This window comes from Musca domestica, unplaced genomic scaffold, assembly GCF_030504385.1.
Source record: "Musca domestica strain aabys unplaced genomic scaffold, Musca_domestica.polishedcontigs.V.1.1 1, whole genome shotgun sequence".
NCBI lineage: Eukaryota > Metazoa > Arthropoda > Insecta > Diptera > Muscidae > Musca > Musca domestica.
Genome location: NW_026712114.1, coordinates 27,675,905 through 27,919,592, shown reverse-complemented (window position 1 = coordinate 27,919,592; position 243,688 = coordinate 27,675,905). Strand labels below are relative to the sequence as shown.

At 34.1% G+C, this 243,688-nt stretch overlaps 3 protein-coding genes, 3 long non-coding RNA genes and 3 other non-coding genes across 9 annotated transcripts; 3 read left to right on the top strand and 6 right to left on the bottom strand.

The window, feature by feature from the left end:
- The first annotated feature begins 45,665 nt into the window (after positions 1-45,665).
- LOC101889736 (four-domain proteases inhibitor) lies at positions 45,666-46,185 on the top strand. The gene is made up of 2 exons (XM_005175865.4): positions 45,666-45,978; positions 46,042-46,185. The coding sequence occupies exons 1-2, from the start codon at positions 45,795-45,797 to the stop codon at positions 46,083-46,085; spliced, it is 228 nt and encodes a 75-aa protein (XP_005175922.1). The 5' UTR covers positions 45,666-45,794; the 3' UTR covers positions 46,086-46,185.
- A 32,695-nt stretch (positions 46,186-78,880) lies between these two features.
- LOC101892428 (peroxidase) lies at positions 78,881-235,707 on the top strand. Its single transcript, XM_020038381.2, has 10 exons — positions 78,881-79,873; positions 158,479-158,652; positions 186,926-187,008; positions 189,996-190,086; positions 229,144-229,532; positions 229,594-229,767; positions 233,527-234,457; positions 234,522-234,800; positions 234,866-234,962; positions 235,029-235,707. The coding sequence occupies exons 1-10, from the start codon at positions 79,863-79,865 to the stop codon at positions 235,077-235,079; spliced, it is 2,280 nt and encodes a 759-aa protein (XP_019893940.1). The 5' UTR covers positions 78,881-79,862; the 3' UTR covers positions 235,080-235,707.
- On the bottom strand, positions 183,255-186,585 carry LOC101890745 (bifunctional arginine demethylase and lysyl-hydroxylase psr-1). Its single transcript, XM_005175868.4, has 5 exons — positions 186,321-186,585; positions 184,168-184,359; positions 183,718-184,053; positions 183,510-183,639; positions 183,255-183,437 (listed from the first exon to the last, which is right to left on the bottom strand). Exons 1-5 carry the CDS (start codon positions 186,525-186,527, stop codon positions 183,352-183,354), a joined length of 951 nt encoding a protein of 316 aa, XP_005175925.2. The 5' UTR covers positions 186,528-186,585; the 3' UTR covers positions 183,255-183,351.
- Positions 200,569-201,307, top strand: LOC131802008 (uncharacterized). The gene is made up of 2 exons (XR_009342004.1): positions 200,569-200,962; positions 201,033-201,307. It is a non-coding gene; the product is annotated as an uncharacterized LOC131802008 (long non-coding RNA).
- Positions 203,499-203,999, bottom strand: LOC105262081 (uncharacterized). Its single transcript, XR_009342005.1, has 2 exons — positions 203,738-203,999; positions 203,499-203,675 (listed from the first exon to the last, which is right to left on the bottom strand). It is a non-coding gene; the product is annotated as an uncharacterized LOC105262081 (transcript).
- LOC131802014 (uncharacterized) lies at positions 207,526-208,743 on the bottom strand. The gene is made up of 2 exons (XR_009342006.1): positions 207,730-208,743; positions 207,526-207,672 (listed from the first exon to the last, which is right to left on the bottom strand). It is a non-coding gene; the product is annotated as an uncharacterized LOC131802014 (long non-coding RNA).
- Positions 211,914-212,490, bottom strand: LOC131802006 (uncharacterized). The gene is made up of 2 exons (XR_009342002.1): positions 212,132-212,490; positions 211,914-212,067 (listed from the first exon to the last, which is right to left on the bottom strand). It is a non-coding gene; the product is annotated as an uncharacterized LOC131802006 (long non-coding RNA).
- LOC101890073 (uncharacterized) lies at positions 216,440-217,037 on the bottom strand. The gene is made up of 2 exons (XR_009342001.1): positions 216,560-217,037; positions 216,440-216,489 (listed from the first exon to the last, which is right to left on the bottom strand). It is a non-coding gene; the product is annotated as an uncharacterized LOC101890073 (transcript).
- On the bottom strand, positions 217,128-217,710 carry LOC101889905 (uncharacterized). The gene is made up of 2 exons (XR_009342007.1): positions 217,353-217,710; positions 217,128-217,283 (listed from the first exon to the last, which is right to left on the bottom strand). It is a non-coding gene; the product is annotated as an uncharacterized LOC101889905 (transcript).
- Positions 235,708-243,688: the final 7,981 nt, after the last annotated feature.

The following is a 243,688-nucleotide window of genomic DNA, read 5'->3' as shown; positions in this document are numbered from 1 at the left end:
AAAACTCAATATTTAAGGAGTTATGGCCATTTTAAAATATTAAGAAATTCATGCCTTAAAAAGTGATCACAAATAATAGCTAAAAACGCCGAAAACTCAATATTTAAGGAGTTATGGCCATTTTAAAATATTAAGAAATTCATGCCTTAAAAGTGATCACAAATAATAGCTAAAAACGCCGAAAACTCAATATTTAAGGAGTTATGGCCATTTTAAAATATTAAGAAATTCATACCTTAAAAAGTGATCACAAATAATAGCTAAAACGCCGAAAACTCAATATTTAAGGAGTTATGGCCATTTTAAAATATTAAGAAATTCATGCCTTAAAAAGTGATCACAAATAATAGCTAAAAACGCCGAAAACTCAATATTTAAGGAGTTATGGCCATTTTAAAATATTAAGAAATTCATGCCTTAAAAAGTGATCACAAATAATAGCTAAAACGCCGAAAACTCAATATTTAAGGAGTTATGGCCATTTTAAAATATTAAGAAATTCATGCCTTAAAAAGTGATCACAAATAATAGCTAAAAACGCCGAAAACTCAATATTTAAGGAGTTATGGCCATTTTAAAATATTAAGAAATTCATGCCTTAAAAAGTGATCACAAATAATAGCTAAAACGCCGAAAACTCAATATTTAAGGAGTTATGGCCATTTTAAAATATTAAGAAATTCATGCCTTAAAAAGTGATCACAAATAATAGCTAAAAACGCCGAAAACTCAATATTTAAGGAGTTATGGCCATTTTAAAATATTAAGAAATTCATGCCTTAAAAAGTGATCACAAATAATAGCTAAAACGCCGAAAACTCAATATTTAAGGAGTTATGGCCATTTTAAAATATTAAGAAATTCATGCCTTAAAAAGTGATCACAAATAATAGCTAAAAACGCCGAAAACTCAATATTTAAGGAGTTATGGCCATTTTAAAATATTAAGAAATTCATGCCTTAAAAAGTGATCACAAATAATAGCTAAAAACGCCGAAAACTCAATATTTAAGGAGTTATGGCCATTTTAAAATATTAAGAAATTCATGCCTTAAAAAGTGATCACAAATAATAGCTAAAAACGCCGAAAACTCAATATTTAAGGAGTTATGGCCATTTTAAAATATTAAGAAATTCATGCCTTAAAAAGTGATCACAAATAATAGCTAAAACGCCGAAAACTCAATATTTAAGGAGTTATGGCCATTTTAAAATATTAAGAAATTCATGCCTTAAAAGTGATCACAAATAATAGCTAAAACGCCGAAAACTCAATATTTAAGGAGTTATGGCCATTTTAAAATATTAAGAAATTCATGCCTTAAAAAGTGATCACAAATAATAGCTAAAAACGCCGAAAACTCAATATTTAAGGAGTTATGGCCATTTTAAAATATTAAGAAATTCATGCCTTAAAAAGTGATCACAAATAATAGCTAAAAACGCCGAAAACTCAATATTTAAGGAGTTATGGCCATTTTAAAATATTAAGAAATTCATGCCTTAAAAAGTGATCACAAATAATAGCTAAAAACGCCGAAAACTCAATATTTAAGGAGTTATGGCCATTTTAAAATATTAAGAAATTCATGCCTTAAAAAGTGATCACAAATAATAGCTAAAAACGCCGAAAACTCAATATTTAAGGAGTTATGGCCATTTTAAAATATTAAGAAATTCATGCCTTAAAAAGTGATCACAAATAATAGCTAAAAACGCCGAAAACTCAATATTTAAGGAGTTATGGCCATTTTAAAATATTAAGAAATTCATGCCTTAAAAGTGATCACAAATAATAGCTAAAAACGCCGAAAACTCAATATTTAAGGAGTTATGGCCATTTTAAAATATTAAGAAATTCATGCCTTAAAAAGTGATCACAAATAATAGCTAAAAACGCCGAAAACTCAATATTTAAGGAGTTATGGCCATTTTAAAATATTAAGAAATTCATGCCTTAAAAAGTGATCACAAATAATAGCTAAAAACGCCGAAAACTCAATATTTAAGGAGTTATGGCCATTTTAAAATATTAAGAAATTCATGCCTTAAAAGTGATCACAAATAATAGCTAAAAACGCCGAAAACTCAATATTTAAGGAGTTATAACCATTTTAAAATATTAAGAAATTCATGCCTTAAAAAGTGATCACAAATAATAGCTAAAAACGCCGAAAACTCAATATTTAAGGAGTTATGGCCATTTTAAAATATAAGAAATTCGTGCCTTAAAAAGTGATCACAAATAATAGCTAAAAACGCCGAAAACTCAATATTTAAGGAGTTATGGCCATTTTAAAATATTAAGAAATTCATGCCTTAAAAAGTGATCACAAATAATAGCTAAAAACGCCCGAAAACTCAATATTTAAGGAGTTATGGCCATTTTAAAATATCTTAAAAAGTGATCACAAATAATAGCTAAAAACGCCGAAAACTCAATATTTAAGAAGTTAAGGCCATTTTAAAATATTAAGAAATTCATGCCTTAAAAGTGATCACAAATAATAGCTAAAACGCCGAAAACTCAATATTTAAGGAGTTATGGCCATTTTAAAATATTAAGAAATTCATGCCTTAAAAAGTGATCACAAATAATAGCTAAAACGCCGAAAACTCAATATTTAAGGAGTTATGGCCATTTTAAAATATTAAGAATTCATGCCTTAAAAAGTGATCACAAATAATAGCTAAAAACGCCGAAAACTCAATATTTAAGGAGTTATGGCCATTTTAAATATTAAGAAATTCATGCCTTAAAAAGTGATCACAAATAATAGCTAAAAACGCCGAAAACTCAATATTTAAGGAGTTATAACCATTTTAAAATATTGAGAAATTCATGCCTTAAAAAGTGATCACAAATATAAGCTAAAACGCCGAAAACTCAATATTAAGGAGTTATGGCCATTTTAAAATATTAAGAAATTCATGCCTTAAAAGTGATCACACATAATAGCTAAAAACGCCGAAAACTCAATATTTAAGGAGTTATGGCCATTTTAAAATATTAAGAAATTCATGCCTTAAAAAGTGATCACAAATAATAGCTAAAAACGCCGAAACTCAATATTTAAGGAGTTATGGCCATTTTAAAATATTAAGAAATTCATGCCTTAAAAAGTGATCACAAATAATAGCTAAAACGCCGAAAACTCAATATTTAAGGAGTTATGACCATTTTAAAATATTAAGAAATTCATGCCTTAAAAGTGATCACAAATAATAGCTAAAAACGGCGAAAACTCAATATTTAAGGAGTTATGGCCATTTTAAAATATTAAGAAATTCATGCCTTAAAAAGTGATCACAAATAATAGCTAAAAACGCCGAAAACTCAATATTTAAGGAGATATAACCATTTTAAAATATTGAGAAATTCATGCCTTAAAAAGTGATCACAAATATAAGCTAAAACGCCGAAAACTCAATATTTAAGGAGTTATGGCCATTTTAAAATATTAAGAAATTCATACCTTAAAAAGTGATCACAAATAATAGCTAAAAACGCCGAAAACTCAATATTTAAGAAATTCATGCCTTAAAAAGTGATCACAAATAATAGCTAAAAACGCCGAAAACTCAATATTTAAGGAGTTATGGCAATTTTAAAATATTAAGAAATTCATGCCTTAAAAGTGATCACAAATAATAGCTAAAAACGCCGAAAACTCAATATTTAAGGAGTTATGGTCATTTTAAAATATTAAGAAATTCATGCCTTAAAAAGTGATCACAAATAATAGCTAAAAACGCCGAAACTCAATATTTAAGGAGTTATGGCCATTTTAAAATATTAAGAAATTCATGCCTTAAAAAGTGATCACAAATAATAGCTAAAAACGACGAAAACTCAATATTAAGGAGTTATGGCAATTTTAAAATATTAAGAAATTCATGCCTTAAAAAGTGATCACAAATAATAGCTAAAAACGCCGAAAACTCAATATTTAAGGAGTTATGGTCATTTTAAAATATTAAGAAATTCATGCCTTAAAAAGTGATCACAAATAATAGCTAAAAACGCCGAAAACTCAATATTTAAGGAGTTATGGCCATTTTAAAATATTAAGAAATTCATGCCTTAAAAAGTGATCACAAATAATAGCTAAAAACGCCGAAAACTCAATATTTAAGGAGTTATGGCCATTTTAAAATATTAAGAAATTCATGCCTTAAAAAGTGATCACAAATAATAGCTAAAAACGCCGAAAACTCAATATTTAAGGAGTTATGACCATTTTAAAATATTAAGAATTCATGCCTTAAAAAGTGATCACAAATAATAGCTAAAAACGCCGAAAACTCAATGTTTAAGGAGTTATGGCCATTCTAAAATATTAAGAAATTCATGCCTTAAAAAGTGATCACAAATAATAGCTAAAACGCCGAAAACTCAATATTTAAGGAGTTATGGCCATTTTAAAATATTAAGAAATTCATGCCTTAAAAAGTGATCACAAATAATAGCTAAAAACGCCGAAAACTCAATATTTAAGGAGTTATGGCCATTTTAAAATATTAAGAAATTCATGCCTTAAAAAGTGATCACAAATAATAGCTAAAAACGCCGAAAACTCAATATTTAAGAAATTCATGGCTTAAAAAATGATCACAAATAATAGCTAAAAACGCCGAAAACTCAATATTTAAGGAGTTATAGCCATTTTAAAATATTAAGAAATTCTTGCCTTAAAAAGTGACCACAAATAATAGCTAAAAACGCCGAAAACTCAATATTTAAGGAGTTATGGCCATTTTAAAATATTAAGAAATTCATGCCTTAAAAAGTGATCACAAATAATGGCTAAAAACGCCGAAAACTCAATATTTAAGGAGTTATGGCCATTTTAAAATATTAAGAAATTCATGGCTTAAAAAGTGATCACAAATAATAGCTAAAAATGCCGAAAACTCAATAGTTAAGGAGTTATGGCCATTTTAAAATATTAAGAAAATCATTCCTTAAAAAGTGATCACAAAATAGCTATAAACAGAAATAGCATGCCTTAAGAAGTGATCACAAATAATAGCTAAAAACGCCGAAAACTCAATATTTAAGGAGTTATGGCCATTTTAAAATATTAAAAAATTTATGCCTTAAAAAGTGATCACAAATAATAGCTTAAAACGCCGAAAACTCAATATTTAAGGAGTTATGGCCATTTTAAAATATTAAGAAATTCATGCTCTAAAAAGTGATCACAAATAATAGCTAAAAACGCCGAAAACTCAATATTTAAGGAGTTATGGTCATTTTAAAATATTAAGAAATTCATGCCTTAAAAAGTGATCACAAATAAAGCTAAAAACGCCGAAAACTCAATATTTAAGGAGTTATAACCATTTTAAAATATTAAGAAATTCATGCCTTAAAAAGTGATCACAAATAATAGCTAAAAACGCCGAAAACTCAATATTTAAGGAGTTATGGTCATTTTAAAATATTAAGAAATTCATGCCTTAAAAAGTGATCACAAATAATAGCTAAAAACGCCGAAAACTCAACATTTAAGGAGTTATGGCCATTTTACAATATTAAGAAATTCATACCTTAAAAAGTGATCACAAATAATAGCTAAAAACGCCGAAAACTCAATATTTAAGGAGTTATGGCCATTTTAAAATATTAAGAAATTCATGGCTTAAAAAATGATCACAAATAATAGCTAAAAACGCCGAAAACTCAATATTTAAGGAGTTATAGCCATTTTAAAATATTAAGAAATTCTTGCCTTAAAAAGTGATCACAAATAATAGCTAAAAACGCCGAAAACTCAATATTTAAGGAGTTATGGCCATTTTAAAATATTAAGAAATTCATGCCTTAAAAAGTGATCACAAATAATAGCTAAAAATGCCGAAAACTCAATAGTTAAGGAGTTATGGCCATTTTAAAATATTAAGAAAATCATGCCTTCAAAAGTGATCACAAAATAGCTATAAACAGAAATAGCATGCCTTAAGAAGTGATCACAAATAATAGCTAAAAACGCCGAAAACTCAATATTTAAGGAGTTATGGCCATTTTAAAATATTAAAAAATTTATGCTCTAAAAAGTGATCACAAATAATAGCTAAAAACGCTGAAAACTCAATATTTAAGGAGTTATGGCCATTTTAAAATATCAAGAAATTCATCCCTCAAAAAGTGATCACAAATAATAGCTAAAAACGCCGAAAACTCAATATTTAAGGAGTTATAACCATTTTAAAATATTAAGAAATTCATGCCTTAAAAAGTGATCACAAATAATAGCTAAAAACACCGAAAACTCAATATTTAAGGAGTTATGGCCATTTTAAAATATTAAAAAATTCATGCCTTAAAAAGTGATCACAAATAATAGCTAAAAACGCCGAAAACTCAATATTTAAGGAGTTATGACCATTTTAAAATATTAAGAAATTCATGCCTTAAAAAGTGATCACAAATAATAGCTAAGAACGCCGAAAACTCAATGTTTAAGGAGTTATGGCCATTCTAAAATATTAAGAAATTCATGCCTTAAAAAGTGATCACAAATAATAGCTAAAAACGCCGAAAACTCAATATTTAAGGAGTTATGGCCAATTTAAAATATTAAGAAAATCATGCCTTAAAAAGTGATCACAAATAATAGCTAAAAACGCCGAAAACTCAATATTTAAGGAGTTATGGCCATTTTAAAATATTAAGAAATTCATGCCTTAAAAAGTGATCACAAATAATAGCTAAAAACGCCGAAAACTCAATATTTAAGGAGTTATGGCCATTTTAAAATATTAAGAAATTCATGGCTTAAAAAATGATCACAAATAATAGCTAAAAACGCCGAAAGCTCAATATTTAAGGAGTTGTAGCCATTTTAAAATATTAAGAAATTCTTGCCTTAAAAAGTGATCACAAATAATAGCTAAAAACGCCGAAAACTCAATATTTAAGGAGTTATGGCCATTTTAAAATATTAAGAAATTCATGCCTTAAAAAGTGATCACAAATAATAGCTAAAAATGCCGAAAACTCAATAGTTAAGGAGTTATGGCCATTTTAAAATATTAAAAAATTTATGCCTTAAAAAGTGATCACAAATAATAGCTAAAAACGCCGAAAACTTAATATTTAAGGAGTTATGGCCATTTTAAAATATTAAGAAATTCATGCTCTAAAAAGTGATCACAAATAATAGCTAAAAACGCCGAAAACTCAATATTTAAGGAGTTATGGCCATTTTAAAATATTAAGAAATTCATGCCATAAAAAGTGATCACAAATAATGGCTAAAAACGCCGAAAAGTCAATATTTAAGGAGTTATGGCCATTTTAAAATATTAAGAAATTCATCCCTTAAAAAGTGATCACAAATAATAAATAAAAACGCCGAAAACTCAATATTTAAGGAGTTATGGCCATTTTAAAATATTAAGAAATTCATGCCTTAAAAAGTGATCACAAATAATAGCTAAAAACGCCGAAAACTCAATATTTAAGGAGTTATGGCCATTTTAAAATATTAAGAAATTCATGCCTTAAAAAGTGATCACAAATAATAGCTAAAAACGCCGAAAACTCAATATTTAAGGAGTTATGGCCATTTTAAAATATTAAGAAATTCATGCCTTAAAAAATGATCACAAATAATAGATAAAAACGCCGAAAACTCAATATTTAAGGAGTTATGGCCATTTTAAAATATTAAAAAATTCATGCCTTAAAAAGTGATCACTAATAATAGCTAAAAACTCCAAAAACTCAATATTTAAGGAGTTATGGCCATTTTAAAATATTAAGAAATTCATGCCATAAAAAGTGATCACAAATAATGGCTAAAAACGCCGAAAAGTCAATATTTAAGGAGTTATGGCCATTTTAAAATATTAAGAAATTCATCCCTTAAAAAGTGATCACAAATAATAAATAAAAACGTCGAAAACTCAATAGTTAAGGAGTTATGGCCATTGTATAATGTTAAGAAAATCATGCCTTAAAAAGTGATCACAAAAATAGCTATAAACAAAAATAGCATGCCTTAAGAAGTGATCACAAATAATAGCTAAAAATGCCGAAAACTCAATATTTAAGGAGTTATGGCCATTTTAAAATATTAAGAAATTCATGCTTTAAAAAGTGATCACAAATAATAGCTAAAAACGCCGAAAACTCAATATTTAAGGAGTTATGGCCATTTTAAAATATTAAGAAATTCATGCCTTAAAAAGTGATCACAAATAATAGCTAAAAACGCCGAAAACTCAATATTTAAGGAGTTATAACCACTTTAAAATATTAAGAAATTCATGCCTTAAAAAGTGATCACAAATAATAGCTAAAAACGCCGAAAACCCAATATTTAAGGAGTTATGGCCATTTTAAAATATTAAGAAATTCATGCCTTAAAAAGTGATCACAAATAATAGCTAAAAACGCCGAAAACTCAATAGTTAAGGAGTAATGACCATTTTAAAATATTAAGAAATTCATGCCTTAAAAAGTGATCACAAATAATAGCTAAAAACGCCGAAAACTCAATATTTAAGGAGTTATGGCCATTTTAAAATATTAAGAAATTCATGCCCTAAAAAGTGATCACAAATAATAGCTAAAAACGCCGAAAACTCAATATTTAAGGAGTTATAACCATATTAAAATATTAAGAAATTCATGCCTTAAAAAGTGATCACAAATATAAGCTAAAAACGCCGAAAACTCAATATTTAAGGAGTTATGGCCATTTTAAAATATTAAAAATTCATGCCTTAAAAGTGATCACAAATAATAGCTAAAAACGCCGAAAACTCAATATTTAAGGAGTTATGGCCATTTTAAAATATTAAGGAATTCATGCCTTAAAAAGTGATCACAAATAATAGCTAAAAACGCCGAAAACTCAATATTTAAGGAGTTATAACCATTTTAAAATATTAAGAAATTCATGCCTTAAAAAGTGATCACAAATATAAGCTAAAAACGCCGAAAACTCAATATTTAAGGAGTTATGGCCATTTTAAAATATTAAGAAATTCATGCCTTAAAAAGTGATCACAAATAATAGCTAAAAACCCCGAAAACTCAATATTTAAAGAGTTATGGCCATTTTAAAATATTAAGAAATTCATGCCTTAAAAAGTGATCACAAATAATAGCTAAAAACACCGAAAACTCAATATTTAAGGAGTTATGGCCATTTTAAGATATTAAGAAATTCATGCCTTAAAAAGTGATCACAAATAATAGCTAAAACTTAAACTTAATATTTAAGGAGTTATAATCATTTTAAAATATTAAGAAATTCATGCCTTAAAAAGTGATCACAAATAATAGCTAAAACGACGAAAACTCAATATTTAAGGAGTTATGGCCATTTTAAAATATTAAGAAATTCATGCCATAAAAAGTGATCACAAATAATAGCTAAAAACGCCGAAAACTCAATATTTAAGGAGTTATGGCCATTTTAAAATATTAAGAAATTCATGCCTTAAAAAGTGATCACAAATAATAGCTAAAAACGCCGAAAACTCAATATTTAAGGAGTTATAACCACTTTAAAATATTAAGAAATTCATGCCTTAAAAAGTGATCACAAATAATAGCTAAAAACGCCGAAAACCCAATATTTAAGGAGTTATGGCCATTTTAAAATATTAAGAAATTCATGCCTCAAAAAGTGATCACAAATAATAGCTAAAACGCCGAAAACTCAATAGTTAAGGAGTAATGACCATTTTAAAATATTAAGAAATTCATGCCTTAAAAAGTGATCACAAATAATAGCTAAAAACGCCGAAAACTCAATATTTAAGGAGTTATGGCCATTTTAAAATATTAAGAAATTCATGCCCTAAAAAGTGATCACAAATAATAGCTAAAAACGCCGAAAACTCAATATTTAAGGAGTTATAACCATATTAAAATATTAAGAAATTCATGCCTTAAAAAGTGATCACAAATATAAGCTAAAAACGCCGAAAACTCAATATTTAAGGAGTTATGGCCATTTTAAAATATTAAAAAATTCATGCCTTAAAAAGTGATCACAAATAATAGCTAAAACTTAAACTTAATATTTAAGGAGTTATAATCATTTTAAAATATTAAGAAATTCATGCCTTAAAAAGTGATCACAAATAATAGCTAAAAACGACGAAAACTCAATATTTAAGGAGTTATGGCCATTTTAAAATATTAAGAAATTCATGCCTTAAAAAGTGATCACAAATAATAGCTAAAAACGCCGAAAACTCAATATTTAAGGAGTTATGGCCATTTTAAAATATTAAGAAATTCATGCCTTAAAAAGTGATCACAAATAATAGCTAAAAACGCCGAAAACTCAATATTTAAGGAGTTATGACCATTTTAAAATATTAAGAAATTCATGCCTTAAAAAGTGATCACAAATAATAGCCAAAAACGCCGAAAACTCAATATTTAAGGAGTTATGGCCATTTTAAAATATTAAGAAATTCATGCCTTAAAAAGTGATCACAAATAATAGCTAAAAACGCCGAAAACTCAATATTTAAGGAGTCATAACCATTTTAAAATATTAAGAAATTCATGCCTTAAAAAGTGATCACAAATATAAGCTAAAAACGCCGAAAACTCAATATTTAAGGTGTTATGGCCATTTTAAAATATTAAGAAATTCATGCCTTAAAAAGTGATCACAAATAATAGCTAAAAACGCTGAAAACTCAATATTTAAGGAGTTATGGCCATTTTAAAATATTAAGAAATTCATGCCTTAAAAAGTGATCACAAATAATAGATAAAAACGCCGAAAACTCAATATTTAAGGAGTTATGGCCATTTTAAAATATTAAGAAATTCATGCCTTAAAAAGTGATCACAAACAATAGCTAAAAACGCCGAAAACTCAATATTTAAGGAGTTATGGCCATTTTAAAATATTAAGAAATTCATGCCTTAAAAAGTGATAACAAATAATAGCTAAAAACGCCGAAAACTCAATATTTAAGGAGTTATGGTCATTTTAAAATATTAAGAAATTCATGCCTTAAAAAGTGATCACAAATAATAGCTAAAAACGCCGAAAACTCAATATTTAAGGAGTTATGGCCATTTTAAAATATTAAGAAATTCATGCCTTAAAAAGTGATCACAAATAATAGCTAAAAACGCCGAAAACTCAATATTTAAGGAGTTATGACCATTTTAAAATATTAAGAAATTCATGCCCTAAAAAATGATCACAAATAATAGCTAAAAACGCCGAAAACTCAATATTTAAAGAGTTATGGCCATTTTAAAATATTAAGAAATTCATGCCTTAAAAAGTGATCACAAATAATAGCTAAAACTTAAACTCAATATTTAAGGAGTTATAATCATTTTAAAATATTAAGAAATTCATGCCTTAAAAAGTGATCACAAATAATAGCTAAAAACGCCGAAAACTCAATATTTAAGGAGTTATGGCCATTTTAAAATATTAAGAAATTCATGCCTTAAAAAGTGATCACAAATAATAGCTAAAAACGCCGAAAACTCAATATTTAAGGAGTTATGGCCATTTTAAAATATTAAGAAATTCATGCCTTAAAAAGTGATCACAAATAATAGCTAAAAACGCCGAAAACTCAATATTTAAGGAGTTATGACCATTTTAAAATATTAAGAAATTCATGCCTTAAAAAGTGATCACAAATAATAGCTAAAAATGCCGAAAACTCAATATTTTGGGAGTTATGGCCATTTTAAAATATTAAGAAATTCATGCCTTAAAAAGTGATCACAAATAATAGCTAAAAACGCCGAAAACTCAATATTTAAGGAGTTATGGCCATTTTAAAATATTAAGAAATTCATGCCTTAAAAAGTGATCACAAATAATAGCTAAAAACGCCGAAAACTCAATATTTAAGAAGTTATGGCCATTTTAAAATATTAAGAAATTCATGCCTTAAAAAGTGATCACAAATATAAGCTAAAAACGCCGTAAACTCAATATTTAAGGAGTTATGGCCATTTTAAAATATTAAGAAATTCATGCCTTAAAAAGTGATCACAAATAATAGATAAAAACGCCGAAAACTCAATATTTAAGGAGTTATGGCCATTTTAAAACATTAAGAAATTCATGCCTTAAAAAGTGATCACAAATAATAGATAAAAACGCCGAAAACTCAATATTTAAGGAGTTATGGCCATTTTAAAATATTAAGAAATTCATGCCTTAAAAAGTGATCACTCAACTCAATATTTAAGGAGTTATGGCCATTTTAAAATATTAAGAAATTCATCCCTTAAAAAGTGATCACAAATAATAGCTAAAAACGCCGAAAACTCAATATTTAAGGAGTTATGACCATTTTAAAATATTAAGAAATTCACGCTCTAAAAAATGATCACAAATAATACCTAAAAACGCCGAAAACTCAATATTTAATGAGTTATGGCCATTTTAAAATATTAAGAAATTCATGCCTTAAAAAGTGATCACAAATAGTAGCCAAAAACGCCGAAAACTCAATATTTAAGGTGTTATGGCCGTTTTAAAATATTAAGAAATTCATGCCTTAAAAAGTGATCACAGATAATAGCTAAAAACGCCGAAAACTCAATATTTAAGGAGTTATGGCCATTTTAAAATATTAAGAAATTCATGCCTTAAGAAGTGATCACATATAATAGCTAAAAACGCCGAAAACTCAATATTTAAGGAGTTATGGCAATTTTAAAATATTAAGAAATTCATGCCTTAAAAAGTGATCACAAATAATAGCTAAAAACGCCGAAAACTCAATATTTAATGAGTTATGACCATTTTAAAATATTAAGAAATTCATACCTTAAAAAGTGATCACAAATAATAGCTAAAAACGCCGAAAACTCAATATTTAAGGAGTTATGGCCATTTTAAAATATTAAGAAATTCATGCCTTAAAAAGTGATCACAAATAATAGCTAAAAACGCCGAAAACTCAATATTTAAGGAGTTATGGCCATTTTAAAATATTAAGAAATTCATGCCTTAAAAAGTGATCACAAATATAAGCTAAAAACGCCGAAAACTCAATATTTAAGGAGTTATGGCCATTTTAAAATATTAAGAAATTCATGCCTTAAAAAGTGATCACAAATAATAGCTAAAAACGCCGAAAACTCAATATTTAAGGAGTTATGACCATTTTAAAATATTAAGAAATTCATACCTTAAAAAGTGATCACAAATAATAGCTAAAAACGCCGAAAACTCAATATTTAAGGAGTTATGGCCATTTTAAAATATTAAGAAATTCATGCCTTAAAAAGTGATCACAAATAATAGCTAAAAACGCCGAAAACTCAATATTTAAGGAGTTATAACCATTTTAAAATATTAAGAAATTCATGCCTTAAAAAGTGATCACAACTAATAGCTAAAAACGCCGAAAACTCAATATTTAAGGAGTTATGGCCATTTTAAAATATTAAGAAATTCATGCCTTAAAAAGTGATCACAAATAATAGCTAAAAACGCCGAAAACTCAATATTTAAGGAGTTATGGCCATTTTAAAATATTAAGAAATTCATGCCTTAAAAAGTGATCACAAATAATAGATAAAAACGCCGAAAACTCAATATTTAAGGAGTTATGGCCATTTTAAAATATTAAGAAATTCATGCCTTAAAAAGTGATCACAAATAATAGCTAAAAACGCCGAAAACTCAATATTTAAGGAGTTATGGCCATTTTAAAATATTAAGAAATTCATGCCTTAAAAAGTGATCACAATTAATAGCTAAAAACGACGAAAACTCAATATTTAAGGAGTTATGGCCATTTTAAAATATTAAGAAATTCATGCCTTAAAAAGTGATCACAAATAATAGCTAAAAACGCCGAAAACTCAATATTTAAGGAGTTATGGCCATTTTAAAACATTAGGAAATTCATGCCTTAAAAAGTGATCACAAATAATAGATAAAAACGCCGAAAACTCAATATTTAAGGAGTAATGGCCATTTTAAAATATTAAGAAATTCATACCTTAAAAAGTGATCACAAATAATAGCTAAAAACGCCGAAAACTCAATATTTAAGGAGTTATGGCCATTTTAAAATATTAAGAAATTCATGCCTTAAAAAGTGATCACAAATAATAGCTAAAAACGCCGAAAACTCAATATTTAAGGAGTTATGGCAATTTTAAAATATTAAGAAATTCATGCCTTAAAAAGTGATCACAAATAATAGCTAAAAACGCCGAAAACTCAATATTTAAGGAGTTATGACCATTTTAAAATATTAAGAAATTCATACCTTAAAAAGTGATCACAAATAATAGCTAAAAACGCCGAAAACTCAATATTTAAGGAGTTATGGCCATTTTAAAATATTAAGAAATTCATGCCTTAAAAAGTGATCACAAATAATAGCTAAAAACGCCGAAAACTCAATATTTAAGGAGTTATGGCCATTTTAAAATATTAAGAAATTCATGCCTTAAAAAGTGATCACAAATATAAGCTAAAAACGCCGAAAACTCAATATTTAAGGAGTTATGGCCATTTTAAAATATTAAGAAATTCATGCCTTAAAAAGTGATCACAAATAATAGCTAAAAACGCCGAAAACTCAATATTTAAGGAGTTATGACCATTTTAAAATATTAAGAAATTCATACCTTAAAAAGTGATCACAAATAATAGCTAAAAACGCCGAAAACTCAATATTTAAGGAGTTATGGCCATTTTAAAATATTAAGAAATTCATGCCTTAAAAAGTGATCACAAATAATAGCTAAAAACGCCGAAAACTCAATATTTAAGGAGTTATAACCATTTTAAAATATTAAGAAATTCATGCCTTAAAAAGTGATCACAAATATAAGCTAAAAACGCCGAAAACTCAATATTTAAGGAGTTATGGCCATTTTAAAATATTAAGAAATTCATGCCTTAAAAAGTGATCACAAATAATAGCTAAAAACGCCGAAAACTCAATATTTAAGGAGTTATGGCCATTTTAAAATATTAAGAAATTCATGCCTTAAAAAGTGATCACAAATATAAGCTAAAAACGCCGAAAACTCAATATTTAAGGAGTTATGGCCATTTTAAAATATTAAGAAATTCATGCCTTAAAAAGTGATCACAAATAATAGCTAAAAACGCCGAAAACTCAATATTTAAGGAGTTATGACCATTTTAAAATATTAAGAAATTCATACCTTAAAAAGTGATCACAAATAATAGCTAAAAACGCCGAAAACTCAATATTTAAGGAGTTATGGCCATTTTAAAATATTAAGAAATTCATGCCTTAAAAAGTGATCACAAATAATAGCTAAAAACGCCGAAAACTCAATATTTAAGGAGTTATAACCATTTTAAAATATTAAGAAATTCATGCCTTAAAAAGTGATCACAAATATAAGCTAAAAACGCCGAAAACTCAATATTTAAGGAGTTATGGCCATTTTAAAATATTAAGAAATTCATGCCTTAAAAAGTGATCACAAATAATAGCTAAAAACGCCGAAAACTCAATATTTAAGGAGTTATGGCCATTTTAAAATATTAAGAAATTCATGCCTTAAAAAGTGATCACAAATAATATATAAAAACGCCGAAAACTCAATATTTAAGGAGTTATCGCCATTTTAAAATATTAAGAAATTCATGCCTTAAAAAGTGATCACAAATAATAGCTAAAAACGCCGAAAACTCAATATTTAAGGAGTTATGGCCATTTTAAAATATTAAGAAATTCATGCCTTAAAAAGTGATCACAATTAATAGCTAAAAACGCCGAAAACTCAATATTTAAGGAGTTATGGCCATTTTAAAATATTAAGAAATTCATGCCTTAAAAAGTGATCACAATTAATAGCTAAAAACGACGAAAACTCAATATTTAAGGAGTTATGGCCATTTTAAAACATTAGGAAATTCATCCCTTAAAAAGTGATCACAAATAATAGCTAAAAACGCCGAAAACTCAATATTTAAGGAGTTATGGCCATTTTAAAATATTAAGAAATTCATGCCTTAAAAAGTGATCACAATTAATAGCTAAAAACGACGAAAACTCAATATTTAAGGAGTTATGGCCATTTTAAAACATTAGGAAATTCATCCCTTAAAAAGTGATCACAAATAATAGCTAAAAACGCCGAAAACTCAATATTTAAGGAGTTATGACCATTTTAAAATATTAAGAAATTCATGCTCTAAAAAATGATCACAAATAATACCTAAAAACGCCGAAAACTCAATATTTAAGGAGTTATGGCCATTTTAAAATATTAAGAAATTCATGCCTTAAAAAGTGATCACAAATAATAGCTAAAAACGCCGAAAACTCAATATTTAAGGTGTTATGGTCGTTTTAAAATATTAAGAAATTCATGCCTTAAAAAGTGATCACAAATAATAGCTAAAAACGCCGAAAACTCAATATTTAAGGAGTTATGGCCATTTTAAAATATTAAGAAGTTCATGCCTTAAAAAGTGATCACATATAATAGCTAAAAACGCCGAAAACTCAATATTTAAGGAGTTATGGCAATTTTAAAATATTAAGAAATTCATGGATTAAAAAGTGATCACATATAATAGCTAAAAACGCCGAAAACTCAATATTTAATGAGTTATGGCAATTTTAAAATATTAAGAAATTCATGCCTTAAAAAGTGATCACAAATAATAGCTAAAAACGCCGAAAACTCAATATTTAAGGAGTTATGACCATTTTAAAATATTAAGAAATTCATACCTTAAAAAGTGATCACAAATAATAGCTAAAAACGCCGAAAACTCAATATTTTAGGAGTTATGGCCATTTTAAAATATTAAGAAATTCATGCCTTAAAAAGTGATCACAAATAATAGCTAAAAACGCCGAAAACTCAATATTTAAGGAGTTATAACCATTTTAAAATATTAAGAAATTCATGCCTTAAAAAGTGATCACAAATATAAGCTAAAAACGCCGAAAACTCAATATTTAAGGAGTTATGGCCATTTTAAAATATTAAGAAATTCATGCCTTAAAAAGTGATCACAAATAATAGCTAAAAACGCCGAAAACTCAATATTTAAGGAGTTATGGCCATTTTAAAATATTAAGAAATTCATGCCTTAAAAAGTGATCACAAATAATAGATAAAAACGCCGAAAACTCAATATTTAAGGAGTTATGGCCATTTTAAAATATTAAGAAATTCATGCCTTAAAAAGTGATCACAATTAATAGCTAAAAACGACGAAAACTCAATATTTAAGGAGTTATGGCCATTTTAAAATATTAAGAAATTCATGCCTTAAAAAGTGATCACAAATAATAGCTAAAAACGCCGAAAACTCAACATTTAAGGAGTTATGGCCATTTTACAATATTAAGAAATTCATACCTTAAAAAGTGATCACAAATAATATCTAAAAACGCCGAAAACTCAATATTTAAGGAGTTATGGCAATTTTAAAATATTAAGAAATTCATGCCTTAAGGAATTGTGGCCATTTTAAAATATTAAGAAATTCATGCCTTAAAAAGTGATCACAAATAATAGCTAAAAACGCCGAAAACTCAATATTTAAGGAGTTATGGCCATTTTAAAATATTAAGAAATTCATGCCTTAAAAAGTGATCACAAATAATAGCTAAAAACGCCGAAAACTCAATATTTAAGGAGTTATGGCCATTTTAAAATATTGAGAAATTCATGCCTTAAAAAGTGATCACAATTAATAGCTAAAAACGACGAAAACTCAATATTTAAGGAGTTATGGCCATTTTAAAATATTAAGAAATTCATGCCTTAAAAAGTGATCACAAATAATAGCTAAAAACGCCGAAAACTCAATATTTAATGAGTTATGGCCATTTTAAAATATTAAGAAATTCATGCCTTAAAAAGTGATCACAACTAATAGCTAAAAACGCCGAAAACTCAATATTTAAGGAGTTATGGCCATTTTAAAATATTAAGAAATTCATGCCTTAAAAAGTGATCACAAATAATAGCTAAAAACGCCGAAAACTCAATATTTAAGGAGTTATGGCCATTTTAAAATATTAAGAAATTCATGCCTTAAAAAGTGATCACAAATAGTAGCTAAAAACGCCGAAAACTCAATATTTAAGGTGTTATGGCCGTTTTAAAATATTAAGAAATTCATGCCTTAAAAAGTGATCACAAATAATAGCTAAAAACGCCGAAAACTCAATATTTAAGGAGTTATGGCCATTTTAAAATATTAAGAAATTCATGCCTTAAAAAGTGATCACATATAATAGCTAAAAACGCCGAAAACTCAATATTTAAGGAGTTATGGCAATTTTAAAATATTAAGAAATTCATGCCTTAAAAAGTGATCACAAATAAAAAGTGATCACAAAAAATAGCTAAAAACGCCGAAAACTCAATATTTAAGGAGTTATGGCCATTTTAAAATATTAAGAAATTCATGCCTTAAAAAGTGATCACAAATAATAGCTAAAAACGCCGAAAACTCAATATTTAAGGAGTTATGGCCATTTTAAAATATTAAGAAATTCATGCCTTAAAAAGTGATCACAAATATAAGCTAAAAACGCCGAAAACTCAATATTTAAGGAGTTATGGCCATTTTAAAATATTAAGAAATTCATGCCTTGAGGAATTGTGGCCATTTTAAAATATTAAGAAATTCATGCCTTAAAAAGTGATCACAAATAATAGCTAAAAACGCCGAAAACTCAATATTTAAGGAGTTATGGTCATTTTAAAATATTTAAGAATTCATGCCTTAAAAAGTGATCACAAATAATAGCTAAAAACGCCGAAAACTGAATATTTAAGGAGTTATGGCCATTTTAAAATATTAAGAAATTCATGCCTTAAAAAGTGATCACAAATAATAGCTAAAAACGCCGAAAACTCAATATTTAAGGAGTTATGGCCATTTTAAAATATTAAGAAATTCATGCCTTAAAAAGTGATCACAAATATAAGCTAAAAACGCCGAAAACTCAATATTTAAGGAGTTATGGCCATTTTAAAATATTAAGAAATTCATGCCTTGAGGAATTGTGGCCATTTTAAAATATTAAGAAATTCATGCCTTAAAAAGTGATCACAAATAATAGCTAAAAACGCCGAAAACTCAATATTTAAGGAGTTATGGCCATTTTAAATATTAAGAAATTCATGCCTTAAAAAGTGATCCCAAATAATAGCTAAAAACGCCGAAAACTCAATATTTAAGGAGTTATGGCCATTTTAAAATATTAAGAAATTCATGCCTTAAAAAGTGATCACAAATAATAGCTAAAAACGCCGAAAACTCAATATTTAAGGAGTTATGGCCATTTTAAAATATTGAGAAATTCATGCCTTAAAAAGTGATCACAAATAATATCTAAAAACGACGAAAACTCAATATTTAAGGAGTTATGGCCATTTTAAAATATTAAGAAATTCATGCCTTAAAAAGTGATCACAAATAATAGCTAAAAACGCCGAAAACTCAATATTTAAGGAGTTATGGCCATTTTAAAATATTAAGAAATTCATGCCTTAAAAAGTGATCACAAATAATAGCTAAAAACGCCGAAAACTCAATATTTAAGGAGTTATGGCCATTCTAAAATATTAAGAAATTCATGCCTTAAAAAGTGATCACAAATAGTAGCTAAAAACGCCGAAAACTCAATATTTAAGGTGTTATGGCCGTTTTAAAATATTAAGAAATTCATGCCTTAAAAAGTGATCACAAATAATAGCTAAAAACGCCGAAAACTCAATATTTAAGGAGTTATGGCCATTTTAAAATATTAAGAAATTCATACCTTAAAAAGTGATCACAAATAATAGCTAAAAACGCCGAAAACTCAATATTTAAGGAGTTATGGCCATTTTAAAATATTAAGAAATTCATGCCTTAAAAAGTGATCACAAATAATAGCTAAAAACGCCGAAAACTCAACATTTAAGGAGTTATGGCCATTTTACAATATTAAGAAATTCATACCTTAAAAAGTGATCACAAATAATAGCTAAAAACGCCGAAAACTCAATATTTAATGAGTTATGGCCATTTTAAAATATTAAGAAATTCATGCCTTAAAAAGTGATCACAACTAATAGCTAAAAACGCCGAAAACTCAATATTTAAGGAGTTATGGCCATTTTAAAATATTAAGAAATTCATGCCTTAAAAAGTGATCACAAATAATAGCTAAAAACGCCGAAAACTCAATATTTAAGGAGTTATGGCCATTTTAAAATATTAAGAAATTCATGCCTTAAAAAGTGATCACAAATAGTAGCTAAAAACGCCGAAAACTCAATATTTAAGGTGTTATGGCCATTTTAAAATATTAAGAAATTCATGCCTTAAAAAGTGATCACATATAATAGCTAAAAACGCCGAAAACTCAATATTTAAGGAATTATGGCCATTTTAAAATATTTAAGAATTCATGCCTTAAAAAGTGATCACAAATAATAGCTAAAAACGCCGAAAACTGAATATTTAAGGAGTTATGGCCATTTTAAAATATTAAGAAATTCATGCCTTAAAAAGTGATCACAAATAAAAAGTGATCACAAAAAATAGCTAAAAACGCCGAAAACTCAATATTTAAGGAGTTATGGCCATTTTAAAATATTAAGAAATTCATGCCTTAAAAAGTGATCACAAATAATAGCTAAAAACGCCGAAAACTCAATATTTAAGGAATTATGGCCATTTTAAAATATTTAAGAATTCATGCCTTAAAAAGTGATCACAAATAATAGCTAAAAACGCCGAAAACTGAATATTTAAGGAGTTATGGCCATTTTAAAATATTAAGAAATTCATGCCTTAAAAAGTGATCACAAATAATAGCTAAAAACGCCGAAAACTCAATATTTAAGGAGTTATGGCCATTTTAAAATATTAAGAAATTCATGCCTTAAGGAATTGTGGCCATTTTAAAATATTAAGAAATTCATGCCTTAAAAAGTGATCACAAATAATAGCTAAAAACGCCGAAAACTCAATATTTAAGGAGTTATGGCCATTTTAAAATATTAAGAAATTCATGCCTTAAAAAGTGATCACAAATAATAGCTAAAAACGCCGAAAACTCAATATTTAAGGAGTTATGGCCATTTTAAAATATTAAGAAATTCATGCCTTAAAAAGTGATCACAAATAATAGCTAAAAACGCCGAAAACTCAATATTTAAGGAGTTATGGCCATTTTAAAATATTGAGAAATTCATGCCTTAAAAAGTGATCACAATTAATAGCTAAAAACGACGAAAACTCAATATTTAAGGAGTTATGGCCATTTTAAAATATTAAGAAATTCATGCCTTAAAAAGTGATCACAAATAATAGTTAAAAACGCCGAAAACTGAATATTTAAGGAGTTATGGCCATTTTAAAATATTAAGAAATTCATGCCTTAAAAAGTGATCACAAATAATAGCTAAAAACGCCGAAAACTCAATATTTAAGGAGTTATGGCCATTTTAAAATATTAAGAAATTCATGCCTTAAAAAGTGATCACAAATAGTAGCTAAAAACGCCGAAAACTCAATATTTAAGGTGTTATGGCCGTTTTAAAATATTAAGAAATTCATGCCTTAAAAAGTGATCACAAATAATAGCTAAAAACGCCGAAAACTCAATATTTAAGGAGTTATGGCCATTTTAAAATATTAAGAAATTCATACCTTAAAAAGTGATCACAAATAATAGCTAAAAACGCCGAAAACTCAATATTTAAGGAGTTATGGCCATTTTAAAATATTAAGAAATTCATGCCTTAAAAAGTGATCACAAATAATAGCTAAAAACGCCGAAAACTCAACATTTAAGGAGTTATGGCCATTTTACAATATTAAGAAATTCATACCTTAAAAAGTGATCACAAATAATAGCTAAAAACGCCGAAAACTCAATATTTAATGAGTTATGGCCATTTTAAAATATTAAGAAATTCATGCCTTAAAAAGTGATCACAACTAATAGCTAAAAACGCCGAAAACTCAATATTTAAGGAGTTATGGCCATTTTAAAATATTAAGAAATTCATGCCTTAAAAAGTGATCACAAATAATAGCTAAAAACGCCGAAAACTCAATATTTAAGGAGTTATGGCCATTTTAAAATATTAAGAAATTCATGCCTTAAAAAGTGATCACAAATAGTAGCTAAAAACGCCGAAAACTCAATATTTAAGGTGTTATGGCCGTTTTAAAATATTAAGAAATTCATGCCTTAAAAAGTGATCACAAATAATAGCTAAAAACGCCGAAAACTCAATATTTAAGGAGTTATGGCCATTTTAAAATATTAAGAAATTCATGCCTTAAAAAGTGATCACATATAATAGCTAAAAACGCCGAAAACTCAATATTTAAGGAGTTATGGCAATTTTAAAATATTAAGAAATTCATGCCTTAAAAAGTGATCACAAATAAAAAGTGATCACAAAAAATAGCTAAAAACGCCGAAAACTCAATATTTAAGGAGTTATGGCCATTTTAAAATATTAAGAAATTCATGCCTTAAAAAGTGATCACAAATAATAGGTAAAAACGCCGAAAACTCAATATTTAAGGAGTTGTGGCCATTTTAAAATATTAAGAAATTCATGCCTTAAAAAGTGATCACAAATAATAGCTAAAAACGCCGAAAACTCAATATTTAAGGAGTTATGGCCATTTTAAAATATTTAAGAATTCATGCCTTAAAAAGTGATCACAAATAATAGTTAAAAACGCCGAAAACTGAATATTTAAGGAGTTATGGCCATTTTAAAATATTAAGAAATTCATGCCTTAACCAGTAAGGAAAGCTCAAAAGTCGGGCGGGGCCGACTATATGATACCCTACACCACTATGCATATTTAGTAGAGCTCTCGTAAAAAGGTTTATACAGGGCATTTCAGAGCTCTATGAGATATTTGGTACAAAATCAAAATCTATCTAATTCTATCGTGCATTTTACGAACTATAGCTATCTCTGAACCGGGTTTCTTCAAATTTTACGTATTAGCTTCTAGACTGGTGATTTGGGCTGATATTGACCATTTAGTGCACATTTAACCCGAAATCGGATGAAGATATATATGAGAGCTATATCCAAATCTGAACCGATTTCGATAAAATTTAAAACAGCTATTCCTGTGCTCCATCTAATACCTGGTACCAAATATCACGGTTGTGGAGTGAATATTACGAATGTATGGGACTAAAACACTAAATCGGATGAAACATATATATGGTTGCTATATCTATATCTGAACCGATTTTCACTAAATTTGATATACTTGCTTCTAGGCTGAATTTGGTCCGATGTACTAAAATTCAGTCCATTTGGATTTATATCGGCCATTTGGTGCACAATTAACCCGAAATCGGATGAAGATATATATGGGAGCTATATCCAAATCTGAACCGATTTCGATAAAATTACAAACAGCTATTTCTGGGCTGTATTTTATATCTGGTACCAAATATCATTCTTGTGGAGTGCATATTACGAATGTGAGAGGCTTAAACACCAAATCGGATAAAACATATATATGGGAGCTATAGCTGTTTCTGAACCGATTTTCTCCAAATTTGATACACTTGCTTCTAGGCCGAACTCGGTTGGGTGTGCCAAAATTCAGGTAATTTGGACTGATAGTGGACATTAGGTGCACATTTAACCCGAAATCGGATGAAGATATATATGGGAGATATAGCTGTTTCTGAACCGATTTTCTCCAAATTTGTTGTATTAGCTTTAAGGCTAATCTCGGTCACATGTGCCAAAATTCGGGCCATTTGGGCTGATATTGGCCATTTGGTGGTCAATTAACCCGAAATCGGATGGAGATATATATGGGAGCTATATCCAAATCTGAACCGATTTCGATAAAATTTAAAACAGCTATTTCTGTGCTCCATCTAATACCTGGTACCAAATATCACGGTTGTGGAGTGCATAGTAGGAATGTGAGGGACTTAAAGATCAAATCGGATGAAAGATATATATGGTAGCTATAGCCATATCTGAACCGATTTTCTCCAAATTTGATATACTTGCTTCTAGGCCAAACTCGGTTGGGTGTGCCAAAATTCGGGCCATTTGGGCTGATATTGGCCATTTGGTGGTCAATTAACCCGAAATCGGATGAAGATATATATGGGAGCTATATCCAAATCTGAACCGATTTCGATAAAATTTAAAACAGCTATTTCTGTGCTCCATCTAATACCTGGTACCAAATATCACGGTTGTGGAGTGCATAGTAGGAATGTTAGGGACTTAAAGATCAAATCGGATGAAAGATATATATGGGAGCTATAGCTATATCTGAACCGATTTTCTCCAAATTTGATATACTTGCTTCTAGGCCGAACTCGGTTGGGTGTGCCAAAATTCAGGTAATTTGGACTGATAGTGGACATTTGGTGCACATTTAACCCGAAATCGGATGAAGATATATATGGGAGCTATATCTAAATTTGATCCGATTCTCACCAATTTCAATAGGGTTCGTCCTTGGGCCAAAAAAATATTGTTTGGAAAATTTCATCTCAATCGGATAATAAATGCGACCTGCATTTTGTTCACAAGAATACATGGACAGACGGACGGACGGACGGACGGACGGACGGACGGACGGACGGACGGACGGACGGACGGACGGACAGACGGACGGACATGCATAAATCGACTCAGAAAGTGATTCTATGAAGGTTCTCAAAAGTAACTATGGGTCTAACTCGTTTCCTTCTCCATGTTACAAACAAATGCACAAAGACATAATACCCTTACCACTATGTGGTGTAGGGTATAAAAAGTGATCACAAATAATAGCTAAAAACGCCGAAAACTCAATATTTAAGGAGTTATGGCCATTTTAAAATATTAAGAAATTCATGCCTTAAAAAGTGATCACAAATATAAGCTAAAAACGCCGAAAACTCAATATTTAAGGAGTTATGGCCATTTTAAAATATTAAGAAATTCATGCCTTAAAAAGTGATCACAAATAATAGCTAAAAACGCCGAAAACTCAATATTTAAGGAGTTATGGCCATTTTAAAATATTAAGAAATTCATGCCTTAAAAAGTGATCACAAATATAAGCTAAAAACGCCGAAAACTCAATATTTAAGGAGTTATGGCCATTTTAAAATATTAAGAAATTCATGCCTTAAGGAATTGTGGCCATTTTAAAATATTAAGAAATTCATGCCTTAAAAAGTGATCACAAATAATAGCTAAAAACGCCGAAAACTCAATATTTAAGGAGTTATGGCCATTTTAAAATATTAAGAAATTCATGCCTTAAAAAGTGATCACAAATAATAGCTAAAAACGCCGAAAACTCAATATTTAAGGAGTTATGGCCATTTTAAAATATTAAGAAATTCATGCCTTAAAAAGTGATCACAAATAATAGCTAAAAACGCCGAAAACTCAATATTTAAGGAGTTATGGCCATTTTAAAATATTGAGAAATTCATTCCTTAAAAAGTGATCACAATTAATAGCTAAAAACGACGAAAACTCAATATTTAAGGAGTTATGGCCATTTTAAAATATTAAGAAATTCATGCCTTAAAAAGTGATCACAAATAATAGCTAAAAACGCCGAAAACTCAATATTTAAGGAGTTATGGCCATTTTAAAATATTAAGAAATTCATGCCTTAAAAAGTGATCACAAATAATAGCTAAAAACGCCGAAAACTCAATAAGGAGTTATGGCCATTTTAAAATATTAAGAAATTCATACCTTAAAAAGTGATCACAAATAATAGCTAAAAACGCCGAAAACTCAATATTTAAGGAGTTATGGCCATTTTAAAATATTAAGAAATTCATGCCTTAAAAAGTGATCACAAATAATAGCTAAAAACGCCGAAAACTCAACATTTAAGGAGTTATGGCCATTTTACAATATTAAGAAATTCATACCTTAAAAAGTGATCACAAATAATAGCTAAAAAACGCCGAAAACTCAATATTTAATGAGTTATGGCCATCTTAAAATATTAAGAAATTCATGCCTTAAAAAGTGATCACAACTAATAGCTAAAAACGCCAAAAACTCAATATTTAAGGAGTTATGGCCATTTTAAAATATTAAGAAATTCATGCCTTAAAAAGTGATCACAAATAATAGCTAAAAACGCCGAAAACTCAATATTTAAGGAGTTATGGCCATTTTAAAATATTAAGAAATTCATGCCTTAAAAAGTGATCACAAATAGTAGCTAAAAACGCCGAAAACTCAATATTTAAGGTGTTATGGCCGTTTTAAAATATTAAGAAATTCATGCCTTAAAAAGTGATCACAAATAATAGCTAAAAACGCCGAAAACTCAATATTTATGGAGTTATGGCCATTTTAAAATATTAAGAAATTCATGCCTTAAAAAGTGATCACATATAATAGCTAAAAACGCCGAAAACTCAATATTTAAGGAGTTATGGCCATTTTAAAATATTAAGAAATTCATGCCTTAAAAAGTGATCACAAATATAAGCTAAAAACGCCGAAAACTCAATATTTAAGGAGTTATGGCCATTTTAAAATATTAAGAAATTCATGCCTTAAAAAGTGATCACAAATAATAGCTAAAAACGCCGAAAACTCAATATTTAAGGAGTTATGGCCATTTTAAAATATTAAAAAATTCATGCCTTAAAAAGTGATCACAAAAAATAGATAAAAACGCCGAAAACTCAATATTTAAGGAGTTATGGCCATTTTAAAATATTAAGAAATTCATGCCTAAAAAAGTGATCACAAATAATAGCTAAAAACGCCGAAAACTCAATATTTAAGGAGTTATAACCATTTTAAAATATTAAGAAATTCATGCCTTAAAAAGTGATCACAAATATAAGCTAAAAACGCCGAAAACTCAATATTTAAGGAGTTATGGCCATTTTAAAATATTAAGAAATTCATGCCTTAAAAAGTGATCACAAATAATAGCTAAAAACGCCGAAAACTCAATATTTAAGGAGTTATGGCCATTTTAAAATATTAAGAAATTCATGCCTTAAAAAGTGATCACAAATAATAGATAAAAACGCCGAAAACTCAATATTTAAGGAGTTATGGCCATTTTAAAATATTAAGAAATTCATGCTTTAAAAAGTGATCACAAATAATAGCTAAAAACGCCGAAAACTCAATATTTAAGGAGTTATGGCCATTTTAAAATATTAAGAAATTCATGCCTTAAAAAGTGATCACAAATAATAGATAAAAACGCCGAAAACTCAATATTTAAGGAGTTATGGCCATTTTAAAATATTAAGAAATTCATGCCTTAAAAAGTGATCACAAATAATAGCTAAAAACGCCGAAAACTCAACATTTAAGGAGTTATGGCCATTTTACAATATTAAGAAATTCATACCTTAAAAAGTGATCACAAATAATAGCTAAAAACGCCGAAAACTTAATATTTAATGAGTTATGGCCATTTTAAAATATTAAGAAATTCATGCCTTAAAAAGTGATCACAAATAATAGCTAAAAACGCCGAAAACTCAATATTTAAGGAGTTATGGCAATTTTAAAATATTAAGAAATTCATGCCTTAAAAAGTGATCAATAATAGCTAAAAACGCCGAAAACTAAATATTTAAGGAGTTATGGCCATTTTAAAATATTAAGAAATTCATGCCTTAAAAAGTGATCACAAATAATAGCTAAAAACGCCGAAAACTCAACATTTAAGGAGTTATGGCCATTTTACAATATTAAGAAATTCATACCTTAAAAAGTGATCACAAATAATAGCTAAAAACGCCGAAAACTTAATATTTAATGAGTTATGGCCATTTTAAAATATTAAGAAATTCATGCCTTAAAAAGTGATCACAACTAATAGCTAAAAACGCCGAAAACTCAATATTTAAGGAGTTATGGCCATTTTAAAATATTAAGAAATTCATGCCTTAAAAAGTGATCACAAATAATAGCTAAAAACGCCGAAAACTCAATATTTAAGGAGTTATGGCCATTTTAAAATATTAAGAAATTCATGCCTTAAAAAGTGATCACAAATAATAGCTAAAAACGCCGAAAACTCAATATTTAAGGAGTTATTGCCATTTTAAAATATTAAGAAATTCATGCCTTAAAAAGTGATCACAAATAATAGCTAAAAACGCCGAAAACTCAATATTTAAGGAGTTATGGCAATTTTAAAATATTAAGAAATTCATGCCTTAAAAAGTGATCACAAATAATAGCTAAAAACGCCGAAAACTCAATATTTAAGGAGTTATGACCATTTTAAAATATTAAGAAATTCATGCCTTAAAAAGTGATCACAAATAATAGCTAAAAACGCCGAAAACTCAATATTTAAGGAGTTATGACCATTTTAAAATATTAAGAAACTCATGCTCTAAAAAATGATCACAAATAATACCTAAAAACGCCGAAAACTCAATATTTAATGAGTTATGGCCATTTTAAAATATTAAGAAATTCATGCCTTAAAATAATAGCTAATAATAGCTAAAAACGCCGAAAACTCAATATTTAAGGAGTTATGGCCATTTTAAAATATTAAGAAATTCATGCCTTAAAAAGTGATCACAAATAATAGCTAAAAACGCCGAAAACTCAATATTTAAGGAGTTATGGCCATTTTAAAATATTAAGAAATTCATGCCTTAAAAAGTGATCACAAATAGTAGCTAAAAACGCCGAAAACTCAATATTTAAGGTGTTATGGCCGTTTTAGAATATTAAGAAATTCATGCCTTAAAAAGTGATCACAAATAATAGCTAAAAACGCCGAAAACTCAATATTTAAGGAGTTATGGCCATTTTAAAATATTAAGAAATTCATGCCTTAAAAAGTGATCACATATAATAGCTAAAAACGCCGAAAACTCAATATTTAAGGAGTTATGGCAATTTTAAAATATTAAGAAATTCATGCCTTAAAAAGTGATCACATATAATAGCTAAAAACGCCGAAAACTCAATATTTAAGGAGTTATGGCAATTTTAAAATATTAAGAAATTCATGCCTTAAAAGGTGATCACAAATAATAGCTAAAAACGCCGAAAACTCAATATTTAAGGAGTTATGACCATTTTAAAATATTAAGAAATTCATACCTTAAAAAGTGATCACAAATAATAGCTAAAAACGCCGAAAACTCAATATTTAAGGAGTTATGGCCATTTTAAAATATTAAGAAATTCATGCCTTAAAAAGTGATCACAAATAATAGCTAAAAACGCCGAAAACTCAATATTTAAGGAGTTATAACCATTTTAAAATATTAAGAAATTCATGCCTTAAAAAGTGATCACAAATATAAGCTAAAAACGCCGAAAACTCAATATTTAAGGAGTTATGGCCATTTTAAAATATTAAGAAATTCATGCCTTAAAAAGTGATCACAAATGATAGCTAAAAACGCCGAAAACTCAATATTTAAGGAGTTATGGCCATTTTAAAATATTAAGAAATTCATGCCTTAAAAAGTGATCACAAATAATAGATAAAAACGCCGAAAACTCAATATTTAAGGAGTTATGGCCATTTTAAAATATTAAGAAATTCATGCCTTAAAAAGTGATCACAAATAATAGCTAAAAACGCCGAAAACTCAATATTTAAGGAGTTATGGCCATTTTAAAATATTAAGAAATTCATGCCTTAAAAAGTGATCACAAATAATAGATAAAAACGCCGAAAACTCAATATTTAAGGAGTTATGGCCATTTTAAAATATTAAGAAATTCATGCCTTAAGGAGTTGTGGCCATTTTAAAATATTAAGAAATTCATGCCTTAAAAAGTGATCACAAATAATAGCTAAAAACGCCGAAAACTCAATATTTAAGGAGTTATGGCCATTTTATAATATTAAGAAATTCATGCCTTAAAAAGTGATCACAAATAATAGCTAAAAACGCCGAAAACTCAATATTTAAGGAGTTATGGCCATTTTAAAATATTAAGAAATTCATGCCTTAAAAAGTGATCACAATTAATAGCTAAAAACGACGAAAACTCAATATTTAAGGAGTTATGGCCATTTTAAAATATTAAGAAATTCATGCCTTAAAAAGTGATCACAAATAATAGCTAAAAACGCCGACAACTCAATATTTAAGGAGTTATGGAGTTATATTAAGAAATTCATACCTTAAAAAGTGATCACAAATAATAGCTAAAAACGCCGAAAACTCAATATTAAGGAGTTATGGCCATTTTAAAATATTAAGAAATTCATGCCTTAAAAAGTGATCACAAATAATAGCTAAAAACGCCGAAAACTCAACATTTAAGGAGTTATGGCCATTTTACAATATTAAGAAATTCATACCTTAAAAAGTGATCACAAATAATAGCTAAAAACGCCGAAAACTCAATATTTAATGAGTTATGGCCATTTTAAAATATTAAGAAATTCATGCCTTAATTAAAAAGTGATCACAACTAATAGCTAAAAACGCCGAAAACTCAATATTTAAGGAGTTATGGCCGTTTTAAAATATTAAGAAATTCATGCCTTAAAAAGTGATCACAAATAATAGCTAAAAACGCCGAAAACTCAATATTTAAGGAGTTATGGCCATTTTAAAATATTAAGAAATTCATGCCTTAAAAAGTGATCACATATAATAGCTAAAAACGCCGAAAACTCAATATTTAAGGAGTTATGGCAATTTTAAAATATTAAGAAATTCATGCCTTAAAAAGTGATCACAAATAAAAAGTGATCACAAAAAATAGCTAAAAACGCCGAAAACTCAATATTAAGGAGTTATGGCCATTTTAAAATATTAAGAAATTCATGCCTTAAAAAGTGATCACAAATAATAGCTAAAAACGCCGAAAACTCAATATTTAAGGAGTTATGGCCATTTTAAAATATTAAGAAATTCATGCCTTAAAAAGTGATCACAAATAATAGCTAAAAACGCCGAAAACTCAATATTTAAGGAGTTATGGCCATTTTAAAATATTTAAGAATTCATGCCTTAAAAAGTGATCACAAATAATAGCTAAAAACGCCGAAAACTCAATATTTAAGGAGTTATGGCCATTTTAAAATATTAAGAAATTCATGCCTTAAAAAGTGATCACAAATAATAGCTAAAAACGCCGAAAACTCAATATTTAATGAGTTATGGCCATTTTAAAATATTAAGAAATTCATGCCTTAAAAAGTGATCACAAATAATAGCTAAAAACGCCGAAAACTCAATATTTAAGGAGTTATGGCCATTTTAAAATATTAAGAAATTCATACCATAAAAAGTGATCACAAATAATAGCTAAAAACGCCGAAAACTCAATATTTAAGGAGTTATGGCCATTTTAAAATATTAAGAAATTCATGCCTTAAAAAGTGATCACAAATAGTAGCTAAAAACGCCGAAAACTCAATATTTAAGGAGTTATTGCCATTTTAAAATATTAAGAAATTCATGCCTTAAAAAGTGATCACAAATAATAGCTAAAAACGCCGAAAACTCAATATTTAAGGAGTTATGGCCATTTTAAAATATTAAGAAATTCATGCCTTAAATCAATATTTAAGGAGTTATGGCCATTTTAAAATATTAAGAAATTCATGCCTTAAAAAGTGATCACAAATAATAGCTAAAAACGCCGAAAACTCAATATTTAAGGAGTTATTGCCATTTTAAAATATTAAGAAATTCATGCCTTAAAAAGTGATCACAAATAATAGCTAAAAACGCCGAAAACTCAATATTTAAGGAGTTATGGCCATTTTAAAATATTAAGAAATTCATGCCTTAAAAAGTGATCACAAATAATAGCTAAAAACGCCGAAAACTCAATATTTAAGGAGTTATGACCATTTTAAAATATTAAGAAATTCATGCCTTAAAAAGTGATCACAAATAATAGCTAAAAACGCCGAAAACTCAATATTTAAGGAGTTATGGCCATTTTAAAATATTAAGAAATTCATGCCTGTGATCACAAATAATAGCTAAAAACGCCGAAAACTCAATATTTAAGGAGTTATGGCCATTTTAAGATATTAAGAAATCCATGCCTTAAAAAGTGATCACAAATAATAGCTAAAAACGCCGAAAACTCAATATTTAAGGAGTTATGACCATTTTAAAATATTAAGAAATTCATGCTCTAAAAAATGATCACAAATAATACCTAAAAACGCCGAAAACTCAATATTTAATGAGTTATGGCCATTTTAAAATATTAAGAAATTCATGCCTTAAAATAATAGCTAATAATAGCTAAAAACGCCGAAAACTCAATATTTAAGGAGTTATGGCCATTTTAAAATATTAAGAAATTCATGCCTTAAAAAGTGATCACAAATAGTAGCTAAAAACGCCGAAAACTCAATATTTAAGGTGTTATGGCCGTTTTAAAATATTAAGAAATTCATGCCTTAAAAAGTGATCACAAATAATAGCTAAAAACGCCGAAAACTCAATATTTAAGGAGTTATGGCCATTTTAAAATATTAAGAAATTCATGCCTTAAAAAGTGATCACATATAATAGCTAAAAACGCCGAAAACTCAATATTTAAGGAGTTATGGCAATTTTAAAATATTAAGAAATTCATGCCTTAAAAAGTGATCACATATAATAGCTAAAAACGCCGAAAACTCAATATTTAAGGAGTTATGGCAATTTTAAAATATTAAGAAATTCATGCCTTAAAAAGTGATCACAAATAATAGCTAAAAACGCCGAAAACTCAATATTTAAGGAGTTATGTCCATTTTAAAATATTAAGAAATTCATGCCTTAAAAAGTGATCACAAATAATAGCTAAAAACGCCGAAAACTCAATATTTAAGGAGTTATGGCCATTTTAAAATATTAAGAAATTCATGCCTTAAAAAGTGATCACAATTAATAGCTAAAAACGACGAAAACTCAATATTTAAGGAGTTATGGCCATTTTAAAATATTAAGAAATTCATGCCTTAAAAAGCGATCACAAATAATAGCTAAAAACGCCGACAACTCAATATTTAAGGAGTTATGACCATTCTAAAATATTAAGAAATTCATACCTTAAAAATTGGTCACAAATAATAGCTAAAAACGCCGAAAACTCAATATTTAAGGAGTTATGGCCATTTTAAAATATTAAGAAATTCATGCCTTAAAAAGTGATCACAAATAATAGCTAAAAACGCCGAAAACTCAACATTTAAGGAGTTATGGCCATTTTACAATATTAAGAAATTCATACCTTAAAAAGTGATCACAAATAATAGCTAAAAACGCCGAAAACTTAATATTTAATGAGTTATGGCCATTTTAAAATATTAAGAAATTCATGCCTTAAAAAGTGATCACAAATAATAGCTAAAAACGCCGAAAACTCAATATTTAAGGAGTTATGGCCATTTTAAAATATTAAGAAATTCATGCCTTAAAAAGTGATCACAAATAGTAGCTAAAAACGCCGAAAACTCAATATTTAAGGAGTTATGGCCATTTTATAATATTAAGAAATTCATGCCTTAAAAAGTGATCACAAATAATAGCTAAAAACGCCGAAAACTCAATATTTAAGGAGTTATGGCCATTTTAAAATATTAAGAAATTCATGCCTTAAAAAGAGATCACAAATAATAGATAAAAACGCCGAAAACTCAATATTTAAGGAGTTATGGCCATTTTAAAATATTAAGAAATTCATGCCTTAAAAAGTGATCACAAATAATAGCTAAAAACGCCGAAAACTCAACATTTAAGGAGTTATGGCCATTTTACAATATTAAGAAATTCATACCTTAAAAAGTGATCACAAATAATAGCTAAAAACGCCGAAAACTTAATATTTAATGAGTTATGGCCATTTTAAAATATTAAGAAATTCATGCCTTAAGGAGTTGTGGCCATTTTAAAATATTAAGAAATTCATGCCTTAAAAAGTGATCACAAATAATAGCTAAAAACGCCGAAAACTCAATATTTAAGGAGTTATGGCCATTTTAAAATATTAAGAAATTCATGCCTTAAAAAGTGATCACAATTAATAGCTAAAAACGACGAAAACTCAATATTTAAGGAGTTATGGCCATTTTAAAATATTAAGAAATTCATGCCTTAAAAAGTGATCACAAATAATAGCTAAAAACGCCGACAACTCAATATTTAAGGAGTTATGGCCATTTTAAAATATTAAGAAATTCATACCTTAAAAAGTGATCACAAATAATAGCTAAAAACGCCGAAAACTCAATATTTAAGGAGTTATGGCCATTTTAAAATATTAAGAAATTCATGCCTTAAAAAGTGATCACAAATAATAGCTAAAAACGCCGAAAACTCAACATTTAAGGAGTTATGGCCATTTTACAATATTAAGAAATTCATACCTTAAAAAGTGATCACAAATAATAGCTAAAAACGCCGAAAACTTAATATTTAATGAGTTATGGCCATTTTAAAATATTAAGAAATTCATGCCTTAAAAAGTGATCACAAATAATAGCTAAAAACGCCGAAAACTCAATATTTAAGGAGTTATGGCCATTTTAAAATATTAAGAAATTCATGCCTTAAAAAGTGATCACAAATAGTAGCTAAAAACGCCGAAAACTCAATATTTAAGGAGTTATTGCCATTTTAAAATATTAAGAAATTCATGCCTTAAAAAGTGATCACAAATAATAGCTAAAAACGCCGAAAACTCAATATTTAAGGAGTTATGGCAATTTTAAAATATTAAGAAATTCATGCCTTAAAAAGTGATCAATAATAGCTAAACACGCCGAAAACTCAATATTTAAGGAGTTATGGCCATTTTAAAATATTAAGAAATTCATGCCTTAAAAAGTGATCACAAATAATAGCTAAAAACGCCGAAAACTCAACATTTAAGGAGTTATGGCCATTTTACAATATTAAGAAATTCATACCTTAAAAAGTGATCACAAATAATAGCTAAAAACGCCGAAAACTTAATATTTAATGAGTTATGGCCATTTTAAAATATTAAGAAATTCATGCCTTAAAAAGTGATCACAAATAATAGCTAAAAACGCCGAAAACTCAATATTTAAGGAGTTATTGCCATTTTAAAATATTAAGAAATTCATGCCTTAAAAACTGATCACAAATAATAGCTAAAAACGCCGAAAACTCAATATTTAAGGAGTTATGGCCATTTTAAAATATTAAGAAATCCATGCCTTAAAAAGTGATCACAAATAATAGCTAAAAACGCCGAAAACTCAATATTTAAGGAGTTATGACCATTTTAAAATATTAAGAAATTCATGCTCTAAAAAATGATCACAAATAATACCTAAAAACGCCGAAAACTCAATATTTACTGAGTTATGGCCATTTTAAAATATTAAGAAATTCATGCCTTAAAATAATATCTAATAATAGCTAAAAACGCCGAAAACTCAATATTTAAGGAGTTATGGCCATTTTAAAATATTAAGAAATTCATGCCTTAAAAAGTGATCACAAATAATAGCTAAAAACGCCGAAAACTCAATATTTAAGGAGTTATGGCCATTTTAAAATATTAAGAAATTCATGCCTTAAAAAGTGATCACAAATAGTAGCTAAAAACGCCGAAAACTCAATATTTAAGGTGTTACGGCCGTTTTAAAATATTAAGAAATTCATGCCTTAAAAAGTGATCACAAATAATAGCTAAAAACGCCGAAAACTCAATATTTAAGGAGTTATGGCCATTTTAAAATATTAAGAAATTCATGCCTTAAAAAGTGATCACATATAATAGCTAAAAACGCCGAAAACTCAATATTTAAGGAGTTATGGCAATTTTAAAATATTAAGAAATTCATGCCTTAAAAAGTGATCACATATAATAGCTAAAAACGCCGAAAACTCAATATTTAAGGAGTTATGGCCATTTTAAAATATTAAGAAATTCATGCCTTAAAAAGTGATCACAAATAATAGCTAAAAACGCCGAAAACTCAATATTTAAGGAGTTATAACCATTTTAAAATATTAAGAAATTCATGCCTTAAAAAGTGATCACAAATAATAGCTAAAAACGCCGAAAACTCAATATTTAAGGAGTTATGGCCATTTTAAAATATTAAGAAATTCATGCCTTAAAAAGTGATCACAAATAATAGCTAAAAACGCCGAAAACTCAATATTTAAGGAGTTATGGCCATTTTAAAATATTTAAGAATTCATGCCTTAAGATGTGATCACAAATAATAGCTAAAAACGCCGAAAACTCAATATTTAAGGAGTTATGGCCATTTTAAAATATTAAGAAATTCATGCCTTAAAAAGTGATCACAAATAATAGCTAAAAACGCCGAAAACTCAATATTTAAAGAGTTATGGCCATTTTAAAATATTAAGAAATTCATGCCTTAAAAAGTGATCACAAATAATAGCTAAAAACGCCGAAAACTCAATATTTAAGGAGTTATGGCCATTTTAAAATATTAAGAAATTCATACCTTAAAAAGTGATCACAAATAATAGCTAAAAACGCCGAAAACTCAATATTTAAGGAGTTATAACCATTTTAAAATATTAAGAAATTCATGCCTTAAAAAGTGATCACAAATATAAGCTAAAAACGCCGAAAACTCAATATTTAAGGAGTTATGGCCATTTTAAAATATTAAGAAATTCATGCCTTAAAAAGTGATCACAAATAATAGCTAAAAACGCCGAAAACTCAATATTTAAGGAGTTATGGCCATTTTAAAATATTAAGAAATTCATGCCTTAAAAAGTGATCACAAATAATAGATAAAAACGCCGAAAACTCAATATTTAAGGAGTTATGGCCATTTTAAAATATTAAGAAATTCATGCCTTAAGGAGTTGTGGCCATTTTAAAATATTAAGAAATTCATGCCTTAAAAAGTGATCACAAATAATAGCTAAAAACGCCGAAAACTCAATATTTAAGGAGTTATGGCCATTTTAAAATATTAAGAAATTCATGCCTTAAAAAGTGATCACAAATAATAGCTAAAAACGCCGAAAACTCAATATTTAAGGAGTTATGGCCATTTTAAAATATTAAGAAATTCATGCCTTAAAAAGTGATCACAATTAATAGCTAAAAACGACGAAAACTCAATATTTAAGGAGTTATGGCCATTTTAAAATATTAAGAAATTCATGCCTTAAAAAGTGATCACAAATAATAGCTAAAAACGCCGACAACTCAATATTTAAGGAGTTATGGCCATTTTAAAATATTAAGAAATTCATACCTTAAAAAGTGATCACAAATAATAGCTCAAAAATGCCGAAAACTCAATATTTAAGGAGTTATGGCCATTTTAAAATATTAAGAAATTCATGCCTTAAAAAGTGATCACAAATAATAGCTAAAAACGCCGAAAACTCAACATTTAAGGAGTTATGGCCATTTTACAATATTAAGAAATTCATACCTTAAAAAGTGATCACAAATAATAGCTAAAAACGCCGAAAACTCAATATTTAATGAGTTATGGCCATTTTAAAATATTAAGAAATTCATGCCTTAATTAAAAAGTGATCACAACTAATAGCTAAAAACGCCGAAAACTCAATATTTAAGGAGTTATGGCCGTTTTAAAATATTAAGAAATTCATGCCTTAAAAAGTGATCACAAATAATAGCTAAAAACGCCGAAAACTCAATATTTAAGGAGTTATGGCCATTTTAAAATATTAAGAAATTCATGCCTTAAAAAGTGATCACATATAATAGCTAAAAACGCCGCAAACTCAATATTTAAGGAGTTATGGCAATTTTAAAATATTAAGAAATTCATGCCTTAAAAAGTGATCACAAATAAAAAGTGATCATAAAAAATAGCTAAAAACGCCGAAAACTCAATATTTAAGGAGTTATGGCCATTTTAAAATATTAAGAAATTCATGCTTTAAAAAGTGATCACAAATAATAGCTAAAAACGCCGAAAACTCAATATTTAAGGAGTTATGGCCATTTTAAAATATTAAGAAATTCATGCCTTAAAAAGTGATCACAAATAATAGCTAAAAACGCCGAAAACTCAATATTTAAGGAGTTATGGCCATTTTAAAATATTTAAGAATTCATGCCTTAAGAAGTGATCACAAATAATAGCTAAAAACGCCGAAAACTCAATATTTAAGGAGTTATGGCCATTTTAAAATATTAAGAAATTCATGCCTTAAAAAGTGATCACAAATAATAGCTAAAAACGCCGAAAACTCAATATTTAAAGAGTTATGGCCATTTTAAAATATTAAGAAATTCATGCCTTAAAAAGTGATCACAAATAATAGCTAAAAACGCCGAAAACTCAATATTTAAGGAGTTATGGCCATTTTAAAATATTAAGAAATTCATACCTTAAAAAGTGATCACAAATAATAGCTAAAAACGCCGAAAACTCAATATTTAAGGAGTTATGGCCATCTTAAAATATTAAGAAATTCATGCCTTAAAAAGTGATCACAAATAATAGCTAAAAACGCCGAAAACTCAATATTTAAGGAGTTATAACCATTTTAAAATATTAAGAAATTCATGCCTTAAAAAGTGATCACAAATATAAGCTAAAAACGCCGAAAACTCAATATTTAAGGAGTTATGGCCATTTTAAAATATTAAGAAATGCATGCCTTAAAAAGTGATCACAAATAATAGCTAAAAACGCCGAAAACTCAATATTTAAGGAGTTATGGCCATTTTAAAATATTAAGAAATTCATGCCTTAAAAAGTGATCACAAATAATAGCTAAAAACGCCGAAAACTCAATATTTAAGGAGTTATGGCCATTTTAAAATATTAAAAAATTCATGCCTTAAAAAGTGATCACAAATAATAGATAAAAACGCCGAAAACTCAATATTTAAGGAGTTATGGCCATTTTAAAATATTAAGAAATTCATGCCTTAAAAAGTGATCACAAATAATAGCTAAAAACGCCGAAAACTCAATATTTATGGCCATTTTAAAATATTAAGAAATTCATGCCTTAAAAAGTGATCACAAATTATAGATAAAAACGCCGAAAATTCAATATTTATTTAATATTTAATGTTTTAAAAACGCCGAAAACTCTATATTTAAGGAGTTCTGGCCATTTTAAAAATATTTAAGAATTCATGCCTTAAGAAGTGATCACAAATAATAGCTAAAAACGCCGAAAACTCAATATTTAAGGAGTTATGGCCATTTTAAAATATTAAGAAATTCATGCCTTAAAAAGTGATCACAAATAATAGCTAAAAACGCCGAAAACTAATTATTTAAGGAGTTATGGCCATTTTAAAATATTAAGAAATTCATGCCTTAAAAAGTGATCACAAATAATAGCTAAAAACGCCGAAAACTCTATATTTAAGGAGTTATGGCCATTTTAAAATATTAAGAAATTCATGCCTTAAAAAGTGATCACAAATAATAGCTAAAAACGCCGAAAACTCTATATTTAAGGAGTTCTGGCCATTTTAAAAATATTTAAGAATTCATGCCTTAAGAAGTGATCACAAATAATAGCTAAAAACGCCGAAAACTCAATATTTAAGGAGTTATGGCCATTTTAAAATATTAAGAAATTCATACCTTAAAAAGTGATCACAAATAATAGCTAAAAACGCCGAAAACTCAATATTTAAGGAGTTATGGCCATTTTAAAATATTAAGAAATTCATGCCTTAAAAAGTGATCACAAATAATAGCTAAAAACGCCGAAAACTCAACATTTAAGGAGTTATGGCCATTTTACAATATTAAGAAACTCATACCTTAAAAAGTGATCACAAATAATAGCTAAAAACGCCGAAAACTCAATATTTAAGGAGTTATGGCCATTTTAAAATATTAAGAAATTCATGCCTTAAAAAGTGATCACAAATAATAGCTAAAAACGCCGAAAACTCAATATTTAAGGAGTTATGGCCATTTTAAAATATTAAGAAATTCATACCTTAAAAAGTGATCACAAATAATAGCTAAAAACGCCGAAAACTCAACATTTAAGGAGTTATGGCCATTTTAAAATATTAAGAAATTCATGCCTTAAAAAGTGATCACAAATAATAGCTAAAACTTCGAAAACTCAATATTTAAGGAGTTGTGGCCATTTTAAAATATTAAGAAATTCATGCCTTAAAAAGTGATCACAAATAATAGCTAAAAACGCCGAAAACTCAATATTTAAGGAGTTATGGCAATTTTAAAATATTAAGAAATTCATGCCTTAAAAAGTGATCACAAATAATAGCTGAAAACGCCGAAGACTCAATATTTAGGGAGTTATGGCCATTTTAAAATATTAAGAAATTCATGCTTTAAAAATTGATCACAAATAATAGCTGAAAACGCCGAAGACTCAATATTTAAGGAGTTATGGCCATTTTAAAATATTAAGAAATTCATCCCTTAAAAAGTTATCACAAATAATAGCTAAAAACGCCGTTATGGCCATTTTAAAATATTAAGAAATTCATGCCTTAAAAAATGATCACAAATAATAGCTAAAAACGCCGAAAACTCAATATTTAATGAGTTTTGGCCATTTTAAAATATTAAGAAATTCATGCCTTAAAAAGTGATCACAAATAATAGCTAAAAACGCTGAAAACTCAATATTTAAGGAGTTATGGCCATTTTAAAATATTAAGAAATTCATGCCTTAAAAAGTGATCACAAATAAAAAGTGATCACAAAAAATAGCTAAAAGCGCCGAAAACTCAATATTTAAGGAGTTGTGGCCATTTTAAAATATTTAAGATTTCATGCCTTGAGAAGTGATCACAAATAATAGCTAAAAACGCCGAAAACTCAATATTTAAGGAGATATGGCAATTTTAAAATATTAAGAGATTCATGCCTTAAAAAGTGATCACAAATAATAGCTAAAAACGCCGAAAACTCAATATTTAAGGAGTTATAACCATTTTAAAATATTAAGAAATTCATGCCTTAAAAAGTGATCACAAATAATAGCTAAAAACGCCGAAAACTCAATATTTAAGGAGTTATGGCCATTTTAAAATATTTAAGAATTCATGCCTTAAGAAGTGATCACAAATAATACATAAAAACGCCGAAAACTCAATATTTAAGGAGTTATGGCTATTTTAAAATGTTTAAGAATTCATGCCTTAAGAAGTGATCACAAATAGTAGCTAAAAACGCCGAAAACTCAATATTTAAGGAGTTATGGCCATTTTAAAATATTAAGAAATTCATTCCTTACAAAGTGATCACAAATAATAGCTAAAAACGCCGAAAACTCAATATTTAAAGAGTTATGGCCATTTTAAAATATTAAGAAATTCATTCCTTAAAAAGTGATCACAAATAATAGCTAAAACGCCGAAAACTCAACATTTAAGGAGTTATGGCCATTTTACAATATTAAGAAATTCATACCTTAAAAAGTGATCACAAATAATAGCTAAAAACGCCGAAAACTCAATATTTAAGGAGTTATGGCCATTTTAAAATATTAAGAAATTCATGCCTTAAAAAGTGATCACAAATAATAGCTAAAAACGCCGAAAACTCAATATTTATGGCCATTTTAAAATATTAAGAATTTCATGCCTTAAAAAATGATCACAAATAATAGCTAAAAACGCCGAAAACTCAATATTTTAGGAGTTATGACCATTTTAAAATGTTTAAGAATTCATTCCTTAAGAAGTGATCACAAATAATAGCTAAAAACGCCGAAAACTCACTATTTAAGGAGTTATGGCCATTTTAAAATATTAAGAAATTCATTCCTTAAAAAGTGATCACAAATAATAGCTAAAAACGCCGAAAACTCAATATTTAAGGAGTTATGGCCATTTCAAAATATTAAGAAATTCGTACCTTAAAAAGTGATCACAAATAATAGCTAAAAACGCCGAAAACTCAATATTTAAGGAGTTATGGCCGTTTTAAAATATTAAGAAATTTATGCCTTAAAAAGTGATCACAAATAATAGCTAAAAACGCCGAAAACTTAATATTTAAGGAGTTATGGCCGTTTTAAAGTATTAAGAAATGCATGCCTTATAAAGTGATCACAAATAATAGCTAAAACCGCCGAAAACTTAATATTTAAGGAGTTATGGCCATTTTAAAATATTTAAGAATTCATGCCTTAAGAAGTGATCACAAATAATAGCTAAAACCGCAGAAAACTTAATATTTAAGGAGTTATGGCCATTTTAAAATATTAAGAAATTCATGCCTTAAAAAGTGATCACAAATAATAGCTAAAAACGCCGAAAACTCAATATTTGAGGAGTTATGGCCATTTAAAAATATTTAAGAATTCATGCCTTAAGAAGTGATCAAATAATAGCTAAAAACGCCGAAAACTCAATATTTAAGGAGTTATGGCCATTTTAAAATATTAAGAATTTCATGCCTTAAAAAGTGATCACAAATAATAGATAAAAACGCCGAAAACTCAATATTAAAGGAGTTATGGCCGTTTTAAAATATTAAGAATTTCATGCCTTAAAAAATGATCACAAATAATAGATAAAAACGCCGAAAACTCAATATTTAAGGAGTTAAGGCCGTTTTAAAATATTAAGAAATTTGTGCCTTAAAAAGTGATCACAAATAATAGCTAAAAACGCCGAAAACTCAATATTTAAGGAGTTATGGCCGTTTTAAAGTATTAAGAAATTCATGCCTTAAGAAGTGATCACAAATAATAGCTAAAAACGCCGAAAACTCAATATTTAAGGAGTTATGGCCATTTTAAAATATTAAGAAATTCATTCCTTAAAAAGTGATCACAAATAATAGCTAAAAACGCCGAAAACTCAATATTTAAGGAGTTATGGCCATTTCAAAATATTAAGAAATTCATACCTTAAAAAGTGATCACAAATAATAGCTAAAAACACCGAAAACTCAATATTTAAGGAGTTATGGCCGTTTTAAAATATTAAGAAATTTATGCCTTAAAAAGTGATCACAAATAATAGCTAAAAACGCCGAAAACTTAATATTTAAGGAGTTATGGCCGTTTTAAAGTATTAAGAAATTCATTCCTTAAAAAGTGATCACAAATAATAGCTAAAAACGCCGAAAACTCAATATTTAAGGAGTTATGGCCATTTTAAAATATTAAGAAATTCATTCCTTAAAAAGTGATCACAAATAATAGCTAAAAACACCGAAAACTCAATATTTAAGGAGTTATGGCCATTTTAAAATACTAAGAATTTCATGCCTTAAAAAGTGATCACAAATAATAGCTAAAAACGCCGAAAACTTAATATTTAAGGAGTTATGGCCATTTTAAAATATTAAGAAATTCATGCCTTAAAAAGTGATCACAAATAATAGCTAAAAACGCCGAAAACTCAATATTTGAGGAGTTATGGCCATTTAAAAATATTTAAGAATTCATGCCTTAAGAAGTGATCACAAATAATAGCTAAAACCGCCGAAAACTTAATATTTAAGGAGTTATGGCCATTTTAAAATATTTAAGAATCCATGTCTTAAGAAGTGATCACAAATAATAGCTAAAACCGCCGAAAACTTAATATTTCAGGAGTTATGGCCATTTTAAAATATTTAAGAATCCATGTCTTAAGAAGTGATCACAAATAATAGCTAAAACCGCCGAAAACTTAATATTTCAGGAGTTATGGCCATTTTAAAATATCAAGAAATTCATGCCTTAAAAAGTGATCACAAATAATAGCTAAAAACGACGAAAACTTAATATTTAAGGAGTTATGGCCGTTTTAAAGTATTAAGAATTTCATGCCTTAAAAAATGATCACAAATAATAGCTAAAAACGCCGAAAACTCAATATTTTAGGAGTTATGGCCATTTTAAAATGTTTAAGAATTCATTCCTTAAGAAGTGATCACAAATAATAGCTAAAAACGCCGAAAACTCACTATTTAAGGAGTTATGGCCATTTTAAAATATTAAGAAATTCATTCCTTAAAAAGTGATCACAAATAATAGCTAAAAACGCCGAAAACTCAATATTTAAGGAGTTATGGCCATTTCAAAATATTAAGAAATTCATACCTTAAAAAGTGATCACAAATAATAGCTAAAAACGCCGAAAACTCAATATTTAAGGAGTTATGGCCGTTTTAAAATATTAAGAAATTTATGCCTTAAAAAGTGATCACAAATAATAGCTAAAAACGCCGAAAACTTAATATTTAAGGAGTTATGGCCGTTTTAAAGTATTAAGAAATGCATGCCTTATAAAGTGATCACAAATAATAGCTAAAACCGCCGAAAACTTAATATTTAAGGAGTTATGGCCATTTTAAAATATTTAAGAATTCATGCCTTAAGAAGTGATCACAAATAATAGCTAAAACCGCAGAAAACTTAATATTTAAGGAGTTATGGCCATTTTAAAATATTAAGAAATTCATGCCTTAAAAAGTGATCACAAATAATAGCTAAAAACGCCGAAAACTCAATATTTGAGGAGTTATGGCCATTTAAAAATATTTAAGAATTCATGCCTTAAGAAGTGATCACAAATAATAGCTAAAACCGCCGAAAACTTAATATTTAAGGAGTTATGGCCATTTTAAAATATTTAAGAATCCATGTCTTAAGAAGTGATCACAAATAATAGCTAAAACCGCCGAAAACTTAATATTTCAGGAGTTATGGCCATTTTAAAATATTTAAGAATCCATGTCTTAAGAAGTGATCACAAATAATAGCTAAAACCGCCGAAAACTTAATATTTCAGGAGTTATGGCCATTTTAAAATATCAAGAAATTCATGCCTTAAAAAGTGATCACAAATAATAGCTAAAAACGACGAAAACTTAATATTTAAGGAGTTATGGCCATTTTAAAATATTAAGAAATTCATGCCTTAAAAAGTGATCACAAATAGTAGCTAAAAACGCCGAAAACTCAATATTTAAGGAGTTATGGCCATTTTAAATTATAAAGAAATTCATGCCCTAAAAAGTAATCACAAAAAATATCTAAAAACGCCGTTTTAAAATATTAAGAAATTCATGCCTTAAAAAGTGATCACAAATAATAGCTAAAAACGCCGAAAACTCAATATTTTAGGAGTTATGGCCATTTTAAAATATTTAAGAATTCATGCCTTAAGTAGTGATCACAAATAATAGCTAAAAACGCCGAAAACTCAATATTTAAGGAGTTGTGGCCATTTTAAAATATTAAGAAATTCATGCCTTAAAAAGTGATCACAAATAATAGCTAAAAATGCCGAAAACTCAATATTTAAGGAGTTATGACCATTTTAAAATATTAAGAAATTCATGCCTTAAAAAGTGATCACAAACAATAGCTAAAATCTATAGAGATAGCTAAAATATATAAGAGATTTTTTTTTTCGTACTTACTGCTTAGTTTTTCAAAATGCTTAAGACCCTAAAATAAGAAAAAAAACGATTAAACAATTGTATATTTTTTTCAAAAATATTCAATATTTAATCGAATTATAAAATACGAAATAATTATCTTTCACATAAATTTTTCATGATCGCTAAAGCAGCAATCTTATCGCCTAGAAGTCTAAAATGTTCCTTTTCAAGTTTTCAAACAAATGTCGATTAAATTTTGTCATACTCAAAGAAACCAAATGAATTTATATTTTCAAAATAAACACATGACATTTCAAAGCCAAAAGAATTCAATATTGAAACTACTAAATAGCGGACTGTGATAACCTCAATGTTTTATTGACCCCAGCCGAGATTTGAGCAAGCATGCAATATTGAGTTGTTGTTGCTGTTGTTGGCACAAAGAAAGGTGTCTAAAAATTAGACAGTCTTGCATATTTTTCCATGCATATAATTTAGTCTAGCGAGTAGTTATCTAGAAGTTGCCATCAAATTTGGAATATCAATTGGTGAAATATGCGTTTTTTGTTTGTTGCCTTGGTTCTCTTTATGGCCATAATTTGTGTTGTGGCCAATGAAAAATGTACTCGCCGATGTGGCTATAAATATGATCCGGTATGTGGAAAAACTCCTGATGGCAAATTCATTACCTTTTCCAGTGAATGTATCATGGAGAGTGCCGCTTGTGTAACAGGGCAAAGTAGGTATCTGGGATAACGATAAATTGTATAATTAATAATAATTGTATAAAAATTTTCTTTAGACATAACTAAGGCCTATACTGGAGAGTGCACGGAAGACAACTAAAGTTTGGAAAATGTTTCCGTTTAGCATCAACAACGAAAAAACCCCATCAAACCTAAAATAAGAATCAGCATAAAAATTAATAAAAATAGTTTCAAATAAATATTGAATTTTTAATTCCCAAACCCATGAATCACATGTATTCATATTTCACGAGATTTTAATATTATTTATAGCCATCTTTGATCACTTTGTCGACCCAGTTTCGCCCGCCATTATCACTTTATATTCAAAAAAAAAAAAAAAACAAAAAAAAAATTTAGTTATTTATTACAGCCACATTTGTTGGTGTCAAATGCATAGAATTGTCATCGTCTGGCAACAATGACGTCATGATCGAGTCACGTTTTACTTTTAATTTGTTTCGAGCGACAAAGATAAGTTATGGCACGCGATCGTTTTACAATTACAGCAAAAAAATACCCTAATAAACAACAATAGACACTTTGGAAAAACAATTATTTCAACAAACGGTAGCGACAACAAACAATAGTAGAAATGTGGATGTGGGCAATGTCATGTACATTGGGATGTATCTTCAATGAAGTGATCTACTTTTTTGAATGTAATATTTCATGGGACCTGACAAGGAATAGGATTCGAATTTTATTCGAATTTCTATGTCTATAAGAGAGGAAACCAGTAAAGAAAGTCTTAAAGTCGGGCGGGGCCGATTTTATGATACCCTACACCACTTTGATAATTTAGTAGAGCTGCGCATAACAATTAAAAGTTTTATGGGAGAATTCAATCGTACACGCTATGATTATAATTTCAAGTTCAAAGGACTAAATATGCCGAAGCCGTTTAAATTCGGCCCATTTGGTGCAAAATTAATTTGAAATCGGAAAAAGATATATATGGGAGCTATATCCAAATCTCAACCGATCTCCATAAAATGTAGCAAAGAGATTTCTGAGCTGTATTTGATATATTTCCCTGAATATCGTCGTTACTGAGTGCATATTACGGTTGTGGGTAACAAATATAACAAATCGGATGAATAATATATATGGAAGCTATAGCTATATCTGAACCGATCTTCACCAAATTTAACATACTAGCTTCTAGACTCAATTCGGTCGTAAGTGCCAAATTCCATCCGATTTGGACAAATATTAGACGTTTGGTGCACAATAAATGGTAAATCGGACGAAGTTATATGTGGGAGCTATATCCAAATCTGAACCGATTTCGATTAAATTTGGCATACTTATTTTCAGGCCTAATTTGGGTGCATGTGCAAAAGTCCATACAATTCTGGCTGATATTACACGTTTGGTGCACAATAAAAGGCAAATCGGACGAAGATACATATGGGAGATATATCCAAATTTTGACCGATTATCTCCAATTTCAATAAGGTTCGTCCTTGGGCCAAACAAATGATCTGTGCAAAATTTCATCTGGATCGGGCAATAAATGCGACCTGTACTTTGTTTACAAAAATACATGGACAGACGGACGGACGGACATGCATAAATCGACTCAGAATGTGATTTTATGCAGATCATCAAAAGGAACTATGGGTCTATCTCGTTTCCTTTTGCCTGTTACAAACAAATGCACAAAGACATAATACCTTGACCACCTTGTGGTGTAGGGTATATGTGTTTGTAATTTATGGACTCGAAAACTACTGCACAGATTTTCTTGAAAATTTCCAAGTATACTACAACATTGCCTGAATGTAATTTATGCTATAGCATCAGAATCGGCATTTTATATGCACATATCTATTGATCTATTACAGAAACAGTCTCTAAAGTTGGAATGCGTAACGGAATTCGAGACAAACATGAATTTGCCAAATTATATTTAAATCGGTTCAGATTTGAATATAGCTCCCATTAATATTTTCGGCCGATTTCACTAAATTTGTTGCACCAAACACGATACGTATTTCCGATTCCAATTAAATTATTAAATTTGGTACAAAAATAAATTAATCAAATTATATTAAAATAAGTTCAGATTTGGATATAGCTCCAATGTGTATTTTCGTCCGATCTTACACAATTGATGCACCCAACGCAATATGAATGTCCGATTCCAATAAAATTCAGGCACAGAGACGAAATTTGGTACCAAACAACATTTACCAAATTATATTGAAATCGGTTGAGATCTGGGTATAGCTCCCATACACGGGGTGAGATGAAAATGCTGCAAACAACTTCAGACTGCTGTCATTTCTAAGCCACTCGTCCGACAGCTTCTAAAATTATTCCAGTTCCAGCTCATTATATTGTTTACAAGCGTACAAGAGCATTTTTGTGAAAATTTTCCAGAAAAAAAGGTATTCGTGATGGAATTCATGCATGATAGTGTGATTTCTTAATATTTGGCTGGAAAACCACAAGTGGCTATCGTTTGAGCACTCCAGCATTTAAATATAAATAAATCTTTTGTGTCTCGTACCATCGCTCGTTACCGTGATACTGGTAGCGTAGCCCGACGTCAAGGAAGTGAACCAAAGAAAACAGCAACATCAGCAGAAATTGTTCAAAAGTAATCAAGCGACTTGACCGAAACGCGCTTCTCAGTGGCCGAAAAATGGCTCGTGAACTAAACATATCGCAATATTCCATTCGGCAAATATTGAAAAATGAGCTCGGGGTAAAGCCATTGAAATTCCAAAAAGTGCAAGAACTTACACAGCAACAGAACGAAAGCAGACTCAATAGAACTAAAGAGTTGCTTCGCTTGGCCGAAAGTGTTGAACTGCCGAATTTGGGTTTCTCCGATGAGAAAACATTCGTTGTCCAGCAGTTTGTAAACAAAGAAAATGATCGTGTTTACTTGCCAAAGAGGTCAGCTGAAAATGTGCACCTTCGGGTGGCCACCAGAACTCAAGCGCCGGCCATGGTGATGGTGTGGGCCGCCATAACAGTCGATCGTCGCTCTCCGCTTGTGTTAATCGACCGTGGCATCAAAATAAATGCCAAATATTATCGCCAAAATATTCCGGAGGGTGTATTAAAGCCTTGGACACGCAAACATTTTGGCTGCAGACATTGGACTCGGACCAACAGGACTCAGCACCATCGCACTCAGCACGCGCCACACAAGAATGGTTACAAAATGAGATTCCTCGCTTCATTTCCAGTGCGCAATGGCCACCAAAATCTCGGATACCAATCCGTTGGACTATTGTGTCTGGAGTATTTTGGAAAGCAAGGTTGGCAGTAAAAAATACCAAAGGATCGCCTCAAGCAAGCGCTTCGCCGGGAATGGGCCAAAATACCGCAAAGCAACATTCGAGAAGCGTGTGACGGTTTCATTTGTCGTTTGCGGGTCATAATTCGTGCCAAAGGTGACCAGTTCGAACAAATCTAAACTTATTCTTAAATTTGATGCTATTTCCGACATTTTTTGCTCTCATTCCATAAAATTTAAAAATAAAAAATCTAAAAATTATGGCGATTGACTTTGTTGCAGTTTTTTTATCTCATCCTGTATACTTTCGACCGATTTCGTTTATTAGATGCACCAAACACGATGTGCATGTTCGATTCCAATGAAATTTGGAATGCGTGACGGGATTTGGTCAGAAAATAAATTTGTCAAATTATATTGAAATTGGTACAGATTTGGATATATCTCCCACATATGATTCCAATGAAATTCGGCACGATTCCAATGAAACTCGGCATGAGTGACTAAATTTGGTACAAAAAAAATTTGCCAAATTATATTGAAACCATACATATTTTTCTCATGTATGTTATGTACCAAACACGATATGTATGTCCGATTTCACTGAAATTCAGAATGTGTGGCGGAATTTGGTTACAATAATAAATTTGACAAATTTATTAGAAATTGGTTAAGATTTGGATATAGCTCCCATATATCTACTCGGCTGATTTCACATATTTGATGCACCAAACACGGTGTGTACCTCCAATTTTCAATGAAACGTATGGAACGTGTGACGGAATTTGGTGTAGAAGTAGATTTTGTCAAATTATATTGAAATCGGTTCAGATTGGGATATGAGTTTATTAAGAAGCATTGACCCACAACGCTTTTGCAATAGTATTAGGCTAACAGTAAAAAAACACACCACAATTTAATTGGGGATACGATTATTACGGGGAAGTATGTTGCTACCTCGAATTCACTAATTACAACAGAAAATCCACTCAACTTCAAAAGATTGCAGTTTCCTGTACGCTTGGCATTTGCTATAAAATTAAAAAATCCGAAGGACGAACCCTTCGTGTATGCGGACTAAATTTGGCATGTTCCTGATTATACCCTACAACACTATGTGTTGGGGGTATTATAAGTTTGATTGGGCCAAAAATTATGTAACACCTCGAAATATTGGTTTCCCACATAGGAAAGTATATATGGATCTTCCTATCTCGCCGAGCTGAGCCGATCTAGCTATGTATGTCCGTCCGTCCGTATGTCCGTCTGTCCATGTTAATTTGTAATCACTCTACAGGTCGCAATTATGGCCCGATCTTCACGAAATATAGAACGGAGGTGGGGCTAGGGTCAGAATAAAACTCAATTGCTTTTGGAGATGATAGCATAATATTTAGGGGTTGAAATGGACCAACAACTGAAAAAATTTTTGATTTTGCAGTTGCTCTATAGGTCGCAATTATAGACTAATCAAAGCGGAAGTTAGCACGGAGCTAGATCATATGGCTGGGCAGAAGCCTTCCAATTTTGAAGAATTAGTGGGTGAAATAGGCCACAACATTTGTGTTAAATAAAAGTCAAATTTTCCATTAAACCGCGAATATTTTTAATCCCGGCGAAATCACAAATAGACGAACAAGTCAATTCTGACCGTATATATATGGCGAAATATATACAATGTGTATATACAAAGGAATGGGATGTTAGTTAGAGTGCTTATATCTCAAGAATGGCTGGACCGATGTTGACAAATTTTGACAATTCAGAATGCACTCTTGGCATAAAAGGATAAAATGTAAAAAAGTCGCATAAAAAGATGCCAATAATGATGTTAATATAGATTTTGTAGTATTTTGTGACATTTTTTTTTATTTTTTCATATTTTTTATCGCATGCGATTTTTTTCAATTTGACTTATAATATTTTGTAATATTTTTTCACCTTACAACACAGGTTGGGGATATTATATAAGGATGACAAATATCGTCCGATCCTCACGAAAATTTCCACAAGGGTAGGGTTGGGCTCAGAAGGGCTAGGCCTATTGTTTTCAAAGATGTCCGCAATATATTAGGGGTTGAAATGGACCAACAACTAAAAATTTTCCTGATTTTGCAGCTGTTATAAAGGTCACAAATTGAAATCAAAGGACATGAAATCTCGCATAAAGTTAGAGTTTAGGACAGCGGGTACAATGGACCACTGATTTTGTGTGAAAAATGCCAGCATTACTTGCAGGCGATATCCGAAATACTCAAAAGGCGAACTTCTAGTTTTTTATGCTGATTTCGTTGAAGAATATAGCCAAATATCGTAGACAAGCAAATCATATAAATGAGTCTAAATTTGGAGATACAGAGGGGCTTCTTGCTTTTGGAGATGATTGCAAAATATTTAGGGGTTCGAATTAACAAAAAACAGAAATGTTTTTCCGATCACACAATTGAAGCCAATCGACACGCCTGTCAAGAGAGTTAAGAACATGGAAGAATTCTACCATTTTGGATGACCATAGGATTATATTTAGCTGTAAAATGGACTACAACAACTAACAGCCCGACGGAGTGCTTAAATTTTGGGCGAATGTCCCTAGTCAAAATCCTAATTTCAAAAGCGAAGTCTTCCAATATGGATTTAGACATAAGGGGGCTTCTAACATATTGTAGTGTTGTAGGATATAACATATTCGGCCCCGCACGGCTATAGCCTTTGCTTACTTGTTTTCTTTATGAATTTATTTTATTATTTTTCTTTTAAACACAAAATATTTGTGTATAAAATTTTGAATGCATATAAAATCAAAAGTGATAGAGAAGCGCACCGGGTTCAGCTAGTAGTTAATAAAATCCACGAATGTAATGAAAATATACTTCTTATACTTTCTGAAAATAAATTTAATAAAACGCAATTCAAAATATAAATATTCCTTACAACAATCTTCTGATTTGACAACCAATTACTAAATTCACGCGAGTTCCAAGTTTTTAGAAACTTGAGATAGTTTTGGTTTTCAACTATTTTCATCTTGAAACCCCTCAAAGTAAACAACCGAAAAAATTTTGTTGTACACCACTCTGAATTAATGTCACAATTTTCCCAAGGATTTCCGTTACCATTTTGTGCCAACCTAAAACTAACGAATCATTTAAGTATTTTTGCCTACTTTAGATAGGGAATTTCAATAACGTTTGTAGATTAGCATAAATCAAATGTTTGCAAATGACCCTAAACTGGAACCGAAAAAAACAAAATGACTAAACATAATGCGTTTAGTGGCAACAACAATGCAGTGGCAACAACAACAAGAATTCACCTTGCCGATAGGCCAAAAATTTAAGCAAAAAACAACTGGCTTAAATAATAACTTGAATTGGCCACTAAATTGTGAGTCTTTATTGTCACCAACACTACATCAGGTCGGTTTACAAGTTATTCAGACTCTGAAGAACATAAAAAATCGTAACATTTAATTAAGATGAAATTGTGAAATAACCTTCGCTAATATTTTGCAGAAAAAAAAAATAACTATCGTCGAATACCACGGCGACCAGCACAACACCACCAAACAATGTCAATGAGCTGGCAAAATAGCAAAGCAGCCAGCAAGACAAGTACTTTGCCGAAATGCCTACCAAAAAACCAAAAAACAAAAAAAAAACGTTACAACAAAACAAAAAACTTCAATCAAAAACAACAACAAACTATTTATTTTCAATCAATCATTCGATTCAACTGAATTGAAATTTTCGAACATAATGCGTTCACTTTTTGGCGGTCCCACAGCGTTTGTTCGGCTCATTGGGTCCGGCTGGTGGATGGTCGATTTTTTTAGGTGTTTTGCTGTTTTTTTGCCTTCTCGTGACACCTCAAAAATGCTGTATTGCAATTTTTTCGGGTGATTTTTCGTTAACGGCACTTTGGCTGAAAACAAAGCAGCAACAGCAGCGGAAAAAAAACTCCGCAAAAAAATTGTTGGAATATTTATTTAATTTGCAGCTAAAATGCTTTAATTGCCCACATTCTGAGGTGTTCGCAGCAAAGGAAAACATGTGCGCCTAAGAAAATTGTGTATTTCATTGGAAAATGTCTGCTAATTGGCCGCCGGATATAAATGCGTGTGTCGTTTTTGGTGGGAAACTAATTAATTAGGCTGTGGGTGGGGTTTCTAACTACCGTGTTCTTAAAATATCATAAAATTGATGGTTGTACACCTTATTGACCTATACATATATGATAAATGTTGACAGATTAATATCAATTACATGACTGGGTTTTAATTCCATGAATGCACGAACAAAGTGACATTGCCAGGGAATGTCTTTCATGAGTTCGCCATTGGTTTGAAATGTGGCTCTACAAAGTTCATTCTAGATTCTATAATATTGAGTCAAATGAAAGGGATTCATTCCACTTCCATTTTTAAGACCAACCGTTCGACAAGTTAAAACATTTCACTCGGTTTTACCGGCAGATATCCGTTTATTAAAAGATCTTTTGGTTTGCGCAATAATTATTCAAAATGTTGACCCTTTATCGCAGATGTACCGAAGGAGTGAGCCGATATTATTAATTTTCACATCTGACATAGAACCGATAAAAATATTGGGATTTGCAAAGTTGGCCCAGAATTGGTGGACCATTTCTTGTTCTATGCTGTAAAATATTTTTTCTTAAAATTTTGAACCATTCTGTAAGGAGTGGAGCTATATTGTCCATTTCCGAACTCAATTCCAAGTTGATTATACATAGTATTACGATGAACCAAATTTGTATCAGGTTTCTGGTTAAGAGAAATATTTAGATATAGCAAGTTGTATAGAATCGCCGACTTGTTTCGCAAGTTATGATAAATATAAGTATTGAAAATTGTGAACCTTTGTGGGTGAGGTACCAGAAGGGGTTGGCAGATATCTGTCATATTGACAACAGATTTTGAGTTAGAAAACAAGTTTTGATGTTTGAAACTTGTTTTTCAACGTTTTTAACCCAGAGATGTGCAAAATCTTAAAGGAATCGAATGTTAATTTCGCGTTTTATGAGCTTCATGGATATTCAAAATCTTGACCCTTTGTGGGGGAGATACCAGAAGGAGTGGATCGTTTTGGTTATTCAAAACTTTGACCCTTTGTGGGGGAGTTACCACAAGGAATGGTTCAATCATTGCCATCTATATATAAGGTCATAAGTCGGTTCATTCCTTCGGAACCAACTTCATGTAGGGTCACCAATTTGAATAATCAGGTTATACATGCGTCGGCAAAACCGGTTGATACTTTTAAACTTGTTTTTTTTTTACAACTTCACAAAAGTTGAAATTGTCGAAAAATCGATCGAGGTTCCCAATTTAGTTTGTAAACATCTAGTTATGCTCGTCAAATTTTTATTGATCCTACCTTATCAAGAATCGTGCATTTGTGGAAATAATTTTTAAGGACTTCCATGTCAAGAATCGTGGATTAAAAAAGAATCTAAAAACTCTCAGTTCAATAATAGTCGGTTTTATAAAATACCTATTTTATGCATTCAATGTAATTATATGCATTCAAAATTTTATACAAGAACATTTGTTGGTTAAAAAAAAAATAAAATAAAGTCACAAATTAAAAAAACAAACAAATAGTTCGGACAATCAACGCATGCATATGCCAAATTTAGTACGCATACACGAAGATGTCCTTCGGATTCATTAATTTCATAAAAAATGTCAAGAATTCGGGAAACTGCAACCTTTTAAAGTTGAGTGGCATTTGTGATGCAATTAGTGAATTCGAGGTAGCAACATACACCCCCCTTATAATCGTATCCTCAATTGAATTGTGGTGTAGTTTTTTAATGTTAGCCTAATACCATTGCAAAGGCGTTGTGGGTCAATGCTTCCTAATAAACTCATACCCCAATCTGAACCGATTTCAATATAATTTGACAAAATCTACTTTTACACCAAATTCCGTCACACGTTCCATACGTTTCATTGAAAATGGAGGTACATACCGTGTTTGGTGCATCAAATATGTGAAATCACCCGAGTATATTTATGGGAGCTATATCCAAATCTTAACCAATTTCTAAATAATTTGTCAAATATATTATTGTAACCAAGTTCCGACACACATTCTGAATTTCATTGGTGTTTGGTGCATAACACGGCCGAAATATATATTTGGGAGCTGTACCCAAACCTCAACCGATTTCAATATAATTTGGCTTGTTTTTGGTACCAATTTTCATCTCTCTGTCCGAAATTCATTGGAATCGGACACACATATCGCGTTTGGTCAAATATGTGCATTAAATATGTAAAATCGGCGGAAAATATATATGGGAGCTATACCCAAATCTGAATATAATTTGACAAATTTATTTTTGTACCAAATTTAGTCACTCATGACAAATTTCACTGTCGAGTTTGGTGCATCAAATATGTAAAATCGGCCCAAAATATATATGGGAGCTATATCCAAATCTGAACCGATTTTAATATAATTTGGGAAATTTATTTTCTAATAAAATCTCGTCGCTCATTCCAAATTGCATTGAAATCGAAAATACATATCGTGTTTGGTGCATCAAATATGTAAAATCGGCCCAAAATATATATGGGAGCTATATCCAAATCTGAACCGATTTAAATATAATTTGGCAAATTTATTTTTGTTCCATATTTCGTTACTCATTCCAAATTTAGAGACGGTATCTGTAATCGATCAATAGATATGTGCATATAAAATCAAAATTTTCGGAGGTACCTTCGATTCTGATGCTATATCTCCAGTTCCAAGTGGAACTTGAAAAATGTATATAACCTATGGTACTTTCAGGCGCTGTTGTAGTATACAAGGACATTTTCAGGAAAATCCGTTCAGCGGTTTTCGAGCCCATAAATTACAAAAAAGAACATACAAATATTTTCCTCTTTTATAAGGGTGAGATAAAAAAACTGCAACAAAGTCAAACGCCATAATTTTTATATTTTTTTCAATTTTATTGAATGAAAGCAAAAAATGTCGGAAATAGCATCAAATTTTAGAATAAGTTTAGATTTCTTCGATTGGTCACCCTTTGCACGAATTATGGCCTTCAAACGGCCAATGAAACGGTCACACGCTGCCCGAATGTTTCTCTGCGGTATTTTAGCCCATTCCCGGCGCAGCGCTTGCTTGAGGTGATCGACACTTTGGTATTTTTTAGTGCCAACCTTGCTTTCCAAAATACTCCAGACACAATAGTCTAACGAATTGGTATCCGGAGATTTTGGTGGCCATTGTGCGCTGGAAAAGAAGCGAGGAGCCTCATTTTGTAACCATTCTTGGGAGGCGCGTGCTGAGTGCGATGGTGTTGTGTCCTGTTGGAATGTCCCAGGTCTGCGGCCAAAATATTTGCGTGCCCAAGGCTTTTATACACAGTCCAGAATATTTTCGCGATAATATTCGGCATTTATTCTGATGCCATCACCGTCACCATGCCCGACGCTTGAGTTCTGTTAGCCAACCGAAGGTGCACATTTTCAGCTGACCTCTTTGCCAGTAAACACGATCATTTTGTTTGTTTACAAACTGCTGGACAACGAATGTTTTTTCATCAGAGAAAACCAAATTCGGCAGTTCACCACTTTCGGCCAAGCGAAGCAACTCTATTTTTTAAGTCTATTTTCTTTCTGTTGCTGTGTAAGTTCTTGCACTTTTTGGAATTTCAATGGCTTGACCCCGAGCTGATTTTTCAATATTTCCCGAATGGAATATTGCGATATGTTCAGCTCACGAGTAATTTTTTGGCCACTGCGCCGCGGGTTTCGATCAAGTCGCTTCTTTACTTTTCGAACCATTTCTGCTGATGTTGCTGTTTTCTTCCGTCCGTTTCCTTGACGTCGGTCTACGCTACCAGTATCAAGGTAACGAGCGATGGTATGAGACACAAACGATTTATTCACATTTGAATGCTGGAGTGCTCTAACGATAGCCACTTGTGGTTTTCCAGCAAAATATAAAGAAAATGAATTCCATCACGAATAACATTTTTTCTGGAAAACTCTCACCAAAATGCTTTTCTACGCTTGTAAACAATATAATGAGCAGGCTTAGAAATGACAGCAGTCTGAAGTTGGTAGCAGTTTTTGCATCTCACCCTGTTGATATAGAAAAATGCCTCCCATGGCCAAAACGTGGCTATTTATTACCTGCAGAATATCCTGGTTAAAATGATAGGTTGACAATCTGATTTGTAATAAAAATTGAATAATTATTTTTAACTAAATTATCTATTAATGGGATCCAAAATATTGCTGGTCGTAACTGTGAAGTTTTCATCCATTTGTATCCAATGTAGCCAGAATCTACAGTTTAATTCTCTAATCTACATGTTTCGTAAGGACATATTTTGAATGTAGGTCAACATCGTCGTTTTCATTTCTGTGCTCTTGTTTCGAAGCATTAACTAATATTTTTTTTGTATGAGCAGTGTTGGCTTATTTGTTCGGGATACCATATTATTTTATTGTTGCAAAATGGTCAGGCTGAATCCCTTTATTGTTGTTTTTATAAAAACAACGTTTGTTTATTAATGGGGAACGACGGTAATGTTTACCAGGGGGTAGGGCAGGGAATACCTATGTTTCCGAAAGAGCCACCAATTCTCATCAGTTTCCTTGTTTTTTGTCTGGGATATTCTCCCCAGAAGTTATTTTAAAAATAACTTCTATGACAAAACAAGTAAGCAAAGACTATAGTCGTGCGGGGCCAACCATGTGATACCCTACAACACTACAATATGTTCGAAGCCTCCTTATATCCAAATCCATTTTGGAAGATTTCGTTTTTGAAATAATGTCAAAGAGCCCCGCCCAGAGATTACCCTTAGTTTTTTGAACCGGAGAATTTGACCAATATTCTCCGTAGTGTTGTTAAGTAATCAAAACAATTTCACACGAAAGTTGTGTTCCATTTTACAGTCATCCAAAATGCTAGACTTCTTCCCTGTCTTTAACTCTCTACTGATGCGAAATTCCGTGTCGATTAGTTTTCAATTGCGGCCTATAGAGCGACTACAAAATTAGAAAAAATTAAATTTTCTTAGTCCATTTGCACCTCAAAATGTAAATCTTAAGAACAATAGGCTTTAATTCTGACCCTAACCCTACACCCATGCAAAATTTCGGGAGGATCGGACGATAATTGCGCTATGCATATAATACCCTCAAAACGTAGTGTTGGGGGTGTAAAAATTTAGAAAATTTACAATTCAAAATTGTAAGTCAAATTGAAAAAATCGCATGCGATAAAAAATATGACAAAAATTAAAAAAAATTCGACAAAAGATATTCACTTTTTTATTGGTACATCTTCGCGTCGATTGGTTCATAATTGTGGCCTATAGAGCAACTGCAGAATCAGGAAATTTGTCTGTTTTTGGTCCATCTCAACCGCGATAATCTCCAAAAACAATACGGTTCTATTCTGACCATAACCCCACCTCCTTTTTCAATTTCGTGAGGATCGGATCATAATTGCGACCTGTAGCTTGATTACAAATTAACATGGACAGACGGACAGACGGACGTACAGACATACATAGCTAGATCGACTCATCTCGGCGAGATAGGAACTTTCCTATGTGGGAAACCAATATTTCGAGGTGTTACATAATTTTTGGCCCAATCAAAATTATAATACTCCCAACACATAGTGTTGTAGGGTATAAATATATTAAATATAATTCAAATTTCCTTTGCTTCTCCACATTTCAATCCAACCATTAGTGATAAAAATGTGTTAATTTCCAAATAACTTTATATTCATGTTTTTTTTATAGTAGCTGCCATGAAATGAAATCCATCTACTGCATTACATTTGCAATTATCCAAATGATTATTCTCAAGCACATTTACTTGGCCACATTGCAGCCAACATAAACGCCATTATCAAATTGATTTTTTGTTTGCAAATCAACTCAAATGGTTCCCACTCTCGTAAAAAAACAACACCGGAAATTCTAACGACTCTTAATCGGATTAACACATCAACCGAGTATAAAAAATAATATTTTATAATTGTCGAGCAGTGCAGAGCAGCGTTTATTATTTTTATCTGCAACGATGTTTAGAGATTACAAGATATTTTATTCTGTTTGTTTGTTTGTTTGTTCAGTCACCTGAAACAACCACAACAACAACCACTGACGGCAAGGTAAGCGATATTGGCAAAATACTTTAAATCGTATAATTATTACACTTCAGAAGTTAATTCAAAGTTAATAAAGTATTAGTAATTTCCTGATATGCATAGCAAGAGAGTAAAAAATTATTGTTATTTATTTTCGAGATAATTTTCAGAACAAGTTCTCTAGATTTATGGGAATGCATAGCACTGCGATAATTTTACACATTGATCAATTCCCATAAATTATTTAAAAAAAATGGATTGCAATGTTAAGGAATTGCTACTGAAACATATACCATTGCCGAAAAATCGAAATGAGAAATACAAATGTTCTTATACCTGCCGTGCAACAAATTACTGAGTGCTGTCTCGTCGGACAATTGTGAAATCGCTATTGGTGGATTATTGCGCTTCGCTACCCCTTTCCATATTTTATGTATTCAACATTATATACGAATATTTGTTTGTTTAGAAAAATAAAACAAATTCCAACATTTAAAAAATTTTACTATTGTAATACTTGCATGATTAAAAGAACAAATGGCTCGCTCTAACAATGCGTTAACATGCCAGAAACAGCTGACCATGAGAAAAGTAGGAGCATACCAAATTTAGTCCGCGTACACGAAGGGTTTGTCTCTCGCATTCATTCAATTTCATAGGAAATGTTTCAAGTTTGTAATGGATACTATAGCCTACGACAGAAAATTGTGTGTGCAGGTCCACGTTTTGGTGTAGACCCCTCCCTATATTTGGTATTTCGTTGTTTTTAGCTACATTATTCACCAATTTTTTTCAAGTTTTGCATTTGAATATTTTAATGGCTTTTGTGTTCATGTGTTTATTACGTGTGTTTGAACCTCATTCTTCGCAATTTTGTTTTTCCTCAGGATTGAATGACCTAGGCGTCCTTTGTTAATCTAGTCATATGCTTTTGCACTTTATGTTGCCTATATTAAGGCTTGGACATTGTTGTTCCATGAGTATGAACTCTTGCACCTTTAGAAAGAAATTTGTCTAGAGTTGTTATTTTCCTAATATGTTAGCGTGGACACATCTTGAGCCAACCCTCACTTGGTATCATCCTATCTGTGCCTCTTGTGGTACATATTATCAACTAGTTCTAACAATGTACAGAACCATTCAGAGTTGTAAACCATGTTTTTCCTCTAGCTGTTCCCTAATATGATATATTTGTCTAATATTTTTCCGCTTATTATCTCTTCAGGATTAATTAGAAAAATATTGGAGCGTTAATGTTAAGGGAGGAAAATGCAAAAGTAATGTCATGTGTTTAAAAAAATACACGCAAAAAAACAAATATTACAGCAACTAAGTTTGGCTGGGCTGAACTTTTAATACCTCCAACATTTGGAAGGAACTTGAAAATTATCAAAAAACTTCCGGCAATTACCATTAAAATGAAAACTCCTATATGGGAACTATACGAAGACGTAAGCCTGCTTGCGAATTTTGTTGTAACAGGCTGTAGTATCCATTACCAAATTTGAAACAATTCCGGTGAATAATGCCTCTAAAATCATCAAAATACCGAATATCGGGATGTACCGTTATATGGAGGATATACGAAAACGTGAACCTACATGCGAATTTTTTTATCTTAGGATGTAGTACCAATATGAGCTTTGAATACGAAACCTGTTACAATTCCGGTGAATAATGTCGCACAAATAATAGAAATACCGAGTATTGGGAAGAGCCGTCATATGGGGGCTATACGAAGACGTGGACCTGCATAAAAAATTGTTGTCAAATTGGAGTTCATTACGAACTTCAAATACGAAATTTGAAACGATGCCGGTGAATAAAGTTGCTGAGATCATAAAAATACCCAATATCGGGAGCTACTGTTATATGGGGCTATACGAAGACATGGATCTGCATACAAAAATGTTTGTCATTCCCTCCACCATTTGGAAAGAATTAGGAAATTTTTCAGAAAAAAATGCATTAAAAACGCTCTTAAAATCTTAAAAATATCGAATATCGGAAGGTGCCGGTGCAGGTGGTTAAAATCATGAAAATACCGAATGTCGGAAGGTACCGTTATATGGGTCCTATACGACGATCTGAACCTGCATACAACATTTTTTGTCATAGGTTGTAGTACCCATTAGGATCTTCCAGTACGAAATTTAAAACAATTCCGGTGTATAATATTTCTGAAATCACCAAAATACCGAATATCGGGAGGTACCGTTGTATAGGGGTTATATGAAACCGATATGACCCATTTCCGAACTCAACCTGCCTACTGGTAAACTATGAATGTATGCAAACTTTTAGCCTTGTATCTCAATTCGTTCGAAAGATAGCGTGATTACAAGAGACAGACGGACATTTATAAAAACAAAAATAGTGGGATTATGCCTGACTATTTTGCAACAACAAAATACTATGGTATCCCAAACAAACATGCCAACACTGCTCTTTCAAAAAACCATAGAGTGAGGCCGTTATATGGGGGCTATACCAAAATGTGGACCTGTACGTACAATATTGCGCTATCGGAAGTAAAGCCCACTATAGGGCATAGGGCAAACTTAAATTTTTAGACAAATCCGTGAAAGAAAAGAGTTGCTAAAATCACAAAATACAGAATATCGGGGGGTCACGTTGAGTGGGGGCTATATGATAACGTGGACCTATATAAATAGTTCTTTTTCAGAGAGTGAAGTGCTCAGGAAGAACTGATTTTAGCCACACTGATTTTAGCCACATTTTGTGTATTTTCTGACAATTTCAATGGGAAATGTGGCTAAAATCATCGAAGTACCGAATATTGGGTGGTGCCGTTGTATTGGGGCTATACGATATCGTGGACCGATATAGCTCATCTTCGAACTTGGTCTGCCTGCAGACAAAAGACAGATCTGTGCAAAATGTTGGCTTCCTATCATAATTCGTTTAGCGTGATTACAACAGAGGGACACACGGATCGTCTTAGAATTTTCAAATGCCAAGCGTGCGGGAAACTGCAATCTTTTGAAGTTGCACTTCTGTTGTAATTGAAGACATACTAACATACTCATCCTCAAAGACATTATTGAGTAATTTTTTACTGTTAGCGCAACACCATAACCCAAGCTCAACCGATTTAAATATAATTTGATAAAATTGACTTTTACACCAAATTCCGTCACAACTTCCACATTTCGATCGAAAATATATATGGGAGCTATATCCAAATCTGAAAAGATTTCAATACAATTTGACAAATGTACGTTCGTTTTAAATTCCGTTACACATTCCAAATTGCATTGAAATTAGAGATACATGGCGGGTTTGGTGCCTCCAAATCTTAACCAATTTCAATATAATTAGGAAACAAATTTGTTAGTCAATTTCCATCCTTTTGAGGATCTTCAGAGAATCACTTGCTGAGTCGATTTATCCATGTCAGTCTGTCTGTCCGTCCGTCCATGTATTCTTGTGAAAAAAATGCAGGTCGCATTTATTATACGATTGAGATTAAATTTTGTAAACAATATTATTTTGGCCCAAAGACGAACCCTATTAAAATTGGATCGGATCGGATTTAAACATAGGTCTCATTTATCTTCAACCAATTCCGGGTTAATTGTTCACCAAATGGCCAATATAAGTCCAAATGACCTGTATTTTGGTACCGACCGAATTCAAGTAAATAAAATATGGAGAAATCCCACCGAATTCAAGTAAATCAAATTTGGAGAAAATCGGTTCAGATATAGCAATAGCTCCCATATATATGTTTCATCCGTATTGGGGTTTAAGTCCCTCACATGCGTAATATGCACTCCAGAAGAATGATCTTTGGTACCGGATATCGGATACAGCCCTGAAATACCTCTGCCAAAATGTAACTGAATCGGTTCAGATTTAGATATAGCTCCCATGTATATTTTTAACCAATATCGGGTTAATTGTGCACCAAATGGCCAATATAAGTCCAAATGACCCGTATTTTGGTACATCCCACCGAATTCAAGTAAGTCAAATTTGGAGAAAATCGGTTCAGATATAGCAATAGCTCCCATATATATGTTTCATCCGTATTGGGGTTTAAGTCCCTCACATTCGTAATATGCACTCCAGAAGAATGATCTTTGGTACCAGATATCAGATACAGCCCAGAAATACCTCCGCCAATCTGAATAATTTTTTTGTGCCTCGTACCATCGCTCGTTACCGTGATACTGTTAAGTTGCCCGACGTACAGGACGTGAACGGAAGAAAACAGCAACATCAGCAGAAATGGTTCAAAAAGTAAAGAAGTCGAAACCCACGTCGCAGTGGCCGAAAAATGGCTCGTGAGTTGAACATTTCGCAATATTCCATTCGACAAATATTGAAAAATGAACTCGGGGTAAAGCCACTGAAATTCCAAAAAGTGCAAGAACTTACACCGCAAAGAGAAAGAAAATAGACTCAAAAGAGCTAAAGAGTTACTTCGTTTGGCCGAAAGTGGTGAATTGCCGAATTTGGTTTTCTCGGATGAGAAAACTTTCGTTGTGCAGCAGTTTCAAGCGTCGGCCATGGTGTTGGTGTAGGTCGCCATAGCAGCCGATGGTCGCTCTCCGCTCGTATTAATCGACCGTGGCATCAGAATAAATGCCGAATATTATCGCAAAAATATTCTGGAGGGTGTATTAAAGCCTTGGGCACGCAAACATTTTGGCCGCAGACCTTGGACATTCCAACTGGACTCAGCACCATCGCACTAAGTACGCGCCACCCAAGAATGGTTACAAAATGAAGTTCCTCGCTTAATTCCCAGCGATGGACTATTGTGTCTGGAGTATTTTGGAAAGCAAGGTTGGCACTAAAAAATACCAAAGTGTCGATCACCTCAAGCAAGCGCTTCGCCGGGAATGGGCCAAAATACCACAGAGCAACATTTGGGCGGTGTGTGACGGTTTCATTGACCGTTTGAAGGCCATAATTCGGGCAAACGGTGACCAATTCGAACAAATCTAAACTTACTCTAAAATTTGATTCTATTCCCGACATGTTTTGCTTTCATTCAATAAAATTTAAAAAATGTAAAAATGATGTCGTTTGACTTTGTTGCAGTTTTTTTATCTCGCCCTGTATATGTTTCATCCGATATGGTGTTTAAGTCCCTCAAATTCGTAATATGAATTCGACTGCAATGATTTTTCGTACCAGATATCTTATAGAGCTCGGAAATACCTTTGGCAAATTTTATCGAGATCGGCTAAGAGGTGAATACAGCTCCCATATATATCATTAATCCGATTTCAGGTGTATTGTGTAAATAATGGCCAATATCAGCCCAAAAGGGTCTAAAATTCAGGAAGTACGTTTCCATTTTCTTGAATTCGGCTCCGATATACATTTTTTTATGTAATCCATCTCGAAGTAACTGCACTAAAGCTAAATGTTGTTAGGTAGTATGATCTACTTCAAATAAATTCTATTGTTACGGGAGCTCTACGAAGTATACATATTTGTGTCTACTAAGTATGCATAATGGTGTTAATTTTTTTCAATTTTTGTCTTATTTTTTATCGCATGCGATTTTGTCAATTTGACTTACAATTTTGAATTGCATATTTTCTAAAGTTTTCTACACCAAGCAACACTATGTTTTAAGGTATTGTATATAGTTCGCAATTATTGTCCGATTTGCACAAAATTTTGCATGACCGTAGGGTTTGGGTCAGAATTTGTTTTTAGAAATATTTAGCGGTGCAATTGGATGAAAAAAAATTAATTTTTTTTGAATTTTGCAGTTGTGAGAAGGGAGTTAAGGACAGGGAAATGGACCACATGGCTGTAAAATGGACCACAACTTTCGTGTGAAATAGTTTTGAATAACTAACAACACGACGGAGTTCGTAAATATTGGATAAATGCCCACGGTTAAAAATATAAGGGTAACATCTGGGCAGAGCTCTATGACATCAATTCAATAACGGGGTTTGGACATAGGGGGGCTTCCAACATATTGTAGTGTTGTAGGGTATCACATGGTCGGCACCGCACGACTATAGACTTTGCTTACTTGTTTATCAATTGCTCGCTTACATATTATTAGTTGACTTTGAGATTTTCATATATCTTATCTATCTTCATACAGTTATACATCGAAGGAAGTATAACTGCTAAAAGAATGCTACCAATAGTTACGTGAAAAAAATGGACATCGAAGGAAGCTCATACATATATTTTAAATTTGTTAATGCATTGGTTGTTCTACATGATTTCCATTTCTTGAGTTTATCATTAATTCACTCATTCGTCTAAAGAAAAATCATCCCTCTCTCTCTCCGATTGTCTAAAACCAGTTCCCACAGTGACGTCATAATGGAAGCCTCATACAACACTTGTTGCAGTCACATCCATGGTCTAGACTGTGGTTTAGACACCAACGCATCCATCACACAACCCATTGTTGTAGATATATATTGCAAACAGTTGAGAAAATCTAACAAATCATACAAGACGAAACACTTGGCCTAATGTCGTTGTCTTTGTGCCACTTGTCCGCATCGCGGAGAAGTTCATTTTTTCCAAAGAGTCAAGATTTAATAGCAATCAAAATTAAACCTATACAACCTGCATTAGACGAACGTCCAACCAAACACATATACACATGATTCAATAAATGTATGTTTGACTGCTTGCATGGAAGTGCACGTTGTCCAGCTGCCCGTCGTTATGCCTCACGTAGCATTAGTGGTAGTACCATGGATCATGCGGCCGGCGCGCCGTCTTCAAATGTTGCTACGCATGCGTGTTTAGTTTTTTGTTTCTCTCCTTCTTCTGTTAGACAAAAGGCAACAGCAGCAATAGCAACAACACAGGTCATAACACCAAAATGTTGGGTTCGTGAGCGTGAGTGTAGAGCTGGCACAAAATAATTCCAGTTTGAAGTGCCACAAAGCATTTGTTGTTCTAACCTCTCGTACTAAGAAAATAAATAAGAATAACGCTTGCGATTGCAAACGTTTGCAATTCGCTTGTTTGGGTTTTTGGTTTATTTAAGGTAATAGAAATGAGGATGGTGTGATAATGATGGGTTATAAAACTCACCTGTTATATTAATTAATTGTGGAAATATTGAAGAGCACAAGGGTTGACCCTAAAACCGAGTGTTTTTTCTCAATTGTGAAAATATATAATTTTTGCAAATTGCTTGAGAAAAAATAAGTAATTTCTTGGAAATCATTTTCGATAAAGATTTTATTGTTGGGTATGAGGGGGGATTGTGGTCATTAGGCAATGATAAAACATACTATTAATTGCATTTTATTCAAACTCAAACTTTAGTGGACTAAACTTCAAATGGGTATTCTCGATATTTTGGGCAAAATAGTTTTTTTTTTTTTCGCAGAAAATACCTATGTGTGTGCTCTTACAGTTCTTACGTATTCTTGTACCTGTCCCGATCAGACTGCTTAACACTTTTGAATTTTTACAAAAGAGATTTTTCAAGGTCATTTTTTAAACCAGTAAAGAAAGTCTTAAAGTCGGGCGGGGCTGACTTTATGATACCCTACACCACTTTGCTAATTAAGTAGAGCTCCACATAACAATTAAAAGTTTTTATGGGAGAATTCAATCATACACCCTATGATTATAATTATAATTTAAAATTCAAAGGACTAAATATGCCGAAGCATTTGTATCTTTTAAATCCGGAATTGTATATATGGGAGCTATATCCAAATCTGAACCGATCTCGATAAAATTTAGCAAAGATATTTCTGAGCTGTATTTGATATATTTCCCTGAATATCGTTGTTACGGAGTGCATATTACGGCTGTGGGTAACAAATACAACAAATCGGATGAACAATATATATGGGAGCTATAGCTATATCTGAACCGATCTTCACCAAATTTGGCATACTACCTTCTAGACTCAATTCGGTCGTATGTGCCAAATTCCATCCCATTTGGGCAAATATTAGAAATATTAGTGCACAATAAAAGGTAAATCGGACGAAGTTCTATATGGGAGCTATATCCAAATCTGAACCGATCTCGATAAAATTTAGCAAATGTATTTCTGAGCTGTATTTGATATATTTCCCCAAATATTGTTGTTGCATAGTGCATATTACGGCGGCGGTGGACAAAAATAACAAATCGGATGAACAATATATATGGGAGCTATAGCTATATCTGAACCGATTTCGATCAAATTTGGCATACATATTTTCAGGCCTAATTTGGGTGTATATGCAAAATTCCACACAATTCGAGCTGATATTACACCTTTGGTGCACAATAAAAGGCAAATCGGACGAAGATATATATGGGAGCTATATCTAAATTTTGACCGATTATCTCCGATTTCAATAGGGTTCGTCCTTGGGCCAAACAAAAGATCTTTGCAAAATTTCATCTGGATCGGGCAATAAATGCGACCTGTACTTTGTTTACAAAAATACATGGACAGACGGACAGACGGACGGACGGACATGCATAAATCGACTCAGAATGTGATTCTATGCAGATCATCAAAATGAACTATGGGTCTATCTCGTTTCCTTGCCTGTTACAAACAAATGCACAAAGACATAATACCCTGACCACCTTGTGGTGTAGGGTATAAAAATAGGTTTCATAAACCTTTTGAGTACATTTTGTCAAATATTTCGAAGAATTTCCAAATCAAGAATCATGGATTTGTAAAATATTTACAAGAAACTCCGGATATTTGTGAACATTTTCCAGGACATTCTGCAAACAAATCAAAAATCGGCCACGTATCGTGTTTTTTTTTATTTTTTTTTTATATTGCCCATTAGAAATTATATTTCAAGGTCTATCTGGTCAAAAAGATTAAGAAGTGTTCTAGGAAATGTCTAATGAAATGAAAATAATATACATGGTGAGATGAAAAAACTGCAACAAAGTCAAACGCCATAATTTTTACATTTTTTTAATTTTTTTGAATGAATGCAAAAATGTCGGAAATAGCATCAAATTTTAGAATAAATTTAGATTTGTTTGAATTGACACCTTTGACACGAATTATGACCTTCAAACGGCCAATGAAACCGTCACACGATGCCCGAATATTGCTCTGCGGTATTTTGGACCGTGATGCTGATAGCGTAGCTCGACGCCAAGGAAGTGGACGGAAGAAAACAGCAACATCAGCAGAAATGGTTCGAAAAGTAAAGAAGCGACTTGGTCAGAACTCGCGTCGCAGTGGCCGAAAAATGGCTCGTGAACTAAACATATCGCAATATTCTATTCGGCAAATATTGAAAAATGAGCTTGGGGTAATGCCATTGAAATTTCAAAAAGTGCAAGAACTTACACCGCAACAGAAAGAAAAAAGACTCAAAAGAGCTAAAGAGTTGCTTCGTTTGGCCGAAAGTGGTGAACTGCCGAATTTGGTTTTCTCCGATGAGAAAACATTCGTTGTCCAGCAATTTGTAAACAAACAAAATGATCGGGTTTACTTGCCAAAGAGGTCAGCTGAAAATGTGCACCTTCGGTTGATTACCAGAACTCAAGCGCCGGCCATGGTGATGATGTGGGCCTCCATAACAGTCGATGGTCGCTCTCAGATCGTATTAATCGATAATAATGGAATCAGAATAAATGCCGAATATTATCGTGAACATATTCTTGGCCGCAGACCTTGGACATTCCAACAGGACTTCATTTTTAGCGCACAATGACCACCAAAATCTAGGGTATCACATGGTCGGTCCCGCACGACTGTAGCCTTTGCTTACTTGTTTTTATATATATTCATTTAGATTTTCTTATCATACTAACCCACATACGATTTTTGCTAGACACTGGCTTTTCATATCGCTCACGCATTTCAGTTTTATGTGAATACATTCTGCAATAATAGGAAATCTCCGCTTTTTCGGTGTCTCTACCAAAACTCATTTTTTCGTTATATTTCGTATCTATGGGGTTGCTATGTTTCCATTTAGAGGTACAGTCTTGATATGGATTTTGGGCAGTATCTCAGTCGGTATGCGGTTTTTCCAATAATATTGTTATGTTATGCTATGCATTGCCGCCACCGACACCACCACCGCCACCATCAATGACAATTATTAGTACATGCCACCACCACCGCCACACATGCAATCTTTAGGAAAAAAAACTCTAGAAAAAAAGAGCACTGCAAAAATAATAGAAAAAAATTGTGTAAGACCCCAAACGATCCGCATCAGCATCGTATACAGTAGGTACCGTGAGTACACGCCGATCATATTACGACGAGCTATGATAAAACCCAGAGGCTTGCAACCCAGACAAACCAACCAACAAACCAATCTTGAACAGAAAACGCACCAAACGCAGCCCGGCCGGCTCGGCAGTAAAACAAAATTCATTGCATTGCTGTGAAGAAATGAAAACTAGAGCAAATCATAAAAATCGAAATAGTACGAGGTGGAGAGGGGAAGAGGGTTACCTAAAGAGAAACCAGCGACACAAGATAAATAATTAAATTGTAGTCATTTTCGTTGATTGTAAAAAATGACAGCTACCATAAAGTCTACGCCATGGACGGACGGACAGACAGACGGTCATAAAATAGCTGAACTCGACCAACAACAAGAATAACAAATCAGCATTGAATGGACGAATGGATTGCAAGGTGGTGCCCCAATAGAATGTCGTAGCAAACAATTTAATATAACCAGCTCGAGCATGCATGTGCACGCAGCACCGCACACTTTCAATCTAACCCACTGACCCTGTCAACAATGCCCACAGATCGAGGGGTTGTTTAGATTAGGTTTCTCTTGAAATTCTTGTCGCTGTTTTTTTTTTCTTATATTTTTATTTTGAATATCGGTGATGTATGAATTGAAATTCAAAGTTGATTTTGTTTTCCATGATCACGTTGATATGTTTTGAATATTGAATAGAAAAAAATCATGCACCATGGATTTGCATAGAATTTGAATACATCAATTATGGTGCACTTTTACTTTTTTTTTGGCTGCGTGGGAGGTTAATTTCGAAAGGCTTCCATTGGTTGGGAGGGGGTCAGTATTTGGATTGCTCCTTTATTCCATATGCAGGTGATATGAGTTCAGAATGATAGCATTATGACGGGGCTTTCGTGATTCAATTTCAAAACAGATTTGTTGTGTTGAAGTTTATTTGTTTATTTATTTTTGACTGGTGTGGTATGTATGTGGGCACCTAATTTTAAGACCAAATGTCTTCTATCTATAGTCGACCTCTAAATATACTTTCGAATAGAGGATGGGTAGAAGGGTGTGTTAAGTTTGTCATTCGTTTGTAACACCTCGAAATGTACATTTTATACCCTCCACCATACTATGGAGGGTATATTAACTTTGTCATTCCGTTTGTAACTCCTCGAAATACTCATGTCAGACCCAACAAAGTATATATATTCTTGATCAGCGTAAAATTCTAAGTCGATTTAGCGATGTCCGTCTGTCTGTTGTAATCACGCTATCTTTCGAATGAATTGAGATAGAAGGCTAGAATTATGCACACATGTTTATTTTTCCAGTAGGCAGGTTAAGTTCGTAAATGGGCCATGTAGGTCCACGTTTTCATATAGCCCCCATATAACGGTAACTCCCTATATTCGGTATTTTGATGATTTTAGCGACATTATTCACCGGAATTGTTTCAAATTTGGTATTTGAAGTTCCAAATGGATACCACACCCTAAGACAGAAAATTGTCTGTGCAGGTCCACGTCTTCGTATAGCCCCCATATAACGGTACCTTCCGATATTCGGTATTTTGATGATTTTAACGACACTATTCACGGGAATTGTTTCAAATTTGGTGCTTGAAGTTCAAAATGAATACTACACCCTAAGACAAAAAATTATCTGTGCAGGTCCACGTCTTCGTATATCCCCCATATAACGGCACCTCCATATATTCGGTATTTTGATGTTTTTAGCGACATCATTCACCGGAATTGTTTCAAAATTGGTATTTGAAGTTCGTTATGGGAACTACAGTCTGTGACAGAAAATTGTCTGTGCGGGTCCACGTCTTCGTATAGGCCCCATATATCAGTACCGCCCTATATTCGGTATTTTGACGATTTTAGGTACAATACCCACCGAAATTGTTTGAGATGTGGTATTTGAAGTTCGTAATGGATGCTACAGCCTGTGACAGAAAATTGTCTATGCTGGTCCAGGTCTTCGCACAGCTCCAATTTAACGGCACCTCCTTTTATACGATATTTCGATGATTTTAGCTACATTATTCACCGTTTATTTCAAGTTTCGAATTTGAATATGGTAATGGCCTATGACAAACAATGCCTATGTATGTCCACGTCGTATAGACCCCAATATAACGGCTATATTCGGTATTTTTAAAATTTTAACAGATTTCCAAATTCGTTGCAAATGGTGGAGGGTATTAAAAGTTCGGCCCGGCCGAACTTACTGCTTTTTAACTTGTTAGGTCTCATGAAGTATAGAAATTCTTGATCACCATAAAATTCTATTCCAATTTAGCGATGTCCGTCCGTCTTTCCGTCTGTGGAAATCACTCTAGCTACCAAACGAAATAAAGTACGTTGATACAATTTTACTCAGTTCTGCAGGACTTTTGGTATAGAAAATGGGCTATATAGGCCCACGTTTTGGTATAGCCCCCATATAACTGTTACGATAGATGTAAGGTTTGTGGTTACTTTAGTCACAATTTCAAATTTGCCGTCAATTTTCAGCATATGTTCTCATTATGTAGGAAACATCCTTGCATAGGACTGCCAATGTAGGTCCAAGCTTTGATATAGCCCCATATAACTGTATCTCCAAACATTCGGTATTTTTGTGATTTGTGTCACACTTTTCCCTGGAAATGTCTCAAATTTGACTTCGTATAGCCCCATTATAACGGTATTCGGTGTTTTGATGATTTTAGCGACTTTATTCACCGCAATCGTTTCAAATTTCGTATTTTATGTTCGTAATGATTGCGACATTATTCATTGGAATTGTATCAAATTTCGTATTTGAAGTTCGTAATAGATGACAGAAAATTGCATCTGTGACAGAAATTGCATATGCAGAGCCACGTCTTCGTATAGACCCCAATACTACGATAATTCCAAATATTCTGCATTTTTATGATTATAACCTCAGCCATATGGCTAGAGAGGGTTTATATCTTTTCATACGGTCAAAATGTGTCTAGTCGAAATGACGGTTTTAGACCCTAGGTGTCTTTGGGCCAAATCCGTTTCAGGACATTTGGAGTCAATCTAGCGATATCCGTCCGTCCGTACGCCTGTCTGTCTGGCTGGTGCGCACGATAACTATCGAAGGGAGTATCCGATTTGGTCCAAACTTGGCACATCTTATTATTTTTGTCAAACTTAGATCGGTCCTCTCCTTGTGGTACCTCCCCCACAAAAGGTCGAAATATATTTTCTGCACAGAAAGAGAAGCGATAACCCGATTTGGCTCCAATTTTGTAAATAAAAATATTTGCGTTAGTGCTAGGTCAGAAGCGAAAATGGGCAATATCGGTCCACTCGATCGAGTACCTCCCCCACAAAGGGTCTAAATTTTGAGCACTCATTGATCTCATAACACGCGAAATAAACATCCGATTCCACATCTGCATTTTTCTATCAACACAGGGTTTGTTATAAAAACGGTAGAGATCGGATCGGATTCCTTCTGGTACCTCCCGCACAAAGGTCAAAGCTTTGAATATAAAAAATGTTTATACAATCCGAAATAAGCATCAGGTTCTCTTTATATTTCAAACATACATCATATCACTGTTGTGAATGTGGGATACATCGGCCCACTCCTTCTGGTGCCTCCCCCGAACTTTTAATATCCTTCACCATTTGGTACAAATTTGGCAATTTCCAAAAAAAAAAAAATAATAATAATAATAATAAAATCCGTTAAAAATTCTGTTAATATCTTAAAAATACCGAATGCCTATACGACGACGTGGCCTGCATAGGCAACTTTTGTCATAATTTATTACAATATTTAAATGCGAAACTTGAAGAAAAATCAGTTTATAATGTAGCTAAAATCATCAAAATACCGAATATAGGGGGTACCGTTATATGGGGGCTATACGAAGACGTGGAGCTGTACAGACAATTTTCTGGCATGGGATGAAGTATCCATTACGAACTTCACATGCCTAATTTGAAACAATTCCGGTAAATAATGTCGCTAAAATCATCAAAATACCGAATATCGGGGGTACGGTATATGGGGGCTATACGAAGACGTCAACCTACATGGCTCATTTTCTGTTTTATGCTGCAGTATCTACTACGAACTTCAAATACCAAACTTTGAACGATTCCGTTAAATAATGTCGCTAAAATCATCCAAATACCGAATATTGGGGGGGGGGGGTACCGTTATATGGGGGCTATACGAAGACGTGGGCCTGCACAGATAATTTTCTGTCTTAGGCTGTAGTATCTATTACGAACTTCAAATGCCAAATTCGAAACAATTCCGGTGAATAATGTCGCTAAAATCATCAAAATACCGAATATCAGGAGGTACCGTTATATGGGGGCTATATGATAACTTGGACCTACATGGCCCATTTACGAACTTAACCTGCCTACTGGCAAAATATACACGTGTGAAAATTTTTAGCCTTCTATCTCAATTTGTTCGAAAGATAGCGTGATTACAACAGACAGACGAACAGACAGACAGACAAACGGACAGACAGACAAACGGACTTTGTTGGGTCTGACATGAATATTTCGAGGAGTAACAAACGGAATGACAAAATTAATATACCCTCCATTGTATGGTGGAGGGTATAAAAATGAAATACTTCGGTCGACTATATCCGGTAATTCACGCACATGTTATCACCTATCTCATGTAAAGTGAAGGAAGTTACCAACATAGTTCAAACCTGGTGCGTCGCAATTGTTATATTATATTAATTAAGATCCGAAACAAAATGGACAATATGTACCCATTCTTTCAAAACTCACTTTATAGAGGGTCGAGAGTTTTAATAATCATATCAAAAGTCAACAATTTTTTTAATTATCGAACACTGGCTGAGGGTGTACAGCTGTCGGCAAAACCGACCGATACTTTTTTACTTGTTTTTTTTTTTTTAATTGCCAAATTGTTGAGGGTATTCAAAGTTCGACGCGGTCGAATTTACTACTTTTTTCCTTGTTATAAATATAATACTGCTAGAGGTTTCTATAGTGAGAATGCGGGAAAGTCTCCAGTTTCCTCTTTAAGTTCAAATTATTAGCTCCTTCCCACAAAAAAAAAAATAAAAAAAATAAAAAAAAAACTCAACAGAAATCTTTTAAAGGCTTTTCTTAGATATAATGTATTTAAAGAGACTTCAATAGGTGTACTACATAGATAAAATATATTCATACGGTATTTTATAGATTGAAGACAATTTAGGGGTTTTGGTAAGAAAAAAAAGTCTTCTGAGAGACATCTATGTAAAAAATGCCTATATACGATCTTCATTGGATATAGGTTTTCTTTAGATGTAGCCCTTACTATAAATGACAGATTCTCTTTACGTTCTCTACAAATCAATCATCTTCTCATTAACAATCTTCTCTCATTCCCCAATTAACCCAAATCCATTTATCCCAATCCAGTTCCCTATATTCATCATTGAACAACATTTAGATTGCATTACCGATTTTATATTTCCTCTTGCCAGTCTGCCAGTTTATTTGGTTAACTGACAGTCTAATTTCCGCCGGAGTCTTACAAAACAACCATTGCAAAGGTATTAAGTATCTTGGGAATTACAATTGCAATTGAAATCGAATATGAGATTGATTACAATTTGAACATTATTTCGAATAAAACCACAACTATTATGAGGTGCAATGAGTTAGAGAGAATAACAAAGAAAATAAAGGTATTTTGAAGCAATGCAAAATAGATACATTAATTTTTTTAGACATGTTAAGTGCTTTTAAATTATTATACATGTGTAATGGGTTCTACATCATTGTTGTATTGGACATAACAATTTATTGAAATAAAATGTTTCTAATAAATTTCTTGTTTTTATACCCTGAAACCCTTTGAGTTGGGGATATTATAAGTTTGATTGGAACAAAAATATTTAACACCTAGGAATATTGGTCCTACACATAGGAAACTACATATGGATCTTCCTATCTCATCTAGCTAAGTCGATCTAGCTATGTATGTCCGTCCGTCTGTTTGTCAGTCTTTGGCCGTATGCAGATATATCTTTATCTACACAACAGATCTCGCGTTAGCAAAATTCGGACGCATGAAATTTGAATATATTTGGGTTCTTATTTAGCATTATTTGAGCGTTTTGATTTTCAAAAATCTTGAACTCTAAGTGGGGGAGATCAGAAGGAATGGGCCGATCTCTACCATCTTTATAACAGATCTTGTGTAAATATTGAGATGTGCCAAGTCTGAATGGAATCGGAATGGAATTTTATGAGCTTCATGGATATTCATAATTTTGACCCTTTATGGGAGATGTACCAGAAAGAGTGGACCAATATATTCCATATTACAGCAAACCCAGTGTTAACAAGTTAAAAAGCAGTAAATTTGGCCGGGGCAATTTTCAAAAAAAAAAAAAAAAATAAAATACTTAAAACATTCTGTTAAAATTTTAAAAATACCAAATATAGCCGTTATATTGGGGTCTTTACGACGTGGACCTACATAGGCATTGTTTGCCATAAGCCATTACCATATTCAAATTCGAAACTTGAAATAAACGGTGAATAATGTAGCTAAAATCATGAAAATACCGTACATAGGGAGGTACCGTTATATCGGAGCTATGCGAAGACCTGGAACTGCATAGACAATTTTTTGTCTCATGCTGAAGCTTTCATTACCAACTTCAAATACGACATCTAAAACAATTTCGGTGAGTATTGTACCTAAAATCGTCAAAATACCGAATATAGGGAGGAACTGATATATGGGGGCTATACGAAGACGTGGACCTGCACATACAATTTTTCATTTCAGGCTATAGTATCCATCACGAACTTCAAATACCAAATTGGAAACAATTCCGGTGAATAATGTAGCTAAAATCATCAAAATGACGTACCGTTATATCGGAACTGTGCGAAGACCTGGACTTGCATAGACAATTTTCTCACTACACAGACACAGGCTGTAGCATCCATTACGAACTTCAACTACCACATCTCAAACAATTTCGGTGGGTATTGTACCTAAAATCGTCAAAATACCGAATATAGGGAGGTACTGATATATGGGGCCTATACGAATTTGGCTGCAGACCTTGGACATTCCAAGAGGACTCAGCACGCGTCACCCAAGAATGGTTACAAAATGAGTTTCCTCGCTTCATTTCCAGCGCACAATGGCCACCAAAATCTCCGGATAACAATCCGTTGGACTATTGTGTCTGGAGTATTTTGGAAAGCAAGGTCGGCACTAAACAATACTAAAGTGTCGATCACCTCAAGCAAGCGCTTCGCTGGGAATGGGCCAAAATAACGCAGAGCAACATTCGGGCAGCGTGTAATGGTTTCATTGGCCGTTTGAAATCCATAATTTGTGCCATAGGTGGCCAATTCGAACAAATCTTAATTTATTTTAAAATTTGATGCTATTTCCGACATTTTTATACCCTGCACCACAAGGTGGTCAGGGTATTATGTCTTTGTGCATTTGTTTGTAACAGGTAAAAGGAAACGAGACAGACCCATAGTTCCTTTTGATGATCTGCATAGAATCACATTCTGAGTCGATATATGCATGTCCGTCCGTCCGTCCGTCTGTCCATGTATTTTTGTAAACAAAGTACAGTTCGCATTTATTGTCCTATCCAGATGAAATTTTGCACAAATCATTTGTTTGGCCCAAGGACGAACCCTATTGAAATTGGAGATAATCGATCAAAATTTAGATATAGCTCCCATATATATCTTCGTCCGATTTGCCTTTTATTGTGCAACAAACGTGTAATTTCAATCCGAATAGTATGGAATTTTGCACGTACGGTCAGCTTGGACCTGAAAATAAGTATGCCAAATTTGATCGAAATCGGTTCAGATATAGCTATAGCTACCATATATATTGTTCATCCGATTTGTTATTTTTGTCCTCCGCAGCCGTAATATGCACTCTGTAACAACAATGTGTGGGGAAATATATCAAATACAGCTCAGAAATACATTTGATAAGTTTTATCGAGATCGGTTTAGATTTGGATACAGCTCCCATATATAACTTCGTCCGATTTACCTTTGATTGTGCACCAATCGTCTAATATTTGTCCAAATTGGATGAAATTTGGCACTTACGACTGAATTGAGCCTAGAAGCTAGTATGTCAAATTTGGTGAAGATTGGTTTAGATATAACTATAGCTCCCATATATACTGTTCATCCGAATTGTTATATTCGTTACCCACAGCCGTAATATGCACTCCGTAAAAACGATATTCAGGGAAATATATCAAATGCAGCTCAGAAATATCTTTGCCAAATTTTATCGAGATCGGTTCCGATTGGGACATAGCTCCCATACATATTTTTATCCGATTTCAAATCAATATCTCATGGGTAATACAAGTCCGAATTTAAAAGATACAAATGCTTCGGCATATTTAGTCCTTTGAACTTTAAATTATAATTATAATCATAGCGTTTATGATTGAATTCTCCCATTAAAACTTTTAATTGTTATGCGCAGCTCTACTAAATTATCAAAGTGGTGTAGGGTATCATAAAGTTGGCCCCACCCAACTTTAAGACTTTCTTTATTGGTTTGCTTTCATTAATTGAAAATGAAAATAATATGTAAAAATTATGGCATTTGACTTTATTGCATTTTTTTTATCTCACCTTGTATGTCTTTGGTATTAGTCCATAAACACAAGTTTTTTACTTAAATCTTTTTCTTTTTTTTCTAATATTGTTTATTATGAAAATAATTCAAGTATTATTTAAAGATGATAAAACTCAATAATTTTCATTTCCACTCAACTTAACTGAGTATTATTTACGTAGTCGCATACGCCGACTACTTAAACGCATAAACAACACAGCATCTTATCAGCCATAACTTTGCACTCAAAGAAAATAAAAGTTAAAGCCGCGTCGCCCGGGCACACGAAAGCGTTAACGCTAACGCTTAAGGCGACAATGGCAACAAACTGGAGGCGCTGTTAACAGATTTTTTTCGGTTGGAGTTAATGCTCAAGTCCCATGCTAACTGGGCTGCGCCGTTGCGCAGTCAGACAAGCAACCAAAACAGCCAACCAACTAGTCGTTTGTAACAACGAACACGTTTTCTCAACCCCGCTGTGTGTCTGCACAAGTGAATGCGCGCTCGCACAGACACTGCAAACGTAACGCCAACTCCAAAGGTGTTTGTGTATCGGTGTGTGTGTGTGTGTGTGTTTGTGTGTGTATGTTCACCAGATTTGTTCGTTGGTTCGTTGTCCAATGTGTATTCCATATCGGTTTTTTGGATTTTCTTCAGCAGCAATTGGCCAAAGTAATCAGTTAATTGTGGGACATACAACGTAAAGGTTGTAAAGCGCGGCTAACGGTATCGAGAGCACCTTGTGTGGAATACAAAAGCAAAAGAAGTCATGTTCATGTAAATGAATTTTTCTTTCACTTGAAATGAAACGACCTTAACAAAATAATGACAAATATGGCAAAGTGAATGAACGACCAAATTATAAAAAAGAATGAATTTTAAAACGAATAAAAATCTGAGTGAATGAAAATAAAAAGAATAATCGAAAAAACCATAAAGGGAAAGTTTAACGGAAGAATATAGCAAAACAACTCAAGTGGAGTTGTTGAAAATTCTTAAAGAAAGGAAACGAAGCAAGTCAAGTGCTTACAATACCAAAAAAAAAAACGAAAATTAATTAAACCACCTCACATCAGACGTCGCAAACGTCATTGTGTGTAGAATAACAAAAAAAAAATTCTTGTGTTGTTCCGAGTTGGTGTTCTATGTGTCAGTGGTTCTTTGTTGTTAACCGGACACAGCCGACTTGTGTGACTGATGTAAACAAAAGACTTAAGACACAAACTTGAAAGTGCATTTTCCCAGTCTTGGGCGAATAATGAAATAAAAACAAAAGCAAACAAAACTACTACAACTCCATATCATTAATGTTGCTTTGCGTAATTAAGGCCATTTCGTTGTGAGTACATATTTTCTTTCGCGCGCGTTTTCCAACCCACCTCTTGAACCAAACACCGGCTATTCTGAGTGTTAATTAGTAACAGCAAAAATATATATACCCAAAACAAAGTCTTAGACTCTAACTATTGTTGCCATAATTGGATTAAATATTTCCTTTGGTGTTTATTTCCTTTTCGGATCAGTCGAAAACGTCAACGGAAACTGTAACAACAACAGCGACAGTAGCAGCAAACATTTAATCCAAGTCATTAACTGAAAAATAAACAGCCATTGCCACTTGTACCAGATTTTATTTTAACAAAATGATTTTAAGGTAAGTAATTCCCCCAATGCATGTAAGGTTGTTATGGAAAAAATCCGACAAAGCCAGCAATGGCGTAGCCATCCTAATTTTTATGGGAATATCCTGGAAATATTGATTTCATTTTAAGAAGCTCGCATACTTTCCCTTTTTCTAAATCGAAGGCAAGACAATCAAATTATCCTTTTGGACCCCCACCCACCCTTTTACACACACAGCCTTTTCCACGCCAATGCACTCACATAATTGCCTCTTGCATGGATTTTTCGTTTGTTTGTTTTTTTTTTTGTCATTTTCTCGTCAAAATGGTAACAATTAAAATTCTTAGTGTGGCTTGTCACATGAAACGTGTCTTTTAAGAAATGAGCATTACTTTGTCACAGGCCTGTTTTTCACAAAATTATCGTTGGCGGTATATGTGTTTTTTGCGAATTTTGGCATATTTTGACATGTGTCAGTTTGGAATTATTTTAAAGGCTCATTAAAAATTCCATATAGGAAATCGTGCAGCAGGAGAGTGGAAAAACACTAGTATTGGAAATGAGTATTTGTTTTCAATTTATATAAGAAGGTTTCGTAATTTTAAATCCTCTTCAATTGCAATATTAAATTACAAAATAAAGACGTTTTTATAAAATTCGAGATGATTCCTTAGCCTAGCGTTCATATACCCTTTTTTCGGAAAAAAATCGACCTAAATAGAGATCTTTTAATAAGCAATTTTCTTTTTCTATTCCTACAATAAAGATTTCTGGATTTCAGAAGACAGCAAATTAATACATTTAATCTCTGCGATGCCCCAGATTTACACCATACAAAACATTATGTTGTCTTGAATATGCTGGGCTTAACTTGGACTATAATTCAACATTTTCCACTCTTGTGGGTCAGGTACCAAAAGAAGTGGAAATATCTGGTATCTGTCCTAAATTCAATACATATCACATTGCAGCCAATTTTGTTATATATCGAACACTATATAATATAACTTTTTATACCCTACAACCCTATATAAAACTTATATAAAACCTCGACATATTGATTTCCCACATAGGAGAGTATATATGAAACTTCGAGCTGCGTCGATGTAGCTATATATGTCCGCCCACCTGTCCATAGTAATTTATAATCACGCTACAGGTCGCAATTGTGGGCCGATCCTCATGAAATTGAAAACGGAGGTGATGTTAAGGTCGGAATAGAAGCCTATTTCTGGAGATCATCTCTAAATATTTAGTTGAAATGGACCAAAAACTGAAAAATTTTTAAATTGTTCCATAGGCCACAATTACGAACCAATCGTCGCGGAAGTTCCATGGTGCTAGAGCTTAGGGCTGGGCAGAAGCCGTCCAATTTGGGTGGTGATCGGATAGTATTTAGTGGGTGAAATAGACCACAACATTTGTATTAACTAAAAGTCAAATTTTCGATTAATCCGCGAATAATATACAAAGGAAGGGGATGTTAGATAGAATGCTTATATCTCAGGAATGGCTAGACCGATTTTCACAAATTTTGTGAATTCAGAATACCCTCTTAGCATAATGGAATAAAATCAAAAAAAGGCATAAAACGATGCCAATAATGATGTTAATATAGATTTTGTAATATTTTGTGATATTTTTTCATATTTTTTATCGCATTCGATTTTTCTAATTTGACTTATAATATTGAAGTCTACATTTTGTAATATTTTTTACCTTACAACACAGGTTGGGGTTATTATGCACAGATTGCAATTATCGTTCGATCCTCACAAAAATTTTCATAAGGGTAGGGTTATGCTCAGAAGGGGCCTATTATTTTTAAAGCTGTCCGCAATATATTTAGGGGTAGAAATGGACCAACAAATAAAAATGTTCTTGATTTTGCAGTCGGGGTAGAAATGGACCAACAAATAAAAATGTTCTTGATTTTGCAGTCATTATAAAGGTTACAAATAGAAACCAAAGGACACGAAATCTCGCATGAAGTTAGAGTTTAGGACAGCGTATAGAATGGACCACTACTTTTGTGTGAAAAAAATACCAAAATTTCCAGTCTACCGAAATGCTGAAAAGAACTTACAGACGAAACCCAAAAATACACAGAAGGCGAACTTCTGGCTTTTTCCCGCAGATTTCGTTGACGAATACAACCAAATATCGTAGACAAGTAAAACATAAGATAAGTCTACATTTGGAGATACAGAGGGGTTCTTGGATTTGGAGAAGATTGCACAATATTTAGGCTTCAAATGAACTAAAAACAAAATAATTTTCCTGATCACACAATTGAAACCAGTCGACACGGAATTTAGCATGAGAAGAGAGTTAAGGACAGAGAAGAAGTTTAGCATTTTGGATGTCCATTGGATTATTTTTAGCTGTAAAATGGACCACCACAACTAACAACACGACGGAGTGCGTAAATATTAGGCAAATGTCCTTTATCAAAAAGCCAAGGGTAATATCTGGGCAGTGCTCTATCACATAATTTCAAAAGCGAAATCTTCCAAAGTAGATTTGGACATAAGGGGACTTCTATCATTTTGAAGTGTTGTAGGGTATCACATGGTCGGCCCGTACGACTATAGCATTTGTTTACGTGTTTTTAAATATTTTTCTAATCAGGAAATTTATAAGGCTACCTCAAATCTTCTTGCGAAAGCTGTGTTTTTTTAAACACTCTACAAAATCCGTTGATTTTATGAAACTTCAATAAAATACGATTTTTAACTTTTTAAAAGTCGCGTGCTTTTTGTAAAAAAAAATATTTAAAAAAGGTTTGGGGTCCCCTACGAAATTTTTGGGTTAGGTTTGAAAGAGGGGCTGATTCGCCACATATCCTTATTGCAATATTGGTATAAAGGTGTTGAAAAAGAGTTTCTATGCATTTGCAAAACTACTCCAGATCTCATTATCTGATACCAACAGAGACCTCAGCACTTGTAGTACATATTTCCAGAACCACATCTTTATTATACGCATTTCCGAAGCCACCATCTATAACAAATTTAAGGACTTCATCTCTATCCTTCCACCCAATACATACATAAATTTATAAATTTAGTACTATATATTAGATTTTGTACAATTATAGTACACATTTCCAAAAAAAAAACTTCCATATATCAATTCCAATCTTAATTCTTGTACCGAATTTCGAGTATTCAAGCATTTTAGAACTTTAAATTTCGTATATCCATCTATTCTGCAATCCATCAGTGACTCTTATTCCAAATTTTTAGCTCATTCCGTTTCTTCAATACAAAATATTCAATTTTTAGCTTCATGTTAGTACTTTACGTATACTTTTAGTATTTACTATGACTTTGCAAAAACCCCAAACCATTGACGATATTATCTAGAACTTTGCTAAAATCAGATATTGTTTTTAATATGCGTTTTTTGGGTCTATAATGACAATTATCCACCTACAAAAATCAAAACTCATTCCAAAAATTCTCATTTCAAAAAAGGCACCCCAACCATACCTAGAACATTTGGTATTCTATGTGCATACGTTTTTTTTTTGTTTGCTTTTCCTTTCTTAAAACTTTCTTCAGTCTTTCGTTCTTTTGTGTTGTTTATTTTTGTCTACCAGACGTGTGGATGTGTGTGTACGTTTCCACTCTGCCGTTATTCTAATTAGCATATTTCACATGTCTTGAAAAGTTCAATGAATTTATTTAAATAATATGTATGTGCCCACAAACATATAGAAGAAAGGGGCAGAGAGAGAGCGAGATGAGAAAGATTGGGTCAAGAAAACCACTCAAGCATAGTGACACACATATGAATTAATAAACAAAATATGTTTGTATGTGTGTGTTACAATGTTTGATATTGGATACAGGTAAACCATACATGTTCAATGTACACTGGAGAGAATTTGTTTAGGAGCAATGATATTTTTTTTTGGTATATTATATTGAGTGTGGAAATTATTTTCAAAAAAAATTGTTCAAAATAATATTCAATTGAAATATGTTAATTATTGTTATACCCTCCACCATATATACATATTAGTTCGTCATTCTGTTTGTAGCTCATCGAAACAATAATTTTAGATACAACAAAGTATATATATTCTTGATCAGCGTAAAATTCTAAGACGATTTAGCCCTGTCCGTTCATCTGACCATCTGTTGTAATCACGCTACAGTCAAAACGAATTAAGATAGGAAGCTAAAATTTTGCACAGATCGGTCTTTTGTCTGCAGGTCACCCGATTTTCGGTACTTTGATGATTTTAGCCACATTTTCAGTGGCATTGTCCACACAAGGAGTTTTTTTGTGAGTACTTTATGACCTGGGAGACAATTATCTATATCGGTCCACGATATCGTATAGCCCCCATATAACGGTACCCCAATATTCGGCATTTTGATGATTTTAGCGATATTATTCACCGGAATTGTTTCGAATTTGGGATTTGAAGTTCGTAATGGATACTACAGCCTATGACAGAAAATTGTCTGTGCAGGTCCACGTTTTCGTATAGCCCCTATATAACAGTGCCTCCATATATTCGGTAATTTTGATAAATTTAGCTACATTATTCATCGATTTTTTTTTAATTTTATTGAAAAAAAGGGCGGAAATAACATCAAATTTCAGAATAAGTTAGGATTTGTTCGAATTGGACACCTTTGGCAGGAATTGTGCCCTTCAAACGGCCAATGAAACCGTCACACGCTGCCCAAATGTTGCTCTGCGGTATTTTGGCCCATTCCCGGCAAAGCCCTTGCTTGAGGTGATCGACACTTTAGTATTTTTTAGTGCCAACCTTGCTTTCCAAAATACTCCAGACACAATAGTCTAACGGATTGGTATCCGGAGATTTTGGTGGCCATGAAGCGAGGAACCTCATTTTGTAACCATTCTTGGATGGCGTGTGCTGAGTGCGATAGTGCTGAGTCCTGTTGGAATGTCCAAGGTCTGCGGCCAAAATGTTTGCATGCCCAAGGCTTTAAAACGTCCTCCAGAATATTTTCGCGATCATATTCGACATTTATTCTGATGCCACTGTCGATTAATAAGAGCGGGGGGAGACCATCGACTGTTATGGCAGCCCACATCATCAACCGAAGCTGCACATTTTCAGCTGACCTCCTAGGCAAGTAAACACGATCATTTTGTTTGCTTACAAATTGCTGGACAACGAATGTTTTGTCATTGGAGAAAACCAAATTCGGCAGTTCACCACTTTCGGCCATGCGAAGTAACTCTTTAGCCCTTTTGAGTTTATTTTCTTTCTGTTGCACCTTTTGGAATTTCAATGGCTTTACCCCGAGCTCATTTTTCAATATTTGCCGAATGGAATATTGCGATATGTTCAGCTCACGAGCCATTTTTCAAACCAAATTTCAAACCATTTCTGTGTTGTTGCTGTTTTTTTTTTCGTCCACTATACCGAGCTACACTACCGGTATAACGGCAACGAGCGATGGTACGAGACACAAATGCTGAAGTGCTCTAATGATAGCTACTTGTGGTTTTTCTACCAAATTTAAGAAGACACACTATCACGCTTGAATTCGATCACGAATAACTTTTTTTCTGGAAAATTCTCACCAAAATGCTTTTGTACGCTTGTAAACAATATAATGAGCTGTCACTGGAATAATTTTAACAGCTGTCGGACGAGTTGCTTAGAAATGACAACAGTCTAAAGTTGGTTGCAGTATTTTCATCTCACCCTGTATAGACCCTAATGTAACGTCTTCATTCGGTATTACATTTTAACAGAATTTTTAACGGTTTTTTTTTTGAAAATGTCCAAATTCGTTTCAAATGGTGGAGGGTATGAAGCGGTAAGTACGGCCCGGCCGTACTTACAGCTTTTTAAGTTGTTTTTTTTTTTTTTGGTATTTTATATTGAGTGCTGAAATTATTTTCCAAATAAATTGTTCATAATAATATTAAAGTGAAATATGTTAATTATTTTTTTTTCGTTCTCCCCGTAACACATTTATGGGCTTTTTATAAATTCCTGAATAACACATTATTGATTTTTAGTTGTTTATTCTATTTTCCTCATGGGGAGCCTTGTCTATTTATTTACTTTTTTCTTCATATACTTTATCAAAAATGTTATGAAATTCTAGCTGGTTTCAAACACCGCTAACAAGCCAATACGAATAAATAAAACCGAAATCAAGTTAAATAAAAAAAATGTAGAAACATACATATCTACACGATCATATTGTCATTTGATATTCAGGTTGAATGCGCTTTTAATGGGTTACAAAAGTTTATGAGGAACGATATACGAACTGACTGACTGGCTGACTTACTTATCTGCTTAGCGAAGTGATATACATACAATGGTTGTGGGTTGGTCTCTGCGTTTTCTGGTTGTTGTTGTCGTTGTTGTTTTGGATTTCAATGAGATTATTGTCAAAAAAAAATTTTTAATGAAGCAAGTGCACTTTTTATTTTTTTCTGGGGTTTTTGTCAATTTTCTTGCAGTGATTTTTCTTAAATTAAATGCAATATCTGGCATTTTGTAAGAATTGTATATACAGCCATAACAAATAATAGTTATTATTATTTGTTGAATGACATTATTTTGGAATAAATCTGCAAATTGAAAAGAAAAACAAATAATTGGTTAATAGGGAAGATGTTGGCTTGTTATTTTTAATTGACAGAAATATAAAAAAATGTATATTGTATAAATATACATTCAAGTGTTAATACCACTTGAATGTATATTTATAAAGAATGGGATAAATATATAAAAAGGGCAAATAATGGGATATCTATGCTTTTACGACCTCTTATAAACAACTTCATCAATTAAATTTGGAAAATAGAAACATGGCATTAGAAACAAAAGAATATAAGTTAGTCAAAATGTTCAATATGTTGAAGATAGTTGAAAAAAAAATTTTCGTTAAAAGAGTTCCTTCTTTCTGCATCTGGATTAAATGTAACTTTCAGTAAATTTAAATGTAAAATTAAAAATCACACTATAAAAGAAGTTGTGCAGAAAAAAACTGCTGTGTACCTCAGCTCAATTAGTAATCACGCAATATGTCGCAATTTTGGCCCGATTCTCATGAAATTGAAAATGGAGATGGGTTTTTGGTCATAATAGAAGCCTCTTGCTTTTGGAGATGATCGCAGAATATTTAGTGGTTAAAATGGACCAACAACTGAAAAACGTTCTAATTTTGCAGTTGTTCTACAGGTCGCAATTATGGACCAATCGACGCGAAAGTTAGCATGGGGCTGGGGCTTAGGGCTGGGCAGAAGCCTTCCAATTTGGATGGTCAAAGGGTAATATTTAGTGGATGAATAGACCATAACATTTGTGTTAAATAAAAGTCAATTTTTTATTAAACCGCGAATATTTTTAATCCCGGCGAAATTATAAATAGACGAAAAGGTCAATTCTGACCATTACGTATATGCCGATAGTAAATATATCGGATATTCATAGTGAAATGTATACAATGTGTTTATACAAAGGAAAGGGATGTTAGCTAAAATACTTATATCTCAAGAAAGGCTGGACCGATTTTTTTTTTAAATTTTGTTAATTCAGAATACCCTATTGGCATAAAAGAATGAAATCTAAAAAAAATCGCATAAAAATATACCAATAATGATAGATTTTGTATTATTTGTTGTTATATTTCTTTACATATTTTTTATCGCTTGCGATTTTTTTTAATTCGACTTATCATTTTGAAGTGTATATTTTGTAATATTTTTCACCTTACAACACGGGTTGGGGTTATTATATACAGATTGTAATTATCGTCCTATCTTGACGAAATTTTTCATAAAGGTAGGATAAAACAGAGAAGGGTTAGGCCTATTGTTTATAAAGATGTCCGCAATATATTTAGGGGTTGAAATGGACCAACAACTAAAAATGTTCTTGATCTTGCCGCCGTGGTAATGGTCACGAATTGAAGGCAAAGGACACGAAATCTCGAAAAAAATACAAATATTTCCATTCTACTGAAGCGCTGAAAATAACTTGCAGGCTAAATCCAAAATACATAAAAGGCGAACTACTGGTTTTTATGTTGATTTCGTTGACGAATATAGCCAAATATCGTAGACAAGCAAATCATATAGACGAGTCTAAATTTAGAAATACAGAGGGGCCTTTTGCAGTTTTGGTTAAAATTTACCAAAAACAGTAAAATTCACCTGATCACAAAATTGAAACCAATCTAGTGAAAAAAGGACAGGGAAGAAGTCTAGCATTTTGGATCACCATTGGATTATATTTAGCTTAAAATGGACCACAACAACTAACAACATTGGGCAAATGCCCTGGTTAAAAGGCCAAGGGTAATATCTGAGCAATGCTCTGACATAATTTCAAAAGCGAAATCTTCAACAATGGATTTGGACAACAGAGGCTTCTAAAATATTGTAGTGTTGTAGGATATCACATTGCCGACTTCGCAGGCTTAGTCCGGCAATGTGAAAAAAGTAAGCAAAGGCTGGCTATGGTAGTGCAGGCCAACCATATCCTATAGCACTATACTATATTTTAAAATCCACTAAACCCTGTAAAAATGTTCCCTTTGGTTTTTGACTGGTAGCATGTGCCCTATATTTACGACCTCTGTCGTGCTGATAGGTATTCAAAAAAATGTTACACAAAATTTGTAGTCAATTTTAACTACTATATGTTATCTGATGTGGAAACAAAATGTGGGAAAAGGCTTTTAACCTGTCCTAAATTATAACCTCATACGAAATTCCCTGTCGATAGATCTTTACTTATAACCTGCATAGCGACTCATCTTCGAGCATCTTCAAAAATACGCTTCTATTTTGACCCTAACCTGACCTAACCCTCATGAGAAATTCCGTGAAGATCGGACGAAAAAATATACTCACATTTTTATTGCCTTTTTTTGCGATTTTTATACATTCTATTTTTTTTTTGCCAAGAGGCCAATCAGAATTTTGGAGAATTGTCGATATCTGTTCCATCGTTCTCGAGCGGTCTTATTAACATCTGCTTCCCTTATATATATTTTGCTATATACCTGATACATTGGATATCAGCATCAATGTTACTGTCAGAAGTGACATTTTCATGCATTTGTGATTCCGTCGGGGTTAAAAATATTCGGCGATTAATCGAAATGTTCGTATTATTTACATGATAGTAATGGTCAGTTTCAGCTGCTAACTATTATCAGATAACCATGCAAAATGGCAGACTTCTGTCCCACCTAAACTCTTACCCCAATTTAGTCTATAATCGTGACGTGTGGAGTAACTGAAAGGTTTGTGTTTTTCGTCCATTTGTATGCCTAAATATTTTACATGAACAGATGGAAGGTCCGAATCGGCTCGAAAGAACTATATATAACACCCTATGTGCAGGACCAATACTTCGAGGTGCTACAAACTTTTTTCCCAAGACACAGTGTTGTAGGTTATATAAAAAAACCTGTAATGACAAAGCTAATATATCCTCCATAGAATGGTGGAGGGTATAAAAGAGAAAGATGGGGGAATTTGCTCTCTCTGTTAAAGTTACTATCTGTTGTAGACTTGTAAACTTTGAAATGCCATTATACGATTCTTTTATTTTTGGATCTACTTTCACAATCAGCTGAGTTTTTTTTTGTAGTTATTGAAAAAAAAATTCTTTTGTTGCGCAGTGTAACTGTGGTTAGTTCTGTCATTAAGAATAGTACTTTGATGATTTTAGATTGTTAAGTTTTTATTCTAATCTGATTAGTATATTTAATATATATATATATATATATATATATATATATATGACTAGGTTCATCCCATGTGCATGTGCCCCGTTTCATAATGTTGAAAAGGTCTTTTTTCCTGATGTAGGGAGTAAAATGTTTGTTTAAATTTTTTTCATTCATTTTTCCATGATGCCATTACAATTTGTTTCAATACAATTCAAATTTGTTTGCCTTGTCGTGTTCGTACCACATGCCAATCCCCATATGATCTTCAATTATTTTTCCTCTTATGGAAAACATCGTTCAATTGAAAGAAAACATTCAAGAGGTTCACTCGAACATACCATTGTTGCCATATGACTTGACATATCACGGAAAACGAATGAAGACAATGATTGCTAGTTTTTTGTCTCCATTTCAAATGAGAAAAACACACCCTTTGGTAGAAAAAAAACCCACAACAGTTTCAATTTACATTTTGCGAACAATATAACCTACTTCCGTCATTGAATTTCAATAAAAAAACAACATCTTAAAATTATGCTATTGTATCTATTGCGCATCAGTTTCCCACATTTCACATAGTTGTATTGGAAATTTATTGTCGAAAATATGATATATGACCTATGAGCTACTGGTTTTTGAGGTAAATCGGCATAAATTGTTTGCTGTCAAACATAAATCACTCCAAGTGATTTAATGTCTAACGATGATGAATTTATTTTGATTTATCTGGAAATGTGGCTAATGGTATTCTCTTTTTTTTCGCTGGTTATGTAGATAGAGTCAATCATGGCTATAACGAACTCATTTGGAAGACATGATAGGTTTGTTAATAATATTTATACCCTACAACACTACTCGTATCTGTTGGGGGGGATTATAAGCTTGAATGAACCAACAATTATGTAACACCTCGAAACATTGGTTCCTACATAGGAAAGTATATATGGAACTTCCTATCTCGCAGAGAAGAGTCGATCTAGATATGTATGTCCGGCCGTACGTCTGTCCATGATAATTTGTAATTACGCTGCAAGTCGCAATTATGGCCCGATCCTCACGAGCTAGGGGCATTGGGCTAGAGCTTAGGGCTGAGAAGTCCTCCAATTTGGATGGACATCGGGTAATATTTAGTGGGTGAAATATACCATAACTTTTGTGGTAAATAAAAAAAATGTCGGAAATAGCATCAAATTTTAGAATAAGTTTCGACTTTTTTGAATTGGTTACCTTTGGCACGAATTATGGCCCTCAAACGGCCAATGAAAAACGCGTCACACGCTTCCCGAACGTTGCTCTGCGGTATTTTGGCCCATTCCCGGCGAAGCGCTTGCTTGCGGTGATCGACACTTTGCTATTTTTTAGTGCCAACATTGCGCGTGCTGAGTGCGATAATGCTGAGTCCTATTGGAATGTCCAAGGTCTGCTGACAAAATGTTTGTGTGCCCAAGACTTTAATACACCCTCCAGAATATTTTCGCGATATTATTCGCCATTTATTCTGATGCCACGGTCGATTAATAAGAGCGGAGAGCGACATTCGACTGCAATGACGGGCCACACCATCACCATGGCCGGCGCTTGAGTTCTGGTGGCCAACCGAAGGTGCACATTTTTACTGACATCTTTGGCAAGTAAACACGATCAGTTTGTTTGTTTACAAACTGCTGGACAACCAATGTTTTCTCATTGGAAAAGACCAAATTCGGCAGATCACAACTTTCACCCAAGCAAAGCAACTCTTTAGCTCTATTGAGTCTATTTTCTTTCTGTTGCGGTGTAAGTTCTTGCACTTTTTGGAATTTCAATGGCTTTACCCAGAGCTCGTTTTACAATATTTGCCGAAAGGAATATTGCGATATGATCAGCTCAGGAGCCATTTATCGGCCACTGTGACGCGGGTTTCGATCAAGTCGCTTCCTTACTTTTCGAACCATTTCTGCTGATGTTGCTGTTTTCTACCAATTCTCACCAAAATGCTTTTGTATGCTTGTAAATATTATAATGAGCTGTCGGACTATTAGCTTAGAAATGACAGCAGTCTGAAGTTGATTGCAGTTTTTTCATCTCAACCTGTATGTGCTGAGGGTATTGTATACAGGTCGAAATTATCGTCGGATCCTCACGAGATTTTGCATTGAAGCCTATTGTTTTTAAAGATGTACGTTTTGTTGTTCAAATGGACGAAAACCAGAAAAAAATCCTGATTTTGCTGTTGTTCTACAAGTCACAATTGAAAACCAATCGACACCGAATTTTACATGAGAAGAGAGTTAAGGACAGGGAAGAAGTCTAGCATTTTGACAAAAAGCTTAGGGTAATATTTGGGCGTTTCACAAACGAAATCTTCCAAAATGGATTTGGACATGAGGGGGCTTTCAAAATATTTTAGTGTTGTAGAGTATTACGTGGTCGGCCCCGCACGACTATAGCCTTTGCTAATTTGTTTCTATCTGTATTAGATAAGGTATAAAAATGGAATATCTCGACCGATTATATCTGGCACCTCACGCACATTCCATCATTTTCTAAAAATTGTCACCACATGTCTCATATAAAGTGAGGGAAGTAACCAATATTGTCCAAACTTGGCACGTCGCAATATTTATATGAAATTATTTAGGTCCGATACGAAATGTACAATATTGGCCCATTCCTTCCTAACCTACTCCACAGAGGGTCAACAATTTGAATTAATCATAACATAACAGATTATTTAAATAATCAAATATTGGCTGAGGGTATACATCTATCGGCCACTTTTTAGCTTGCTTTTTTTCTTTCGTAATGTTCTCTATAACCATGATCGACTGTATTTTGGAATTGACTTAAATGTTCGAAGAGAAAAACGTTTGTTCACACCTTAATATTCTATGATATTCTTTTGGATTTGGCTATTAGAAAACAAATGCTGTAGTTTTTCACAAAGCATAGCAAAGTGTGATGATTCAATTAACACTTTACAAAACGACGTCAGGTGTTAAGAATTATTTAAGAGAAATCGGTGGTGGAAACCACTGCATTTGGATGCCATTCAAATTTAAAGAATTATTTGAATAATACTCAACAGATGATTTTTAACATTGAACTTTGAAGAATTACACAAGAATACGTGGCTCTTGCTGTGAAAAAAATGAAAATATATTTAGCAGTATTTCAAATAGACATCCATCTGACAAGAAGTCAATTTCCGGTTTTAATGTTGACTTCAAGTCAACTTTTTTCCACAAGTTAACTGCTGTTCTCAGTTCTTGAGTACACACCGTTATTTATCCATTCGTACTTTGGTATTTGATTTCAATTTACATTGACCTCTACACTGTCCAATGTATTATTACTCTCACGAATGCTCACAAACACGCCACATTTTTTATTGGTAAACAAACCAAACTCAAAATAAAAACAAAAACAATAAAAAAGAAACTGGATTAAAAGTTCAATGACATTGATCACTTTCGTGTTGTTAAAAGTAGAACTCACGTTTTTATACTTTGTTGTAAGAATTTTTACCAGCGAACAACATGTTGTTGGGAATATTTTTCATGACCTCTTTAGGTTTGTGTACTATTAAATAGATAATCTATGTAATTCATGAAAGAGATGCGAATTATTGTATTCTCAGGACTGATTTTTTTGTAATCGGCAAGAGCCACAAGTTTTTTATAAGGAAATTTTATGTTGCAGTAATTTGTTCCGTAAAGGTCTGATATATGGCGGAATTTTGAAACATTACTAGACTATTTATAGACGTTAATATTTTTGTGAAGGGGTAAAATACAGAAAATGCTATTTAAGAGTGCAAAAAGTACTATAAGCTGAAAAAAGTTACAACATTTTTATTGGAGTTTATAAGGGCTATAAATTGGAATATTATTTGGCCTATCAGTCTCTTGCCTTTTCTATTGAAAACGGTGGAGAGACTAATTTATATTGAGATTAGATCTCTACTACCCTTAACTTCGATGAGCACAGCTTAACATGCTTATATGAAAGGCAAAACTGTTGAAACAGTGCAACACGTCGTCGTGGGCTATGTATAGATGAACCTGAACAGATGATCGGAACAGATGTCGTGGCTTACGCTAACGAAGTGGTTTTGCTGATTGAAGGGAAATTCTCGCAAACTGTTTAAGACCTTATGCATGTAGCTCAAGTTAAACTTTAATGGACTTTTCGTGAACCCATCTAAAACTGAGCTCTTACTTTTTGCAAGGGGGCGGAAAATCCCAGATTTTTCGTGTCTTCGGAAGACAAGTATCTCGGTACCGTCCTAGACCAGAAATTAAACTTAAAGAGGAATATCGAGGCGGGAGCTAAGAGGGGCTTAATCGCACTTTACTCCTGCAAAAACTCCATAGGAAAGAGCTCTGACTTAAGCCTCATATAAACAAATGGTTATACGAATCAGTCGTCCGGCCAATCCTAACCTATGGAGGGCTAGGGCGAATTGGTCACCTTTGGCACGAACTATGGCCTTCAAACGGCCAATGAAACCGTGCTGGAAATGAAGTAGGAACCTCATTTTGTAACCATTCTTGAGTGGCGCGTGCTGAATCCTGTTGGAATGTCCAAGGTTTGCGTGCCCAAGGCTTTAATACACCCTCCAGAATATTTTCGCGATAATATTCGGCATTTATTCTAATGCCACGGTTGATTAATAAGAGCGGAGAGTGATCATCGGCTGTTATGGCAGCCCTTACCATCACCATGGCTGGCGCTTGAGATCTGGTGACCAACCGAAGGTGCACATTTTCAGCTGACCTTTTTGGGTAGTAACCACGATCATTTTGTTTGTTTACAAACTGCGGGATAACAAATGTTTTCTCATCGAAGAAAACCAAATTTGGCAGTTCACCACTTTCGGCCAAGCGAAGCAACAACACTTTTGAGTCTCTTTTCTTTCTGTTGCGGTGTAAGTTTTTGCACTTTTTGTGATTTCAATGGCTTTACCCCGAGCTCATTTTCATTTGCGGATGGAATATTGCGATATCTTCAGCTCACTAGACATTTTTCGGCCACTGCTACGCGGGGTTTCGATTAAGACGCTTCATTACTTTGCGAACCATTTCTGCTGATGTTGCTATTTTCTTCCGTCCACTTCCTTGTCGTCGGGCTACGCTACCAGTATCGCGGTAACGAGCGATGGTACGAGATACAAAAGATTTATTCACATTTAAATGCTGGAGTGCTCTAACGATAGCCACTTGTGGTTTTCCCGCCAAATATAAAAAAATGACACAATCACGCTTGAATTCCATCGCGAATAACTTTTCTGGAAAATTCCAACCAAAAATATAATGAGCTGTCACTGGAATAATTTTAACAGCTGTCGGACGAGTGACTTAGAAATGACAGCTGTCTGAGGTTGGTTGCAGTTCTTTCATCTCGCCCTGTAGTGGTAAGAGTATTCTGTCTTCGTGAATTTGTTTGTAATATGGAGAAGGAAGCGAGATAGACCTATAGGTAATTGTGAGGATATTCATAGAATCACTTTCAGAGCCGATTTACGCATGTCAGTCCGTCCGTCCGTCCATGCATTCTTATGAACAAAATGCAGGTCGCATTTATTATCCGATCGAGATGAAATTTTGCAAACAATATTTGTTTGGTCCGAGGACAAACCCTATTGAAACTGGTGATAATCGGATCAGATTTAAATATAGCTCCCATATATCTTAAACAAATTTCGGGTTAATTGCTAATCTAAGTCAAATGGCATGTATTTTGGTTCATCCGACCGAATTCGCTCTAGAAGCAAGTAACTCAAATTTGGAGTAAATCGGTTCAGATATAGCAATAGCTGCCATATATATGTTTCATCTAACCGGTCTCGGAAATACCTTTGTTAAATTAAATCTTTTTAATTTGGAGGGATATGTGAGAAAATAAAGACAGGGGCTTAAAAGGATAAAGACAGGGACTTAAAATAGTTATTTCGACTAATCTAATTTTTATGTTATCTGCTAAGATTTCCTTGTAGTGGCCATTCAACACTCTCAAAGTTCCATCACCCTTAAAATAAAAAAACAACATAAAGTTTTGCCAACACATCCAATTGATGCAAACAATGATTTTTACATTTATTGTGAATCCATTAAAAGTGAAAACTATTTTCGTTTCAACAGAGATTTCCTGTCTTACTTTACTTTCCATCCGCCATGAATTCCCAAGTGGCGGATGTCGTCTCCACGTTGCTCCACAATGTCTGGCATAGCTTGAATACAAAACATATAAAAAAAAAACAAGTTTGTGACTTAAGTCTTTCGTTTTGGCCTCAATTATTTAACACTTAAAATACTCGAAAGAAAGAAATCCATTTAACAAATTAAATGCATAACAAATCAAACAGCAATTGAGTAATTTCAAAAGAATTTTGAAATTAAATGTAAGCGTTGTGTGCAAAACAAAACCTGTTGAATGGTAACTCCGGGAACAAGGTTAAAGAAATTCTCTTTCTACGAAAAAGAAAGAAATCCAGACAAGAAAAACTACTTTTACTGGCGACGACTTTTCAAGACTTTCCTTTTAGCCTTGACACATATTTATACACATGAAGCTCTATATATAAGTATAGAGACAATATGCGATGAATATAAACTAAGAGCTTATAAGAAATACAATGTGGAGGAAAAAATCTTTTTCCGTGTTGCATTCATTGCTGCATGGCAACAACAAATTGGCTGGCATAAAATCTCCCCCCCAAAAAAAGTCGACAACAAAATCAAACAACATGCAATCCAATGCTGCAATTATTTAAGACATTGCCGTGGTAAAGTAGGAAAAAACGGCTGCTTTGTTATAACATGATCTTACATAGATAGATAAAGATACCAAAATAAGTAACCCCCCAATTTGGAGGAAAATGATTGTGGCAACATTCACACACACACACACACACACACACACACACACACACACACACACACACACACACACACACACACACAAAGGCAATGTGAACAGAAAATAAACGTGAAATTGTTGACAACAGGTCTTTAACACTGCTGTAACAAGAGATCCTACTATTTGGATTTGAGATATTTCTCTTTGTGTGTGTTTGGTTTTATTTCAGTTTTCCATGGAAAATGACATTTCAACAAAACCAGACTCCTCCATAATTATATGTGGCTGCTGGTTGCATGAATTTAATATCTGGTTTTTGGTCCACATAATAGTGTTGCAGCAACAGGAACAACAAAGAAATGCTCAATGCGGCAGCAATGAAAGCCGGCATCGAACTTCACAACCGGTATTTGTGAATTTTACTTTGGGATCATCTCCATTTTTGGAGGTTGCCGTTCTCTTAATATAGCGAGGGTGACACTGAATTTTTAGTGGAAATTATTGTCTCAATGGCAATGTGTTTTGGGACACATTTTTTAGGCTGATAAAAAATCTTTCCTTGATGAAATACAGATTGAAATAAAAATCACTCAGCATTTTTAAACTTTAAAAATATATCGGGAAAGACAGAACAAAAGACAACAGAACAGCAATATGGGCTGAGATCTGCCTATAATCACTCTACAGGTCGCAATTATGACCCGTTCTTCACGAAATTTAGGATCAAGGTGGGGCTATAGTCAGGATAGAACCCTATTGCTTTTGGAGATGATGGCATAATATTTAAGTGTTGAAATGGTACATTTTGTAATATTTTTTCACCTTACAACACAGGTTGGGGTTATTATATACCGATTGCAATTATTGTCCGATCCTCACGAAAATTTTCACAAGGGTAGGGCTAGGCTCAGAAAGGTTTTCAAATATTTCCGCAATATATTGAGGGGTTGAAATGGACCAACAACTAAAAATGTTCCTGATTTTGCAGCCCTTATATAGTTCACAAATAGAAACCAAAGGACACGAAATTTCGCATGAAGTTAGAGTTAAGGAGTTAAGTGTGTACCAACATAACTTACAGATAATATCCGAAATACACAAACGGCGAACTTCTGGCTTCTTTATGCTGATTTCGTAGACGAATATAACCAAATATCGTAGACAAGCAAATCATATTGATTAGTCTAAATTTGGGATACAGAGGGGCCTCTTGCTATTGGAGATGATCGCAAAATATTTAGAGGTTCAAATGATCCAGAAACAGAAAAAAAAAATTCCTGTTCACACAATTGAAGCCAATCGTCACGCCTGCGCAGAAAGTAAAGTACAGGAAAGAATTCTTGCATCTTGGATGACCATTGGATTATATTAAGCTATAAAATGGACCACAACAGCTAACAGCACGACAGAATGCGTAAATATTGGGCAAATGTCCCTGGTCAAAATGCTAAGGGTAATATCCATTGTAAACGCTGTCCTAAAGTTGACCTTCATGCAAGATTTCGTGTCCTTTGGTTTCTATTTGTGACCTTCAAAATCAGGAAAATTTTTAGTTGTTGGTCCATTTCACCCCTAAAAATATTACAAAATGTACACTTCAATATTATAAGTCAAATTGAAAAAATCACATGCGATAAAAAACATGAAAATAAAAATTAAAATATATCACAAAATACTACAAAATATATTTTAACATCATTATTGGCATCCTTTTATGCGATTTTTTAGATTTTATACTTTTATGCCAAGAGGGTATAAAATTGACAAAATTTGTAAAAATCGGTACAGTCATTCTTGAGGTATAAGCATTCTAGCTAACATCCCCTTCCGATATATTAAGATTGAACTGTTCGTCTATTTGTGATTTCGCCGGAATTAAAAATATTCGCTTTTTAATCGAATATTTGACTTTTATTTAACACAAATTTAATGACCTATTTCACCCACTAAATATTACCCGATGGCCACCAAAATTGTGTGGCTTCTGCCCAGCCCTAAGCTCTAGCCCCATGCTAACATCCGCGTCGACAGGTCCATTTCAAACCCTAAGTATTATGCGACCACCTCCAAGAGCAATAGGCTTCTATTTTGATCATAACCCCACTCCCATTTTCAATTTCGTGAGGATCGGGCCATAAATGCGACCTGTAGCGTGATTATAAATTAAAATGGACAGACGGACAAACATAGCTAGATCGACTAAGATTGACGAGCTAAATAATGGATAAAGGCTGCACAAAAGGTTCTCGTCCGACTACAGTGGTAATGTGATATTTTTGAGTATGCATACATAATTTTGAATTCATTAGGCAATGTAATATCTTTGGTATACAATTTGAATATAAATTGTCTATTATTTCATTGAAGTAATGTATCGTTTTTCTTTTTTTTTTGCAGGTAAATTTATTACTTGTGATGCATAATATGGTAAGAAGTTTAATTAATGTATACAAATTATTGATGAGACAACAATTTTCTAACTAATTATTATAAAATTGCATGTACAAGGATGGGTTAGAAGTTGAGATCCAAATTTACTAAGTAGTATGAGACCTTATTAAGACGAGAGACATCGATATGGCTTTAGTCCAAGTCTCTAAAATTTCAAAATAAAACAAGTAAGGAAAGGTCGAAAGTCGGACGGGGCCGACTATATGATACCCTAAACCCCTATGCGTATTTAGTGGAGCTCCCCTAACAAACTAGGACTTTATGTGTAGTAGACCACCATTTGGAACGACTTTGGAAATAAAAAAATCCGTTAAAATCTTAAAAATACCGAATGTAGCCGCTAAATTAGGTTCTAAACGACACCGTGGACCTGCATAGCCAACTTTTGTCATAAGCCATTACAATATTCAAATGCGAAGCTTGAAAAAAATTTCGGTTAAAATTTTAGATAAAATCATCAAAATACCGAATATAGGGAGGTACCAAAACGTGCACCTGTTTTTACATGGCCCTTTTTCAATACCAAAAGTCCTGCATACATAATACACATTTGAGTAAAATTTTATCAACCTACTTCATTTCGTTCGGAAGCTAGAGTGATTTCCACAGACGGACGGACATCGCTAAATCGACATAGAATTTTATGCTGAAGAAGAATATACACGATTTGTAGGGCGTAAAATGTATATTTCGAGGTGTTACAAGCGGAATGACGAACTTAATATACCCTCATACTATGGTAGAGGGTATAAAAATTAAATATGAAAAAATCTATTAAATTTTGGTTGGTATTACATATATTGTGAGCAATAACCGTAAAATCGGATGAAGATGTATATCGAAATTGTATAAAAATCTGAACCGATTTCAATAAAATTTGGAAAAGATATTTTCAAGCAGTACCTGATGCCCGGTAACAAGTCAAGCCCCCAAATCAGATGAAACATATATAGAAGCTAAACTGATTTTCACCAAAATTTGAAGCACTTGCTTTTTGGGCTGAATTCCGTCGTAAGGGCCAAAATTAAGTCCATATTAGCCAAATAACCTAAAATCGGAATTAGTTATATATGGGAGCTGTATCCAAATCTGAACCGATTTTGACAAAATTGTAAACACTTATTATTAAGCTGTATCTGATATCTGGTACCAATGATTGTTGTTGTGGAGTGCATATTACGCATGTGAGGGACTTTAACACTAAATCGGATGAAACATAATGAAATATAAGTTCAAATGACCTGAATTTTGTCACATCCGACCGTATTCAGTCTAAAAGCAAGTACGTAAAATATGGTTCAGATATAGCTTCCATATTTATGTACTTGCTTTTAGACTGAATACGGTCGGATGTGCCAAAATTCAGGTCATTTGAACTTATATTGGCCATTGGTGCACAAAAAGCCTGAAATTTGTTGTAGATATATATGGGAGTTATATCTAAATTTGAACCTATTCTCGCCAATTTCAATAGCGTTCGTCTTTAGGCCCTTAAAGATTAGGTCCTTAAATTATAGTATATTTTTATCCATATAATTTGTTGGTTCTTATTTTTTCTAGTAGATTTCCCTTTTTAAACCACCCTCCCCATTAAACAAAAATATATACACAGTAACCATCACCTTAGCACTCCAACCAAAATATTTTGTAAAAAGTACAAAAAAGTTGTTCAGGAAATCATCTTCCATTCGAATATTGGCCTGATAATTTTCTTCTTTTTTTCACGAAGAGAAAAAAACCGACTGTCTCCTCTTTCTTTTATTTCACTTTGCTTCACTTTTGATACTTGGCAAAACTTCATTATCATTGTTCCATGATGATGGTGCTACTTAAGTAGCTGGGCTGACTGGCTGCCTGACTGGATGTTCATTCACCATAGACGACTGGCACTTATTCAATTGGGGCTTAGATGACTCTTTACTTTTATTTTATTTTTTGTTTTGTGCTTTTGCATTCACTTGTGAAAGGTGAGCAAGTGAGTGAGCGTAAAAGGGGGAATTGTGCTAAGGCGTTTACGCACGCCTTCAACTTGTTTTTATCTGTGCAGCAAGCCGCACGCAGCTTATGGACAAATCAGGATTAAATGGAGAAAGTAAAACTTGAAGAGACCAAAACTCAAGTGGGTACTTTGACATGACTGCTTGGGTGTTTCAGACACGTCTCTATAGAAAAAATGTCTTACCTTGTTAATTATATGGTCTGGTTTTGATTTTTTTTTTGTTATTTTGTTTTATTTGTTTAACGTCATTGTTGGTCGTGTTATAACAATATGAAGTTCAATACTATTTACAAATTGTATAATTAAATGAATTGTTCAAGACGATTTGCAAGATTTTTCAAATGCCTCGCGAAAGAAACAAACATGCGGTTGTACATGTGTATGTTTATATTCCGGTACTTTTACTTAACGAAAAAAAAACAAACAAATAAAGTAAACAAAAGACTTAAGCCACAAACTTGTTTTAATGACATCGCTCCGCATCGCAGCATAACATTGCATTGCATTATTGGACTAGGTTTATTTATAAATGAGGAAGCTTTTGTCTTACATTGAATTATTATTTTTATTGCGCTTTTTTTAATACATATTAATGAACTGTTTTTGGTTTGTTTGTTTTCTGTTTTTGAAGTGTCAATAAATATCTTGAGCGATAGATGATTTAAGACTCTTGGTGACAGGAAAACTTAGAAAAACATTTGAAATAATTTGAGAAAGTTTTGTACTTTAAAGATGCGCAAGGTTTTAAGACTTCCGGAAAAAAAAATTTTGTACGTATAAACATAAAAAATGCAGATATTGAGAAAGATGACAAATAAGTTTTTCAAAATGAATTGAAGTATTTGGGGCATAAATATCATGCAAAATATTGTGAGTATACGAACCACAAACACGTATGTAGCATATACTAATAAATAGTCTCTAAAAACACTCAGAAAGGGAAAAAAGAGCGGAAAATCATGTTTCTATACCCTACAACACTATGTGTTGGGGGTTTTATAAGTTTGATTGGGCCAAAAATTATGTAACACCTCAAAATATTGGTTTCCCTCATAGGAAAGCATATATGGATCGTCCTATCTCGCCGAGTTGAGCCGATCTAGCTTTGTATGTCCGTCCGTCTGTCTATGTTAATTTGTAATCACACTACAGGTCGCAGATATGAAATGGACCAAAATCTGAAAAATTTCCCGATTTTGCAGTTTCTATGCAGCCGCAGTTATAGACCAATCGACGCAGAAGTTAGCAAAAGGGTTAAGGCTGGGCAAAAGGCTTCCAATTTGAATGGTCATTGGGTAATATTAGTGGGTGAAATAGACCATAAAATTTGTGTTAAATAAAAGTCAAATGTTCATTAAACCGCGAATATTTTTAATCCCGGCGAAATCACAAATATACAAAAATATCAATTCTGACCGTTGCGTAGATGCTGATATTAAATATATCGGATACATATAGCGAAATATAAACAATGTGTATATACAAAGGAAAGGGATGTTAGCTAGAATGCTAATATCTCAAGAATGGCTGGACTGGCAAATTTTGTGAATTCAGAACGCCCTCTTGACATAAAAAAATAAAATCTAAAAAAAAAAATCGCTTAAAAAGATGCCTACAATGATGTTAATATAGATTTTGTCATATTTCTTTTATATTTTTTATCGCATGCGATTTTTTCAATTTGACTTATAATATTGAAGTGTAAATTTTATAATATTTTTTCACCTTACAATACAGGCTGGTGTTATCATATACAGATTGCAATTATCGTCCGATACCCACGAACAATTTCACAAGGGCAGGGTTGGGCTCAGAAGTGCTAGGCCTCTTTGTCAAAGATGTCCGCTATATAGTTAGGGGTTGAAATGGACCAACAACTAAGAATGTTCCTGATTTTGCAGCCGCTATAAAGGTCCCAAATAGAAACCAAAGGGCGAGAAATTTCCCATGAAGTTATGGTTGAATGGACCATACTTTTGTGTGAAAAAATACCAACATTTCCATTCTAACGAAACGCTGAAAATAACTTACAGACTAAGCCCAAAATACACAAAAGGCGAACTTCTGGCTTTAAGCTTTAAGCCGATTTCGTTGACGAATATAGCCAAATATCATAGACAAGCAAATCATATAGATGAGTCTAAATCTGGAGATACAGAGGGGCCTCTTCCATTTGGAGATGATTGCAACATTTTTAAGGGTTCAAATGAACCAAAAACAGAAATAATTTTCTGTTCACACAATTGAAGCCAATCGAGGGATGTTGCGTTAAATGAGGGCCGTACGAAGACGTGGATAATTTTATGTAACAGATTGTTGTGCCTATTACGAACTTTAAATAACAAATTTGAAACAATTGCAGTGAATAATGTCACTCATAATTCCGAACCTGTTTCTTGGCCAAATATACACGAGTGCAAAATTTTAGCCGTCTATCTCAATTCGTTTGAAAGAGAGCATGATTACAACAGACAAATGGCTATCGCTAAATCGACTTAGAATTTTACCCTGATCCACTATATATATATATATATATATATATATATATATATATATATATATATATATATATATATATATATATATATATATATATATATATATATATATATACTCTAATATAAGTATTTCGAGGAGTTACAAACCGAATGAGAATGATATACCCTCCGTAGAACGATGAAGTGAATAAAAGCCATAAAACGAACTGTTGCAACAAATCCAAAATATTAAGGTGGTGTTTTTAAAAAGAAGTGTCAAACATAGTTATGGCGTTATGACCGGGCCACTCCAAAATATTTAATTCTTTAAAGGTTTTGGTTCAATTTATATGGAAGTGATAATTTTTTGGAACCACCTTGCTGTTAGATATGTGTTAAAGAACAACTTATGCTCGTAACTCAATCCGTTTAAATGTACTTTTTGTTCTTTGTTTCCTGACCCATAGCGAAGAGTCTATTCCAATATTCTACGCACGATATAGATAGGGCCACATTCAAAAATTCAAAATTTTATCCACCCAGCGTCCGACCGTCAGTCCATGTTAATTTCGAAATTATGGATAGGGCCATGAAATTGAAAAGTGATGGTGGGGACAGGGTCAGAATAGAAGCCTATTGTTTTTGGAGATAATCGCAAAATATTAAGGGGTTGAAATGGACAAAAAACAGAAAAATGTCCTGATCTTGCTTTTGCGCCACAGGCTACAATTATAACCAAATCGACGCGGAATTTTGCATGTACTTAGAGTTTAGGGCTGAGCAGAAGCCTACCAATTTGAACGGGCATCGGGCAATATTTAGCTCGTAAAATAAACCATAACTTTTATGTAAAAAAAGACGAAAATTTCCACGAAACCGCGGATTTTTTAATCCCTACCAAATTACACATAAACTTATGACCTTCACAGTAATGCTGATAGCCAAGATATACGATATAGAGCAAAATAGGGGCAATATATATGTAAAAGAAATTGATCTTGACTAATTTTCACAATTCTCCTCAATACGAAATGGTCTCTTGCCAGAAAACTGTAAAATTTAAGAAAATTGCGTACAAATATTGGCAATAAAAAAGTGAATATTTTTTTTTAAATGTTTTAAATTTTTGTCATTTTTTATCGCATGCGATTTTTTCAATTTTGTATTGTATATGTTCTAAGGTTTTTTTTACACCCCGAAACACTATGTGTTGAGGGTATTATATACAGGTCGCAATTATCGTCCGATCATCACGAAATTTGCTATTGTTTTTGTAGATGTTCCTTTAGTGGTCCAAATGGGCCAAAAAAATTAAAATTTTCCAGATTTTGCCACGGAATTTTACATGAGAAAAAAGTTAAGGACAGAGAAGAAGTCTAGCATATTGTTTGGCTATTGGATTAAATTTAGCTGTAAAATGGACCACCACTTTCGTGTGAATTTGTTATGAATACCTAACAACACGAGGGAGTGCGTAAATATTGGACAAATGCCCCCGGTTCAAAGGCTAAGGGTAACATCTGGGCAGTGAAATCGTCTCAAAAACGAAATTTTCCAAAATGACTTGAACATAAGGGGGCTTCCAACATATCACATGGTCACCCGCGCACCTCTTTAGCCTTTGCTTACTTTGTTTTTAAATATCACCGACACTTGCGGTGGAATATGTCCGACATTTCATTTCACGGATAATGACAAATAACGGAATTAAGTAGAAATAATGTAATAGGCAATATTTTTCCTATCTCTTTATATTTTTCCCACACTCTATGACGGCAACAATAATTTGATATTAATTCAGGTTTGTTTCCTAAGTCTTTTGTTACTCTTTACGTCATTGCTATTTTTATGAGAATTTTTTCCATCTAGAATTGTTTAACTTTGCCTAGACCAATTTCCTTCTATTATAACCTTGCCGGTGTATAATTATCTTAATATATAATTTTCTTTTATTTAGATTTTTTTTTCAATGTTCCAAAAAATTTGCAAAAAAAAAATAAAAATTGGTCATTACTGCATTTGAAACTGTAGCAGAAGCTGGTTAGCTAGCTAGCTGTGGCAAACGAAGGAGTTCTGTCTACAACAAACCTTGCATTAAATATTTTTTGTTGGTAAATTCTCAATATTATTTGTATACAGAATCTAATCAACTGTCGTTGTCGTTGGATACATTTGTGTTCTTGTGAAATAACAATTATGGCCATGTCACGTTTTGTGATATTTTTTTTTACTTCAACTATTTTGGACTACAAAAAAAATCATATCTGAAGTGTAAACGAATTCATTACGTCAAATCGTTTTACACTGCAGCAACAGTTCGGCGAATGCATATTAAGTTCTAGGTTACACCGGCAAATGACAGACAGGCGTTCAAATGATAGTTTGAGTAAATAATTACAAAACTATAACATTTTTAAGTTTTGCCTTGTTAAGGCGAAGATCATATGTTTTATGATTTATGTGTTTGTTTTCTCTTTCGAGACGAGCTTAATGATCTGAAATTTGCAGTGAAAAGGAAAGCCAGATAGACACTATCACACACTCACCACTATGCGACGCGTTTCGCCGTTTTTAGTTTGTTTTTTCTTTTCGATATTGTGTAATAATGCTGCCCTGTAACCTGCCTACCCTACCCTTACTCCTCACTCAGCAGTATTTTGTTCTTGTCTCTTTGGTTAAGTTGTGTGGTAAGCTGGCAGTGATGTTGCCTCATTTTGTATTATTTGTGTTGAAGATATTTGAGATCATTGTTATTGGGATTCGCTTTTTTATTATATTTTGCATACCAAAATCAATGGTATTTGGAATAGTTTCATAGACTGGCGGTTTCTAAGTTTTTTTTTTTTTTTTGCTCGAATAATGTTGATGGTTTGTTTTGTTTATGGAAAACGAATGCCTACAGCATGGATTTTGTAATCCACAATGTAGGGCACTTATTTTAGTTTTATTACCAATTTTATAATTTGGTTGTATTCAAATGTGTTTCAGTCTGCAATGATGCCACACTCGTTGCTATTCAAATTGAATTTTTATGCTGCTGTCTATAAGGGTTGCCCGGTGTTAACTAAATTATTTAATTTTAAAAAAGCTATTATCAAATAATGATTGTTATTGCCCAACGTTTACACATCTTTTTTAATGGACTTAAACTTTCTATAAGATAAACATCCGGTCATTTATAATTGCACTTTTGGTAAAGTCAATTTCAAGTACAGCGATTTAGGATTTCAATATTGTGTATGATAAATTAAATGATTACGATTTTGGATTAAACTGCCAACAGTTACTAAAATTATAAAAAACTTTTCTAAAATCTTAAAAAAGAAATTAACAAGGTAGTACGAGTTTAACCTACCCACAGTAATCCAAATCGCTTTTAAGGCCTTGATTTGTTAAAACCAAATTGGGCTTAAAAAAAAAATACGGTCTTCGGAGCCATGTCTGAAGACATTCCGTGATCATCATTGATGATCACTGTAACTATCGATAGTAATATCCCATAAAATTTCCTTTAAATCTTTTTATACAGGTTTGCCCATATTCGACGGACCCTAGTTTTTTTTTAATCAAAGAAAAAAAAAATAAAAAATTGGCGGTTGGCAATGTTAATCATTTAATTTGTTCCAAGTAGATTTGTTTACATCAATTTTAGAATATGATATCTCTCAAATGGCCGCCTCTGGCGTTAATGACGTATTGTGCCCCTTTTGCTGCATTTTCCATCGTTTTTGCCAACATTTCGGCCGGAACAGCGGCTATTTCTTCACGAATGTTGTCCTTGAGCTCTTCTACGGTCCTTGGCTTGTTGACGTAAACCTTTGACTTCAAATATCCCCACAAGAAGAAGTCAGGTGGCGTCAAATCGGGCGAACGCGGTGGCCAGTCCAAATCACCACTTTTCGACATCAAACGGCCCGGAAACAAATTCTTCAGAAAATCGATTGTTATGCGACTTGTGTGCGGTGGAGCGCCGTCTTGTTGAAACCAGATCTGCCACATACGCTTTCGACGAATAATTGGCACCACAAAATTGGTCATCATGTCGCGATAACGCTCCTGATTGATGGTAACAGCATGGCCATTTTCATTTTGGAAGTAAAAAGGCCCAATGACCGTTTTCGCACTAACGCCGCACCAAACTGTGACTTTTTCGTCATGAAGAGGCACTTCTTGAATCTCCAGTGGCGTGAAAACGGCAATTTTGTTTATTTACGGTCCCATTCAATGTGAAATGGGCTTCATCGGACATGATAATTTTGTTCCAAAATTGCTCGTCATCTTCGGCCATTTCGATGACTCTTTGGGCCCATTCCAATCGACGGTGAATAATGTAGCTAAAATCATCAAAATACCGAATGTCGAGAGGTACCGTTATATTAGGAATATACGAAGACATGGACTTGCACAGACAATTTTCTGTCATAGGATGTAGTATCCATTACGAACTTCAAATATAAAATTTGAAACAATGCCGGTGAATAATGTCGCTAAACTCATCAAAGTACCGAATATAGGGAGGTACTGTTGTATGGGGGCTATATGAAGACGTGGACTTGCACAGACCATTTTCTCTCATAGGCTATAGTATCCACTACGAACTTCAAATACCAAATTTAAAATATTTCCGGTGAATAATATCGCTTAAATCATCCAAATACCGCATATCTGGAGGTACAATTATATGGGGGCTATACCATTTTCAACGCCAAAAGTCCTGCAGACATAATATACATTTGAGTAAAATTTTATCAACCTACTTCATTTCGTTCGGAAGCTAGAGTGATTTCCACAGACAGAAGGGCGGGAGGACATCGCTAAATCGATATAGAAGCCGAAAGTGGTGACCTGCCTTGGACATTCCAACAGGACTCAGCACTCGCCATCCAAGAATGGTTACAAAATGAGGCTCCTCGCTTCATTTCCAGCTCAAAATGGCCACCAAAATCTCCGAAATGATAAACTTAATATACCCTCCATACTGTGGTGCAAGAACATACACCGCAATAGAAAGAAAATAGACTCAAACGAATTAAAGAGTTGTTTCGCTTAGCCGAATGTGGTGAACTGCCGAATTTGGACCATGGACATTCCAACAGGACTTAGCACTCGCCATCCAAGAATGGTTACAAAATGAGGCTCCTCGCTTCAATTCCAGCGCACAATGGCCACCAAAATCTCCGGATACCTATCCGTTGGACTATTGGGTCTGGAGTATTTTGAAAAGCAAGGTTGGCACTATAAAATTCCAAAGTGTCGATCACATCAAGCAAGCGCTTCTCCGGGAATGGGCCACAATAACGCAGAGCAACATTCTTGCAGCGTGTGACGGTTTCATTGCCCGTTTGAAGGCCAAAACTCGTGCCAAAGGTGACTAATTCGAGCAAATCTAAACTTATTCTAAAATTTGATGCTATTTCCGACAATTCAACAAAATTAAAAAAAAATAAATAAAAAAATATGGCGTTTGACTTTGTTGCAGTTTTTTTTTTATCTCACCCTGTATATCATATGATATGGCCAAAATGTGTCCCATCGAAATAACGGTTTTAGACACTAGGTTTCTTTGGACCAAATGCGATTCAGAAAATTTGGAGTCGATCTAGTTATGTCAGCCTGTCTGTCTGACTGGTGTACACGATAAATCTCGCAGGGAGTATCCGATTTGATCTTAACTTGGTACCTCTTAATATTATTGTCAGACTTAGATCGAGTTCTGAGATAGGTAATATCGATCCACTCCTTCTGGACCGATATTGCCAATATTTTACTGCACAGATATAGAAAGGATAATACGTTTGGACCAAATCGGATACTCTCTTCGATAGTTATTGTGCGCACTAGCAAGCCAGTCAATCAGACAGACGGACGGACGAAAATCGCTAGATCGACTCCAAATGTCCTAATACGGATTTGGACCTAGGGGTTGCATCTATGCTACTATCTATGCTTTAAGAACTAACAAAATTATGTGGACCAACTTCGAATTTAATATTCAATTCTTTATTTTCATTTATTTATTTTTTTTTTTTTTTTGTTTTTCATCCGTGAGAATATTTATTGATATGTTTGAAAATTTCTAAGTTATTATTGTTATGATTTGTAAAGCTTCAATTGTTTATGCCTTCATCAAAAAATTTCACTTTTCTACTAAAAAATGTTAAATCAATTACTCATTCTTCAAATTCTAAAAGAAAACAAATCGTACATTCCATGGCGTACACTATTACAATAGATTACATTTCTCTTTTCGTTTTGACAACAAAGTACAAATGATGTCATTAACACACATGGGGTGGGATAATGGAAGGTGGCATATGCACACACACACACATATTCAAATGTCTTTTTTCAAAATCGAAAAATCGAAATTAGTAATGAACATGAATTTGGAAAAAAACTTAAAAAAATAACAAAGTACTTTTAAAGAGCGACACAAAAAGTACCTGGGACATGACTTTGATATTAATTTCCAAAAGCTATGCTTCGCTTATGTCCAATCAATGGCCATTTCATTTTTCCAAATAATGCCCTCGAAGAAAGTAAATTGTTTATGAATCAAGGCTATAGTAATAATAATACCAGAGAAAAAAAGTAAAAGTAATAAATTGTAAGGTTGCTGGTTGTTATTAACATTTGTTCGTTAAGTTATCAGTTCAATACATAATTGAAAATAATGATGGCGGTAGATTGATTTTTATTTTTTGAAACCTTAAAATTGATGAGCCATTTCAAAAGATGAATAATAAAAAGTTCGAATCAAACGTTGGAAAAAATTAACAAATGATTGGTGTACAATCAGCAAAGGAAAACTAACTATGTGTAGATAAGTAGTGATGTTCATCAATTCATATGAGGTGAAATGTTAATCGAATTTTGAAAAGGTGAAATATTATTTCAATTATGAATTATTATTTTGAAAAAAGTAAACATACTGTTTTGAATTCATACCAAATCAAATCAAGAAAACACCGTATAAAAATTAATGTTAAAATGGAAAAAATGGGCAGAAAACCTGTTAAAATCCACAGAATTTGAATGTAAAATGTACCTCGGATATTAAAAACATTAAGAACTCGCAAAATTTTGGATTATCATTGTGTACACTAAATCCACTATTTCATATTACAGCCATACAGCGATAAGCCCATAAATTTTACTTTTTTTTTTAAATTTTATTGCGTGAAAGCAAATGTCGAAAATAGCATCAAATTTTAGAATAAGTTTAGATTTGTTCGAATTGATCACCTTTGGCACGAATTATGGTCTCCAAACGACCAATGAAACCGTCACACGCTGACCGAATGTTGCTCTGCGGTATTTTGGCCCATTCCCGGCGAAGCGCTAGCTCAAGGTGATAGATACTTTGGTATTTTTTAGTGCTAACCTTGCTTTCCAAACTACTCCAAACACAATGGTCCAACGGATTGGTATCCGGAGGTTTTGGTGGCCATTGTGAGCAGGAAATGAAGCGAGGAACCTCATTTTGTAACCATTTTTGGGTGGCGCGTGCTGAATGCGATGGTGCTGAGTCCTGTTGGAATGTCCAAGGTCTGCGGCAAATATGTTTACGTACCCTCCAGAATGCTTTCGCGATTATATTCGGCATTTATTCTGATGCCACAGTCTATTAATACGAACGGAGAGCGTCTAACGACTGTTATGGCGACCCACACCACCACCATGGCCGGCGCTTGAGTTCTGGGGGCCAACCGAAGGTCAGCTGACCTCTTTGGCAAATAAACACGATCATTTTCTCTGTTTACAAACTGCTGGACAACGAATCTTTTGTCATCGAAGAAAACCAAATTCGGCAGTTCACCACTTTCGGCCAAGCGAAGCAACTCTTTACCTCTTTTGAGTCTATTTTCTTTCTGTTGCGGTGTAAGTTCTTGCACTTTTTGGATGAATAAATTTCAATGGCTGTACCCCGAGCTCAGTTTTCAATATTTGCCGAATGGCATATTGCGATATGTGCAGCTCACGAGCCAATTTTCGGCCACTGGGACGCGGGTTTCGATTACGTCGCTTCTTTACTTTTCGAACCATTTCTGCTGATGTTGCTGTTTTCTTCCGTCCATTTCCTTGACGTCGGGCTACGCTACAAGAACCACGGTAACGAGCGATGGTACGAGACACAAAAAATTTATTCACATTTAAATGCTGGAGTGCTCTAACGATAGCCACATGTGGTTTTCCAGCCAAATATAAAGAACTCGCACTATCACGCTTGAATTTCATTACGAATAATTTTTTTTTTTTGGAAAATTCTCATCAACATGATTTTGCACGCTTGTAAACAATATACGGAATACTGGGAGGTACCATTATATGGGGGCTATAAGAAGACGTGGACCTGCAAAGACAATCTTCTGTGATAGGCTGTGGTATTCATTACGAACTTCAAATACCAAATTTGAAACAATTCCGATAAATAATGTCGCTAAAATCATAAAAATTCCAAATATCGGGAGGTACCGTTATATGGGGGCTATAGACGTGGACCTACATGGCCCATTTTCAATACCAAAAGTCCTGCATACATAATATACATTTGAGTAAAATTTTATCAACCTACTTTATTTCGTTCGGAAGCTAGAGTGATTTCCACTGAAGGTCAGACGGATAGACGGACGGACATCGCTAAATCAACATAGAATTTGAGGCCATAAGGCTAAGTGTACAAAAACTTGTTGATAGGCGCCTACATTTTGGTAAAGCTCCATATGAGGATACTATTCAGGTTCAAGCATTTTCAACATTTCTAAAACATTTGTTATTCATTGTCAGCCATTAGGTGGTTTGGTGTCCAAATTCCTTACAGAGATATACACAAGTAAGCTATAGTCGTGCGGGGCCGACAATGTGATACCCTACAACACCACAATATGTTAGAAGCCCCCTTTTGTCCAAATCCATTTTGAAAGATTTCGCTTTAAAAATTATGTCACGGAGCACTACCATGTCGTGTTGTTGAATGTTGTGGTCCATTTTAGAGCTAAATAAAATCCAATGGTCATCCAAAATGCTAGAATTCTCCCCTGTCCTTACTCTCTTCTAAGGCGTGTCCTTAAATTAATTAGGCCTTAAATTGTGTGATCAGGAATTTTTTTCTTTTTTTGGTCCATTTCAACCCCTAAATATATTGCGGACATTTTTAAAAACAATACGCCAAGGCCTTTTAAGCCCATACCTACCCTTGTGAAAATGTTCATGAATATCGGACGATAATTGCAGACTGTATATAATGCCCCAATCTGTGTTGTTAGGTGAAAAAAATTACAAAATATACACTTCAATATTAAGTCGAATTGAAAAAATCGCATGCGATAAAAAATATGAAAAAATAAAAAAATGTCACAAAATAATTCAAAACCTATTTTAACAATCATTATTGAGATCTTTTTATGTGATTTTTTGGATTTTATTCTTTTATGCCAAGAGCGCATTCTGAATTGATAAAATATATCAAAGTCGGTCCAGCCATTCTTGAGATATAAGCATTCTAGCTAAAATCCCCTTCCTTTGTATATATACATTGTATATATATCTCGCTATATATAACCGATATATTTACCATCGGCATCTACGTAACGGTCAGAATTGACCTGTTCGTCTATTTGTGATTTCGCCGGTATTAAATATATTCGCGGTTTAATGGAAAATTTGTCGTTTATTTAACACAAATGTTATGGTCTATTTCAAACACTAAATATTACCCGATGACCATCAAAATAGGAAGACCTCTGCCTAGCTCAAAGCTCTAGCCCCATGCTAACTTCCGCTTCGATTTGTCTGTAATTGCGATCTGTAGATCAAATGCAAAATCAGGCAATTTTTCAGTTTTTGGTCCATTTCAACCCCTAAATATTACGCGATCATTTCCGAAAACAATAGGGTTCTATTCTGGTCCAAGCCCCACCTACATTCTAAATTTCGTGAAGATCGGGCCATAATTGCAATCTGTAGAGTGCTTACAAATTAACATGGACAGACGGACAGACGGACAGACAGACGGACGGACATACATAGCTAGATCGACTCAGCTCGGCGAGCTAGGAAGATCCCTATGCAATTTCCTATGTGGGAAACCAATATTTCGAGGTGTTACATAATTTGTGGCCCAATCAAACTTATAATACCCCCTACACATAGTGTTGTAGAGTATAACAAGTAAAAAACATTAAGTTCGACCGGGCCAAACTTTTAATACCCTCCACCTTAGGGTAAAGGAAACATAAGAAGAAATGTGACAAAAACCATTAAAATGCCGAATATCGGGAGGTACCGTTATATGGCTATACCAAATCGTGGACCTACACATGCAATGTTTTGCCAAAGGAGGTAGAATCTATTATGACCCACAAATACCAATTTTTAGACAAATCAGTGAAAAAATGTGGCAAAAACCATCAAAATACCGAATATCGGGAGGTACCGTTATATGGGGGCTATACCAAAACGTGGAGCTATAATTACAATGTTTCGCCACACGAACTAGGACCCATTATGACCCACAAATACCAATTTTTAGAAATCAGTGAAAAAATGTGGCAAAAACCATCAAAATACCGAATATGGGGGCTATATCAAATCATGGACCCATGCATGCAATGTTTCGCCACCGGAGCTGGAACCCATTATGACCAACAAATACCAATTTTCAGACAAATCCGTGAAAAAAAGGTTTCAAAAATCATCAAATTACCGAATATCGGGAGGTACCGTTATATGGGGGCTATACCAAATAATGGACCCATACATGCAATGTTTTGCCACCGGAGCTGGAAACCATTATGACCCACAAATACCAATTTTTAGACAAATCCGTGAAAAAATGTGGCAAAAAAACTAAAATACCGAATATCGGGAGGTACCTTTATATGGGGGCTATACCACAACGTGGACCTATACATGCAATGTTTTGCCACACGCTCAGGGACCCGTTATGACCTACAAATACCAATTTCCACACAAATCCGTGAAAAAATGTGGCATAAATCATTAAAATACCGAATATCGGGAGGTACCGTTATATGGGTACCATACCAGAACGTGGACCGATATATCTCATTTTCAATACCAACCATCCTAGACACAATGCAAATAGCTCTGCTAAATTTGGCGCTCTACGTCAAATAATGTGGGCTGTATCGTGATTTCAACAGACAGACAGACGGACAGACAGACAGACAGACAGACAGACAGACAGACGGACATCGTTAAATCGACTTAGAATTTTATGTTGACTATGAATATATATACTTTATGGGGTCTAAGACGAATATTTAAGGATGTTACAAACGGAATGACAAAGTTAATATACCCTCCTTTCCAAGGTGGAGGGTATAAAAATGTAGCCTATCAATGCATTTTTTTTAAAACGAATCCCTTTTCCAAAATATAAACCATTATCTGTGAATATTAATTAAAATTTACATTTCCATGTAGAAATTTCTTTCCTAATTATTATAGTTTCCCTGAAAATAAGTTAACCCATTTATAATCTCTTAATTAATATTCTGCGCAATGGGTATTTCTCACAATAAATTGAAACGTCTTGTTTAGTTTTCATTCCAATTAATCAAGAGAAAATGTTAAGTTGAACTCAGCACTAATAACACACCAAAGAAGGAAATGATGACCCACCCCTACTTATCTTCCACGATGTCCCATAATTTTCTCTTAATTTAAAAAGAAAAAAATGTATGTGAAGATACGCACTCTTACCACCATCGCACTGCTTTGATGTACAACGACAAAAACTCCACAACCTGGTAGTAAATCAAAACCTTTGGCATCATATATTTCGCTACTGTATCTAAGCATTGAATAACTTTTGACATTTCACAACCCCAAATCTCCACCTTCAATAGCAACAACAGACAATTGGTATCACCACACAATGAGATTGCCAAGTAGAAGGAGAAGTCGAAGACAAAAAAGAAGAGTTCCAATCCACTCCATTCACATGGAGCCACCAAAAATACGAAAAAAAAAAAACACCAGCGAAAAAGTGAATGTTGTAATACCAAACACTTCAATCAATCATTCATTAGATTGTTTTTTTTTTTTGCCCTGCTCTGTGCTTTTTCAAATTTTTCTTTGATTTCTTCCTCTTTTTTGGGGGGATAAGAAGAGACCCCATATTATTACTGGTACCATGCCGAAACATCTTAAATTACCGTCCAGTATTGGCAGAAAGTCAACTCAAGTGGTAACACGAAAAGTAACCGAAACAAATCATTTCACTTTTTATTCTCAGCTGATCACAGGGGTCTGACATCACATCACTTCACTTCACTTGAAATGATGACCAAATAGATTTCCTATTGTTATGTTGAACATCAATTCGTTGCAGTTTGGCACAGTGGGGGAGATGTGTGTGAAAAATATGATAAATCAGTTTTAAAGGTGATGATTTTCTAAATTTATAATCCCACCTAAAAAGTGCTTTCTCCCATCCATAGTATATTGATGGGTGAGATATGCGCTTTACAACTACAGGGTAAAATAAAAAACTGCAACAAAGTCAAACGCCATAATTTCTACATTTCATTAAAATTTTATTGAATTAAAGTAAAAAATATCAGAAATAGCATCAAATTTTAAAATAAGTTTATATTTGTTCGAATTTCCAAAATACACAATAGTCGAACGGATTGGTATACGGAGATTTTAGTGGCCATTGCGAGGAACCTCATTTTGTAACCATTTTTGGGTGGCGCGTGCTAAGTCCTGCTGGAATGTCCAAGGTCTGCAGTCAAAATGTTTGCGTACCCAAGGCTTTAATACACCCTCTAGAATATTTTCGCGAAAATATTCGGAATTTTTTGATGCCACGGTCGATAAATACGAGCGGAGAGCGACCATCGGCTGTTATGGCGGCCCCCACCATCACCATGACCGGAGCTTGAGTTCTGTTGGCCAACCGAAGGTGCACTTTTTCAGCTGACCTCTTTGGCAAGTAAACGTGATCATTTTATCGGAGAAACCCAAATTCGGCAGAACACCACTTTCGGCCAAGCGAAGCAACTCTTTTGAGTCTATTTTCATTCTGTCGCGGTGTAAATTCATGGACTTTTTGGAATTTCAATGGCTTGACCACGAGCTCATTTTTCAATATTTGTCGAATGGAATATATTCAGTTCACTAGCCATTTTTCTGCCTCTGCGATGCGGGGTTCGATCAAGTCGCTTCTTTACTTTTCGAACTATTTCTGCTGATGTTGCTGTTTTCTTTCGTCCATTTCCTTGACGTTGGGCTACGATACCAGTATCAAGGTAACGAGCGATGGTACGAGACACAACAGATGTATTCACATTTAAGTGCTGGATTGCTCTAACGATAGCCACTTGAGGTTTTCCAGCCAAATATAAAGGAATCACACTATCACGCTTGAATTCCATCACGAGTAATGTTTTTTCTGGAAAATTCTCACCAAAATGCTTTTTTGTATGCTTGAAAACAATATAATGAGCTGTCACTGGAATAATTTTAACAGCTGTCGGACGAGTGGCTTAGAAATGACAGCAGTCTGAAGTTGGTTGCAGTTTTTTCATCTCACCCTGTATATAGATATGGAATTGAAATTTACTTTTAGACCAATAAAGAAAAAGGTGAAAAGACTAAGCTTTTAAAGCAAGATAATGTTGTAAAGAGTAAAATCAGATGAAGAACAATTGGTAATATTTCTCTCGTTGATTTAACTCCCTTGCCATTCTTTGGAGCTCTTTATACCCCCAGCCATATGGCTACAGAGGGTATACATCATTTGATATGGCCAAATCGAAATAACGGTTTTAGACCCTAAGTTTCTTTAAACTTAATTCTTTACCTTTAAACCTAATTTAGTTTCGATCTAGCGTTGTCCGTCCATCTGTCTGGCTGGTGCGCACGATAACTCTCGAAGGGAGTATCCGATGTGATCCAAACTTGGTATATCGTAATATTATTGTCAAATTTAGATAGAATTCGGAGATGGACAATATCGGTCCACTCCTTCTGGTACCTCCCCCACAAAATGTCAATATTTTCAAAAAAAAAAAAAAAAAAAAAAAAATGTTCGGTTACTTAAATATATTTTGACTTGCGTTAAGATTATTCAAACTGTTGTCCCTTCATAGGAGAGGTTCTGAAGGAGTGGGCCAATTTTATATAGACTACTTTCTTCAATTTATATGAGATATTTTATATATTTTTTAAATAGTTCGTATCTTATGATTATTATTTAAAATTTCGACCCGTTGTGGGGAGGCACCAGAAGGGGTACGCAGATATATAACATCTTCACAAAAAATTTTGCGTTTGCAAAAATATTTAGATATGTGAAATTTGAAAAGAGTTGAATGCTTATTCAGCTTTCTTTGAACATTTTTTTCAAAATTTTGAATCCTTGCAGGGGAAGTATCCAAAGGACTGCACCAATACATCCCATTTTCGTATCAGATCTTGTGTTAGCAAAAACAATGGCATGTGTGAAATTTGTAGAGAACCGTGTGCTTATTTCGGATTTTATGATAGTTTTGGTTATTCAAAATTGTTACCCTTGTAGGGGAGGTACCAAAAAAAATGGTCCGATCCCTACCATCTTTATAAAAGATCTTGTGTTGATAGAAATATTGAGATTTGCAAGTCTGAATGGAACCGGATGTTAATTTCGCGTTTTATTAGCTTTATAGATATTCAAAATGTTGACCATAAGGAGTAGATCGATATATCCCATCTTCACAGCACATCTTTTGTTAGTAGAAATAATAGGATATCCGAAATATGAAGATAACTGGATGCTTATTTCGAATTTAATAATCGTTTCGGTTATTCAAAACTTTGAAAATTTGTGAAGGAGGTACCAGAAGAAATGATCCGATCTCTACCATCTTTATAACATATCTTGTGTTGATGAAAATATTGAGATTTGCCAAGTTAGAATGGAATCGGATATTAATTTCGCGTCTTATGAGCTTCATGAATATTCAGGGAGGTACAAGAAGGAGTGGACATATATATTCCATCTTCAAAACAGACCGTGGATCAATAAAAATATTGTAATGTGTGAAATTAGAAGACAATCGGACTCTTGCATCACATTTTATAAGAGTTATAATTATTCCAAATGTTAAACCTATGTGGGAGAGGTATTTGATGGAGTAGACCGATATGGTCCATTTTCGTACTTGACCTAGCACTGATGCAAATATAAGGATTTGCAAAGTGGGAACAAATTCAGATTATCGTTTCTCTTTCGGGGCAGTAAATTATTTATTTTTATACCCTCCACCATACTATGGAGGGTATATTAACTTTGTCATTCCGTTTGTAACTCCTCGAAACACTCATGTCAGACCTAACAAAGTATATATATTCTTGTTCAGCGTAAAATTCTAAGACGATTTAGCGATGTCCGTCTGTTGTAATCACGCTTTCGAATGAATTGAGATAGATGGCTAAAATTTTGCACACATGTTTAATTTTCCAGTAGGCAGGTTAAGTTCGTGAATGGGCCATGTAGGTCCAGGTCTTCGTATACCCTCCATATAACGGTACCTCCCGATATTCGGTATTTTCATGATTTTAGCGACATTATTTTTCAAATTTGGTATTTGAAGTTCGAATTGGATACTACACCCTAAGACAGAAAATTGTCTGTGCAGGTCCATGTCTTCGTATAGCCCCCATATAATTTAGGTACAATACCCACCGAAATTGTTTGAGATGTGGTGTTTGAAGTTCGTAATGGATGCTACAGCCTGTGACAGAAAATTGTCCATGCAGGTCCAGGTCTTCGCACAGCTCCGATATAACGGTACCTCCCTATATACGATATTTTGATGATTTTAGCTACATTATTCGCCGTTTATTTCAAGTTTCGAATTTGAATATTTTAATGGCTTATGACAAACAATGCCTATGTAGACCCACGTCGTATATACCTCAATATAGCGGCTATATTTGGTATTTTTAAAATTTTAACAGAATGTTTTAATGATTTTATTTTCTGAAAATTTCCAAATTCATTCCAAATGGTGGAGGGTATTTAAAGTTCGGCCCGGCCGAACTTACTACTTTTAACTTGTTTTATTTATTTTTATAGCCTCAGCCATATAGCTAGTTATATCCTTAGCCATATGGCTAGAGAGGGTATATATTATTTGATACGGCCAAAAAGTGTACATATCCTATACCTTGGCTATCATTATCACTGTACATAATGTTCAGAAGTAACTTTTTAATGTATTTGTGAGTTGTTCGGGATTAAAAATATTCGCGGTTTACCAAAAAGTTATACTTTATTTTAACAGCTAACTATTGTCCGAAGACCATACGAATTGGTAGGCTTCTGCGCAGCCCTAAACTCTAACTACATGCCAAATTCCGATAGGTTTATAATTGTGGCCTGTAGAGCAACTGCAAAATAAGGATTTTTTTTTCAGTTTTTGGTCCATTCAAACCCCTTAATATTTTGCGATCATATCCAAAACAATAGGCTTATGTTCTGACAAAACTTCGAACATTATTTATATATATCATAACCCCACCTCCATTTCGAGAGGATCAAGATATAATTGCAACCTTTAGCGTGATTACAAATTAACATGGACAGACGGACGGACGGATACACATAGCTAGGTCGACTCAGCTCGGCGAGATTGAAAGATCCATATATACATTCGTATGTGGAAAACCAATATTTCGAGGTGTTACATAATTTTTGGCCCAACAAACTTAGTGTTGTAGTGTATAAAAACTGGAGAGAAGCTATCTTCGCAGACAAAATAAAATCAACATTTTATTATCTATCTATGTATATAAAATGTATTGTTGCTCACCAATTGAGAACGGCTAGGTTGATTTGGTTGTTTGTCATTCTTACAAAAGAGATTTTTTTTTTAGAAAATCCTCCCGAAAAGTCGCGACATTTACATTTCAAATATCTCAATATCCTGCAGAAATTAAGTGTACAAATGGGATAAATCGATCCAATTTTTATACCCTCCACCATAGTATGGAGGGCATATTAAGTCCGTAATTTCGTTTATAACACCTCGAAATATACATTTTACATCCCACATATTTGGTATTTTTATGATTTCAGCGACATTATTCACCGGAAATGTTTCAAATATGGTATTTGAAGTTCGTAATAGATACTACAGTCTAAGACAGAAAATTGTCCGTGCAGCCTTCGTATAGCCCCAATATAATGGTACCTCCTTATATTCGGTAGTTTGATGACTTTAGCTACATTTTTCAAGTTTCGCATTTGAATATTGATTTTTTTTTTTTTTTTGAAAATTGCTAAATTCGTTCCAAATGGTGGGGGTTATTCAAACATCGGCCCGGCTGAACTTACCTCTTTGGAAAATATTGGCCCACACTTTCGAGTCTCTCTTCCACAAAGTACCAAGTACCATGTAATGCATCCTCAGTTGATTCACTGCATAACGTTTTCTTTTGACTCTGATCTTCTTGGAACATCAGCATTTTCTTGGTCTATTCATAACTCCTCAAGTTGTATCCAATTGATGTCAAAACATATTTAATAACTCAATTATCGCTGACTCCAACTCTAACATTTTAATTAATAATTACGTTTTTTTTCCAAATCGATTACTCTTTTATGGCTCCTTTCAAACAATACTTCAAACGAAATTAATATACGTTTTGACAACACCAATAATAATAATAATTAGAAAAAAAAATCAAATTGTTTAAACTATGAACAAATAAGAAAAAATCATACTAACAACAACAAAAAACAAAGTCAAGGAGGTTAACTTATCAATTACCAAAAACAGTCGAACACCTAGAATGGAACAACTTTGTTAAATTAAGGCATTCTCCGACGCGACGCTAAGCAGTCAGAATGGAATACTTTAAATACGGTTCAACTTCAATTGAGTCCAAACGGCAACTGAGGTTACTTCTCACACACACATGTATATAATGATACACATATACATACACATACACATATGTATGTGCATTTATTATATATGCAAAAATGCAGTTTACTTGTAGCTCTGTTACACATACATAATTATTCATTGCTAGATATTTGTGTTTTTTGAAAAGTAGTTTTCTTATAATGTTTTCCGATTTTTTTTTTTGTTTTTCTTATTATTATCTTTTGGGGTCTTTAATTTTATGTTCTTGGAACTGTCACACTCACACACACACACACCAACGAGAGGTGGTTTGTGTGGTTGCCGGTTCTTTGTGTTACGCATTTTTGTGGTCTTTTATTGATTTTCTTAATTAGGTATTTTGTTTGAAAAAAAAAATTCTGAACAAATCTAACGGCCTTAGTCTTTTGACTTTTGGTAGCAGATTGTCAAGTGTTTTCAAGTGGGCGAATAATGGGGTGGAAATTTTATGAAAATTATCTTTTAATTAAAATAGAAAATAATAATCAATGTACAGGGTGAGATGAAAAAATTGCAACCAACTACAGACTTTTGTAATTTCTAAGCCACTCGTCCGAAAGCTGTTAAAATGATTTCAGTGGCAGATAATTATATTGTTTACATGCTTACAAAAGCATTTTGGTGAGAATTTTCCAGAAAAAAAGTTATTCGTGATGGAATTCAAGTGTGATTTCGTTCTATTTCTTTATATTTGGCTGGAAAACCACAATTGGCTAACGTTAGAGCACTCCAGCATTTAAATGTGAATAAATCTTTTGTGTCTCGTACCATCGCTCGTTACCGTGATTCTTGTAGCGTAGCCCGACGTCAAGGAAGTGGGCGGAAGAAAACAGCAACATCGGAAGAAATGGTTTGAAAAGTAAAGAAGCTACTTGATCGACACCCGCGTCGCAGTGGCCGAAAAATGGTTCGTGAGCTGCACATATCGCAATATTCCATTCGGTAAACATTGAAAAATGAGCTCGGGGTAAAGCCAATGAAATTCCAAAAAGTGCAAGAACTTACACCGCATCAGAAAGAAAATAGACTCAAAACAGCTAAAGTGTTGCTTTAGCTGGTGAATTGCCGAATTTGGTTTTCTCCGATGAGAAAACATTTATTGTCCAGCAGTTTATAAACAAACAAAATGATCGGGTTTACTTGCCAAAGAGGTCAGCTGAAAATGTGCATCTTCGGTTGGCCACCAGAACTCAAGCGCCGGCCAAGGTGATGGTCTGGGCCGCCCTAACAGCCAATGGTCGCTCTCCGCTTGTATTAATCAACCGTGGCATCAGAATATATGCCGAATATTATCGCGAAAATATTCTGAAGGGTGTAAAAGCCTTGGGCACGCAAACATTTTGGCCGCAGACCTTGGACATTCCAACAGGACTCAGCACCATCGCACTCAGCACGCTCCACACAAAAATTGTTACAAAATGAGGTTCCTCGCTTTATTTGAGCGCACAATGACCACCAAAATCTCCGGATACCAATCCGTTGGACTATTGTGTCTGAAGTATTTTGGAAAGCAAGGTTGGCACTAAAAAATACCAAAGTGTTGATCACCTCAGGCAAGCGTTTCGCCGGGAATGGGCTAAAATACCACAGAGCAACATTCGGGCAGCGTGTGACGGTTTCATTCGTGCAAAAGGTGACCAATTAGAACAAATCTAAAGTTATTCTAAAATTTAATGCTATTTCCGACATTTTTTGCTTTCACGCAATAAAATTAAAAAAAAATTAAAAATTATGGTGTTTGACTTTGTTGCAGTTTTTTTATCTCACCCTGTATTTCATTTCTAATTAAAAAAATAAAAAAAGTAAATTATTATTTTTTTCTTCAGTATGCTACCCACCACCCTAACGTAGGCTTTATTGTAGCGAAATGTGTAAATATTTTGTTAAATTTAAAAATTACACTTGATTTACTTGATTCTTCTACCCGTCATACTCCATTCATTTTGGTATTTCATACCAATTTATATGGTTGATTAAGTGCATATTCTGCAAGGTCACTACGCTCTGTGCCGTTCGGCTCTTGTTTGTTTTGGTCTGCTATTTCTTGGTCTCCATGTGAGTATGTGTGTGTGTGTGTATTTGAGTTTGCATTCATGTGAGTGTTTGTGGAATGTGCAGTGCTTGGGTCTTAAGTCTTTTGTTTTTTTGGAAAACAAATCGTCCTCGAAATCAGTATCATTTTATGAAATACCATAAACCCTAAAGTGGTATTAATAAATTAAAAAGGCTGGTAATTTTTCACAAAAATAGAAACTAGAATTTGAACTTTGATACATTTAATAAATATTAATACATTTTATTTGGAATATAAAACTAATTGTTTTATTGTTTTTTTTTTTTTTCAGGTAAATATCCTATAATCAATAAAAATGGAAAAATCTCAAAGATTGTAAGTTGCAGCGCAGTAGTGATAAATTGTACCTCGACCTTGATTTAAAATAACTGATTGAATTTGCGCAACAAAAAAAAAAACTCTAAAAAGAGTAAGCAAAGGCTATAGGCGTGCGGGGCCGACCATGTGTTGCCCTACAACACTACAATATGGTAGAAGTCCCTTTTGAGGAAATCAATTTTGGAAGAATTCGCTTTCGAAATTATGTCACAGCGCACTTCGTTGTGCTGTTAGTTACAGTTAAATATAATCGAATCCAACCCATTAAAATCATGCGATCATCTCCAAAAGCAAAAGGCCCAAATTCCAAATTCTCTAAATTTAGACACATCTATATTTGGCAATACTCGTTAACGAAATCAGCATTAAAAAGCCAGAAGTTCTCTATTCGTGTTTTTCTTTTTTTTTTTTGATTTCGCCTGTAAGTTATTCTCAGCATTTCGGCAGAATGGTCCATTCTACTCGCTGTCCTGAACTCTAACTTCATGCGAGATTTCGTGTCCTTTGGTTTCTATTTGCGACATTTATAACGGCTGCAAAATCAGGAACATTTTTAGTTGTTGGTCCATTTCAACTAAGTATATTACGGACATTTTTAAAAACAATAGACCTAGCCCTTCTGAGCCTAATCCTACCTAATGAAAATTTTCGTAAGGATCGGACGATAATTGCAATCTGTATATAGTCACCCCAACCTGTGTTGTAAGGTGAAAAAAATATTACAAAACAAGTTAAAAAGCAGTAAATTTGTCCGGGCCAAACTATCCACCATTTGGAACGAATTTAGAAATTTTCAAAAAAAAAAAAATCCGTTAAAAATTATGTTTAAATGGTAAAAATACCGAATGTAGCCATTATATTGGGGTCTCTACGACGTGAATCTGCATAAGCTTTGTTTGTCATAAACCATTACCATATTCATGTTCGAAACTTGAAATAAACGCTGAATAATGTAGCTAAAATCATCAAAATACCGTATATAGGATGTACCGTTATATCGGAGCTATACGAAGACCTGGACCTGCATAGATAATTTTCTGTCACAGGCTGTAACATCCATTACGAACTTCAAATACGACATCTAAACGAATTTTGGTGAGTATTGTACTTAAAATACCGAATATAGGAATGTACTGATTTATTGGGCCTATACGAAGACCTGGACCCGCATACACAATTTTCTGTCATAAGCTGTAGTATCCTTTACGAATTTCAAATAACAAATTTGAAACAATTCCGGTGAATAATGTCGCTAAAATCATCAAAATACCGAATATCGGGAGGTACCGTGGACCTATACGAAGACGTGGACCTGCACAGACAATTTTATGCTTAGGCGGTAGTATCCATTTTGAACTTCAAATACGAAATTTGAAACATTTCTGGTGAATAATGTCGCTAAAATCATCAAAATACCGCAGATCTGGAGGTACCGTTTTATGGGGCTATATGAAAACGTGGACCTACATGGCCTATTTAGGAATTTAACGCGCCTAGTGGTAAAATAAACATGTGTGCAAAATTTTAGCCTTATTTCTCAATTCGTTCGAAAGATAGAGTGATTACAACAGACAGACAGACTTACATCGCTAGATTGTCTTCAAATTTTACGCTCATCCAGACTATATATAGTTTGTAGGTTCTATTATGAATATTTCGAGGAGTTACAAACGGAATGACAAAGCTAATATACCCTCCATAGAATGGTGGAGGTTATAAAAATACACTTCATAGTTCAGATATTTCTCCAGAAGATATTCTCAAAAATCGACTCATATTCTCAAAACAAATATTTGCAAAAAATGCACTCATATATTTTAGCCTTCGTAAAATATTCTCAATAATCCATTGTTCACCCTCAGATGGTCCTTTTGTAATATTCTCAATGTATCGTAATTTTGCTAATATTTTAGATATTCTTCCAGAGAGTACTCATCCGGAAAATATTCTAAACAAATAAGCAAAGGCTATAGTCGTGCGGGGCCGACTATGTTATACCCTACAAACCTACAATATGTTAGAAGCCCCCTTATGCCCAAATCAATATTGGAAGATTTCGCTTTTGAAATTAGGATTTTGACTAGCGACATTTGCCCAATATTTATGCACTCCGTCGTGCTGTTAGTTGTTGTGGTCCATTTTGCAGCTAAATATAATCCAATGGTCATCCAAAATGCTAGAATTCTTCCCTGTCCTTAACTCTCTTCACAGGCTTCAATAGTGTGATCGGAAAAAAATTTCTGTTTTTGGTTAATTCGAACCCCTTAATATTTTGCAATCATCTCCAAACGCAAGAAGCCACTCTGTATATCCAATCTTGTCTACGATATTTGGCTATATTCGTCAACGAAATCATCATAAAAAAAGCCAGAAGTTCGCCTTTTGTGTATTTCGGATATCGCCTGTAAGTAATGCTGGTATTTTTTCACACAAAATTAATGGTCCATTCTAGCCGCTGTTCTAAACTTTAACTTTATGCGAGATTTCGTGTCCTTTGGTTTCTATTTGTGACCTTTATAACGGCTGCCAAATCAGGAAAATTTTTAGTTGTTGGTCCATTTCAACCCCTAATATATTGCGGACATCTTTGAAAACAATAGGCCTAGCCCTTCTGAGCCCAACCCTACCCTTGTGAAAGTTTTTGTGAGGATCGGACGATATTTGCAATACTTATATAATATCCCTGTGTTGCAAGGTGAAAAAATATTACAATATATTATTAGTCAAATTAAAAAAATCGCATGCGATAAAAAATATGAAAAAATAAAAATATGTCACAAAATACTACAAAATCTATATAAACATCATTATTGGCATATTTTTCTGCGCTTTTTTTAGATTTCATACTTTTATGTCAAGAGGGCATTCTGAATTGACAAAATTTGTTAAAATCGGTCCAAGCATTCTTTAGATATAAGCATTCTAACTAACATCCCCTTCCTTTGTATATACACAATTAATATATTTCGCTATATATAACCGATATATTTACTATCGACATCTACGTAACGGTCAGAATTGACCTGTTCGTCTATTTGTGATTTCGCCGGGATTAAAAATATTTGCGGCTTAATGAAAAAATGGACTTTTATTTAACACAACTGTTACGGTCTTTTTTACCCACAAAATATTACCCGATGACCATCAAAATTGGAACGCTTCTGCCCAGCCCTAACATCTAGCCCCATGCTAACTTCCGCTTTGATTGTTCGATAATTGCGACCTGTAGAGCAACTGCAAAATCATGAATTTTTTCAGTTTTTGGTCCATTTCAACCCCTAAATATTATGCGATCATCTCCAAAAGAAATAGGGTTCTATTCTGACCCTAGCCTCGGGCCATAATTGCGACCTGTAGAGTGATTACAAATTAACATGGACAGACGGACGGACGGACATACATAGCTAGATCGACTCAGTTCGGCTAGATAGGAAGATCCATATATACTTTCCCATGTGGGAAACCAATATTTCGTGGTGTTACATAATTTTTGGCCCAATCAAACTTATAATACCCCCAACACATAGTGTATAAAAATATTTACAAATCTCGTTGATTGCACAAAAGTCATCTCGAAAATATTTTCTTAACAGATTCGCTACGGGTCTTAAAAACATTACCAAAAGATGTTCCAAAGAAAATTTAGGGATAAAAATTTACTTCACCACAAGTTGATGAAAGAATAATTAAATGATCCAAAATTTAAAAGCTGTAATTCAAAGCATTTCAATTCCTTTCACACCACATAAGATGTATTTTTCTCTTTAAACTAAACAAACACTTCCTAAACAACATTCTAGTTACCCAATTATTAAAAAAAAATGCAACCAAAAGTTATGTCAAACGAAAAAAAATTGGAAAGAGCATGAAATGAATTTTTTACTTTTGCTTTAAGACGGCGATGACGAAGAAAAAATGCGGATTAATAAATAAATAAGTATTTCAAAATCACATTTAAGTGAATACAGCTGCAATTGCGTCAAGTCATGCATATGTATGACCATCACTGTCATCATCATCATCCTGCTAAGCAATTTCGAGGGGAAAAATCTCCACACAATGATGAGCGGAGGCTATGAAATCATCATTGCCTGTTGTAGCAACATCATTATTATTATCATCAGTAGCGTCATAACACATTTTCGGCATGGAATGGCTCGAGAAAAAAAGTGAAGCTTCCACCACCAACTGCCGCTTAAGCAAAAGCCTCATCCACACACCATCCAGTTAGTCAGCCAAACCAACCATACAAATATTCATTCATTCAACCAACCAACCATCCATTCGTCTATTTAACCATATGTGTGTTTGATGTTTTTAGAAAAAAATCGGAAAAAAATGCACTCAAAACGGTTACTCCTCACCAGTTTGGTGGCGATGTGATGTACACATCGGATGCTGATTCTTTGGATGCAACCACCAAAGACCACCACCACCACAACAGATAATAATACCAAAAACTGATGTTGCCACTGGAGTGCCGAGCTGCTGCTGCCGTTTGTGCCGATGTCAGCCGGTTAAGTGCGTTTTTGCAGTTTTTGGGTTTCGAATTTCCTTTCACTATTTTTGTGTGTGGTTTTTTTTTCTTCTTTTCGTTTATTTGTTCCACAATCTGTGGCACACTGCAATGCAAAGTTGTGAGGCCTTTTCTGTGTGTGTGCAAATCTGTCGGCTGCGTCCACATCTATTGAGACAGGCTTTACAAAATCAATCCGAAAAAATTCAAAATTCCAGTTTTGGTTTTTATTTGCTCATTTGTGATACAATAAAATGCAATGTTGATATGCGATTTTTTGTTTTTGGATTGAATTATTTAAGTCAAAATGCCGCAAATAAAATGGAAGTTGAAATATTTGCCTAAATACAAAGTAAAGGTATGGGAGGTTGCATGGTGGTGATATAAATGGGATGAGAGGCAGAGAAAAAATCCTAAAATCTTACCAACGTTTCATAATTAGTTCAAATATTGCAATAAACAAGCCGATTGATCAAATGATATCGTAAATATTTTAGCACTAAAGAATAGTAAAACACAATCGGGAATGGTCCCAAAGGGTATTTTGGGGAATCCCACAGATAGAACAAAAAATTCTAAAAGGTACAAGATCCTTCTACATTTTTACACCCAGCGTTAAAATTTAGCAGAACAATTTGTATTGTGTCTAGGGTGTTTGGCATTGAAAATGAGATATATCGGTCCACGTTTTGGTATAGCCCCCATACAACGGTACCTCACGATATTCAGTATTTTGATGATTTTTGGCACATTTTTTCACGGGTTTGTCTAAAAATTGGGATTTGTTAGCCATGATGGGTTCTAGATCCGGTGGCGAAACATTTTATGTACAAGTCCACGTTGTTGTATAGATCCATACAACGGTACCTCCCGATATTCGGTATTTTGATGAATTCTGCCACATTTTCCCACGAATTTGTCTAAATATTTCCACCAAATCTGAAACACTTGCTTCTACGCTGAGTAAGGTCTGATATATCAAATTCCACTCTATCTAGGCTGCTATTGACCATTTAATGAATATGAAATTGGATTAATAAATATGAAATCGGATAACGATATACATGGAAGCTATTTGGATATAGCTGAACCGATTTTGATAAATTTTGGCAGAGGTATTTCAGAGCTGTATCTGATACCAAGTATCGTTGTCATGAAGTGCATATTACGGTTGTGGGGGACAAACATAACAAATCGACTGAACAATAGAGGGGGAGATATGAGAATGAAAGCAAAAAATGTCGGAAATAGCATAAAATTTTGAATAAGTTCAGATTTGTTCGAATTGGACACCTTTGGCACGAATTATGGCCTTCAAACGGCCAAAGAAACCATCACACGCCGCCCGAATGTTGCTCTGCGGTATTTTGACCCATTCCCAGCGAAGCATTTGCTTGAGGTGATCGACACTTTGGTATTTTTTAGTGCCAACCTTGCTTTCCAAAATACTCCAGACCCAATAGTCCAACGGATAGGTATCCGGAGATTTTGGTGGCCTGACTATTGAGAGAGGCCCCTGTTTTGGGTGCAATGCGGTGGTTGTGGTTTATACCCAAATTGCGGGTAGAGCTTCGGCTCGATGTGCCGGGTGCTACGACCCATAGAGCAGCAGAGGTGTAAGATAGTCCTCAACCCCTTACCAAGAGGTAGGTGAAGCCCATATAGCAGATCTTCGAATTGATACCTGCGGAATAGACTTAGAACTCTGTGGAGAGCTTCCACTCTCTAAGAGTTTAAAGAGTAATTCCAAAGGGGCGCTGGACGAATAACTTAATTTTTTTGGAAATTCTCACCGAAATGCTTTTGTACGCTTGTAAACAATATAATGAGGTGTCACTGGAATATTTTTAACAGCTGTCGGACGATGTTGATGGCAATATTGAAATGTACCAAGTTTGAATGAAATCGGATATTAATTTCCCGCTTTTTTTGAGCTGCATGGATATTGTGGGGGAGGTATTAGAAGGAGTTGACCGATATAGTGCATCTTCACACCAGACCATGGTTTAATAAAAATATTGTTACGAGTGTAATTTGAAGACATTCGGACTCTTACATCACATTTTGTAAGAGTTATAATTATTCAAAATTTTTACCCTTTGTGGGGGAGGTACTTGATGGCATGGAGCGATATTGTCCATGTTCGCACCTGACCTAGCACTGATGTAAATATTAGGATTCGCAAAGTGGGAACAAAATCGGACTATCCTTTCTCCTTTTGTGCAGTAAATTATTTCCTTTGAAAATTTCGATCTTTTGTGGGGAAGGTACCAGAGGGAATATTGCTCATCTCCGAACTCGATATAGGTTTGAGAAAAATATTACAATGTACCAAGTTTCGACCAAATCGGATACTGCCTTCGAGAGGACGGACAGACAGACGGACGGACATCCCTAGATTGACTCCAAATGTTCTGAAACGGATTTGGTCCAAATCCTAAAGCTAGGGTCTAAAACCGTTATTTGGACTAGGCACGTATATACCCTATCTAGCCAGAGGACATAAAATAATCACACAGAACTTGTGGTCCATTTCATTTATATCTCAGATTAAAAAACAAATCGACCTTTTGTCGGGGAGGTACCGGAAGAAGTAGACCGATATTGACCATCTCCGACCCGATCTAAGTTTGACAAATATATTAGGATGTACCAAGTTTGGACCAAATCGGATACTCCCTTCGAGAGGTATCGTGCGCACCAGCCAGACAGACAGACGGACGGACATCCCTAGATCGACTCTAAATGTCCTGAAACGGATTTGGTCCAAATCCTAAAGCTGGGGTCTAAAACCGTTATTTCGACTAGGCACGTATATACCCTCTCTAGCCTGAGGGTATAAAAAAAATCACACAGAATCACACAGAAATTAAAAAAAAAAACAAGTAAGCAAAGGCTGTAGTCGTGCGGGCCCACCATGTGATACCCTACAACACTGCAATATGTTCGAAATCCCCTTATATCCAAATCCATTTTGGAAGATTTCGTTTTTGAAATAATGTCAAAGAGCCCCGCCCAGGGGTTACCCTTTAGTTTTTTGGCCCGGAGAATTTGGCAAAAGTTGTTGTTCATTTTAGAGCTAAATGTAATCCAATGCTCATCCAAAATGCTAGACTTCTATTCTGCCCTTAACTCTCTTCCGATGAGAAATTCCGTGTAGATTAGTTTCAATTGTGGCCTATAGAGCGACTACAAAATTAGAAAAAAAATATTTTTTTAGTCCATTTGCACCTCTAAATGTATATCTTAAGAACAATAGGCTTTAATTCTGACCCTAACCCTACCTCCATGCCAAATTTCGTGAGGATCGACGATAATTGCGACATGCATATGATACCCTCAAAACGTAGTGTTGAAGGGTGTAAACATTTAGAAAATTTACAATTCAAAATTGTAAGTCAAATTGAAAAAATCGCATGCGATAACAAATATGAAAAGAATTGAAAAAAATGGAACAAAAAATATTAAATTTTTTATTGGTATATTTTTCCGCGATTTTCTGCTTTTCTGGCAAAAGACCATTCCGAATTGATGGGAATTGTAAAAATCGGCCCAGCGGTTTTTGATTTATAAGAAGTATAAATAAGATCAATTCTTTTGCATATATTGTACCTATTTTGCTATACACCCGATTTTTTGGCTATTAGCATCACTGTAATGGTCAAAAGTGATATTTTAATGTATTAGTGATTTGGCTGGGGTTGAAAATATTCGCGGTTTAGTGGAAATTTTCCTATTTTCCTACATAAAAGTTAGAGTCTATTTTACCCGCAAATTATTGTCCGGTTGCCGCCCAAATTGGTAGGTTTCTGTCCACTCCTAAACTTTAACTCCATGTACATTTTCGCGACGATTGGTTGATAATTTGACCTATAGAGCAACTGCAAAATCAGGATTTTTTCTGTATTTGGTCCATTTTAACCCCTAAATATCGTGCGATCATCTCCAAAAACAATAGGGTTCTATTCTGACTATAACCCCTGCTCCATTTTCAATTTCGTGAGGATCGGTTCATAATTGCGACCTGTAGCTTGATTACAAATTAACATGGACAGACGGACGGACGGACATACATAGCTAGATCGACTCATCTCGGCGAGATAGGAAGATCCATATATACTTTCCTATGTGGGAAACCAATATTTCGAGGTGTTACATAATTTTTGGCCCAATCAAACTTATAATACCCCCAACACATAGTGTTGTAGGGTATAAAAATAATGCTTCAGCTAAAATGGTTCTTCAAAATATATTCTCAAGAAACATTTGCATATCATGTTGCCTTCTAGAAACTATTCCCGAAATTCTTCAAGGGATATCAAAAATCCGAGGTTTATGTTCTAAAAGTAATATTCCCAAAAAATCCACATTCGTAGCTCAGATGTAGCTCCAGATTGGTTCTGAAAAAAAAAAAAAAAACACATGAAACGCACTGGATCCTCCAAAAATTACACTTATAACACCCAATCTTCAAATCTGTTTAATTAAATATTCTCACTCCCTACTCCCAAAAATTAATATTCATCATATCTGTATCACACAGCTATTGCAAACCATTCTTATTAAAATGCATAAATAATATAATTGTCAAACTAAAGTGGCTGGATATCGGCTCATCTCATTTGGCACGATACTTCTAGCTGGTATCATAGGTAAACGAGTGCAGTACCACTAACAACAACAAGTAACCATTATTGCCAGCAATTGTAGTGTTAATTATTCATAACCAAGTACGTTCATGAAAACGACGACGACACTATGGTTTCACGCTGCTCTCTGGCTGATGGCTTGTTTAGCTGATGACTGCAATGGTAAATTGGTGTTCCACATAGTTTTGTTGTTGCTGTAGTTATTAAGCCTAGATACGCGAGATATCGTCACTACCGCAAGTTAGGTTCCCATAATTTTGCCATTTTTAGTAGAGTGGAGTTGAGTAGAGCAAGTACTAAGTAGTCGTTGTTGTTGGTGCTAGTTAGATTCCCAAGGCTTCGTAGCTTTGTGGTGCAATACTCAGTTCGCTGCAATGGGTTTTATGACTCGCATTCGTTTGTTTCGTTTTTAATTGCCCGAAATAATTTTCTTTTGGTCGGGTTTATGAATTGACTACAAATATAGTATTTTAGTAGTTCGACTAATTAAGCGGTTCTCTGTAGCACTCAGCAGTATTCCCAAAAAAGATTTGGATTTCTTTCGTTGTCGTTTCAAATAAATGAGTATTGGTTTCTTGTAAAATAGAAGAAAAGCGAAAATAAGAAAACAATCAAGTCGTCGACAATTATTGGTGATTGTCATTAAACAAGTCTTGTATTTCTCGAAGGATTAATGGTGATCAATGATTTTAAGCCGAATCTGAGATTGAAAGTAAGCACAGAAAACAAGAAGGCAAAGAATATAGTTAGTAAAGAGATAAAAATAAAATACCTTGGTGTCCGCGCAAAAGAGGTTCACAATATCCCGTACAATTTTAGCTTTTCATAAAAATCCTGAAAAATTTAAAAAGGAGAAAAAATAGGTTACTGTCTTAATAAATGTTAACAAATATGAACATTAAAATTTCTTATCGCTAAATTCGTCGATTAAAACATTAGCTAATATATTGTAAAGGGTACTTAAAAATTGCCCCTTTAAAATATTTACATAAAGCATAATTTTTTAAAATCCACGCGTGGTCCTCCTACTATATTAAAAAATACCACAGTTGTTCCTTAAAAAAATATATTTATTAAAAATAGACTTCGTCTTTTTACGTTGGAAGCCCCCTTATGTCAAAATCCATTTTGGAATATTTTCTTTGAAATGATATCATAGAGCCCTGCCCAGATATAATCCTTAGTGTTTGACTACAGGACATATGGCCAATATTTACGCATTCCGTCGTACTGTTAGTTACAGCTACATATAATCCAACAGTCATCCAAAATGCTAGACTTTTTCTGTTCTTTACTGTCTTCTCATGCAAATTCCGTGTCGATTGGTTTCAATTATGTGATCAGGAAATGTTTTCTGTTTTTGCTTCATTTGAACCCCTAAATAATTTGCGATCATCTCCTAATGCAAGAGGCCTATTTCTATATCAAAATTTAGACACATCTATACGATTTGTTTGTCTACGATATTTGGTTATATTCGTCAACGAAATCAGCATAAAAAACCAGAAGTTCGCCTTTTGTGTATTTCAACGTATTTTCAACGTTTTAGTAGAATGGAAATGTTGGCAGTTTTTTACACAAAATTAGTGGCTCAATCTACCCGCTGGCCTAAACTCTAACTACATGCGAGATTTTCTATTTTTTGACATGTACAGCTGTTGCAAAATCAATAACATTTGTAGTTGTTGGTCCATTTCAACCCCTAAATATCTTGCGGACATCAATGGGCCTAGCCATTCTTAGCCTAACCATACCCTTATGATATTTTTCGTGAGGTTCGGACGATAATTACAATCCATACAGGGTGAGATAAAAAACTGCAACAAAGCTAAACGACATAATTTTTAATTTTTTTTTTAAATTTTATTAAATGAAAACAAAATATTTCGGAAATAGCATGAAATCTTAGAATAAGTTCAGATTTGTTCTAATTGGTCACCTTTGGCACGAATTATGGCCTTAAAACGGCCAATGAAACCATCACATGCTGCCCGAATGTTACTCTGCGGTAATTTGGTCCATTCCCGGTGAATCGCTTGCTTGTGGTGATCGACACATCGTCATCTTTAGTGTCAACCTTGCTTTCCAAAATACTCCAGACACAATAGCCCAACGGATTGGTATCCGGAGATTTTGGTGGCCATTGAGCGCTGGAGCGACCATCGGTTGTTATGGTGGCCCACATCATCACCATGGCCGGCGCTTGAATTCTGGTGTCCAAATGAAGGTGCACATTTTCCGCTGACCTCTTGGCAAGTAAACACGATCATTTTGTTTGTTTACAAACTGCTGAACTCATCGAAGAAAACCAAATTCAGCAGTTCATCACTTTCGCTCAAGCGAAGCAACTTATTAGCTCTTTTGAGTCTATTTTCTTTCAGTTGCAGTGTAAGTTCTTGCACGTTTTGGAATTTCAATGGTAGTGGACTGCTCTAACGATAGCCACTTGTGGTATCAATTCTCACCAAAATGCTTTTGTACGCTTGTAAAAAATGTAATGAGTTGTCACCGGAATAATTTTAACAGCTGTCGGACGAGTGGCTTAGAAATGACAGCAGTCTGCAAAACTGCCGAATATTATCGTGAAATTAAATTTTGGCCGCAGACCTTGGACATTCCAAAAGGACTCAGCACGTGCCACCCAGGAATGGTTACAAAATGAGGTTCCTCGCTTCATTTCCAGCGCACAATGGGCACTAAAATCTTCGTATACCAATCCATTGGACTATTGTGTTTGGAGTATTTTGGAAAGCAAGGTTGACACTAAAAAATACCGAAGTTTTGATTACCTCAAGCAAGCGCTTCGCCGGGAATGGGCCAAAATATCGCAGAGCAACATTCGGACAGCGTGTGACGGTTTTATTTGGCCGGTTGAAGGCCATAATATGTGCCAAAGGTGACCAATTCAAACAATTCTAAACATATTCTAAAATTTTATGCTATTTCCGACATTTTTTTTCTTTCATTCAATAAAATTTAAGAATAAAATAAAAAACTATGGCGTTTGACTTGGTTGCATTTTTTTTATCTCACCTTGTATACATCTTCTATAAATATTCATGAATTATTTAATAAATATTTTGGATATATGCGGAGATAACTTCTGAAAAGTTTGTAGAAAAGAAGGAGTGGGCCGGTATTTTCCATTATTGATCCTGACTTTGTACTGAAAAAGTTGGAACAAAATTGGATGACCAACTCACTTTTTATGAGGTAAATATTTTTTATAAGAAGTTTTGAACTTTTGTTCGGGAGGTACCAGAATGAGTGGAGGGATTTTACCCATCTCCGAAGTTGATCTAAGTTTGATAGTATAATTACCATGTACCAAGTGTGGATTAAATTGGATAATTCTTTCAAGAGTTATTGTACACACCAGATTGCTAGACAGATATCTAGGCGGACGGACCTTCAGATGGACTCAAAATTTCCTGAAACAAATTTCCAAAAATTATGTAACACCTCGAAAGTATATATGGATCTTCCTATCTCGCCGAGCTGAGTCGATCTAGCTATGTATGTCCGTCCGTCCGTCGGTCCATGTTAATTTGTAATCATGCTACAGGTCGCAATTATGAACCGATCCTCACGAAATTGAAAATGGAGGTGGGGTTAAGGTCAGAATAGAACCCTATTTCTTTTGGAGATGTTCGCACGATATTTACCCTAACTTTTATGTAAGTAAATAGGAAATTTCCATTAAACCGCGAATATTTTTAACCCCAGCCAAATCTCAACTACATTAAAAGGTCACTCCTGACCATTAAAGCGATGCTGTTAGCCAAGAAATCGGATATAAAACAAAATAGGAACAATATATATATGTAAAAGAAAGAGATCTTATTTATTCTGCTCCTAAGTCAAGAACCGCTGGGTCGATTTTCATAATTCCTCTCAATTCTGAATGGTCTCTGGCCAGAAAAGGATAAAATCTAAGAAAATCGCGGAAAAACATACCAATATATGAGCGAATATCTTTTGTTCCATTTTTTTCAATTTATGTCATATTTTTTTATCGCATGCGATTTTTTCAATTTGATATACAATTTTGAGTTGAAAATTTTCTAAATTTTTACACTCCTCAACAATACGCTTTGAGTGTATTATATGTATATTGCAATTATCGTCCGATCCTCATGAAATTTTGCATGGGGGTAGTGTTAGGGTCAGAATTAAAGCCTAGTGTTCTTCTATTGTTCTTCTATAGGTGCTCAAAGGGACTAAAAAAAATAAAATTTTCTAATTTGTAGTCGCCACAAATTGAAAACTAATCGACACGGAATTTCGCATCAGAAGAGAGTTAAGGACAGGGATAAAGTCCAGCATTTTGGATGACCATTTCGTGTGAAATTGTTTTGAATACAACACGACGGAGTACGTGAATATTGGCCAAATTCTCTGAGTCTGGGCAGAGCTCCTTGACATTATTTCAAAACGAAATCTTCAAAAATAGATTTGGATATGAGGAAACTTCGAACATATTGTAGTGTTGTAGGGTATCACATGGTCGACCCCGCACGGCTATAGACTTTGCTTACTTGTTAATTTTTCAAATAATAACTAATTGGAGTTCTATTGTTTCTTTTGTACTAAAATAACAGCCCTCGTTTTAGTCTCATTTAGCCATGTTCATTTTGCAATATTTTGTTATTAACAACTAATTGAGCATATCATTTGTCAACCGTTTTTTGTGTGACTGAGTGCTAGACAAAAGAACATATTTTAGTTGCTTTTGAAAACTTGTGTATATTTGACATAAAATATAAACCCCTAGAGTATTCAATTCAGTTTAACCTTCAAAATAAACTTGCACCACTATATTAACCAGCAATAAATTAAAAACAAAATGCTAAAAGTTTTTGTATTGTTAATTTTTCATCAGCAAAAAAAAACTATGTATTGCAATTGCAAAATATTAACCTATGATGGATCTTTGTGTATTGCAAAAACAGCAAAAAAACAACAACAACAAAAACTGATTTCAAGATTTCAACATTATTGGCTGACAGTTGTGGTAGTAAAAAAAGCAAAAAAATATATCATCATCAATGGTTGTACATAAAGCAAATGCTTATTATTCCAAACGAGGATCTTTGCAAGGCATTGAAAGGTAATACAAGTCTGGCATGGGTTATTTATGCCAGGCCATGAATCATTCATTCACTCTTTGAATTTTGAAACAAATTCCCTTCACAATTCATTAGCAGAAGGATTTGCAAATTTTCAAATAAAAAAAAAAAAAAAACAATGGCTGAACTTTTGATTTTGTCACCTATTTTTTTCCTTAGCTGTTAGCTGTCACTCTTTTGGGGTGATTTACATTTTAAATGGAAGCCAGAAGGTGACAAACAATTCCTTTATTGGCCGTCTAATGGCATACAGCCCAACAACCAAGCCATGCTGATGATGTGTATTCGGAGAATGGCAAATTGCCCTCTGCAGAGTTGTATTAGCCTCAAACTAAAGACGTTGGAAATCTGTAATACCTCTGCCTTGTTTACTACAACGTATATCTGTATGTGTGGCATTGCAAAATTTTATCTGTTGTTTTTATCAGCAATTTTTTGGTTGTAAAAATTTCTCATGTAACATATCTATGCAAACTTAGGGCAATTATGTTCATTCATATCAAGTACGAAAAGTTTCTTTGATGGCTATAATAAATATATTTTCACATGTTTTTGTTTTATGTGTCTTTACAAATGGTACAAATATCTTGTGGTAATAAAAAATTACCATAAAATTTTGAGATTTTCATGCAGATAAGCAATAATTGGGTAGATAATGTTGTGTTAAGTGGAGGGTAAAAAGTTTTCAGAAATCGTAAACCAATTAAGGCATATAAAAAGATTAAAAATGTATTCACAATTATTTGCAGAGAATAGAGACCGAAGAGAAAACTAAAGAGAAAACAATTGAAAAAGCTGTAAGTTCGGCCGGGCCGAACTTTGAATACCCTCCACCATTTGGAACGAATTTAACGATTTTCCAAAAAAAATAAAATCCGTTAAAAATTCTGTTAAAATTTTAAAAATACCGAATGTAGCCGTTTTATTAGGATCTATGCGACGACAAGGACCTGCATAGGCTACTTTTGTCATACGCCATTACAATATTCTAAAGCGAAACCTGAAAAAAATCATCAAAATACCGAATATAGGGAGGTACCATTATAAGAGGGCTACACTAAAATGTGACATGCACAAACAATTTTCTGTCATAGGCTGTAGTATCCATTAGGAATGTAAAATATCAAATTTGAAACAATTCCGGTGAATAATGTCGCTAAAATAATCAAAATACCGAATATCAGAGGTAATTTGGGCGCTATACCAAAACGTGGACCTGCACAGACAATTTTCTGTCATAGACTGTTTCATTCATTATGAACTTCAAATAACAAATTTGAAATATTTCCGATGAATAATGTCGCTAAAATGAACCAAGTACAGAATATTGGGAGGTACCGTTATATGGGGGCTATAGTAAAACGTGGACCTACGTGGCCCATTTTCAATACCAAAAGTCCTGCAGACTTAATATACATTTGATTAAAATTTTATCAACCCACTTCATTTCGTTCGGAAGCTAGAGTGATTTCCACAGACGGATGGACATCGCTAAATCGACATAGAATTTTATGCTGATCAAGAATATATATGGTCGAAAATGTATATTTCAACAGTTTTAAAAATCGAAAAACATATTTAACGAATCCACGTTTGGATAGTTCTAGCTCATAGTTCAAACAGTTTTCAAAAATCGAAAAACATATTTAACAAATCCACGTTTGGATAGTCCTTCGAAAATTTTTTTTTCAAAAATCGAAAAACATATTTAAAGAATTCACGTTTGGACAGTCCTTCTAAAGACATTTTTAAAAAATACATGTTTGGATAATGCTTCGAAAGACATTTTTAAAAAATACATGTTTGGATTATGCTTCGAAAGACATTTTTAAAAAATACACGTTTGGATAATCATTCGAGAATCATATTTAAAAAATCCACGTTTGTATAATCCTTCGAAAATAATATTTAAAAATCCACGGTTGGATAGACCTTCGAGAAAAAATATTTAAAATCATATTTAAAAAATCCACGTTTGGATAATCTTTCGAAAATCATATTTAAAAATCCACGGTTGGATAGACCTTCGAGAAAAGATATTAAAAATCATACTTAAAAAATCCACGTATGAAACTATACTAGTCCTTTGAGAAAAATATTTAAAATCATACTTAAAAAATCCACGTTTGAAGCTATACTAGTCCTTCGAGAAAAATATTTAAAAATGCACGTTTGGATAGTCCTTCGGGAAAAATATTTAAAAATCCACGTTTGGATAGACCTTCGAGAAAAATATTTAAAAATGCACGTTTGGATAGTTCTTCGGGAAAAATATTTAAAAATCCACGTTTGGATAGACCTTCGAGAAAAATATTTAAAAATCCACGTTTGGATAGTCTTTCGAAAAAAATGTTTAAAAATCCACGTTTGGATAGTCCTTCGGGAAAAATATTTAAAAATCCACGTTTGGATAGTCGAATGCTTATTACGCTTCGAAAGCATTTTTAAAAAATCCAAGCCTGGATAGTCTTTTGAAAGTCATACTTAAAAAATCCACGTTTTAAACTCTACTAGTCCTTTGAAAAAAAAAAATATTTATAAATCCACGGACTATAAGAGCTACGATAGTCCTTCGAAAAATATATGTAAAAATCCACGTTTTAAGCTCTGATAGTCCTTCGAAAAATATATGTAAAAATCCACGTTTTAAGCTCTGATAGTCCTTCGAAAAATATATGTAAAAATCCACGTTTTAAGCTCTGATAGTCTTTCGAAAAATATATGTAAAAATCCACATTTTAAGCTCTGACAGTCCTTCGAATAATATATGTAAAAAATCCACGTTTTAAGCTCTGATAGTCCTTCGAAAAATATATGTAAAAAATCCACGTTTAAGGCTCTGATAGTCCTTCGAAAAATATATGTAAAAATCCACGTTTTAAGCTCTGATAGTCTTTCGAAAAATATATGTAAAAATCCACATTTTAAGCTCTGATAGTCCTTCGAAAAATATAAATTCTTGGAAAAATACATCCTGAATTCCTTCTAATTTTTAAAAAGCCCACATTGAATTCCTTAAAAAATTGAAATGTTAAAATCAAATTGATAATCTCTGACCCATCTTAAACCAGTAAGGAAAAGTCAAAAGTTGGGCGGGACCGACTATATGGTACCCTACACTACTATGTATATTTAGTAGGTTTCAAGTATATCATTGATATTAGCCACTTTTTGCACAATAAACCTGTAATTGGATTAAGGGTATATATAGGAGCTACATCCGAATCTTACCCGTTTCTCGATAAAATTTGGCAAAGACATTTCCGAATATCATATCCGTAATTGCCAACATTCACTACATTTGGGGTGATATTAACCATTTGTTGCACAATAAACTTGACATCGAATAAAGATATGTATGGGAGCTATATCCTAATCTGAACCGATCTCAATAAAGTTTGACAGGGGTTTTTTGAGCAGTATCTGATGTCCGGTACCAAATATCATTCTTCTGGACTTAAACCCCCAAATCGGATGAAACATATATATGGGAGTTATAGCTATATTGAAACGATTTTCTCCAAATTTGATGTACTTGCTCTTAGACTGAACTCGGTGGGATGTGGGATCAAAAAACAGGTCATTTGGACTTATATAAACCATTTGGTGCACAATTAACCCAAAATCGGTTGAAGATATATGGGAGCTATATCTAAATCTGATCCGATTATCACCAATTTTAATAGGGTTCGTCCTTGGGCCAAGCAAATTATGTGTTACAAAATTTCATCTTATTCGGATAATAAATGCGACCTTTCTTTCTTCTCCATGTTACAAACAAACGCAAAAAGACAGAATACCCTTACCACTATGTAATGTGGGGTATAAAAACTATGGGCGTTGTTAGCTCTAATAGTCCTTTTGAGATTTTATTTCTAAAATATTGCATTTCTCAAATATTGCAAAAAATCGATTATCTGGTCATTGCTTCTTATAAACATAAATATCCACTACTGACCCACAAACATTGATAATGACAACATTAAACAATTCGCTAAGAAATAATAATCACAATGTTTATGTTCTTTTTTGTCACTTTTTTATCTTCCAACTAAAGTTGTCATAGTTTTCACTTAACAGCAAATGCAGTTGCAAAAAAACCATCAACACAGTAAAATGTTCGGTCACCTAAACTGCATTCACTTAAGCTGCGCCGTCCGTACACTCATAAACCATTAAAACGCTAAAAACACACATGACAACTAATAAATATAGACAGAAATCAACAAAACACAACCCATATATCTTCAGCTTTCAATAGCTGGAAAACGAAATTTAGGTCACTTGAGTTACCGGTAAAAAAAACTTCAACACTTCACATTGCTAAGCTATGTCAATCAGCACTTTGGTGGGGTCTCAAGAATTTTCTCCATTTGCAACACAAAAATTTCCTGCTATGCAGCGTGGCATGGCATTAGGCAGGCCACAGCCCAAAGTGCAAATAGTTTGCAATTAACAGTTCAGACTTGGACCTGCATAAATTAAGCAGCGCGCCGTATCCATAACGCTGTTAATTGTCGGGTACTGTGGTGGGTTATGTGTTTGTCGTTTTTGTTGTTGGTTAGCAGATACGCATGAAAAAATGCCATAAATAATTATGTTTGAACGTTTTCGGTGTGCCTTTCACAAAAATAGCAAAATTCAAAGAATTTTAACAGTGCATTGTCGAGAAATGTGCTGGAATTTTGAAAAATTATTTTTTTTAAGAAAAAATTAAATGTTTATAGCGAATCGTTGAAAATATTTGTTGGTTATAATTTATGAGACATAGTATTTTACCATCTGATCTCTATAAAGCTGATTAACTAATAACGATAAATACATTTTACCTAATTTCGCGATATTCTTGAGAGTCAACGAGCATAGCCTGAACATTGCCCAAACAAACAAATATGTCCAAAAAAATCGAGATAGTAGCTAATATAGTCCCTCAAGAAATTCTAATAAAAACCCAAGTATATAGCTTAAATAGCACTTAAAATAAAATAAATAAATTTGATTGGACCAACAATTATGTAACACCTCGAAATATTGGTCCCCGACATAGGAAAGTTTATATTGATCTTCCTATCTAGCCGTGCTGAGTCGATCTCGCTATGAATGTCCGTCCGTCCGCCTTTTTAGGGGTTGAAATAGACAAAAACTGACAATTTTCCTGATTTTGCAGTTGCTCTACAGGTCGCAATTATAGACCAATCGACGCGGAAGTTAGCATGGGACTAGAGCTTAGGGCTGGGCAGATCCCTTCCAACTTGGATGGTCATTTCATATTTAGTGGGTGAAATAGACCATAATATTTGTGCTAAATAAAAATCAAATTTTCCATTAAATAGCGAATATTTTTGATCCCAGCGAAATCAAAAATAGACGAAAAGGTCAATTTTGACCGTTACGTAGATGCCGATAGTAAATAAAGGGTGAAATGAAAAAAACTGCAACAAAGTAAAACGCCATAATTATTATTATTTTTTTTTTAATTTTATTGAATGAAAGCAAAATATGTCGGAAATAGCATCAAATTTTAGAATAAGTTTAGATTTGTTCGAATTGGTCAACTTTGGCGCGAAATATGGCATTCAAACGGCCAATGAAACTGTCACAGGCTGCCCGAATGCTGCTCTGCGGTATTTTGGCCCATTCCCGGCAAAGCGCTTGCTTGAGGTGATCGACACTTTAGTATTTTTTAATGCCAACCTTGCTTTCCAAATACTTCAGACACAATAGTCCAACGGGTTGGTATCCGGAGATTTTGGTGGGGGGATTTTGGTGCGCTGGAAATGAAGCGAGGATCCTCACTTTGTACACATTCTTGAGTGGAGCGTACTGAGTGCGAAGGTGCTGAGTCCTGTTGGAATGTCCAAGGTCTGCGGCCAAAATGTTTGCGTGCCCGAGGCTTTAATACACCCTCCAGAATATTTTGCGCGATAATGTTCGCCATTTATTCTGATGCCACGGTCGATTAATACGAGTGGAGAGCGACCATCGGCTGTCATGACAGACCACACTATCTCAATGGCTGGCGCTTGAGTTCTGGTGGCCAACCGAAGGTGTACATTTTCAGCTGACCTCTTTGGTAAGTAAACAACAACGAATTTTTTCTCATCGGAGAAAAACAAATTCGGCAGTTCATCACTATCGGCCAAGCGACGCAACTCTTTAGCTCTTTTGAGTCTATTTTCTCTCTGTTGCGGTGTAAGTTCTTGCACTTTTTGGAATTTCATTGGCTCATTTTTCAAAATTTACCGAATGGAATATCGCGATATGTTCAGCTCACGAGCCCTTTTTCTGCCACTACGACCAGGGTTTCGATCAAATCGCTCCATTACTTATCGAACCATTTCTGCTGATGTTACTGTATTTTTTTTCGTCCACTTCCTTGACGTCGGGCTACGCTACCAGTATCACGGTAACGAGCGATGGTACGAGGCATAAACGGTTTATTCACATTTAAATGCTGGAGTGCTCTAACGATAGCCACTTGTGGTTTTCCAGCCAAATATAAATAAATCACACTATCACGTTTGAATTCCATCACGAATAACTTTTTTCTGGAAAATTCTCACAAAAATGCTTTTCTGCGCTTGTAAACAAAAATATTCGAGGTTTAGTGGAAATGTTCGCATGTTTACAGAAAAGTTATGGTCTATTTAACCCTCTAAATATTATCCGATGACCATCAAAATTAGAAAGCTTCTGCACAGCCCTATGCTCTTGCGCCATGCTAACTTCCGCGTCGATTGGTCTATAATTGCCTCAATATATTGAGATCATCTCCAAAAACAATAGGCTTCTATTCTAACATCAACCCGACTTCATTTTAAATTTCGAGAGGATCGGCCCATAATTGCAACCTGTTGCGTGATTACAAATTAGCATGGACGGACACGGACGGACATACATAGCTAGATCGAATCAGCTCAGAGATAGGAAGATCCATATATAGTTTCCTATATCCTACATAATTTTTGGCCCTATCAAACTTATAATACCCTAAACACATAGGATTGTAAGGTACATAACATTGCATGCCGGTTCCCGTTTTCGTATAGTCCTCATATAACAGTACCTCTAAATGATCGTATTTCAAATTTTGTATTGGAAGAAGTTAATGTGTATTATGTAGGTCCACGCCTTCGTATAGCCCCTATATAACGGAATCTTCCTATATTCGGCATTTTTATGGTATTAGACACGTTATTGATCGTAATTGTTTTAAAATTTCGTATTTAAAGTTCGTAATGTGTACTACAGTCTATGAAAATATTGCGTCTGCAGGTCCACGTGGTCGTATGGCAATCATATGACGATATCAACCGATATTCGGTATTTTAATGATTTTAGAGGCATTGTTCGCCGGAATTGTTTCAAATTTCGCATTTAAAATGGATACTTCAACCTATGACATAAAATTGTATATATAGGTCAACGTGTTCGTATACCTCACATATAACGGTATCTCTCTGTTTTCGGTATTTTGATGATATTAGCGACATTATTCAACGGATTTTCTTAATTCGTATTTGAAGGCACTAATGGGTAGTTCGTCTTCGTTTGGCCCCCATATAACGATTTCCATTTTAACGGTATTTTTCGACGAAATTTTCTAAACATTTTGGAAGTTCCTTTCAAATTATGGAGGGTATTAAAAGTTCGAACCGGCTTTTTTTCCTGTTTCAATTAACAAAACAAAAGAAAATGTTGCAATATTGAAATATTGAATTCCTCTTAAAAAGCTTTCCTGCACTTGTATTTAATACCAACAATCTTGAATTTTTTTTGAAGAAGGGCTTTTTTGTTGTTGCAAAATGGCCAGGCCGTTTATTGTTGTTTTTATAAAAACAACGTTTGTTTATTAGTGGAGAACGATGGTAATGTTTACCAGGGGGTAAGGCAGGGAATACCTAGGATTCGGAAAGAGCCACCAATCCTCATCAGTTCCCTTGTTGTTTTGTCGAAGGACTTCCATTTTTCTGTTCAAAAACACACAGAAATTTTCCTATTTTCAATTTAGAGTTTTAAATATTAGCTCTTAATTAATTACAGCATACCCAATTTTAATTAAGGTTTAATCATCAATACCCGAACTTAATTACCATGTTGCTCTAAAACCAAAATCAGCTACAAATTGTTTCTGCAAAAAAATTCCACTTTACCAATTCCTATCTCATGGGAAATATATGTTCCTGTCTACGATATCTTCTAGCACCCAGTGTAATAGAAAAAAAAAAAACATTTTATCTCATTTTTGGGCTTGTTTACATTGAAAGCATTGTGTATGCGTTGCAGGCATGCGTTAAGACCATTCTGTATTTTTTCGTTTTGTTTTTTGTCTTCTATTCTTTTTTCTGTTTTGTAATCGAATATTGGTTTGTCATTATTATCAATTTAAATAATTTATTTGACATACTAAATCTTGACAACAACTGGCGAAGAAAAAAAAACCAAATAACAAAAAGTCAATTGACGTTTAGGCCGTCCGACTGAGAGACGGACAGAACGACACATACTTCAACACACACACGCCTTGTGTCTTAACCCATTATTATTTAAGTAGTTCGCAATGGAAGCGAGTGAGAATCGACTGGTTTGCTGGCCGACTGGCTAACATTTTCTTTGTCGCCTTTTTGCAAAACAGCCAACAGCAACAAAGGCCAACTAGGCCGGGTTAGTTGCGCATTGGACACTAACAGCAACAACGACAAACGATTTGTCAATAGGATAGAATTAGAAATAAAACTCCTCATAAAAAAGGCATTAATGTGCCTAGCTTAGTTTTATTACTCAACTCGTGGCATAAAATTGCCAATACAAACAACACTGCAGCGTTTACATTTGCAACAACTTTTCATTACAAATTTCTCAAAAAACAAAGTGTTTTTGCTTTTGTTGGATACCAGACATATGGATTCGCAGCCACTGTAAGGCAGGCTTACAACAAAAACAACAGCCAAAAGGAGTGGCAATATTGTTGTGGTCTTTGTTTCATTATTTGTTTGGTTTTTTTTGGTCTCTTTGCTTGCCACTTGGTGTTGGCCAATAAATTAATTGTGTTGTTGTTAGATCCGGATCATTGAATATGAATTAAATTCAAGCAGTCGCAGAGCAAGCTGAGGAACTGCAATTGCGATAAACGCATTTAGAGAAACACAAATCAAATTAAAAATTTTATTTGCCATAAGATATGATTCGTTATTGTTCAATATTCCCACAGAGCAAATAGGGAAACGAGGAAAAAAAATTAGAGTACATTAATTTATTTAAAATATTGCCTTTACGACAGTCCGCAACGGGGTACCAATCATAAAATCTACAGCCACTTGAGAGTTATTTTCAGAATGACTCGAAAATTGGAATTCGAAGGAAGCCAAAGACTTTCCTATGAAAAACACTGTGGTCTCCTATAAGGAGACCTTCTGGTCTAAAATAAAAAGACCTCTTAATTTTATATTAGAAGATTGTCTGGTTTTATATAAGAGAACCATCCCTGGGTTTCTATGACAAAGCCTTTTTAGGTCCCTTTTCAACCTCCTGGTCATCCACAGCAAGAACCCCTGTGGTCTTCCATATATATACTGGTGTACTATGAGAAGACTTTCTCTGGTCTCCTATGCGAACAACTTCTGGTCTTCTATAGTAAGACCTTATTGGAAGAACTTCTGGTCCTCTAAAGGAAGACATTATTGGAAGACCTTTTGGTCTTCTACTGGAAGAGAGAGAGAGATAATATATTCTGCTCTTCTATAAAAGCCATCTATAGGAAAAAGTTCTGGTCTTCTATTCGAAGAGCTTCTATGAGAAGATCTTCTGGTATAAGAACACCTTGTGGTCTTCTATATGTGGAATTTGTGGTCTTTTATAATGTGTGGTCTTCTATAGAAAAACTTCTGGTCTCCTATATGGAGACCTTCCGTTCTTCTATAAGAACATCTGTTGGTCTTTTATGAGAAGAACTTCTGGTCTTCTATGAGAAGACCTTCTGGTCTTTTATTAGAAGACCTTCGGTCTTTTATAAGAAGACCTTCAGGTCTTTTACGAGAAGACCTTTTGATCTTCTATAAGATGACTTTCTAGACCTTCTAGTCTTTTATAAGAAGACCTCCTGGTCTTCTATAAGAAGACCTCCTGGTCTTCTATAAGAAGACCTCCTGGTCTTCTATAAGAAGACCTTCTGGTCTTCTATAAGGGGACCTTCTGGTCTTCTATAAGAAGAACTTCTGGTCTTCTATAAGGGGACCTTCTTCCATAAGAAGACCTTCTGGTCTTCCATAAGAAGACCTTCTGGTCTTCCATAAGAAGACCTTCTGGTCTTCTATAAGAAGACCTTCTGGTCTTCTATAAGGGGACCTTCTGGTCTTCTATAAAAAGACCTTCTGGTCTTCTATAAGGGGACCTTCTGGTCTTCTATAAAAAGACCTTCTGGTCTTCTATAAGAAGACCTTCTGGTCTTCTATAAAAAGACCTTCTGGTCTTCTATAAGAAGACCTTCTGGTCTTCTATAAAAAGACCTTCTGGTCTTCTATAAGAAGACCTTCTGGTCTTCTATAAGAAGACTTTCCGGTCTTCTATAAGAAGACCTTCTGGTCTTCTATAATAAGACTTTCCGGTCTTCTATAAGAAGATCTTCTGGTCTTCTATAGGAAGACCTTTTGCCTAGTCTTCTATAGGAAGACCTTCTGGTCTTCTATAGGAAGACTTTCTGGTCTTCTATAGGAAGACCTTCTGCTCTTCTATAGGAAGACCTTCTGGTTGTTTATAGGAAGACCTTCTGGTTGTTTATAGGAAGACCTTCTGGTTGTTTATAAGAAGACCTTCTGGTCTTCTATAAGTAAATCTTCTTGACCGTCTGGTCTGGTCTAGGAAGACCTTTTGCCTGGTCTTCTATAGGAAGACCTTCTGGTCTTCTATAGGAAGACCTTTTGCCTGGTCTTCTATAGGAAGACCTTCTGATCTTCTATAGGAAGACTTTCTGGTCTTCTATAGGAAGACTTTCTGGTCTTCTATAGGAAGACCTTCTGGTTTTCTATAGGAAGACCTTCTGGTCTTCTATAAGTAGATCTTCTTGACCGTCTGGTATTTTGTATGAAGACCTCCTGGTCTTCTACGAGAAGAACTTCTAGTCTTGTATAAGAAGACCTTCTGGTCTTCAATAGGAAGACTTTCTGGTCTTCTATAGGAAGACTTTCTGGTCTTCTATAGGAAGACCTGGTTGTTTATAAGAAGACCTTCTGGTCTTCTATAAGTAGATCTTCTTGACCGTCTGGTCTTTTATATGAAGACCTTCTGGTCTTCTATTAGTAGATCTTCTTGACCGTCTGGTATTTTGTATGAAGACCTCCTGGTCTTCTACGAGAAGAACTTCTAGTCTTGTATAAGAAGACCTTCTGGTCTTTTATAAGAAGACCTTCTGCTCTTGTATGAGATCTTCGGGTATAAGAAAACCTTCTGGTCTTCTATAAGGAGACCTTCTGGTCTTCTATAAGAAGACCTTCTGGTCTTCTATAAGAAGACCTTCCGGTCTTCTATATGAAGACCTTCTGGTCTTCTATATGAAGACCTTCCGGTATTCTATAAGAAGACCTTCTGGTCTTCTATAGGAAGAGCTTTTGCCTGGTCTTCTATAGGAAGACCTGGTTGTTTATAAGAAGACCTTCTTGTCTTCTATAAGTAGATCTTCTTGACCGTCTGATCTTTTGTGTGAAGATCTTCTGGTCGTCTACGAGAAGAACTTCTAGTCTTATATAAGAAGACCTTCTAGTCTTTTATAAGAAGACCTTCTGGTCTTCTATAAGAAGACCTTCTGGTCTTCTATAAGGAGGCTTTCCGGTCTTCTATAAGGAGACTTTCCGGTCTTCTATATGAAGACCTTCTGGTTTTCTATAAGTAGATCTTCTTGACCGTCTGGTCTTTTGTATGAAGACCTTCTGGTCTTCTATAAGAAGTCTTTCTCGTCTTCTATAAGAAAACCTCCTGGACTTCTATAAGACAATCAGAAAACTTTTATGAAAAGATGTTGGTCTTCTTTTACGATACCTTTTGCTTTTCTCTAAAAAGAGTTTCCTGTCTTCTATGAAAATATCTTAAGGTCAGAAAATAGATTCTGAAAAGAGTTTCCGCTCTTTTTGAAATGTATGAAGAACCAAAAATAAGCACAATTTTGCTATAAAAAAATGAATCTCCGGCAAAGTTTCCAAGAGCTCATTACCCAAAAATTCTGCATTGCGGTGGGTCGTTCAGTTTAGTTTCTTGCACCAGCTGTAGTTTGAAAGGCTTCACATCTAAATCCATCCGCAATTTTTTTACGTTATAGAGTAGGAGAGGCCCTATTGCTGCCTAGGTTGACGAATCGAAAATTGATTGATTGATTGATCGAAACTTGTTCGAGCTGCTTAAACCAGTGTTACTAAAATATAAAAATTACCCTATAATATTTCCAATGGAAATCAATTTGGTTTCATGCAGACAAAAAAAACGATTGTGTCTTAAATCTTTTGTTTTGTCATTTTATGGCGCATAAATGAAACAGTATCATGCTTATTTGAAATACCACCGACGGATGTTTAAGCACTCGTGGTATGCTCTAACATTCGTCTGACATTAAATAAGAAGACCTTATGATATTCTTGTACAGGAAGACCAACTTAGCTCAGTAGAACTCCCCTTCTGTTTTACTTCCGCATAAAAAATTTTCGTTATATCAATTTATTATTTAAAACATTATTTTTCAAACCCCTCCCACAAATTTCATTGGAATTGTATAGCAATCAATGCTGAAATTTTCGAAAATTATTACCATCAAATATAATAACAACTCTATTAATATAGCAGTAAATTACCATCATTTTCTTATGACAATCAAAAGTAATTTTTGTGAAGAAAACAAAAACAACAAAAATAATGACAATATTAACCATGACCCTGATCTACATAGAAAAACGCTGAAAACAAAAGACAACCGCTTGTTTTTTGCACTTCAAATCTGTTTTGTTGCTTTCGTCATTTTGAATGATTGTTATTTAACAAAACCAACAATTGTGCGGTAAATTGAAGAAATAAAGAGCTGTGAGTAAAGGCAACAAAAATGCTATTATTATTTTTATTAAAATTATTAATCCATGTTTTGCTATTTGCAATTACTGAATTTCATGGCTCATTTGAATGGGTTTAGTAAAATGATTACCGATATAATAAAGAGGTAGTTAAAGGGGCTTGAACTTGATATTTTTTTTAAATTAAAATATGGTATAATAATTTAATATAATTGAAGGTATTAAACTTTTTTCATAAGCCATTACAATATTCATATGCGAAACTTAAAAAAAAATCTGTGAACAATGTGACTAAAAACGTCAAAATACCGAATATAAGAAGGTAGCATTATATGGGGGCTATACCAAACCGAGCACCTGCACAGACAATTTTCTGTCTTAGGCTGTAGTATTCATTACGAACCTCAAATATCAAATTTTAAACAATTCCGCTGAATAATGTCGCTAAAATAATCAAAATACCGAATATAGGGAGGTAGTGATATATGGTGGCTATACGAAGGCCTGGATCTGCATAGACATTTTTCTGTCATAGACTATAGTTCTTATTATGTACTCCAAATACGAAATTTGAAACAACTCCGGTGAATATAGTCGCTAAAATCATCAAAATACAGAATACTAGAAGGTACCGTTATATAGAGGCTATACGAAGACGTGGGCCTGTAGCGCCCTTTACGAATTCTAAATAAGAAATTTGAAACAACTTCGTTAATTAATGTACCTCAAATCGTACAAAATGTCGAACATCGGGGGTACCGCTGCATATGGGCTATACGATATCGTGGACCTATACAGTGTGAGATAAAAAAATGCAACAAAGTCAAACGCCATAATTTTTAAATTTTATTGAATGAAAGCAAAAAATGTCGGAAATAGCATCAAATTTTAGAACAAGTTTAAATTTGTTCAAATTAGTCACCTTTGCACAAATTATGCCAATGAAACCGTCACACGAATGTTGCTCTGCGGTATTTTGGCCCATTCCCGGCGAAATGCTTGCTTGGGGTCATCGACACTTTGGTATTGGTATCCGGAGATTTTCGTAGCCATTGTGCGCTGGAAATGAAGCGAGAAACCTCATTTGTAAGCATTCTTGAGTGGCGCGTGCTGAATCCTGTTGGAATGTCGAAAGTCTGCAGTCCAAATGTTTGCGTGCCTAAGGCCTTAATACACCCTCCAGAATATTTTCGCGATAATATTCGGCATTTATTCTATTTATTTATATTTTACACATTTTCAGCTGACCTCTTTGGCAAGTAAACACGATCATTTTGTTTTTATACAAACTGCTGGACAACGAAAAAAACGGAGAAAACCAAATTCGGCAGTTCACCACTGTCGGCCAAGCGAAGCAACTCTTTTGCTCTTTTGAGTCTATTTTCTTTCAGTTGCGGTGTAAGTTCTTTCACTTTTTAGAGTTTCAATGACTTTACCCCAAGCTCATTTTTCAATATTTTCCGAATGGAATATTGCGATATGTTCAGCTCACGAGCCATTTTTCAACCACTGCCACTTGGGTTTCAATCAAGTTGCTGCTTTACTTTTCCAACCATTTCTGCTGATATCATGAGCGATGGTACGAGCCATAAAAGATTTATTCACATTTAAATGCTGGAGTGCTCTAAAGATAGCCAGTTGTGGTTTTCCAGTTAAATATAAAGAAATCACAGTATAACGCATGAATTCCATTACGAATAACTTTTTTTTTCTGGAAATTCTCACCAAAATGCTTTTGTACGCTTGTAAACAATATAATGAGCTGTCACTGGAATAATTTTAACAGCTGTCGGAGGTGTGGCTTAAATATGAGTCTGAAGTTAGCTGCAGTTTTTCATCTCGCCCTCTATTTTTCTGTTTAAATCTACTTGAAACAAGTAAGCAGAGGCTATAATTTACTTTAAAGTTTCTCTGGGCCTAACGTCTTTCTGTTTTTGGTCCAATTCGTCTTCTAAACATTTTGCGATCATACCGTAAAACAGCAACCTTCTTTTATAGCCCTTTTTGGAGGATAGAAACATAACTGTTGAGTTATTGCAATTTCCACTGCGCATTTTACATTGCGATTTATAATCACTTCAGCCTAAAAAATACTAAAGATAAAATTAACAATTAAAAAAGCAGCTAAGGACGGCCAGGCCGAACTTTTATTGCCCTCCACCGTTTCGAAGAAACTTAAAAAATGTCCAAAAATTTCTTCGAAAAATACCGCTCAATGGAAACCCGTAATATAATGGCTTTACGAAGTAATTTTTTTCATCGAAATACCGAATAAAGGGAAGTGGCGTAATATGTGGGCTATATGAAGACGTGGACCTAAATAGACAACTTTTCGTCATAGGTTTTAGTTTCCATAACTCGCTTCAAATACTGCACTTGAAACAATACCAGTGAATAATGTCTGTAAAATCATCAAAATACCGAATGTATGGAGGTACCATTATATGGGGGATATATTTTATCGTGGGCCTATATAGAAAATTCACTTTTAGGGGATAAGGTACTCACAAAGAACTCATTGTGTGGAATATCACACAATTCCATTGACGAACTTAATATACCCTCCATACTATGTACGGTGGAGGATATAAAAATACTAATATTGTCTATTTGCTAAGAACTCATTGTCTGAGTAAATGATAGATTCTAAGAGATCTTAGGTGTAGTGTTTTATGCAAACTATTTCTAACTCAATATTAATCAATTAGAAGAAGACGTAACAAAATCTGATTCTAAGTTGTTACTCTTTTCAACTTTACATGCATTCGAAACTTCAATTTATTTTACATTTAAATATTCCAAATTAATGGCTAAAATGACCTCAACTAATCACGTGCTGAGAAAATAATTTAATGTTATATGCTAATATTTACAATGGAAATTAATTAATTTAATGCATTTTTAAATGGCTTCAACACTTTGGCTGTGGACAAGGAGAAGAAAAAAGACGTTTGTGTCTTAAGTCTTTCGTTTGGTTATGCCACGGCGTTTAATTGAAACAACAATATTTTCAATTTGTTTATTTAAAATGTCACCGATAAATGTTGTTCAAAACACTCGGTATTTGATTTTTTCTTCACTTTGCTTTTAATCGAAATAACATTAAATTCAAAGCAAGTTAATTATTTGCCATCATTGACGGCATGATGCTGCTGCTGCCTGGTTGCCTGCTCACAGCTGTCTGGCACTGTCGCACTTGTCCAAAGCGTTGTTAATTCAATTCAATTGAATGTGTAATTCGATGTTAAGTAATCTTTTTAATGATCAACGAGTTTGTCGTTTTAAGTAAATTCATGTTGTCGAGTGTTGGCTTGGATAAGAGTGTGTGTGAGTTCGGAATGTGGTAAAAATTTAATTAGCAAAGATGACAAATGTAAAGGAAAGTTTTTAATTAGTTTTTATTTTGGATGATTAGGTAATGATCTGTGCATTCAGTTTCAGTGGATCCTTTGACAGGAAACTGATGGCAATGATGAGAAACTTTTTATACCCTCCACCATACAGGAAGGAATTTTCCAAAAAAAAAGTTATGTCGTACCATCGCTTGTTACCGTGCGTAACCCGACGTCAAGGAAGCGGACGGAAGAAAACAGCAACATCAGCAGAAATGGTTCGAAAAGTAAAGAAGCGACTTCATCGAAACCCGCGTCGCATTGGCCGGAAATTGGCTTGAGAGCTAAACATATCGCAATATTCCAGTCGGCAAATATTGAAAAATGAGCTCGGGGTAAGACCACTGAATTTCCAAAAAGTGCAAGAACTTACACCGCAACTGAAAGAAAATAGACTCAAAAGAGCTAAAGAGTTGCTTCGCTTGTGGTGAACTGCCGAATTTGGTTTTCTCCGATGAGAAAACATTCGCTGTCCAGCAGTTTGTAAATAAACAAAATGATCGTGTATACTTGCCAAAGAGGTCAGCTGATAATGTGCACCTTCGGTTGGCCACCAGACCTCAAGCGCCAGCCATGGTGATGGTGTGGGCCGCCATAACAGCCCATGGTCGCTCTCCGCTTGTATTAATCGACTGTGGCATCAGAATAAATGCCGAATAGACCATTGTGTCTTGAGTATTTTGGAAAGCAAGGTTGGCACTAAAAACTACCAAAGTGTCGATTACCTGAAACAAGCGCTTCGCCGGGAATGGGCCAAAATACCGCAGGGAATCATTCGGGCAGCGTGTGACGGTTTCGTTAGACGTTTGAAGGCCATAATTCGTGCCAGAGGCGACCAATTCGAACAAATCTAAACTTATTCTAAAATTTGGTGCTATTTCCGACATTTTTGCTTTCATTCAATAGAATTTAAAAAACAAATGTAAAAATTATGGAGTTTGACGTTGTTGCAGTTTTTTTTATCTCACCCTGTAAAGATGACCCTCTATGGGGATGGTACCAGAAGGAGTGACGAGGATGTATACCATCCTCACGTCAGATCTTTTGTTAATAAAAAAAGAAAGTCTTAAAGTCGGGCGGGGCCGACTTTATGATACCCTACACCACTTTGCTAATTTAGTAGAGCTCCGCATATATACTAAAAGTTTTTATGGGAGAATTCAATCATACACGCTATAATTATAATTTAAAGTTCAAAGGACTAAATATGCCGAAGCATTTGTATCTTTTAAATTCGGACTTCAATTGCCCATTTGGTGCACAATAAATTTGAAATCGGATAAAGATATATATGGAAGCTATATTCAAATCGGAAACGATCTCGATAAAATTTGGCAAAGATATTTCTGAGCTGTATTCGATATATTTCCCTGAATATCGTTGTTATGGAGTGCATATTACGGCTGTGGGTAATAAATACAGTGGTTTCTATTTACCTGCATCAACATTAGCTGCGCATTGGCCTTTGCAGACCAAGAAACTTTTTTTATGCCATTTTTTTCTGAATCCCTTTATTTGAATTGTATTTAAGTGCCCAATCGATAGCTGCACATTGGACATTCCTGCCTCGAAAATTTGGTAATTTTTTTTTAATTTGTTTACAAAAGTTGTATTTATTTGCACAAGAAAATTTTTTGCAAACTCAAAGAAGACACTGAAAACTACTACTAAGTTTTTGTTTTTGTATTCGCAAAAACAATAACAACACACGAAAAGAGCATGCATTAAAAACATATTCTCGCTTCCTCTCCCACACTAAAAGATGGTTATGCTGCTGCTGCTTTGTTGTGCACGAATAGAAAATTAAAGATACCTGCACTTTTTGTGCACGTAAATAAAATTAAAGATACCTGCTTCATTGTGCAGATAAATGCAATGAAGCTACCTGCATTTTGGGCATTGCTGCACAAGATGTCGTGCAATTTTTGATTGTGCAGGTGAGCGAAAAATACTGTATAACAAATCGGATGAACAGTATATATGGGAGCTATAGCTATATCTGAACCGATCTTCACCAAATTTGACATACTTGCTTCTAGACTCAATTCGGTCGTAAGTGCCAAATTTCAATTTGGGCAGATATTAGACGTTTGGTGCACAATATAAGGTAAATCGGACGAAGTTGTATATGGGAGATATATCCAAATCTGAACCGATCTCGATAAAATGTAGCAAATGTATTTCTGAGCTGTATTTGATATATTTCCCCAAATATTGTTGTTACAGAGTGCATATTAGGGCTGCGGAGGACAAAAATAACAAATCGGAAAAACAATATATATGGGAGCTATAGCTTTATCTGAACCGATTTCGATCAAATTTGGCATACTTATTTTCAGGTCCAATCTGATCGTACGTGCAAAATTCCATACTATTCGGACTGATATTATACGTTTGGTGCTCAATAAAAGGCAAATCGGACGAAGATATATATATATGGGAGCTATATCTAAATTTTTACCGATTATCTCCAATTTCAATAGGGTTCGTCCTTGGGCCAAACAAATGACTTTTGCAAAATTTCATCTGGATAGGGCAATAAATGCGAACTGTACTTTGTTTACAAAAATACATGGACAGACGGACAGACGGACGGACAAATCGACTCAGAATGTGATTCTATGCAGATTATCAAAAGAAACTATTGGTCTATCTATAATACCCTGACCACCTTGTGGTGTAGGGTATAAAAATTTTATGATTTATTCAATTGATTGCAATTTTTAGAAAATGCAGAGTGAATGCAATAATGCGAATTATGGTAAAAATCCCAATCATCTTCAAGAATTCAAAATTCAGACTAACACACTGATATCTCTGTTTTATTCAAAGTCATCGAAGCTCACATTTCACACCGAAGTGTTGCATATTTTGCTCATTTAATTCAATTTAAATTCATCAAATCTGTAACATGCCTCAGTACGTAGTCGCCCTTCATTTGATTACTTTAATCTTGTAATAACATCGGTGAAGAAAGTGAACATTTATGCCATTTCATTATCTAATGGTGAAAGGCTCGATTTGTTGATATTACAGCTATAAATAATTGGACTTCGGCAGTAAAAAGGGCCACCTTTCTAAATTACACCACACAATGGTGATATGATGCAGTGCAGATAATCACACTACAGATGGCACAATGCGATAGGCATTGTAATTAAAAATTTCCTATGCATATATATATATGTACATACAAAATAGTACCTTCATACAATACCGAAACGCTCAAGGAGGTAATAAAACGTTATCTCAATTAAATAATGACTATGAAAAGAAATGGAGAGAGAGATAGAAAAGAGAGACCTCACCACTTTCACTATGGCATAAATACACACAGATGTGTAGCAAACACAAATATGCATTAGTATTTGTATGTCTGCACTTCTTTGTATTCATATGAGCCTTCATAGCAACTACCGTGAAATACAATGCCAAAAGCTGTCTGACACCAGCAGGGAAATACTAAGTTTTTATGAAACCAACAAAAAACCAAAAAAACACTTCAACAGTTATTGCATTTTGTTTTGAGAAGGTAAACGGTAACAACCTGAGGCGGCTGTAACAAAGGAAAAACACAGCACCACCACCATTCAAAAAGCCTTTACACCTTAAGGCCAGCTATTAATAAATAATACCGCGACGACTATCAACGCCAATTTGTTTTGTTGCTATGATTCAAAGTTATTACAAAGAAACGATGATGAAGCAGAAGAAGAAAAAAGACTTTGAACAGTTTTAAAGAAACCAAATGATGCCGACAACTCATAAATAATATTAGATTTTTTCGTTTGGTGATTTTCCGACATAACAAAAGCCGAACTTTGAACAAAGTACTTGAGACATTACAAAACATGGCTTAGTTTTGCTAATGTACTTAGTGTATTTGTATTTGTTGCAATGTCAAATTTATACACTTTGGGTATTAAAAGCCTAGAAATTGTTTGCAAAAAAAAAACTGCTAATGCGATTTGATTCATTAAGAGGATTATATACGTATATTATACTTTGTTGCGAAGAAACAGATGAATATATGTTTTTTTCCATTAGTTGTAAAAAATGCATAAATTTTTTTAAAAACTTTTTTTAAGTTAAAATTTTTTTCTTTTTCGACTTTTTACAGAATATTCCTTTTAACAACGGCTCTGCTGGCACCCTGCCTCATCAATGCCCAATTTCATCATTTCGGTGAAGCCATCAATACCTCACCTTTGGGTGCTGAATGTGCTCTGATTTTGGCCGGACCAGGCCGATCATCGGTATATGACTACAGTGTAAATTTATTCCGTGGATCACTGTAAGTATTTGAATATACAAATATTCTTTTTGGTTTTAATAAAATTATTACGAATGAAACACACGCAAGATCAGACATCCTCCCAAACCTAATTTTTTCTACAATTTTAAAATAATTTTAAACAATTCGTTTTAGGGCAATGAAGAATTTATTATTATTTTTTCACAAAACAATAATTCTTGAGATTTTTGAAAAAAAGAAATAATTATGTATGTTAATTGAAATTGCATCTTCATTTGAGGTAAAAAGCTTGTCAGCAAGGAATTTTTTATATCCTACACCACAAGGTGGTCAGGGTATTATGTCTTTGAGCATTTGTTTGTAACAGGCAAAAGGAAACGAGATAGACCCATAGTTCCTTTTGATGATCTGCATAGAATCACTTTCTGAGTTGATTTATGCATGTCAGTCCGTCTGTCCGTCCGTCTGTCCATGTATTCTTGTGAACAAAATGCAGGTCGCATTTATTATACGATTGAGATGAAACGTTGCAAACAACATTTGTTTGGCCCAAGGACGAACCCTATTGATAATCGGTAAAAATTTAGATATAGCTCCCATATATATCTTCGTCCGATTTGCCTTTTATTGTACACCAAACGTGTAATATCAGCCCGAATAGTATGCAATTTTGCACATACAACCAAATTAGGCCTGAAAATAAGTATGCTAAATTTGATCGCAATCGGTTCAGATATAGCTATAGCTCCCATATATATTGTTCATCTGATTTGTTATTTTTGTCCTCCGCAGCCGTAATATGCACTCTGTAAAAACAATATTTGGGGAAATATATCAAATGCAGCTCAGAAATACCTTTGCTAAATTTTATCGAGATCGGTTCAGATTTGGATATAGCTCCCATATATAACTTCGTCCGATTTACCTTTTATTGGCCACCAAACGTCTAATATTTGCCCAAATGGGATGGAATTTGGCACATACGACCGAATTTAGTCTTGAAGGTAGTATGCCAAATTTGGTGAAGATCGGTTCAGATATAGCTATAGCTCCCATATATATTGTTCATCCGTTTTGTTGTATTTGTTACCTACAGCCGTAATATGCACTCCGTAACAACGATATTCAGGGAAATATATCAAATACAGCTCAAAAATATCTTTGCCAAATTTTATCTTTATCTGATTTCAAATTAATTTTGCCTCAAATGGGCAATACAAGTCCGAATTTAAAAGATACAAATGCTTTGGCATATTTAGTCCTTTGAATTTTAAATTATAATGATAATCAGAGAGTGTATGATTGAATTCTCCTATAACAACTTTTAATTATTAAGTGGAGCTCAACTAAATTAGCAAAGTGGTGTAGGGTATCATAAAATCGGCCCCGCCCGACTTTAGGACTTTCTTTACTGGTTTAGATTTGGGAACAAGTAAAATTCACTGGGAGCTAAATCGGGTGATTAAGGTGGGTGGTCAAGCAACTCGTACTTTAATTCGTTGATTTTAGCCATTGTTAAAACACTTCTTAGAGATCGGTTCAGATTTGGATAGAGCTCCCATATTATCCCCTATGGAGGGTATATTTGCTTTGTCATTCCGTTTGTAACTCCTCCAAGTAATCATAATAGACCCTACAAAGTAAATATATTGTGGATCAGCGTAAAATTCTACGACGATCTAGCAATGTCCGTCTGCCTGTCTGTTGTAATCACGCTATGCTTCGAATTAAATAATATAGAAGGCTAAAATTTGGCATACATGCATAGTTTATCAGTAGGCAGGTTAAGTTCGTAAATGGGCCAAAATTGTCAAATTCTTTCCAAATGGTGGAGGGTATTTAAAGTTCGGCTTAGCCGAACTTACAGATTTTTTATTTGTTTTTTATACATTCCACCATTAGGGGAATCCGTCAGTCAGTCCGTCCATTTATTGTTGTGAACATTTATTATACGGTCGAGATGAAATTTTGCAAACAAGGACGAACCCTATTAAAATTGGCGATAATCGGATGAGATTTAGATATAGTTCCCATATATCTTCAACCGATTTCGGGTTAATTGTGCACCAATGTCCAATATAAGTCGAAATAAGCTGAATTTTGGTACAACCCACCGAATTCAGTCTAGAAGCAAGTACATCAAAATGATAGAAACCCGGTTCAGATATAGCTATAGCTCCCATTTATATACAGGGTGACATAAACGTCATAATTTTTACATTTTATTGAATGAAAGCAAAAAATGTCGGAAATAGAAACAAATTTAGAAAAAGTTTAGATTTGTTCGAATTGGTCATTTTGGCACGAATTAGGGCTTTCACACGGCCAATGAAACCGTCACACGCTGCCCGAATTTTGCGGTATTTTGGCCCATTCCCGGCGAAGCGCATGCTTGAGGTGATCGGCACTTTGGTATTTTTTAGTACCAACTTTGATTTTCAAAATACTCCAGACACAATAGTCCAAAGGATTGGTATGCGGAGATTAAGTGGCCATTGTGTGCTGCAAATGAAGCGAGGAACCTTATTTTGTAACCATTCTTGGGTGGTGCCTGCTGAGTACGATGGTTCTGAGTCCTGTTGGAATGTCCAAGGTCTGCGGCCAAAATGTTTGCGTGCCTAAGGCTTTATAACACACTCCAGAATATTTTCGTGATATTATTCGTCATTCGTCGATTAATAGGAACGGAGAGCGACTATTGGCTGTTATGGCGGCCCACACCATCACCATGGCCGGCGCCTGAGTTCTGGTGGCCAACCGAAGGTGCACATTTTCAGCTGACCTCTTTGGCAAGTAAACACTATCGTTTAATTTGTTTACAAACTGCTGCACAACGAATGTTTTTTCATCGGAGAAAACCGGCAGAAATCGGCAGTTCACCACATTCGGTCACGCGAAGTAAATCTTTAGCTCTTTTGAGTCTATTTTCTTTCTGTTGAGGTGTAAGTTCTTGCAATTTGGAATTTCAATGGCTTTACCCAGAGCTCATTTTTCAATACTTGCCGAATGTTTCTTCCGTCTACTTCCACTTCCTTGCCGTTGGGATACGCTACCAGTATTACGCTAACGAGCGATGATACGAGACACAAAAGATTTATTCACACTTAAATGTTGGAGTGCTCTAACAATAGCCACTTGTGGTTTTCCAGCCAAATATAAAGAAATCACACTATCACGCTTGAATTCCATCACGAATAAATTTTTTTCAGGAAAATTGTCAGCAAAAAGCTTTTGTACGCTTGTAAACCATATAATGAGCTGTCACTGGAATAATTTTAACAGCTGTCGGACGAGTGGATTAGAAATGACAGTAGTCTGAAGTTGGTTGCAGTTCCTTTATATCTTTATATGATATAAGGTTTGTTGTGCGCTAAATGGCTAATATCAGCCCAAATTAACTGAATTTTGGCATTAACGTCTGAATTCATCCTATAAACCAGCACTTCAAATTTGGATTTGCATTCGACAACAATAATGTTTGGTACCAGATATCTTATAGAGCTAGGAAATGCATTTCCTAAACTTTATCGAGAACGGCTAAGATTTGGATATGCCTCTGTTAAATTTACTGAAAATCGATTCAGAATTGGATATGCCTCCCATATATTAGTTCCCTCTGAAAGTAAACTGTAATTGCTCTAAGACCAAATGTTGGTAGATGGCATGATCTATTTGAAATAAAATTTTTTGTTGCGGAGCTTTAAGAAGCCCTAAGATTCTATGACCTATACTAATCTCTAATATCCCATATTTATGGTATACATAAATATCTGTAAATCTAATTTCTTGTTTTTTAAGATTTCTCATTTAATCCCAAATGCCATAATATGTGTCGATTACCAACCATCAAATGTTTGTAAATTAAGCATTTATTTACATCTTCAAATTACATAAACTAATTAAGCGATTTAACACCTCAGCAACACTCAAGTGTTAAGTAAACCAACCAGAAGCACTTAGGCAAAATATTTAAGCCATGCTAATGGAAAATGTTGGCTTTAATGTTGTTGCATGCAAATAATTACCTGGGTACTAGTCTTTGAAATGGTTTCTAATTAGTGGAAGATGTTATTTAAACACGACAGATAAATGGAGCTACAAATAAATGTAAATGTGTGTGTGTGTGTAAAAAATTTGGTGGTACAAGTGATTTATAAAGTTTTCAGTTGGGGTTATTTTTCTTGTTGCCAACAACATATGTTTTTTTTTTTCAAATTTACTCCTTTCCGCATTGCAATCAATCACGCCTTGTCCGCCATGTATCTTTGGGCAACCTTGTGACAACCAACCTTAAGGTGTCACCAACGAATATTCGCAGAAAACATACTCTACAGTCATCGAACAAGCATTTCACTTATATAAACTTGCAGATATCTCCTGGCATAGACTTGGTTTTTTATTTTTTTTCGAAAAAACGCTAGATATCATTTACCAGTTTTCGAATATTTTAGTTTTCTTTGATGCCAACAAAAAAACTGAACTTGACAACTTACACGCACCCAACCATGCACCATAACCAAAACGCTTGTCAGTCTAGTCGAAATAATTACTCGGGAGTTGGAAAAAAAAGAGCTATGCCTTAAATGAAAACACCAGATTGCAATCGACTTTGAACATTTGGAAACAGTTAAACCACCAACCAAAAAGAAACCTCCAAACCCCATTAACAGGACTTACTTAAAGGAAAATATGTTACCATCATCCATGCGTGTGAGCTTGTTGGAAAATCACACAAGGAGTTGGCTTGTATGTTGGAAATTTTTACCTGCCTGGTGGTGGCGATGACATGATGGCGGGTCATGTACGCACAGACATAACTATATGTCACAAATACCAAACTTTTCATTTTGGGACATTACGAGATCTCAGCAGGCAGGCAGACAAGACAATCAAAATTATTATTTAATATATTGAGATGGTAATATTTCTATGAAACTAAGAAGAAGTTAAAGGATTTTATATCGATCCACTTTTCTCAGTATATGTACCCTAGGTTTACATATCTCATCAAAACCGATTCAAACATTATTTCAAAATGTAGGTATTTAAAGGACACATTTCATTTTTCGAGTGTAAGCTCATGTGGCCTGTTCCATACATTGGAATTTAAACAGGCCAAAAAAGCAGTAAGTTCGGTCTGGCCGAACTTTCACTCCCCTCCATCATTTGGAACACACTTGGAAAATTTAAAAAAAAATAAATAAATAAATAAAATCCGTAATTCTTTTATTTAAAAATATCGGAACTTTCACTCCCCTCCATCATTTGGAATACACTTGGAAAATTTAAAAAAATTAATAAATAAATAAAATCCGTAATTTTTTTTATTTTAAAAATATTGGATACAGGGTGAGATAAAAAACTGCAAAAATACAAACGCCATAATTATTACATTCTTTTTTTTAATTTTATTAAATGAAAGCAAAAAATGTCGGATATAGCATCAGATTTTAGAATAAGTTTAGATTTGTTCGAATTGGTCACCTTTGTCACGAATTATGGCCTTCAAACGACCAATGAAACCGTCACACGCTGCCCGCATGTTGCTCTTCGGTATTTTGGCCCATTCCCAGCGAAGCGCTTGCTTGAGGTGATCGACACTTTGGTACTTTTTAGTGCCAACCTTGCTTTCCAAAATACTCCAGAACACAATAGTCCAAAGGATTGATATACGGAGATTTTTGTGACCATTGTGCGCTGGAAATGAAGCGAGGAACCTCGTCTTGTAACCTTTCTTGGGTGGCGCGTGCTGAGTCCTGTTGGAATGTCCAAGGTTTGCGGCCAAAATGTTTGGTGCCCAAGGCTTTAATACACCCTCTAGAATATTTTCGCGATAATATTTGTCATTTTTTGATGCCACGGTCAATTAATACGAGCGGTGAGCGACCATTGGGTGTTATGGCAGCCCACACCATCACCATGGCCGGCACTTGAGTTCTGACAAGTTCTGGCAAGTTAACACGATTATTTTGTTTATTTACAAACTGCTGGATAACGAATGTTTTCTCATCGGAGAAAACCAAATTAGGCAGTTCACAACATTCCGCCAAGTGAAGCAACTCTTTAGCTCCTTTGAGCCTATTTTCTTTTTGGTGCGGTGTAAGTTCTTGCACTTTTTTGGAATTTCAATGGCTTTACCCCGAGCTCAGTTTTCAATATTTGCCGAATGGAATATTGCGATATGTTCAGCTAACGAGCCATTTTTCGGCCACTGCGATGCGTGTTTCGATCAAATCGCTTCTTTACTTTTCGAACCATTTTTCCTGATGTTTCTGTTTTCTTCCGTCCACTTCCGGTAACGTGCGATGGTACGAGACACAAAAGATTTATTCACATTTAAATACTGGAATACTTTAACGATTGCTACTTGTGGTTTTCCAGCCATTTATAAAAAAATCGCACTATCACGGTTGAATTACATCACGAATAACTTTTTTTCTGGAAAATTCTCACCAAAATGGTAAATAATATAATCAGCTGTCACTGGAATAATTTTAACAACTGTCGGACGAATGGCTTAGAAATGACAGTAGTCTGAAGTTGGTTGCAGTTTGCAGTAGCAGTTGTATTGTGGTCTATACGAAGACGTGGATCAGCAGAGGCAACTTTTATTATAGGTCATATTCAAATAAAAAACTTGAAAAAAAAAAAACCGGTGGATAATGTCGCTATAATCATCAAAATACCAAATATAAAGAGGTACCGATATATGGGGGCTGTACGAAGACTTGGGCCTGAATTTACAATTTTCTGTCACATGCTTAAGTACCTATTAAGAACTTCAAATACGAATTTTGAAACAATTCCGCTGAATATTGTACCTAAAATCGTCCAAATACCGAATATAGGGAGGTACCGATATATGGGGGCTATACGAAGACCTAGACCTGCACATACAAACTTCTGTCACATGCTGTGGTACCCCTTAGGAACTTCCAATACGAAATTTGAAACAACTCCGGTGAATAGTGTCACTAAATCAGCAAAATACGGAATATAGAAAGGTACCGCTATATGGGGGCTATATGAAGACCTGTGTCTGCATAGACAATTTCAAGTCACAGACTGTAGTACTTATTAGGAACTTCAAATACGAAATTTAAAACAATTCTGTTGGGAATTATACCAAAAATCGTCAAAATACCGAATACAGGGAGGTACTTATATATGGGAGCTATACGAAGACCTGGACCTGCATTGACAATTTTCTGCCACAGGCTGAAATCATCAAAATACCGAATATGGGGAGGTACCATTATATGGTGGATCGTGGACCGATATAGCCCATCTTTGAACTTGAGCTGCCTGCAGACAAAAAACTGATCTGTGCAAAATTTTAACATCCTATCTTAATTCGTTTTGACTCTAGGGTGATCACAACAGACGGACGGACGGACAGAGATAATTCGTCTTAAAATTTTACGCTGATCAAGAATATATAATCCTTGTTAGGTCTAAAATTATTATTTCGATGAGTTACAAACGGAATGACAAACTCAATACATCCTCCATACTATGTATGGTGGAGGTTATAAAAATATACCACCAAATATATACGACTATTTATGTTATAGTTTTTTTTTCTGCAACAACATCTTACAATCAAACACACTTTTCCGCCAGTCTTTAGCGAACATCAACATTCAATTAAACAAGAGCTTTTAAAGACAGTTTTCGAAAAAAAAAACTCTTCATCATCGCACAAATAAAGTGCGAATGAGGGAAAAACTCAAAACCTGCAGCATCAGGAAGTTAAATAATTTAACGAAAAAGAAAAACAACGCAAAACATTTAAATTAGTTGCAACAGAGAAAAATGTAAGCCAAAACGCACTCGAAACCAATTGCCTAAAATAAAATAATAATAATGAGTTATGAACGACAGTTATGTGGGGCTCCTGCAAAGGAGATGATGACGATGATGGTTATGGTGGAAAATTTTTTAAACATTCCATGATTACAAAATAGCGATTCAAGTTTTCCCTCAGCTCTTCTCCAGGGAAGCCTCTCAAATCGTAATTTATTCATGCCTCTCATTTCGGCGAGCCAGTGTGGTCAAGAGGTTAAACCGGAGTTAATTGTTTCAATTACGTTAATCAGATGAAATGCAACACCCGATGGCTAGCAATTCCTCGAGTGGGTTTTGATTTATTTAACTGCAATTGGCTGGCGGTGGCTTGAATTATGTTTGATAGCTGTTTGAAGTGGCTTCTGGTATTGCCAATATTTCTTTCGCTTTTTATTCGATTTAATTAATTCAATTGGCAAACGTGTAATATAATACTGTTAAATCAATTACTTAATAAGTTAAATCGACAAAATACTGCACCGAACTGGGACGGATGTTTGTTGGTAGCCATTTTTGGTCATCGACAATGCATTTGACACGCGTTACTTGTTGTCGTATGGCCAACTATGACGTTACATGCACTTTTTGATGTTTTTTTTTTTCGCTATTCTCAATACAATTTAGGTTGATAGTTTTTATTGCATTGTTGCAAGTGTTGATGACAGAGAAGGAGGCATACAAAAGTTAAATAAGGTCATATTCCGGTTAGATGACACCATACAAGTTGAGAACAAACATTTAGACACCCATTACAAACTTCAAATACAAAATTTCAGACAATTTCATTTCAAAATTTTGGAAAGCCATTCATGGAAAGCCAGAATACCGAATATAGGGTGGTAGCATTATATGGGGGCTACACCAGGGGGCTAGTTAGAGGACCGTAACAACCTTCAACTACCGAATTCTCGACAATTACGTTAAAAAATGTGCCATTGCTTAAAATAAGGGGGTACTGTTATTGTGGGGACTACACAACAATGTGGACCTTTAGACCCAACAAAGTATATATATTCTTCATCATCGTAAAATTCTAAGACGATTTAGCCCTGTCCGTCCGTCTATCCGTCTGTTGTAATCACGCTACAGGCTAAACGAATTAAGATAGAAAGCTAAAATTTTGCCCAGATCTCTCTTTTGTCTGCAGGCAGGTCAAGTTCCAAGATGGGCTATATCGTTCCACGATATCGTATAGCCCCCAGATAATGGTACCCCCGATATACGGTATTTTGATGATTTTAGTCACATTTTTCAATGGAATTGTCTGGAATTCTACACAAGGAGTTATTTGTGAGTACTTTATCCCTTGGCTGAGAATTATCTATATATGTCGACGATAACGTATAGCCCCCATTTAACGGTACAACCCCCCCCTCCCATATTCTGTATTTTGATGATTTTAGCCACATTTTCTAATAGAATATTCTGAAAATCCACACGAGGAGTTCTTTGCGGGCACTTTACCTCCTGAAGGTAAATTGTCTACACAAGGGTTCCTTGTGAGCACTTTACCCCCTGAAAGGGAATTGTCTATACAGGTCCAAAATATCGTATAAACGGTATCCTTGTAAGTACTTTATTCATTGAAAGAGAATTATCTATATAGGTCCACGATATCATATAGTCCAAATATAACAGTATCACCCGATATTCGATATTTTGTTGATTTTAGCCAAATTTTTCAACGGAATTGTCTGAAATTCTACACAAGGGGTTCTTTGTGAACCCTTAACCCCCTGACAGGGAGTTCTCTATATAGGTCCATGATTTCGTATATCCCCCATATAACGGGACCCCCCGATATTCGGTATTTTGATGATTTTAGCCAGATTTTTAAACGAAATTGTCTTAAATTCTACGCAAGGAGTTATTTGTGAGTACTTTATCCCTAGACATCGATTTGTCTATATAGATCCAAAATATCGTTTATCCCCACATATATCGGCAACTTTCGAGATTTTAAAAAAATTTTTAATGGATTTTATTTTATTATTATTATTATTATTTATTTTTTTTTTTTTGAAAATGTCCTAATTCTTTCCAAATGGTGGAGGGTATTCAAAGTTCGGCCCGGCCGAACTTACTGCTTTTTTACTTGTTTTTTTTTTTTTTTTTCAAAGGTGTTACGTATATGTAACAACAAAGTAACACCAAATTCCAGACAGGGAATTGCCTTGATGTAGAATCTCGTCGAAATGCTTCAAATGTGAGAGTCATGTATATGGAGACTACCCAAAAAAGTTGGCTGATATAGTCCATCTTTGAACTTGATCTGAGTTCAGCCCTAAAACGCATGTTTCAGCACTACATCTCAATTTCTTCGGTAGATAGCGGGCTTACAAAGGGACCGACAAGGGCTTATAATTTTACGTTGATCAAATATATATACTTTGTTGGGTTTAAAATGATTAGTTCGATGTGTTACAAACGGTGTGGCAAAGTTAATATACCCTCCATGCGCGGTTGTGACCGGTCCCAATAAAAATTTACAGGGAACACATTTTTAGCTTCTGCAGAGTGGGTTCTTTTTCTGCAATTAACATTAGGTTGGGCGAAACATTTTCATATAATTGTAAATATCTTTAATTCAGATCAGTTTATTTTAGTGGGGGAGAAGACCTTTCGTTTGAGCACGGTGTCAACCCCGCTGCGTTTTTAACATCTGCACAGTGGGCTATTTTATCTGCAATTTCCCCAAAGTAGAGCGATATAGTTTTCGAAAATTTTAAAAATTCAAAAATTCAAAAATATCAGTTCTATACAGGGTGAGATAAAAACACTACAACAAAGTCAAACGCCATAATTTTTAATTTTTTTTTTTTTTTTGAATTTTATTGAATGAAAGCAAAAAATGTCGGAAATAGCATCAAATTTCAGAATAAGTTTCGATTTGTTCGAATTGGTCACCTTTAGCATGAATTATGGCCTTCAAACGACCAATGAAACCGTCACACGCTGCCCAAATGTTGCTCAGCGGCATTCTGGCCCATTTCAGGCGAAGCGTTTGCTTGCGGATTTTTTAGTGCCAACCTTGCTTTCCAAAATACTCCAGACGCAATAGTCCAACGGATTGGTATCCGGAGATTTTGGTGGCCATTGTGTGCTGGACACGAAGCGAGAAAACCTCAATTTGTAACCATTCTTGGGTGGCGCGTGTTGAGTGCCATGGTGCTACGTCCTGTTAGAATGTCCAAGGTCTGCGGCCAAAACGTTGCGTGTCACAGGCTTTAATATACCATCCAGAATATTTTCGCGATAATAAAATTCGGCATTTATTCTGGTGCCACGGTCGATCAATACGAGAGGAGAGCGACCATTGGCTGTTATGGCAGCCCACGCCATCACCATGGCCGGCGCTTGAGTTCTGGTGGCCAACCAGCTGACCTCTTTGGCAAGTTAACACAATTATTTTGTTTGTTTACAATCTGCTGGACAACGAATGTTTTCTCATCGGATAAAACAAAATTCGGCAATTCAGCACTTTCGGCCAAGCGAAGCAATTCTTTAGCTCTTTTGAGTCTATTTTCTTTCTGTTGCGGTGTAAGTTCTTGCACTTTTTGGAATTTCAATGGCTTTACCCCGAGCTCATTTTTCAATATTTGCCGAATGGATTAATTCGATATGTTCAGCTCACGAGCTATTTCTCGGCCACTGCGACGCGGGTTTCGATCAAGTCGCTTCTTTACTTTTCGAACCATTTCTGCTGATGTTGCTGCTTTCTTCCCTCCACTTCCTTGACGTCGAGCTACGCTACCAGTATCACGGTAACGAGCGATGGTACGAGACACAAAATATTTATTCACATTTAAATGCTGGAGTGCTCTAACGATAACCACTTGTGGTTTTCCAGCCAAATATAAAGAAATCACACTATCACACTTGAATTCCATCACCAATAATTTTTTTTCTGGAAAATTCTCACCAAAATGCTTTTGCACGCTTGTAAACAATATAATGAGCTGTCATTGGAATAATTTTAACAGCTATCGGAGGAGTGGCTTAGATATGGCAGCAGTCTGAAGTTGGTTGCAATTTTTTCATCTCAGCCTAGATGTAAATTAAATTGATGTTAGTTATTCCGCTTATAAGTCAAGAACCGATGAACGGATTTTCACAATTTTCACCAATAAACCTGAGAAAATCGCGTAATAATCTGCCAAAAAAAAACTATTTTTTGTTACATTTTTTTTTTTAATTTTTTGGCATATCTTTTATCGCTTGCTATTTTTTCAATTTGACTTACAATTTTGAAATGTAATTTTTCTAAAGTTTATCTACACCCTGCCACACTGTGTTGAGGGTATTATCTACAAGTCTGTATGTATTTTGTATGGAAGTTAGGGTCAAAATTAGAGCCTATTGTTTTTTTAGAGGCTAAAATATACCAAAAAAAAAAAAATAATAATAAAAATGTCCTGATTTTGCAGTCGCTCAATAGGTCTCAACTGAAAACCTATCGATGCGGAATTTTGCACAAGAAGAGTATTTAAGACGTCTAGTATTTTGAATGGCCATTAGACTCTAGTTAGTACTACTACTACTTTCGAGTGAAATTGTTTTGAAAAACCTAACAACACGACGGTGTGCCTAAATATTGGGCAAATATATAAAGGGTAACATCTGGGCAGTGCTCTATGACATCGTTCCAAAAACGAAATCTTCCAAAGTGGATTTGGAAATAAGGGGGCTTCCAACGTATTTTAGTGGTGTAAGGTATCACATGGTCGACCCCGTACGACTATAGCCTTTGCTTCCTTATTTTTTAATGGATTTTGAAAATATATTTTCAATAGCTAAATATTTTCCTTATTATACATTCTCAAATAAACATCGACTCCTAATTTGTTTCAAAGTGTAACTCCACAATTTTTCAAAGTTTAAAAAACTTTGTCGCTTTGTTTCGACATGGCGCGAGTTTTCTTTCAAACAAACAAAAAGATATGCATTAAATATTTCACACATTTTGTAGTGACACCACACCTGCAGATAAAATAATTAAGATCTATATTTAGTTGACACAAAACTTGAGACAATGCGAACTATGCTGCGCTGTGGCAGCAAGAATTCTCTTTTTTAGGTTTCAACATTGACACCTTATATGGCGACAAGCCATAAACGTCTATGGTACATATATTATTAAATAACGAAATTATGTGTTGCATTAGGATTTGTCAATAACAAAAAACAACACTTTTTTATGGATTTAAAATTGAGATTATAAGTGGTACTGAAGTATGAACTTGCGAAAATTTTCGATTAAAAATTGGACAATAAAAACAAAGGTATTCTGAGCTAAATAAAGCATAATTTCGTCCAAAGAAGTAAGAAAAGTGAATAAAAAAGCAACGAAAACTAAAACCTTTTCAACACACTCCATTAAACCAATATTGAAAGAATGTTGTGAAAAAATAAGTGCGAGAAGATTTGATATTTCTATGCCTTTAACAAGTACGTATTTTTACTCTTCAAAGAGGTCAGCTGAAAATATGCACCTTCGTTTGGCCACCAGACCGCTACTCGTGTTAATCGACCGTGGCATTAGAATAAATGCAGAATTTTATCGCGAAAATATTCTGGAGGGTGTTCTAAAGCCTTGGGCACGCAAACATTTTGGCCGCAGACCTTGAACATTCCAACTGAACTCAGCACCATCGCACTCAGAACGCGGCACCCAAAAATGGTTGCAAAATGAGGTTCCTCGCTTCATGTCCAGCACACAATGGCCACCAAAATCTCCGGATACTAATACGTTGGACTATTGTGACTGGAGTATTTTGGAAAGAGGGTTGACACTAAAAAATACCAAAGTGTCGATCACCTCCAGCAAGCGCTTCGCCGGAAATGGGTCAAAATACCGCAGAGCAACATTCGGACGGCGTGTGACGATTTCATTGGTGACTACTTCGAACAAATCTAAACTTATTCTAATATGTGATTCTATTTCAGACACTTTTTGCTTTCACTCAACAAAATTTAAACAAAAAGTAAAAAATTTGACTCTGTATATGGGAGCTGTATCCAAATCTGATCTGATCTTGATAAAATTTGACAGGGGTATTTCTGGGCTATAGCTAATATCTGGTACCAAATATCATTCTTTTGGTGTGCATATGAGGGACATAAACACCAAATCGGATAAAACATATATATGGGAGCTATATCATGTGTCAAAATTCAGGTAATTTGCAACAAATATTGTTTGGGCAATTTTATCTCAATCGGCTTATAAATGCGACTTGCATTTTGTTCACAAAAATACACGGACAGACGGATTGGTCTGCATAAATCGACTCAGAAAGTAATTCTATATAGATCTTCAAAAGTAAATATGGTTATATGGTCCATGTCACAAACATATGCTCAAAGACATAATACCCTTACCACTATGTGGTGTATGGTATAAAAAACAAGTAAGCAAAGGCTATTGTCGCGCGGGCCAACTATGTTATACCCTACAACACTACAATATGTTAGAAGCCCCCTTATGTCCAAATCCATATTGGAAGATTTCGCTTCTGAAATTAGGATTTTGACTGGAGACATTTGCCCTATATTTATCCATTCCGTCGGGCTGTTAGTTGTTGTAGTCCATTTTACAGCCGAATATAATCCAATGGCCATCCAAAATGCTACAATTCTTCCCAGTCCTTAACTCTCTTCACAGGCGTTTCGAGTGGCTTCAATTGTGTGATCGGAAAAACATTCCTGTTTTTGGTTAATTTGAACCCCTAAATATTTTGCGATCATCTCCAAAAGCAAGAAGTCCCTCTGTATATCCAAATTTAGACTCATCTATATGATTTGCTTGTCTACGATAGTTGGCTATACTCGTAAACGAAATCAGCATAAAAAGCCCGAAGTTCGCCTTTTGTGTATTTCAGATATCGCCTGTAAGTAATGCTGGTATTTTTTTCACACAAAAGTAGTGGTCCATTCTACCCGCTTTCCTAAACTCTAACTTTATGCGAGATTTCGTGTCCTTTAGTTTCTATTTGTGACCTTTATAACGACTGCAAAATCAGGAAAATTTTTAGTTGTTAGTCCATTTCAACCCCTAATATATTGCGGACATCTTTGAAAACAGTAGGCCTAGCCCTTCTGAGCCCAACCCAACTCTTGTGAAAATTTTCGTGAGGATCGGACGATATTTGCAATACCTATATAATGTGTTGTAAGGTGAAAAAATATTAGAAAATATTATAAGTCAAATTGAAAAAATCGCATGCGATAAAAAATATGAAAAAATAAAAAATAGACGAACAGGATATGAAAAAATAAAAAATATGTCACAAAATACTACAAAATCTATATTAACATCATTATTGGCATATTTTTCTGCGATTTTTTTAGATTTTATACTTTTATGTCAAGAGGGCATTCTGAATTGACAAAATTTGTCAAAATCGGTCCAGCCATTCTTGGGATATAAGCATTCTGACTAACGTCCCCTTCTTTTGTATATACACATTGTATATATTTCGCTACATATAACCGATATATTTACTATCGTCATCTACGTAACGGTCAGAATTGACCTGTTCGTCTATTTGTGATTTCGCCGGGATTACAAATATTTGCGGTTTAATGGAAAATTTGACTTTTATTTAGCACTCATGTTACCCGATGACCATCAAAATTGGAAGGCTTCTGCCGAGCCCTAAGCTCTAGCCCCATGCTAACTTCCGCTTTGATTTGTCTATAATTGCGACCTGTAGAGCAACTGCAAATTCAGGAATTTTTTCAGTTTTTGGTCCATTTCAACCCATAAATATTATGCGATCATCTCTAAAAGCAATAGGGTTCTATTCTGACCCTAGCCCCACCTCCATTCTAAATTTCGTGAAGATCGGACCATAATTGCGACCTGTAGAGTGATTGCAAATTAACATGGCCAGACGGACAGACGGATGGACGGACATACATAGCTAGATCGACTCAGCTCGGCGAGATAGGAAGATCCATATATACTTTCCTATGTGGGAAATCAATATTTCGTGGTGTTACATAATTTTGGCCCAATTAAACTTATAATACCCCCAACACATAGTGTAGTAGGGTATAATTAAAAATTATTTATTGGAGCAATAGATATACCGGACCGAGTTTCACCAAATGGAAACATTTGAGGTACTTGCTTTTGAGCTGAATTCAGTAGGAATCGAAAAAATTCTGTACATTTGGGCTGATATTAGCCATTTGGTGTACAAAAAACCTGATATCGGATAATGATATATACGAGAGCTATATCCAAATCTTATCCGATCTCAATACAAATTGAGAGAGGTACTTTTAAGCTTCATAAGTTATCTGGTACCAAATATCATTCTTGTGGAGCGCATGTTATGAATGTGAGGAACATAAACACCAAATCGGATGAAACATATATATGGGAGCTATAGGGTTAGATGAAAAAATTGCAACAAACTTCAGACTGCTGTCATTTCTAAGCCACTTGTCCGATAGCAGTTAAAATTATTCCAGTGACAGCTCATTATATTGTTTAAAAGCGTACAAAAGCATTTTGGTGAGAATGTTCCAGAAAAAAAGTTATTCGTGATGCAATTCAAGCGTGATAGTGTGATTTCTTTATATTTGACTGGAAAACTGTGAATAAAACTTTTGTGCCTCGTACCATTGCTCGTTACCGTGATACTGGTAGCGCAGCCCGAGGTCAAGGACGTGGACGGAAGAAAACATCAACATCAGGAGAAATGGATCGAAAAGTAAAGAAGTGACTTGATCGAAACCCGCATCGCAATGGCCGAAAAATGGCTCGTGAGCTGAACATATCGCAATATTCCATTCGGAATATATTCAAAAATGAGCTCGAAGTACAGCCATTGTAATTCCAAAAAGTGAAAGAACTTACACCGTAACAGAAAGAAAATAGACTCAAAAGAGCTAAAGAGTTGCTTCGCTTGGCCGAAAGTGGTGAACTGTCGAATTTGGTTTTTTTCCCATGAGAAAACATTCGTTGTCCAGCAGTTTGTAAACAAACAAAATGATCGTGTTTACTTGCCAAAGAGGTCAGCTGAAAATGTGCACCTTCGGTTGGCCACCAGGCCGCTACTCGTATTAATCGATCGTGGCATCAGAATAAATGCCGAATATTATCGCGAAAATATTCTGGAGGGTGTATTAAAGCCTTGGGCACGCAAATATTTTGGCCGCAGACCTTGGACATTCCAACAGGACTCAGCACCGTCGTACTCAGCACGCGCCATCAAAGAATAGTTACAAAATGACGTTCCTCGTTTCATTTCCAGCGCACAATGGCCACCAAAATCTCCGGATACCAATCCGTTGGGCTATTGCGTCTGGAGTATTTTGGAAATCAAGGTTGGCACTCAAAAATACCAAAATGTCGATCACCACCAGCAAGCGCTTCACCGAGAATGGGACAAAGTACCGCAGAGCAACATTCGGGCAGCGTGTGACGGTTTCATTGGCCGTTTGAAGGCCATAATTCGTGCCAAAGGTGACCAATTCGAATAAATCTAAACTTATTCTAAAATTTGATGCTATTTCCGACATTTTTTTCTTTTATTCAATAAAATGTAAAAATTACGGTGTTGCAGTTGTTTTTTATTTCACCCTGTATATGGGAGCTGTATGCAAATCTGATCCGATCTTTATAAAATATGACAGAGGTAGTTTTGGGCTATATTTGATATCTGGTACCAAATATAATTCTTTTGGTGTGCATATGAGGGACATAAACACCAAATCGAATAAAACATATATATGGGAGCTATGGCATGTGTCAAAATTCAGGTAATTTGCAAGAAATACTGTTTGGAAAATTTCATCTCAATCGGATAATAAATGGGACCTGCATTTTCTTCACAAAAATACATGGACAGACGGATTGGTCTGCATAAATCGACTCAGATAGTAATTCTATACAGATCTTCAAAAGTAAATATGGGTCTATCTCGCTTCCTTCTCCACTATGTAGTGTAGGGTATAAAAATGCTGTTTTTGCAATGTTACTGATATTAAACCTACATTCAGATTATTATAACAAAAATCACAATGGAAAAAAATTTACATATTTCTATTTTGAGAGTGACCAAAGTCCCAATGTTAAAGTTAAATAAAATAATAGTAAAAAAGTAATAGCTTAAATATTTAGTATAGAGAACAACAATTTTAAATTCACTCAAAAAAAAAAAAAACAAGTAAAAAGCTGTAAGTTCGGCCGGGCCGAACTTTTAATACCCTCCACCATTTGGTACAAATTTGACAATTTCCAAAAATAAAATAAAAAATAAAATCCGTTAAAAATTCTGTTAAAATCTTAAAAATACCGAATGCCTATACGACGACGTGGACCTGCATAGGCAACTTTTGTCATAAGTTATTACAATATTTAAATGCGAAACTTGAAGAAAAATCTGTTTATAATGGAGCTAAAATCATCAAAATACCGAATATCGGGGGGTACCGTTATACGGGCTATACGAAGACGTGGACCTGCACAGACAATTTTCTGGCATGGGCTGAAGTATCCATTACGAACTTCACATGCGAAATTGGAAACAATCCCGGTTAATAATGTCGCTGAAATCATCAAAATACCGAATATCGGGGGGTATGATATATGGGGGCTATACGAAGACGTAGACCTACATGGCCCATTTTTTTATGCTGCAGTATCTATTATGAATTTCAAATACCAAATTTGAAACGATTCCGGTAAATAATGTCGCTAAAATCATCAAAATACCGAATATCGGAGGGTACCGTTATATAGGGGCTGTACGAAGACGTGGACCTACACAGATTATTTTCTGTCTTTGACTGTAGTATCCATTACGAACTTGAAATGCCAAATTTGAAACAATTCCGGTGAATAATGTCGCTAAAATCATCAAAATACCGAATATCGGGGGGTACTGTTATGTTATGGGGGCTATACGAAGACGTGGACCTACACAGATTATTTTCTGTCTTAGGCTGTAGTATCCATTACGAACTTAAAATGCCAAATTTGAAACAACTCCGGTGAATAATGTCGCTAAAATCATCAAAATACCGAATATCGGGAGGTACCGTTATATGGGGGCTAAATGATAACATTTACGAACTTAACCTGCCTACTGGCAAAATATATATGTGTGCAAATTTTAGCCTTCTATCTCAATTTGTTCGAAAGATTCAATTCGATTACAACAGACAGACCGACAGACGGACATGGCTAAATCGTCTTAGAATTTTACACTGATCAAGAATATATATACTCTGTTGGGTATAACATGAGTATTTCGAGGAGTTACAAACGGAATGACAAAATTGATAAACCCTCCATAGTATGGTGGAGGGTATAAAAACAAATCCCAAAAATTGTCTAAATGAGAAAGTTCCAAAATAAACCACATGCAAATCTCTCACTCAAAAATATTTCACCTTCAAGATAAAACGCCCAATAAATCATCTGCACTCACAGTTCAATGCATTTAGAGGCACACTTGCAAATCACTTTTTTTTGTGTTGAAAAAAAAAAATTGAAAATGGATTAAAAGTGAAGGGCTCGCTTGCTCGCCACTAATGGAGTTCAAGGAAACATAAACGTCAGTTTGTCGTAAACCTGCTGGCAAATGTCACTGAAACAGATTTGGGAAACCGGCTGAAATCCATACAACTTTCACGATCAAAAGAGAAATAAAACGTTTAAGGTTTCCTCTCGTTCGCCCTCGCCCAAAAACAAAAAAAAAAACGAAACGAAAATCGCTGTGCAGATGGAGCGGTGGCAAACAGAAACGCATAAATGGTTTCGGCATTACATCATAAACACCAAAACTGGGCACAGGCTCACGATTTTTATTTGCCTGGTTTAGTGATTGTTGTTGTTGTTGTCGTTGTCGTTTTTCTTGGTTTCTTCTTGGTATATAGAGGTCATCAGCATGAACATCAACTATTTAGTAGTTGATGCAGCAGGGTAAGCGAGAGAGAGGGAGAGAGGGAGCGCGGGAAAACCCGACCAAAAACAAATATAAATGGCATTTTGGTCATAACAAGAGACCAAATAAAACAAGACAACTGCACAAGATAATTCCAAAAAAAAAAACAAAAACAACAAGAAGAAATACAAAAAAATATTAAATAACTGAACAAATGAAACACTTGACACTCTTATGTTTTGTTTTGTTTCGCTTTTTTTCTGAATCAAAAATGAAACATTGACATTTAAATGCTCCAAATGTTGCAAGAAGACAAGCGAACAACAGCAACAACAATAAAAAAAGCCAACAAAGTTGTGAAGTGCATCGCCAACGCTTAAAGACCAGCAAAACAAACTGCAAAACAACATATGGTGGAGCGGCAAAGAGGCATGGCGCGCCGCAATGCTGTTACAGATTAAAGATTATGCAAAACTATTTATCGTATTCATTCATGATTGATATATGCAGTGCATACGAGTACTTATATATCTGCAATGTATGGAGGTGAGTTATGGATTCGATAACAGCCAAAAAATACCATCAAGATTTCTTTAAAAAAAATTCCGATTTACTTGTCCAAAGAAGCATTCAACGAAAAAATTTGTATTGACATGGTTTTGCATATCACCCCAAGAGTTGTGTCAGTCAGTCAGTCAGCCTCAAAAATAAAAACCCCAACTAGACAGGTGATGTAATGGATGGTTTTTTCTTCTTCTCTGTCGTCGACGTCTTCGGTTTGTGTACGTACATGTAGTGGTAGCGGTTAAGCACATGTTATACATATGCCTGCAGTTGCCAAGTTGCATTTGCATGTCTACCCCAAATACCTACATCATACATAATCGCTCACATGCTATTCAGGTGTCATTTTGTTGTTCGTCATTGAAGTATTAGTTTCAGATTTGTTTATCGTTTTTTTTTTCTTCAACAAACCACAATGTTTGCATAAAATCGTCATCTTCACACGATATTTTTTAGAATTTGTTTAATTCTGGTGTTGTTAATTTATTTAAATTAGTAAATATATGTTTTGAGAAGGGATTGGTATGTCACAAATTATTTACAGGGTGCTAAGCATATTAAAAACAAGTAAGCAAAGGCTAAAGTCGTGCGCGGCCGACCATGTGATGCCCTACAACACTACAATATGTTAGAAGGCCCATAATGTCCAAATCCATTTTGGAAGATTTCGCTTTAGAAATTATGTCATAAATATTACCCTTAGCCTTTTGACCAGAGGCATTTGTACAATATTTACGCACTAAATATTTTACAGCTAAGTATAATGCAACGGTCATCCAAAATGCTAGACTTCTCACTTCTTTCATATAAAACCAGTAAAGAAAGTCCTAAAGTCGAGCGGGGCCGACTTTTTGATACCCTACACCACTTTGATAATTTAGTAGAGCTCCACTTAACAATTAAAAGTTTTTATGGGAGAATTCAATCATACACGCTATGATTATAATTATAATTTAAAGTTCAAAGGAGTAAATATACCGAAGCATTTGTTTCTTTTAAATTAGGACTTGTATTGCCCATTTGGTTCACAATTAATTTGAAATCGGATAAGGATATATATGGGAGCTATATCCAAATCGGAACCAATCTCGATAAAATTTGGCAAAGATATTTCTGAGCTGCATTTGTTATATTTCCCCAAATATTGTTGTTACAGAGTGCATATTACGGCTGCGGAGGACAAAAATAACAAATCGGATTAACAATATGTATGGGAGCTATAGCTATATCTGAACCGATCTTCATCAAATTTGGCATACTAGCTTCTAGACTCAATTCGGTCGTAAGTGCCAAATGTCATCCCATTTGGGCAAATATTAGACCTTTGGTGCACAATAAAAGGTAAATCGGACGAAGTTATATATGGGAGATATATCCAAATCTAAACCGATCTTGATAAAATTTAGCAAATGTATTTCTGAGCTGCATTTGATATATTTCCCCAAATATTGTGGTTACAGAGTGCGGTTATTACGGCTGCGGAGGACAAAAATAACAAATCGGATGAACAATATATATGGGAGCTATAGCTATATCTGAACCGATTTCGATCAAATTTGGCTTACTTATTTTAAGGCCTAATTTGGTTGTATGTGCAAAATTCCATAATTTTCGGCATGATATTACATATTTGGTGCACAATAAAAGGCAAATCGGACGAACATATATATATGGGAGCTATATCTAATTTTGACCGATTATTTCCAATTTCAATAGGGTTCGTATTTGGGTCAAACAAATGATATGTGTAAAATTTCATCTCAATCGGATAATAAATGCGACCTGCATTTTGTTCACAAGAATACATGGACAAACGGACGGACGGAGAGTCGGACTGACATGCATAAATCAACTCAGAAAGGGTCTATCTCGCTTCCTTCTCCATGTTACAAACAAATGCACAAAGACGTAATGCCCTTACCACTATGTGGTGTATGGTATAAAAAGTTAGTCACACAGCCCTACACAAATGCTAGAATTCTGTCCTGTCCTAAACTATAACTTCATGAAAAATTCCGTATTGATTGGTTTTTAATTGTGAACCGTGGAGCGACTGCAAAATCATGAAAAATTATATTTTTTCGTTCATTTGAACCGCTACGATCAAAAAATATGCTTATTTTCTGATTCTAATGGTACGTGAGGATCGGACGGTAGCTGCGATCTGTATATAATACCCTTTACACAATGTGTTTTGGGCTGTAAAATAAACTTTGCAAAATTATTCAGATCATAATCCCACTTCCGTGAAAAATGATAATCAAGCCATAATTGTGACCTGTAGCGTGATTACAAATTAACATGGACAGATACAGGGTGAGATGAAAAAACTGCAACTAACTATAGACTGCATTCATATCTAAGCCACTCGTCCGACTGCTGTTAAAATTATTCCAGTGAAAGCTCATTATATAGTTTACAAGCGCACAAAAGCATTTTGGTGAGAATTTTCCAGAAAAAAAGTTATTCGTGATGGAATTCAAGCGTGATAGTGTGGTTTCTTTATATTTGGCTGGAGAACCACAAGTGGCTATTGTTAGAGCACTTCACCATTTAAATGTGAATAAATCTATTGTGTCTCGTACCATCGATCGTTACCGTTAAACTGGTAGCGTAGCCCGACGTCAAGTAAGTGGACGGAAGAAAACAGCAACATCAGTAGAAATGGTTCGAAAAGTAAAGCAGCGACTTGATCGAAACCCACGTCGCAGTGGCCGAAAAATGTTTCGTGAGCTGAATATATCGTAATATTCCTTTCGGCAAATTTTGAAAAATGAGGTCGGGGTAAAGCCGTTGAATTTCCAAAAAGTGCAAGAACTTACACCGCAACAAGAAGAAAATAGACTTAAAAGAGCTAAAGAGTTGCTTCGCTCTCCTCGCACGTATTAATATTATCGCGAAAATATTCTGGAGGGTTATTAAAGCCCTGGCCACGCAAACATTTTGGACGCAGACCTTGAACATTCCAGCAGGATTCAGTACCATCGCACTCAGCCCTCGTCAACAAAGAATGGATACAAGATGAGGTTCCTCGCTTCATTTCCAGCGCCCTCACCCTGTACAGTCTCATGGCGTATTCCTTATCGAAATGGCGATTGGGTTCCGTTTTGTGAAATTGGAATAATTAAAAAATTGAAAGAATCGGGCCAAATTGCAATTATCCCCCAGATCCTCCCCCCTAGATCGAGTCAGTTCCTATGTCTCAGACAAATATTTGAAGGTGTTACATAATTTTTGGCCCAGTCAAATTTATAATACTCCTCATAGACTGCGTTGTAGGATATACTAAAATCAAATCTGAGCGAATTCAATTTTAAACTGCAAATGCCACCGAAATCCTTTATGTACCGTAAGTCTTTAATGTACCGTATGGCGAAATGGGGGATATAGAAAAACGTGGACCGACATAGGCCATTTACGGACGGATATCCTAAAACTTCGCTAAGACCTTTACTAAGACAAAAAAAAGTTATGACGAAGTTTAACCTGATTGGCATTCCTAACTGTAAATTTCAGTAAATTCTGTCGACGAAACCCCCGAAATAGCACAAATATATACATTTAATAAAGGTTATATATAAAAAATAAAAACATATATTTTCCAAAGGTTTATATGTTCCAAATTTATTTTTATTTGTAGAAAAGTTTATTTTTCAAAATATCGTACATTGGAAAGAACTGTGCTTTCCAATATTTGATATTTGAAGAATTCCAATCTCACTAGAAAACAAAACTTATAATGTTGGCCTGGTTTCTGATTTTCATGTTTTTTTTTTTTTTTTTTTTTTTTTTTTTGTCATAAAGAACTTTCCTATAGCTCTTAAAAAATCATCTTTTACTTAACCCTTTCGCGTAGTCTCTAATTTTGCTGTTTGTGTTTGAGAAGTTCACAGAATATTTTAATTTCAGGAAATGTTGGTATTTTGTGAGGAAAAAGCCAGAAACCAAATCGGATACTCACTTTTCCTTGACCTGATCGAAAAACTCAATTTCTACGATATTTCTTATGTTATTTTTTTCCTAAAACCATTTTTTTCTGACTCGTTTACTCACATAAAATTCTAAAGCGGCATTACGAAATGGTTTCAATTTGGAAAGATTTTAAAAACTTCATCAGAACTACAATTTGTTTACAAAATATTTAACTTAATAAAACCTAACACTCTCAACTTAAACACAAACCGCTCCTTTTTGTTTTTCTGAGCGAATACAAAACAAATTCTGCGGTTAGAGGTCATAAGCATGCAGCAATTTTTTCCTCTCATTTTCTCTAACAAAACTTAAAAACAAACTGCATTATGTGGTTGAATGTACAGTGTGTATGTATGTAGATATAATTGTTGTTCTTTTATTTAGTTAGTTTAAATTTTTAAATTATAAATCGTGTTTTATTTAATTTCGACAAAAAACTTTAGATTGTAATTTAATCGTATTCCGCACCTATAGTGAGACTTATTTCGCCAGGCTGTACGAATGTCTGATGATACCATTTGTTTGTGTCCAAAACAACTGCAGCGGGGAGGGGAGATGTGAGAAGAGATTTTAAAATTACATTCAAATAAATAACAAATTGAAACCTACTGATATCTCCTTTATTGACAACGGCATCGAATGATTTACATTTGAAATAACATTCGGGTGGTGGGGCCAATAGCCAACGTTTTCTGCCGGAAAGCTGGGCCTGCCATGAGGGTAAACGGACATTGTCAATCTGAAAATAGGAAAAGGTGTCACAGAATTTGAAAGATTTTTCCTTTTTTATCTAAGGATAAATTAGTTTGCCTCTTACATGCATATGTGCTCCCAACCCAGCCGTGCCAATAAAAAACCAATCCACATTATTATTTTCCGATGTTTCGGATAAAAAATAGGGCCGTCCATAGTGGCGTCGAAATTCTTCTGCCGTTTCTGGATTACAATTACTCCAACCAAAATACCATGGTTTTTCTTCTCGGCCCTGTGCCCTATTGTTGTTCTGGAAATATTCCACTCTACTTTCGGGCATATCTAGGGCCTCGAAGATATCACGAAATCCTGTTTTATATGGCAAAAATTGACAATCCAATATCTTGTCTCTACGTTGCGCATTATCGTAGACATCGTGGAAATACCAATAGTCAAATTTCTAAAATAGCAGATGCAGGAAGAAATTAAAATCCTAATCCAATTTTGAAGTACTATTTTTTCTATAATTCCTATCCTTTGATGAGAATTCAATATTTGAACTATTTTTTCTTACCTCCAATGCTGTCCAATTTTTGGTTGCATCTTCCACAATCACTGGTCTTGCAGAATATGCATATCTTCTTTCGAATTCCTCCGGCGTTATATTGGAGACTCTCTCAATGGCATCCACGTTTTCACAAAATGCACAATTTTCTGGGGGCCGAAAGGCATAACGCATAAGGGTGGGCATTTGAAATGTACATCGCTAAAAGGGTGTCAAGGAAAAATATTTATGCAAAATACATCAATTTTATGTAATCCGTTGTTAAACTTCTTTATTTTTTCAAATACCCCGTCGTCGGGGAGTTACTAGAAGTAACGGCCCGATTTTGTTTTATGTCTGATATAGATATACAGGGTTGTCCATATTCGATGGACCCATCTGGCAACGTCATAACTTTTGACAGAGATGTCACATCGCTTAATGACATACCGCGTTTGAAGCGTTAGTCCAAGCAGATTTTTACCATGAACCAATATACGCCACGCGAGCGCTCTGAAATTTACATTCAGCAGAAGAAGTCAATTGTGAAAACTCAACGTGCTTTTAAAACATTAAAAAATGTGAGAAGTGCGCCTTCTAAGAACACCATTTTCGACTGGTAAGGCTCTTTCTAATCCGAAGAGGCCATATAAAAGTCGACCAAGGCGATCGGCCGAGAATATCGCTGCCCTACGAGCCAGTGTTGAGAGGTCCCCAAGAACATCCCAAAAACGCCGTTCTCAGCAGTTGGGCATGGCTCGGTCCACTTTACAACGGATTATTCGCATTGATTTGCATTTGTTCCCGTACAAAAATCAATTGACGCAAAGAATGTTGCCTGAGAACAAGCCTTGTCGATTGGAATGGGCCCAAAGAGTCATGGGTCCTTCGAATATGGGCAACCCTGTACTCGATATAAACATATAAAGAAATTGATTTGTTTCAATACTTCTTTCCTAATGTACTGAAATGGATTTTTTCCACAAGGACCTAGTCTGTTCGATGAGAAGGCACATTTTGGCCGGGTCAAATCGGCACTGTAGCCCTAAAGCAGAGAGAATGGAAAATTACTATAGGGTTAGATGAAAAAACTGCAACCAGATGAAAAAACTGCAACCAGATGAAAAAACTGCAACAGGCCACTCGTTCGACAGCTCGAAACCCGCATCGCAGTGGCCAAAAAATTCCTCGTGAGCGAAACATATCGCAATATTCCATTCGGCAAATATTGAAAAATGAGCTCGGGGTAAAGCCATTGAAATTCCAAAAAATGCAAGAACCTACACCGCAACGGAAAGAAAATAGTTTGAGTCTATATGTCTATATATGAGAGCTAAAGAGTTGCTTCACTTGGCCAAAAGTGGTGAACTGCCGAATTTGGTTTTCTCCGATGAGAAAACATTCGTTGTCCAGCAGTTTGTAAACAAACAAAATTATCGGGTTTACTTGCCAAAGAGGTCAGCTGAAAATGTGCACCTTCGGTTAGCCACCAGAACTCAAACGCTGGCCATGGTGATGGTGTGGGCCGCCATAACAGCTCGTATTAATCGACCGTGGCATCAGAATAAATGCCGAATATTATCGCGAAAATATTGTGGGGGGTGTATTAAAGCCTTGGGCACGCAAACATTGTGGCCGCCGACCTTGGCGTTGGACAAAAGTCTCAGCACCATCGCACTCCGGAAGTGCCAACCGAGAATGGTTACAAAATGAGGTTCCTCGCATCATTGGCCACCAAAATCTTCGGATACCAATCCGTTGGACTATTGTGTCTGGAGTATTTTGGAAAGCAAGGTTGGCACTAAAAAATACCAAAGTGTAGATAATCCAAGCAAGCGCTTCGCCGGGAATGGGCTAAAACACCGCAAAGCAACATTCGGACAGCGTGTGACGGTTTTATTGGCCGTTTGAAGGCCATAATTAGTGGCAAAGGTGACCAATTCGAACAAATCTAAACGTATTCTAAAAATCTAATACTATTTCCGATATTTTTGCCGTCATTTAATAAAATTAAGAAAAATATGATGGCGTTTGACTTTGTTACATTTTTTTGATCTCACCCTCTACACATTGGAATTATTTAAATTGGAATTTTGTCGGACTATGTCACATATAGCCCCATTTTGTAATCCATCAGACTATCATTTTTCCCCATTTAAACAAGAATTATCCACTTTTCTTACCCTCGACTGCAGCTCACTGAAGTAATAATTCATGGCATATGTTAGCAAACTTGTAATGATCAAAAATTTAAACCATTTTTCCTTTCGACTTGTAGATTTTTTATGTTCTCCAAGGAAATTCTGAATACTTTCGTTTTTCAACAAATCAATATTTTCCTGTTGACACTTGGCCAAAATCTCTTGCAACTTTTTCTGGGCACACTCCATAATAGAAGAAAAAATAATAACGATTTCAAATACAACCGCTCACTAGAAGACACAAAACACGACTAACACCGCAAACCATATTGTCACGGAGCTTAAGAGATTTTATGTAGGTCTTAGACCACCATCAGCCAACCACCCTGCTCTTGAAATCCTTTCAATTGTTAATAATGCGTTTTATCTGATCCTTATGGTGTTCAGTTGTGAAGTTGATTAAAGCGAAAGTGTAATGTGGGTGTGTGCTGATAGAATGGTAGCACATTTAGAGTTGCTTAATATTTTTTTAGGGGTGGGAGTTGTCTGGTCGCATGTGATAAAAAACTGAACAGTTAAATGAAACAATAACCTAATAACACTGATTTAATGCTTTACTTCATTTGTTCTTCCTGTTTTCTTTTTAGAAATCCTTATGGAAATGGCGATTCAACTTGTATAACATATGATGCTGTAAATGCTGCCTATTTGGATGCCCGCAAGAGAATACGTAAGTGGAAAATTTTCTTATGAAAAGTTTATAATGTTTAAGAAATTCTGTTTGTATAGCCTACAACACTATGTGTTGGGGGTATTATAAGTTTGTTTGGGCCAAAAATATGTAACACCTCAAAATATTGGTTTCCCACATAGGAAACCGCGATTTTTTTTTTAACCCGGCGAAATCACAAATAGACAAACAGGTCAATTCTGACCGTTATGTAGATGCCGATAGTAAATATATCATATATATAGCGAAATATATACAAAGGAAGGAGATGTTAGCTAGAATGCTTATAACTCAAGAATGGCTGGACCGATTTTGACAAATTTTGTCAATTAGAATGCCCTCTTGGCATAAAAGAATAAAATCTAAAAAAATGGGAAAAAAGATGCCTATAATGATGTTAATATAGATTTTGTATTATTTTTTTTTATATTTTTTTTCGTATGACTTATTGAAGTATATATTATGTTTAAATGAACCAAAAACAGAAACATTTTCTTTATCACACAATTGAAAGCAATCGACACGAAATATTCCATCAGAAGAGATTTAAGGAAAGCGAAGAAGTCGAGCATTTGGGATGACCATTGGATTATATTTAGTTGTAAAATGGACCACAACAACTAACAGCACGACGGTATTAAGTGCAATGCCATGTCAGAGCACTTTTATAAAGGATAAATGTGGAACTCTTAATGTTGTGCTACCTGTCAGTGTTGGTGTCGAGCGGAACCACGTTTTTTTACCCTAACAATTTTTATACCCTCCACAATACTATGGAGGGTATATTAACTTTGTCATTCCATTTGTAACTCCTCGAAATACTCATGTCAGACCCAACAAAGTATATATATTCTTGATCAGCGTAAAATTCTATTCATTCACCGGAATTGTTTCAAATTTGGTATATGAAGTTCCAAATGGATACTACACCCTAAGATAGAAAATTGTCTGTGCAAGTCCATGTCTTCGTATAGCCGCCATATAACGGTACCTCCCGATATTCGGTATTTTGATGATTTTAGCGACCTTTTTCCCGGAAGGAATTTAAATTTTGGTATATGAAGTTCGTAGTGGGTACTACACCCTAAGACAGAAAATTGTCTGTGCAGGTCCACGTCTACGTATAGCCCCCGTATAACGTTACCTGCCGATATTCGGTATTTTGATGATTTTAACGACATTATTCACGGGAATTGTTTCAAATTTGGTACTTAAAGTTCAAAATGGATACTACAGCCTATGACAGAAAATTGTCTGTGCAGGTCCACGTCTTCGTATAGCCTCCATATAACGGTATCTCCCTATATTCGGTATTTTGATGATTTTAGCGACATTATTTTACGGAATTGTTTAAAAATTGGTATTTGAAGTTCCTTATGGGAACTACAGTCTGTGACAGAAAAGTGTCTGTGCGGGTCCAGGTCTTCGTATAGGCTCCATATATCAGTACCTCCCTATATTCGGTATATTGACGATTTTAGGTACAATACCCACCGAAATTGTTTGAGATGTGGTATTTGAAGTTCGTAATGGATGCTACAGCCTGTGACAGAAAATTGTCTATGATGGTCCAGGTCTTCGTCTATGTCTATGTTGGTCCAACTCCAATTTAACGGCACCTCCTTATATACGATATTTTGATGATTTTAGCTACATTATTCACCGTTTATTTCAAGTTTCGAATTTGAATATGGTAATGGCTTATGACAAACAATGTATGTCCACGTCGTATAGACCCCAAAATAACGGCTATATTCGGTATTTTTAAAATTTTAAGAGAATTTTTTAAGGATTTTATTTTTTGAAAATTTCCAAATTCGTTGTAAATGGTGGAGTGTATTAAAAGTTCGGCCCGGCCGAACTTACTGCTTTTTAACATGTTTTTATTTACAAATGCTCCTAATTTGGTTGTCGACGCTGAATATCCAACTCATAGCCTCGGTTTTGAAATGGGACACGCACTCCCTTTGTCACAGATGCACATTACCCGTTTACCAAAAATTAAGAATGATTTACAAAACTATAGGTAAGACAGGGGGTAGTTTGCTTACATTACCCTGTAATGACCTATTCGGATCATATGGCCCTGAATCAGCTGGCACGGGGCTAAAGTTGTGACATCAGTGCTGAACGATGGGGAAAATAAAAATAATAAAATTTTACAAAAATTAAAAAAAAAATATTGAAATGGACCTAAACAATACGAAATGTAAGAACCAATAGTACTAAATATTTTATATGTGGTTTTATTAAGGCTTTGGGAATTCCGAATTAAAAAGTTAGCAAAAATACAAAAAGTTCCAGATAATGCACCATTTTAAGTTAGAAATAGACAAAAATAGTCGTAAAATAATCGGAGAGAACAAGCACCCGGAATTTTGACTTTGTTTTATTTATGGTCTCTAAAAATGTATTAGGAGGTTTCTTAATTAAAAACGCACTAAAAATATTTAAAAATAACTGCAAATGGCAAATATGGAAGTAACATCAAGATAAGTGCGTAAAACTGAAAACAAACAGACTGAGAAGATCAAACGATAGTTGAACGAGTAGCACTTTGAACTAGTAGTATTACACATTTTTTTAAATGTAATTTGAAAAAAATTATCTATTGGCAAGCCGATGAATACTTTTTAATCTGTGGCTGAGATTATCTTATATTTGGGAACAAAAATAGGTAATGTACTAATTTAAGTACCATTGATTTTGATTGAGGAATGAATATAATATCGAATTCAATATTGAGATAGAAACCAAGCCACAACTTTAAAATTTGGTATGACAGGCGTGATTGTTGAAGAAAATAAGTAATTTTAGGAATAGGTGAGCAGGATGATTTTTAAAAATCTATGCTAAGGTGATTTTTAAGATCATATTTTAATATCATATAAATATAACACAGACGAAGATGCGGACCCTGATATATAATTAATGATTTTTGTTCCTGGAATTACAATTTTTTATATTTTCTTTATTCATTTTTTCAGATGTTTCCCAGCCCAAAGGCGATTGGAAGGCTGAAGACATTGCCACCGTTGGCGAACTGTTGCTGGATATTTCCATACAATTGGCCAGAACGTAAGTACAGATGAATAAAGCAATTACCAAATATGTGGCGATTATGATGTTGAATTAATCGCTTTTAAATTGGGTACATGGCAAACATATAACCAATTTGGTTGTTTCAAAGTTTTTTTTTTTGAAATTTCGATTAAAATAAAATTATTTAATCTGAAAAATGTTTCAACAAGAAATTTTTGTTACAGTTGCAACACGATTTTGAGTTGCAATTTTGTACTTAACACTAATAACGATAATGGTTTTTGACTTTTTATTGAAAGTTATGCAGAAATTCTTGTTTTAGGCCTCCACAAAATAATGCAATCACAGCAAGCCTTGTTCAAAGGTGCAATTTCGATACAATTACAATGTTTCTTTTTTTCTCTTGAATTTTTGGTCTGGTGCTGTTGTCTGATATTAATTGATAATGGTGATTTTGGTGTAGTTAACATATGTGTGTTATGTAAGCTGCAAGGCATACACTTGTTAAACGTTGTCGAAAAAAAATACTCAAAATGTGATGTAATTTTCAGTGGGTTTTTTATTCAAATAATTCTTAATTATTTTCAAAATATATAACTCAGCACCCACAGTAGGAAAATTAAATTCTACATTTGACACAATTAAAAATTCCAATTTTTATCAAAGTACTTCCCCTTATACCTAACAATGTTGCCATAACATCATTGGCTTGTTATATCATTTTGTGCAGTTTTTGCTTCTCTGTTAGCACCACAAACTAAATATCATTGGATGTACATGTCTGCATTAATGAGACATTTATGAAAAGAGTATTTATGTCACGATTAAATTGTTTTCCAAGAGGAATTCTTCTTTTTTGTTGTTGTTTTTGATCGAAAATGACAAACCTTCTTTTGGAGTGCCTCTCAAAAACCAGTTAATTGAAGTGAAAACCTATAGCACGTGACAGTGGAATGGCAAATTAAAATTATTTCAAAACCAGTAAAGAAAAGTAAAAAGTCGAGCGGGGCCGACTATATGGTACCCTACACCACTATGCATATTTAGTAGAGCTCCCGTAACAAAAGAATTTTTTTGAAGTAGATCATACCACCTATCAACACTTGGCTTTAGATCAGATATAGTTTGGTTCAGAGGGAACTAATATATGCGAGGCATATTCAATTCTAAATCGATTTCCACTAGAGATATTTTAATCTTTTATACCAAATAACATTCCTATATCACTTCGAAAGGGATTATATTAAAATAAGTAAGTAAAGGCTATAGCCGTGCGGGGTCATCCATGTGATACCCACAACACTACAATATGTTCGAAGTCCCCTTATGTCCAAATCCATTTTGGAAGATTTCGCTTTTGAAATAATGTCAAAGAGCACTGCCCAGATGTTACCCGGGGAATTTGGCCAATACTTAAGAACTCCGTCGTGTTTTTAGGTATTCAAAACAATTTTACACGAAAGTTGTGCTACAGCTAAATATAACCCAATTGTCATCCAAAATGCTAGACTTCTTCCCTGTCCTTAACTATCTTTTGATGCGAAATTCAGTGTCGATTAGCTTTCAATTGTGGCCAAAATGCTAGACTTCTTCCCTGTCCTTAACTATCTTTTGATGCGAAATTCAGTGTCGATTAGCTTTCAATTGTGGCCTGTAGAGCGACTACAAAATTAGAAAAATTAAATTTTTTTAGTCATTTGAACATTTAAGTGTACATCTTAAGACATATAGGCTTTAATTCTGCTTGTAACCCATGCTAAATTTCGTGAGGATCGGATAATAATTGCGACACGATATAATACCCTCAAAACGTAGTGTTGCGGAATGTACAATTTAGAAAATTTACACTTAAAAATTGTGAGACAAATGGAAAAAATCGCATGCGATAAAAATATAGAAAAAGAAACAATAAATATTCACTTTTTTATTGGCACATTTTTCCGCGATTTTCTTAGATTTTATCCATATTTAGCAAGAGACCATTCTGAATTGATGGGAATCGGCATAGCGTTTCTTGACTTATAAGCAGAATAAATAAGATCTAAGAATGAGATAAAAAACTGCAACAAGTCAAACGCCATAATTTTTTTATATTTTTTCTTTAATTTTATTGAATGAAAGCAAAAAATGTCGGAAATACCATCAAAATTTAGAATAATAGTTTAGATTTGTTCGAATTGGTCAAGAATTATGGCCTTCAAAAGACCAATGAAACCGTCACAAGCTGCCCGAATGTTGCTCTGCCGTATTTTGGCCCATTCCAGGCGAAGCGCTTGCTAGAAATTATCGACACTTAGTATTTTTTAGTGCCAACCTTGCTTTCCAAAATACTACAGACACAATAGTCCAAAGGATTGGTATACGGAGATTTTGGTGGCCATTGTGCGCTGGAAATGAAGCGAGGAACCTCATTTGGAACCATACTTGGGTGGCGCGTGATGAGTGCGATTGTGCTGAGTCCTGTTGGAATGTCCAAGGTCTGCGGCCAACATGTTTGCGTGTCCAAGGCTTTAATACACCCTCCAGACAATTTTCGCGATAATATTCTGCATTTATTCTGATGCCACGGTCGATAAATACGAGCGGAAAGGAAGCGAGAAACCTCCTTTTGTAACCATTCTTGGTTGGCGCGTGCTGAGTCCTGTTGGAATGTACAAGGTCTGTGGCCAAAATCTTTGCATGCCCACTGCTGCAATACACCCTCCAGAATATTTTCGCGATAATATTCGGCATTTATTCTGATGCCACGTTCGATTAATACGAGCGGAGAGCGACCATCGGCTGTTATAACGGCCCATACTATCACCATGGCCGGCGTTTGAGTTCTGGTGGCCAAGCGAATGTGCATATTTTCAGCTGACCTCTTTGGCAAGTAAACACGATCATTTTGTTTGTTTACAAGCTGCTGGACAAAGAATCTTTTCTCTTCGGAGAAAACCAAATTCGGCAGTTTACCACTTTCGTCCAAGCGAAGCACCTCTTTAGCTCTACTGAGTCTGTTTTCTTTCTGTTGCGGTGTAAGTTCTTGCACTTTTTGGAATTTCAATTGCTTTACCCCGAGCTCATTTTTTAATATTTGCCGAATGGAATATTGCGATATGTTCAGCTCACGAGCCATTTTTCGGCCACTGAGACGTGGGTTTCGATCAAGTCGCTTCTTTACTTTTCAAACCATTTCTGCTGATGTTGCTGTTTTCTTCCGTCCATTTCCTTGAGGTCGGGAATTGAATGAATTCCATCACGAATAACTTTTTTCGGGAAAATTCTCACCAAAATGCTTTTGTACGCTTGTAAACAATATAATGAGCTGTCACTGGAATAATTTTAACAGCTGTCGGACGAGTGGCTTAGAAATGGCAGCAGTCCGAAGTTGGTTGCAGTTGGTTTAGTTTATCTCACCCTGTATATGGGAGATATATTCATATATGATGCGATCTCTAAAAAAATTTGACAAATGTATTTCAGGGCTGTATATGTTATCTGGTATCAAAAATTATTCTTGTGCAGTGCATATTACGCATGTGAGGGACTTAAAACGCCAAATCGGGAGCAATAGCAATATCTGAACCGATTTTCTCCATATTAGATGTACTTGCTTCTAGTGTCAAAATTCACTTTATTAGCCGTTTGGTGTACAATTAACCTGAAATCGGTTGAAGATATATATGGAAGCTGTATCTAAATTGGAACTGATTATCACCAATTTCAAAAGCGTTCGTCCTTGGCCAAATAAATATTTAATTTCGTTTATTTCATCTCAATCGGATAATAAATTCAACCTGCATTTTAGGCACAAAACAATATCAAAATAATAAAATAATAATAGCCGGCCGGACGGCAGGCATAAATCGACTCCGAAAGTGATTCTATGAAAATCTTCAAAAGGACTAAGGGTCTATCTCGCTTCCTTCTTCATGTTACAAACAATTGCACAAAGTCATAATATTTTTGCAACTATGTGGTGTAGGGTATAAAAAGTTGCCAAGGAGTTTGTTGTTCTTATTTCTAGTAGAGACCAAAGTAAGAGATGTTTCTAGAGGATTTTTGATTCCAAAAACTAAATGCTGAGTGGTGTTCTCAACAACAAGATACCAAAATCCCTTTATGACATTGTACCAACTGAAATCGGTCGGTAACGCAAAGGGTATGTTATGGCAAAAAGTTGACCTAAAAAACAATTTTTTTAAATAAACTCTTCCTATTTTTATATAAGATTTTTTGGGCAACACCTATACAATCAATTTAATTTTGGCCCACTTTACACAATCAGCTTTTCCCATAATACCAAAAATCTCCCATAAATTTTCATATTATCCATCTAACAAATGTATTTTGCATTTTTTATATTTTTCCTTAATTTACACTCCCATTAAAACCTCTTAAAATACTCTTCAATAGACTTTAGAAATAATTTACAACTTCCTGACAATAACCAGTACTAAAAACTCGCCCACCCAGTGCCCAATGCGGATTCAACAATCCCACTAAAAAAATAAAAAAAAATATTAATCATCAATGCCAAATTGATGGTACAACAAGTGTTGAAGTCAACAAATGAACTTAACAGGCCAGATATGCAATGCCGCGAAAAAAGAAACAACAATTCACAAATCATTTTGTTTTTAACTCAAGTATCCAAAAGAAACAAAACAAAAAAAAAACATTCAAAGCCTTACTTTTGTTTGGAACCTTGTTTAGGAGTCAACATCCTCTGCCAATGGGACGAGCGAGCAACAACAAATTAAATTTGAAAATCGAAAACGTTTTCGAAAAATAAATAAACAAATATTATGTAACAAATTTGTTGCACTTCGGTCGCCACTTGCATTTTGGGGGGTGACTGTTTAGCTTTTGGCCGGGAATGTTGTCTCCTTTGAAGTGCAGAGAAGCAGAAGTATCCATCCAACAAATTTTGTGATTGAGATTAGAGTGAAGATGGAAGATGTTTTCGTCGACGTTGTTGGATTTCGGGTTTTTGGATTTGAGTTTTTGTTGTTGTTTCTTGTGCTGTGCCTGGCGACGTTTAAATGTATCTATTTTCGGCAGGGTTTCGCGTTGTATCACTTAGCTTATGTAGGTAAGTAAGTTGTTTACCAAAATTGGTTTTAGTTTTGGAGATTTTTTTTTCTTTTTTTTATAATTCGTGTTTTTGGAATAAACAACAAAACCAGTTAAAGGAGAAGCTTATTGCTTTAATGCATCCATACAATGGGTTATTTTGGAACCAGATTTAATCAATTAGAAATTATTATAGAATGTGAGAGAAGACTATTAGGCCTTTCCACAACATACAGCAGACCAATTATATCAGACGAAGGTCTGGTCTTCTATGAGGTGACCATGGGATCTTCAATGAGAAGACCTTCGGGACTTCTATGACAAGACCTTCTTGTCTTCTTCTATGAAAACACTCTCTGGTCTTCTATGAGGTGACCATCGGATCTACAATGCGAAGACCTTCGGGACTTCTATGACAAGACCTTCTTGTCTTCTTCTATGAAAACACCCTCTGGTTTTCTGTGAGAAAACCTTCTGGTCTTTCATGAAAATACCCTTCTTCTATGAGGTGACCATGGGATCTTCAACGAGAAGACCTTCGAGACTTCTATGACAATACCTTCATGTCTTCTTCTATGAAAACACTTCCTGGTGTTCTATGAGGTGACCATCGGATCATCAATGAGAAGACCTTCGGGACTTCTATGACAAGATCTTCAGGTGCTCTATGAGAAGATCATCTGCTCTTCTATGAGAAGACGTTCTGCATTTCTATGAGAAGAGCTTTTGCTTTTCTATGAGCAGAGCTTCTGCTTTTCTATGAGAAGACTTTCTGGTCTTCTGTGAGAAAACCTTACGGTCTTTTATGAAAATACCCTCTGGTCTTCTATGTGAAGACTTTTGGGCCTTCTATGAGAAGACCTTCGGGTCTTCTATGAGAAGACCTTCGGGTTTTCTATGAGAAGGCCTTCGGGTCTTCTATGAGAAGACCTTCGGGTCTTCTATGAGAAGATCATCTGTTCTTCTATGAGAAGACCTTCGGGTCTACTGTTCTTCTATGAGAAGACCTTCGGGACTTATATAACAAGATCTTCGGGTCTTCTATGAGAAGATCATCTGTTCTTCTATGAGAAGACGTTCTGCATTTCTATGAGAAGAGTTTCTGTTTTTTTATTAGAAGACCTTGTGGTCTTCTATGAGAAGACCTTCTGGTCTTCTTCTATGAAAACTCCCTCTGATCTTCTGTGAGAAAACCTAACGGTCTTTTATGAAAATACCCTCTGGACATCTATGTGAAGACTTTCGGGCCTTCTATGAGAAGACGTTCTGCTTTTCTATGAGAAGAGATTCTGCTTTTTTTATGAGAAGACCTTCTGGTCTTCTATGAAAAGACCTTCTGTTCTTCTATGAAAATACCTTCCGTTCCTCTATGAGAATACTTTCTTGTCTTCTATAAGAAGACGTTCGGGTCTGAGAAGATCTTCTGGTCTTCCATGAGAAGATCTTCTGGTCTTCCATGAGAAGACCTTCGGGTCTTCTATTAGAAGACCTCCGGGTCTTCTATGAGAAGATACTCTGACCTTCAATGAGAGGACCTTATGGTGATCATTGAGAAAACCTTTTGGGTCTTCTATGAGCATTTCAATATTATCCATCCCATTGTGCACCATATGGCTTCAAATAAAGCTCTTGAGGTAAACAAATAAAAATTCATCTCAAATGAGGAGGATGAAGATGGCGATGATGATGTTAATGACGGAGAATGGTTCATTTTTGGCAAACACGTAACAATTGACTGGTTTGTTTGGTTGGATGGTTTCTTGCTTGAGTCTAACAGGAAGGTGGGCAGACATGTAGGGTCTTTGGCAATGGGTTACCTGGCTGGCTGGCTGACTGATTTCCTTCTTAACAACACTTTCACTAGATTTCGTGGGGAATTGAAATTCATCCGAAATTACTGCCGCAAAAAAATAAGATTAAACAGATTCCTCTAAAAAAAATATTCCGCTTTAAAAGTTTAGGTGTTATTATAAAAAGTGCTTCGATTTTTTTGCTCCGGCCGCAATTAATATTTATTTTATTTAGTTGGCTGGCAATAATATCTCATAACGACACTTTACACGATGCTATGCAACTACATGAGCGCTTTGGTTTTTAATTTATGTTTATATAATCGACAAAATTTCCATTGAGCTTTTTTTTTTTTTTTTTTTTTTTTTTTTGGTAATCGTCGTAATGCTTTGCCGGTTATTACAAATCGTGTGAAACTTGCCAATACATGTGGAGAGTGGGAGAGGAATTATAAAAAAAAATATTTTACAATTTTTTGCTTCTCTGCTTTGGTAAAACAGCAGCAGCAACTATAGCATTTACACCCCCACAATCGATGTAATGGTGTCTTGAAATTTGGCACAACTTTTGCATGTCTTTAAGAAGTCTGAAAAAAGTTGATTAATTGAAGAAATATCAGCAGCGACAATCATTTTGTATTGCACATAAATAAATATCAATGTCAAGATTTCATCGCTAATAAATATGTGGATTTTTTTTTACTTTTGGTGAGCCTTCATTCGTTCATGGTTCTCGATTGCGTGTCTGGTAAAATAAAATAATTTGCATGCAAATTATTTCAAAGAGAAGTTATGGCATTGCTACCGCCGCTGCTGGGTGTGAGATAATCCATGAAATATTATCAATTTTATGTATCGGTTTTATGAGTGGAAATTAAAATATTTAAAATGACTAAATGTCATTTGATAATTATTTCATTAATGCTAGACATTCAGGGGTCATTTTCAAGCAAAAAGCGTTTTGAAAATCTTTTGTAAAAGAGAAGAATTTTTGAAGATCATCTGAAGAATGTCTGCTAAAGGTTGATTTGTAAGAGTTATAGGAAACACACAATATTCACAAAAACCCAAAAAAATTTTATTTGAATTGATAGTACGATCCATATAATTGAATGTTTAGAGCTTATTTAATTCAAATGGTCCATCGGCTTAGTCTAATTTCGGCATACTCTTACTAACATTTTGACCGTCATTTTTATACCCTACACCACATAATAGTAAAGGTACTAACTATGTCTTTGTGTATTTGTTTTTAACATAAAAAAGGAAGCGAGATAGACCCATAGTCACTTTTGAGGATCTTCATAGAATCACTTTCTGTGTCGATTTTTGCATATCAGTCCGTCCGTCCGGGTATATTATATAATTATTTTGATATTGTTTTGTGAACAAAATGCATGCCGAATTTATTATCCGATTAAGATGAAATGAAATATCTGTTTGGCCCAAGGACGAACCCTATTGAAATTGGTGAGAATCGTTTCAAATTTTGATATAGCTCCCATATATATCTTCAACCTTCAAGGGGTTTAAGTCCCTCACATACGTATATGCACTACACAAATTATTATCGAGATCGCATCAGATTTGGATATACCTCCCATATATAACTTTATTCGAATATCAGTATTAGATAAGTCCATATGACCTGAATTTTAACACATTCGATGGAATTTTGTGTAGAAGCAAGTACATACAATTTGATGAAAATCGGTTCATATATAGCTATAGCTCCCATATACATGTTTCGTACGATTTCCTAGCATGTGTAATACGCACCCCACAACCAGGATATTTAATGACTACTCATGATACGCATTCAAACGGCCAATGAAACCGTCACAATCTGGTATTTTGGTATTTAAAAAAAAAATACTCCAGACACAATAGTCCAACGGATTGGTATCCGGAGATTTTTGTGGCCATTGTGAGCTGGAAATGAAGCGACCTGTTGGAATGTCCAAGGTCTGCAGCCAAAATGTTTGTGTGCCCAATATACGGCATTTATTCTGATGCCACGGTCGACTAATACGAGCGGTAAGCGACCATCGGCTGTTATGGCGGCCCACACCATCACCATGGCCGGCGCTTGAGTTCTTGTGGCCAACCAACATTTTCAGCTGACCTCTTTGGCAAATAAACACGATATATTTGTTTGTTTGCTGGACAACGAATATTTTCTCATCGAAACCAAATTCGACAGTTCACCGCTTTCGGCCAACCGAAGCAACTCCTTAGCTCTTTTGAGTCTATTTTATTTCTGTTGCGATGTAAGTTTTTGCACTTTTTGGAATTTCAATGGCTTTACTCCGAGCTCATTTTTCCATATTTGCCGAATGGAATATTGCGATATGTTCAGCTCACGAGCCATTTTTCGGTCACTGCGACGCGGGTTTTGATTAAGTCACTTCTTTACTTTTCGAAACATTTCTGCTGGTGTTGCTGCTTTCTTCCATCCACTTCCTTGACGTTGGGCTACGCCAGTATCACGGTAACAAGCGATGGTACGAGGCACAAAAGATATATTCACATTTAAATGCTGGAGTGCTCTAACGATAGCCACTTGTGGTTTTCCAGCCAAATATAAAAAAATCACACTATCACGGTTGAATTCCATAACGAATAACTTTTTTTCTGGAAAATTCTCACCAAAATGCTGTTGTAAGCCTGTAAACAATATAATAAGCTGTTATTGGAATAATTTCAACAGCTATCGGACGAGTGGCTTAGAAATGAAATTAGTTGCAGTTTTTTTCATCTCACCCTGTATATTGTATTCAGAATCCAAATTCCAAATTACATCAAGAGTTGTTGAAACATTTTGCCAAAATCTTGAAAATCCATTAAATCGGGCGTAGGGTTCTATGGGAACTATATCAAAAATATTTTTAATTTGGCAAATTTTTTACCCTATTCCAAACATGAATATTAAATTCAGCAAAATCGATTGAAAAATATAGTAGTACCCTCCACAGAAATAAAATCGGCGGTATGGTTCTAAGGGAGCTATAGGAAATTGTGGACCCATATTAACATTATTTTGCAAGTAAATCAGATACCCATTTTCATTTCAATTAAAAATGTACCTTAAATTTTCAAATTTTATTAAACCGGAGGGTGCCGTTATAAGTGGACTATGCCGACACGTGGATCACATTATTTGTGACTCATTATGAAGATACTCTAAAAAATCAGTTGGATTTGTTGTAGAAAAACATTTTATGTGCAGTGTTGCCAATAAGATAATAGCTAAAAAATCGCACTTTATGTGCAGGTACATAAAAATAGCAAAAGTCGAAAATAAATTTTAATTTGGACTATAGAAAATCTGTTCTGGGACTTCTACAGAAAGAAGATATCGTGAAGGCCTATTATAAAGAGAATACTGTAAACATTTTATCTAGTGAAAACCCCTTTTGAGATTCTTCTATAGATAACACAAATTGAAGGTCTTCTTCAAAGGTTTAATTTCTCATAGAGCGCTTTCGTGGACTACGAAAAAAAATGCTGTCAATTTTTTTTAGTTGGCATATGCAAGTCTATTGATTATTTTCCTATATTTCAGGCATAGACTGGATCACATTTATTTTCCTTTACAACACAAACATATATTTTAATTTTAATTAAACAACATTTTCAATGTAATAATGGCACCACAACATGAAAAAATTTCAATTAACCTAAATTGACCTCTTTTGTTAATTTGTCACTTTATTTATGACAATGTTTATTTGCACAAGCAAATGCACTCTTATCATTGCAAGTCCGAAAGGAAAAGGTTTACACAATTTTCCTATATAAACGGGCACAAACATTTGGGAAATACAGAATTCACATTCCCTTCGAGGTGTAATCAAAAAACTCAACTCAAGCAATGCGTTGCTTTGTCATTTTCCTCGCCTTCATTGTGGCCATTGTCGCCTCAGTGTCAGCTGTTGATGATCCCAGCTTCAGGCCTTGTGGTAGAATTCGCGATTTCGTGTGTGGAAAATATCCCGATGGGACAATGGAAACCTTTGAGAATCAATGTGAGATGGGAATAAAAGCCTGTCAAAAGGGTGTTGGTAAGTGATATATTTTTAATTGCCTTTGGAATTTGAGGAGAATTTTGTTATTTTAATATTTTTTTTTTAGAAATTGACAAACTTTACCGCGGTGAATGTGGACATCCATCGGAACACCAAAATTAAATGTTGAACTATGTGAAAAATTTTGGAAAATGGAATAAGGAATATTCGTTGAAGAGACACTAAATTAAGAAAGGATGATTTAAAGGAGATTTCGGAGTAACGAATAATATCATATATTGCAACCGATCAATGTGGATTGATTCATATACATTTATATGCTCAATACTTTCAATTTAAAATATATTAAAAAAATAATAAAAAAAAAATATTTAAAACTGATATCATAGATGTTCAATCAATTAAACCAATTCATAAATATTCAATTAGATATAAACAAATTATTTGAAAGCGTCTTTCGAATTCTTATCTCCAAATAAAGTTGTTAGTGTACTCGTGAATCTAATAATTGGTTGATGAAACACCTGTTCCAGCGTAAAGCGTGCTCTAGCGTATCAAACAGCAATTCTCATTGAAGTGGATTCCTGAGAACCAGCACTTCATTTTGCAGCTATTGATATCGATGTGATTAAAATCGGGAAATTTGGTTAATTTTTGCTGAAGGTCGATAAGAAAATGATTTCTGCTTATGTTCTATGAAACGGACAAACAGTTGTTATTGGGTTTGGGATATTCACAGAGAATTGGGTAGGAATGTCGAAAGAATCTCTTGAATTTTGAAAGTATTCTTGAAAAAAGTACCTTTCGAAATCTTTTTTTAAACGAACATCATTTGATGTCCATTTATGGAGAGATCTCAAAGTATTCTCTAGGAAGAAGTCCTTTTATAGACCCTCAGAAACAAACTTGAGGGTCGTCTTGGAAAGAAGACGAAGGCCTTTTCAAAGTGTTGTATAAGGAGAAAGCCGGTACAAGATCACATACAGACAGAAGACCGCCTAAAGGTTCTTCTATGGACCCTCAAACAAATTTGAGGGTCGTATTGGAAAGTCTTATGAAGACGAAGGCCTTCTCAAGGTCTTCTATAAGGAGAAGACCGGTATAAAGTCATATACATTCAGAAAACCTCCTGCAGGTCTTCTATGAATAATAGACCCTCTTCTGGTCTTCTGCCATTTGAAGACCACCTGTATGTGTTCTATAGACAGAAGACCAGAAGAAATTATTCTATAGGCAAAATATCTTCTAAAGGTTCTCAGGTCTACTAAAGACATAAGTCCTTTATCCATATACAGAAGGTATTCTAAAGGTCTTCTACACAGAGAAGACATTCTACAGTTCGTCTATATAGATGAATTCTATACAGCGAAGACCTTGTACAGGTATTCTATACAGATAAGACCTTCTACGGGTCTTCTATACAGATAAGACCTTCTACGGGTTTTCTATACAGGAAAGACCTTCTACAGGTCTTCTATAAAGAGAAGACCTCCTATAGATCTTCTATGCAGAAAAGATCTTCTACAAGTCATCTATAGGGAGAAGCCATTATACGGAGAGGAGATCTTCTATGGTCATAAGACTTTCTGCAGGTCTGTAAGAGATATAATAACTTCTGCGGGTCTTCTAAAGATAGAATAACTTCTGCGGCTCTTCCAAAGATATAATAACTTCGGCGGATCTTCTAGAGATAGAAGACCTTGTGCTAGTCTTTTAGAAACAAAAGACCTTCTTCTATAGACAGAAGACCTTCTAAAGGTCTTCTCTAGACAGAAGACCTTCTCAAGGTGTTCTATAGACAGAAGACCGTCTAAAGGTGTTCTATAGACAGAAGAACTTCTTAAGGTGTTCTATAGACAGAAGACCTAAAGGTCTTCTCTACACAGAAGACCTTCTAAAGATCTTCTCTAGACAGAAGACCTTCTAAAGGTCTTCTCTAGTCAGAAGACCTTCTAAAGCTCTTCTCTGGACAGAAGACCTTCTAAAAGTCTTCTCTAGACAGAAGACCTTCTAAAGGTCTTTTCTAGACAGAAGACCTTATAAAGGTATTCTTTAGACAGAAGACCTTCTAAAGGTCTTCTATAGACAAAAGACCTTCTAAAGGTCGTCTATAGACAGAAGACCTTCTAAAAGTCTTCTAAGGACAGAAGACCTTCTAAAGGTCATTTATAGACAGAAGACCCTCTAATGGTCTTCTATAGACAGAAGACCTTCCAAAGGTCTTCTAGACACATAAGACCTTCTAAAGGTCTTATAGAGACAGAAGCCATTGTTGAGGTCTTCTAGAGACAGAAGACCTTCTAAAGGTCTTCTCTAGACAGGCTCTAAGGGTCTTCTATAGACAGAAGACCTTCCAAAGGTCTTCTATAGACAGAAGACATTTTAATGGTCTTCTACGGACTGAAGACTTTCTTCTGGAAATCTTCTATTGACAGAAGAACTTCTGCAGATCTTCTATTGACAGAAGAACTTCTGCAAATCTTCTGTAGACAGAAGACCTTCTTAAAGTATTTTATTTTATTTTAAAGATCTTCTATTGTCATTTTAAGGCATTGAAAAAAAGAGCTTGTACTTGTCTTACACAAAAAAGTCCCCTATAGAAAGAAGGATTTCTATGGTACTTTTTTATTTAAAAACTTTTCTTATACTAAAGAAAAACTTGGTTCAGTTTGTAATATCATTTTTTTTTACTGTCGACCTCATCTTTAAAACTTATTTGCACAATTTCCACGGTGGAGTTCCCTGATTTCTGCAAAATTCAAAATTAGAATTTTTTTTCAATATCTCATTAGTGTTATTTCAAAAACTTACTTTCGCCCTTTTGACATTCGCTAACTTGCAGAACGCAAGGATTTGCAAAAGTTTCCATTGTACCATCCTTATGTTGACCACACCGAGGATCTAAATTTCTGCCACAAGGCTTCAAACAATTACGCTGGCCATTGGCCAATGCCAAGGTCATGAGGATAGCAAATATCACAATTAAAAATCTCATGTTTATCTGACGAGAATACGAAAGCAACTAAAATTTCAAGATAAGAAATGAATCTATTTTTATAGCTTTTCAAGTGCAATGCTTCTAATTCTGCAAAATCAAATTTATTGGGAATTACCGTTTTTTTTTTTTGACTTTCTACTGGAAACAGGTACTCAAACAACTTTAAGCAATTATTAGATTCACGAGTGTGCGAACAACTTTAATTTCAAGATAAGAGTCGGTGAAACACTTTATAATTTGTTTATTTTGGATAGAATAATGATAATTTGTTAAAATTGATTTATTGTTTAAATTAATTTTTTTATTATTAATTTTTTTGGAATGTTTATTTAATCGAAATTGAAAGTATTGAGTATATATGGATTATTCTACTCCATGTATTTACAAATTAAAAAAATCCCCTCTCGTTCTAGGAATTTTTCCTTAAATTGGTATTGATCTTAGTACACTTTATATGTTTTATTTAATTTTTTTTTTTTTTTTTAATTGTCCACAACTAAAATTGGTGTTCATCTGGATGTCCACATTCGCCTCGGTAAAATTTGTGAATTACTATCAAAGATAAAAGTCATAAAATTCTCCTCAAATCCCAAAGGCAAATCATGTGAAATCACTTGCCAACACCCTTCTGACATGCCACAATTCCCATCTCACCTTTATTCTGAAAGGTTTCCATTGTCCCATTGGGATATTTTCCACACACGTAGTCGCGAATTTTGCCGCAAGGAATAAAACAGTGATCATTAACGGTTGATGTTGAGGAAACAGTGGCTGACGAAACAATGGCCACAGTGAAGGCGGATGAGTCATGTTAGTGATTGCAACGCGAAAAGTTTGTAAAGCCTGAATTTTCGAAATTAAGTGCCCGTCTATATAGGAAAATTATGTAAAAGCATTCCCCTTTGGATTTGGGAAGATAAGAGTGCAATAGCTTGTGCAAACAAAGTTGTCATAAATTAAATGACAGTTTAATAAAAACGTTAAGAAGGGTTTAATGAACTTTCAGTCATGGTGTGATAACAGCGTTATGTTGAAGAGATTGTTTATAGGGAATGTGTGTTTGGAATCAGTGGGAGAAAAATAGAGTCAAGCTAGCGAAGATTAATTTCTTCCCTTAGTCCATAAAAGCGCTCTGCTACAAATTATGCTCAGAATCAAAAAATTATAATTCTCGTTGTTTTGAACAACTGTTTTCAATAGCAAATTCGAATGAATAAAATATTTTTAGTAAGGCTTTCATCCGAAGCCGGATTTACAATCTTCACTGATGGAGTTAGGGTTGGGGGCTCAGAATACACACCTTATTATTTTCGAGATTTTCGCATAATATTTAATATTGACAAGAGAAAGATGTGATTTTGCATTTTGCTAATAACCTCCGGTAAGAGTTTAGTTGCTTTCCATTCATCTTATATCTATATAAAAGATGATTGGCAACATTGGTTTAAACAGTTCACGCATGTTTAGTTTTTTGTTCGACTGTCAGATATATTCAACGTGGTCTATAATTTAAGCATGAATCGTTTTACAGTGCTTGCTACTCAGTTTCATTTTTGGCTTAATGGGTAGGTAAATAAGAATATTTTGGAGTAAAGATCAGACCGAATCATTGCAAAAGCTACACATGCGTAGGATAAATGTACAAAGTGTACTAAAAAGCACCAAATTTGATACCATTTGATATTAGGTGAAGTGCTTAAGTCTTGATAATTGGATAATAATTAGGTTTGGGAAGTATGGTTGATATTAGGAGATGGTTTTGGGAATACGTCTATAAGTATACGAAAAGTACAAAAGGGTACTAAATTTGGAATAGTGCTTTAACTCCGAAATTTGACATTAGTAATTGTGCTGAGTTGAGATTTGGAAGTACTTACTAACTTACTGAAACGAGTAAATTAATTTGGGGAAGAAATAAGTTGGAAATCGCTAAATTTTGGTATTGCAATCACTTTTTGTGTGCCGGGGCTGATATATGGTAATGGATATGGAAATACATACTAAATGGTGTCAAATATGGGATCGTTGATGATGTGAATATAAGACGAATCCAAATTATGTAACACCAAACATGTATGGCCCGATTCTCACGAAATTCTCATGGTCAGAATAGAAGCCAATTGTTTCTGGAGATAATCGCAAAATAAATATTTAGGGGTGGAAATGGACTAATAACATAAAATATCTTGATTTTGTAGAGTCTCTACAGGTCACAATTATGCATTTAAAGTTGAGGGCTGAACAGGAGCCTACGAATTTGTAGAGTCATCGGACAATATTTAGCGGGTAAATGCTTTTGGTGGCCTTTGTACGTTGGAAATGAAGCGAGGAACATCATTTTCAACCATTCTTGGGTGGCGCGTGCTAAGTGCGATGGTGCTGAGTCCTGTTGGAATATCCAATGTTTGCGTGCCCAAGGCTTTAATACACCCTCCAGAATATTTTCGCGATTATATCCGGCATTTATTCTGGTGCCACGTTCGATTAATACGAGCGGAGAGCGACCATCGGCCGGCGTTTGAGTTCTGGTGGCCAACCGAAGGTGCACATTTTCAGCTGACCTTTTCAGTTTGTTTGTTTACTATCTGCTGGACAACGAATGTTTTCTCATCGGAGAAAACCAAATTCGGCAGTTCACCAATTTCGGCCAAGGGAAACCTCTCTTTGGCTCTTTTGAGTCTATTTTCTTTCAGTTGCGGTGTAACTTCTTCCACTTTTTGGAATTTCAATGGCTTTACCCCGAGCTCATTTTTCAATATTTACCGAATGGAATATTGCGATATGTTCAGCTCGCGAGCCTTTCTTCGGGCACTACGAAGCGGGTTTCTATCAAGTCGTTTCTTTACTTTTCGAACCATTTCTGCTGATTTTGTTTTCTTCCGTCCACTTCTTCGACGTAGGGCTACGCTATCAGAGCGATGGTACAAGGCACAAAAGACTTATTCACATTTAAATGCTTGAATGCTCTAACAATAAAGAAATCACATTATCACACTTGAATTCAATAACGAATATTTTTTTTCTGGAAAATTCGTTAACAGTTAAATAAAGTTGGTTGCAGTTTTTTCATCTCTCCCTGTATTATTTTTTTAAGCAGCAAATATTTCTATATACAATTATGAATGCATATAAAATCAAAAGGGGTAGCAAAGCGCACGGGGTTAAGAGAGGGCAGGCAAGTTTGAAGATGGGCTGTATCGGTCCACGATATTGTATAGCCCCCTATAACTGTGCCCCCTTATTCGGCATTTTGATGATTTCAGCCAAATTTGTCAATGAAATTTTCTGAATCAGAAAATTGTCATATAACGGTACCTCCCATTATTCGGTATTTTTATGATTTAAGCGACATGGCAAAAAATTACTTATGCATATAGCCCCGCATACAACGGTTTTGATTTGAGTGGTATTTTTTGGACCGGCCGAACTTTTTTAAATTATATTTTTTTGTATTTTAAATATTTTTATTTAACTTCTTTGGCAAAATCTGATCTCCTACAGCAAATTTGGTATATTAGATACTTTGTCTTTGCAGCGGCATCCCCATTAGCCGCATTAGTATTTTCCAACCATTATATTTATAATAAAATTTGTATTCATATGTGTTAGATAAAAGGTAGTTTTTAATTTTTATTACATTTACATTTTTAAATTCGTTTATACATTCATCAATTAATTCACAAGCCATTTGGAGTTGGTTGATATGGATCTGGTTCTTCACATGTTCCATAATTTACTGGAGTAATTTCTAAATGACGAAAAGAAATTACAAAAAGAAATTAACAAGTAGATAAAATAACATTACCAATGCCTTTTTGGCAGGCTTCAACTTCCATTACACAAGAATTGGCAAAAGTTTTCTTTGTGTCATCGGAAAACTGTCCACAAACATAGGCAATATTTCGACCACATAGTCTTTGGCATTGATCATTCTCACTTGAGACCAATGCGATGAGCATAACAAGGGCGATAAGAATGCAAAAGAAGCGCATTGTTTTCCCTCACTTTTGAACAATGTTTGAAAATGTATTAATTTGGAATTTAAAGATTTTTAGGTTTTTATAGCAGAATTTAATGAAGTAAAACAACAACGAACAAAACAACTGCATCCAAAACTCAAAGATAAGGCTGGCTGGAAAGTCCCAATTTACCATAGCATAAAGAATACAAGAAACAAACCTCAACTGAAACTGATAACATTGCACTTAGAGGAGCTCTCCCAAAAGTTCAAATCTTTGACCTAGGTTTCGGTCCAGTTTATGTTCATGTGTTCAATAAATTCAAAACATAAATCATAAAACTGGAACGACGAAAACTTATGTTTATGGTTTTTATGAACCCCGAAATATATACTGCTTTTATACTCTCAGCCATATGGCTAGAGAGGGTATTATATCATTTGATACGATCAACACGTGCCTAGTCGAAATAACGGTTTTAGATCCTAAGTTCCTTTGGACCAAATCCGTTTCAGGATATTTCGAGTCTATCTAGAGATGACCGTCCGTCTGTCTGTCTGTCTGGATGGATGGTGGGTGCGCACGATAACCCTCGAAGGGAGGATTCGATTTGGTCCAAAATTGGTACAAGGTAACATCATTATAAAAGTTAGATCAGGTTCGAAGATTGGCAATATCGGTCCACTCCTTCTGGTACCTCCCCCACAAAAGGTCGAAATTGTCAATTAAGAAATATTTTATTCGATTTTCTTCCAACATTGCAAAATCCTAATATATGCATTAGCCCTAGCTAGGTCAGGCGCAAAAATGTACAATATCAGTTCACTCCATAAAGTACCTCCCCCACAAAAAGGTCAAATTTTCGAATAATTATAACTCTTATAAAATGTGATGTAAGAGTCCGACGTTGAAGACAATCGCTACATTTGAAGATACACTACTATATTTAACCAAGGTCTGGTGTGAAGATGGAGTACAGCGGACAACTCCTTCTGGTACCTCCGCCACAAAGGGTTAAAATTTTGAATAGCCATGAAGATCATCATTAACATCAGACTTGGCCCATCTCAATATTTCGATAAGTACAAGATCTGTTATAAAGATGGTAGATATCGGACCATTCCTTCTGGGTCCAAATGGTCCAAGTTTGGAATAAACAATACGATTATAAAATCCGAAGTAAACATCACGTTCTCTTCATGTTTCACACATCCCAATATTTCTACTAACACAATATCTGCTGTGAAGATGTGATATATCAGTCCACTTCTTCTGGTACCTCCCCTGCAAGGGTTCAAAATGTTGAATATCCATGAAGCTCATAAAACGCGACCATAGCTGGTACCTCAGGCACATTTAACATTTTTTTTAATTATCACATATCTCACATAAAGTTACCTCGCACGTCGCTATATTTATATCATATTTATTTAGGTCCGATACGAAATGGACGATATTGGCCCATTCCTTCATTCCTTCAATAATTTGAATAATCATAACAGAAGTCAAAATATATTTAAATAATCGAACATTGGCTGAGTGTATACATCTGTCGGCAAAGTCGACTGATACTTCTTAACTTGTTTTTATACCCTCCACCATAGTATGGAGGGTATATTGAGCTTATCTTTCCGTTTGTAACACCTCGAAATTTACATTTCCGTCCGTCTGTGGAAATCATTTTAGCTTCCCAACAAAACGAAGTAGGTTGATAAAATTTTACTCAAATGTATATTATGTCTGCAAGACTTTTGGTATTTAAAAAGGGGACATGTAGGTCCACATTTTGTAATAGCCCCCATATAAATTTACCTCACTATTTTCTTTATTTTAAATATTTTAGCGACACAATTGACTGGAATTGTTTCAAATTTAGTATTTTTAGTTCGTAATAGATACTACAGCCTATGACAGAAAATTGTCTGTGCATGTCCACGTCTTCGAATTGCCCCCATATAACGGGACCTCCCGATATTCGGTATTTTGATTATTTTAGCGATATTATTCACCGGAATTGTTTCAAATTTGGTATTTGAAGTTCGTAATGGATACTAAAGCCTACGACAGGAAATTGTCTGTGCAGGTCCACGTCTTAGTATAGCCCTCATATAACAGAACCTCCCGATATTCGGTATTTTGGGGATTTTAGCGACATTATTTACTGGAATTGTTTCAAATTTAGTATTTAAAGTGAGTAACGGATACTACAGCCTAAGACAGAAAATTATCTGTGCATGTCCACGTCTTCGTATTGCCCCCATATAACGGCACCTCCCGATATTCGGTGTTTTGGGGATTTTCGCCACATTACTCACCGGAATTGTTTCAAATTTGGTACATGAAGTTCGTAACGGATATTACAGCCTATGACTGAAAATTATCTGTGCAGGTCCACGCCTTCGTATAACTCCGTATAACGGTACCTCCCGATATTCGGTATTTTGACGATTTTAGCTACATTATTCAGCGATTTTTTTAGTTTCGCATTTGAATATTGTACTTCCCCAAAGGAAGTAATCAAGAGGTGTCAAATCGCACGACCTTGGAGGCCAATTGACAGGTCCACTTCTCAAAATCAACTTATAGCAAAATTTTGATTTCAATAAGTCGATGCTTGAGTTCGCTGTATGGCATGTAGCGCCATCCTGTTGAAACCACATCTCCTCCGGATCAATGTCATCCATATTTTTAAACAAAAATCATTGATCATGGCGCGGCAACGATCTCCATTGACCGTAACGCGAGCTCCGGCCTCATTTTTGAAGAAATAAGGTCCGATGATGCCACCAGCGCGAAAACCACACCATACGGTGCATTTTTCTTTAGGGTCTCTTGTGGATTGGCCTCACTCCATATGCGGCAATTTTGCTTATTAACAGACCTGTTAAGCCATTAATGCGCCTCATTGCTGAACACAATTTTGCGATAAAACAACGGGCCATTTACCAACTGCTCTAGAGCCAGATTTTGAAAGTAATTTTGGATAATTTCGTAACGTTGTTCAAGCGTGAGTCTATTCATGATGATATACTGAAACAAATAAAAAAATGTTTCCTCAAAATTGAATTTTTTGTGTTATTTTTTACAATTTAAAGTTCTATCTAGCTAAAAAAGACACCCTTTATAACGGCTACATTAGGTATTTTTAAGATTTTAAGATCCTGCACGGATTTTATTTTTTTTTAAATTGCCAAATTCCTTCTAAATGGTGGAGGGTATTCAAAGTTCCGAACTTACAACTTTTTACATGTCATGTGGAAGAAAATATTTCAACATTTTAATATCACAGTGTTGGCTTGATTGTTCGGGATACCATAGTATTTTGTTGTTGCAAAATGGTCAGGCTTAATCTCTTTATTGTTGTTTATATAAAAACAACGTTTGTTTATTAGTGGAGAACGATGGTAATGTTTCCTAGGGGGCAGGGAATACCAAGGCTTCGGAAAGAGCCACCAATCCTCATCAGTTCCTTTATTATTTGTCTGGGATATTCTCCCCAAAATTATTTTAAAAATAACTTCTGTGACAAAAAACTTTATTTTATACCCAAGGGACGAGATCGTAAGCTCAATAGAAGAAGAACCAAAGAATTAAATAAAACTAGAATTTTATTTGGAAAATCTTCTAAATCTTACAATCGCACTTATAAACATTTACATCTTTCCCCACTTGTTATGCTTTCGTTTTACATGAGCGAAGTAGCGAACGAAGTAGTAGTAGTAAATTCCGGCTCAAAACTCTTTGTGATTCTAGTGTTAGGCAGTGCAAAAAACACAATTTTGAAGCTCATGAAAATATGCAACGAGTTTTTTTTATGTGTAGCACACTTCAAGTCTGTTTTATACCGATACCTAAAATACGCATTTTATGCAAATTCATCTTTTATTTGATGTATAATCAAAGGAATTGATAATCTAAATAACATGTGTTATTACAAAATAAATAAGGCTTAACGTTCAACATGTTTTTTTTTTTCAGCCAACATTTTGTAATTGGAAATCGAATTAATTAAGAGAAGAACCTTCCATAATTTCTTAATATATTGTTAAACAATTTATTACCGAGCTTAAGTTTTCACTAACATATTCATTAATCAAGTCATAATCCACAAAATCACAAGCACTGTTTAAGTTTCTATTCATATACTGGCTTATCGCAAGTTCCGCGGTGTAATTGAGTAATTTCTGAAAGAGATAACAAAATGCGTTATTATTGAAGGAATAAAAACTACGAATTTTATAAAATTACCAACGCCTTTCTGGCAAGCTTCAATTTCCATTACACAAGGATTGGAGAAGGCCTTTTTGGTACCATCGGGAAATTGTCCACAAACAAAGTCAAAATTTCTGGCACATGGTTTCATGCATGGATCGGCCGAAACCAAAACAATAGCCATGACAACGGCGATAAGAATAGCGAGGAAACGCATTTTGTGTTTAGTTCACTGACAAAATTTTGAATTGTAATGATTCGAAATTAAAATAGTTTTTTGCTTTTATAGCTGTCTAGTAAAGAATTTTGAAACACAACAAAAATCTAAATTTTATGATAAGGCTGAGTGAAAAGCCTTTACTAAGATTTAGTACACAGACAAAAATAAATATTTATATTGTTGGTGTATATGACATACAATAAATGGCGTTTAAGAATACGTATTCAATTGCGTTAATATTGGAACGGATGAAAAAAGCATATATTTAACTGTAACATTATGTATTAATTAAATTAAGTTTATGTTCGTGGTTCCCAATTTTTAATATCACAACAATAAATAAAAATAAATGATAGTAATGAGATATAAAAAAAAGTTGAAAATAAAATGTTCTTTAAATTTTAAAGTATTTTTCAACAACAAGAATTTGCCCAATGTTAAATAATAAAAATGTTTAAATAATTAATAAAAATATCGCATTATATCAGCGTACTGGGTGAGATAAAAAACAGCAACAAAGCCAAACGCCATAATTTTTACATTTTTTCTTTAATTTTATAGAAAATGAAAATGTCGGAAATAACATCAAATTTTAAATAAGTTTCGATTTGTTCAAATTGGTCACCTTTGGCACGAATTATGGCCTTCAAATGGCGAATGAAACCGTCACACGCTGCCCGGATCGACTCTTTGGTATTTTTTAGGACCAGCTTTTCTTTCCAAAATACTCCAGACACAATATTCGGCACTTATTCTGATGCCACGGTCGATTAATACGAGCGGAGAGCGACCATCGGCTGTTATGGCGGCCCACACCAATATCACGGCCGGTGCTTGAGTTCTGGTGGCCAACCGAAGGTGCACATTTTCAGCTGACCTCTTTGGCAAGTAAACACGATCATTTTGTTTGTTTACAATCTGCTGGACAACGAATGTTTTCTCATCGGAGAAACCAAATTCGGCAGTTCACCACATACGGCCAAGCGAAGCAACTCTTTAGCTCTTTTGAGTCGATTTTCTTTCTGTTGCGGTGTAAGTTCTTGTATTTTTTTGAATTTCAATGGCTTTACCCCGACCTCATTTTTAAATATTTTCCGAATGGAGTATTGCGATATGTTCAGCTCACGAGCCTATTTCCGGCCACTGCGACGCGGGTTTTGAATAAGTCGCTTTTTTATTTTCTTTCGTCCACTTTCTCGACGTCGTGCTACGCTACCAGTATCACGGTAACGAGCGATGGTACGAGGCACAAACAATTTATTCACATTTAAATGCTGGAGTGTTCTAACTATAGCCACTCGTGGTGTTCCAGCCAAATATATAAAAATCACACTATCACGCTTGAATTGCATCACGAATATCTTTTTTTCTGCAAAATTCTCACCAAAATACTTTTGTACGCTTATAAACAATATAATGAGCTGTCACTGGAATAATTTTTACAGCTGTCGGAAGAGTGGCTTATAAATGACTGCAATCTGAAGTGGGTCACAGTTTTTTAATTCCACCCTGTATAGTGACACTATTTGCACTTATACTCTATCTCTTTCTCGTCCTCTCTCTCCCTCTGTTTTTTTTTTTTTTGAAAAATCAATCATATATTCTTCAAAACATATTTGTCCTTTTCTTGTGCGACTCTGAGATTAAATACTTCTCACTCTTTCTCTCTCCCGGCTAAAAGTACTTCTCTCACCTTATGAACTTTGTTCAAAAAATTTTGGACTCCAAACATTTTCCATACTTAGCATATAATGAATAATTTTTTTCTGTGTATGTACTTGAATACAATGTACTTATTAGCATTTTGAATAAAAAAGCACCATCTCAAACGAAACTGATAACACAGAAAATAAAATAAAAATACATCAATATTTCTTCCCATTCGCGTTTTGGTCGATAGAAGTAAAATTGATTTGGATTATTTGAGGAAATTTGTTGTTTATTATTATTAATATTATAGACATAGTAAGGTCATTTTATCATAGATTTATACTATCAACAACTGTGACACTCTGATAGACTTTTTATACCTTCCACCTTAAAGAGGGGGTACATTTACTTTGTCATTCCGTTTGTAACTAATATGTTCATAATCAGCATAAAATTCAAGGTCGATTTAACGATGTCCATCTGTCTATTGAAATCACGATTTATTATTTGACGTAGTGATTTTTTCAACTTTTTTTTTTTCACGCATTTGTCCAAAAATTGGTATTTGTAGTTTATAAAAGGTTCTAGCTCCGTCGGCAAAATATTGAAAATTTAGGTCCAGGTTTTCCTATAGCCCACATATAACGATACCCACCAATACCCTGTATTTTGAAAATCCCAGTCGCATTTACCCACGAAATGTTTTCAAATTTGGTATTTAAGAAGATTTGGTAGATGACAATCCTTGAAGTATGAAATTGTCTATGGAGGTTCCCGTCATTAACATTTAGCCATGTCCGTCCGTTTGTTGATGAGAAAACTAAAATGTCGACAGATCACGTTCTTGTTTGCTGTTAGGTCAAGTTCGACGTTGGGAATTTTTAAAATTCGGTTGAAGAACTTCGACTGCCTAGACAAACCAGGGTATTTTTGATGCAATTACGGTGCAGTTGTCTCAATTCATATTGGACACGAATTGACGAAAATGTGCGTGATGCGTCAGAATAATCATATGTCTGGCTGTTATCGTGGGAGTCAGGAAGGAATACATGATATAGTGGAGAGGTCTAACGCTAATAGATCAAGAAGCCTATCAAGCAGGTCCCCGTGGCATTCACACTAATGACGTCACAGATGCCATCAACAATTACAGGATGAATGCCGTCCTCGGAGTCCACCCCCATACATTGCAGTTGAAGAACGTCGACTGCCTAGACAAACCAGGGTAGTTTTGATGCAATTACGGTGCAGTCGTCTCAATTTATATTGGACACGAATTGACGAAAATGTGCGTGATGTCTGTCCGGCGTGCGATACGGGATCGCACAATACGCTGCACGCCAAACCTATCCAACTCACTCCAGAAGATCGCTGGTTACAGCCCATTAAGGTGGCCGAATTTTTAAACCTGGTGCTCGAACCAGATTAGCAGGATCCAAACATCTAAATGTATTACTGCTAAAACAAAAGCTATTAAAGAGAGCTCACATTTGCCCGTTTGAATGGGAATGAAGATGCTCGAAATTGAGTAAGAATTTACTCTACATGGAATCCACTCGAAAACGAGAATCTCTCTTATTCGAATAACATTGAAGAAAGAGCATGTTCAATTATTTTTTTTACTCTCAGTAGTGCTCCCGAGCGATTTGCACTCTTTTAGAGTCAGCATTTCCGAGGTATACAAATATGATTTGTATGTAATACAAAATAGGAAGGATAATCATCTTACTTATAATGTTCATACAACAAGTGTCCGTTCTTATGGTAATGAGATTATATAAAAGAAACAGCTTAGTTCGGCTAAGTTCCGTCGAAAAAAAAAATCTTAAATAAAAAAATTATTTTTTTATAATAGGCTGAAAATACAAAATTTGAAACAATTCCCGTCATATCGAGGGGTGCCATTATGTGAGGGCTATTATACGATATCGTGCACCTATATAGACGATTCTCTTTCAGGGAATAAAGTACTCAGAAGGAACTGAAAATGTACGCAAGGCATTTTCAGACAATTCCGTTGAAAAATGTGGCTACAATCATCAAGATACCGAATAACGGGAGATACCGTTATATGAGGGCTATACGATATCGTGGGCCGATATAGTCCATCTTTAGGCTTGTCCTGCCTGCAGACAAAAGATTGATTTGTGCACAATTTTAGCTTCCTGTCTTAATTCGTTTTGACTCTAGCGTGATCACAACAAACGGACAGACGGTCAGATGGACGGATATGACTAAATCGTCTTAGAATTTAACGCTGAGTTCTAGGTACGCTGAGTTATAGGTATTGTAGAAATTATTAGGATCGGGTGTATTCAGACATACTTTATACTGTTTTAAAATCCTATTTGTGATCGGTATCAGAAGGTTGTTCTTCTTCACTTATTAAATCGTCACTAAGATTATGTTTTCAATTTCTCTATTTTTATTAATCAATTCATAATTCATATATTCACAATCATCAATTAGGTGTATTAATCCTTAATTGGTTTATCGCAAGTTCCCCGGTGTAGCATAACAATTTCTGAAAAATATCAACAGCAAAATTGAATTCGTATCGAAAAAATCAAGAAAAAAAAATAAAATCTAATTACCAATGCCTTTCTGGCAAGCCTCAATTTCCATTCCGCAGGGATTGTTATAAGTTTTCGTCGTACCATCGGGGAATTGACCACACACAAAGTCAAAATTTCTAGCGCATGGTTTCAAGCATGGATCCTCTTCGGCAGAAACCAAAACAAGGGCCATGACAATGGCAATGAGTATAGCGAGGAAACGCATTTTATTCTAATTCACTAATTAGCAAAATTTCAAATTCTAATGACTATAAATTCAAAAAATCTCAGGTTTTTATAGGTAAAAATTGTTCATATACCTCAGTTTCGAGATAAGACAGATTTAAGAGCCTATACATGCCCATCATTTTTTTTATTTAAATGCAATAAATGCATGGTATAAAAGCAAGAAAAAATAGATAACCTTAAAAATTTAACAAAATACCAAATTTCATTTCAGACATTTCAGAGTCCGGCCAATGAAATTAAAATTGACCTAGGAGAATTGAATAATTATTTTATTGTATTGTTATCTGACGTTGAAAAGCATCTGAAGATTTCGTTCCACTCGGTTGAGTTTCTTTCATTTAATAAGATGACTCAAATATTTACCAATATTTTCATTATTATTTTTTTTTATTTTGGCAGAAGACATTACACTTTTTAGCAGAAAATGTAAAAATGTTTTTAATTAAATAAAATATTATAGAATGTTTATATAGCATTTATTTTTTACATGGACCTCTATTGACCTGGGTTATGGCTGCAAAGAATAACAAAATAATTTTGTTTTTAATTTGCCATATACTGGAAGAACCATTCAATTACTCACGTTTGCCTGTTCTACACGCCTCAAAGGTCATACGACATGAATTGACATAGGTTTTCCTACTGCCATCAACATGTTGGCCACAAACTTGTTTATACTCCACTGGACAGTCGGGAACACAAACACTAGCGTATGCCGTAGCAAATACGGCCACAAACAGGACAAATACAACTTGCAAGAAACGCATTTCGAAACGACTAATATCGACGATTTTTGTATGAAAACAAAAAGAATACTTTTTACGGATTTGTTTTTCAGCAAAGTTTCATATTTATTTCAATATTTTTATTAAATATTCTAAATTGTGTATACAATTTTTGGATTTGCTACTGATAAGAAAATCCCAAATTAAATGTCTTGTTTCGTTCCCACTGCCCCATTGACATTAACCCATGAATTAAAATTTGATAACATTGTAGTTTTTTTGAAGGTCACACATGTTGCACATATATCAAATACGTATAATATGTTTTGTTTGTTGATAATGTTAAATAATAAGAACTTATGTATGTGTTAGAATGAATATTTGACGAGACAATTATTTAAATTCAAATATAAATTTAACAAGTAAGCTAGTCTTCGCGGGATCGACCATATGATACACTACAATATGGTAGAAGTCTCCTTATGCCCAAATCCATTTTGGAAAAATTTCTCTTTTGAAATTATGTCATAAAGCACTGCCCAGATATTACCCTAAGCTTTTTTACCAGGAACATTTGCCCAATATTTACGCACTCCGTTAGTAACTAACAGCACGTTAACCTGTTAACTCTCCTTTAATGCAAAATTCCGTGTCGATTTGTTTCAATTGTGTGATCAGGAAATTTTTGCTGTTTTTGGTTCATTTTTGCGATCATCTCCACATACAAAAAGCTAAATTCGTCAACGAAATCTGCATAAAACAAGCAAGTAGTCGTGCGGGGCCGACCATGTGATACCCTACAATATGTTCGAAGTCTCCTTATATCCAAATCCATTTTGGAAGATTTCTTTTTTGAAATAATGTCAAGGAGCCCTGCCCAGATGTTACGCTTAGGTTTTTGACCCGGAGAATTTGGCCAATATTTAGGCACTTCGTCGTGTTGTTAGGTATTCAAAACAATTTCACACGAAAGTTGTGGTCTATTTTATATAATTATATATAATCCAATAGTCATCCAAAATGCTAGACTTCTTCCCTTTAAATCTGACCCTAACGCTTCCTCATGCAATTTCGTGAGGATCGGCATCCATACAATACCATCAAAACGTAATGTTGGGGCGTAAAAAATTCAGAAAATTTACAATTTAAAATTGTAAGTCAAATTGAAACCAGTAATGAAAGTCTAAAAGTCGGGCGGGGCCGACTTTATGATACCCTACAACACTTTACCCATTTAGTAGAGCTCCACTTAACAATTAAAAGTTTTTATGGGAGAATTCAATCATGCACGCTATGATTATAATTATAATTTAAAGTTCAAAGGACTAAATATGCCGAAGCATTTGAATCTTTTAAATTCGGACTTGTATTGCCCATTTGGTGCACAATTAATTTAAAATCGGATAAAGATATATATGGGAGCTATATCCAAATCGGAACTGATCTCCATATAATTTCGCAAAGATATTTCTGAGCCTGTACATTTCCCTGAATATCGTTGTTACGGAGTGCATATTACGGCTGTGGGTAACAAATATAACAAATCGGATGAACAGTATATATGGGAGCTATAGCTATATCTGAACCGATCTTCACCAAATTTGACATACTAGCTTCGAGACTAAATTCGGTCCTAAGTGCCAAATTCCATCCCATTTGGACAAATATTAGACGTTTGGTGCACAATATAAGGTAAATCGGACGAAGTTATATATGGGAGATCTAACCAAATCTAAACCGATCTCGATAAAATTTGGCACGTGTATTTCTGGGCTGTTTGATATTTGATATATTTCCCCAAACATTGTTGTAACAGAGTGCATATTACGGCTGCGGAGGACAAAAATAACAAATCGGATGAACAATATATATGAGAGCAACAGCTATATCTGAACCGATTTCGATCAAATTTGGCATACTTATTTTCAGGCCTAACCTGGTTGTATGTGCAAAATTTCATACTATTTGGGCTGATATGACACGTTTGGTGCACATTAAAAGGCAAATCGGACGAAGATATATATGGGAGCTATATCTAAATTTTGACCGATTATCTCCAATTTCAATAGGGTTCGTCCTTGGGCCAAACAAATGATTTGAGCAAAATTTCATCTAGATAGTACAATAATTGCGAACTGTACTTTGTTTAAAAAAAATACATGGACAGACAGACGGACGGACGGACATGCATAAATCGACCCAGAATGTGATTCTATGCAGATCATCAAAAGGAACTATGGGTCTATCTCGTTTCCTTTTGCCTGTTACAAATAAATGCACAAAGACATAATACCCTGACCACCTTGTGGTGTAGGGTATAAAAATCACATGCTGTAAAAAATATGACAAAAATTGAAAAAAAAAAAATGGAACAAAAGATACTCACTCATTTATTGGTATATTTTTCCGCGATTTTCTTAGATTTTATCCTTTTCCAGTAAGAGACCATTCCGAATTGATAGGAATTGTGAAAATCGGCCTAGCGGTTCTTGACTTATAAGCAGAATAAATAAGATATATTTCTTTTAAATATATATTGTTCCTATTTTTCTATATATCCGATGTCTTGGCTATCAGCACCACCTTAATGATCAGGAGTAACTTTTTAATGTATTTGTCCAGTCCTAAACTCTAACTCCATATAAATTTTGGTGTCGATTGGTTCATATTTGTGGCCTATAGAACAACTGCAAAATCAGGCATTTTTCAGTTTCTCGCCCATTTCAACCCCTAAGAGCAATAGGCTTCTATTATGACCATAACCCCACCTTCATGCAAAATTTCGTGAGGATCAGGCCATAAGTGCGACCTTATTTCGAGGTGTAACCTAATTTTTGGCCCAATCAAACTTATAAATTCCCAACACATAATGTTGTAGGGTATAATTAAAAGAGAAAATGGTAAGAGTCGAATCTGCTCATTTTCAAACAAATTCTACTCCCACTCGAAAACGAGTAACGCATACTCGCTCCGAGGGACATAGAAAACGAAGAGAGATCTATTTTATTTATTCACTCACAGAATTCGAGCAGGAGTACTCCTTTGAGTAAATCGAATATACTCTCCTTTTCTATGACACTCGAAGAAGAACAATAATGCTTCGACCGTTTATGAGTGGGAGTAAAATTTGCAAGAAATTAAGCACAATCTACTCTTGCGGGTACTCTTTTAGATTTCGCCATAACTTTCTTATATTTGTAAGTATGCAAAGGTATGCACTATACGAATTCTGATTCGTGCATTTTGACTCTCACTCCTATTCTTCAAAACAAAAGTATATAGCGAGCGCTCGTACATAAAACAATACAGTTAACTTTGTGTATAAATAGTTCTCTTAGAGTGTCTTTAACTTGCGAATCATAACAATGAAATCTTAGCTCTGAATAACTTCCATAAATTCTGAAATTAGTACCTGATATTTTCAAACATCCCACGTCTCAAGGTTTCTGCTCCTTCCAACGTCAAAATGATCATCGCCTTTTGGTACCCCTTGACAAGAGATCAATATTTTGAAAACTCATATAGGGTAAGTGCGCCTAAGTTCGGCATGTCCCAGTAGTCGGCAGTTTTGAAATTTAAACTTAAATAACTAAGAATATAATTGACCAAATAATGAAATAATTTCAAAAAAACGTCAACAGTGTTTTCTGCTCTTTTTCTGTAAAAAAAACAATGAGCTCCGATCATTAATTACGAGAGAATAACGGTTTTCGTCAGTGAGTGTCTTCCAACGCGTGCGATAGTGCATGTTTGTAAAGAAAAAAATAGTGGTGCCGTCAACTTAATAATCGATTTAAGTAAATTAAATTTAATACTTTTGGAATCAGAAATATTTTATAATAGTATATAACAGTCTAAAGATCATTTTATAACTTGAAAACATACAAATCAAGCATTTTTCTGTTATATTAATTAATGCCGACATTAGGAACAGACAAAAAAGAGATCTGGAAAAAGTCGGCAGGGGGTGCCGATTACTAGAAAAATATCATTTTTGACTAATTTCACCAAAACTTGAGAAAAGTATTAAAAAATAATCCAAAAAATACTCAAATAAAAAAATAGTTTTGAGCCGGCAGTTGCTTTTATTTGTGCTTTTTGACCAACTTTTCTAAATTAAGTAGGCTTTTAAAAACAGCTATTTGACGTTTTAGAAAAAAATGTTGGCTATCTTAAGGAGAAAGATCAATTCACAAATTTCAAATATAATAGTACGTTTATATATATAACCCACTGGATTTGGATTTAAATTGTCATATCCATTACTTTTACTTCAAATAAATCCTCTCAAAGAAGGTTAACCCTACAAAAAGTTCTAACGTAAACATGGCATAAGAACGGTACTTTTTTTCTTTTTTTAATCTCATTTTTATTTTAATTGAAAATCCATACGTTACTGTAGGTAACCATACTATTCTTGATTTTCTTCCTATAGGGTAAGTGTGCCTAAGTTCGACATGTCCCAGTAGTCGGCACTTTTTATTTTTAAGCCCAAATAAATGAAACTATTATAACTAAATGTATTGTCAGCTATCTTTGTGTACAATTTCGGTAAGAAAAGATGATTTATTCTAATAAAATTTAAATTTTTGTCTGTGAAGGTCCTCAACAATCCATATTCTTAAGAAAAGTACGATAAAGACGTCGAATCAGTTTAATTAAACAAAAATATTATATTTTAATGAATTAATTTATTATTATTATTAATTATGCTTACCAAAAAATTGGTATACCGACTGTTGGAACATGCCATACCGACAATTGGCAAGTGGTGCCGACAACTGGCAAAAAAGCATTGTTTTAATAAAACTATAAATTTATGAAATTTAATAAAAAGTTATTAAAACTTTATTATTGCAAAAACTATACAAAATTTCGAATCTAAATAAATTAACTTTGTAATAATTGAAAAGTTCCACAAAGAATGGTGAGCGATTAAAAACGCGAAAATCCTAAAAGTGCCGACTACTGATACACTTACCCTATTTGGTTTAGAATGATAATTAAATAAAACACTATTTAAAAACGAAATAAATGTCAAATTCTGGATTAAACTGTGATTTAGTAATGTTGCATGGTTTTATACTTTTTGAAATAAAAAAAATTGCAAAATAATAATAATGCTTCGACCGTTTATGAGTGGGAGTAAAATTTGCAAGAAATTAAGCACAATCTACTCTTGCGGGTACTCTTTTAGATTTCGCCATAACTTTCTTATATTTGTAAGTATGCAAAGGTATGCACTATACGAATTCTGATTCGTGCATTTTGACTCTCACTCCTATTCTTCAAAACAAAAGTATATAGCGAGCTCTCCTACATAAAACAATAGAGTGGAGAATTAACTTCGTATAAAACTAGTTCTCTTAGAGTGTGTTTAACTTGCGAATCATAACAATGAAATCTTAGCTCTGAATAACTTCCATAAATTCTGAAATTTGTACCTGATATTTTTAAACATCCCACGTCTCAAGGTTTTTGCTCCTTCCAACGTCAAAATGATCATCGCCTTTTGGTACCCCCTTGACAAGAGATCAATGTTTTGAAAATTCATATATTTTATTTAAATGTGGGTTCTACGATTTAGTCCAAACATTGAACAAACCAAATACTGAGGACATATATCTGTCCACAAACCGACCGAGTATTTTCCAACTCCTTTTAATGCAACAGTATAGTATATAGATCATATGGCTGAAATATTTTGCTGTATGTTTTATCTTAGGTTTCTGGCCCCTTTGGTTGACCCTATCAGTGACTGCATTCTCTCACCCACTCTTTATAATTTTTATACCCTCTACCATTCTATGGAGCGTATATTAACTTTGTCATTCCGTTTGTAACTCCTCGAAATATTTATAATAGACCCTACAAAGTATATATATTCTGGATCAGCATAAAATTCTAAAACGATCTAGCGATGTCCTTCTGTCTGTTTGTCTGTCAGTCCGTCTGTCGGTCGGTATTTTTATGATTTTAGCGACAGTATTGCATATTTCAAGTTCGTAACGGGTACTACGGCCTATGACAAAAAAAATGTTATATGCAGGTCCACGCCTTCGTATAGCCCCCATATGATGGTACCTCCCAATACTCGGTATTTTGATGATTTTACCGACATTATTCACCGGAATTGTTTCTAATTTTATATTTAACTAGCTTCGAGACTAAATTCGGTCCTAAGTGCCAAATTCCATCCCATTTGGACAAATATTAGACGTTTGGTGCACAATATAAGGTAAATCGGACGAAGTTATATATGGGAGATCTAACCAAATCTAAACCGATCTCGATAAAATTTGGCACGTGTATTTCTGGGCTGTTTGATATTTGATATATTTCCCCAAACATTGTTGTAACAGAGTGCATATTACGGCTGCGGAGGACAAAAATAACAAATCGGATGAACAATATATATGAGAGCAACAGCTATATCTGAACCGATTTCGATCAAATTTGGCATACTTATTTTCAGGCCTAACCTGGTTGTATGTGCAAAATTTCATACTATTTGGGCTGATATGACACGTTTGGTGCACATTAAAAGGCAAATCGGACGAAGATATATATGGGAGCTATATCTAAATTTTGACCGATTATCTCCAATTTCAATAGGGTTCGTCCTTGGGCCAAACAAATGATTTGAGCAAAATTTCATCTAGATAGTACAATAATTGCGAACTGTACTTTGTTTAAAAAAAATACATGGACAGACAGACGGACGGACGGACATGCATAAATCGACCCAGAATGTGATTCTATGCAGATCATCAAAAGGAACTATGGGTCTATCTCGTTTCCTTTTGCCTGTTACAAATAAATGCACAAAGACATAATACCCTGACCACCTTGTGGTGTAGGGTATAAAAATCACATGCTGTAAAAAATATGACAAAAATTGAAAAAAAAAAAATGGAACAAAAGATACTCACTCATTTATTGGTATATTTTTCCGCGATTTTCTTAGATTTTATCCTTTTCCAGTAAGAGACCATTCCGAATTGATAGGAATTGTGAAAATCGGCCTAGCGGTTCTTGACTTATAAGCAGAATAAATAAGATATATTTCTTTTAAATATATATTGTTCCTATTTTTCTATATATCCGATGTCTTGGCTATCAGCACCACCTTAATGATCAGGAGTAACTTTTTAATGTATTTGTCCAGTCCTAAACTCTAACTCCATATAAATTTTGGTGTCGATTGGTTCATATTTGTGGCCTATAGAACAACTGCAAAATCAGGCATTTTTCAGTTTCTCGCCCATTTCAACCCCTAAGAGCAATAGGCTTCTATTATGACCATAACCCCACCTTCATGCAAAATTTCGTGAGGATCAGGCCATAAGTGCGACCTTATTTCGAGGTGTAACCTAATTTTTGGCCCAATCAAACTTATAAATTCCCAACACATAATGTTGTAGGGTATAATTAAAAGAGAAAATGGTAAGAGTCGAATCTGCTCATTTTCAAACAAATTCTACTCCCACTCGAAAACGAGTAACGCATACTCGCTCCGAGGGACATAGAAAACGAAGAGAGATCTATTTTATTTATTCACTCACAGAATTCGAGCAGGAGTACTCCTTTGAGTAAATCGAATATACTCTCCTTTTCTATGACACTCGAAGAAGAACAATAATGCTTCGACCGTTTATGAGTGGGAGTAAAATTTGCAAGAAATTAAGCACAATCTACTCTTGCGGGTACTCTTTTAGATTTCGCCATAACTTTCTTATATTTGTAAGTATGCAAAGGTATGCACTATACGAATTCTGATTCGTGCATTTTGACTCTCACTCCTATTCTTCAAAACAAAAGTATATAGCGAGCGCTCGTACATAAAACAATACAGTTAACTTTGTGTATAAATAGTTCTCTTAGAGTGTCTTTAACTTGCGAATCATAACAATGAAATCTTAGCTCTGAATAACTTCCATAAATTCTGAAATTAGTACCTGATATTTTCAAACATCCCACGTCTCAAGGTTTCTGCTCCTTCCAACGTCAAAATGATCATCGCCTTTTGGTACCCCTTGACAAGAGATCAATATTTTGAAAACTCATATAGGGTAAGTGCGCCTAAGTTCGGCATGTCCCAGTAGTCGGCAGTTTTGAAATTTAAACTTAAATAACTAAGAATATAATTGACCAAATAATGAAATAATTTCAAAAAAACGTCAACAGTGTTTTCTGCTCTTTTTCTGTAAAAAAAACAATGAGCTCCGATCATTAATTACGAGAGAATAACGGTTTTCGTCAGTGAGTGTCTTCCAACGCGTGCGATAGTGCATGTTTGTAAAGAAAAAAATAGTGGTGCCGTCAACTTAATAATCGATTTAAGTAAATTAAATTTAATACTTTTGGAATCAGAAATATTTTATAATAGTATATAACAGTCTAAAGATCATTTTATAACTTGAAAACATACAAATCAAGCATTTTTCTGTTATATTAATTAATGCCGACATTAGGAACAGACAAAAAAGAGATCTGGAAAAAGTCGGCAGGGGGTGCCGATTACTAGAAAAATATCATTTTTGACTAATTTCACCAAAACTTGAGAAAAGTATTAAAAAATAATCCAAAAAATACTCAAATAAAAAAATAGTTTTGAGCCGGCAGTTGCTTTTATTTGTGCTTTTTGACCAACTTTTCTAAATTAAGTAGGCTTTTAAAAACAGCTATTTGACGTTTTAGAAAAAAATGTTGGCTATCTTAAGGAGAAAGATCAATTCACAAATTTCAAATATAATAGTACGTTTATATATATAACCCACTGGATTTGGATTTAAATTGTCATATCCATTACTTTTACTTCAAATAAATCCTCTCAAAGAAGGTTAACCCTACAAAAAGTTCTAACGTAAACATGGCATAAGAACGGTACTTTTTTTCTTTTTTTAATCTCATTTTTATTTTAATTGAAAATCCATACGTTACTGTAGGTAACCATACTATTCTTGATTTTCTTCCTATAGGGTAAGTGTGCCTAAGTTCGACATGTCCCAGTAGTCGGCACTTTTTATTTTTAAGCCCAAATAAATGAAACTATTATAACTAAATGTATTGTCAGCTATCTTTGTGTACAATTTCGGTAAGAAAAGATGATTTATTCTAATAAAATTTAAATTTTTGTCTGTGAAGGTCCTCAACAATCCATATTCTTAAGAAAAGTACGATAAAGACGTCGAATCAGTTTAATTAAACAAAAATATTATATTTTAATGAATTAATTTATTATTATTATTAATTATGCTTACCAAAAAATTGGTATACCGACTGTTGGAACATGCCATACCGACAATTGGCAAGTGGTGCCGACAACTGGCAAAAAAGCATTGTTTTAATAAAACTATAAATTTATGAAATTTAATAAAAAGTTATTAAAACTTTATTATTGCAAAAACTATACAAAATTTCGAATCTAAATAAATTAACTTTGTAATAATTGAAAAGTTCCACAAAGAATGGTGAGCGATTAAAAACGCGAAAATCCTAAAAGTGCCGACTACTGATACACTTACCCTATTTGGTTTAGAATGATAATTAAATAAAACACTATTTAAAAACGAAATAAATGTCAAATTCTGGATTAAACTGTGATTTAGTAATGTTGCATGGTTTTATACTTTTTGAAATAAAAAAAATTGCAAAATAATAATAATGCTTCGACCGTTTATGAGTGGGAGTAAAATTTGCAAGAAATTAAGCACAATCTACTCTTGCGGGTACTCTTTTAGATTTCGCCATAACTTTCTTATATTTGTAAGTATGCAAAGGTATGCACTATACGAATTCTGATTCGTGCATTTTGACTCTCACTCCTATTCTTCAAAACAAAAGTATATAGCGAGCTCTCCTACATAAAACAATAGAGTGGAGAATTAACTTCGTATAAAACTAGTTCTCTTAGAGTGTGTTTAACTTGCGAATCATAACAATGAAATCTTAGCTCTGAATAACTTCCATAAATTCTGAAATTTGTACCTGATATTTTTAAACATCCCACGTCTCAAGGTTTTTGCTCCTTCCAACGTCAAAATGATCATCGCCTTTTGGTACCCCCTTGACAAGAGATCAATGTTTTGAAAATTCATATATTTTATTTAAATGTGGGTTCTACGATTTAGTCCAAACATTGAACAAACCAAATACTGAGGACATATATCTGTCCACAAACCGACCGAGTATTTTCCAACTCCTTTTAATGCAACAGTATAGTATATAGATCATATGGCTGAAATATTTTGCTGTATGTTTTATCTTAGGTTTCTGGCCCCTTTGGTTGACCCTATCAGTGACTGCATTCTCTCACCCACTCTTTATAATTTTTATACCCTCTACCATTCTATGGAGCGTATATTAACTTTGTCATTCCGTTTGTAACTCCTCGAAATATTTATAATAGACCCTACAAAGTATATATATTCTGGATCAGCATAAAATTCTAAAACGATCTAGCGATGTCCTTCTGTCTGTTTGTCTGTCAGTCCGTCTGTCGGTCGGTATTTTTATGATTTTAGCGACAGTATTGCATATTTCAAGTTCGTAACGGGTACTACGGCCTATGACAAAAAAAATGTTATATGCAGGTCCACGCCTTCGTATAGCCCCCATATGATGGTACCTCCCAATACTCGGTATTTTGATGATTTTACCGACATTATTCACCGGAATTGTTTCTAATTTTATATTTAAAGTTCGTAATGGGTACTACAGCCTATGACAAACATTTTAGTATGTAGGTCCCCGTCTTTGTATAGCATTCCGATATTCGGTATTTTGATGATTTTACCGACATTATTCACCGGAATTTTTTCAAATTTGGTATTTGAAGTTCGTAATGGGTACTACAGCCTATGACAAAATTTCGTAAGCAGGTCCCCGTCTTCAAGTTTTTTTTTTTTTTGAAAATTTTCAAGTTCCTTCCAAATGGTGGAGGGTATTAAAAGTTCGGCTATTTCTAATGAGTCTTCCATGCATTTTGCACAGAAATTCTACTGCTTTGCTGTACTTTCGTCGGCTTTAAATGATTTTTAAATTCTTACCAAATATAACAGCAAATTGACAAATTTGCCAAAAACTTAAATCTTGCCTATACTAATTTATTATTAATCTTTGGTCACATTGGTATACATTTCTCGCCGATCTAATTAAATATTTAAAACAAGTTTAGTTTGGTTATGAAATAAAATCGACTATATTTGTTATGCCGCAATGGCAATTAGTTTTTGTCTTTTTTTGCCAGCTACAATAGCATTTTTTTCTAGGCAATAACTTGACCAGCCATTTAAGTAAGTTATGTGCTCAATTTGTATTTGCAAATAAAGAAAAATAACCCGATTGATATTGCACCGAAGATATCGTTTTTCTTGGAGTAACTGAGATTTCTGAGAATTTTTAAATGGGAAATATTTGAAAATTATTTCATAAAATGTAGGCTATTACAAATTTCAGTCCAAATATGGAAAAATTCCATATTTTCTAGAAATACTCATTTTTAAATATTTTCAATGGAAACAATTGCTATTTCCACTTCAAAAATTTGAAATATTTTTTTTTTTTTTTTGGTTTCTTGTATGCCATTCACATGTGCCTTAATTGAACCTCTGTTTATGTTTGTCTTGTTTTCATTTTACTTTACAGTTATGGCTTGTCATATGAAGAAATTGAAAAGGGTCTGCCCACCATCGACACCTCCAAGACGTTGATCCGCGAAGTGTGCCCGCCCTTCTTCTCCGGCGTTGAGTGCCGCCCAGGTAAGTACAGACGTTTCGATGGTTTGTGCAACAACATTGAACATCCCACATGGGGTGCTGCCATGGCACCGTTTCAACGTCTGATTGGTCCCCTCTATGCCGATGGTATCAATGCTCCACGTATTTCGGTGACTGGTCGCGATTTGCCCTTCTCACGTGTTGTGTCGCGCACCATGCATCCCGATGATGGTTATCACGATCATGCTGGCACTGTAATGGTCATTGCTTGGGGTCAATTTATGGATCACGATTTCACGCTCACCGGCACTCCCTTGGGTAGGTGGTAGACTTTCAAAAATGAATTAGCATATTTTAATTTTGCTCTCTCTTCCCGTAGATCCCATCAATCGCAACGATCCCGAGGAGTGTTGCAAACGTCCGCTGCATTTGAAGCATCCCTATTGTAATGAGATCCGTGTGCCCGATGATGATTATTTCTATCGCCTGTTCAATGTTAAGTGCATTGATTTTGTACGTGGTTTCCCTTCACCTAGACCTGGCTGTCGTTTGGGTAAGTCAGCATTTAACATAATCGATCGATATTATTTTAATTTTTGACCATGATTCGTTCGATCGAATAACTCAACCAAAATCAAATCAACTTCACTCCATACCATTCATTTATTCACTGCCAAGGGATAGTCCGTCATTATTCAACGGTAGTTGAATGGTTGACGTTTTAATGGAATCATGTTCACGTTTAATCAACAATTTGCCACGCTGTATGAGTGTTTATTCGAACATAATTGTTCTCCCTACTCTTCGCGTTTAGTTTTCACAAAAGAAAAATCGAAACCAAAGCAAACGTTTAAATCACTTTTATGTTCGACGGATGGACGGACGGACGAATGAACGGATTTTTGATGTGATTGACAGCTTTTATGCTGTTGTAAAGCATAAACAAATGGCATGGTTGGCCGACTGACTGGTTGGTCTTGGAGTAGGCGTTGTTTTTAAGATCGTTTAGACGTGTATGACTGTCAACGCCCCGGAGCAACAGTTTTGAATGTTTTCATAAAACAAAATATTTTTTTTTTAATTTAATTCGATTTGACAGGGTGGGCTAAATGGATGGTGGCCTTTTCGGAGACTTATGTGTCAAAACAATAGCGCTAATTTTATGCAATTTTTTTAACATGACAGTTTTTATAAAAAAAATCACAATCGCGGGTTCTAAAAGGGTCAGCAGTTTATCTGCATTCTTTTTCGTAATTGTTCCATTAAATTGTCGTATTTTTGCTGGATTAAGAACAAGTCAACTGAATAGACAAATTTAGCTTTTTTATTTATTATTCCGTTGGCTGATTACTTTCTGATGCTGACATTCGTTATAAATCATGCCCTCCTGGATGAATATTCAGCACATTTATAGCCGAAATCTCTCATTACAAATTACTCAAAAATATTTACGGGATTCAGTGACCTCAAAATAAATAATTGGCTTTGCTTTTGTCTATGAACCCGGACAAAATAAACATCCTGGGTTCTTTATTTACTGCTTATGTAATTCTGCAGAGCATATGTAATTTTGAAGGAAAATTATCGACATATCCAATTTAGAAGTACACCCAATTCAGTTGTGTAGCACTGTTTTGTGAATCTTGAGTGTTTTAAAGCGCTCCATGCATGGAAGTCTTTGTAGATACGTAACTTCTTACAAATAAAACTACTTACTCATTATGATTACAAGGGAATGTCCTCCGAAATAAGCAGTTACTATTTAGTGAATAGAAATCGACAAATAAGTTGAAGAAGTATTTGTCGATTTCCATTCACCAATTTTGGAATGGAAAAAAGAACTCATGCTGGACTTGAAAAACTAAGTAAAAAATACACCCCAGGAGCTAGAAATAGGGTTTGAAAAATAAAAATTATTGAATAAATAAAAAAAATCCACGTCCATGGCGACAAAAGAAAACCACGCCTAAAGACCCCAGCATAGCCACTGAAAATGTTTAAAAAATACAAGCCTAAGGACGTCAACACTGACTTCGAAAAATGTTCAAAAACTTAAACCCCAAAATAGTCTTTGAAAAAAAAAAAGAAATTAAGTAACTCGACAATGGCTTTGGAATTCAGCGTAGACTGATTTTTTTTTTTAATGCACACTAAATGGCCTCTACATAGCTTTGGAAATAAAATTCAAATCCTAGCCTAAGGATCTTAGCATAGGCTTTAAAAATGTTTAAAAAACACGCGAATGGAACTCGACAAAGGATTAAAACATTAAAAATTGCACGCTAATGAAACTCAACAAAAGCTTTGAACAATTTTATAAAACCAAGCCCCAGGGTCTCAGCGTATTTGAAAATGTTTAAAAAATTCACCAGAAGGACCACAACATAAAAACAATAAATCCCATTCTAAGGAAGGTTTTTTAAAATATTTACACTCTTGGTTTAGTGGTTAAATGGCAAAAATTAATGAAAAAATAGTAAAAACGACAAATTAATAGCAAAATTATAAAAAACAAGTATTTTTTCTTTCTTTTGGGATCTTACAAAGAGAACAATGAAAAAACTGCCTAAGATTTTATAAGGCCTGTCAGCTAGCCTTTATAATAAACTTTATAGACGAGCTATAGTGAGTGAAGTGAGTCCCTTTCTCTATAGATGAGCTGAAGTGAGTAACTCTCTCTATAAACGAGCTGACGTGAGTCTCTATATATAGACTAGCTGAAAGGAGACTCTCTATATAGGCGAGCTAAATGGAGGCTCTCTATATAGACGAGCTAAAGTGAGTCTCTCTCTCTTTGTAGAAGAGTGAGTATTTCTCTATAGACGAGCTGAAACGAGGCTCTCTTTATAGCCAAGCTGAAGCGAGTCTCTCCCCATAGCCAAGCTGAAGTAAGTCTCTCAATAGACGAGCTGAAGTGAGTTCTTCTCTCTCTATAGAGCTGAAGTGAGTTCCTCTCCCTCCCTATAGACGAGCTGAAGTGAGTTCCTCACTAACCATAGACGAGCTTAAGCGAGTCTCTCTCCATAGGCAAGCTAAAGCGAGTCTGTCTCCATAGCCAAGCTGAAGTAAGTCTCTCAATAGACGAGCTGAAGTGAGTCGCTCCCTATAGACGAGCTGAAGTAAGTCTCTCCCTATAGACGAGCTGAAGTGATTCTCTCTCTATATAGACGAGCTGACTTGAGTCTATACAAATACGAAATTTTAAACAATTCCGCTGAATAATGTCGGTAATATCATCAAAATATCAAATCTTGGGAGATACCGTAAAATGGGGTCTTTACGAAGACGTGGGATTGTATATGTAATTTTTGTCATAAACTGTTGTACCCATTACGAGCTTTAAATACCAAATTGGAAATAATTCGGCTGTATAATGTCTCTAAAATCATAAATATTCAGAGGGAGGGGTATCATTATATCGTGAACCTGAAGAAGTACTTTTTTGTCGTAGGTTGTAATACCCATTAACATCTTCCAATATGAAATTTGAATTCTATAATGTAGCTAAAATCATCAAAAGTGAGCTATAGGGAAACATGGACCATTTAACAACATAACCTGCCTACATGCAAATAAAAAACGTAGACTTATATAGACAGTGTTCTGCCACCGAAGGCAAAACCCCAAATACCGAACTTTAAACAAATCCAATAGAAAATGTGGCTAGCATCATCAAAATATCGAATTGTCAAAGGTTTCATTATATAAGCGCTATAGGAAAACGAAGACCTACATAGAATCAGTTTCCAACTCCATACCAAAATATAATTTAATTTCTGTAACTATTCCAACGATCCGGCAAAAATTCAAACATAAAAATTAATTTCGATTAAAATATTTTCAACTTTATCCTCAGGCTTGTAAAAATCTCATATTTTTCTATTTCCTGAAAAAAATTGTAATTGTATAAAACATATTTATATAAAATGGAATGATTCATTAAGTCTTTTTTTCGAGCTGGTCTCCAAAAATCTTGATATTACAAATGTGTTATATCAGTTTCTGTATAACAATTAAGGTTTTTGTATTTGCTAAATGAAATTAAAACAGAGTGACTCAAAATAGGATACGATTGTGAGTCAGCCTGTTATTGGTAGAATAAGTGTTATACATATTAAAAGTGTTATAACTTGTCGAATTTATGAAAACACTTGTCATTGCATAAATGCTTATACATTTTATTATAACAGTTTCCCACACATCTCCATAGATACATATCTAAAATTTCAAAATTACGAAGATTTGTGGTCAAAATCTCCAAATTAACATTTTATTTTAAAATATTTTATATTAATTTTCAATATCTTTCCAGGTTCCCGCCAACAATTCAACACGCTGACTGGTGTCATTGATGCCAATACCGTTTATGGTGTTAATGAGAAATTCGCTCGCAAGCTGCGTACTGGCTATGGTGGTCTATTGCGTATGAATCCCGTTTTCCAGGAATATGGCTTGAAAGATTTGTTGCCCCTGAAATTGGACATTCCAGATGAAGGTTGTACTCGTCCTAACAAGAGTATGTTCTGTTTTGAGGCTGGTGAAATTCGTGTCAATGAACAATTGGTTTTGACCTGCATGCACACCCTTATGGCAAGAGAACATAATCGCATCGCTACCGGCCTATCGCAAATCAACAAACATTGGGATGATGAAACTTTGTTCCAGGAGGCTAGAAGAATTAACATTGCCATTGTTCAGCATGTGACCTATAATGAATTCTTGCCAATTTTGTTGGGCAAGGAGGTGATGGAGAAATTCGGTTTGGTATTGCAAAAGGATGGCTATTGGGATGGCTATGATCCGAAGGTCAATCCCGGTATCATTGATTCATTTGCTGGTGCTGCATTCCGTTTTGGCCACTCGCTTCTGCCAACGGCTGTTGAACGTTGGTCCAAGGCCCACAAGTTTATTGCCTCGAAACGGTTGTCCGATTTGATTAGACGTCCCTATGATTTGTACAGGGCTGGTGTTTTGGATGAATACTTTATGGGTCTGATGAACCAGGTGGCCCAGGCTATGGATGACTCAATTACCCAAGAGGTTACCAATCATTTGTTCAAGAAAGAAGGTGCTAGATTCGGTATGGACTTGGTGTCGTTTAACATGCAACGTGGTCGTGAATTCGGTATACCCGGCTATATGGAATTCCGTAAATTCTGTGGTCTACCCACCTCCAATACATGGGACGAGATGTTTGGCTCCATGCCCAACGATACCATTTTGAGATATCAAAGTATATTTGAGTAAGTTGAGGGGAGATTTGAAGTAGTTTTGGACATTTTAATAAAATAAATTCATTTTTAACAGACACCCTGCTGATATTGATTTGTGGTCTGGTGGTGTGTCCGAAAAATCATTGCCCGGTTCTATGTTGGGTCCCACCTTCGCCTGTGTCATTGCCACCCAGATGAGCTATTTGAGACGTGGTGATCGTTTCTGGTATGAATTGCCAAATCAGCCATCCTCCTTTACTCCCGAACAATTGCAAGAAATCCGCAAGGCCAAATTGTCGCGTTTGATTTGTGACAATACGGATTTGATCGATACAGTACAAATATATCCCATGGTATTGCCTGATCATGAAATGTAAGTTTAGAAAATGTCTAGGAGATTCATAACGAATTTTAACAAATATTTTTGTAACCCTTTAGCAATCCTCGTGTACCCTGCAAGAGCGGTGTTATACCCTCAATTGATTTGACCAAATGGGCCGATTATGCTAGTCCTGATATAGCTTCTCCAGTTTTTGTAAGTAGCAAACCTTTTGATTTCCTACCAGTTTATTAATTATTTTTCCCCCATTTTTCTTTGCAGAACTACATCAATGAAATTCCCGATACTTTGCTGAATTTCCGCAAAAAATAAACGAAAACGGTCAGGTTTTTGATGCACGCCCTGCGTTTTTCTTTTCAGTCTCAGTTAAATAATAATGTCTAAAGTACCCCTCCCCCGCTCAAAACTTTCCAACAAAATACTCAAGGATCATTCTACAATAACGTATTAAGATTTGCTGTTACTTTCTAATTTTCTCTCATTTTGTTGCCTCTCACAATGTATCCATCTATTCTAAGTCATTTTTTATATGTCTCCTTTCCTCCCACTTGTTTTTGTTTTCCTTCGTACAATATTCAAAAACGTCTTGTTTTGTATGTGCTTTGTTGCATTTAGTTTCCATTACAAGTCCAAACGAGACTTTCTAATTTATTATAATTATTGTTCTTTTGTTAATTTTGTTTCGCACATCCATCTTTTGTTTTTGTCCATTTTTTGTTTTTAATGACATTTGTAAAATCATATTATTTTGTTTAATTTTTTATATATCTTTGTGTACATATTATTTTTAAATAGAAAAAATTTATTAAGTATTTTTCATTGCAATCATCCTCCTCCTTTTTTTTGTTTATTTTTTTTATATATAACAACAACAAATATTATATACATCAAAATCAAACTGCAAAAACGATCATTTATATACATATACAACATTGCTCAGTAAGACAAAAATAAATTTAAATAAAAATAAAATAATTAAAAGAATATCGTGGCGTTTTAATTAGAAAACAATCAAACGTTTATTTTCAAGAAGTACAATCGTGAAATTAAGAAAATATTTTCGAGTCTATAATCCCTATTTCAAGGGTTATAAGTGTTATAATCATTTTTTCTTAGGGACCAGCGGAATCATAAATCGTCTGTTTCAGTTTTTTTTTTTTTTTTTTTTTTTTTTTGACGAACAATCAACAAATTTTTAGAAAAATAAATGTTGATATCAAATTGATTTACTTACGAATAATTTTACAAGGATTGCCAACGTTAAGCTAATCGTCGGATTATTACAGATATAATCGTGCAAATTCTATAAATACTTTTTGAAGTATAATTAGGGCTTAATTCGTGGATTTTTAACGTAATTTTTGAAGAACAATCAGGACTTAATTCGTGGATTTTTAAAATATTTTCTTTTCAAGGATAATCAAGGCTTAATTCGTGAATTTTTTAAGTATTTTTTCAAGTATAATCAGGGCTTAATTCATGGATTTTTGAAGTATTTTTATACCCTACAACACTATGTGTTGGGGGTATTATAAGTTTGATTGGGCCAAAAATTATGTAACACCTCGAAATATTGGTTTCCCACATAGGAAAGTATATATGGATCTTCCTATCTCGCCGAGCTGAGTCGATCTAGCTATGTATGTCCGTCCGTCCGTCTGTCCATGTTAATTTGTAATCACTCTACAGGTCGCAATTATGGTCCGATCTTCACGAAATTTAGAATGTAGGTGGGGTTAAGGTCAGAATAGAACCCTATTTCTTTTGGAGATGATCGCATAATATTTAGGTGTTGAAATGGACCAAAAACTGAAAAATTTTCTGATTTTGCAGTTACCCTACAGGTCACAATTATAGACCAATCGAAGCGAAAGTTAGCATGGGGCTAGAGCTTTGGGTTGGGCAGAAGCCTTTCCAATTTGGCCATCGGATAATATTTAGTGGTTGAAATAGAACATAGCATTTGTGATAAATAAAAGTCAAATTTTACCAACATTACTTTTTATACCCTACAACACTATGTGTTGGGGGTATTATAAGTTTGATTGGGCCAGAATTTATGTAACACCTCGAAATATTGGTTTCCCATATAGGAAATTATATATGGATCTTCCTAGCTCGCCGAGCTGAGTCGATCTAGCTATGTATGTCCGTCCGTCTGTCCGTCATTGCAAAAGTCAAGCAGTTTCGGATGGCCATCCAAAAATATTTAATGTGTGAAATAGTTTTCCAACTTTTGTAGACTAAATACGAAAATGTCCATTCCAGCGACTTTTTGGAGAATTCATAAATGCAGGAAAGACGCACTTCTGACTATTTCGTTAACGCTGATTTCGTTTAAGAATATAGTCAAATGTCTGTATCTCATATAGATGCGTTTTAGTCAAAAACCAATAGTAAATGTTAATCTTTTGCCATTTCTGAGAGATTATAGATCTTTGGGAAATATTGGTTCCAGATCTAGGAAGACCATTTAAGTGCAACATCTACAAATAAATTGGAAATGAGCAAATTAGTTTAAGTTTCTATTATTCGAAAATTAGAAAACGAAACCTTATGGTTTTCTTTTATTATTTTTCACAATATCTTGTGGAATTCTCTCGAGTATCTCGCCTATATAAACTGTATCGTTTATAATAGTGTTGTAGGGTATTCAACGGTCGGCCCCGCTCGACTGTAGCCTTTGCTTACTTGTTTATGCTGATTTCGCTGACAAATATAGCCAAATATAGTAGACAAGCAATTCATATAGATGAGTCTAAATTTGGAGACCCCTCTGTGTCTCCAAATTTAGACTCATCTATATGAATTGCTTGTCTACTATATTTGCCTCTTGCTTTTGGAGATGATCGCAAAATATTTAGGGGTTCAAATGAACCAATAACAGAACACACAATTGAAGCCAATCGACACGCCTGTGAAGAGAGTTAAGGACAGGGAAGAATTCTAGCATTTTGGATGACCATTGGGTTATATTTAGCCGTAAAATGGACCACAAAAACTAACAGTACGACGGAGTGCATAAATATTGGGAAAATATTTCAGGTCAAAATGCTAAGGGTAATAGCTGGGCAGTACTCCGTGACATAATTTCAAAATAGAAATCTTCCGAAATGGATTTGGACATGAGCGGGGATCCAACATATTGTAGTGTTTTAGGGTAGCACATGGTCGGCCCCGCACGACTATAGCCTTTGCTTCCTTGTTTAAGGATAATCACGCCTTAATTTGTTGAATTTTTAAAGTAATTTTCAAGAATAATCTGACCTTAATTCGTGGATTTTTAAAGTAATTATTCAAGGATTATAAGGATATGTTTAAGAATATTTTTAAGGACTATCATATTATGAATTGTTACATATATATACATGTAGACTTTAAAAGATTTTCTATAGAGTTTTAGAACTGCAAACGTGGATTTGTCAATGCTAAACAGTTTCAATTGTGGCTTTTTATACCCTCCAACATAGTATGGTCCATTTAGCTATGTCCGTCCGTCTGTGGAAATCGGTAGAGTGATTTGATGATGATGATCCGAACGAAATGAAGTAGGTTAATAAAATTTTACTCAAATATGTACTATGTCTTCAGGACTTTCAGTATTGAAATTGGGTCATGTAGGTCCACGTTTTGGTATAGTCCCCATATATAGGTACCTCACATTATTCAACGGAATTGTTTCAAATTTGGTACTTGAAGTTCATAATGGATACTACAGCCTATGACAGAAAAGGTCCACGTCTTCGGATAGCCCCATATGACGGCACCTCCCGATATTCGGTATTTTGATGATTTTAGCTACATTATTCACCGGAATGGCTTCAAATAAAATAAAATAAAAACTATTGGCTTTAAGTTGCCTCCAATCTCTCAAATTGACAGCTTTAATGGTTTAAGATTGTAGATGTTTTCCTTGTTTTGTACATTATAGTTGCAGTCTTTTGAACCCATTTAAATGATAAATTAGAACAATTGTTAATGAACACCTGTATTACACCTTCCATATTCAATATTATTTCCTTATTAAAATAGACCGGTGTCGGAAAGTTATGAATGGAAATAAACATCTACTGAAAAAATTTCTAATAGCGTGTTAAACCACAAAATATTCGTTGGGAATCTAGAGGTAACAATTATAGTCATTAACACCATGTCCATTTGTCGGCCCACCCGTCCCTTGAGACTTTATAAAAGGTGCAATATTTATGATAGATACTTACGATGATTGATATTGAAAGATGTATATCAATCCGCTTTTAGGTATATACACTCGTCTTGTCCCTCTAACACTCGTTATTTTGCAGGTTTCTGCGACATTTCCAACGGCATGAGCTCTAATGTTCCGATTTGTGAAATATTTTCCAGCAATTTGACCAGTTCGTATTTTGATTTTTTGATGCATTTTCCAATCGAATCGACCTTTTAGTCTAAGAGGATATAAATAAGCTATTTGGCATGACCCTCATATAGTGTAAATCCCTGATTCTCTTCTCAATTACGACTAAATGGGCTGCAATTTAGTATTTTCCATTCTTATTGAATGACATTTTGACGTTCACTAATTAGATTTTCTTCTTCCGAAACAAAAAATATTACAAAATGTAAAATTAAAAATAGAAAGACAAATTAAAAAAAAAAAATGACAAAGAAAAAATAAAATGAAAAATGTAACAAAAATATTCACGTTTTTATTGGTATATTTTTATGGAATTTATTAGATTTTATCCTTTTCTGCCAACAGACAATTCCGTGTTGATGTGAATTATTCGAATCCGTACAGCCGTTCTTGAGTTATATTATGCAAAATTCCGAGTCGATTGTAGTCTAATTTATTGTAAACCCCTATATATCTACTAAAACAATATATTGTTATTCTGAAACCAACCCTTACCCAATTTTTTCAGTATTTGGTCCCCTAATAACTTTGCGATTATCTAATCTAAAAATAGGCTTCTATTCTGACCGAACCTCTACCTCCATGCGAAATTTCGTAAGGATCGGGTCATAAATGCGACCTACAGCGTGATTAAAAATTAACATGGGCAGACGGACAGACACACATTTCTGGATAAATTTAGCTCGGCGAAATATGAAGATCCATATCATCATATATCTTGGACCAATATTTCGATGTGTTACAGATAACACATAGTTATCATTGAAACAACGTAATTGAAGAGGCCAAATTCTTGATTTAAAAGGACAGACTGACGGGCATAGACAAATCGGCTATACATTTTATTAAATATATTTTATTTTTTTTTTTTTGTGCTTTTGACCAAAAAACTAGATTTTATAGAATATTTTTGTAGTCTTCTATGGAAAATTTATAAACAACCTCCTTTCAATTAATATTTTTGTCTAGGGCAAATAGAAGAAATTGTTTTTATTTTTGTATGTAACTATCAAAAAGGTTAACTGAATAAAAATACATATTAAGTAATTGGACTTACCTTTGTTTAATATGAATTATTGTATGTGAGAACCCAGCAGACATTTACCAACTCAGGCGTTGACTTTAATTTCTCTTAGTTTTTATAAAACCACAACAAATCAATATTTAATAAGTTTTTAATTCATCCACTTCATTAATTTATTTTATAATAACGTTTTATTCAAAACGTTCGCAATAATAATGTATCACGGAGATAAATTTTTTTCTTAAAAGAAACATACTCAGTGACTCTCTTTAAACACCACATACTTTTTGATTTTAGCCACCGAAAAAAAATATATTAATGTATGTAACTGTCGAACGACCGACCGACCGGACAATTAAACGATCACACGAAACCCAAATTAAGAAACAACCGACATTTCCGAATTAGAGACAACAATGTTTTCAATGCTCAAATTGACCTCATTTCCCATATATGTTTAATATCGCCTAAATTTAAGGATTGCAATTCAGAAAATTTAAGGAATTTATGCCAGTTATTCCAATTTGAATAAAATGTTGGAATAATTATTTTGTAAGTATCAGTTCTATATTGAAATGGTGATCAAATGTAAATGTTAAAATATTTTTTTATACAGATTTATCATTTTTATTTATATTTATCATCGTATTACCATACAGCGAATAACAGCAGGTATTCACAAAATTTAATGTTGATGTAAATTTATATTGATTTTTATAAAACAACAATTCAATGCTTAACATTTTTTATTAATTTTTTATCAATAGTCTACTTTGTATTAATTTTAGGCATTAATTATGCTTCAAAATTTTGGCAAAAACGATGCAACATTAAGAGAAATTAAATTTCAATACTCCCTTAAAATATCTCTTTTTCTTAAGTACACACATTCTCATTAGCACTCTTTAAAACTCGCATTCTCTTTGATCTTTGGCTACCGAAATTAAAATATTAATCAAATCAATGTTACCACTTGCACTTTCATGTTGATTTTACATATGTGTGTATGTATATATGTTACTGACGAACGGCCGACCGGACAACTAAAAGATCACACGAAAACCGAACTAACAAACAACCGGCAATTCTATGCCGTTTATGCCGACTCATTGCGAAGTAAGGTAAAGGCACTAGTTTGCAAGGAATTTAATGCAAAACACTTTTATTTCACTTTCATACTGTTAATTAACAATAATAGACATTGCAGTTAACACTTTTCTCGATAAATTTTATTTAAATTCCCACATTTAATTATTTTTTTCGTTAACGAGCACGATTCGCGACCGTCATTTCCAAAAAAACCATGAGCAACTGAAGGAAGAAAGAAATTAGAGAAACAATGTTGTCAATGCTCAAAAATGACCACATTGTACATATTTGTTATAAATTGCTACGCTAATGTGAGGATGGTTTTAAGCAAATTTAAGGAATTTATGGCAGTTATTCCAACTTAATTCAAATTTTTGAAATGGTTGTCAAATTTAAAACTTAAAAGTATTTTTCATACAGTAAACAGGAGCAGGCATTTACCAAATTTAATGTTGATGTAAATTTTTTTGGTTTTTATAAAAAAACAACAATGCAATGCCTACAATATTTTATTTTCATTTATTTAAATAACTTGATTTGTATCAATGTTAGGCTTTAATAATGCTTCACAACGTGGACAAAAATGATGAAACATTAAAGAATTGTAATTTAAATTCTCCATTAAATGACTTTTTTCCTCATTAACACTCTCATTCTCTCGAATTATCTTTGATTTTTGGCTGCCGCACTTAGTATATTAATTGAAACAAAGATGCCACTTGCAATTCTATGTTGAATTCACATCCATATGCATGTATGGTTGTTGCTGTCGAACGACCGACTGGACAAATATACGATCACAAAAAAAAAACCGAACTAACACACAAGCCACCGGCAACAACAAGAACAATTCTATCCTGGGCAAATAGGCAACAACGATTGCTCTCGCATTGCGAAGTAAAGAAGAAACACAATTTTTCAATGAATTTTCACCGAATACACTTCTATTTCACTTGGATTTTGTTGGTTAACAATAATATATATTGTAATTAACACTTTTCTCTATTAATTTGATAAAAATTCACTTTTTAAATTAGCTTTTACTTTAACGAGCTTGATTCGTGACCGACATTTCCGAAAAACGATGAGCAACTGAAGGAAGAAAGAAATAAGAGAAACAATGTTGTCAATGCTTAAAACTGACACATACACATAGTTGTTTAAAAACCGCTGAATTGCAGTTTCGTTGCTGAATTTAAGATAAATACGGCAGTAATTCTAACTTTGTTTTCATTTTTGAGTTATTATTTTTTGAGTATCAGGTCTGTTCGGAATTTATTATATAAATGCGATTTTATTATCCAAATGCTGTTTGTTTGCAATGAATTGCAGCTGAATTTAAGGCAATTACGGCAGTAATTCTAACATCGTTGTCATTATACCCTATACCACAAGGTGGTCAGGGTATTATGTCTTTGTGCATCTGTTTGTAACAGGTAAAGGGAAACGAGATAAACCCATAATTTCTTTTGATGATCTGCGAAGAATCAATTTATGCATGTTCGTCCGTTTGTGTGTCCATGTATTTTGTAAAAATGTACAGGTCGCATTTATTACCCGATCCAGATAAAATTTTGCACAAGTCATTTATTTGACCCAAGAATGAACCCTATTTAAAATGTGAGATAATCGTTAAAAATTTAGATATAGCTCCCATATATATCCTCATCCGGTTGCTTTTTATTGTGCACCTAATGTGTAATATCAGCCCAAGTAGTATGGAATGTTGCACATACCACCAAATTAGGCCTGAAAACAAATATGCCAAATTTGATAGAAATCGGTTCAGATAAAGGTATAGCTTCCATATATGTTGTTCATCCGGTTTGTTATTTCAGTCCTCTGGTAGGAAATATATCATATACAGCTCAGTAATATCTTTGCCAAATTTTATCGAGATTGGTTCTGATTTGGATATAGCTCCCACATATATCTTCGTCCGATTTGTCTTTTATTGTGCACAAACGTGTAATTATAGTGCAAATAGGATGGAATTTGGCACTCACGACCAAATCGAGTCTAGAACAAGTATGTCAAATTTGGCGAAATATATAATGTTTATCCGATTTGTTATATGTGTTCTCCCGATACTCCGTAACATCGACATTCGGGGGAATATATCAAGTACAACTCAGAAATACCTTTGCCAAATTTTATCGAGATCGATTCGGATTTGGATATAGCTCCCATATATATTTTTATCCGATTTCAAGTTAATTGTACACCAAATGGGTATCACAAACCCGAAATGAAATGGCACAAGTGTCTCGGCAAATTTAGTAGAAATCGATTTAGAGAAGGACATTCCCCTCTTATATTAGTTCCTTTCGATAATTATAATCATAGTTAGTGTCAATTTTCAACTTAGCTACAGTAGTTTCAAGCGAAAGTCGTACAGCTAGATAACAATGT

Bases quoted from the DNA above. Each gene is read 5' to 3' on its own strand.
- LOC101892428 (XM_020038381.2), top strand. The intron at 229,768-233,526 runs GTAAGTCAGCAT...ATATCTTTCCAG, and splicing joins TAGACCTGGCTGTCGTTTGG to GTTCCCGCCAACAATTCAAC. The intron at 234,963-235,028 runs GTAAGTAGCAAA...TTTTCTTTGCAG, and splicing joins ATATAGCTTCTCCAGTTTTT to AACTACATCAATGAAATTCC.
- LOC101890745 (XM_005175868.4), bottom strand. From the start codon at position 186,527: ATGGAGTGTGCCCAGAAAAAGTTGCAAGAGATTTTGGCCAAGTGTCAA. The intron at 183,640-183,717 runs GTAAGAGGCAAA...TCCTATTTTCAG, and splicing joins GGTTGGGAGCACATATGCAT to ATTGACAATGTCCGTTTACC. The intron at 183,438-183,509 runs GTAGGTTTCAAT...TCCCCGCTGCAG, and splicing joins TGTCAATAAAGGAGATATCA to TTGTTTTGGACACAAACAAA.
- LOC101889736 (XM_005175865.4), top strand. From the start codon at position 45,795: ATGCGTTTTTTGTTTGTTGCCTTGGTTCTCTTTATGGCCATAATTTGT. The intron at 45,979-46,041 runs GTAGGTATCTGG...AATTTTCTTTAG, and splicing joins CGCTTGTGTAACAGGGCAAA to ACATAACTAAGGCCTATACT.